At 48.0% G+C, this 249,237-nt stretch overlaps 8 protein-coding genes and 2 long non-coding RNA genes across 28 annotated transcripts; 5 read left to right on the forward strand and 5 right to left on the reverse strand.

Moving 5' to 3' along the window:
• Positions 1 to 3,712: 3,712 nt before the first annotated feature.
• On the reverse strand, positions 3,713 to 13,570 carry RNF186 (ring finger protein 186). 4 transcript variants are annotated; one of them, XM_075121139.1, is made up of 2 exons: positions 13,421 to 13,570; positions 3,713 to 12,868 (listed from the first exon to the last, which is right to left on the reverse strand). In XM_075121139.1, exon 2 carries the CDS (start codon positions 5,148 to 5,150, stop codon positions 4,245 to 4,247), a length of 906 nt encoding a protein of 301 aa, XP_074977240.1. In that variant the 5' UTR covers positions 5,151 to 12,868; positions 13,421 to 13,570; the 3' UTR covers positions 3,713 to 4,244. The 4 variants fall into 4 exon arrangements, with proteins under 4 accessions (XP_074977240.1, XP_048680781.2, XP_074977242.1 ...); XM_048824824.2 differs by lacking the exon at positions 13,421 to 13,570 and having other exon boundaries at positions 3,713 to 5,783; positions 12,749 to 12,978; XM_075121141.1 differs by lacking the exon at positions 13,421 to 13,570 and having other exon boundaries at positions 3,713 to 5,783; positions 10,941 to 12,978.
• On the forward strand, positions 13,471 to 29,337 carry OTUD3 (OTU deubiquitinase 3). Its single transcript, XM_048824823.2, has 8 exons — positions 13,471 to 13,758; positions 15,628 to 15,776; positions 17,108 to 17,220; positions 21,270 to 21,392; positions 22,212 to 22,337; positions 23,090 to 23,186; positions 24,038 to 24,225; positions 25,294 to 29,337. Exons 1-8 carry the CDS (start codon positions 13,538 to 13,540, stop codon positions 25,468 to 25,470), a joined length of 1,194 nt encoding a protein of 397 aa, XP_048680780.2. The 5' UTR covers positions 13,471 to 13,537; the 3' UTR covers positions 25,471 to 29,337.
• Positions 29,338 to 37,065: 7,728 nt separating this feature from the next.
• Positions 37,066 to 38,841, reverse strand: LOC142069557 (uncharacterized). Its single transcript, XR_012665445.1, has 3 exons — positions 38,782 to 38,841; positions 38,427 to 38,527; positions 37,066 to 37,199 (listed from the first exon to the last, which is right to left on the reverse strand). It is a non-coding gene; the product is annotated as an uncharacterized LOC142069557 (long non-coding RNA).
• Positions 38,842 to 41,578: 2,737 nt separating this feature from the next.
• LOC125624434 (basic phospholipase A2 homolog Gln49-PLA2-like) lies at positions 41,579 to 57,534 on the reverse strand. Of its 2 annotated transcripts, XM_075121155.1 has the most exons (7): positions 57,521 to 57,534; positions 54,581 to 54,642; positions 51,981 to 52,037; positions 45,819 to 45,976; positions 44,893 to 45,037; positions 44,173 to 44,279; positions 41,579 to 43,599 (listed from the first exon to the last, which is right to left on the reverse strand). In XM_075121155.1, the coding sequence occupies exons 4-7, from the start codon at positions 45,856 to 45,858 to the stop codon at positions 43,457 to 43,459; spliced, it is 435 nt and encodes a 144-aa protein (XP_074977256.1). In that variant the 5' UTR covers positions 45,859 to 45,976; positions 51,981 to 52,037; positions 54,581 to 54,642; positions 57,521 to 57,534; the 3' UTR covers positions 41,579 to 43,456. The 2 variants fall into 2 exon arrangements, with proteins under 2 accessions (XP_074977256.1, XP_048681076.2); XM_048825119.2 differs by lacking the exons at positions 54,581 to 54,642; positions 57,521 to 57,534 and having other exon boundaries at positions 51,981 to 52,196.
• Positions 57,304 to 118,434, reverse strand: LOC125624433 (basic phospholipase A2 Sms-N6-like). 3 transcript variants are annotated; one of them, XM_048825118.2, is made up of 13 exons: positions 118,360 to 118,434; positions 117,411 to 117,688; positions 108,916 to 109,009; positions 97,794 to 97,966; positions 97,083 to 97,186; positions 82,524 to 82,684; positions 81,551 to 81,756; positions 68,680 to 68,766; positions 66,085 to 66,217; positions 63,435 to 63,487; positions 61,356 to 61,500; positions 59,665 to 59,771; positions 57,304 to 57,717 (listed from the first exon to the last, which is right to left on the reverse strand). In XM_048825118.2, exons 10-13 carry the CDS (start codon positions 63,478 to 63,480, stop codon positions 57,575 to 57,577), a joined length of 441 nt encoding a protein of 146 aa, XP_048681075.1. In that variant the 5' UTR covers positions 63,481 to 63,487; positions 66,085 to 66,217; positions 68,680 to 68,766; positions 81,551 to 81,756; positions 82,524 to 82,684; positions 97,083 to 97,186; positions 97,794 to 97,966; positions 108,916 to 109,009; positions 117,411 to 117,688; positions 118,360 to 118,434; the 3' UTR covers positions 57,304 to 57,574. The 3 variants fall into 3 exon arrangements, with proteins under 3 accessions (XP_048681075.1, XP_074977254.1, XP_074977255.1); XM_075121153.1 differs by having other exon boundaries at positions 65,959 to 66,217; XM_075121154.1 differs by lacking the exons at positions 66,085 to 66,217; positions 68,680 to 68,766; positions 81,551 to 81,756; ... (4 more) ...; positions 117,411 to 117,688; positions 118,360 to 118,434 and adding an exon at positions 65,959 to 66,004 and having other exon boundaries at positions 63,435 to 63,598.
• Positions 83,883 to 88,974, forward strand: LOC125624310 (group IIF secretory phospholipase A2). The gene is given in 5 exon segments (XM_048824862.1): positions 83,883 to 84,010; positions 84,548 to 84,600; positions 86,514 to 86,658; positions 87,624 to 87,730; positions 88,826 to 88,974. Coding segments are annotated over 5 exon segments (582 nt in total).
• On the forward strand, positions 114,406 to 122,138 carry UBXN10 (UBX domain protein 10). Of its 3 annotated transcripts, none has more exons than XM_048824833.2 (3): positions 114,406 to 114,514; positions 116,392 to 116,562; positions 118,888 to 122,138. In XM_048824833.2, the coding sequence occupies exon 3, from the start codon at positions 118,903 to 118,905 to the stop codon at positions 119,785 to 119,787; it is 885 nt and encodes a 294-aa protein (XP_048680790.1). In that variant the 5' UTR covers positions 114,406 to 114,514; positions 116,392 to 116,562; positions 118,888 to 118,902; the 3' UTR covers positions 119,788 to 122,138. The 3 variants fall into 3 exon arrangements, with proteins under 3 accessions (XP_048680790.1, XP_048680791.1, XP_048680789.1); XM_048824832.2 differs by lacking the exon at positions 114,406 to 114,514 and adding an exon at positions 114,844 to 115,535; XM_048824834.2 differs by lacking the exon at positions 116,392 to 116,562 and having other exon boundaries at positions 114,416 to 114,514.
• An 886-nt stretch (positions 122,139 to 123,024) lies between these two features.
• Positions 123,025 to 151,897, reverse strand: LOC125624292 (ATP-dependent RNA helicase DDX19B). 3 transcript variants are annotated; one of them, XM_075121151.1, is made up of 12 exons: positions 151,875 to 151,897; positions 143,197 to 143,245; positions 142,610 to 142,663; positions 141,464 to 141,599; positions 133,499 to 133,591; positions 132,575 to 132,677; positions 131,371 to 131,485; positions 130,376 to 130,553; positions 129,616 to 129,853; positions 128,032 to 128,194; positions 126,815 to 127,006; positions 123,025 to 124,901 (listed from the first exon to the last, which is right to left on the reverse strand). In XM_075121151.1, the coding sequence occupies exons 2-12, from the start codon at positions 143,213 to 143,215 to the stop codon at positions 124,840 to 124,842; spliced, it is 1,353 nt and encodes a 450-aa protein (XP_074977252.1). In that variant the 5' UTR covers positions 143,216 to 143,245; positions 151,875 to 151,897; the 3' UTR covers positions 123,025 to 124,839. The 3 variants fall into 3 exon arrangements, with proteins under 3 accessions (XP_074977252.1, XP_048680788.1, XP_074977253.1); XM_048824831.2 differs by lacking the exon at positions 151,875 to 151,897 and adding an exon at positions 146,573 to 146,740; XM_075121152.1 differs by lacking the exon at positions 151,875 to 151,897 and adding an exon at positions 143,560 to 143,705.
• Positions 151,898 to 152,160: 263 nt separating this feature from the next.
• On the forward strand, positions 152,161 to 242,788 carry VWA5B1 (von Willebrand factor A domain containing 5B1). Of its 9 annotated transcripts, none has more exons than XM_075121145.1 (26): positions 152,161 to 152,347; positions 152,665 to 152,762; positions 159,460 to 159,538; positions 160,886 to 160,988; positions 162,333 to 163,118; positions 181,699 to 181,885; positions 182,641 to 182,802; positions 183,352 to 183,571; positions 184,318 to 184,463; positions 184,934 to 185,065; positions 185,576 to 185,700; positions 195,413 to 195,589; positions 203,938 to 204,048; positions 205,762 to 205,964; positions 208,316 to 208,430; positions 213,192 to 213,377; positions 214,813 to 215,008; positions 216,321 to 216,514; positions 221,449 to 221,653; positions 224,495 to 224,812; positions 228,649 to 228,786; positions 229,722 to 229,856; positions 233,923 to 233,991; positions 234,672 to 234,741; positions 236,334 to 236,457; positions 236,978 to 242,788. In XM_075121145.1, exons 6-26 carry the CDS (start codon positions 181,747 to 181,749, stop codon positions 237,743 to 237,745), a joined length of 3,933 nt encoding a protein of 1,310 aa, XP_074977246.1. In that variant the 5' UTR covers positions 152,161 to 152,347; positions 152,665 to 152,762; positions 159,460 to 159,538; positions 160,886 to 160,988; positions 162,333 to 163,118; positions 181,699 to 181,746; the 3' UTR covers positions 237,746 to 242,788. The 9 variants fall into 9 exon arrangements, with proteins under 9 accessions (XP_074977246.1, XP_074977244.1, XP_074977245.1 ...); XM_075121143.1 differs by having other exon boundaries at positions 160,889 to 160,988; XM_075121144.1 differs by lacking the exon at positions 152,665 to 152,762 and having other exon boundaries at positions 160,889 to 160,988.
• On the forward strand, positions 188,623 to 190,373 carry LOC125624297 (uncharacterized). The gene is made up of 2 exons (XR_007353267.2): positions 188,623 to 189,642; positions 189,767 to 190,373. It is a non-coding gene; the product is annotated as an uncharacterized LOC125624297 (long non-coding RNA).
• Positions 242,789 to 249,237: the final 6,449 nt, after the last annotated feature.

Here is a 249,237-nt window from a genome sequence, read left to right on the forward strand (position 1 = left end):
ACTTTAGATAAGCTATTACCAGCAGGAGAGTGACTTTGTGTGTGTATGGGGGTGGGGGGGGTGAGAAAACCTGGATTTGTGCTGGAAATGGCCCACCTTGATTATCATGCACATTGTAGGGAGAGTGGTCACTTTGGATAAGCTATTACCAGCAGAAGAGTGAGTTTGTGTGTGTGGTTTTTGGAGGGGGGTGAGGGAGTGAGAGAACCTGGATTTATGCAGGAAATGGCCCACCTTGATTATCGGTTGTTTGGGGGGGGCCGGAGTGTGAGAAAACCTGGATTTGTGCTGGAAATGGCCCAACTTGATGATCACTTTAGGTAAGCTATTACCAGCAGGACAGTGGGGTGGGAGGAGGTATTGTTTCATGATCTCTGTGTGTATATAATGTCTGCTGCAGTTTCCACGGTATGCATCCGATGAAGTGAGCTGTAGCTCACGAAAGCTCATGCTCAAATAAATTGGTTAGTCTCTAAGGTGCTACAAGTACTCCTTTTCTTTTTGCGAATACGGACTAACACGGCTGTTACTCTGAAACCTAGTAATTTCTAGTAACCGAGTAATTTTTGCATCAAAACCGTAGCTTCGTTGAGCTAAAGCATCTCTTTTAAAAAGATATTCAGTCTTGATTTAAAGATTTCAAGTGATGGAGAATCTACTACATCCCTAGGTAAGTTGTTCTAATGAGTAATTGCCTTCACTTAAAAATATGCACGCAATTTTGAGTCTGAATATTTCTAGTTTCAGCTTTCAACCATTATATCTCATGGTGCATTTTTCTGCTAGATTAAAGAGCCAGCTACTTTCAGAAATCTCTTCCCCCTGTAGACTCTTGTAGATAGAACGGGCCAACTCAGGGGCTTTGGTTCACAAGACGTTTTGACATTTTTGCAATCTCTGTTTGTTCTTTACTCAGAATGAAAGTAAATGTATTGAAATTTCTCAGCAAACTGGAAATTCCCCCCTAAAATTTCATTTCAGAATGAGGGAAATGTGTTCCCAAAAGGAAATATGTGAAATTGACATTTCCACCACTGCTATTCAGCTGGAGCTCCCAGCCCTGAGTGGCTCTCTCTGCTGTAGACTGCGTACCCTGTTTCAAGAAAAGTTTTGTTGAATCTGTAATAGAGTCGATGAATTAGTGTGCCTCAGTGAATTGGTAGTTTTGCTGGAAAATTTCTGATCAGCGGTACTTGATCATGATCAAATCATTCCTTAATCTTCATTTGGATAAATTAAATAGTTACAGCTTCTTAAGTCTTTCATTGCAGGGCATTTTTTCCAGACCACAAAACATTCTTGTAGCTCTTGTCCGAACCCTTTATAATTTTTCAACCTTCTTTTTGGTGTGTGGACATGAGAACTGGACTCAGTATTCCAATAGTAGTCTTACTAATGCAATATTCACAGATTATCCCTCCTCCCCACTCCTACTTGGCATCATAGTGGGAGCTCATGTTCAGCTGGTTATCTACCATAATCCCCAAGTCTTTTTCAGTGTCACTGCATTCCAGGGTACAGTTCCCCATCATCTTTGTTCCTAGATGTAAGATCTTGCATTTGGCTTTATTAAAACTCATGTTGTTCAATGAACCCACCCAACCAAGTGGTCTTGACTGGTCCTGGTTGGTCACTATTGCCCTACTTGGCCATATGCCAAAGGTACGTGTGATGCATCCCAAAGGTATAACTGCCTATTGACCAGAGTTCAGTACTAGAATCTGAGTATTCTCTTGACCTACTTCTTCCTGTGACACTGACTCATTTTGTGGTTTATGGAAGGCAATTTTAACTTCACTTCCTCAATTTCCTGCCGGTAAAGTCAGGGATGATCATATTTATTTGTCTATCTCATGGGTACGTTGTAAGGATTACTCAGGGTTTGTAAGCACTGAATATGAAAAGTGCTACATAAATGCCCATGCCTCCTGGTATCTATCACCTTTCCCTTCCTTTTCAGAGGCTGGACACCACTACTAATCATTCTGCTTTTACCACACTTTTTTCAGTGTTCAATTATTTGCACTTTCTTCTCCATGTCAGCAGTCTTCTCAAGGACTGAAGAGACATCTAAGCTGAACTACCCCTTATCCCATAGATCTCTAGGCCCTTCAAGTCAGGCTTGAAGTATACTGACACAAGGCAGTGGGAGGGAAACCTATACTGCCTCTCCCTGTGATTATGTTCTGTGGATCCATAAAGAACAACATTCTCCAGGGTTGTCAGTCTCTTACTATCCAACCCTCTTTCTAACCTTCAAAGCATAAGAAAGGTTTCTATTTCTATTCCCACTAAATGGATTTTTAGCATATATGGAAATAGTTAACACTCGGGACACAAATCTGCAGCTGTGTTTCTTAGTCTCAGTGGACACCACCATTCTTTTTGGGATTATTAATATTACAGTAGTGCCCAAATATAGCAGAAGACCCAGAGATCTTATGCTCATCAAAGAGTTTAAGCCAGAAGAAAGATTTCTGTCTTATCCCAGAGAAGACTAGTACTGCCAAGGCTGATGCCTTTAGAAGGGCATCATCTATTTTAGTCAGTTTGTCTCTCTAATCTGTCTGTCCATCAGTCAGACATTCGCAGCAAGAGTACTGCAGTTTCCCTTCATAGTGTTTTGACCTGAACAAATATTAATAGTTACCAGAGGCCTGATCCAAACCCACTGACATCAGTGGAAGTCTTCCCAAAAATATAACTGGTTAGTGAAAACTTTAGTTCCCCCAGTTTAATGCTGACCATTGATTTTAGTTAGGTTATACGGTCTTTTCTTCATATCAACTCAATTACTGTTTGCACCGCACCAATAGAGATAGCCCATAATCTCTCATCTTTAATTGCTGATTCTTATTTCACTACATTTCTTAGGTGCTTTATCAGCTCTAGTTCTCGTCAGGAAGAGAGCTCTGAAGTGTTCTGACAGCGAATTTATGTGTGAAACCTCCTGAGACACAGAAGTCAAAGATTTCAGAGGAACAGCCGTGTTAGTCTGTATTCGCAAAAAGAAAAGGAGTACTTGTGGCACCTTAGAGACTAACCAATTTATTTGAGCATGAGCTTTCGTGAGCTACAGCTCACTTCATCAGACTTTCATCAGTCAAAGAGCAATTAATGTTATTAAACTTTAATGGACACATTGCATACAGAAATACCACAAGGTGTGTTTTAGTGATTAACAAGTTCCTTCTCTTTGATCCCGGCATAAGGAACCACACATCTCAGAGTATGATGTCATACTCTGAGCCAGTGGTTCTCAAAGCTGGTCCGCCGCTTGTTTAGGGAAAGCCCCTGGCAGGCCAGACTGGTTTGTTTACCTGCCACGTCCGCAGGTTCGGCCGATTGCAGCTCCCACTGGCCACGGTTCGCCGCTCCAGGCCAATGGGGGCTGTGGGAAGCGGCGTGGGCCAAGGGACATGCTGGCTGCCCTTTCCCCATTGGCCTGGAGCGGCGAACCGCGGCCAGTGGGAGCCACGATTGGCCGAACCTGTGGACACGGGAGGTAAACAAACTGGTCCGGCCCCCGAGGGGCTTTCCCTGAACAAGCAGCGTACCGGCTTTGAGAACCAGTGCTCTAGGCTTTATGTGAAGAGGACAAGAGGAGAGGTGGGGCAGGTATGAGACTGAACAGTGAGAAATTCATATTCAGGTTAGTGTTCTTTGTTCAAGTAAGTGGAACCATTTGCTTGGTAAAGAACACAGGAGAGTCTCCATTAAGGCTATTGAGAAATTCTACATACCAGAAACCCTACTTAAAAAACAGACTCAATGTGCCCACCGAGAGCATTGTCTTTATGGTTGTTTTTAACTTTATCCCAGGACTTTCTACCAAGAACAAATATACACAAGCTAAGAAGAGTATCTACAAACACACTGGCAGATGTTATACTGGTCTTCCCAGGAAGCCACCTGATAAGCATTTCATATAATAAACATTCTGCAGTACAAGTCAAAATGCAATACGCCAGAACAAACAAAACCCAAACAAGGAAAATCCTTATTAATTGTATCTCCCATATCAAAAATATTAAATACAAATGTTTCACTAGGTCAGATAATAAAATTAAGCAATATTGTGTGTTGTGGCTACTCCTTACTGGGATACTTTAAGGATGTGTTTTGAATTTATTCTAAGAACAGTGGTTGCTAAAGATCTACATTGTAATGACCAGCCATGGTTTCCCATTTGGCAACTTACAAAGAACTCCAGTCTGCTGTCTCTATAATACCCACCAGTCTTTTCAGGCAATGGCTATGACATCGCTCTCTTTCTTGTGGATTGAGGGAACTGAAATCCCCAAAGAGCTGCAATTGAAATTAGGGTTGCAGCAAAGCACCAAAGACATGATCAACCCCAACATAAGCACAAGACAGAGGACCCATTTAATCAGTCCAGTGTACACAAATGGGAGGACGAGGATGATTAGGATCACCATGAGCAGCAAGAGCAACACAAGTCTTTGGACAGCTGTTTGATTGATACTGGGAATGTCCTGGTTTTCAAAGATAGTGGCACAGCTGGATTGACTACCACCGGTGTCATGTAGCCATTCAGGAGAGACGTGTATCTCAGCATTTGGACAAGGGCTTTCCAAACAGCCTATGATATCTTCTTTATCAAGAAGGGTGCGGATAAGCCCTCCAAACACAACAGTGGGTTTTCTGCACAGAGGGCAGGTGATCATCCAGGTATTGTCCTCGTTCTGAAGGATGAGCTTGAGGCAGACTTCACAGAAGGCATGTTGGCAAGCCAGGAGCTTAGGACTCCTGTAGATGTTGTACCTGTTGAAGCAGATTAGGCAGTCCATATCTGCAATTAATGCTTTGGATGAATGTTGGTGGTCCATTTCTGAAACTAATACTTTACAGGAGTCTGGAGAGTCCATTACTGTTTCTGGAGGCTTAATTGAGTGTGGACAGTTCATTTCTGAAGCTGTTCGTTTAGAGGCATCTGGATTGTTCAGTTCTGTGGCTGATGGTGAAGAGGAGCCTGGACAATCCTTGTCTGCAGCTTCTTCCTTATTGGACCCCAGTCTGTCTGTGTCTGCAGCTTCTTTTGTGGACCCCAGTCTGTCCATCTCTGCAGCTGATGGTCCAGGAGAACTTGATTCATTTTCAATGTGTAGCTTGTCAATTGATCCCTCCATGGAGCGAGATCTTGGTGCAGTTTTGCTTTGCTCAGTTAAAGTGTTTGCTGATTCTGTGGCTCTCTTTATACAGTGTTTTATTCCTGTTACGTGTGTTTGAATAGTGACTCTCTGACAATGACGTTTTTATAAGGCAGGAATCTGTGTTAATCAGTAACTTAACGGCTAAGATATTTTATAATGCCTGATAACATCACTAAGCAATTCGTCTCCAAGAAACAGACCTTGTGGCATTAGTAAAATTGAAATGACAAACCAGTCCTGCTGTGGTGGTCAGACTATGGCAATAGAACAACTATAATCATAAAAGCAGTACTTGTTTTTTTTAAAAGCAATTTCAATGAGTTCTCAAATGCCACTTTGTTGGACTGAGACAGAGTTGGTCGAATTGTGTTATTAGCTTGATGGCATTATTAGTGATATTATGTAGTGCAGTCTTGTGGATAGTCCATGGGCCTGGAAGTCAGGAGAAGCAGGTTCTACTTCCACATCTTATACTGACTTGCTGGGTGGTCTTGGTTAGTTGCTTCAGTTCTCTATGCCTGAGTTTCTCCATGTATAAAACTGGGATAAAGAACATGTACTAGACATGCCTCCCAGAAACTCTTTGTCTAGATCCTCAGATGAAAGGTACTATAGAAATGAAAAGCATGACTATTCGGAATATGTTATCACCTTGAGTATATTTATAGAAAGCGAATACATGGAAAGATGAATGTTTGCCAAGCCCCCTTCTGTCCTCATCTAAACACTGAATTTGCATGACATTTGATTGTATCCTAACCCGTTGTGAGCTCTCTGGCAGGGACTACTCTTTCTTTGGCACTGCTCATCTAGTGTAAAGCCCTGGGTATGCCTATGACACAATACAAAGAATGAGATAGGAAAAAACCAACAGCAGTGAGGCTCAATAATCAATCTAAATCAAAAGGGGTCACAGTATTGCCACCCTTACTTCTGCGCTGCGTGGCTGGAGAGCAGCAGCTGCTTGCCAGGCACCCAGCTCTGAAGGCAGCACCCCGCCAGCAGAAGCACAGAAGTAAGGGTGGCAATACCATACCATGCCACCCTTACGTCTGCACTGCTGCCTTCAGAACTGGGCGGTCGGAGAGTGAAGGCTTCAGGTCAAGGGCCCAGCTCCAAAGGTAGCAGCACAGAAGTAAAGGTGGCAATACCGCGACCCCCCTACAATAACCTTGTGACACCCTCCCACCCCATTTTTGGGTCAGGACCCCTACAGTTACAACACCATGACATTTCAAATTTAAATATCTGAAATCATGAAATTTACAATTTTTAAAATCCTATGACCATGAAACTGACCAAAATGGACTGTGAATTTGGTAGGGCCCTATTCATAGTCCCCTGAGCTGCTTCTACTGTTCAGGATACATTTCAGATGTTCTAACATCGGGTTAGGGGAATGATCACACCTTTCCTCAGGCCTAACATGTTCCCCAGAACTTGGAAACAGATATGTTCTGAAAAAAGATTTTTTTTCGAGTGAAGAGAGTAAATAGCAGTGGTGTTGATTCCTCAATATGCCCCACCATTTATTTTCTGCCTTAGGCAGCAGCCTTAGTGAAAATGGCTACCAGGAGCACGTAAGCACCTTCCATCTGCCACCCCGGAAATGCTGATCAAAAGTCAGTTTGTAAAGTCAGTTCAGATGCAGAGAGTCTTGACGTGTTGCCTGTCACCCAAAGTAATTATGAATAAAGCAGCAAGCTTCAGTGAATATAAAGTCACCTTCAGACTTTTAATGCAACATACAATGTAGAACACAGGAAAAAAGAGGAAAGAAAGATCTTTATAGACAGAGACATTAGAACTGATTCTCTTTTCCTATACACCAATTTTACACTGGTGTAACTCTACTGACTTCGACGGAGTTACTCCTGATTTTCAGCAGAGTAAGTGAGAAGAAAGTACAGCACAATTCTTTTCTTCTTTCTCCTAGGCTACTGGAGATACCATCATGATTTGTGGGATCCCAAACAATAATAATCTCACAAAGCCTCCAGAAGCATGGGACAGACCCCTTTGATCCTATTGGTGGAGAGCTGGGAGTGGTGAAACTAGGCCATGTGTTACTGAGGCTATGGTGAGACACCCCATGTATTGGATCCCAGACAGTCCCAGGTCTTGTTTGTTGTTATGGCTGGACCTTTAGGCTACCCTTAAAAGCCAAGGAATCTGTTACACTGACAAAGAAAAAGAGGGTACTGATGATGGAGATCAGCATAGAAATAAAACCACACTATCAGACTCATTCAACTTGCTAGACAAGGCCTGAAAATCCACATAGACACAGTGTTGCAGGGCTTCTCCCTAGTTTCCAAACACTCGCTATCATGCCCTGTCTTCTTTAAAAAGGTTTAGTCTCTTAACACAGGCAAATAAAGTAACAGAAACCAGTTTTTTAACTCACTCCTTTTCACTCAGGCTTCAAGGTCACCCCTCGCAGGGGTTCTGGTGCCCTTGTTCCTGGCAGCTTCCCACTTCTAGTATTTCCTGCCCCCTGGCAGTCCTTTATAGGCACAGGTGTAGCCCAGGTCCCTTTAACTGGCTGGATTTGGCTCATTTTCTCTGACACAGGGGAGCTAGGCCCAGTTTTACTCACAGGGACCAGTTACCCTGTGACACACAGTTACTAGTGGCAACCTTAGCTTGTCCCGTCAGTCCTGCTCTGGGGCGGGAATACATGGCTGAGCTTATGCAGCACATTTGTAATGCTCATTCCAAGGGAATTGACTCACTTTTTCTGCCTCAATGTCTTTTTTTACCATTCTGAGCGTTTCCTGGGGGTCCATCACACAATGTCACTTCAATCAACTTCGCAGACAAAGGGAACTAGAAATTAATCAGCTGTCAATTCATCTGGAATGCAGCAGTCCTGAAAATATCAGGCAAATCCTGCTAAGGTCATCATAGTTCTAATAAGAAAACAGGGCAATAAATAAAGTGCAGAGTCCAGGGGTGATAAATAAATTGAACATGAGTTATTGATGTAGGGACAGCACGATTGCACTAGTAGTGTATGGCCAGATGTTCTTTGAACCAGCTGTCACAGACAAGGTGGGAAGCATATTTTATGGTCGGAGTGCAGTGGGAGTGCTGTTTGCTCTTAGCAGAGTGAAAGACGTCCTGATCACTCTATTTCACGATGGTAAACAGATAACAGATGAGGGGTCCCTCCTGCCTTTCATACTTCACATCACCCAGCCCATTATTTTGTCTTACCTGTGGCCAAAAGATCATGCTTTCAAGTACCATACCAGGAGTTGAACTCACCACTTACATCACACTATTGTACAATAATAGCCCTAGACCTTGCAATTTCACGGATATCATGTAAATTGTATTGGGGCTATTTCTGCAGAATGCCATCATACTTTCCTGTAAAGTAATGCTTGCTGAGCTGAGTCAGTACCCAGGGCTGTAGGGAGCTAGAGTACAGGGTCAGAAGTTCTGTCGATTGGATGAGAATGGAGGCAATATTTTTTCAACCAAGCATAAAGAAATCAAACTCCCCAAACCTGGCGGCCATTTATCTCTGAGATAGAGTGAGCAAAAAGGGGTTGAGAAAGGAATGGAGAGAAGCGGGAGAAGGGGACAGAGCTGTGTGAATAAATGATTGTTTGGTTCACAGCCAATTCTGAAAAATAAATACTATTGTTCAGTTCAAACCCAACCCATTCTTTGGTGGGGGTGTGTATGTAATTTTCACTGAATCAAATCAGTCAGAAAAATTTTGGTTTGGGCATTTTTAATAAAAGCAAAGGAAATGAGAAACCACATTCACAACAACCAGAGAAGAAGGAAAACAAGGTGGTGGGGTCCTTCTAAGGTTTCCCATGTCCCTGGCGAGTACCGTATTCCCTAGGCTAGAGGTTACCAGGAGCATCTCCATCTCCTGTGTTTTTGTGATTGATGCCAAATTCCCTTGTGAATCTAGCTCAAAAAAATGTTTAATTTGATAATGTTGACATGGTTCTTTTGACATTTCTGATTTTTTTTCTCATTTCAACACAAATTTGTGAAATGTTTTGGTTGACCGGAATCTGCGTTTTTCTGCAAAAGTTTTGTCTGAAAAATTTTGCCCACTTCTAGAAGAGAGTTGGGAGAGGAGAATGAAGGAGGGCTTTGTGGGCGTGATCCAAAGCCCAGTGAAGTCAATGGGAGTCCTCTTGACTTCAGTGAGCTCCAGATCAGGCCCCCGGAGACTGGCAAAGTGGAGCATTATCTGAGGGGTGGAAGCATGTTTAAAGGGACAGAAACAAAGGAGAGGAGTGGAAAGAGAAGGAGAGGGAATTAGACAAAGAAAGGAAAGGAAGCAAGAAAGAGAAGAGAGGAGCTGGAGAGCTTGATGTAAATGAATATTCATCAGGAACTAAATAGAATAAAAGAGTAAGAAGTTTCTCTCTGGCCTCCTAAGCAGGAGAATCTTCGGGATTGAGCTGTGGCTTGGCCTCCTCCTTTTGTCCTTGTGTTTTTATCATCTCCTTGACCTTTTCTACAGCATTCAAGGCTGCACAGCAGCCATCAATACTGCCTGGGGAACTCCACTGAGAATGTTAAAGCATGATAAGGGAAATTGTCTATCAAAAATCATGCCTTTGTTGCCCACAATTCCTATCAGGGATTGTAAAAGCTCTAGAGATGCATAAAAAGCCTCTGCTTTCATATACTGTACTCTGTTTGAATTTTGTGGTGCAGTTCAAGATGATCCATGGAGAGTTAGATGTCAAACTACAGAAGGCTTTCTTTATCAAACCCTCTTCCAGAATAGACAGCTAGTTTTCTAGCTGAGGAAGCTTCTTGTAGTTATAGCTTTCTAGGGAAACAGAGAAATCCACCCTCTGTGACCTTCAGGATTCTGGCAAGAGACACAGTCATTGTTCTCATATTTCTGGCTAATTTTGGGAGGAAGTTTTAGAGCATGGGTAAGGCTTGTAAGAATGATCTCTCAGGCAAGGATCATAATGGACAATGACCATGAGTTAATAAAATCCAGCCTCCCATCTTTCACTCAAAGGACTTTTGCTGCTGAACCTCCCCTCTTGAGCCTCCCTGAAGGGGGAACACTTGCATAGGTTTCTGTGGATCTGTGAGGAATAAGACATCTAAGGGTCCAAGCAGACAACAGCGACCCACATAGCACATTGGGGAGCAGCAAGGCTTCACAAATGGGCAGAATAATAGGGTGCTTGTCACTAGAGGTCTATGGTGTCAGCCGCTAGTATGGGGAGCAGATCTATGGAAGCTAAAGGTTGGTAGGATCACAAGAATGCAGGTTTGTTTGCTGGGAGGACATTGGCTCAGAGCAGGGCCCTCCAAAGTGTATGCGTGGGGTGGAAATTGATAACAAAACAAAAAACTCTTAGGGGGAGGCCTCATTAGTAGGACAGGAGGCTGCACTTTGTTGATATTCTGATAACTGGGCCTACACATTTATCCTAACTGTAAGCTCAACTAGTGAAAAATGGGTAAAGGGTCATGAATTGTCACAATGATTTGTTATAGAAAACTGTTTAAGAAAAGGTGGAAGCAGAAAGACTGAATTAATTTAAACAGAAAGGGTCAAATTATACCACTCAAGGACTGTGTTAAGATGATGACTGGTAAACAAGAGGCACAGAGGAGGATTGGAAATCAAGGAACCAAACTGGTGTGTTGGAAAATAGGTCTACTTGCTGGAAAAAATAAAGTGAGAATGGATTATTCCACCCATCACCTGTTTGGCCCTTTAAAAGAGACTCTGGGGGAGAACACAACAAGAACTCTTACCATCAGCATGGCTGTGGTGGAAAGATTGTTGCCGTGACACCAGACCTTGGATGGGGACACTTGATCTTCATCACTGCATCAGTGACGACCCCCACGTGATACCTGTGAGATCCTTCTCTCTCTTGCCCTCCCTCAAGTGCTCCTTTCTGCCCTCCATTTTCCTACTGTCCTGTCTCTCTCTTTCTCTCAAGTTTTCACCTGATCTTGAAATCAACTGTAATGCATGGCACCAGCATTGTGAGATGAGATGGGCCATCCAGGTCTGCCCAGCCTGAGAAGGATCAGCGAATGAGAGGGACCTGACCAGACCAACAAGATGATGTCCCTGACCAGGGAGGTGAGTCGGAGTCCAAATTAAGAGCTGTCATGCCAACTGCCAGCCCAAAGCATCCATCCATGACTGATCAGCTGCTTTGTATCCTGAGAACATCACAAAAGCAATATTTTCCCCATCTTTACTATCCTATCGCTTCTCTCCCTTTTGTGTCTGTCTTTTTTGTCTAAAGCACAAAAGTGACTATTATTTTCAATTCAGAATTGAACAACAGAATTAATCCTTCCTCCTGCACCAAGAAGGACTGTTTGATAGAATAAGAGACTTTAACCAATATCCACTATTTCCAAAAAGGACTTGGATAGGTTTTGATTAAGTTTGTTTTGCACAATCAATTTCAGCATCAGTGCTCTTTACCTTGTGTTGATTCTTTTCCTTTTGTGTGTTTCAATCAATAAATTCATAGTGTTTGGTCTGAATTTTATACTATGTTTGCCACTGTATTAAGCAGGTGGGGGTCTCTGTAGCTCAGACTCTGGACCTTGTTTAACACCTTTGGCTCATATATTATATCTAAATTAATACAACAGTGAGTATCTGCTTATTCACTAGGAAAGAGAAGAAGAATGCTTTCCTGCCATGGCTGTGCTTCCCCAGGCTCAGCTGTGCAGATAAAAAAAAACTAACTAGAAAAAAATCATTAATACCAACTGGCTCATGGACACAGGAAAATGTTGAATTGGACTGTTAGGTTTCCAAGTCCATGGCCTCATACTCTAGTATGCACTCTGGGTATTGCAACTAAATTGCACATGAGAGTTCCAGCTAGATTTTTTTAATGTTGACTGGGCAATGTATATCAAAATGAATGCCACCAAAATGATGCTAACTCTGTGTGCTTAATAAATACTCATGCCCTATAGGTACTGTGAAGTTTAGTTAATATTTGTAAAACATATAAGAAGGTATTTTCAAGGTACAATTTCATACTTAGCCAACTTGTGCACATGTTTTGGGAGTTGTTCAGGTGTAAAATAGCTTCCTGAAAAAGCTGGTCCTAAAATGCGGTGTTCTATTGTTATTAACTAAAGCTGATGCTGATGATGCATTAAGGGCCTGATTCACAGCCCATTGAAACAAGCTGCTCATTGAGCATGATGATGATAAACAGCATTTTACTGGTAGAAATGAAATTCTTAATGTGGGACTTTGTATTTACCTCCATACCAACTCCGCTAATCCACAACTCTCATCTCACACCCTGGATCTAACTCTTAACAGCCCTATGTTCCCAGCACCAGTATCATGGGATCACACCACAAACTGTGTTATTCTGCTGCCATCTCATGGACAGTTTGCATTCAAGTCTCTCTCTCTCACATGGATTTCATTAATCTGTTATTCTATCAAACTATGCTTTGTGGCAATATTTTAGGGATGAAGTAGAGGCTGATAGCCAGGTCTCCAAAGTGGTTCATGCTATATGATCATAGCTGCAAAAGGAGATCAGGAAGGGAAGAACTCCAACACCCACCTGAGAAAAGGTATCAAAGCAGGTAGCAACTATGGATATCTAGAGCAGCAAAGGGAGGTGCAGTGGACAAAGGCTTGCATCAAGAGCCCTTATCTACAGTCTGGCCAGGCAGATGGACTCCTGTGAAAAGAGGCCCAGTAGCGTCTAAGAGTGAAAGAAGCGAGTGGATTTGAAATTCTTTCCTTCGAGAAGATAAAGAATTAATGAATAATGATATTAAATTATTTTGATTTCCATTCCCCTTCCCACCCACCCCAATTAGGCTCAGCATCCCCCACCCCTTCCTCTCTGCACAATTTCTTCCTTCCACTCTTGTCACACCAATCAGGCTCAGTCTCCCCTTCTCCCCAGACCCAGGCTCACATTTCCCTTCCTCCTTTCCCAAGTTCAGCCCTCCTCTCCCACTTCTCTCCCCACATTCCCCCAGGCTCAGCTTCTGCACCTCCTACCCCCAAGGCTCAGGCTCAGGCCCCCCTTGATCTCTGAGGCTTAGCATCCCTTTCCCTAGTTTCCCCCCTCCACTCCTCCGCACCAGGCTCAGCCTCTTCCTTTCCCCCAAACTCAGCCTCCTGTCCTCTCTCCCGGGTCAGCCTCCTGAAGATGGCGGACCCCATTGACCACGGTTGAGTAGGAGCCGCTCTGGCCCGTCTTGGGCACGCTCTATGGTCCTACCGGTAGAAAGGCCGTCACGTGACAGAGGCGGGACGAAGCCGGCCAGGGAGGCGGGGTTCCGGCGCAGGCCGCACAGCAGCCGGTGTAGCGTTGGGGGCTTGGGGCAGCAGCCGGGTCATGTCCCGCAGGCAGGCGGCCAAGGCGCGGCCCGGCGGCGGGGGCAAGAAGGCGGAGATGGAGCGGAAGCGGGACGAGCGGGCGGCCCGCCGGGCGCTGGCCAAGGAGCGCAGGAACCGGGCCCCCCCGGAGGGCGGCGGCGCCGCGGCCCAGGAGTTCGTTAGCTTCGGCAACCAGCTGCAGGCGCTGGGCCTCAAGCTGCGCGAGGTGCCGGGCGACGGGTGAGCGCGCGGAGGCGAGGCCACGCCCCCCTGCCGGCCCCCCTCGCGCACTACGCCCCCTCCCCCGTGCCCTCCGCTGCGCCACGCCCCCTGCCCGGGCCCCCAGCTGTGCCCGCCTGCGCTGGGCACGCTGCCCTGGGGTGCAGCCCAGGCCGCCGGCTCCTGCTGTCCTGGGCACACGGCCCTTGACCCAGGTACCAGCCCCCCCACCCATCCCTGGCAGCCTGACCCCACCCTCCAGCTCCTCTGCACCACACGCGCTGGCTTCCCTGATCCAGGTTCACAGCACTCGCGCCGCCCATGTGCCTCAGCACGGACCTAGGTTTCAGAGGGGTCGCCCTGTTAGTCCGTATCAGCAAAAACAACGAGGAGACCGTGTGGCACCTTAGGGACTAACAGATTTATTTGGGCATAAATTTGCATCTGATTAAGTTTGCATTGGTTTTAGCCCACGACAGCTTATGCCCAAATAAATTTGTTAGTCTCTAAGGTGCCACAAGGACGCTGCCTTGGTTTAACATGAACCTAGTGGTTCATGTACTCTCCAAAAACAATACTGAAAATTACTTGGACTTGCTTCAATTCTGCAGCCTTGTAGGAAGTGTTAATGCAGCACATATAGGGGCTGAGGACTAAGTGAGGGTGCGTGGAGGCCGCCTTGTAGAACTACGAGGTAGTAGTCTATCCACTTGATGACAAGAGGAGAGGACAGTATTGCAACTGTGAAACTGTAAAGTGAAACTGATAAGATTCTTGCCAGTTTTTTGAGTTTTTTTTAGAAAGCTTTGAGCTGCAGCAGAGGCAAGGAATGGAGTTGATCGAAAGGGGAGAGACCCCCCCAGAATCCAAGCTGAGGCAGAGGTACAAGTGTGGAGACACCTCAAAAATCAGAAGCACAGGGGTAGAGGTTGGGAGAGCGTGCGTTCCTTCTAGCGTCTACAGGAGTCCTTTGTCTGGGGAGGGCAGCCTTCAAATTTATCAGGTTTTTATTGGCTAATGGCAGATCTGGAAGATGGAGGCCCCTGAACCAGGGTCCCAGGACATCACAGTGTTGGGAATCTCAGTCCCATTTTCTGTTCCAGCAGCTGGAGATTAGGTTCTCAATGGTGGACTGACCCTCATATTTTACATTGGCCTGTGCCTGTTAGGTGTCTCATTAACTTTTTAATCTCTGATATGTTCCCATCAGTCTTGTTACCTGTATTTTGAATAGCAGTTGAATGCTCTCTCACCTGATAAATAATCCAGTTTTTGTAACTTATACATATATATGCTAAAGACACAATGTCACTATATATACTTGATTGAGGAGGGCAGGTTGAATGACCCAACCCCTTGAAGAGATTATCATGTTAGAGAACATCCCAATTCTTTAAAATATACCTATAGTTAACCCTTCGGGTAGGGGGTGACTACTGCATTAAGGGATAACAGAATAGTTGACTGTGTGGAAAGTGTCGCTATTCAATAATTTGCTCTTTGTAGCATCCCATCCTTTGTCTTGGCTGGGATTTTTGAAGCGATTTAAAGGAATTAGGTGCCCAAATCCCCCTGATTTCAAGGACAGTTGTTGGCCCATGAGTCAGTGGTTTTCTATCTTGTTCTTAGCGGATAGGTGACTAATTCAGTAAAAGCAGTACACTCTTGCTGCTAGTAGGTAAACACTTACAGTTTCAGTAGAGATGCTGAGTGAACATGGAGGTTGTACTCATCTCACTACAGGCATGACGTGCAGGGAAGCTTACTTTCCTGCTGCCATGACTGCACTGTTCCTATATGTAAATCACAGATTTCAGCATTAATCAGATACCTTTCACCAATGTTAAATACATGGCAAACAGACTATTCTGAAGTGTTGTCTTTCTACAGCAACTGTTTGTTCCGGGCCCTTGGTGACCAGCTTGAGGGGCACTCCAGAAACCACCTCAAATACCGCCAGGAAACAGTGGATTACATGATAAAGCAGAGGGAAGATTTTGAACCTTTTGTGGAGGATGATGTTCCCTTTGAGAGACATGGTATGGAAACTGTAGGATCCTGGCAGAAGGAGTTATTGTGTAAATAATCCCTTAGCTAAACCTCTCGCCCTTCCATTTTCCCAACCCAAAGCTACCTTAGAGTAGCTATTCATTCTTCAGATGCAATTTGTAGACACAAGAGTTTTCCACCAACAAGGCTTTAGGGGAGGGTGGGAGGCCAGCCAGGAAGGCGAGCTGCTAATTGGTCTTGGTATGTGGACAAATACGGGAGCAGTTTGGAGAGGCAAAGAAGCCTAAGGGTATATCTACACTGTAGCACTGAGGTGTAATTCCCAGGTTGGGTAGATGTATGTGTGGCTGCAGTGGCCTGGGTGGTGGCTTAGGTTAGCTGCCCACATATGTACCTAGGATCTTGGACTGGGTTGTACTCAGGCAGCTAGCCCAAGCCGCTGCTTGTGCTTTCATCGCCACACTGCTATTTTTAAGGTGCTTGCTTGATCAGAGCTAGCACACCTATGTCTACCCGAGTTGGGAATTTCACCATGCAGCTGCAATGTAGACCCACTGTAAGTGAGTTAGGTACCCAACTCCCATTGAATTTCAGTGAGTGAATGCCCAACTCTTTGGGTTCCTTTGAAAATCTCACCCTAAACTGCTTGGTTTTAGTAGGACTTCAGATTAAGTGGAATCCTTGCTGTATAACATTATATAATGCTAACTCTACGTAAGAGCAAAAACAGAGCCTTATTTAGACTTTGCTATACGAGCCTGGAGAAACCCTTAAGTAAGGGCTTGCCTACACTACTGCTCGGGGCCGATCTAAGATACACAACCTCAGCTATGTGAATAGTGTAGCTGAAGTCGACGTACTTAGATCTACGTACCATGGTGTCTTCGCTGTGGTAAGTCAACAGCTGACGCTCTCCTGTCGACTGCACTTGTGCATCTCATTCTGGTGGAGTACCGGAGTCTATGGGAGAGCGCTCAGTGGTTGATTTACCACGTCTAAATCGACCCCTGCTGGATCGAACGCTGCCCGCTGATCCAGCGAGTTGTGTAGACAAGCCCTAACACACAGGTGATACAGGAAACGGTTTTAGTGACTCATTACATGGCATGCTTCTTTCTGAGTTACTGCTGAGCTGACAACCTCACATGTGTTAGGGAAGACTGTTGTGGTAGAAGCATTTTCTATGGTAATTAAAGACCCTCCTGATCTTTGTTATGGCCAAATTCCAACATAAATAATCACATTTGTCTGTCAGGCTTGTTGCTGAGGTGTGGTTCTCTTTCGCCACCAGTGTTTCTGTAGGTGTCAAATTCAAATCTCTAACCTTTTCTGCATCCATTTTGAATTATTTTTTTTTTAGTTGCCAATTTGGCGAAGCCTGGTACATTTGCTGGCAATGATGCTATTGTGGCATTTGCAAGGAACAATCAAATGAATGTGGTTATTCATCAGCTCAATGCCCCTCTGTGGCAGGTAAGAATCAACGCTGAACTTTCCTACCTTGGCCTGGCTTCATGCTGACTAATACAGATGGTGTTAAATTTGCTGATGTCTGATGTTTCTTTTTCAAATTACTCTTGGCTGGGTTTTGGAATGATGCTGAATGGCTCTTTGCTTCCCTCCTCCCTCCTGCAAAGTTTCTCCCAAAATGTAAGCAAGGAGGAGCAGGATAAGACACTCTAATTTTGGCTAATAAATAGCAATTGAACATCTGAAACTTAAGCATGTCAGGCCAGATCGTCTTGTGTAAACTGACATCTCCATTGAGTGAGACTTACATCACCTGAGGATTAGGCGTATGTGTAGAATGTGTTTTGATATTAGATTGAGTTAAGGTTGGGGAAGGTTCTTGGTGCTGACATGCTTTAGGAGTTAGAAAATAAGTGTGGTAAGGCTGTCAACCTAATGTAGGAGTTGGTGTTGTGGCAGGGCCCTTTGATGCCTGTTGTGTGTGAAGCTCCATTAGTTGGTGTTTTGGGGAAGTGCAGACTGAGTTAGTGTTTTTGTGGGTGACATGGAGTGGATAGAACCGTAAACTTCTTGCAGTAACTCTGCAGGACAAATTAGCACTGGCCAAAGCACTATTGGTTTAGCTACATGGATGTAGAACTTCTGGGATGTGCAGAAATCAGTTGGGTTGATCCCCTGTGTGAATTCTCTATGTATTTCCTAAGATTTGTGTCCTATTTAACTACTACTGAACTGCTTTGAAAGCTACTGCTGCTTTACATTGCTGTTTTACTGAAATCAGTGAATTGTTAGGATCTACCATGTACTGTGTGTTTGCTAGTGGTATTTTGAATGACATTCAGGTAAATGTCACCAGCATAAGAATGTGGACTATGCAGGGACTGAGATGTTTGAGAGAGCTCTTTGTTAGCTTGCCTCAATCCTCTGTAATACAACAGCAAGCATATCTGTTAAACAGTTCCCTTGGGAGGTTGGCAAAGTCTGAGATGACAGAAGAATGAGCTATCTGTATGGATTCTCATAGTGAATGAATCCATACTGAACCTTCCCCCTCTGTATTCAGAGGAGCAGCATGTGAGTGTGGATCTTCAGTCCTGGATCATTCATCTGTATGTCTGTGCTTTAGTGAGGTGGAGGTAAAGGAGTAGCCCTCCTTTACAAATAGTACAACAAAATGCATAGATTAGGTCTACTGCAGAGTCAGAGAAGTTATAAATTGGAAGGTCTAATTGGCATTTTAAATGCACTCCAGCATGCTGTAAAGTAAACTGTTGGATGGATTTCAGAAGTAGAAAAGGTGCATTTAGAGAGTTTCGATGACCCAATATAAGTTAGGTAGCTAACCCACATATACTAAAGAAAAAGCATTCTACTATTATGCTAAATTAGCTAGTTACAAATCCAGCAAGAATAATGCTCAGCTGTGGTAGAACCTCAGAGTTATGAGCTGACCAGTCAACCATACCCCTCATTTGTAACCGGAAGTACACAATCATGCAGCAGGAGAGACCAAATAAAACAAACACAGTACAGTGCTGTGTTAAATGTAAAAAAAAAAAAAGCAGCATTGTTCTTCTGCATAATAAAGTCTCAAAGCTGTGTTAAGTCAATATTCAGTTGTAAACTTTTGAAAGAACCATAGTGTTTTGTTCAGAGTTAGGAACAACCTCTGTTCCCGAGATGTTTGTAACTCTGAGGTTCTATTGTACTTGGCTTCTCAGAGCATGTAGAGGCAACCACTATGCAGGAGCTCATGGAGAGGTTACTCAGGTTATTGTTTTGAGCTGGTTGTGCAAGTTGATGTGCTCACTCTTATCAGTACATCATGTATCACCTCAACAAGTACTGCCTGAGTGTTCCCTCATTCAATGACCATTTTCAGTGCCCTCACTACAGGGGTTATGATAAGATTCCTTGTCTTGTGTGACTGAATGTAGTGCTGATGAAAGGTGCTAGTTGACAGCTCCAGTGATGGAAGTCCCCTACCACAGAACAAGTATATTGGGGCAGCTGTGTAGATCTCTCCCTACAACTGCCATTGTGCCTCAGAGAGATGTCTTTAGGGGAGTTTATTTTACATGCTTCACTTGAGCCCTTGGTCTCAGCAATAGAACAGATGGGGGTTGACTTGTAAGAGAGACATCTTAAGCACAAAGCAACCAACCTGAGAAAATCCTGGTAGAGCAAGTATTCAACGCCTCCCACTCTACTTATTTCTCAATCATTTTTGGTCTGCTCTAAAGCCTAGTGAAGTCACTGGACATCTTTCCATTGACACCGTTGGGGTTTGGATCAGCCCTCTTGATTTATTTGGAAAAAATGCTTTTTGAGATGCATATTACACATGGAGTTACAGGGTTTGCTTTGTGCCTAATGATGCCATTGCCATTCTCCTTTGGTTTAAGGTGCTCTCCCTAACAAGGTCTATTTCCAGTACAAAGTAGCACCTTTACCGCCATAAACGTCTCCCCCTTACTCTCACAGATATTATGGAGCACACAGCAAGCAGCAATAACAATGGGAATGTTGGTTGCGCTGAGGTCTGACCTACTCAGCAAACAGCGCCAGTGAGCTTTTAAATGTCCAAAGACACATTCTACCACCATTCTGCACTTGCTCAGCCTATAGTTGAACTGCTCCTTACTACTGTCCAGGCTTCATGAGCCATGGGAGCAAGGGGTAGGCGCGACCACACGGTGCTACCAGCTGGGAGAGCAGGCTGAGGCAGAAGCCTCCAGCTCACATGATATTCCAGGCAGGACTGAGTCTCCATGAGATGAAACTTGAAGAGAATGACCTGGAGCATCTGGCTCCCATTCGGTGCTCTAAGAGGAGGATAGCCATGTCTGTCCAGGTGCCCCTGCTCGACCTCACCAAGGTCTACCAGGAGCACCCAGGAGACGTACAATGTTTCAGTCCTACTACACTGTCTGCCGCGAAGGCAAGGAGTTGCTGCTGTGTAGCAATGCAGTACCGTGTCTGCCAGCAGCACCCAGGAGACGTACAGTGAGCTGAGCAGGCTCCATGCTTGCTGTGGTATGGCGTCTGCATGGGTAACCCAGGAAAAAAGGCGTGAAACGATTGTCTGCCATTGCTCTCACAGAGGGAGGATGGGAGGGGGGCCTGACGACATGTACCCAAAACTACCCGCGATAATGTTTTTGCCCCATCAGGCATTGGGAGCTTAACCCAGAATTCCAATGGGTGGCGGAGACTGCGAGAACTGTGGGATAGCTACCCACAGTGCACTGCTCTGTAAGTTGATGCCAGTCACTGTAGTGAGGATGCACTTCGCCAACTTAATGCGCTTAGTGTGGACATACGCAATTGACTGTATAAACTTTCTAAAAATCGACTTCTCTAAAATCGACATAATTTTGTAGTGTAGACATACCCTTAGTTGCTTTCAGAAACGTGGAGGAGCGAGCGTTCTTTGTGCTGCTTTGGGTATTGGTCATCTGGTTTGGCAAGTAAGTAAAGGAGGAGCTGACTTATAAATATTTGGTTATGAAAATGGATTTAATTCTCTGCATTCCATTTCAGAGTTGGGATCTTAAACCTCTTATGTAAAAAAGTTTAAGTAACTTAAAATATCAGGGTGCCTTCCTATATTTAGAGCTTGAGTTATTCTAGCAGCTGTTACATCCCTAGAAGCAGCTAATTCCCAGGCTAGGTGTCTTTTCTACAGATATTGCTAAGCTTTGGCTGGCACAAATGAAAACTTTCGTTTTCTTTAATTTCTAGGCCTGCTGTAGTAGTAAAGAGCAAAAATTGACCAGCACTGCATTTCTAAAGTCATAAGAATCAAGCAGCTGATACGGCTTCCTAGTACTAGAGCTTGCATATTATAGATATTATTTTAAGTACATCTGGACTACTGCCTAAATGTTCCTTAGTTAAAGGTCTTAGCTATCTAGGTAGTTTCCTAGGTCAATGTTTTGTATTGGTCTTGAGCACTGCTTGATTAAAAGAAAAAAAAAATCAAATGCTCTTCAGAATGTAAAGTTGATTCAAATTCAAGGCCTCTTTGGGAATCTCTCCATGTTCCTCAGATTCGAGGCACGGATAAAAGCAACGCAAGGGAACTGCACATCGCCTATCGGTATGGAGAGCACTATGATAGCGTGCGGAGAATAAATGACAACTCTGAAGCCCCCGCACATCTTCAAACAGAGGTCGGTGATGACAGAACAATCTCCTCTGGTCTGGAGTGGGCATCAAACTAGAGTCTGGGTCTCCGGTATCTGCCTGCTCGATTTGATTGACTATGTCAGAAGTGATTGTCTTCGATGGTGTGTGCGCGTGCATGCGGCACCCTCTCATTGACGGTGTTGGTGTTGAGCATTGGGGTGTAAAAAATGTCCCCCAGTTGTTACAGTTGGTGATGTCCACTTAGCAGGCTGTTGGAGAAAGTTTCTACATTTACAGGACTGGGATGCTACTGAATTCTAGTCCTGGCTCTGATCAGTGCAGAGTGCCCAAATGTCCTTGAATCGTGTAAACACATGATGTGCGTGCACCTCCAATGTAAAAAAACCAGGGGGGGGGGAGATGAAGGTGAAACAGCCTTACCCTAGAGCCATCTCTGTCCCTCATTAACTATGGAGGGTTAGAGTGTGTTGTCCCGGAGTCACTGTGCATGCAGTTTTACAACATGCACCTTCTAAGTGAGGGTAAGTACTTGAAATTTTCTTTTATGAAGTCTGCTTGCTATACATAATCCTACAGCATCAGAAGCTTTTCACCGTATAATGCAAGACTCGGGCAACAGTGGAAATGACAATGGAAAATTATCCAGTTTGTGGGGTGTTTGTTTGTTTTTGTTTTTTTTTAATAAAGGACATTCCAGGCAAAGGTATTTAATTCTCTAGCCAAGTTCAATGGTTAGCACTAGATTTCCTTTTGTCATGTCTTGAAATGACCGTATCTTCATATGCTAGGGGACCCTGATTTGACCCGTGCTGGTACTTTTCATGGTTTCCTTGTCATTGCAGATGCTGTGTAAAAATGAATCTAATAAGAGGGAGAAAATCAGGCCACAGAAGGCCGAATCTGAAGAGGAGTTAGAGGATGAAGTGGAAGATGCTGTACAAAAAGTCTGTAATGCAACTGGGTGTTCGGTCAGTATTTTGTCTAATCTTCATTTCTGAGTGATGCACTCAATGGAGGGCGCCTCTTATTACATCAAAGGTGACCTGCAAATGGGTCATGGGCTGGTGCTGCTGAGCAGTTTCAGCACCAGAGCTGCAAATCACTGGTCAGGACTTTCAAGGGACATGCGTCATGCTACCCATATATTAGCTACAGGTGAAGTATTTCAGGAATGACCGGATTTTTTTTTTTGGGTGTTCAGCTTGAGGCCCCTTGAAGGTGCCAGATTTTCAGAGAGTGCCGAGAACCCATTCGCTGAAATTCAGGCCCTTTAAGGTATTGTAAAGTGGGCACCCAAAATCCCTAGTCACTTTGGCCATTGTTGTTAAATAGCTGTAATTAGTAGCCGTACTGTCCCTGTAGATTATTATCTGTATTGTAGTAGCTCCTAGGGGCAGACCAAGAATTGGGATCCATAGTGCTGGGGTACATACAGACAGAACAGGGACTCTCCAGTATTCTGAAGTGCTTAGATCATGCGGGCTATACCTTAGCACATCAGCACTCGTCTGCTTGACTGTGCAATCAGAGTTTTTGGATTCGGCCGCTGAGTTTAAATCAGATTTGTCACTTACTCTGCCCTACTGAAAACTAGAACGGTGTAAATTTATAAGAATTTCCCAACCAAGATTTGCTTTTAGCTAGAACGTGTAGATAATTGTTTAACAGGTCTGAGGGGTTCAAATCTATCCCACATATTAATATCTCTATTTGCGGCTAGGATGTTGATTTAATCGTCCAGATTCTGGAAGTGAAGAACTACGATATTGACTCTGCAATATTTGGCATTCTCCAAGTGAATGAAGTGAAAAGAATCTGTAAGTAAATGGAGGATTTTTTAAATACTCTTGTGTTTCTGAGAAATGCTGGCAGGAGGGCACTGGAGACAAAGGTTTTCTCCTTATCCCCATGAGATGCGTAGCACTGGCAGTAGCAGTGCAAGCTTCTCCTCACATGTCCCACCAGGGTGCCTCAGCCCCAGCTTGAAAGGATCACCTGTGAGGGGATAAGATTAAACTTCTACTCTGATCAATGCTTGGTGACTCAGCTGAGGCTTCCAGGGTGGAGCCATCTGTGAAGCTGGTTTCAGTGAGTATGCTAGAAACTTGAGTGAGCCCACCAACTGATTTCATCCAGGACACTGAGCAGCTAGTCCCAACCAACCTGCGCTGGGTTTGTGCTGATGACATAACAGTTACAAGGCTCCACTTCAGATTACTGATGCTATTCAGTCCCTCAGATAAATGGATTTTCAGTGTTTACTAATTGATCTCATTGATTCTAATCTATTCTAAACCTGCTGTTGCACTCAGGCCTCTGGTGTCCCTTCACCTGAGACTTTTAGGTCCTGAGGATATTTTCACCACAAAGTTAATAAAAGCATGCTACTAAAAGGCAACAAAGATCAAGTACATTCTTGTGTGTATATATATATGGTCCTCTTTTGAACCATGCAACGGGTGTGAAATTTGAGGGTTCCCCAAAAAAAAAGTGTGGGCTCCATAAATTGGTTACCATGAGCAGCCCCATAACTAGCTAAGTGGTTTAAGCAGTATATGCCACTTTCTTAAATTAAAGCCTTGCAGAAAGCCCACTGGGAACCCAGTGACATTCTGTAACCAAGAGATGGATTGTATTAGTGTCTGAGTGAAATCTCTTCCCTTGATAGATTCTGAAGAGGAATGTGAGACCCAGGCCAAAGGTCAGAAGTCACAGAGCTCAGCCTTGTGGAAGGAGAATGGAAGTGGCACCAGAATATTTGGAAATCAGGGGTTGCATCAGGATGGAACAAAAAACAACGAGACACAGGCTAGTCCAGATGAAGAGAATCAAACCAACAAAAAACATTTCCCAAAGGTATCTATCTGGAGGGCTGGGAGCAGGTCAGCTGCAGGTTCAGTGGAACTGTGACATTCTGGTGAACTTGATTAAGGTTTAATCCTGGAAACATTTTGCCCATGTATACAAACTTACTGTATTGCTGCAAGAAATGCACTCCCTGAACTTGCTAGCTGTACTGCTGGGATCTGATCTGTGTCAGGCCATGCTCTTCTGACAAAGGGGAACAAGAATGTTATACTAACATGTGGCCTCTTGTTTCTCAAATGAGAAGATGCTATAGGTACTCTCCCAGGACTTTGTGTACATTCAGGCCTCTGGTTTGTAGCCTTGTGCTTTAATATCATCCTGTTTTCCTCCCTGTGCTATAGAACAGCATATTCCTCTGTCTTGAGTAGGGCCTATGGGTAGGATCCTACCAAATTCACAGCCATGAAAAACGCATCACGGACCATGAAATCTGGTCTCCCTCCATGAAATCCGATCTTGTGTGCTTTTACCCTATACTATGCAGATTGCATGGGGGAGACCAGTGTTTCTCAAATCGGGGGTCCTGACCCAAAGGGGAGTTGCAGGTGGGGGGTGTCACAAGGTTATTTTAGGGGGGGTGCAATATTGCCACCCTTCTGCACTGCCTTCGGAGCTGGGCAGCCAGAGAGCGGCGGCTGCTGGCCAGGAACCCGGCTCTGAAGGCAGAGCCATTGCCAGCAGCAGCACAGAGTAAGGGTGGCCCGGTCTGATGTTGCCACCCTGACTTCTGCGCTGCTGCCTGCAGAGCTGGGCGGCTGGAGAGCGGCGGCTGCTGGCTCAGGGCCCGGCTCTGCAGGCGGCAGCGCAGAAGTCAGGGTCGTAATACCACAACCCCCTCTACAATAGCCTTGTGACCTCCCCCACAACTCCTTTTTGGGTCAGGACCCCTACAACTACAACACTGTGACATTTCAGATGTAAATAGCTGAAATCATGACATTTATGATTTTAAAAATCCTATGTCTGTGAAATTGACCAAAATGGACTATGAATTTGGTAGGGCCCTACCTATGGGTGTTTGAAAGTGTATTTATTGTTGGACTCTTCCCTTTTAAGGTATCCAATAAACAAAGGAAGGAGCAGCAGCGGCTAGAGAAGAAGAAGAGGCAGGAAGAAAGGCACCGGCAGAAAGTCCTGGCCAACAGGAGTAACAATGCAGACAACAACAGGAGTGAGACGGACTCGGATACGCAAGTCACCCTGGTGAAGACCCTTGCAGCTCTGAACATATGACTGATAGTATTGTGGGTTCTTTGATGGAATATGTGAATGGCAAATAAGACTGATAGGAAGGGCACTGAGCTTTCAGACAAAGCCATCTTCAAAGCAGATTCCCCAACACCCCTCTATTTTTAAACCATGTTTCCGTGGGGTTCTCTTTGGTTCTCCAGCTGTGGGAAGCACAACTCTTCAGTAACACTAAAGAGCATCAGCCAAGCTTGTGAGAGCTGGGCAATCAAGGTTAAGCAAAGTGAAAATGCCGACACTTGTTTTTACTATTCCTGAAACAGAGTCTATTCAACCTTGATCCATCACCCAACACACCTTGTGTGAATTTTGCTTGGAGATCTCACAATATTCCTTAAGTTAACTCTGACTACATTTTACAAAGCTCAAGCATGGAAGAGCTGTTATTTTAAATTACTGTGCAGGAACATTTTAACTGCTCCCAACTCAGGAACTTTTCTTTCTCTATTTAAAATAGATTAGGACAAAATTCCCAAATCCCTTTCAAAGCTAAATCAGCCAAATGCTATACCAGACATGTTAGATTTCTTTCCCTCTCCATTTGTAACTTGATAGCAAGTTATAGTCCAGATAGAGCTGCTCTTGCTTTTTTTGCACTAAGCCAGATGCTAAATGCTGCTAACTATTAGAGGAGATGGGAAAATGCAGGGAGATGGGGATGGTTGGGTCTATGCTTGTGTTTTTTGCACAGAGAGGGTGAACTCTTAAGTCTGGAGATGCTCTGATCTGCTGGCAACTGAGTTCCCCTTCTGACAATGCTGCTCCAATAATAGCAGGGGGATGCCAATGTATTCCCTACATTGCTGAGTGGATTCACCCAATCTGGTGAGGTTTAAGAAGATAATCTTTTACCATAAGCAGGTGTAAGATTGCTATTGTATAGTAACAAAGATGTGCTGGTGTTTGGACCATCCTCGACCTTGCTCCTGAGCATTCAGCACTAGAGTCCAAAATAGGGCCAAACTCCATAGTTCTTAATTTGATGGGTTGGAGCATTGGACATCACTTAAGTGTTTGGACCTGCATCAAGAGTTAAGTTTAAAAAGTGAAGGATGGGGGGGGGAAGCCCTTTACTCAGAATAAAGTCTAAGCAGAATGTTTGACTGAGATGAGCTTTGAAAAGTGATCCTAGATGTCTTAATCATCGTACATTGGTACTAGAACATGTATAGACGTGAAAGATACACATGTCCTTTTAGCTTAATTGCCAAATCTCTTAAGTGGTTCTTGGTTTCCTCTTACTGTATATTAGTAACATTTGAAGCACTAGAAGAAATGGTGCTCTATTTGGCATGCCAGCAATATTAAAGGTTGCAGTAGAAAAGTAAAACTGTGAACTCTGACCTTAGAGTTTAAAAAGCCACTTGGTGGTAGTAAATATAATGAAAAGTAGCCCTTCTGCTTAGAGAGATGTGATGCTGCATCTAACCGGTCAGGAGGTACATTACTGGCAGATCAGTCCAAGTTTTGGAAGTCATTGTTCCAACTAGGCTACAGACTCCAGAAGTGATTACTAACACCTAGCAACTTTGCACTTTGCTGCTCTGATTGCTAGTGAGGTGGGGGCCCGGGGGGGAGCTAAAAAGTGAATCTGACAAAGGGCATGTCACTTAACCAGCAGCAAATAAAAGGTATTTACAGCAGTGGGGAAAATGCTTTAGCAAGGTTGTATCTACAGGTCACTAAGAGGTTGCCTCCTTGCTTAGCCCCACTATGTTTTGATATAGGGAGGAGAGCCTGCTTCTGTAAGTGACTAGACAAATGTCTGAGCTGAAGTGACAATGCTGGTTCGTCAGCTGTATAACTAGGATTTGGATTCTTGATATTCTTTGTGAATCATGTAGCTTTTTCTTGAGTCAGAGCTGATTAGAGGATTGTTTGTCCATCCGATTCTGGATGAGGAGTAGGGAGGAAGTTGTTCGGAAAGAAAATATAGCTTCTACCATAAGCACAGACGCTTCCTCCATCATTGACCCTGCAATTCCAACCTTGTTCTTGAAGAGATTCACTGGGCTGGCTTTTTCATGCAGTGCTATCAGATCTTTAGTGGGAGGGGAAGAGTGATCATACATTCAGATACTTAACTATGGTACCTGAAACGGAATATGCAATAGAAAATGCTTTCATTTGTAAGTGTAAATGAATTAAACAAGCTGCACTGGGCTGATTGTCTTGTTAAAGCACTCAACTTCACTCCAGCAAGCTGTGCCAAGAAATCCAGCCTGTAGTAGTTGAGGGTCCCAAACTCTCCTGCCCTCTGTGGTACAGACTCTCTGGTCTGGCTGATGGAAATTCTCCTCCCTTTAAAATCTAGAACATCTCTGACAGAGGGAGTTCCCTGTACTTTGTTCCTCCAGGAACTTCCTTTTGTGCCTGTTGGCTAAATGAGATTTGGCAGTTGTCCTCTAGGTGGCAGGCTGTGAATAGCCTTTACAGGGAGAAGATCATCAGGAAAATGAGCAGAGAATGAGTCCAATTCATTCCCTTACAGCTTTTATTGTCGAGCTCTTTGGTATGGAGCTAACTGTGCTACATGGCATTGGGTGTCTTTGCAGTGGGGTGATGAGCTCAGCAATTTTTTCCCTTGCCATTTTACATTAGGGTCAGTTCCCACCCATGTAGCAGACACCATCTCCATCCCAAGAAGCCTGCTGCTTGAGAATCCTCTGGTTTTATCAAGGTGGCTACTTAGTACAAAACTCATTGGTCTTAATGCTAGAATGGGACTTAAATAGCTCAGGATAGGCAGTGGTATATGGAGACTTCAAACTCTAGATCTCTCTGGATGCAGATACAGCTTTACCAATGGTAGTTTAGTGGCTTAGGTGAAATGAATACGTTTGAGTCCTGCTAGAAAGGTACTATCATCATGGGCACTTTGAGGCCTGAGACTGAATGAATATTGATTCCTTTGAAGTCTGAGAGGTGCTCCTTCAAGAGAAGTTTAGCAAACATTGTCAGAAGCTTTTACTGCCGCTGCTCCTTGTGATATACCTATTTGGATAGAGGGTTAGCTCAGCAGGTGGAAACTTGCATAACTCCACTGACTTTAATGGAGTTAAATTGGTAATGTAAACCAAGCCTATGTCTGTAAAACTGTTGCTAGTTATACTGACCTAACCCCCACTGTAGACCATGCTATGGGCTTCTCCCATCAACATAGCTACTGCCTCTTGGGGAGGTGGAGTACCTATACCAATGGGGAAACTCTCCTATCTTCATTATGCACTACAGCACTAAGTGTAGACAAGCAATTATTGCCAAACTATGCAGGTTGAGCATGTGGTCAATTGTTCTTTAATGCTATCAGTCCAATACCTTCCGCCAGTAAACGTAAAGAGAAAATACCCCCATAGCAGTTAAATGGCATTGAAAGTAAAACACTTGGCTGGAGGTTGCACATGGTAACAAAAGCAGGCTTGGGTCTGAGTAAGTGGCAGGGAGGCTTCCCCTATCTTTAACTGTGCACTAATTCTAGTTCCTTTCTGGTGATACCTTAACCCTCCCTGGAGGGCATTCAATCCATCTGTTGACTTACCAGTGGTCTTACCTCATCTGCAGTGCCTGACTATTAGAAGAGTCACATGACCTGTAGCATTTGCATCCATAGTAATGCTCCAGATGTCCCTAATTTCCCTTGGATTCTGTTGAAACTGAGTAGGGATCTTCTCTTCTCTCCCTTCCTACTTCAGAGTGCTCTGTGGGGCTCCTGCCCCGTCAAACCAAATGTCTGTCTCTTTTAATTTAATACTTGGTGCAATAGAAGCTGCAAAGACGTGCCATGAACTAGGAGAATGGATTTTTGTATATTGCTCGTACAGATTAAAGGCAACATTTTCAGATTACTAAAAACTGGCTTACTTCATTTTGTTGAGTAAGAATGTACTAGCCAACACACCCAAGCAATCTGGTTCTTATCTGGTCCCCATTACTGTAGTGTGGGAGTGTTTCAGTGTTCAATGTATTTATCCTCAACACCCAGTGTGGTAGGGCAATGGAATCTCCATTTTATAGAGGAGGAACAGCGGCTCAGACATGCTAAGTGACCAGCCCAATGTGAGGCAAGCATGAACTGTGCAGCATCAACTCTATTCAGAGCTGGTTAGCTCCATTTTGCCACCCCTTTACACAATGGTATTGTGCTGTGAAGAGGGCCAAATTAACAACCCTTCAGCAGAAAAGCTAAAGCAGGGCACTGATTGCGTACACTTTCCCATATGACTTAGTTCTAGGGTTACCACCTTTGTGGCTTAAACTACCCACTAAAATCTAGGTGGTTTGAAAATTCTAAGCATTTCTAGGTGCTAACCTTAAACCAAGTTACTCTTACACTGTAGATCCAGGAAATTATCTGTGGTAAACATCCATGATCTTCCTACATCCGCAGCAGACCTGCTCAAAGACTACCACTAACGATCATGGTTTACAAGCCAATCCATGAGTTACGTTACTTCATTCAGTGAAGACACCACTAACCAATTACCAGTGATTGTAGGCAGGCCTGCCTTAAGACAGCTAGCTGAAGCTCAAAATGACTCTTCCCTGATGTTAATAATTTTGAAGGTGCATAAGAAGCAGGGAAGTGCACCAGGCAAGACCCAGCTCCTCTGAGCAGTAGTGAGATTGATGGACCCTGAGTTATCCCCAATTTCCAAGATGATGTGTATGGGGAAGTGGTTTATGCCTTGTAGATGAGTCCCAGCTGCTAAAAGCATTGTCACCTTGAAATCTGGGCATAGAATATCAGGGTTGGAAGGGACCTCAGGAGGTTATCTAGTCCAACCCCCTGCTCAAAGCAGGACCAATCCCCAATTAAATCATCCCAGCCAGGGCTTTGTCAAGCCTGACCTTAAAAACTTCTAAGGAAGATTCTACCACCTCCCTAGGTAATGCATTCCAGTGTTTCACCACCCTCCTAGTGAAGAAGTTTTTTCCTAATATCCAACCTAAACCTCCCGCACTGCAACTTGAGACCATTACTCCTTGTCCTGTCCTCTTCTACCACTGAGAATAGTCTAGAACCATCCTCTCTGGAACCACCTCTCAGGTAGTTGAAAGCAGCTATCAAATCCCCTCTCATTCTTCTCTTCTGCAGACTAAACAATCCCAGTTCCCTCAGCCTCTCCTCATAAGTCATGTGTTCCAGACCCCTAATCATTTTTGTTGCCCTTCGCTGGACACTCTCCAATTTATCCACATCCTTCTTGTAGTGTGGGGCCCAAAACTGGACACAGTACTCCAGATGAGGCCTCACCAATGTCGAATAGAGGGGAACGATCACGTCCCTCGATCTGCTCGCTATGCCCCTACTTATACATCCCAAAATGCCATTGGCCTTCTTGGCAACAAGGGCACACTGCTGCCTCATACCCAGCTTCTCGTCCACTGTCACCCCTAGGTCCTTTTCCGCAGAACTGCTGCCTAGCCATTCGGTCCCTAGTCTGTAGCTGTGCATTGGATTCTTCCGTCCTAAGTGCAGGACCCTGCACTTATCCTTATTGAACCTCATCCGATTCAAAGGAGTTTAATAGAGTGTGCTTGACCTGATTTCTGTAGTACTCTGGTGGGTTTTTTTAAATCGTGAGCCTTTTTAAAATGTGTTTTGTCTGTTGCTGTGCCAAAACCTACAACCAGGTGAAGCTGCCTGGATACAAAGCACTGCCAAACACACAGGGAAATGATAAACCACCTCTTTCTAATCTGTCTTTTCAACTCATTTGTTACTATAAGCAGCTAAAAACTTTCCCTTGGTGGAGGTAAGGGGACTCCAGTATATACTTAGCTGCAGCATGTGTGTAATCCCATCTCTCTTAAGTACTCTGCTGAATCTGGGCCATAAATCCAGCTTGTTTGACTTGCTTTCATTTATCCGTTCATTTATCCTCTCTTGTTTTGCTGTGCTGGTGCCTAAACTAAAAGAACTGGAGCCTTCCATCACGTATGCAACACTAGAAGGCAGTTCAGGATGAATCTGCTCTAGCAATTGAGCCATCTAATCTTTCTCCGTGACAATTGTTTGCAATTCCCATTAAGACGAAATTTAAGTACTCACTATAATGGGAGGAGCCCCTGTCCCTAAATTACAAGGGAAAGCGAAAGCCCTTCAGTGGCTCTAGAAGAGTCTGGAGTGTTCATTAGAAGGAGAAGTGAACAAATGGTTTAAGGGTAAGTCAACATGTTCAATTGAAGGGTAAGTTTGAGGGGAAGGTCGGTAGGAGATATATTAGTAGGTGGGAGGGTCTCTTTATGCTAACTAGAGGGGAGAGAGGACTGTACTTGCTTGGCTGGTGCACTTGCAGCTTCATGTTTATTTAAGTCCTCAGCATGGATATTGGCAAAGTCTGGTCTGCTCTGTACGACTGTGGCCAGGCTTAACAACATTATTAGCCTCTAGTGCACACGGCTCCTCCACTCACCTTTACTGTAACCACCCCAAATGCACCTCCGTACCACTTGTTAGCCTTCCTGTGCACAACTCGGAGCATGTGGCCCTAGCCTATGTTCTCTTACTGATGCAGTGCTGGTGTAGAGGAGAGGTGCTTGCAAAGGCCGTGTGTGTCCTCCTGGTGCCACCCCTCGTTGGGCCTGATCGCTGCTGGTGCCAGAATGCTGTCAAGCTGCCCACAGCACAGAATCAGGTAGGCCTACAATCAGCTAGGCTTGTTCCCAGCCCCCCAACCAGTGGTAAAGAACACAGCAATCATGCAAGATACAACCCTGTGGAAACAACAGATTGGAATAGGTGTTCAGAGCGGGGATCTGCCTGGGAAGGGCCCAGAGGGATGTTATCCTGCTAGGCAACACCAGAGGAGCCGTAAGATTAGGCACAAAACAAGAATAGAACTATCAGCAATAATATTAACTACCTCTGCCCCCCATACACACCTGATAGAACAACTTCTCAAACTCAGCTGCAATTATTTAATACGACTAGGAGAAGGGCAGTAAGTACAAGCCACTCCCTTCCATAAGGTCCTTTCCCCTTGACCTCAGGGCAGTCGCTTCCTACCAGGTCTATTGAGCAGCTTCCTTTCGGCAGTCTGATCTGCCCCTTGCCGTCTGTAGGGGTGGAGTAACCACGCTGCCACAGTTCTTATCTCCTGTTCAGATTTTAACATGTTCTGGATCTCGGAACGGTTCAGTAATACAAATAGCTCCTCGCTACTGCACTTGGCGGATCAAAGGAATCCCGCATAGCTACAGACAAGATGCCATGTCCAAATCCCTTTGAAGCATCACTCCTTTCCTGGAGTGGGTTCTACGCCAGCCACACTTACTGCTTCTACTCAGCTGGATGCTCCAGATCTGGCTCCAGATCTCCCACCCAGCTGCAGCATGGTCCCTGCAGTTCAGCATGATACACTCAGCGCGGAGATTGCATCAGGGGAACTCATGAGGCAAAAAATGGTGACCATATTCAGCAGGGATAGTATGCCAATGTTTGGAGGCCTGGGTACAAGACCCCTGTAGCTGCTATTTGTATTACAATAGTGGCTGGATGTCCTACTGAGATCAGGGTCCTATTGTACAGCTCCTAACACAAACATAGTGAGAGATCATTCCTGTTCAGAAGAGCTCGCAGTCTGAACAGACAAGGCAAAGAATAGGTGGGAGGGGAAATGGAGGCCCCAGATCATCCCAGGTTATTTAGGTTCTCAACTTCAGTGGAAGTTAGGAACCTAAATACCTGTGAGCATTGGGGCAGGAGAGCTGGAATGATTTGGCAGCAGATCCAGGTACAGAACTCAGATCTCTTTACACCCCAGTTCAGCACCCTACCAACTGGACCGCACTGTCTCTGGTCTTGGAACCTATCCAGATGTCTAGTCTGATTCACAATCACTGGGAATTCAGATTTCATGTTTGCTCCAATTTAACTAATATTTAAGCATGAACCTTGTGTCGTCATCTACACCAGTGCAAAGTAGGTATAAAATGCAACCAAATGGAATTAGAGGGTTTTAATGCCCACTTCACGCTGGTGTAAATGACATGAAGACATGCAGGGCAATGGAGAATCCAGTCCCATACGTCTTTTCACCTCTCTTCATAAGACAGTCCCTCCAACCCCTTCATGACTCTTAATTCCCTTCAGTCTTTCTATGTCTCTAGGTGCTCAGAAGTGAATGCAGTTTTCTAGGCGGTATTTAATCAGGGTCATTCAGAGAGGGCTCCTCACTGGTACAATACTAATCATGAGAATCCAAGAAAACAAAAAACAAAAACTCTTTCCTTGCAAGAATGCATCCCTTGGTGGTATTGTTTGGCAAGGAAGCGTACTCTACTCAAGACAAGAAAGAATGGAAGTTAATCACTTAAGTGGATGTCACTCCCTGATTCTAAATGTTTGATAGTATCTTAATGCTTACTTGGGGTCAGAGAGAGCTTACGCTTTTGATGACAGATTTCCAGCATCCACTAGAACCTCACTACTCCCTGCTGCACTCCTTACACAGCTTGTAATTCACCTTCCCAAAACAGTGGTCTCTCCTTGCCTCTCAAAGATTCAACAGCAGCGTGTTGCTATTGAATCTCATTCCCCACTACATTTCTAACACACTAACTCTGCTGCGTTCAGGTACCGAGGCCTAGATCCTCAAAGGTATGAGGCTCCCAACTTTCACTGAAATGAATTGAAGTAAGGAGCTTAAATATCTTTGAAGATCTGGGCCCATGTTACTAAGACCTTGTTGTTTCAGTACGTACCACGTTACGTTCACCAGTACGTTATGAAGTATCAGTGAGACTACTTGTGTGCAAAGTTACTGACATGTGCATGTATTTGCAGGACTGGGCCTTCAATCAACAATAATATTGCCATGAAACTCAACAAAAAAAAGCCCGGTTTAGGGATTTGAACATACCCCTAACATGCAGTGTTAGGATTCCAAATGTTATAGCAATTGTACTAAGGCAGGAAGATCTGAAAGTGGCATTGATTCAGTTTTGCTGTCTGTCCTGAGTAAAATGTACAAAAGTCACACACAACTTAAAGGGGTGAGAATTAATCTGCATGACACCCGCCCTGGGTCAGCCCCCCCAAAAGAAAGGAGTACAGTATAAAACCCTAGATAGAGTTACCCAAATGAATGTGACTGTTCCCCATTATGAATTCAGTGATTTTACTGCAAAGCTCCCCATGCTTAAGAAACCGCAGAGGTGATTTCTCAAGTGTCTCATTCATCCATCCATGCTCCTGCTCTTACAAGCTTTGTTAGCTGCAGCATGAACTGTAACATACCCCTTGCTAATAAAAATGTTTGTAATTCAGCTGTTCTGTTAGATCACTAACTCACGACCAAACAGCATTTTCACAATCTATTTCCACATTTTACATTCCAGCTCAACAGTGTTAACCGGGGGCCTAAGAGGTTAGGCAACATGTCAAAATAAATAATGCAATTATTCTATATGTCTTTCCATAGAGGAGACATGAACAACTGCGAGCTGATGTTATCCAGCCAATCCTTTGATTATTTAAAGGAGTCCCTCAGGGAAGTTGAAGAGAAAGTAAGTTTCTAGTTCTCATGGTTGTAGAGAAAAGCCTGTGGAAACATGAACCCTAAAAGCTGAAAAACCACAAGGGCAACAAAAAGGCCCCCCATTTTATTATTTTTAAAATCTCTTGATTGTGATGTTTATCTCATGATTGTGGGGGCCTGACTCCCTATATCCGAGTGCTTGGGAATAATGCTGGTGATGCTGGATGGGTCTGTCTGGACCCTGAAGAAGGGTGCTTTTAAAATTGAGTTAGTTCAATGGAGTTAGCCTTGTGGGGCAGCCACACAGCCAGCTGACACAGTTGTAAAGGTGTTAAATTGTGTCCACATGGGTGCGAAAGGAGATTTCCAATCATGTGAAGGTAACTCCGTTAAGCTAACTCAATTTTAAAGAGCACTTTTTTCTTTTGTGGGGACGGGGCCAAGGAGGTTGTTGTAGCTGAGCTACCGGAATGTCATTTAAGTCTTCGCACAAAATATTTTCGAACATGAAATCAACACGTCGAAGGGTTGACTCACCTCTGGCGTGCCTCCTTGTGGCTGGGTGTGGAGGAGGAGACTCTTCCTCTCCGGCACCCTCTGCTGACAGTTGTTTCTGGATCTGTGGTGGCCTGCCTCTTTTTGCGACTCAGCACTCTAGCCAGGTCCCGTTTTAGTTCCACGCCCCTTTCAGGGTACTCCACTCAAGTTCCAGTTTCTTCAACCCCTTTCCTGGGGTTAACGAAGACCCACAGGGTCCTCGCCTGGGATCTTCTATGTAGATCGCTCAAAGAAAGCTCAAGTACTTCTAGTCCCACTCAACTAACTCCCAGGACTTAATCAACCCCTGTTTCGGGCTAAGCATGGGGAAAAAACGCTCATTTTTTGGACTCCCTCGGTCTGTCAACACTGTACTAAACTCTCTTTCAGGCCTACCACCGTGAAACTCACCATCTCCTGTTGCCCTGTCTCTAGGGGCCTTCCCTGACACCCTCAGCTTCTCAGGCTTCCTTTCCCAGTCCCATGCCCTCCTTCCTCAAAGCTTCTTGCTGGGCCTCAGCCTAATGGCTGCAAAGTTCTTTCTTGCTCTTATTTCAGAGCATGGCCTCCCAGACTGCCTCCAGGCTCAGCCATCTCTAGTTCTGGCTCCAGGCCTCCCAGGCTTCTCTCGACCTTTAGCCCATGAGAGGAAACTACCAGCTGGTCTCCTGCCTGGACTTCTTTTCTCCCTGCGCTCCTTCTTTTATAAAGACCCCACTCTCCACCAGCTGGGTGTGATCACCGGTTTTGCCTAACACCCCTCCAGGTGCTGCCCAAGGGCCTAATTGGGCTCAGGCTTTTGTTAGCCCAGGCTAAACTATTGTGGGGTTGATGCATCCAATCACACTCCAGCACATAGCTAATCTCCCCAGCACCGCTTTAGGCCCGTTCATTTTGGGCCCAATCCAAAGCCCAGGGAAGCCTGATTTAGACGCCCTTTGGCTCAGGACCTCGAGGCAGAGTCCAGTATTCCAGTTCTGCAGCTTTTCCCACTTTTACAGTTGCAAACCCATATAGCCACCCGCTCTGTCTCTGGATAATCATTCTCCAGCTGGTCTTAAATAAGAGTTGGCGCTAAAACCAAGCCTCCCTGCAGCTGCCCGGCAGAGCTGACTGGTTAACGTCTCCATTGGAGAAGGGGGACAGAGAGAGCTCAGCTTGGTATAACAGGACACAAGAGGACGATAGCTATGATAAGGTTTATTTCAAATATTCCATCAGCAGTTAAATCATACAAAATGGCCCAAGCTTGTAGGCAGAGCTGCTGGAATTTCACACTGATTCTTAGAAGCTGAAAACACTGGTTGCCCTTTAGAAGCTGTCTTTTATTTTTACTAGTAGGGGCAGGTATTGCTTGTACCTAAGGGCCTGGTCCAAAATCCATTGAAGTCAATGGAAAGGCTCCCGTTGACTTCCCTGCTGTGTTGGCTCAGAACCCGGCCGAGGAATGCTGCTAGAACTTGTAATATCTTGCCGAAAAAGGAACAGCACCTAGCGCTGGAAAGAAGTGGGGCTGGCACTGCAGAGCACTGAGACTAGTGCAGCTGTGGGCCTAGCATGGGAGAGAGGGTCCCTTGCAGAGCACTTGTGAGAAATAGAGATATTTTCCATGGTAGATACAGCCCGTCTTTTGGAAACAAACGGTTGCAGCCTCGTTACATTCACAGATCAGCTTCTGGCAGAGGGTTTTCTCACCTGAAAAATAAACCAGCAGGGACTCATGAGAACAGTACAGTAGAGCTCAGGGCAATTACCTTGAATCAACTGCTGTAGCATATGCAGATCCTCTCATCGCATGCCTGAGTACTGCAGCCAAGCCACTGCATGTGTGGGAAAGTCACTTGGGGCCAATCCAAAGCCCATTGTAGTCCATGGGAACCTTTCTATGGACTGCAGTGGGTTTTGGCTCGGCCCCTTGCCTACCAGTCCTACTGCTGCTTTACAGAGGTTTCTGTGATAACAACCTAGATGGTGCATAGAGCCTCTTCCCAAACAGGAAGCTCACGAATCCATAACTAGGTGCAGGGGGCCTGCGGTGAACGTCTCTCTCTGGTTTATGTTTATTTGGAAAATGCCGCTGTTGAGAAGATTGGAACGATACGAGCCGGTCTCGAGCACCCCACTTTGTGCTGGCTGCAAAGCAGCTGGGCACACGCCATGTTGAGGAACGTGCTCAGTTCCTTTCTTGCACAGAGGATGAAATTCACCCTGGTGCAGAAGGCTGGCACATATCCTACGCATCAGCTAAGTCTCATGCAAGACCTTAAAATAGCTTAAGCAGTACCTAGCCCTCATACTGGAGCCCTGCACAGAGGGGAATTTCACCCCAGCACACTTGGAGCACAAAGTTGGCATTTAGATTCTGCTCCCTGTCCCGGATTCCTATGCACCCAGCGACGACTGAATTTCCTGGGTGAGTGCCTCCTGGCAATAGACAATAGCCAGAAATCATGCGGCATGTGACACAGCTAGGGAGAGTGCAGACTCCCTGTTTGCCAACTTCTCCGAATTGCTCTAGAAAATATATTCCCTTTGGTGCAGCAGGGCCCTGGGACTGTACTCAGCTCAGGGTGAAATTCACCCCAGGGCATGGGGTCATCAAAACGCCTTTGCTCCTCTTCAGTTTTTAAAATAAGGCATAAGCGGGGCTGAAATCGTGTGGAGGCCCTTGTCCTGACCCCTCTCTGTGGGGTGAGTTTCACCCATAGGGAAGCTTGTCTTGCTTAACCAGTCACCTGAATAATAATCGCAACCAGGATTTGTACAGCCTGCTCCCTATTTCAAGCACATTCCACTTGTTAACCAGTTAAATAGCATTTTCCAGCCTGCTAGTCTACAGGAGGAGTGGGGCCCAGAGACCGCCTGTCTCTACGGAGAGCAAACCCATTCCATTCATGCCTTGGTCTCTACATTCTCACTTACCGCAGCCTATGTTGCCCCACGACTAAGAATAGAATTCCAATTTGGGATCACAGCCACGTACCAACAACTTCTTCTAGCAGCAGATGGGAGCATAACAGCACCTGGTGTGAACAGAGTCAGCATTAGTCCAGCGCTGGGGGGATGGCAGGAAAAACATGATTAGTTGTTATTTGAATTACAGTAGCACACCGGGTCCCTGAATGAGATCAGAGCGCCTGATGAGGGAGTAGAAACACAGCAAGACCAAGGCTTGCCCCAAAGGGCTCACAATCTACAGTACATCTTCCTAGCAGAATATCGTAGCTGTTTTCATTTAGGGCCCCCAGGGAAAGTGGAGTGAAACACATGCCCTTACCATTCCCCTTCTGCAGAGCTACAACAAAGGGGATGATTAAATGCAGCTCATTGTTTGCCTCCCAACAATGCAGCATTTGCTTTGATCGATTTCCTGTTTCTCTGCTGTAACTAAGGTCTCCTGGCTGAGTCATTGCTCAGTGTTCTCAGGAGAGATTTGATCTCTAGTTGGAGGCCTATGCTTTGTTAGGCATGCTGGCCTGATCAGTGCAGACAGCAGATCAGGTAGTGTTGCAAGAGCTCATGGGCATGCTGGAGGGGGGGGCCTCCTTGAGCAATCCGCATCACCTTGAGCATCCGCAACTGTAGTTGTGAAAAAGCCCAATAGAGACTTGAGGATGTGCGTTGACTACAGGTGCCTTAACTCACAGACAGTTCAAACTAGCTAGCAGCTTCCTCTCAGATCAGATACACTCAAATGAATAAAATGTCAGGAGTAAAATACGTGAGTAGTTTTGATTTGGCATCTGGATACCATTAGATTAAAGTGGCAGCTGAGGACTGAGAACAAACTGCCTTTGTGACATGCTTTGGGTTGTTTCAATTCTTCAGAACGCCCTTCGGACTCATGAACGCACCAGGGGCATTTCAGAGGCTGGTGACTGGCCTTATCCAAGCTTTGAGAGCTGAAGACATCCTCCCATACTTAGATGACTTCATTTGGTCCCACAAAACATGGGTGGGACATCTGGTAGGCGTGGGATGGGTCTTAGAGCTTCTTACGGAGCCAGGGTTTAAATTTGTACTAAACAAGTATCAGTTAGTGAGGAGTCACATCACCTTGCTTGGGCATAGTCAGCGGAGACCAACAAGACTGGGCTACGAAGACACCTTTTGTTGTCTTTGCATATAACACCTGCTGGCACTCAACTATCCATTACTCGCCTTATGAGATTATTTTTGGACTCCACAAACCTATGCTTCCCTCAGACTTGATATTCACCTACATAGCTCAGAGACAAGGTGGAGTCTTATATCAATGACAGCATTCCTGAAGGTGGACGAACAAGTGAGCCAGAAGCAGGTTTTGGAGCCAATCACCCCTTGTGGTTCCTTGATTCCCTTGAAATGCCCCTTTTCTCTGAGTTCCTAGCATGCCACTGGGCTTTGAAGGTAAATGCCAGTAGTTAAACAATGCACACTGACAGAATAGTTACTCCTCGGGGTGGGGGGGTCAGCCCACTCTGACTGATTGCTACTGAACTAAATCATCTTCATCATCATCATGATCTTTTGTGGGTATCTACCAAGCATCTTAAAGCTCTTCATAATAGTGGACATGCAGTTACCTCATTTTACCTGTGGACAGATTGAAGGACTGAAAGGTTAAGTGACACAATTCCTTGGTAGTAGAACCCAGCTCTCCTCATTCCCAGTCCTGTGCTCTGACCACTTGTCCAGGTTGCTGCCCTCAGTAACAAATCAAGGGCCATGCTGATGATTCCAGTTCTGGAGGGGAGGAGGGCAGCATGGGCACTGAACAATGGTAGCACTTCCCAGTGCCCTTACCAGTCGATCTCCTTTATTGACTCTAGGGATACTCCCTGTCCACAGTAGCATCCCTAACCACGGTAATACAGAATGGTGTTTTGCCCAGTCGCCCACCAAGTCTCGTCTTCAAGCAGAGTCAGGTTACTGCATGCCGAGGAAAGGACTGCAACCAAAGAGCTGGGGATAATTAAACTGTGTCTAAAGGGACATCGGGGAAATACACCCCCTGCCTCTCATGTTAGTTCTACTGCATCCCACTCCTGGCTCTCTGATCATTCTGTAGGCAGGGCCTGAATTACCTAATGAGTGTGGGGAGCTCTATCCCCTCAGAACGCAGGGCTGTAATCAGGAATCTCACCCACAGCTCCCCCATACCCCTCCTATGGACTGCTGGGTCCTTGCATCATCGACTCAGGGTAGTACCCACTCGCCCCCTCCTTTCCACACCAGCTAGTCCAGCAACGCAGTGTCCTCCGCAGAATGCAGGGAGTGCCAGAGATGAGAACCATTTCCTAACCTGGTGCAGATAAAGTTAATTGTGCCTAAAACTGGTGCCCTGGTTGTGTTGCACTCTGTACGTACACAGCATCTTCCCTGGACAGCTCCCAAGCTCAGGAGACAGGACAGACACAGGGGGAACCAGAGGCACAGACGGTCCGTGGCAGAGTCAGCCATAGAACCCAGTTCTCTGGGGCTCCAGCCCAGGGCCCCGTCCACTAGACCAGCCGTGAGCATACTTTCCCAGCCACGCCCGCCCCTTACCATTCGCAGCATTCGTGGCACTTGCCCACCCGATACTTGTAATCTGACGTAAACCCTTACTTCTGTGCTGCTGCTGGAGAGCGGCAGCTGCCGGCCGGGGCGTTCTTGTTATTTGCAGGGCGGGAGGACTATGGTTTTTCAATCTCACTCCTGTCCCGCCATGCAATACCCAATCTATTTTTATCCCACTCCTGCTATTATGGCAGCAGGTCCTGCAGCACGCACAGGATCCCAGTTTCTTTGCACCACCCCCCCTCCCCACGAACCTCTTGCACCCCCATCCCCCTCCAGTTTGCACACCATTTCACTAGATTACTTTGTCTCAAGCAAACCATTAGGCTTTTTATGACAGCAGCTTCTAGGCAATGTCAGAGTTTACGGGAATATCAGGAGAGTTAAAACCATGCCCCAGGCTTGGGTATTTACTTACAGCACAGGAAAAGTAAAGTGATGCCAGGCAAATGCTTCATTTCAATTGGGAGAGGTTAGAGAAGAAAATAACCGTCCAGCCAGGGAAAGCGGTAAACATTAAAGAGAGCCTAGCATGCAGTGCCAAGTACTAACCGTACCTTTATTGCTGTTGGTTACATGGCCATTCCATAGCTCCACTCCTCCTTATTAAACTAAAGAAAGAAAGGAGGTACAAATATTTACAATTCTCACCAATATGTATTTGTTAGGCAGCAGTGTGTCTGGGATTCCTGGACACTGTTGCCATAGGGGTTTAGGCCCAGATCCACAAAGGTAGTTTGGCACCTAACTCGCATAGAAGCCCTTTGAGGAGTTGAGCCTTCGTGTTTTTGCCGTGGGTCTAATGGGGCGTGAGAGCTGCATTGTGAAATGCAAAACTACCCCACAGTCAAAGTTTTCCCCACATTTTGAGTCTCAACAATGGGCCTGTTTTTTCACAGAACGTTTTGCAAAATAGGTTTCATTGTCTTTCTAGGTTCAGTGTGTGTGACTTTGTGACTAAAAATGAGTTCCCATGGATCCGATTTTCAAACCTCAGTGCCTGAGTTTTGCATGCAAAATATTCCTGTGCCAAAGCATAAGGCAGCATGCCAAAGCATGCACTGAGGTTCCCAAAATAGGCATTAATGCCTCCAGCGTGCGTCCTTATGAACACAAACACAGGAACCTTTCGCATTTCCCAGCCCCCTGTTCTGTACATGCAATTCCACCTTTGCAGGAGTATGTGTCGCTTTGCTGTAGCTAGAGATACTGCTGATGGGAAGGCAGAAAGGACACAGGAGCTTTTGTTCCCAGAACGTTTTTCTGCTGGTTTGGGGGAAATATTCAGCAGTATCTTCTCTTTGTACCTGCCCTAGGTAAAAACTGAGTCATGCTTTGTGTGTGGCCTCACCCATCCTTGCCTGAGGCACTTCCACAGAAGAGGGCTGATGCCAGGTATAGAAATCAGTCAGCCCTATGCTTTCCACTCCAGAGGTCTCTTGGCTCCAGTGGTTCCCGACAATGCTTGCAACTGAGGGTAAGAGTGGGCCAGGTCATGGCCCGGAGGGCTGCTTTGTGATTAGTATTGCACTAGTCTTCACAGCAACACCCAACCAGAGCAGTGCCCCATTGTGCTGCACAAACCCTGCTCTAAAAAAAACCTTTGGGGGGGGAATTGGTTCAACAGACTGTCCTGTGCTGCAGAATAAGGTGTTCTGCTCACTTTTATTTAGAAGCAAAGGAAAGGGAACAGCATGGTAACTAAAGTGAAGGAAATGAATCTGTAACCAGAATATTAAACAATGGGGAGCTTATGCCAGCAATCCTAGGAGAATCCCAGTTCAACCAAATGGTCCGTAGTCACCATGTTTAGTACTGTAGTATTATATATATCCCAGTAGCACTTCTGGGACAAAACTGAGATCAAAGCCCTATCATGCTAGGTGCTGTACAAACACATAGGAAGAGACAGTCCCTTACACTCTACAGACACAGGCAAAGAAAGGACTATTATCCCCATGTTACAGAGGGGCAAACTGAGGCATAGAGCGATTATAGCCCAGATTCATAAAGGTACTTAGGCACCTAAGTCCCATGGGTTCCAATGGGAGTTAGGTGCCTAAGTGCCTTTTAAAATCTGCACTTGGTCAAGGTCACACAGGAAGTCAGTGCCAGAGCCAGGAATTGAACCCAACCCAGTATCTCAACCATCCTTCTTATATTGGCGACCAGCCATCTGACGTGGTTCTCTTCCGGTCTGGTCTGCTCTAGTGACCCACTTTAAGGTAGAGCTGCTGGACTATTTAAAAGCAGTTCCCTGGAATTTCTCTTGTCCTCTGTAGCAAAGCACTCAGAGGTCACAGTCCATTCTACAGTCCCGCTCCTGGCTCACTGGTCCTGGGGAAACAGCATGTGCAAACTCTTGTCAGCTGGGCAGTCAGTAAAATAATGGGCTGGGGACAGGGTGGCCCCTAGCACCTGGGTGTGAATCCTGTGCACTTGCTGTCTCGGTAGCGAACGTAGCGGCTGTTGAACGTCTTCAGGTTCCTTTCCAGGCAGAGAGTCGTGCTCTTGTCACAATCACAGACCTGTTCTTCGCACCAGCTCCCCAAAGCTGCCAAGACAGAGAGAGAGATGCGCACGGTTTTCATGGGACAATCGCAGCGACGAGGAGGACGGGGACTAATTCTCAGGGCCTGACTTCCCACTGGCCCTGTGGAGTCACTTACACTCGGGCAGTGTGAGTGCAAAGTGGGTATGAAGCACTGCTACAGGCATCCTCACTCACACTGGTGGTAGGTTACATTGGATTGGATGAGATCTTAAAAAGTGAGCTCCTCACACCCCCATACAGTCAACTGCATGGACCCCAATTTACCTCCATCAGCTGGATGAGGGGCCAAAGTCACTGGGTCAGAAGCTGAACCAGGGCTTTCAAAGAATCAAGGTGTTGCAACTCCAATACTTATGGGCCATTAATGCACTTCTTTGGTCCATGACACAAGGGGAGACAGCCAGAGTCCTTCCACGGACCCTGGTGCTACCCTCCCCTTCGAACCCTTCTCTTCTGGATCAATGATAAGGCCAAGGAGGAGGCCGAGCGAGAAAAGCAAAGAGCCAAACCAGTGTGCTGATTAGAGAGTAGAAGCAAAGCACATCCCAACCTGACCACGGGGAGAGAACTCACCACACAGGATGTCTCCGTCTTTGTAGGTGTAACTATATCGCTGTCTGTTCCCATAACATCCATTAGCTTTTAGCCTTTCGTAACAGCAGTGATGAGCTCGGCAGCACCTCCGGGGAGAAGGAAGAGCAGAGGCACACGTCAAAGGTCTGCTTACAATGAAAGAGTCTATCATCCAGTATAGACGATCTTGTCTATGCAAGCATTTTTCACTAGGAGGGTGGTGAAGCACTGGAATGGGTTACCTAGGGAGGTGGTTGAATCTCCTTCCCGAGAGGTTTTTAAGGTCAGGATTGACAAAGCCCTGGCTGGGATGATTTAGTTGGGGACTGGTCCTGCTTTGAGCAGGGAGTTGGACTAGATGACCTCCTGAGGCCCCTTCCAACCCTGATATTCTATGGCCATTGCTTAAGCATTTGTTGGATTTACTGTACATATCCAAGACATTCCCACTAATGCATGTATTTGTTCATGTCTGAATCAGGGCCATATCTAACCATAACTAAGGATCGGAAATGCTGTGGTAGAAATTGAGCTTTCTGCAGAAGGCAGTGAGCATCTTAAGAGACTTTCCATCCAGTTGATCTCCTGCAAAGGACCCTTGATAGTAAACTCTGCTGCACTTTATAGGGATATTTAAGCATTTGACCAGTCCCATGGGAATTACAGTGCTGCTTGAGGAATGATATATTTAAAAAAAAAAAAAATCTAGTAGCAATTTACCAATCTGTCGCATCCTTCGGTTCCCCTCTGCCATCAGACCCGCAGTAGCAGCCGTACCCATAATAACTTAGGATGGCACTTTTTCTCGTGGCTTGATTAATCATCTTTCGAAACTCCAGAAGACTCCCCTGTGCCCCAGACAGACCTGCAAACCAGCAAGAGCACTAGGAAGGCTGGTTTCCTCTAAAGGAAAGATCACTTCCCCGTCTCCTGTTGTTAATGCACATGGGGAGCACACTGCATTGATGAAAGAACATGGAGCTGAATCCTTGGGGTTAGCATGTGGCTTTAATGCCACAGCCCTGTGGTAGGGGGCGCTGTGGTGGTGCACTGCTCTACACGGGGCACCAGACAGCTTGTGCCCTCTACTGGTGTGTTCCTTGCAAAGGGGATGCACAATGATCATTCCAGCCTTTAGACCGGCATAGACGCTTCCCACAGTTGCACTGCTCTTGCTCTGGGGACCGGCACAGGAGGACGCAGGGCCAGGACACCAACTCCTCCCTGCCCCCTTTCTCCAGCTCATTCTCCTGTGGGAGAGAAGGAATGCACAGCCCTTCCCCGGAGCACAGGGACTTGTATTGCAAGAGGCCCCTGTGCAGCAATGCTAGGGGCAAGGGGAACACCTTAACCGCTCCCCTGCAGTTACACAGCTGTGTGGGGCCATGCACAAGCTGGGGCCTGAGGCTTTAATATGCCTCACTTGGGTAAAGCTCTCAGTGACCTCAGTGCGGGCCTCGCCCAGTTAAGGGCTGAGTAAACCCGACATCCAGACCCCATGCTGCGGCCGGGTGCACAAAGCACTGAGCCTCACTTGCACTGCCCTGAGGCTGGGGATTCTGCTCTGAGGGGGGCCTGCTGGATACAGAGCAGAGGCGATCGCATAATTAGCGTCGACTAGGGAGTCACTAGTTTGCTGTACTCACTGCAGGCGATCAGCAAGATGACTGCAAAGAGATTCCTCATCTTTGTGCAGGACCTGGGAGAGGAAACACCCGGATCTTCCACTCAGGCAAACAACTCAGTAGTATCGATCTCTGGATCTGCTCCAGTCAGCAGGCAGGCTTCGGATAGCTGGCTGCTGCTGAGAGGATAGAGGGGCAAGTCCGAACTTCTGAGCACGAACCCACTCATTGCAATGAGTCAAAGCCCTGTACAGGATGCTACTGTTTGTAGTGATCTAGCTCAATCAGTGTATCTACCTGAGCTGGAAATTATACCTCCAGCTGCAGTGTAGACATGCTTTAGTGAACCCCGAGGTCCCAAAGCCAGTCTCAGCTGCAGTGAAGGGTGGGAAGTCTGTCCCAAGTACAGAGAACTAGTTGTACAGAGAACTATGGTTACCAGTTAGAAGGAATAACCCACAATGACACACAAGCAGAAGCTACAACTTGTCAGAATGGGCATCAGCTGCTTGATCCCATAATGCAAGAAAAAGATCAGTAAATAATATCTATCTCACCAATCACCATAATACCTAACCACTTCCCAGGTAAATGAATTAGTGTAGCAAGGTCCCTACTAGAGGGCAGTCTCTTTTGTAAAGCACTCACCTCCTCTGGGCTTGGGAAAAGCTTGGCAGCTGGAGTAACACCTGATGTGTGCTAGCCACTGGTTGCCCTTATATTCTCCACTCTGTCCCTCCCACTGCTACCCCAGCTAGGTGGATCTTGTTCTCCAAGGTCCATTATCCAGGATGATCCAGATGAGTGGTGAGGTCTGTAATAGAAGGCGTCGCCCATTTCCCTCTTTCCTCTGGGTCTGAAGGACTCTTCCATTGTATTTAAGCCAGGATGAGCGATCATGCTGAAGACCCCCAGTAGAGACTCCAGTCTCTGTCTGGCAATTTCACATTGCTCCTTTCTGAACACTTCCACTGTGCTAGGAACTCACAGGCTGGAGTTTCACACCTGTTTGGCAGAGTCTCTGAATTCTGATGCCAGTTTGGCAAGAAACTATTCCCCCCCCCGCCCCCACCCCGAACAATGAAGAATGATCACGGCCCCACTGAAGTTACCGGGAGTTTTGCCATTGACGTAAATGGGGTCAAGATTTCACCCCGTGTCTTTAAGAGTGAGATCGTGCTGGATTGTCCGAGGGAACAACACCTGAAAAGGACCAGAATCATGGCTACGCAATGGAAGTTTGGCCTGCGTGAGGACTGCAGGTTTATGTTTAACCACAGCTAAATGGTGGTGGTGGTGCTACAACCATAGGCCAAGATGTGAAGGGATTAACACAGCAAAAATACCCTCCCACTGCAGTTTGTACAGCACCAAGCGCAGGACGGTCCTGGGCCTAGCTCCTCCGAGGTATTTAGGTTCCTAACTCTCATTGATTTCAGTGGGAGGTAGGTGTTGAAATACTTTAAGGCGCCGAGCCTCGATCCATGACTAGTGCTCCTAGGTGTTACAATAATCCAGAACTAACTACTCATACGAGATTCTTCACATTGACATGGAGTTATTGTCAACCTTTTCATGCCCAAATTCGGAAAGGGTTTTCATCATCCGTTCCCACGGCTATTCCAACTGCTGATTTGTTCTGCTGAGTGCGCTAAATCAAGGGGCACACAGCAATGGAGCCCCACAGGCCGGGGTGGAAATTCCTATCTTAATTGACAATAGGCAGCCCAGGTGCACAGACAGTAAAGAGCGTGCAAACAACCTGTGGTCAGAGGAATTGAGACAGTCACAATAGTTCAAGTCAGTATGTAGGTGCCAACAGCTGTAAGATCCAGAACAACCACCTGTCCCCTGTCCCTTATGTCCTGATTTATCTCCATTACACTTCAGGGGAGCTGTGAGGGATTAGCAGCGCCTTCATATTGAGTTCCACAGGTCACTCAGCTCCAGCGAGTCTCAACAATGCTTGTAACTTGAGGCTAAGGATGGATTTCAAGCTGGGGTTGTTGTAGTAACTGGATGGAAATAATCTACTTTTAATGCACTTTGGGACAAATTCACCTGCTAAAATCCCATTGATGGCAGTGAGACCTGGATCTGGGTTCATGGACTGGGCAGAACTGTCTGGCTGAAGGTTCCTGGAGGAGTGGAGGTTGTAGATGATTTGAGCTGTTTGGATCAGATCCAGATTTTTCTGCATCAGCTATCGAGCAGATATCATTTAAAAAAAACAACAAAACACTGCTTAACCTTTAGTCCTGCACTATATGTACTGTGTGTGTGAGCTGCATTGTCTACTATATAATATAAGCTCCGTGAAACAGATATGACGTCAGCCTTTACGTCTGTGCACTGCGGAGCACGCTGGTGGCTTTCAATAATTAAATGATAATAAGGGCATAAGCATGTGTCACCCTACTGCAGGATATGTTGCCGGGGGAGAACCCAGTCACTCCTATCCTTTCTGTCCCACGGGGCTCTTTGCTTCAGTGCTTGAGAACAATGCTTGGGTTTGAAGGTAAAACTAGATGAGGTCCAAGTGTTCGCACTTTCATTGCACCGAGAGGGGGAGCACTTCTCTTGCCTCCACCAGGCACGCTGAACATGGAAACTATGGAGGAAGGGCCTCCAAGGAAGAGAACCTGGTTAAGGTGACATGACAGAGTGCCCAGGACTTCTCTTGTGATGGTTAAAGGGTAAAAAGAGAGTGGTGCCTTTTGGAATGGGATGTGATCATTTGAGAGCATCCCCTTAGCAGCCTCTTCCCAACATGGGTCCTATGGTGCCCCTGGTGTTATCTAAAGCTGTTCTTCCAGCATGAACACCCAGGTGGGGACAGGACAGGCAGTCATACCAGCTACTCTCCCTGTGGGTGAAGCCTTCCTGAGATCCAGGAAGGGTGCAATGTACACCTCTCTTGTGCCAGAACTCACTGAACTCCTTTAAGACAGGAGGGTGATGGAACCCAGGGAAAACTAGACAATCATTTCCAGCCAATCGGCCATGGGAAGTGTACCTACCTGCATCCCCCTTACAGGGCTGGTTGGCTGGGAGATGGGGGCAGCGTTATGGTTTGCAGTTGAACCTCCGGTGAAAAGGGAGACCCCTGTTCAAATCCTCTCTCCCCTGCTGGTGGAGAGGGAGAGACATTGAACCTGGGTCTCCCCCATCCCAAGTAAGAGCATTAACCACGGGACAGAGGCACCAACATCTCCTTCTGCAACCAGATTTTGAGTGGGCCTCAAGCTGGTAGGTGACCTCTGAGCTTGCCTACTAGATTGGGCCCTGCATGCAACTTAGGTGGAGAAATGCCTGTTTTCCAGGTATGAATGGCTCTGACGCTTAGATGGAAGATAGATGCCTGGATGCCTAGGGGGGTTAGGCACCCAAATGCCTCTGTGGATTGGGGCCTTAGCCTCTTTGTGTCTGCTTCTCATCTGTGAAATAGGGAAAGTGGCTTTAAGCTCACAAGGGGTATTGTGAGGATGAATCCATTAAAGACGATGAGGCGCTCAGATACTATGATGCTGGGCCCAGAGATGTACCTAAGCTAAGCCGGCAGCATGGAGCTCTGTTCATATTGACTTGCAGGTTCTGGGCTTTAGCCAGTAGCCGTGGTGTGATTTTTTTCACCCTAAACAAAGAGAAGTGATAAAAATGGGTCTAAACCAAAGACCTAGATCTGACCCACCCCAGCTGTGGGATCTGAATCAGAACGCTACAGCAAACCCCATTACCTAAAGTGGACTGAACCACACTCCTGGATCACGAATTTTGGGAGTGAAATTTGACTCAGGATCTGAACATTGTGGCTCAGAACCATCAGGGGACTTATGAATATTTTAACTTGCAACCACGCTAAAGGGGTAGCTCCTTCCAGCTTTCTCACTCATGCCAAAGGGTGAATCGTTCGGTTCGGTCGAACGCCCCTGAGTCACAACCCGGAGAAGAACATGGTTATACTCTTCCGTTTTATTCGGAAGCAGCCCAAAGCAAATCTGCACTGAAGCAAGAGCAAAGGAAATGGACTTTTCTCTATGTTCATTTATGCACTTAGGTCCTGATCCAAAGACTATTGAAGAGAATGGAGAGACTCCTCCTAGCACCCATCATAACTTAACCATGGCAGAGGACATGTGCCAGTTCTCTCTAGTATTTTTTATCAAAAACGGGACACGTGTTGCTTTCTCCCTCTAAAGAATTTCTCTTCTGACCCTGTGTATCGTGAAGCAGTTAAGGCAGATCGGGTCTCTTATTTTATTTTACTTTATTGTTAGTTAAGAGCAGTTCCTTGGATTCTGCCTCACAGTAGCCTAGGGAGGGAGCTGTCAAGAACCACTGGATAGGAAGCAATTCCCAATCCAAGGTCAAGCACTTGATTGCTTAACAGTGAGGAAATGCTGAATGCATGACATTGTAACCACGGCATTGTGACCACGGAGCAACTCCAGCATCACCTCACAGCAGGGTGGTAAAGTAACCGGGCAGGGAGGGGTACCTCCCAAGCCAGTTGTTCACACAAAACCAGCTCCAAGCAGTTAGCATTGTACAACCCAGGAGAAAAGACAAACGACGGGCAATGCAGGCTAACGGGAAAACATTAAGACATCCCTGTCTAGAATTTCCATACCTAAATAACCATGAGGCACCGTGCCAGGAGAAAGAAAGGGAAAAAAAACTGGGGGGGGAAATGCCTTTTAAAGAGGAGGCTTGAAACTGCAGTTTTCATCCAGAAACTGAGGGCCAACCTCTAACGGGAAGCCCTCCGTGAAATGCTGGATCCCCTCTATAAAAGGAGGCGCACTGGGAGACCATTCGGAGGCAATAGGTAACTTAGATTAGAAAAGTTTCAGAGTAACAGCTGTGTTAGTCTGTATTCACAAAAAGAAAAGGAGTACTTGTGGCACCTTAGAGACTAACCAATTTATTTGAGCATTAGATTAGAAAAGGGACTTAGACTCATAGACTATCAGAGTTGGAAGGGACCTCAGGAGATCATCTAGTCCAACCCCCTGCTCAAAGCAGGGCCAATCCCCAATTTTTTTTTTGCCCCAGATCCCTAAATGGCCCCCTCAAAGATTGAACTCACAACCCTGGGTTTAGCAGGCCAATGCTCAAACCACTGAGCTATCCCTCCCCACCTTAGCAGGCCAATGCTCAAACCACTGAGCTATCCCTCCCCACCTTAATCTGCTCTAGAAGTGCAACACCTGAAGTTGTGTCTGCAGATTTATTTTCTGTGTAATGTTTGGTGTTGCTTTTCATCACGAGCTCATCTTCAAAGCTGTGATTTTTTTTCTATTAAATAAACTTTTTGTTTTCATTTTGTACCCCAAGCAGGTCTCTGGGGGTGCAAACTATGTGGAGCATAGGCACCAAAATGAGCTTGAGAGGGCTGTTGTGGCACCTTCGGGGGTGATGAACCAGAAGGGAAAGGTCCAACCAAGCGTCTGGTAGTTACAGAACTTGGGGGGGGGGGGATGGATTTGGGGAGAGTTGGGGTAGTAAGGGCTGTTGGAGTCACTGTGCAAGGAGTAACTAGGTGAGTGGAAGCCAGGGTGAGACCCTTTACGCTTGTCAGCTGGCTATTGGTGTCAGGGCTCTGAGCCCTAGACGCACGGCATTCAGGCACCCAAGTTTCAAGGCAGGTGGTGACAGAACCTCTAACTGGTGTGGGGGATCCCCAAAACACCACATCCCAATCCTAAACAGCAGCAAAGGAGAGCGTGGCATGGAGCTGGAGTGGGGGTGCATGCAACAGAAGATATAGACACCTTCATAGCCCACCCTGTCCTCGGCTAGCTGCAAACAAGGATGCTCCCCCAGCTGCTCTAACAAGGGTCTGTAATGGATGGTCAGGAGGCTGGAAGCATGCCCCCCCCCTTGGGCAATACCCCCTATATGAGCACCTGGCAAGGGAGTGCCACCGGATCCGCAACACTAGCTCTATGCCACCAGAGGAGTCTCTAACTGTATGGCAATCCTCACCTAGCTGGCTGCACCAGCAACGCAAGGCACCACAGAATCCGACCCTCAGGTTCTACTCTCACCCTAGTGCTATCCCGGGACAACTGCCCTGACTTCAATGGAGTTACATGGCATCTCCTCCAGTGTTAACGAGATCAGAATCAGGCCCAGGATAATTAGCACGTGTTAGAGGGTTTGCAAAATTACGGCACTTACTGCAGGAGAACAGCACAGCCAATGCCAAGAGAAGCCTCATCTTCCTCTAGTCAGGACCTGGAAGAAAAAACAAATCCACCCTGATCGTCTGTTCAAGGGGTTTTCTCGCAGGCTTTAGAAAACAGGCTACTCCATATGGCCCAGTGGAATGCTTTGTGAGGCATACGGCCCAATGCTGGAACGCTTTGTCCGGCAAACTCCCACAGCTGAATGGGCCTTTTAGTGGAGTAAGGGACTTGTTGTTAACAAGAGAAAGAGAAGCAAGTATAAGCAGGGTCTGAATGAACTCTCCCCTGACAGCTAGCTGGGAGGGGGAGACACATCAGGAGCAAACTATTTACATGAACACACCTACTCTGCTTAGCTATCCAGCAGATAGAGTGGTGTTGCTCAAAGTGATCAACTTTGGCTGGTGTTGGGTCACAAATCACTTTAGTGCTGAATGCAGGGGTAGTGAAATGCTGTTATCAATGTCATTGTCTTTATTCTATGAATAAAGGGGAGCAGAACTGTGCTTAACCTATACCAAATGAGGGGGTCACCCTTAGCTGAAAGGACCTTATTAAGCCAGGGGCTCCAATGCCAGACCCCTGTAAAAGTAAGAGGGGAGGGGACAGGTGTCCCAGCCAGAAGGTGTGGACTCTCCCTAAGGGTCCCCGGCCTGGTTTAACCTGTTTCTCTCCACTGTTGTTCAAAGATAGCGCTAAACAGGCTCAATTAGGAGCCTTTGTTATTTTAAGTAGCAAAAGAGTCCTGTGGCACCTTGTAGACTAAGTGGTGACAAAGTGGGTATTCACCCATGAAAGCTTATGCTCCAATACGTCTGTTAGTCTATAAGGTGTCACAGGACTCTTTGCCGATTTTACAGATCCAGACTAACACAGCTACCCCTCTGATACTTTTGTTATTTTAAGTACTTTAATGAGAACTGAAATCACTTGTGGTGGGACAGTGTTTCTGCCCAGCCAGCTAAAAGCTGAAAATAACAGACTGACATGCAGACCTCACAGCAGAGAGACAGGTGGCCGCAGAAGGTAACTGACAGTTGGCGAGCAGGAGTGGCCAGTGGAGATGAACCATTGCTGGCAGGGCGGCCAACCAGAGCAAGTGCTCAGATGGCGGAAGAAGCAAGGTGCATTCTTCCCCAGGTGGGAGGTGAACTCACACAGCTGTACCTCTGAACCCTGGGTCCTCACTGCCAAAGGACAACATCTGTGAGTGGGGTGTGATGAGGGAGCAGCGGGGGGCACGGAAAAGGAACTCTTGGTTGTAGAACTCAAGAACATGAGGCAGAAGACTCTGCCCCACGCACTCTGGGGTGGGCGTCCTGTTCACAGTTTTATGATTATGAATCCTGTTTGTGGCATTTTCCCTAATTAATGTCAGGCGACTTCCCTCCTTTCATTAAAAGTTTCTTTTCTACACTCAGACTCTGTGTTTGCAAGAGGGGAAGGATTGCCTCTCAGAGGCACCCCGGGGCAGTGTGTAATTTTCCCAGGTTACTGGGTCAGGGCTCAAGCCAGTTCTGTGTTGTATTGTTGAAGAGGAACCCCTAGATATTGAACTCGGCCCTGGCAGAAGGGTTACACAGGTTTTACCAATGGTTCCACTGCTGGGCACAAGACCCCTTGTTAACAGGGGTGGAGGCCCTTTGAAAACAGATACTATATAAAATACACAAGGACTAAGCAACTGTAATTAGCCAGTTACCCATACTGCGTTTCTCATGAATTTGCATGGTTAAAGTGTGGTCTCAGGAACTGTTGTAAGTTTATACATTAATCCAAAGAGAGCGTACAGTGAAATCAGTACTTACTGAGAGTAAAATATACATGGTCATATGATAGAGGTCACATGGCCTTCATAGAGTTCAAATGAATGAATTTAATACAGGGGGCCATATCCTTAGCTGGTGTATATCAGTGCAACTCCACTGAAGTCAATGGAGCAATGCTGATTGAGGATCTGGCTCCGGGTGTTAAAATATAACAACAAGACATCAAACCACAATAAATCTAGGATGAAGCTTGTTAGTGACACACAACTACACATAATGGACCAAGGCCCAGATCCTCACCCCATTGAAATCAGTGGCAAAACTTCCCTCGAGTTCAACAGAATCAAGACATGCCATAGGTGCTGGAACTCGGGGTGCGGTCACACCCTGTGGCTTGAAGTGGTTTCCATCATATAGAAGGTTTACAGTTTGGTTCAATGGCTCTCAGCGCCCCCCACTATACAAATTGTTCCAGCACCCTGCATGGCACCATATAACTAAGTTATTTACAAACTTTGTAACTCACACATTTAACTTAGACTACGCAAATGGCCACTTGGCTGAAAAGAAATGTCCGTATAAAAGTTCTTGTTACTTGTCAAATGGAGGTACTGTAGGTCATCAGTGGCCTGTTTTAATGTGAGGTAGTATTCACAGATTTTAACACAAGAAGGGACCACTAGGATAATCTAGTTTGACCTCCTTCCCACTGAAGACCAGTGGACCTCAGCCAGTAGTATTATAAGACTTGTTCTACTAACACTGCTGTCTTTAAAATACTATTAACTCTGCCTTTTATCTATGATAAGTCTTAGTTTGTTACCTGTCCAGACAGTCCTCAGCAGCCAGCCTATGGATCCAGGGTATTGCTCCAAGACTTGTTGGCTATGGGGAAGCAGACTGATGATTAGGCTTATTTATTCCATTCTAATGGGGCGGGAGGTCCATGTTTCGCCATACTCTCTGGACTGTAATTTGATTGGTCAACATTGGTTTTTTGAAAATGGGACCAATCAGAGTAAGAGGTGGTGCTGCCTTTGCACATTCCAATCAGAGAAAACAGGGTCTTGCATTGACAATTCCACAGTTGTAATTACACACGGTTACTGTCGTTTTAGTACCAGAGCTGATAGATGTCTCAAGACTCTTACACTTAAAGCCTAAGTTCTGCTTTCAAAATTTCAAGGGTTTAGGTAACTGATGTCCACCTACCCCAAACTCCCTTGTTTTGCCATCCATGGCTCTGTGGGCTTTAAAAAGATTTCAGGGTGAAGTAACCTCTTTGATTAACTTTGCACAACCCCAAGTTCCTTCTCAGGTTGAAGTTTCCCGGTCAACAGCTTTATTGCCTTTCAGTAACATCCATTTGAAGTTCTCTGGTCTTAAAGGATCTCTCCTCATCCTCTGACCTGTTTCATGAGGGTCTTTAGTTCCAGAACATCTCTATATGATGCTGTGTTAAACAGCTCACCTTAGCTCTTCCCAACAATAACATTTCACTGCTCTGGTTAAATCACATCTCTCAGAAGGGAATCTCTTCTTTCACAAATTCCCCAGCAGTTCTTTTGCTTCACCCTATATTTCCCTAAAACTCTTTGTTTTGACCCCTCCAGCCTTGGTCTCCCATACTGATTTCACATCCTCCCTCCCCGCCTCCCACTGCTACTCCATCAACCTGTTTTTCTGTTGGCCTAATATGCAAATGGAGTTTCCTTTGTGTTGGTTTTATAGTGCTTAATCTGCATAAGAGACAGGGCAGATAGGGGACTCCATATCTCATTGTTTGGCGAAACTCCAGGACACAGATTCGAAACAGGATTCTAAACAGATTTTCGGTACATACATTCAACTTCTTGCATGACACCTATACATACACTGAACGCTGCTGCTGAGGACCAGCATGACAAACTTTTAGTTGATCCCTTACATGACATTCTTCATAGATAAATACTATGACAGCAACGTGTCAGGTGTAGTAAGTTTGTCAGGCCTGCTGACACAGAGTAGTGAACCACAGTGGCACAGAGAGAAATATAGAGGGAACCAGAAAGAAGGGGCCCTGGCATAGCCATCCATGAGAAGACAGCGTGGGAAGGAGTCCACTGGCTGGGGAATACACTGCGTGTAGGAGATGGGAGTTCCTATTCCCTCTCCCCCAGTCCCGTAATGCACGTTTGCCATCGCTCACCATCCATCTCCATGCTCCTCTCTCCACGCGTGGTGGCCTTTGCATTCAGTGTGCAATGGGGTGTGCTGTATCTATCTGAGCCAATAAATGCAGGTGTTAATTTGCTCCTGCTCAGTTAGCCTGAAGCACGGATGGAGCTGCCGCGCCTGTGTGAGTGAGAGTCTGGCCCTTCCGAAAATGCAAGATGAGTGGCCATGGCCTTGACTAGACCCCCCACCTCCCAAGGTCCGTCAGGCCTTTTGTGGTCACTGACACCCTCTTTTGCACTAAAGGATCCCATCCCAAACCTTTCTATCCACCTGAACTGCCAATTACTCCCATGCAGGCATCTGAAAAATCCTGGCCATAATCCGTGCCTCAGTTTCCCCTTCTTTAATTGGGGATAATGCTACTGAAAGGTGTTTTGAGATCTCGGTCTGGAAAGAGCTAGAGCAGTGCCAAGTTCTTTAATACCTAATTAAATGAATAGTTACTGCAGTGCAAGAGGTAATTTCTACCAGTTCCCCCGGTCTTCTCTCCTGGGACAGTGGATGACTGTGGGTTACGAGTGACTCAGTGCCAGTCTCACTGGGGTGTAGGCCACAGATCCCAGGAGCCTGATTCTCCTTTCGCTTACTGCCGTTTGATAGCAGGGTAACCGCACCAGCACTGATCCCCCCAACAGCCCTGCAGTTTGTGGCCACTGAATCTAACCACCAGAATTCTCCTCTTTTCCAATGATCTGGCAGAAAACCCAGTCTCTCCTCAGGTGAGTTGTTATGCTACTCTTCCATCTCACATGCTTTTTAATACTAAGCAACCTTCCCCCACCTCACCTAACCCACATACTCTAAATCTTTCAAGACCTGGCTAATACAAAGCTGCATGGTGGGGCACATATGCCTCTCTGGAGAAGTTTGTGAATTGTATTGAAACGAGGCATGAAACCACATGGCATCAGAGCAGCTGAGATTGGAAGTTTCAACTAGGAGGATGACACTGTCCAGCATTGCAAAAGGGGAACATATATGTAAATAAAGAAAGCAACTAAGGGACCTAATTTTACTGTTTTTACTGCAGTGGGATAAATTCTCCTACCATTTACCTGTATGTAAATACAAAATACTTCATCTCATTTACTCCAGATTTACCCTGGTGTAACAGAGGACAATTTGGCACAGTGTATCTCCACTGACTTCCAGGGAGTTACTCCTGATTTATAACATAATTAAACCAGAGCAGAATCAGGCTCATTAAGTCCCTAATTCATGACATGGTTGAAGGTGGATCATGCTGGCTATTCACAAACAGTTCTTGAGATTTCTACTCTGTCAAAAGCAGTAACGAAGTCGTGAAATCATTCCATTCACCAATCCAGGTCAGGCACATGACGGCTTTGTTTTTTTATTTCAATTTTTTAAAAAAAAATACAACAAAAAATATTGCTACATATAAATGGGATCAAAGTTATAAAATGATCCAAGCACAAACATTACGAAAATACATTAAGCAGTCCATGCAAAATTTTATATCTATAAATGTGTATATGTAATAAACAGACATTATAATAAAACAATCACATTTTGTTGCTTTTACCTTGTGCAAATAAAGAGTATGTTGATATGGCAGGTAAAGAATCTGTGCAACTTTTTAACACGTGGGCTTCTCATCCGCACAGTGCCTCTTTCTATAGAAGCGATAACCCTTCTTGTAGCTGCTTAAGTGTTTCTTCAAGCAGAGCACAAAGTCACCGTCACACTGGCAGCTCTCTCTTTTGCACTGGCTCCCCATGCCTGCCGACAAACAGTAACAGGATGGGTGTTTGAGAGGAGAAGAAGAGAGGCTACCAACGGTGATGGGGCCATATAAGAGTATGTCTACACTGTAATCCCAGTATGTGACATACCCAAACAAGCTTTAATCTAGCTATTGGGATCCTGAAGAAGTGAAACCATAGCAGTGTCATTTCAGCATGGACCAACCCAAGAAACCTAATGACTTGCAGGGCAGCCTGCACTGAAGCGGACACTGCTGTGACTTCACTGTTATCACTCCCAGAGCTAGCGAGATAACTGCTACCTCAGGTATGTCTACATGAGCTGCAATCTCACCCTGTGATTGCAGTGTAGTCATACCCCAAGATAGCACATGCTGACACCTAGGAGCTGGTCTACAATGTGAAACGCCATCATGTTATAACTTGGCCCTGTGGCAGGATGGTAATGGATGCAGCGATGGCAAAGTACTCACCATAGACAGGGACCATCGGCTTTAACCTCATGTCAATTACCTTGATTCCACAGGGGTGCACTCTAACGCAATGGAATTTCCCAGTTAGACAAGTCCCTAGGGAGTAGAACCTCAGCCCAGCATCCAGCTTCCTAGTTTAGTGGATTGAGTCGCATGCACAGGGATGTGACTGATAAAGCAGCAAACTATCATGACACGCAGACGTAGCTCCACTTCCAGAACACAGGCAAGACAGCTGTGTTCAAACCTTCAACCAGCCGGTTTCCTCCACATTGTGAAAACCAAGTTCTGTCTCTAAATTGCCTGGCCTCTGGTTGTTACCCATTTTATTATTGTGTGTTTGTATTATGGTAACAGGACTCTCCTTTGATCCCATATTCTGTTCTGGGGGTTAAGAAAGTGCCTAGCCCCACAGCCTACTTGCCCATTCCACATAAAGGAAGCCCATTAGAATGTCAGTGTTCTCTCAAACTCAACCTGTATGGCAAAGAAAACCCATGGCAGCAAGCCTTGGAGCCTGGATCTACAGCCTTGGGCTTGTGAGGCTTGTACTATGCACTAAAAGTAGCCATGTAGATATTCAGGCTCAGGCTGGAGCTTGGTCCCTGAAGCCTGGAATCGGGGTGGGTTTCAGAACCCAAGCCCAAACACTTATTTTTAGCATTGTAGCACGGGCCCAAGTCTGTAGCCTTGGGTTCTGAGGCTCGCTGCAGCAGGCTTTATAACGCAGCACAGACACACCCAAAGGGAGTAGCATCTGTTGTAGTCAGTAATCCCTTGTGCAAGTTCCCATCTCTGATAGTGATTCAGTAAAATTACTGAGTCAGATTCAGGTGAGTGTGTAAGTTACATGTTAGTAAGTGGGCATGAATCTAAACGAGTGTCAGGGAATCCCAGATGGCATAACACACATTGAAAGGCCTTGAAGATCTAAATTACACTAGCTTATGCTTCTTATAGAAGAAGCGGGGCATGATTCACTGCTGCATCACTCCAATTAGACTCTGCTCTGAATTCGTCCCATTGATTTCTCCTCTCTCCACCCTTTTCGTAGTGGGAAGCAAATGAATTTTCTATTGGTTTTCCCCCTCTTCTGCCTCTTTCCTGTTGTTGGGATTCTGAGCTTGGGGTCTGGCTGGGCTTTCACTCTCAACCTTGCCCACTGGTTTTGAGAACTCCGAGCTGAGAGCAGAGGCTAAGATGACACATCTCCTTGTAATCAGTGCAGCCTATGGTCAGGGGGGAAAAAATCACTATTCAGGTTAGCTTATAAGCATGTTTAGGTGTTTGCTTGATTCGGGGCCTGCATCCCCAGGTTCAGCCAGCCAGCGACTCTGGTTCTCTTGTCCTGTTCCTTATGTATAAGAACAAAAGCTCTGGTGGACTGGGCTCGGGATACAAATTTTAAAAGTCAAGTAGCAAAGCAATTTTCTGATTTAGGAGAAGAAACAAAACCGAATCCCCATCTTTCTGTCCAGGAGCCAACTCACCGCAGTAGATCTTTCCATTCAGGTAGACGTAGCTGTATGAATTAAATTTGGCATTACAGCCATGATCATTGAGCCTCTCATAGCAGCAGTCATGCAAGTAACAGCACCTTGGGGAGAAGAAAGAACTCAGCAAAGAGACACATACACATAGGTTTAAAACACGAGCAAAAAAAAAATACCCATTGACACTTTTCCAGTGCACGTAAAAGAGAGACATGTTTTGACACTATGGGCCAGACTGTCTTCTTACACTGGTGTAAATCAGGAGTAATACTACTGAAGTTAAAAGGTTTAGACTCTCAGTTTGTTTCCCATCTATATATGTTACACGTTGGGTGGAGGGGCGCGGGTTATTACACGAAGCACCCTGGAGAAAGCACAGATATCAAGTTTCCTTTCTTTATTGTTCTTCAGACAGGCCACTGAGCAGATTTCAAGCTTCTTCTCTGATCTCCTACACAGGATGCTCTTGCGTTAGGAAGGTCTGGCAGGAACAGCCAGTGGTCAGCTCAAGGGACTCTGACCTCAGCATGTAAAATAACTTTCACAGAGACAAGGGGGCAGTCATAGCCTGATTTCCCCTAAAGCTCATGGCCTTTTCTTAATTCTTTATTCCATGGTGGGGGATGAAAACGGTGCCCCATGCTCTGCTCTCCCTAAATCAACCGAGGGTGGAAGCCCCATTGCTTGAGATATTTAAAACTACACGGGATGGTGTGCAAATAAATGTAAAAGAGGGAACAGCTATGCACGGGGCCTTAGAGCGTACCTATGTGATCTAATAGGCCTTTTCCATCGGTACACTTCTTAGGGGCTTTATTGTGCCATTCATCCTTAAACATAAATATCTGAAACCAATGAGGAGCGCCTCTTAAAAAACCCAGTGGCATGGTATGGTTCTGATTTCTTATTTCTTTGATCCCAGAGGGGAAATAATGCTCTTGCATTTAAGCCCAAAGGAAGGTGGTAGCCTTCCTCCTAACTCCAACACATTGGAGCACCCCATTCTAGGAAATATGGGCAGGTAGATTCAGCTATCTTCCTTGGTAGCTGCTGGAAGAACCCCTCTTTATAGGGTGACCAGACAGCAAATGTGAAAAATCAGGACAGGGGGTGGAGGGTAATAGGAGCCTTTATAAGAAAAAGACCCCAAAATCAGGACTGTCCCTATAAAATCAGGACATCTGGTCACCCTCTCTCTTTATGAATCCTGACTCCTTAACTCAAATCCACCTTTCTTTTGAAAAAGGATTGGGTGTTTACTGACATACTTCCAGCAACTTCAAGAGAGCCATGCCAGTTTACACAAGCTGAGTATCTGGCTAATTGGCCTTACTTGATGGAGAGCATCTTGGGTAAATACAGACTTGGGGTAAAATTTTCAGATGTGCTTAAGTGACTCAGGAGCCTATGTTCTATTTTCAAAAGTGAGTTCGGCCCCGAGGGCCAGATTTTCTAAAGTATTTAGGTGCCTAAAGAAGGAGATAGGCACTTCTGAAAATCCCACTAGATACGCATGTGCTTAAATCCTATTGATTTCAATGGAAGTTAGGGACCAAGGCGCTTTTGAAAATTCCACTAGGTGTGCATCTGCAGGAACATAAATGCCTTTGAAAATCTGGCCTTTAGGCCCTTTTGCAAGTGTTATCCCAACTGATGTTCCTGGCAGGCTTTTTAAGACAGCAACTTACTGATCAGTGCCATCCTTTGGCGTCCCTTTACCGCCCAATCCGCAGTGGCAGCCGTAGCTGTAATAATTCCAAAAGGCAGATTTCGTAGTGACTTGCTTAATCATCTTTTGAAGCTCCCAGAAACTCCCTTGTGTCATAACTGCACCTGGAAAACAGCCAAAGGGTATCCAGCACTGGGAGAGGAGGTATTCCCAAAAAGAAATGACACTTATTCCTGTGCCTTTATTAAGCTGCTGTGTGAGATCATCAGGTAGGGTGACCGGATGCCCCAATTTTATAGGACAGTCCCGATGTTCGGGGCTTTGTCTTATAAAGGTGCCTATTACCCCCTACCCCATCCCAATTTTTCTGGTCACCAGTGCATCAGTCCTGATTCTCCTCACATCTAAAACTGGTTTTAGATTCATATTACACAACTGGGCCCCACCCCATCTCTTCCAGTGTAAATGTGGAGGCGCTCCATTGTCTTCAATGGTCTGTACTGCACAAACCGTTTCAGCATCGTGGGAAAGTCTGGACTGGCAGAACGGCCGCAATCCACATGCTTGGGTCTCGGTTGGAGACTAATCAGATGGTCAGTGGGCTCCTGACACTATAACTCAAATTCCATTCTGTACTTTACAGCTACTCGCGATCATCCCAGAGACTAGCGCAGCATTAGGATAGTCCTGCAGAGGCAGGCAGACCCCTGGGCCCTGGGAGTAGTATGTTGGTAACAACTGTGTCACAAGCAGGGCGGGCTCCCAGCACCAGCGTTCCAGGCAGGTGCTTGGGGCAGCAGTTAGAACGGGGTGGCGGCAATTCGGCAGCAGCTCATCGGTCCCGCCAGCGGCAATTCGGCGGCAGCTTCTCCCTTTTGCCATCTGCTGTGGCAGCTTTTTTCCCCCACCGCTTGGGGCGGCAAAAACCGTAGCGCCGGCCCTGGTAATCAGAACAGGACACGTGCAGAAGAGCCTTGCAGGAACAATTCAGATCCTCAAGCTTGTTCTGGAAATCCTAGCTGCATAAGGTCTTGCATATCATGCCATTGAGTCAGTAGAAGGCAAAAAGCACGTTAGTTGGCAGGGGGCACATCTAGGAACACCCATGGAAGGGATGGACCCTGTGTTGGGGAAGATACTGATGGTAGCACGGCTACTCACATGGCAGTACCATGAATAAGGGGGTGTGGTGCATGGGAAGGTGCAGCGAACGTTCTCAGGCCTCTCCTATGTACAGATGCTCTCTGAGTGGTTAGGCAGCTACTGGCGGGGCCATATTACAGCTGGTTTTAAGAAGTGGGGGTGGGGGAATCAAATGTCCTCCCTTTTCATTTTAAAAAAAAAATTGGACTTTTGGCGTTTTCCCAAACTTCAGAATGGTTCCGGCTTTTAAAACATTCCAACCAGCGCTATAGGTGGTTTAAAAACACCCCTCCCCCACCACGGGTGACAATAATGCAGAAGTTTCATTACTATTTTCCCCAATTTGGCCTCAAATTTCAAAATTTGAAATGTTTCGGCCAACTCTGCTTTCTCGCTCATCCTCCTGACGTGCAGGTTTTTGCTGACACAGAGTTAATCCTGCTCACGGCAGCCCCAACTTGTGATCTATTTTCTGCAGTAACTTATATTAGGGAGCCCTAGGACTTTTGCACTGACTTCTCCCACAACTGGTTGAGGCCACACCCCCATTTACGGACTTTGTAGCTCTCTTGTGGATCTTCTCCATGGACCCAGTTGGGTGTTCCCTTGCTTGACATGGCAGCCAGACTCACGGATTTTAGCTTGTGGTCAAATTCTCCCTGCATTTACACGGGTGCCACCCAATTGATTTTAAATGGCCTTGTACTGATGCAATGGGAAAGAGAAGTAGATCCAGATGTGCAGAATTTGGAGACTGGTTTTGTAGCAAGTTTTCAGCCCACGGGCCAAGCCACTATTCCCCTCCTCTCCCTCCCCCCAAAATTAATTGGAAAAAGTTAGCGAATTAGTGGGCCTGGTTATGAATTAGTGATTCATTGGTTTAATGCTGCTATAATCCTATTGACATCAGTAGATTTACACCTGTAAGTGAGATCAGTGAATGTATTCCACTTACCATAAGCAAGTAGCATAGCAAATACTAAGAGATTCTTCATCTTCATGCAGAGCCTGGAAGAAGAAACCCAAAACACCCTGATTTTCCATTCAGGCAAAGAACTCAAGGACACATATTAACATCCAGGTATGGGCAGCCTGCATAGGTCATTGCCTAGAAAGCAGCTGAGAAGAGAACAGAAGCAAAGGGTTTCAACTGTTTGAATTAATGGAGCATGAGACCCCTGGTCACAAAGAGCAGAGATTATACTGGGAAGTGGAGATTTAGCTTCAAAGCATAAATGAGGATGGGTGAAATCCAACCATATGGAGCAGGACCTACATTGCAGCTGGGAGTGATCCTTCCAGCCTGCGTAGACAGGCTTGTGCCAGCATGCTAACAAGATCAGTGCAGATGTTGCATTTTGGGCTCAGGCCCACCCAGCCACCTGGCCCTGAGCTCGGGTGGTTATCCCAAGTCTCCACCAGAGCCTCATCATCCACACTGCGAGTTTTAAGCGTGCAAACTCGAGTCCTGCTCGTGCGAGTCTATCTGTGCTGGTGGCAGGCTTGGCCCTAGTGACAGTGTAGACACATTGCAGGAAGCCAATACACCACTGAAGTCCTCCCTGGTCTTAAGCGGTGCATGGACATCTTGTAGGCTCTCTGCACGGGGCTGAATTTCATCCAGTGATTCTAATATTGTGAAGACTTTCTATATTCTCCCCGTTCCGGTCACTGTGCATGGTTGTATTGGCCGGTAGGAAGCCAACACCGGAGCAAAGAGACTGATGCCCCTTTAGGATGCTGACACAATTCACCCTGCTTCACGCACACTGGGACTAGTGACTCCAGTGGGATTTCACTTGCAGCATGAGCGAGGACATTCATTTACTTCCCTCGGTGGAGGGATCCTATTTACTGCCGGTGCCTTTTCTCTTCCTTTCTCCCGCATGCAGCTTTTGTTTCATCCTGGGGCACAAAACACTTCACAGATCCAAGGACTAGGAGAGCGAAGGCTCAATCAGTCACAGGCTGCAAATGTTCACAACAGACCCTGCCAGCGTAAAAGCATTGTCAGCTCCTCTACAGACGAAAGATCCCCAGCCACACCGTATTGGTTTGTGGATTGAATGGGAGAAATTGAAAAGGAACGGGGAGGGCAGGAAAGCAAGGGACAGAGGGCACTGAAAGAAAAGGCAGGTGTGGGTCACTATCATCTGGATCTCATTCACTAAATCAATTCCTTGCCCTGCAGGAGCCTGGGCCATTGGTGCATTTCAGTCCCTCCTGCTATCTGCCTGTGACACATAATAGTTTAGTCTCCTAAGAGCTGTTTTACTTTTGTCCAGTTCTAGTTGTTGGGCGTGGTGTGGGGGAAGCTGGGTGGGGTTTAGTGGCCTCTGCTGCACATGACCTGGTAGTTCTCTTCTGGCCTGAAGCTCTATGAGAGAAGTCGCTGCCATCCCACAATGACCTGGCACCTTGTACCCAGCTTTGCTTAAAGAACAGTGTGGCACCGTGCCACATGGCTTGCTACAGTTCAGAAACCCTTACCTGCAAACAAGAGGCTAGGAACTACTGCTCAGGAATAATAGGGGATCATCAGGGAGACTTCTTGCCCTAGATCTCTCTCTTCTGCTCTGCCTTTGCGCAGGAAAAGGGCAATGTTCATACCTCACTTTCGCACCTTCTCCACTCTGTTGTTTACAGCCAGGACCAGGGCTGTAACCACGGAAGGGGGGAAGCCAGTGTGCAAAGCCAGGGGGGCAGAAAAATGGGGCAGCATGCATCCCCCCACAGATTTCTGCCTTCCATTTAGCACAGAGGTTTTTGAACTGTGGGGCACATCCTCCTAAGAGAGGGTGCACCCGACGATCTGAAAACCATCGCCTTCTGCCAGGAGCTGGTGGATTGGAAGCTGGTAGGAGCTTCCCGGCTCACTCGGGCCCCTGGTTCTCCACACTATGGGAACCTGGCTGCTGTCTGTCTGTCTGGCAGTCCTCCCTGCCCTGCTCCCCAAGCCGGGCTGCCTCTGCACAGCTCCGAGCTGTGCCCTGATGCGCTCTTGCCTCTCCCCTGAAGGAGCCCGGCACCAGCCAGCGAGGATCCCTGGAGCCGGCTTCTGCCCTCGGAGCCCAGCTGCCAGGAGAGACTCCCCGAGGTGCTCACTCACCACTGCCCTGATGCTCCTGGCTCTGCCGCTGCTCCTCAGCCCAGAGGAGACGTGGGACTTAGTTACGTGCCCCCTGACAACCTGGTAGTAATGCTCACTGTGGATCCCAAGGGGAGTTTCCAGGTACACACCCAGCAAGTGCATTCACTGGAATGGGAGCCCTGCTAACCAATTAATCCCACACTTTTGTCCATTTCCACATGCTGGATACATCAGATCAGATGCATTCCTAGTGTAATCCCCACTGAACTTCAGCAGGGCTGCATCAGGGATGGATCTGGATCTGTGCCAATCTCCAACACAGCCTCTTGGACGTTTTAATTGTTGGACACAGTAACAATTAAAATATCGGTGATTGGTCTCTACTCACTGTTTCTGGGCTTGGGAAAGTCTCTGTAGCTCACGGTGACTCCTGATCTCGGATAGTGACAGATTTACCTTATATAGACGGTCTGTCCCTCCCTTTTGGGAACTCAGTGACCACATCAATGCTGACCTCGTTATCTAATATTGAAGCTTCAAAAAACTTCTGTTGTGTGGCTTCTCTGTCCAACAAGGTTTCTAGTCTTCTCCATTTCAAGGCACAAAGGGTGTTTCCCATGCAGGGCTAGGTCACTGCGGAGGCCGTGCTGCAAACAGATTGTAGATAATGAGTAATCAGACATCATGGATGATCACATACATAATTCTGAGTTCATCTAAAGCCTAAACCAACACCAACTGATGTCAGAGTCTGGCCATTGGCTTGAAAGGCAGTTGTACCAGACCCCTGAAGGGTAGATAACGAATAACCATCTTGCTAGTAACGTTAGACTCCTCTTGCTGCCCCAGTTCCCTTACCCATCCCTAAATCATGTGACACTTGTGCAGTGCGATACAGTGTTTTCAGAAAGGAGAGTGGTATAATTCCTTCCTGATTCTTGTTTTTATCAGTTTATGCCCTGAAGCATGAAGTTAGATTTCTCTCTTATCCCCTTGGCTTGCTAGAGGTAGTGACCATGCAATCATCTAGCGTGCCTGTATATTTCACAGCCAACATCTGTTGACTTTGACAGAAGGTTGTTAAGCTGTTCCCCACTGCATTGGCAATCTGATGGATAAACAGTAAGACACGGAAGAGTCTAAAGACCCTCCGAGGCATGAACAGGCCAGGTATTTTAAGTGAGTACAAGTAATGAGGCATAAAGGTCAAAACTGGTTAGAAGAAAAATAAAGATAAAGTGCTCACTAATATCTACCTAAGAAGCTATCTTAGTTGCAAAGCAAACTGTCTCATGACATACTCCAGCAAATCACCGACCAAACTCTTAGGTCAGGAACCCTCCCCCAGAGTCTAACACCCGTTTCCCTTTGTCTTCTCAGGTGCAGAGGATGATGTGGGCAGGAGGAGACAGACAGACAGAGGGGCCTTGGGTGTTTCTCCCTCCTTTCCAAAGTTTCAGTTTCCTTTTTGAAAAGGATTTCTAGCTCAGACCCAGGAGACAACAAGCCTATGGGAAAGGAAATTCCCTGCTGGCTTTTTTTCACCCATTTGAACTTCCTTTGTTTTCCTTCTCTGCTGGATGACTACATTTACTGCTTAAATGCAAATTTAGGCAAGCCCACATTCCTTCCTTTGTCTAGGACAGACCTGTCTGCTGCCTGGGCAGGGCTGTGGGCTTTGGAACATGTGTTCATAACATCACACCGCGGAATCTTATAACTTCGTATACGATGTGGCCAGTGCCAGGCATATTTTGCTGGTCATTGTCATCTGGTAAATTAGGAGTTTTCAAATGATACCTCCTGAGGCATAGGTTGTACACAGGTGAGTATGACTGTGTGTAGGATGTGAATACAGAGATAGAGTCTGTCACAGTAGCCTCTCTCGTGTTCTCCCTAGGATCTGCAGCCTGAAATTTGAGCTTCAGAAGAATTCACTTTGTGCAGCAACTAGTAACAAGCCCCCCTCCATCTGTGTCCACTGCGGAAACCTTCTCAGCTTTCTCCCTCTCTCACCAAAGCATCTAGTCCTCCATCTGCTGCTAACAAACACCTCAACATCACGTTCCCTTCCTGATGGAAATGATGAGGCACCCCAACCAGTGGAGAAACCCTTCTTTCTCTATATACTTATTATTCATCATCCCTAGCAACTCGAAGCCCCAGTTGAGATCAGTGCCCAGCACCAGGCCTGCCGACAGAAGTTCCAGGCCCCAGGGCAGAACAGTCAACGGGCCCCCTAGAAAGCATGGAACAGGCCCAGAGGAGGTAGTTAGCCTCTTCTATACCAGGGTGAGGGCTTGTCCCTTCACACAGGCCCACTGCCAGCTGCTGGGCTAAACTCTCAATGGCTGGTGGCAGAACATCCTCCTTTGGGGCCTGGGACTGGCACTCTGACAGGGTTTTGGTGGAAAACTGAGAAAACAAGTTCCTTATGTTGCTGGAGACAGCTATATTTAATCCCCATCTCACGGTCACCGATATAAATCAGGAGTGACTCCACCTAATCCATTGAGTTACACTGATATGAATGAGATCAGAATTAGGCCCATTGTGGCAGATTCTCCACCCTTCCTGAGCTCCACTTGTATGAAGTGTAGAAAGGGGGTTCCAGGCAGCTGGTACAGCTGTCTGACCCTCAGCCACCTAGCCTTAGCACAAGCTAGAGCTGCACAGGAGCAGTTCTAATTTATAGCAGAAAATGGCGTGTAACAGAGCTAAACTCTTCCATGCCGCCTCTGCTCCCTATTCCTAAACTCTTCCATGCCGCCTCTGCTCCCTATTCCACCCACCCCACTCCCATAACATGCACCCCTCCTGCCCTTTCACCCGTGTGAGCGGGATACCTCTACAGGAGACAGCAGAGCCACCCCTGGCAGAGAGTTCTCCACTGGCCACGTCTGGTGGCTTTAAAGCCACTTTATGCCACTTACACGGAGCAAAGTGGTCTTAGTGGACTGGAGAATCTGGCCCAGTGAGTTTAATTTATAGTGACATTGCACCAACATGGCCAGTTGGCAATCAGAAGGAAATGCCAGAAAATGATTTTTGTTTGGGTGAGTTGAACACCAGGAAGGGGGCTGCGATAGGGCACATGCAAGAAAAGTACCTAAGTATCCAGCGAACGTTTTCAGCAGGGAGATGCAAACGCACTGGATGACCGACATAGTTCACCTTCAGCGCCATGGGAGCCAGCCTAAAAATAAGGTGAATGCGTTATTTCAATACTAGTGCACCTGTTAAAAGGACAGCAACTCTGCACCACCCGAACGTTGGGAACTTTGGATCTGATTCAACAAATCTCTACTCTTGTTTAACGTCGTTAGCCCTCCTTTCCCTTCCATCCTGTATGAGTGCATGCGCACAAATGCAGAGTACACGCACGCTCTCGCTAGCTCTTCAGGATTATTTTAATAAAGCAAGCCCAAGCAAAAATATGTATATTAGATCTGAGATGTGGTTGCCAACCAGAAGAATTAGCTAAAGAGACGCTTAGAACCCTTAAGTCTTGCAGACTCTTTAGATTCTCTAAAAAAGAAAAGGAGGACTTGTGGCACCTTAGAGACTAACCCATTTATTTGAGCATAAGCTTTCGTGAGCTACAGCTCACTTGAGCTGTAGCTCACGAAAGCTTATGCTCAAATAAATGGGTTAGTCTCTAAGGTGCCACAAGTCCTCCTTTTCTTTTTGCGAATACAGACTAACACGGCTGTTACTCTAAAACCTTTAGATTCTCTGATCATCAGCCCAAATCTCCACTATTTTGGAGAGGGATAGTCTCCCATTTGCTACTACATTAGGAGTCTGGATTGTCCTCTTGCTTGCATCGATTTTACAGGTCTGAAACTCCATTGACTTTGACGGATTTACTCATTTTCAATGCCAACAGCAGTAAGAGAAGAATCAGGCCCTACATCGCACCATATGCTGCTTCTCCCAATCGTTCAGCATGTGGCAGGACTGAGTGAACTGACACCATCTTACAATGGCAAATGCTTTTCTAAACTAGTTCATAATCTAATCAAATCACCAGGTTTAAATGAAACACGTCCACGGCTGCTTTATCTAAAAGAAAACATACCTGTGTAAATAAGGGGGCGTTTTGCTCAGTACAGTACAAATTAGCAAGTGGGTCACTGGTGCCCAGCAAGCAGCTGGCTGTGCTGCTGGACGCAGTCTTCCAGCATGGCCAGGGCTCCCACATGCCCGCCTGGCTGCCTTCGCCACTGCCAGTACCACCCCGCGTGCACCTAGGAGCCCTGCGGCCTGCCCCGGCAATTTAAAAGGGACTGGGCCCCTGGGCAATTGCCCCCTTGGTCCCCCTCTGTTGGCGGTCCTGCCTAGCAAAAAGGCCTAAACAGACAGTAATGGACAGTCCTTGCCCCCAAAAGCTTATAGTCTAAACCCGCAGGGATTAAGTGAGGCTTATATAGGTCACTTGCTTTGTGGTGATGCTATGCATTCACCTCCCGTGACTAAATACTTGTTTTTATGTATCCCTGTACAGGTAAGAGCTGCTCTCTGTAGACCTTTAGGCTGAAATCTTTACTCATCAGACACAGGAACTATCAGCGGAAGCCTTCTGCTCAGATAAGTCACACACAGCTGTAGTCTTGGGTAACGGGACTCAAACGGCTGAGCAGGCAAAGGCGTGTGATTTGTGGTATTATCTGGCAAGGAAAAGACTTCCCATTCTCTGTGTGGTTCCAGCCAGGCAGGGCGGTTCCCAGATTTACCGAAATCGTTGCTAGAACTCCGTAGCAGGTATGCTGGGCTTCAGGAGTTCCCCCTGCCCTAATCAGAAGTGCAGACTTCCCTTTTACTGTACTGGACGGGAAACTAAAGGCAGACAAAATTAAATAGTGGAAAGCACCCTACGCCCTAGAGCAATGTAGTTATACTGATGAAAGTTTGTGGTGTGGACATGGCCACAGTATGAATCCCAGAATATCAGGGTTGGAAGGGACTTCAGGTCATCTAGTCCAACCCCCTGCTCAAAGCAGGACCAATCCCCAACTAAATCATCCCAGCCAGGGCTTTGTCAAGCCTGACCTTAAAAACCTCTCAGGAAGGAGATTCCACCACCTCCCAAGGCAACGCATTCCAGTGTTTCACCACCCTCCTAGTGAAAAAGTTTTTCCTACTATCCAACCTAAACCTCCCCCACTGCAACTTGAGACCATTACTCCTTGTTCTGTCATCTGCTACCACTGAGAACAGTCTAGATCCATCATCTTTGGAACCCCCTTTCAGGTAGTTGAAAGCAGCTATCAAATCCCACCTCATTCTTTTCTTCCGTAGACTAAACAATCCCTGTTCCCCCAGTTTCTCCTTATAAGTCATGTGTTCCCATCCCCTAATCATTTTTGTTGCCCTCCGCTGGACGTTTTCCAATTTTTCCACATCCTTCTTGTAGTGTGGGGCCCAAAACTGGACACAGTACCCAGATGAGGCCTCACCAATGTCCAATAGAAGGGAACGATCACGTTCCTCGATCTGCTGGCAATGCCCCTACTTATACATCCCAAAATGCCATTGGCCTTCTTGGCAACAAGGGCACACTGTTGACTCATATCCAGCTTCTCGTCCACTATAACTCCTAGGTCTTTTTTCTGCTGAGCCATTCGGTCCCTAGTCTGTAGTGGTGCATGGGATTCTTCCGTCCTAAGTGCAGGACTCTGCACTTGTCCTTGTTGAACCTCATCAGATTTCTTTTGGCCCAATCCTCTAATTTGTCTAGGGCCCTCTGTATCCTATCCCTACCCTCCAGCATATCTACCTCTCCCCCCAGTTTAGTGTCATCTGCAAACTTGCTGAGGGTGCAATCCACACCATCCTCCATATCATTTATGAAGATACTGAACAAAACCGGCCCGAGGACCGACCCTTGGGGCACTCCACTTGATACCGGCTGCCAACTGGACATGGAGCCATTCATCACTACCGTTGAGCCTGACAATCTAGCCAACTTTCTATCCACCCTATAGTCCATTCATCCAGCCCATTCTTCTTTAACTTGCTGGCAAGAATACTGTGGGAGACTGTGTCAAAAGCTCTGCTAAAGTCAAGGAACAACACGTCCACTGCTTTCCTCTCATCCACAGAGCCAGTTATCTCGTCATAGAAGGCAATTAGATTAGTCAGGCATGACTTGCCCTTGGTGAATCCATGCTGACTGTTCCTGATCACTTTCCTCTCATGCAAGTGCTTCAGAATTGATTCCTTGAGGACCTGCTCCATGATTTTTCTGGGGACTGAGGTGAGGCTGACTGGCCTGTAGTTCCCAGGATCCTCCTTCTTCCCTTTTTTAAAGATGGGCACTACATTAGCCTTTTTCCAGTCGTCCGGGACTTCCCCAGATCGCCATGAGTTTTCAAAGATAAATACTAATGGCTCTGCAATCCCATCCGCCAACTACTTTAGCCCTCTTGGATGCAGCGCATCTGGCCCCATGGACTTGTGCTCGTCCAGCTTTTCTAAATAGTGCCGGACCACTTCTTTCTCCACAGAGGGCTGGTCACCTCCTCCCCATGCTGTGCTGCCCAGTGCAGCAGTCTGGGAGCTGACCTTGTTCGTGAAGACAGAGGCAAAAAAAGCATTGAGTACATTAACTTTTTCCACATCCTCTGTCACTAGGTTGCCTCCCTCATTCAGTAAGGGGCCCACACTTTCCTTGACTTTCTTCTTGTTGCTAACATATCTGAAGAAACCCTTCTTGTTACTCTTAACATCTCTTGCTAGCTGCAACTCCAGGTGTGATTTGGCCTTCCTGATTTCACTCCTGCATGCCCAAGCAATATTTATATACTCTTCCCTGGTCATTTGTCCAGTCTTCCACTTCTTGTAAGCTTCTTTTTTGTGTTTAAGATCAGCAAGGATTTCACTGTGAAGCCAAGCTGGTCGCCTGCCATATTTACTATTCTTTCTACACATCGGGATGGTTTGTCCCTGTAACCTCAATAAGGATTCTTTAAAATACAGCCAGCTCTCCTGGACTCCTTTCCCCCTCATGTTATTCTCCCAGGGGATCCTGCCCATCAGTTCCCTGAGGGAGTCAAAGTCTGCTTTTCTGAAGTCCAGGGTCTGTATTCTGCTGCTCTCTGTTCTTCCCTGTGTCAGGATCCTGAACTCTACCATATCATGGTCACTGCCTCTCAGGTTCCCACCCACTTTTGCTTCCCCTACTAATTCTTCCTGGTTTGTGAGCAGCAGGTCAAGAAAAGCTCTGCCCCTAGTTGGTTCCTCCAGCACTTGCAGCAGGAAATTGTCCCCTACACTTTCCAAAAACTTCCTGGATTGTCTGTGCACCGCTGTATTGTTCTCCCAGCAGATATCAGGGTGATTGAAGTCTCCCATGAGAACTAGGGCCTGTGATCTAGTAACTTCCGTGAGTTGCCGGAAGAAAGCGTCGTCCACCTCATCCCCCTGGTCCAGTGGTCTATAGCAGACTCCCACCACGACATCACCCTTGTTGCTCACACTTCTAAACTTAATCCAGACACTTTCAGGTTTTTCTGCAGTTTCATATCGGAGCTCTGAGCAGTCAGACTGCTCCCTTACATACAGTGCAACTCCCCTACCTTTTCTGCACTGCCTGTCCTTCCTGAACAGTTTATATCCATCCATGACAGTACTCCAGTCATGTGAGTTATCCCACCAAGTCTCTGTTATTCCAATCACATCATAATTCCTTGACTGTGCCAGGACTTACAGTTCTCCCTGCTTGTTTCCCAGGCTTCTTGCATTTGTGTATAGGCACTTGAGATAACTTGCTGATCGTCCCTCTTTCTCAGTATGAGGCAGGAGCCCTCCCCTCTCACGCGCTCCTGCTCATGCTTCCTCCTGGTATCCCACTTCCCCACTTACGTCAGGGCTTTGGTCTCCTTCCTCCGGTGAACTTAGTTAAAAGCCATCCTCACTAGGTTAGCCAGCCTGCTTGCGAAGCTGCTCTTCCTTCTCTTCGTTAGGTGGAGCCCGTCTCTGCCTAGCACTCCTCCTTCTTGGAACACCATCCCATGGTCAAAGAATCCAAAGCCTTCTCTCCGACACCACCTGTGTAGCCATTTGTTGACTTCCACGATTCGATGGTCTCTACCCAGGCCTTTTCCTTCCACGGGGAGGATGGACGAGAAAACCATCTGCACCTCAAACTCCTTTATCCTTCTTCCCAGAGCCACGTAGTCTGCAGTGATCCGCTCAAGGTCATTCTTGGCAGTATCATTGGTGCCCATGTGGAGAAGCAGGAAGGGGTAGCGGTCCGAGGGCTTGATGAGTTTCGGCAGTCTCTCTGTCATATCGTGAATCCTACCTCCTGGGGTTTTATGCCCCCCACCCATACCTCTAGGGGTGGCAGAGGGTGGAGCCAGAGCACACAGCACCCTGGTCTATCCCAGCTAGCTCAGGGATCCCTTGGGTCCTGTGGGCTGGATCTCTGTTGGGTGAAATTCACCCCATGCAGATTCCATGAATGCCAGGGCAGGTTTTTTTTAAAGCTGGTATTGCTAGGACTCTCTTTCTCCCCAAGGGAGATCACCTGAAGGCTTTCAGCTGTACCATTATTAATGTGTTTATTGTCATATCAGGCTTTGACACAGCTGAACACTCCTGAGCAGCCAATCAAGCCTGCCAGGAGAAAATCTTCCCCTCAGTGCTTTCACAGCAGGGATCCCACACAATGACACTCTTTTTCCAAGAGTTACTTATCTGCAGAAGACTCGGGGTATCAGTCACCTACTACAGTACAGGCCCAACAAAGAAAATAACAGAACGCCACTAGCCGTCACCTTCAGCCCCCAACACATTATCAAGGATCTACAACCTATCCTGAAGGACGACCCAACACTCTCACAAATCTTGGGAGACAGGCCAGTCCTTGCCTACAGACAGCCCCCCAACCTGAAGCAAATACTCACCAGCAACCACATACCACACAACAGAACCACTAACCCAGGAACCTATCCTTGCAACAAAGCCCGTTGCCAACTCTGCCCACATATCTATTCAGGGGACACCATCACAGGGCCTAATCACATCAGCCACACTATCAGAGGCTCGTTCACCTACACATCTACCAATGTGATATATGCCATCATGTGCCAGCAATGCCCCTCTGCCATGTACATTGGTCAAACTGGACAGTCTCTACGTAAAAGAATAAATGGACACAAATCAGATGTCAAGAATTATAACATTCATAAACCAGTCGGAGAACACTTCAATCTCTCTGGTCACTCGATTTCTGATCTCAAAGTGACTATCCTTCAACAAAAAAACTTTGAAAACAGACTCCAACGAGAGACTGCTGAATTGGAATTAATTTGCAAATTGGATACAATTAACTTAGGCTTGAATAGAGACTGGGAATGGTTGATTCATTATAAAAAGTAACTTATTTCCCCTTGTTTATTCCTCCCCCCCCCCACTGTTCCCCAGACGTTCTTGTTAAACCCTGGATTTGTGCTGGAAATGGCCCACCTTGATTATCATACACATTGTAAGGAGAGTGATCACTTTAGATAAGCTATTACCAGCAGGAGAGTGGGGTGGGGAGAGAGAAAACCTTTTGTAGTGATAAACACCCATTTTTTCATGGTCTGTGTGTATAAAAACATCTTCTGTATTTTCCACAGTATGCATCCGATGAAGTGAGCTGTAGCTCACGAAAGCTTATGCTCAAATAAATTGGTTAGTCTCTAAGGTGCCACTCGTCCTCCTTTTCTTTTTGCGAATCCCCACTGAATGACTTTGCACAGAGAGGCTGTTTCAGAGAGCCATGGGCCCCAGCAGAGGGGGCTTCTTCCTGCTCCTTGCAAGACCGGTTTCAGAAAGTCAGTGGTTTTAAAGACACAGCTTTTCATCTTACACATGGGCCCAGCTTCTGTGCTGCACTGAGCTTTCAGTTGCTTTTCAGGCTTTTTTCATACCAGGCTAGCAGGGAAGTGGTTACAGCTTCCTCTAAGGGCAGATCTGCACTGCCTTGAGCCCTGGAGTAGGCTAGGCCAGTGGCTCTTAACCTTTCCAGACTATTGTACCCCTTACAGAAGTCTGATTTGTCCTGTGTACCCCCAAGTTTCACTCCACTTAAAAACAACTTGCTTACAAAATCAGACATAAAAATACAAAAGTGTCACAGCACTGTTACTGAAAAATTGCTGACTTTCTCATTTTTACCATATAATTAAAACAAATCAATTGGAATATAAACATTGCACTTACATTTCAGTGTATAGTAATATAGAGCAGTATAAACAAGTCATTGTCTGTTTTAAATTTTAATTTGGACTGACTTCACGAGTGCTATTTATGTAGCCTGTTGTAAAACTAGGCAAACAGCTAGATGAGCTGTTGTTATGCTGGCAGACCTCTACGTACCCCTGATTGAGAATCACTGGGCTAGAGCAGCTGGGGCCAATTTCAAGACAGTCCTAGTTGCGCACCAACAAAACGAGCCAAGCCTATTGGAGAATGCTACGCAGATCCCCGGCTGTGTTCCATAGGCCCTGATGCTGTGTGCTTCAGTGTAACATCTCAAATCTACTCATTTCCCAACATCTCCACCGTTCAGCCTGCCACACCCTTGATACCATAAACGCAGCTTCCTTTATTTCAAATTTACCCTGGTGTAATGGCCTCGTAAAAAACTAATGTTTTGCAAGTGCAGGCCTGAAATGTTAAGTACATTGGGGGCCAGAGCCTCAGCTGGTTTAAACTGGCGGAGCTCCACTGAAGCTTTATTCTTCCCATCCCTCCTCTCCCTTTCCTCTGGGCACACAGTCAGGAAGCCCTGGAGCCTGAAGGATTTCCTGTGGCCCATTTGTGGAAAAGCCAAATCCTGCAGGCGACTCATCCACAGAGTGCCAACTTGATCTTAGTCAAGCAAAAACTAGCATCTCACTCAGAGACACGAATAAATAGGGTCCCATGATTACATGTGTATCTTGATGGCCATTTCTGACACCATCCCTGGGCCATTGCCCTGCAGTTGAAGGAGAATTCCCTGCAGCATGCCAAAGCACCTGGAGAGCATGTTCGTTGAAGGTCAACCTTTAATTGAACCAGATTTCGAACTAGAAGTGCCTGAAATTCATACAGCTGGCTAATGGCCTCCAAACTCACTTTCCATTTCTACTTCTTTATGTTCTCTCTTTGGCTCCATTCACATGCCTATGCGGGTTACGATTATACCAGCTGATACATGTAGATTCATAGATTTTAAAGGTCAGAAGCAACCGTTATAACCTTACCTCCTGCTCTCTGGAGCTGCAGCTAGCCAGAGATGTCAAGAGTAACAAGAAGGGTTTCTTCAGGTATGTTGGCAACAAGAAGAAAGCCAAGGAATGTGTGGGCCCCTTACTGAATGAGGGAGGCAAACTAGTGACAGAGGATGTGGAAAAAGCTAATGTACTCAATGCTTTTTTTGCCTCTGTTTTCACTAACAAGGTCAGCTCCCAGACTGCTATGCTGGGCATCACAAAATGGGGAAGAGATGGACAGCCCTCTGTGGAGATAGAGGTGGTTAGGGACTATTTAGAAAAGCTGGACGTGCACAAGTCCATGGGGCCGGACGAGTTGCATCCGAGAGTGCTGAAGGAACTGGCGGCTGTGATTGCAGAGCCATTGGCCATTATCTTTGAAAACTCGTGGCGAACCGGGGAAGTCCCGGATGACTGGAAAAAGGCTAATGTAGTGCCAATCTTTAAAAAAGGGAAGAAGGAGGATCCTGGGAACTACAGGCCAGTCAGCCTCACTTCAGTCCCTGGAAAAATCATGGAGCAGGTCCTCAAAGAATCAATCCTGAAGCACTTGCATGAGAGGAAAGTGATCAGGAACAGCCAGCATGGATTCACCAAGGGAAGGTCATGCCTGACTAATCTAATCGCCTTCTATGATGAGATTACTGGTTCTGTGGATGAAGGGAAAGCAGTGGATGTATTGTTTCTTGACTTTAGCAAAGCTTTTGACACGGTCTCCCACAGTATTCTTGTCAGCAAGTTAAGGAAGTATGGGCTGGATGAATGCACTACAAGGTGGGTAGAAAGCTGGCTAGATTGTCGGGCTCAACGGGTAGTTATCAATGGCTCCATGTCTAGTTGGCAGCCGGTATCAAGTGGAGTGCCCCAAGGGTCGGTCCTGGGGCCGGTTTTGTTCAATATCTTCATAAATGATCTGGAGGATGGTGTGGATTGCACTCTCAGCAAATTTGCAGATGATACTAAACTGGGAGGAGTGGTAGATACGCTGGAGGGGAGGGATAGGGTACAGAAGGACCTAGACAAATTGGAGGATTGGGCCAAAAGAAATCTGATGAGGTTCAATAAGGATAAGTGCAGGGTCCTGCACTTAGGATGGAAGAACCCAATGCACAGCTACAGACTAGGGACCGAATGGCTAGGCAGCAGTTCTGCAGAAAAGGACCTAGGGGTGACAGTGGACGAGAAGCTGGATATGAGTCAGCAGTGTGCCCTTGTTGCCAAGAAGGCCAATGGCATTTTGGGATGTATAAGTAGGGGCATAGCGAGCAGATCGAGGGACGTGATCGTTCCCCTCTATTCGACATTGGTGAGGCCTCATCTGGAGTACTGTGTCCAGTTTTGGGCCCCACACTTCAAGAAGGATGTGGATAAATTGGAGAGAGTCCAGCGAAGGGCAACAAAAATGATTAGGGGTCTGGAACACATGAGTTATGAGGAGAGGCTGAGGGAGCTGGGATTGTTTAGCCTGCAGAAGAGAAGAATGAGGGGGGATTTGATAGCTGCTTTCAACTACCTGAAAGGGGGTTCCAAAGAGGATGGCTCTAGACTGTTCTCAATGGTAGCAGATGACAGAACGAGGAGTAATGGTCTCAAGCTGCAGTGGGGGAGGTTTAGATTGGATATTAGGAAAAACTTTTTCACTAAGAGGGTGGTGAAACACTGGAATGCGTTACCTAGGGAGGTGGTAGAATCTCCTTCCTTAGAGGTTTTTAAGGTCAGGCTTGACAAAGCCCTGGCTGGGATGATTTAACTGGGAATTGGTCCTGCTTCGAGCAGGGGGTTGGACTAGATGACCTTCTGGGGTCCCTTCCAACCCTTATATTCTATGATTCTATGATTCTATAACACAGGCCACAGAACCTCACTCAGTACCTCCTGCATTGAGCCCAATCACTTGGGGTCAAGCATGTTTTAGAAAGACGTGCTAGGTCCCAATCCAACTTCCAATAAAGTCAAAGGAGAGACTCCCAATAGGAGCTGGATTGGGCACTTTGCTATAGAACCAGGAGTGCTTTGCCCAGCCTCAAGCAGAAGGATTCCATCATCTCCCTGGGTTGGGACTTTCCCACAGTGAAGGTTTAGGTTCTCCCGTGTTGGCTTTCTCCTGCTGTTCACTCCAAAGCAGCATTATTCCCCTTCCTCTGGGAAATTCCAGCCCTGGACATGTGAATGTAGACTTTTCCTGAATTAAACACCCTGAGCCTGGGTTTATCTGAGGACACAGAACAAAAGACAGTGCTTCTGAAGACTTGCGTTACTCACAGGAGAATGATTCACAGGATGGATTAGATATCAGGAAATGGACTAAAACAACGAAATTCTCTGACCCAGGCTCACATTCTCAGCCCTCATTTTTGTTTTACATCAGGCCAACTGGACATTAGAACTGTTCGAATATGTCTACACAGCAAAGAAAAACCTGCCACCGGTCCATGCCAGCTGACTTGGGTTTGCAGGGCTCGGACTGGAGGCCTGTTTCATTGCTGTTTAGACTTCCAGGCAAAGCAGACTTGACTGAATAACCTATAGCTGCTGCCAGGTATCATTCCTAAATCCCTAGTGGCTTATATTCTCTCATTCTGCCTTGAGTCTTTCAAGTAGCTTATGAACACCTTTCTAATAATTCCCCACTTCCTGGACATTTTTACTAAACAACATAACTTTTGTTACCTTAAGACATTTGAATTATTCCTCAGAAAGCTTTTCCATTTCTTTATCCAAGCCCTTACATACTCATAAAAGGCAACTGATTGCTTCTTCGATTGCTTACAGAGCTCACCTAGGCCTTCTGTGTGTCTACTTATTCTAAAAAGATTTTTGTTTAAGCAGCAAACTGTCAGTTCTCTAAACAAAGTCACTTCACTTTTCCCTATCAGGCCCAGAAGTACGTTGCTATCGTCAACTCTAGGGCACAATTAAAAAAGAAAAAGAAACACCCCCCCTCCCCTTCTTCCTCTTCCTTTTTGGGAATCCAAAGTTTGTCATCATTCCTCTTTTAGATTTTTCTATATTAGGCTTTTGAATTCCTGTTTACTCACGATATTTCTATGTCAATGTCTTCATTTCTTACAACATTTTAGCTGCTTTGTCCATCATTTTGTTCCCTGATATCCCAGTATGCACTGGGATCCAAGTTAATGCTACATATATCCCCAGCTGTACTAACTCTGTTCTAAGAAATATAATTTCATTGATTAAATCACTTCTGCATACTAACAGGTTTCAGAGTAGCAGCCGTGTTAGTCTGTATTCACAAAAAGAAAAGGAGTACTTGTGGCACCTTAGAGACTAACCAATTTATTTGAGCATAAGCTTTCGTGAGCTACAGCTCACTTCATCGGATGCATCTGATGAAGTGAGCTGTAGCTCACGAAAGCTTATGCTCAAATAAATTGGTTAGTCTCTAAGGTGCCACTTGTCCTCCTTTTCTTTCTGCATACTAAGACACCCTTTTTTATTGCCACAGGGCCTGAGACTGAGGTTGGTTTGTTTTTTTAAAATGACCACTGCTATTGGGTGTACATCCCAGATCCAATTTAATGCCTGCATTATTGCAGCTAGTTAGGCTGCCATAACAGCTATAAAATCTGATATTATTTTAGATGATCTAATTCCCAGTGTTGGTGTATAAAATGTGTCACTTCCGTTTTCTCTCTTTTGGATCCATCTCTCTGTATTTGACAAAACCGACTCCACTTGTCATCTATATACTGGCACACTTCAGTTTTAATTTCTACAGTCTTTTTTTTTTTTTTATCCCTTAAGTTTATAAAATAAATCTGTATCCACCTTTGGGCATGCAGCTTTCCATCCATAACTGATGTTCCCATGACTAAAAGTTTTGACTTCATTTAGCCTTTCCCTATCTTTCAACTTCTGCATGCATATTAACTCTAATGACAAGTGAAGTTCTAACATTGCATGCTATAATTCACCTATCAAATTCCTAACAATATATTTGTTTGGCACTTTCATCATTGTAATTCCCATTAACTTTGGCCCAGAAAGTTAGGTCCAGTAGTTTCATTCATAATATAACTTGCATTTCCCTAGAAGTCATCTGTAGTGCATTGATAGGTATTGCAATAAATACACACACACAATTTATAGTGCCTGGGCTTGTATTAAATCTAATTTAAGTTCTGATTTTGACGCTGACCTAAAAGCTTGGCAGCCACAAAAACTAGTTCCCCCTGCTGATACTCACACCTTCTTGTCAACTGTTTGAAATGGGCCACCTTGATTACACTGGCCTCATTAGCACTACAAAAGTGATTTCCACCCCTTCTTGTCAACTGTTGAGAATAGCCCACTTCCACCTTAATTGAATTGGCTCGTTAGCACTGACCCCTCACTTGGTAAGGCAACTCCCATCTTTTCATGTGCTGTGTATTTATACCTCCCTACTGTATTTTCCACTCCATGCATCTGATGAAGTGGGTTTTAGCCCATGAAAGCTTATGTCCAAATAAATGTGTTCGTCTCTAAGGTGCCACAAGGACTCCATGTTGTTTTTGCTGATACAGTCTAACACGGCTGCTCCTCTGAAACCTGATCTGACCATTGCTGATTGCATACAGAGCCTTATTTTCTTATTCCACCCCCCCCCCCCGGTAGCCCCAGCAAGACTTTTAAGCAGGTTAATCCTTCCTGTACATTTATCTTTAACTTAGTCTATATGATCTTCCTCAACTAATTTAGAATCAAATGTCCCCTAGGAATTCAAACCTTTTAACGAGGTCTATTTGTTCTCCATACAGATGCAGTTTACATTCCGTTGTAACTTTCCTTTTGGTAAAGACCAATCCTTTGGCTTTAGCAATGGAGAGCCTGAAGTCCCATGCATGTCCACAGTCAGAGGTTTCTTATAACACTGCTGATTCTCTTTTCTGTCACTTCAATATTCCCACTCCAAACCGACAGAGCACAGTCATCTGCAAATAGAGCAACACCTACCTCACTACTTATTTGTTTGGGGAGATCGTTTGTCATAGTATTAAATAAGGCCAGGCTGATAATTGTTGCCTGTGTACAGTTTTTAACATTATATATATTTGACATAACTTTCCCACCGCCAACCAGCATGGTCCCACCCATTCTTCCTCTTATCCCTAGTGCATCTACTCTATAGAACAAGCCTTCCCCCCAACAGCATATCAGACATCGTCTCAATAGCTAGAAAGACCGCTATCACAAAACCTTTGTGCCTCATACTCGTTTGTATTTCAGTTTCTAATTTAAAAACATGATCCAGATTTCCTGCTTTTATAGCAACCGCCCAGCTCCTCTCCCAATTGGGGCTCGCCAACCCCTCCAGGTGCAGTCAGGTGGGTTAATTGGAGCCTCAGACCCACATTAACCCTTTTCAAGCCAGGATGTAGTATATACCCCATCACACTATCTATGGTGTGATTGCATTTGGGTTACGCCTGGAATTAATTTGGCCCAATAGCTTCACTCACAAAATCCAATTGGCAGGGAAAAAGATTACTATGAGGGCATTGTGTAATAATGACTCTGAAACTAGTTCCCAATGCTGCAGAGAAGACAGCTCAGAGCTCTGTTTTGTTGGTGTGAAGAGAGATTATGCTGAAAACCCAAATGCTGTAAAGTATTTTTTTCAATAATTATAAGTAAATGATTAGGGGGCAGATTTTTTAGTAAATGATTAGGGGGCAGATTTTTTAAGTAAAAACCCCACCTCTTAGCAGCAGCTGCCCCATAACTCCAGCCTCTGTTGCTGCCACAGTTGTCCTCTTGGGCTCTTCTGCCTGATTTCTCCAGCCAGGAGGCATTTGCCAGCAGGTAAGATCTCTTGCTGTACACTTGGCATTCCCAGATGGTATTTTTGCTCTCTCTCTCCTTTTTTAAAAAAATATGTAAAACCATTAGAAAGGCAGATTTCTCCAGCTTTGCTCCATACATGAATTCTTTGGCATCCTGCTCAGAAGACCTTTTATTATTCATTGGTATTTGACTTCTAACTGCAAAGTACCAATCAAAGTCCTGGATCCGATAAATACATTCACCAATGTATTTATATTGGGGCAACAGAACGGACCAAGAAAAACAGCTAATTACGGCCAGCATCAAGATTAAACAAACCCACCCAAACAACTTTACCCTTGAAATCAAGTCCCGATTGGAGTCTTTCCATTGACTTGAATGGGCTTTGGATCAGGTCCTAAATGCCTGAGAAAACATGGAACGAAATGCTGGCTGCACAGATGTTAATGAAGCAACAGTCCATCTGTAGGCTCTGCAGCGTGTCCAGGTTCGCAAGCCTCTACTCATGTTAGAGCAAACCATCGTGTGTGTGTGAGTGTGTCTCTCTCTCCCACACACACACGGTGTGGGTGGCTATTGGAATGATGGGGTTCAGAATGGAACAGGAACAAGAGGTTTTGGAATGGTGAGGGAAATAATGGAGACAAGGAAAGCTGGAATGAAGTGGGAACAACAGCTGGAGACATGGATAGAGAATTATAGGCACGACTGTAATAAGGGAATGAGGCATGCGGGGTGTCATGACGAGGGAGTACTGGAAAGGAGAGGAAATCGAGCCCTGCAGCGGTTAGGAATGGAGATGGGACTGGGAGCTGGAATGTTTACTGTGACACTTCATCATTGAGGTAATGGATGGCATGGGAGATCCAGCTTCATTGCCACCCTGAGCTGTTGTTTTGGGGTTACGGGGTAAGAACACAGGCGTTCTCGTACTGGATCAGACTGTGTTGGCCTAGTGTTAGGCTGTCGCCCTCCCAATAAAAGGTGATTCTCCCCCTCAAAGGATTATTATGGCCAGTTGTGCTATGTTGTACATTGCTATATTATCCTGAGCCCTGCCAGAGACCACTGTACACCCTAAAACATGATCGTTACCCTTAGCTTTCTTAGTTGCAGGTGTTAACTATGGTCATAAAGTTACCCAGACCTTTTAAAAATCCATTCTCAGCAGATCTCCAGGAGCAGCAAATTCCACACGTAGACCTTTTGCTGTGCGAACACTCCAAGCATCACAGTCACAGTGAATTCCAAGGGGGGGTGGGGGGGAGAACTAATGAACTCCAAGGATGCTCTGAATTATCCCAGTTACACCCAGCTGATGCATCAGCTAAGGATCCCCTTACGTCAGGCAGCTTTCTGGCTGAGGCAGGGGCTATGGGAGATTCATCCCTAAGGCATCAGGTCTGTATAAAGGAAAGGACAACACCACTGGGTAACTAGAAGCACACACACGCTCCATTTGTTACGGGGTGCGTTTGAGGCCTTGGTCTGGAATTATTCCAGGAACTCATGCAGTCCCTTTGGTTTGCAGCCAGTGGGTTGTTCTGGAGCTGCCATTGAACGTTTGGCTGTAGCTATGACATGACTATAGCTGAGTGAATAACTGATTCCTCCCCCCCCCCCTTTTGGGCTAATGAATGGGGACGGGAGAAGTCATTTTGGGTCAAATAAAAAAATATTTTGTTTGACCCAAAACAAGTGTTTTTTTTTTTTTTTTTTTTTGTAAAAACACAAAAATATTTAGTCAATACAGCTACATTTCCAAAAATTCTAGCCCCCCTTTTCCCTCAATTTTTTGTTCAATCAAAACTTCTCTAAATTTGCAAACAGTTTGTGACCCCTAATGGTATTTTTATTTTATCTTTTTTAAAATAAGCTCCTCATCTGAAACATTTCGCTTCGCTCCAGACATGATCCCAGAGTCTATTTCTTCCTCAGGTTCTGCACAGACATGTGGAAACTCTTCCCAATGGCAATACTGGCAGCCAGCAGTGAGTACCGGAAACCCCACACCCCCAGCCCCTGAGGGCAGGCCAAGTGGCATCCATCAGCAAAGTGACCGCCATCTTGCCAAGGAGCTACAGAGCGGCTCAAGCCATATTTTGGAGGCCCCAAAGTTCAGTCCTGGGTTGGGCCCATGAGTGAACTCTAGCTCTGCAGTAGGCTTTCAAACCTGCTCACAATTCAGGGCTGTTCAGAACAAAGGTTCTGGCCCATCTTTATAAAGAATTGCATAAGAAACAACACTGCTGAACCCCTCCACTGGGGTTAAGGGTCAGTTCCACCTTGCAGGACGTGGTCTAACATTACGCTTTCCTCCACCCCCTCTGCACTGGTGCCCATCACTATAGATTCTCCTTTCTGCTAGGAGACGGTCACATCCTCATCAGATGCCTTGGAACTCCGTCGGGGCGGATGGGGGACTAGCTTGTTTGTACTGCGTACAGCAGAGGGCATCGCAGCCCCTCAAAACAAGCCCATCTGTTCACAGCTCAGACCCCATATACCTGGGGGCATCAGTTTGAGTCACAGCTGCTGTTAGCTTCTAAGCTGCCCCTGACTGTCTGGTCGAGATCATGAGACTATTTCAGTGACAGGCAGAAAACAGTGCCAGGGCAGATGAGCTACTTATATAGCCCCTATTACCCTGGCATCCAGGTGCCTCCCAGCACCCACGTGAGGAAGGAAAGAGCTATGACCACCCTAATACAGAAAGGGAACCGACGCAGAGAGATTAAGGCCTGAATGCATGAGAGGCATTAGATACCTGGGAGAAATCACTGCGATACACAAAGCCTGAGTTAGATACCTACGCTCCTCTGCAATGAGCGGGGAGAGATGGGTGCCTGTGACCCCGAACCACAAACCCAGCATGATCGGCAGGGAGCCGCCTAAGGTAGGCGATGGGCAGTGCCGACCAGGGTGTGTGTGCTAAGCCCCACCCCACTCACAGGGATAAGGGCATTCCCCCAGGATGTGGGAGACCCAGGCCCCCTGTTCCATTGACCCTAGTTATCCACAGTGCAACAGATTCAACAGGAGAGATTGAGGGATTTCCTCACATCAGAATACGCCATAGTCCAACGGTTAGAGAACTCCCTGTTCAAATCCCTTCTCCCCTTCAGGTGGAGGGGGACTTGAACAAAGGTTTCCCACATCCAAGGTGAGCACCCTAATCACTGGGCTAAAAGTTCAAGGCATAGTGTTGTCATCCTGCGCCCTCCCCTGTTCTGTATGAACTTGCCTGAGGGGCCTGATCTGTGAAGAGACCTCTGAGCATCCCTACCGGATGAGGCCCCATGTGCAAATCAGCTGAATGCCCCTGGTTTGTGAATCACTCTGGGGCTTAGGTGGGAGATAAACATCTGGACCCCCCCCGCCCCGGAGAAGCAGCAGTGCACATGCTCAGAGACAAAACACAGGCGCTGAGGGAACTTGTACTGCAAAAATAAGAAAACCTCCAAACCAAGGGGCGGGAGGGGGAGGGAGGAAAAAAAAAAAAAGAAGAAAGAACAGATAGACATTTAGGCACCTACAGGATTTCAGCAGGACTTTTGTGCATCACATGGTCGTGGAACCGGGGTTTGGGCACCTAACTCCTTTTGCACATTCAGCCCTAAGTGACTTGCTCAAGGTCACACACTGAATCTGTAGCAGAACAGGAATTGAACCTATATCTCCTGAGTCCCTGGCAGTAGTTTGACCGGTAGACTACCCTTCCTCCCTGTGCTAGGTTATAGCTAACATGAAAGCAGAAGCAGTACAAGCCTCCCCTTAGTCACTAAATACTTAGTGATTTTGACCTCCCTCTGTACGTCAGGTGAGGGACCAGGGAAATGATTCTCCTTGAAGGCAAAACATCTCCTTGGAAAAGTCCTGAAAAGCGCTTTCTGCTCTTTCACAGTTTTGACCATGATCCACAGCAGCCTCCTCAATTTCAAATTCATGATCCGGAGAATTACTAGGAAAAGTGCCTTAATTTCCTATAATGGGTATGGATGCCACTGTGGACTCGGTGGGAGAGGGCAGCCTCTAGATAAGACAGACTGGTAAGTTTTGGTTCAGGTCAGTGCTGCTGGTATCAATACTAATTTTTGCAATGCACTGATTTAGTTAGCTGGGCACCTAAATCCTAGGGTTGTAACTGCACTAAGCTCTTTAGCATCTGGGGCAGAGCGCCTCAACTCTCCAGAGTATATGAGAATGGAAACTCCTTTGTAGTCAAGGCACGCTGGGGTGATTCATCCCCAGAATCTTAAAAGGGCCAGTAGAACCCTGTGATTAGTGGTAGTATTTATTTGTATTATACCACACTGGGGTCCTGGTTCCGGATAGGCTCCTTCGTGCTAGGTGCTGTACATACACAGAACAAAGACAGGCTCTGCCCCAGGGAGTTTTCAATCTAATGGATTTTTTTGGTTCAGTCTCCCTCTTCCCCCCAAAAAAACCCCAACCCCCCCCCAATCATTTAAGTCAACCCCCCACCCCAGCTCCTGAACAAACTTTAACGTTTTGGCAGATCAGAAAGTTGTTTTAGGTTGAACTAAATGTTTTGTTTAGATTTGATTTTTGGCTTGTTAGGGTTTTTTTAAATTAAAATTGAAGGACATTTTAAAACAGCTATGAATCAAAAAAATCAGAACAGTCCATTTTGAAGTTTTTTCAATTTTTTCCTAAATAGTTTTGAAGGCTCCACCCCCAACCAAAACTATTCAGCAAATTCAACACCAATTCACAAAATGTTCCAGTCAACCCACATCTGCATTTTTTGCTGAAAAAAAGGTTTTGTTCAAAACATTTCACCCAGCTTTGGACAGGAGCTGGATTTGAGGCACAGAGCTAAGACCGTCACTTGGGATAAACATCTGGGCTGCTAGGGGCTTTTCCCAACCAAGACCAAACTCTGTTCCTTGGGAGGCTCGCTCACACTCTCCCCTCTAGTAGTGGTGATGTTGGCCATTACTTCACCTGGTCAGATTCTCCACCCCACTCCTGTGTTTCCGTCTCCCTGAAGGTGCTGTCATGCCCATGACTGCTGCTATAAGGAGTTAACCAACCAGAGCTGTCACCCATTTTTCGATCATTATCGATACTCCATCATCGACAAAGATGTTATGTGCTGTGAGTAGCATTTTCTGCATGGCTAAAATGGCCACGGATACCGTGGTGATCTACCTGAGACCTTGCTCTCTTGCTTTAACCTTTTACAATGACATTGGAACAAAGGTTTTTTTTTTTTTTGTAGGAGTGGTGGGTGAAATTCTGTGGCCTGCGTTGTGCAGGAGGTCAGACTAGATGATCATAATGGTCCCTTCTGACCTAAATATCTATGAATCTAGGTGTCCTAAAGAGAAACAGTCAGTCAGAGGGGCTTTTGGGAAGAAGTAAAGCACTTACAGGATAGCTAGGGGTTGGGGGGGGAGGAAGTGGAAGTACTTCTGGTCCTTCTGGTTCCTCCCCACAACCTCCAAGGCAATTAGGGGGACATCTTACAGAGCAAGTGGACAGGACAACCGTTAAGGACCTCTGAGCTGTGACTGACTGAATGCCAGTTCCAGGGCAGGCAGCCTTGATGGATCGCAGGGCCTTTGCGTTCCAGTGCTGCAGTGCCAGAGCCACTGGGCCTCATTGGTCACTGTATTTACACCTGTGAAGATGGGTGTAAAATGTTGCCAGTCTGATTTTCCAGCATTTTATACCCACAACGCCCAAGTGGACGTGACTGACTGCAATGGTCAGAGCCGCCATCTTGGCCAACACACTGGGAACTGAGCCGGGGACCTCCGGAGTGAAATGCATGAGCTGCTACAGATCTGTAGCTGGGGCAGTCACCCCACATAGCCTCTGGGGATTGGTACGGAGCAGGGGCCTGTAGCTCACACTCACCAGCGGGCTACACGAGGCAGGGGAGAATCGGCTGCACTCTGCTGGTTTGGAAAGGCACCTAAGCTGGCGATGGGGCGGTGAATCCAGCACTGATGGCACCCCTGCTATTGGCATGGCAGCAGCTGGGAACTCTGCAGTGTTGCAACATTCCCGGCAGCGTTACAGCAACAGGGCTGCCTCGTTCCTCTTTCGCTAAACCTCATCCATGCATCTGGAGCGCTGAAGGTCAGGGAAGGAACAAGCTGCTCAGCGCTTGGCCTCCGAGTGGGTCCCTGGCCTTTTAGTTACCGCACAAGGGTTCTGGAGTGAGAAATGCTTTTGTTCCTGCAGGGAACACAAATAATGCCACCTGTGCAAAGCGAGCATGTGAATGTGACCGGACAGCGGTCCTGTGTTTCAGAAAGGAAGCAAGCAGCTATCACAAAGGATACCGCTATTACTTCAATTTCTTCTGCAAAGGATCTACCCCCCGTTGCTAAATAAAGTTTTACTCGCCATCTGGCTACACAACAGATTGCAAAGCACAGATGTTTCCTCTTTCCAAAGTACTCCTAGCCCCTTCCTCAAAGAGACCATCAACCTACCAAGTGAACCAATCTCTTCCCTGGGGACAGCTAAAGCAATAGAAGGTCCTGGCTTGTACGTACCCTGTCTGTGGAGGGATCAGTAGCGAGGGACATGAAGTTGCTCAGGTAGGATATTAGCGAGCTGTACAGTTTGTCGCCATTCACCCAGTTAAACCCTATGAGGAGCAGTACCAAGAGGACTAACTCTGCTGGTGCTGTACCTCTTGGGCTCTCAAAAAGGGAGAGACAGACTGACAGACACACCCGCCACCAAGCTAAGTTTAAATTGTAGGCCAGATCCTCAACTGCAGTAAATCAGCATTTACTCCTCCTTCCTACCATGCACAGCCACAAAGCCTAAAATCACAGGCTAGTCCTTACGTTGCATTAGCACCTACACCAGATTAGCACAAAGGGGAGGTAAGTGCTCTGCTTCAGGGGTGGACAAACTTTTTGGCCCAAGGGCCACATCTAGGAATAGAAATTGTATGGCGGGCCATGAATACTCACAAATTTGGGGTTGGGGTGTGGGAGGAGGGGAGGGCTCTGGTTGGGGATGCAGGATCCGGGTGGGGCCAGAAATGTGGAGTTCAGGGTGCGGGAGGGGACTCCGGGCTGGGGCAGGGTGTGGGCTCCGTCTGGGGGTGCAGGCTCTGGAGTGGGGCTGGGGGATGAGGGGCTTGGGGTGCAGGAGGGTGCTTTGGGCTGGGACCGAGGGGTTCAGAGGGCAGGAGAGGGATCAGAGCTGTGGCAGGGGTTTGGGGCATGGGGGTGGGTGAGGGCTCCAGCTGGGGTTGCGGGCTGGGGATGAGAGGTTTGGGGTGCAGGAGAGTGCTCAAGGCTGGGAATGAGGGGTTTGGAGGGTGGGAGGGGGATCAGGGATGGGGCAGAGGTTTGGGGCAGGGCGGGAGGCTAAGGGGCGCAGGCTTCAGGAAGTGCTTACCTCAAGTGCCTCCCAGAAGCAGTGGCATGTCCCTTCTCCGGCTCCCACGCAGAGGTGCAGATGTCCCACCCGCAGGCACTGCCCCTTCAGGTCCCATTGGCCACGGTTCCCGGCCAATGGGAGATGTCGGGGCGGCACTTCGGGCAGGGGCAGCATGCAGAGTGGAGCCTCTTGGCTTCCCCTACGCGTAGGAGCTGGAGGGGGGCCATGCCGCTGCTTCCAGGAGCTGTGTGGAGAGGCCCCCAACCATGCTCCCCAGCTGGAGCGCTGGAACAGGGCTAGCCCCAGACTGCCCTTCCCAGCAGGAGCTCAAGGGCTGGATTAAAACGGCTAGTGGGCCAGATCCGGCCTGCAGGACATAGTTTACCCAACCTTGCTCTAATTGTTATTTGTGTACACATGCAGAACTCAAAAAAAGGCTGATGGATGCTTGAAATTGACCGCTCAGTGGAGAACAAGCATGGAAAGTACCAGGCCCTTAAAGGGGTTTCAGAAATTCACCTCCAGTGAGAGTTCAAGCATGGAAATTTCAGCCCTAAAGGAAGGTATTTGAGGAAGTTCTGAGCGACTGATAAATGAGGTAGAGGGAGGCTACAATGGAAGGTGGATTTTGACCTTATCCTGCTATCATAAGGTACCGGTGGCATGGAATAGAGATTAGCGTCTGGAGTTTGGGATGACTACACAAGCCAGCAGAACAGCTGCAAAAAGCAGGTCATCCAGGGACCCACAGATACTGAAAACACATTCTTCCGTTTTTAACAGATTTTCTCTCTGTGCACAATTGGCTGTTTATCCGAACCTCCTCCCACCCCAGTCTCTTCACCTCAGCCTCATTCCACACCTCCCTTTTCTCCCCAGCTTCACCCTACTCTCCTGGTTCCTAACTTTCCAGTTAACAATCCCCTCCCAACGAAAGCTCACCACCAGAAAGGAAAAAAACAAACAAACAAACAAAAAAAACCACCCCACCCCACCACCTTGGAGCTAACATGACACGTGCCACCACCGCATGGCTTCCCTGCTGTAAGCTATTGCCCTCACTGACGCAGCAGCTCCAGGCCTCAGGAGAGGGCATGGCCAGGTCCTTGGTTATAGCACTCCCTACTGATTGCTGTTTTAATTCTACTCCAGTCAGTATCTTTCATGTCCCAGCCCTCCCGCCAGGTCCCCTTTCAGCACAGTCCCCTTCTGTAGTAACTAAAAGAAGTTCAAACAAAAACCCAGAGACCTAGTGACCACCTAGCAGGCCTTCAGCCCCCCTTTGTAGCCTTTTCCATAGCTTATGTCCTCTCCCATGGGGTGGGGGGCAGGGCAGGGGAGTGTAGGAGAATGCTTTCCTCTGGGTTCTTATCCAGGATTCTTCTGAGAAGCAGCTAGGGTCTATTTCTTATGAATCCTCACCAGCTCCCTGGACTATGTCTCACCTTCACCTGCTTGCAGGTGTCTGTCATGGAGCTGTATTCACCAGCCCCCTCTCCCTGCAGTATCATCTCTCTACACAGTTTGTCTCAGTCTGTGCTAAGAAACTTTCTCTGGGTAACTCCTAGCTTCTCTGGCAGCTACCTAGACCCCCTTCTCCTTTCAGGGCCTGTCACAGGGTATAAGCTCCCTACTGGAGCCTCACCCGTTGGCCCCTGCAGGCCTTCCCTTATAGGCCCACCCAGTCTGGTTCTCCCCAGCTGGGTCTAATCCTTAATTAGCTGTTTCTCTTCCAGGTGCCACTGAATAGGCTAGTTGCACCCCCAGACTCCACTGTAACCCTTTATTTGCCAGTGTGGGGCATATGCCCCATCACACCTACCCTGGATCTACCTTGTCTATTTAGAGCCTAGATCCACAAAGGTAATGGAAGTTAGGAGCCTACATAATGTCAATGAAAATCATTGGAAGTTTGTTGACCCATTCTTGGTTGGTCCCTATGACTGATAATAATACATTACTTATACTCATTGCACTCTGTTTTCTTGTAATAATTAAACTCTTTGTAATTTTTAAACAGTTACAAGCATATCCAATTAACCAGGGCCATTATACCTGTGGATTGCTGCATACCCAATATGGAGGGGCAATGCTTTGACTGCCTAATGGTGAATAGAGCGTGCTCAGTAGCCATGAATGTGCTTTCCTGCTGCCTGGCTCTGCAAAGAATAACTTGTAAGATGAGAGGAAGACTAGTCCACGCACTGGTTAGGACCCTAGCTCAAGCCCTGGATTCAATTCCCTGCTCTGCCACAGACCTCCTGTGCAAGCTTGGACCTGTCACTTAGGGCTGGGTGTTTAGGTGCCTAACTCCCATTGATTTTAATAGGAGGTGCCTAAATACCTTTAAAAATCTGGCCCTTAGTCTTTCTGTGCCTCAGCTCCCATCTGTAAAACAGGGATAATCGTACAGGGATGTTGTCAGGATAAATATATTGAAGAGTGTGAGATACTCTTATGTTACAGTTGTGGAGGCCACATAAGTACATAGATAGGGACCTGGCAGACTTAAAACAGCTGGGCTAACGTGGAAGAGTCTGTCACAGTTTACAGTGGCTATTCAATAGTGCTGAATTGTAAGGCCAGGCGATTCCAATGATGTGCTCCAGGTTCTTTTTTAGATGATCAGCATGTTTCCTTATCATCCATCAGTGCCAGTGCGGGAGTCTTCACCCCAGCAGTGTGACTGTGGGCCCATGTCCATTTCTGTACCTCCTGGCAGGATGACTATCTGTGTGTGGGAGTGCCTGCTGGCAGGGTCCTGGCCGAATTCCCTTTGGAAAGATACATATGGCCTAGCTATCCCCCCATCAAGTTTAAAATAAAGTCTTCTGCCCAGAACTGCCACGCAATGTTTGTGTGGGTTTTAAATAGCTGCTGTGTTCCACCCCAGAGATAGATGCATCAGCCCTGTGGCTTACTCTTATCACTACTTTTTGTAGAGTAAATAAACCCCCCATGCATCCTGAGTGCTCCAATTCCTGTGTCTGGGCCTCCACATTATCCCCTCACTCTTGATTCCCCCCTCTTCTCATGCCATAATAAAGCGGGCGAGGAGGCTGTTGTATTTTACCATTGACAAAGATCCCTGGAAACACTGCAGATCCTTTCCGGTGCAATTTATTTCATTCTTTTTACTGTGACATGAAGCCAAGATGCTATAGAAATGCCAGAAAGAGAAAAAAGCAAAAGTTGGCACCTCCCAAGGTGGCTCTGGGGTCTAGAAGATTGCTAACAAAGTGATCTCCTTGTACACACACCTATGATCTCACACTAGTGGATGTGCTACCCTCGCCGTCTGAATATTGATACATGATCCCCGGGTAAGACTTTGGGACGCAGCTGAGTGGATGGCTCCAAAGGCTCAGGGTTCTGCATCAGGGATTTCTTGTTTGATTTCTCCCTTAAAAATGAGCACAGCCAATCAACAACTGCAAACCTCCAGGGTGGGGCAGCCCTGCTTAACAGCTGGCTTTGCTTCCATTGCAAGGCCTGTTTGAATAGACCCAGTAGGATATATTGTAAGTAACCAGGATCCTCTGGAAGCAGAGGGCTGTGCTCCTGTGGCATAAACAGGCCTCTCTCCTGCACTGGCTCTGGTCACTGCCTAGAGGGGACACATAGATAATGACCTTTAGAGACTTTTCCAATATTGCCATTGTTATCTTTGCTAATGTACAATTTTGTGATCAGTACTGGGCTTCCGGCTACAGGCTGGCAAATGTTCCCAATGAGAGTTCAGACCTAGGGATAGGGGATGCCCCCTTATCTCAGCAGCCCCAAATGTACCTTATGATGGACATCTAGAGGGCCACAAAGGCATCTCAGTTAGAAGGCGCTCCAGTCCCTGTAGGGTGACCTAGGAACTTGTAACTGTTCCTCTCTGACCACAGGCATATCACACAGTGAGCGGCCTGGAACTGAATGGAAAACACCTACAGCCTTGTACAAGGGGGCAGAAGGTTCTGCTAAATGAGATTGATAAATGTGGAGCAAATCTGACACCTAGTGGATTATTTGCATGACACAGTACTATTTCAGAGTAACAGCCGCGTTAGTCTGTATTCGCAAAAAGAAAAGGAGTACTTGTGGCACCTTAGAGACTAACCAATTTATCTGAGCATAAGCTTTCGTGAGCTACAGCTCACTTCATCAGATGCATCCGATGAAGTGAGCTGTAGCTCACGAAAGCTTATGCTCAAATAAATTGGTTAGTCTCTAAGGTGCCACAAGTACTCCTTTTCTTTTGACAGTACTATTTGCAGATGGAAGGCAGACATTCTGATCTACTCTTATCTAGGTAGCTCTCTGTCATATAGAGTTGGAACTATCATGTACGATGTCACTTTGCTAAGCAGCATATGTCTTTCTTCTTTTTGAATAAATTCCCATCGACAGCCCATTGCTGCCTTTGCTCGTCTTTTGCATACATCATTTATGTCCCATGTAAAGATATTTCTCCTCCACTCCCCGACTGCCCCCATGTGCAGTTCCTGGCCTCTTGTGTTTAGGATTGTTATTCAAGAGAAGATGTGCTGCATCCACCTCCGCTCTAATTTTAACTGTATGAGATAGTGAACAGCTAGGGGAGTTAGTTGGTCAGGACTCCTGGGGTCTGATTCTCCAATAGCCTGCACCTTGAATCCTTATTCACCCCAGAGTAGAGTAAGTGCAATGACTGCTCAAGGCTCAGGGCAATGGAGAATCTGACCCCTGGTTCTGCCACTGACTTGCTCTGTGACCTTGGCCAAGTCACTTGGCTGTCAAGTCTGTACTTCGCTAAATCCAGCTGTATTAATGATCACGTATTAGTATTAGCTACATACACACTTCTGTAGTGCATGGAGGGGGAAGAGTTGCCATGACATTGAATTCGTTAATGTTCGGAAAGGAATTTGAGATCTTTAGATCAGGAGGACAAAGTATTATCACTAATCTCTTTTCTAATTAATACAAGTTTTTGCCTCCAAATTACATATTCAGAGAGTCCTTATCACCCTGATTCCCTTTTCTGCATCGTCACTATTCTCCCTGTACTATTTTATGGATAATTTATGTAGGTTTTGGATTTCAGTGTGGGTACCTCTGCTTGGCTGAAGCTCATCACTGTGCTGATACAAGGGCTGAGACAGGGCTCAGAAGGGAAGGTGCCCTGTGCCTTGCCAATTTCAAGGCTGCTGAGACCAGTTTGACCCCTGGCACTAAGATGAACCCCAGCGGCAATGGCCCCTATAAGCCAGAATCACTAGGGCATAAGAACCCCATGTCCTATTTCCCCTCCCACCCTGAATGCCCCCTGCACAAGTGTCCCCTGTGGGTGTGCAGAGCCAGTAGCACCTGCAGGGGCCCAGAGGGTATTCATTGGAGGACAGCATTTCTTGGCACGTTGAATAAAACAACGTAAGCACACATCAATGGTCAGTATCACTGACACACTGGAAATTGACAACCTTTCCTCCCACTTCCACTGAAACATGCCTTCCCCACCCAAGCAGCCCCCTGAGGAAATGCCTGAGGAAACAGCTGATCTTTGCAAATACCTGAAAGGTCATGAAACGCAGACTCTGCCGCATAAAGGAGATGGGTGCATGGGTGGATGAGTTCCAGAGTCACCACGAACACCGTACTGCCAGCCTGCTGACATGCAAATCTATGCCCCGTCAGCTCAAGCATCCCAGCTGATCTTGATCCTCAAGCACAAGGGGCCCCAAATAACACACAGCTCTCCTTGTGGAGTCTAACAGTGCACAAAGCCATCTACCAAAGGGAATACAGGAATCAATTTTGACCTCATTGTGGGTTTGCACCAATGTTAGAGGAGAATGAGACCACAGATTAGTCTTATATTCACAAAGTGAAGAGAAGTAGGGTTGAAGTGGAGTCTTTACCCAAGCACTTTGATTTGTAGCTACACTACAAGATTTGACAGTGTCAACCTCTGTAATGTGCAGCATGGTGGACATGCTGAAGGTTTTTACGTTGCTGTTTCACTGCATACATTCCTTATCTCTAGCTCTGCTGGTTACTTAGGCAGCCACCACAGGGTGGAATTTTTTGCTTGCCACTCAGCACAGCAGGTGGGGTTTCAGTTGAAGGCCTTGTGTATGAGCCACCAAAAAGATAACGATAGCTATACACATTTGATCACTCAGAGCTGGAATTCTTAGAAAGATTAAAAGAAAAACAATGGAGTATTCAGGAGGTTACATTCTAGAAAAGTTTAACAAGCACACTTCTGTACCTGCTTTAATGAGCTGATTTAGTTAGTGGGTGGAGATGATGCTGAAGGCTGAGAGGAGATATTCTTACTATGTATTTGTACAAACAGTATTGAAAATTTCAGAGTAGCAGCCGTGTTAGTCTGTATTCGCAAAAAGAAAAGGAGTACTTGTGGCACCTTAGAGACTAGTCTCTAAGGTGCCACAAGTACTCCTTTTCTTTTTAGTATTGAAAATAACAGCCAATGGGCCAACTACATTCTGCAAATCTGCAGTAGTCAATGGAGTTATCATAGGGATGAAATCTGGTCCTTTGTATGCTATTTTCCACTATTATTATTATGTTATTCCCCCACAATCGTGTGTGTGTGAGTATGTATTACCACGTATATGTTTCAGTCTGCCTATCACTTAATATTGCATAGAACTTATCTATCTAGACAAAGCTACTTACAGTATGTGACCAAGCTTACAAAGAAGAGAAAAAACAGCTTTCTATGTGGGGATACTGCTGTAAAAACATCCCAGCATGCAATACAGCCAAATACAAGCTATCAAGAGAGGGATATTATCTTAAACTTGGGAAGGAATTTATATTCTTGCGCTTACTACACAGTTTTTGGGCAAAGAAAACCCTCTGGCATTACTGCATGCTGGGATGTTTTTGTTGTAGCATCACCACAGAGAGCTGACATTTCTTTCTACCCTTGGTCACATGCTGTTTGTAGCTACATTAGACCAGCCCTTCGAACAATTTTCACTATTTTGGCTTTTCCAGGCCCCCTCTAACATTAATCCAAAGATAAAATGGAGACAGATTTCAGAGAAACAAAGAAACTGCACTGCAATTTGTCTATTTGCAGCAGAAAAGTACTCACTGAAGATTTTTCCATCGCTGATGCTGAACTTCTATTTAGTCAGTACAGGCTTAAATTTCTTTTCTCTTGGTTTGCCTTAACAGCAGTCAGGGATATAGCAGCACCTTGAGGGAGAAACATACAAAAATCAGGCCTGTGTCACAAAGTTTCAAAATTTTCTCTACACTGCATTATATATGAGAATTGGGATATTTTACTCTTTTCATCTCACACCTTCTCCCTCAACACTAAACTGGAGTAAAAAGATATGCAAGCCTTATAGGGAAAAGGTCACCACCAGATAAGGCAAAATTAATACCCAAGACAACCACAATTCACATGCTCTACCACCCAAACCCCACTATACCCAAATACAGTTATAGACTCGTCATCTGCACAATAAACCCTCTTTCAGTGCCAGCATACAAGTACCCATGATGCACACATCTAGTCCCTCCGTTACATTTAGACACTTTACCCTCTTACCCCCCACATTTTTGGGTAGACTTTTAAAGTGACAGCACGCCTCCCAATACAGTATCTTAAATTTGCTAAGGTCAGAGTTAAGCTTGCGCCCTTGAATGTGATTGTGAAGAACAGAGGCTTCAGACAGTGGCCAGTACCAGATATTTCAGAGGAAGGTGCAAAAAACCCATACGGGACAATTACAAAATAACCTGCCCATAGGGGAAATTTCTTCCTGACCCCAGACAGATAGTAGCTGGCTCTTACCCTGAAAAGTGTTTTCTGTAGCTAGACAGAATTATGCTGCTCCTTTCAGTAACATCTAGTGCAGTTTCCTTTCCACCTAATCCACAGTAACATCTATAACAGGGCACATTTCCCAGTAGCGGCTTTAATCATTTTGTTAAACTCCAAAGCACTCCCATGTGCCATGCCAACATCTGTAAAAGAACAAAGGGAAACATTAAATTCACTGGAAGGGAGGGAAATGTCCCCTCTATAGGACTAGGACCAATGTTCAAAACGATTAAGCAGAACAGATATAGGCAAATTGCAAAGCTTAACAAAAATAGTTTAAAATCCCAGAGCAATAGCAAAATGTATGTGTAGTCTGGGAAATTATCAACAAATACAAGCTCATATGGAATATTTGTAAATCAGTTTCCTATTTACTTACCTGCTAGGATCTGCGTTCAGGATTCTACATTGGCACTGGTGTTTCAGATGCTGATGGCATATAAAATAACAGCTCTTTGATCTGGTTTAGGTGCTTGTGATATTAGCAACTGTTGCAGTGAAAACACAGAACCCTAGACATAGGAACTGGCAGTGAAATAGAATTTACTGCTTTCCCTTTAAAATTAACTGTACCAATCTTTAGGTTCTTCATAAAGCTTTTAGCAAAAGCTTTGCAGTCCTTTGAGAAAGGCATAACCCAGAGATCTGTGCACAGGATGGAGACCCAGGAACTCAGATCCTGACTCCTCCAGCCACCTTGGCAAGTCACATGGGGCCAGATTTAAAGAGGTGTTAAGCACCCACAGCTCCCATGGAATTTAAAAGGTGACAGAGGATGTTGAAAAAGCTAATGTACTCAATGTTTTTTTTTGCCTCTGTCCTTGTTAGAATATAGATACTCAGGCCTGTCTGTAAAGGCGTGTACTCTAAGAATTTAGGTGTATTCTTATCACTTGGCTAGTTATAGAGGTATAAAAGAAAGAATCAAAATCACTGTCTGCCAGTGTAAGGTCCTTCTCTTACTGTGCCCTGGTCTACACTAGGACTTTAGATCGAATTTAGCAGCGTTAAATCGATTTAAACCTGCACCCGTCCACACAATGAAGCCCTTTATTTCGACTTAAAGGGCTCTTAAAATCGATTTCCTTACTCCACCCCTGACAAGTGGATTAGCGCTTAAATCGACCTTGCCGGCTCGAATTTGGGGTACTGTGGACACAATTCGATGGTATTGGCCTCCGGGAGCTATCCCAGAGTGCTCCATTCTGACCGCTCTGGACAGCGCTCTCAACTCAGATGCACTGGCCAGGTAGACAGGAAAAGAACCGCGAACTTTTGAATCTCATTTCCTGTTTGGCCAGCGTGGCAAGCTGCAGGTGACCATGCAGAGCTCATCAGCAGAGGTGACCATGATGGAGTCCCAGAATCGCAAAAGAGCTCCAGCATGGACTGAACGGGAGGTACGGGATCTGATCGCTGTTTGGGGAGAGGAATCCGTGCTATCAGAACTCCGTTCCAGTTTTCGAAATGCCAAAACCTTTCTGAAAATCTCCCAGGGCATGAAGGACAGAGGCCATAACAGGGACCCGAAGCAGTGCCGCGTGAAACTGAAGGAGCTGAGGCAAGCCTACCAGAAAACCAGAGAGGCGAACGGCCGCTCTGGGTCAGAGCCCCAAACATGCCGCTTCTATGATGAGCTGCATGCCATTTTAGGGGGTTCAGCCACCACTACCCCAGCCGTGTTGTTTGACTCCTTCAATGGAGATGGAGGCAATACAGAAGTAGGTTTTGGGGACGAAGAAGATGATGAGGAGGAGGTTGTAGATAGCTCACAGCAAGCAAGCGGAGAAACCGGTTTTCCCGACAGCCAGGAACTGTTTCTCACCCTAGACCTGGAGCCAGTACCCCCCGAACCCACCCAAGGCTGCCTCCTGGACTCAGCAGGCGGAGAAGGGACCTCTGGTGAGTGTACCTTTTAAAATGCTATACATGGTTTAAAAGCAAGCATGTGAAAGGATTACTTTGCCCTGGCATTTGCGGTTCTGCCTTTGCAAAAGGTTTCTGGGGAGGGCAGCCTTATTTCGTCCTTCATGGTAGGACACTTTACCACTCCAGGCCAGCAACACGTACTGGGGAATCACTGTAGAACAAAGCATTGCAGTGTATGTTTGCTGGCATTCAACCAAAATCCGTTCACGCGGTGGGAGGAGGCAAAATGCGACCTTGTAACGAAAGCACATGTGCTATGTATGTAATGTTAACTTTCAAGGTTTACCCTGAAAGAGTGTAGCCACTGTTTTATAAAATGTGTCTTTTTAAATACCGCTGTCCCTTTTTTTTTCTCCACCAGCTGCATGTGTTTCAATGATCACAGGATCTTCTCCTTCCCAGAGGCTAGTGAAGCTTAGAAAGAAAAAAAAACGCACTCGCGATGAAATGTTCTCCGAGCTCATGCTGTCCTCCCACACTGACAGAGCACAGACGAATGCGTGGAGGCAAATAATGTCAGAGTGCAGGAAAGCACAAAATGACCGGGAGGAGAGGTGGAGGGCTGAAGAGAGTAAGTGGCGGGCTGAAGAGAGTAAGTGGCGGGCTGAAGACAGGGCTGAAGCTCAAAGGTGGCGGCAGCGTGATGAGAGGAGGCAGGATTCAATGCTGAGGCTGCTGCAGGACCAAACCAGTATGCTCCAGTGTATGGTTGAGCTGCAGCAAAGGCAGCTGGAGCACAGACTGCCACTGCAGCCCCTCTGTAACCAACCGCCCTCCTCCCCAAGTTCCATAGCCTCCACACCCAGACGCCCAAGAACACGGTGGGGAGGCCTCCGGCCAACCAGCCACTCCCCCACAGAGGATTGCCCAAAAAAAAGAAGGCTGTCATTCAATAAATTTTAAAGTTGTAAACTTTTAAAGTGCTGTGCTTAAAGTGCTGTGTGGCATTTTCCTTCCCTCCTCCACCACCCCTCCTGGGATACCTTGGTAGTCATCCCCCTGTTTGTGTGATGAATGAATAACGAATGCATGACTGTGAAGCAGCAATGACTTTATTGGCTCTGCAAGCAATGATTAAAGGGAGGAGGGGAGGGTGGTTAGCTTACAGGGAAGTAGAGTGAACCAAGGGGCGGGGGGGTTCATCAAGGAGAAACAAACAGAACTTTTACACCGTAGCCTGGCCAGTCATGAAACTGTTTTTCAAAGCTTCTCTGATGCGTACCGCGCCCTCCTGTGCTCTTCTAACCGCCCTGGTGTCTGGCTGCGCGTAACCAGCAGCCAGGCGATTTGCCTCAACCTCCCACCCCGCCATAAACGTCTCCCCCTTACTCTCACAGATATTGTGGAGCACACAGCAAGCAGTAATAACAGTGGGAATATTGGTTTCGCTGAGGTCTAAGCGAGTCAATAAACTGCGCCAGCGCGCCTTTAAACGTCCAAATGCACATTCTACCACCATTCTGCACTTGCTCAGCCTGTAGTTGAACAGCTCCTGACCACTGTCCAGGCTGCCTGTGTACGGCTTCATGAGCCATGGCATTAAGGGGTAGGCTGGGTCCCCAAGGATACATATAGGCATTTCAACATCCCCAACAGTTATTTTCTGGTCTGGGAATAAAGTCCCTTCCTGCAGCTTTTGAAACAGACCAGAGTTCCTGAAGATGCGAGCATCATGCACCTTTCCCGGCCATCCCACGTTGATGTTGGTGAAACGTCCCTTGTGATCCACCAGAGCTTGCAGCACTATTGAAAAGTACCCCTTGCGGTTTATGTACTCGGCGGCTTGGTGCTCCGGTGCCAAGATAGGGATATGGGTTCCATCTATAGCCCCACCACAGTTAGGGAATCCCATTGCAGCAAAGCCATCCACTATGACCTGCACATTTCCCAGGGTCACTACCCTTGATATCAGCAGATCTTTGATTGCGTGGGCTACTTGCATCACAGCAGCCCCCACAGTAGATTTGCCCACTCCAAATTGATTCCCAACTGACCGGTAGCTGTCTGGCGTTGCAAGCTTCCACAGGGCTATCGCCACTCGCTTCTCAACTGTGAGGGCTGCTCTCATCTTGGTATTCATGCGCTTCAGGACAGGGGAAAGCAAGTCACAAAGTTCCATGAAAGTGCCCTTACGCATGCGAAAGTTTCGTAGCCACTGGGAATCGTCCCAGACCTGCAACACTATGCGGTCCCACCAGTCTGTGCTTGTTTCCCGAGCCCAGAATCGGCGTTCCACAGCATGAACCTGCCCCATTAGCACCATGATGCATGCATTGGCAGGGCCCATGCTTTCAGAGAAATCTGTGTCCATGTCCTGATCACTCACGGGACCGCGCTGACGTCGCCTCCTCGCCCGGTATCGCGTTGCCAGGTTCTGGTGCTGCATATACTGCTGAATAATGCGTGTGGTGGTTAATGTGCTCCTAATTGCCAAAGTGAGCTGAGCGGGCTCCATGCTTGCCGTGGTATGGCGTCCGCACAGAAAAAAGGCGCGGAACGATTGTCTGCCGTTGCTCTGACGGAGGGAGGGGCGACTGACGACACGGCTTACAGGGTTGGCTTCAGGGAGCTAAAATCAACAAAGGGGGTGCCTGTACATCAAGGAGTATTTCAGGCAGGACTGCACGGAGGGTTCCAATAAGAAATGGTGCACCTAAGTTATCGTTGTTATTGGAACAAGGAGGTTAGCCTGGCCTCTGATTGATACATGGCTAGATTTACCTCGCTGCACCTTCTCTGTGAGTGACTGCAGTGTGACCTAGAGGAATGAGTCCCCTAGACAGGGGAGGAGGCAAATGAGTACAAAACAAATCTGGTCTATTTCTTGTTTTGACCCACTCCATCTATCTTTTACATCTTTGGCTGGCAGCAGACGGTGCAGAAGGACTGCATGCCATCCACATCTCATGGCTGCTTGGCAGAAGATGGTACAGTACGCCTGCTAGCCATCCCCATCTCTTGCCTGCCTGGCAGAAGATGGTGCAATACGACTGCTAGCAATCCTCATCTCTTGCCTGCCTGGCAGAAGATGGTACAGTACGACTGCTAGCAGTCCGTATCGCCTGCCTGCTCACCATAAGATGGTTCAATAGGACTGACTGCAGGACTAAAGAGAATGACCTGGTCAAGTCACTCCAAATTTAGTCCCTGCGCCCATGTCTGCCCAGGCGCTCCCAGCCGACGCGGCCAGGAGCACCTCGGACACGATGAGGACGACTACCAGTCGTATTGCACCGTCTGCTGCCAGAAGGCAAGGGGTTGCTGCTACTGTGCAGCAAAGCCGTACCGCGTCTGCCAGCACCCAGGAGACATAGGGTGACGGTTACCTGAGCGGGCTCCATGCTTGCTGTGGTATGGCGTCTGCACAGGTAACTCAGGAAAAAAGGCGCGAAATGATTGTCTGCCCTTGCTTTCACGGAGGGAGGGAGGGAACGGGGGCCTGACGACACGTACCCAGAACCACCCGCGACAATGTTTTAGCCCCATCAGAGCGCTCCATTGTGACTGCTCTGGACAGCACTCTCAGATGCCCGATTGTTTGCCATTGCTCTGACGCTGGGAGGGGCGCTTACAGGGTTGGCTTCAGGGAGCTAAAATCAACAAAGGGGGTGGCTTTACATCAAGGAGTATTTCAGGCAGGACTTCACAGAGGGTTCCAATAAGAAATGGTGCACCTAAGTTATTGTCCTTATTGGAGCAAGAAGGTTAGCCTGGCCTCTGATTGATACATGGCTAGATTTACCTCGCTGCACCTTGACTGCAGTGTGATCTAGAAGAATGAGTCCCCTAGACAGGGGAGGGGGGGGAAGCAAATGAGTACAAAACAAATCTGGTCTATTTCTTGTTTTGACCCACTCCATCTATCTTTTACATCTTTGGCTGGCAGCAGACGGACTGCATGCCATCCACATCTCATGACTGCTCGGCAGAAGATGGTACAGCACGACTGCTAGCAGTCCGTATCGCCTGCCCGCTCACCATAAGACGGTTCAATAGGACTGACTGCAGGACTAAAGAGAATGACCTGGTCAAGTCACTCCAAATTTAGTCCCTGTGCCCATGTCTGCCCAGGCGCTCCTGATCGACCTCACAGAGGCGACCAGGAGCACCTCAGACATGACGATGACGGCTACCAGTCGTACTGTACCGTCTGCTGCCACAAGGCAAGGGGTTGCTGCTACTGTGTAGCAATGCCGTACCGCGTCTGCCAGCACCCAGGAGACATAGGGTGACGGTTACCTGAGCGGGCTCCATGCTTGCCATGGTATGGCGTCTGCACAGGTAACTCAGGAAAAAAGGCGCGAAATGATTGTCTGCCCTTGCTTTCACGGGGGGAGGGAGGGAACGGGAGGCTGACGATATGTACCCAGAACCACCCGCGACAATGTTTTAGCCCCATCAGGCATTGGGATCTCAACCCAGAATTCCAATGGGCAGCGGAGACTGCGGGAACTGTGGGATAGCTACCCACAGTGCAACGCTCCGGAAGTCGACGCTTGCCTCGGTACTGTGGAAGCGCTCCGCCGAGTTAATGCACTTAATGCACTTAGAGCATTTACTGTGGGGACACACACACTCGAATTTATAAAACCGATTTCTAAAAAACCGACTTCTATAAATTCGACCTTATTCCGTAGTGTAGACATACCCTGTGACAGTCTGAGGCCCTGTGCTTAGGCTAAGGCCTTTGCCTAAGCAGCAGAGGCAGCCATAAGCTGGGAAGCGACCGGTCACATCCTCACATTCCAAACTAGTCACATTGAAATAAGGTGCTATTGGGCTGTTAGGAATACAATCCTGTCCTGATAATGCCTATCACCTCCAGAGAAAGGGAAGTGCCTAGAAGATGTAAAAGGAAACTTAGTCTGATAGGTTTCAGAGTAACAGCCGTGTTAGTCTGTATTAGCAAAAAGAAAAGGAGTACTTGTAGCACCTTAGAGACTAACCAATTTATTTGAGCATGAGCTTTCGTGAGCTACAGCTCACTTCATCGGATGTGATAGCATCCGGTCTGGCAAGAACTCACTTATCAATAGCTTGGATGTGAAATCCTAATTTCTGTGTTTGTTCTAAAAAAGAAAAGGAGTACTTGTGGCACCTTAGAGACTAACCAATTTATTTGAGCATGAGCTTTCGTGAGCTACAGCTCACTTCATCAGATGTTTACCGTGGAAACTGCAGCAGACTTTATATACACACAGAAATCATGAAACAATACCTCCTCCCACCCCACTGTCCTGCTGGTAATAGCTTATCTAAAGTGATCAACAGGTGGGCCATTTCCAGCACAAATCCAGGTTTTCTCACCCTCCACCCCCCCACACAAATTCACTCTCCTGCTGGTGCTAGCCCATCCAAAGTGACAACTCTTTACATAATCAAGTCGGGCTATTTCCTGCATAGATCAAGGTTTTCTCACATCCCCCCCACCCCCATACACACACAAACTCACTCTTCTGCTGGTAATAGCTCATCTATCACTGTAGTCCCCATTTCCCCATTGTTTGTCTGTATAATCTCTGTTTTGTTCTGTGATTGTTTCTGTCTGCTGTATAATTAATTTTGCTGGGTGTAAACTAATTAAGGTGGTGGGATATAATTGGTTACATAATCATGTTACAATATGTTAGGATTAGTTAGTTAAAATGATTGGTTAAGGTATAGCTAAGCTGAACTCAAGTTTTACTATATAGTCTGTAGTCAATCAGGAAGTGAGTGAGTGAGTGGGGGGGGGGGGATGGGAAAAGGGAACAGGGGTGGGGAAATTGGAATTATGTTTAGCTAAAGGGGGAAATGGGAACAGGGACACAGGAAAGCCTCTGTGGTGTCAGAGCTGGGAAGGGGGACACCAAGGAAGGAAACTAGAGTCATGCTTGCTGGAAGTTCACCCCAATAAACATTGAATTGTTTGCACCCTTGGACTTCGGGTATTGTTGCTCTCTGTTCATGAGAGAAGGACCAGGGAAGTAAGTGGGTGAACGAATAAGTCTTCACGAACAAGGTCAGCTCCCAGACTACTGCACCGGGCAGCACAGTATGGGGAGGAGGTGACTAGCCCTCTGTGGAGAAAGAAGTGGTTCAGGGCTATTTAGAAAACCTGGACGAGCACAAGTCCATGGGGCTAGATGCGTTGCATCCGAGGGTCTAAAGGAGTTGGCAGATGTGACTGCAGAGCCACTGGCCATTATGTTTGAAAACTCATGGTGATCGGGGGAGGTCCCGGATGACTGGAAAAAGAATAATGTAGTGCCCATCTTTAAAAAAGGGAAGGAGAAGGATCTGGGGAACTACAAGGCAGTCAGCCTCACTTCAGTCCCTGAAAAAATCCTGGAAAAATCAGGTCCTCAAGGAATCAATTTTAAAACACTTAGAGGAGAGGAAAGTGATCAGGAACAGTCAGCATGGATTCACCAAGGGCAAGTCATGTCTGACTAACCTAACTGCTTTCTATGATGAGATAACTGGCTCTGTGGATGAGGGGAAAGCAGTGGACGTGTTATTCCTTGACTTTAGCAAAGCTTTTGACATGGTCTCCCACAGTATTCTTGCCAGCAAGTATGGGCTGGATGAATGGACTACAAGGTGGATAGAAAGCTGGCTAGATCATCAGGCTCAACGGGTAGTGATCAATGGCTCCATGTCTAGTTGGCAGCCGGTATCAAGTGGAGTGCCCCAAGGGTCGGTTTTGTTCAATATCTTCATTAATGATCTGGAGGATGGCATGGACTGCACCCTCAGCAAGTTTGCAGATGATACTAAACTGGGAGGAGTGGTAGATAAGCTGGAGGGTAAGGATAGGATACAGACGGACCTAGACAAATTAGAGGATTGGGCCAAAAGAAATCTGATGAGGTTCAACAAGGACAAGTGTACCAAGTGCACTTAAGACGGAAGAATCCCATGCACTGCTACAGACTAGGGACCGAGTGGCTAGGCAGCAGTTCTGCAGAAAAGGACCTAGGGGCTACAGTGGACGAGAAGATGGATATGAGTTCACAGTTTGCCCTTGTTGACAAGAAGGCTAATGGCATTTTGGGCTGCTTTCCCTTTAGGAAAGTAGGAGCACTGCCAGCAGATCAAGGGACATGATCATTCCCCTCTATTCGGCACTGGTGAGGCCTCATCTGGAGTTCTGTGTCCAGTTTTGGGCCTCATACTACAAGTGTTGGATCATATTAAAGAAGTTCTGTATTAAAATCACAAATGAGTTTGATTCCCCATAGTTTAAATTCCAGGGTATTACTAATTAAGAGGTCTCTTGGTTTTTGGTACTGTTTCTCTCCCTCTATGTGTGAAACTTACAAGCTGCTAATTGTGTTAGTACATTCTAAGACAGAGTCTGTTCTCAAAGCAATTCACAGAGAGAGAGAGACTCAAAGCAATACTCTAATAACAGAAACAGCACCCAGAGACTCCCCACCCTTTTGTTGTATTAACAATTGTGATTAAAATAGAGATAGAGGATGTATATGGATGGATGCTTGGTGTGGATAATAACTGAATGATCAGGGAGGTGCCAGCCTAAGAATCCAGTGTCCATCGGCTGAAGAAGGCGTCAAGTGGAAATAACCAGAGGGCCCCCGGAGGGCAGACTGGAATCCACCCAACAGCCTCAAGAATGGGAGAACCAAAGAACAAGATAACATCTTGGAGTCGTCAGGAATGTGCTATCTGCTGATTGATTCAGCAACAGCATGATGAAGCAATTCCCATAGAATGCCATAGGAAGAAATTCCTATAAAAATAGACTCTAAAAAGTGAGAACTTTGGGGTCTGATTCTGCAAACCAACTTCCAGGAGCATCAGATGAGCATCTGACAAGGCCCTGCTCCCTCCTCATGTCCAGGCCACCTGGCCAGTGGCTTGGCATGAGCAACTCTAAGGCTGGTAACTATGATAACAACCTTGCAGAACCTGTGTGTGTGTGTGTTTGTATGAATGAATGTGTGAATAAATATGAGATTGAATGGAATGTTATAACTATAACTAACTGCTTACTATGATTCTTTCTGTATTCACAATAAATGTGGTATTTTGCCTTTTCCTCTTTAATAAGATCCTGCTGGTTTTTATTTTATTGGTATAACACAAGAAGGATGTGAAAAAATTTGGAAAGAGTCCAGCAGAGGGCAACAAAAATGATTAGGGGGCTGATTTATGAGAAGAGGCTGAGGGAACTGGGATTATTTAGTCTGCAGAAGAGAAGAGTGAGGGGGGATTTGATAGCTGCTTTCAACTATCTGAAAGGGGGTTCCAAAGAGTGTGGCGGTTCAGTGATGAGACAGAACACAGCTTTTTGCAAGCAGACAGGCTGGTCAGCTGAGATGGGCGTTCTCTGCCCCCCCGCCTTCCACCTTCTCCTTTTATTATATTTCTCCCCCCTAAGCATTACACACTGCTACCGCAAAAAGATACACAAAGGAATGTATGACGTTGATTAATATACTTAGTTGCATCTTTTATATACTACAATCCTGGTTCTCAGGCCTTGAGCCCAGGCTAAGAAAGCCTCCCACAATTGCTGTCCAAACAATCAAGTTCTCATGGTTCATATCGAGCCCTTGTCCTTGGATAGAGCAATGTGTGCATTGCTTCTACGAAACAGTCAGGGTGTGCCCCGCCTGCTTCTAGGTGGACTAGCTAAACATTAACCCTTCAAAAGAGGATGGATCTAGACTGTTCTCAGTGGTAGCAGATGACAGAACAAGGAGTAATGGTCTCAGGTTGCAGTGGGGGGAGGTTTAGGTTGGATATTAAGAAAAACTTTTTCACTAGGAGGGTGGTGAAGCACTGGAATGTGTTACCTAGGGAGGTGGTGGAATCTCCTTCCTGAGAGGTTTTTAAGGTCAGGCTTGACAAAGCCCTGGCTGGGATGATTTAGTTGGGGTTGGTCCTGCTTTGAGCAGGGGGTTGCACTAGATGACCTCCTGAGGTCCCTTCCAACCCTGATATTCTATGATTCAGCACTTGTTTAAATTAAGCCCTTAACCTTTGCTTCGGTATCCTCATCCATAAAAATGGCAGTAATAACACCTACTTCCCAAGGTATAGAGAAGACTATAGCACTAAGTATTAAGAAGAATAATGATTAGTTCATCTTAAGAAAACCCAATATGAATTTTGAAGCCCGGGGACTACAGGTATCTGGGAGCTCATAAATTACCTCAATGTACGTTCCAGTTTGAAAGACTTTCTTATACTCACAGCAGGTAACAAACACAGCAAATATCAACAGGCTATTCATCTCTATGATGGACCTGAAAATAGAGAGCAAACAAAATCAAACCTTCTCTTCAAAGATGTATCTGCGCTGAATCATTAGCCCAGAGTTTAAATAATATTTGGGGCAGTTTATTATTCCATTGACAACAGATAAAAGATCCTTTTAACACAGCAAGCAAACAGTGGTGTTAAACGTAAACATGTGTGTGCCGGAGATGTCAAAGTGAAGATGCCTGCCGAAGGATGATCAGTAAATTTGAATATGACAAGCATTCTGAGATGCTTTGATCCGACACATTATTGTAATCTGTTTGTTGTTAAGCAGTATTTCCTCATTTATGTTTAGTGTGCCAACACGCCTTGATCTTCTGACACTGGTTGGGTAGATGTCCCAGTTTATCCGTGTTTCTTTTCTCTTTAGTTATTTATGACCTATTTGTTGCTCCTTACTAGGAGACCCAGTCGTCTGTTAATTCAGAGATGTATGTTTGTTAATGGGTAAAGCATTTGGTTAACATGAAACATTTACAAAGGAAAAAGAAAATACAGAGATATCAAAATGTCAATAATATCGAACAGGTGCTTCTTTGTGCAGTGCAGCTGTAAAACATATTGAGTCAGGTATCATTTGTATAGTCTGAGCAATGGAAAAAAGACACACAGACAAGTACCTCCAGGTCTCAAAACTGAAGGTGTGTTGCCGTTTTTAAAAGGGGGTTTTTAAAGGGTTGAGCTTGATTTTTTTTCAAACTCAATAGAATTACACCAGTCTAAAACTGGTATGAATGAGAGGAGAATTAAGCCCTAATCCTGAGGTCCTTACTCTGATACCCTTCCCTGCATCAGGTAGTAGATTACACTGTGAATAATCCCAATGAACTCCATGGGACTACTTGTGTAAATAATAGATTATTCAAGATAACTAAGGGTGGCAGAACTAACCCCTTGATATTTACACAGACCTCACTCAGGTAAAGCTCCCATTGACTTCAGTGGGAGTTTGTCTTAGTAAATCCTCCACAGAATGAAAACTGAACACCATATCCTGAGCTGGTGTAAATGGAGCTGAGGACCTGGTCCTAAGGGAGGACTTCAGGTTTGGGCCCCAGATGAATAGATATGTGTTCTCAATTGTTTTTAATGTAAATGAAAATATTTAATTTGGGATTGAAAACATTTCCCCTGTAGCATTGGAAACCTAAACAATAGCATCGTGGTAATGCCGTGGGGTTCTATTCTTTCCCCATAGGATACAAGGAATGAGGGTTACTCATAGCAAGCCACAGGAGAACATGGTCCCATAAAATAAACCTTTAATGTGAAATCTTTGTACATGAATAAGAAAGTAACAAATGGCCAAATTCAACCCTGCTGTAAAACTTCACTGACTTCAGTTTGGCTCTTGTGTGTGAATTCTTGATAGTAAAACATATGATTTCATAACTGAAGCCAAAACACTATAATTTGTCTTTACACTGCTGTATGTTCTTCATTTGTTTGTTTGAATATTTTGCTTCTTTTTCCCCTTGGAGTATCCTTGATCTGTCCTATTGTCACTGTTAAGGAGGGAGTGATCTCTATAAACAGTCACTTAAAACTATTTTTTTAAACAGATTTAACTTTTTCACTAAAGTCTGAGATAAGCCTTCTGCATTTAATATTACTTTGTAACTACTTTCAGAGTAGCAGCTGTGTTAGTTTGTATTCGCAAAAAGAAAAGGAGTTATTTGAGCATAAGCTTTCGATGAAGTGAGCTGTAGCTCATGCTCAAATAAATTTGTTAGTCTCTAAGGTGCCACAAGTACTCCTTTTCTTTTTGTAACTACTCTACATATTACTTTCATAGCTAGAGATTTTTAAAATGTCAGCTCAGATTTCAAAGTTAATGGGCCATATCCTCAAGTAGTACAAGTTGGCATAGTGCCTTTTGCTTCAATGAAGCTATGTCAATTTACATCAGCTGAGGTCCGGGCACAATATTTAACAAAGAAGAACTTGGTTTTTAATGGCTATATATTACATTCAAATACAAAGAACGAAGCTTCCACAATTCTAAAAAGGGCTGTTCTTTTATGGAGGTCCAAACTTCAGACTCAAAAATAATTCAGAATATTTAGAGACATTACACAGCCTCGGAGCAAAATCAATATATAATATAGGACCTACCAATCCTGACGATAAACTTAAAAAAAATTAAGTATATTTTCCATCTTAGAAGATCCTTTCACTTTGGACCCCGATAATTCTTTTGCAATAACAAAAGCCACACCAACATAGATCAAATGCTATTTCTTTTCCTTAGTTGTTCTTGTGCATTATTTTCTTTAGACCTGTGCTTACTTTTGGTTGTTTTGTGGTGGTGACTTGTGCTTTTAGGGCGAAGCATTGTTAGCGCTCCCAATTCCCCATTGCCTTGCAACCTGTGGCAAGAGTTACTTTAAACGGAGTATAAAATGTTCCCCTCCTGGTTCGGAAGCATCTCACCCCCCCTTTTCCTAGGTGTCAACAGTGACACTAATGGAGAAGCAGGCATAATAACTCTGATACAGATACAGACGTGCGTGTTCCTGATGTGTCTATACTCCCCCATCTGATTTCCTGGATTTCTCTATCCATCCTCTTTAAAAACAGGTTCCTTATTTAGTTCTTCTTTTCCTCTTGGTTTCTCTTTGGTCTCTCCTTCCCGTCTTACTTTTTGGTGGTTGATTTTTTCAGACCTTTTTACCCTCTGCATGGCTGGCACTACATTTTCAACCCTGGCCATTGTGCAAGTCTGTGAACTTTAAACAAAATCCTATTGCAGAGCAGAAACATCTAACCTGGTGAAGATGCATTAACAACATCACTGAGTTGTGGTGCAGCACTGCAATGACGGAACAAACCCATCATTCTGACATAGGATCATAGAATATCAGGGTTGGAAGGGACCTCAGGAGGTCATCTAGTCCAACCCCCTGCTCAAAGCAGGACCAATCCCCAATTAAATCATCCCAGCCAGGGCTTTGTCAAGCCTGACCTTAAAAACTTCTAAGGAAGGAGATTCTACCACCTCCCTAGGTAACGCAGCCTCTCCTCATAAGTCATGTGTTCCAGACCCCTAATCATTTTTGTTGCCCTTCGCTGGACTCTCTCCAATTTATCCACATCCTTCTTGTAGTGTGGGGTCCAAAACTGGACACAGTACTCCAGATGAGGCCTCACCAATGTTGAATAGAGGGGGACGATCACGTCCCTCGATCTGCTCGCTATGCCCCTACTTATACGTCCCAAAATGCCATTGGCCTTCTTGGCAACAAGGGCACACTGCTGACTCATATCCAGCTTCTCGTCCACTGTCACCCCTAGGTCCTTTTCCGCAGAACTGCTGCCTAGCCATTCGGTCCCTAGTCTGTAGCTGTGCATTGGGTTCTTCCATCCTAAGTGCAGGACCCTGCACTTATCCTTATTGAACCTCATCAGATTTCTTTTGGCCCAATCCTCCAATTTGTCTAGGTCCCTCTGTATCCTATCCCTGCCCTCCAGCGTATCTACCACTCCTCCCAGTTTAGTATCATCCGCAAATTTGCTGAGAGTGCAATCCACACCATCCTCCAGATCATTTATGAAGATATTGAACAAAACCGGCCCCAGGACCGACCCCTGGGGCACTCCACTTGATACCGGCTGCCAACTAGACATGGAGTCATTGATCACTACCTGTTGAGCCGGACAATCTAGCCAACTTTCTACCCACCTTATAGTGCATTCATCCAGCCTATACTTCTTTAACTTGCTGACAAGAATACTGTGGGAAACCGTGTCAAAAGCTTTGCTAAAGTCAAGAAACAATACATCCACTGCTTTCCCTTCATCCACAGAACCAGTAATCTCATCATAGAAGGCGATTAGATTAGTCAGGCATGACCTTCCCTTGGTGAATCCATGCTGACTGATGCATGATGACATGATGCAGTGTAGCAAAGTAGATCTGTTTCGTGGCCCCAAATAATTTTACTCCTGCTTGCATAGTGTGAGATCTGTCTGGTAAGCACTTATTTATGTATTCTAGCATCTGGGGTAGCCAACAGATTGGGTCAAAACCAGGCTGCATAACCCCCCCACAACTTTAATCCAGCCAAAGCCCTCCTGCTTCCCCTAGAGCAGTGGTCACCAACCCGTCGACTGCAATCGACTAGTTGATCCTGGGGACTCTCCCAGTCGATTGCAATCTCTGGCGGTGTAGTGGGGCTCCCACTAAAGCAGGCTCCAGGTCTGCCGCGGCCCCACACCACTCCTGGAAGTGGCCAGCACGCCCCCAAGGCCCTGGGGGGGCAGAGATCTCTGTGCTCTGCTCTTGCCTGCAAGCACCACCCCTGCAGCTCCCAATGGCTGGGAACGGAGGACCACACTGGCTGCAGCTGGGGAGTCTGGGGTGGGACTGGGGATGACGGGGTTGGGGTGCAGGAGGGGGCTCAGGGCTGGGAGGCAGTGTGGGATGCAGGCTCCAGGAGGGAGTTTGGATGAGGGGGGCTCAGGGGTAGGGCTGGGGGTTGGAGTGTGCGGAGTATGCGGAGTATGCGAAGGAGCTCAAAGCTGGGCCAGGGAGTTTTGGTGCAGGAGTGGATTCAGAGTGCAGGCTCTGGGCAGCGCTTACCTCAGGTGACCCTGGTAGCGGCCCACATGTCCGACTCCTAGACGGAGGGGCCAAGTGGCTCTGTGCACTGCCCACACCTGCAGGTGCCGCCCCCGCAGCTCCCATTGGCCTCAGTTCCCAGCCAATGGGAGCTGGGGAACTAGTGCTCAGGGCGGGGGCAGCGTGCAGAGCCCCAGTGGCTGCTTCCGTGCCTAGGAGCCGGACACGCCGGCCGCTTCCAGGAGCCGCGGGGAGCCAGGAAACCTGCCTTACCCCACTGTGCCACCGACCAGACTTTTAGCGGTCTGGTCACCGGCGCTGACCAGAGCCGCCAGGGCCCCTTTTCGGCTGGCCGAAAACCGGACGCCTGGCAACCCTAGGTTGCGCCCCTAGTGCGCTAGGTGCTGTACACACCTGGACCACGGCCACAGAGGCAGTGTTAGCCCAGAGAGGCCCTAAGCAGGAATATTCCCCCCTCCCCATAATACTAAGGGAAGAGGGCTGAGAGCCGGCAAGGTGCACGGAGCATCCTCACGGATTTCCTGGGGGGCAGCGTGCCCCGGAGGGGCCGAGCCCCTGCCGCCCCCGCACTGCGCTGTGTTGTGACACCACGGGGCGTTACCATGGTGACGTGAGGCCTGGGAAGGACCCTCCCAGCCCGGCAGGGGCCCCCCCGGCTGAGCCCAGCCCAGGACCCTGGTCACGCCAGAGCGGAATGGCGGCCCTGGCGGCGGACACCGTTGTGGGGGCGGGGAGGGGGTACGCTCTAGCCAGCCTTCCCTGTGCTCTCTTTGGTTCGGGCGGGGAGGGGTCTCCTTTGTTCCGGTCACTGCCGGAAGTGGGTGACGGGCGGGGCCGGTTGCCGTGGCAACGCGGGGCTGTTTACCGGCGGGGCTGGGCGCGGGCCGCCGGATGGAGCGGCGCGGAGGTGAGAGACGGGGACCAGCCGGGCGGCCCCGTGTGCACCCGCGGGCCCTTCCCCGGGGGCCCCTCCTCGCCTGGGGGGGGGCGAGACTCTTTGCTCCTGGGATGCCCCCTCCCCCCCAGCAGGGACTCCCCCGTCCCTTTCGGGAGCCCCTCGCCCGACCAAGCACCCCCCTGGGCTCCTTCCCGCCCCGTCCCGCTCTCCGCCCCGGGCCCCGGCTTGCTGGGGGTGGGGACCCTCGGGACAGACACTTCTTGGACTCCGCCCCCCCCCGGGGCGCACAGAGTCCCCCCCCCTACCTTCCCCCCCGAAACTCGAGCTCCTGAGGGCGGCAGGTGTGGCCTAGTAGCTCGAGCCCTGGACTGGGAGTCTGGGGAGACCTGGTCCCGGCTCCGCCCCTGGCCTGCTGGGTAACCTCGGGCAAGTCCCTTCCCCTCAGTTTCCCCCCTGACCCTCCTCTGCGAAACGTTGTGTCCCAGCTGGTTGGGAGCTTCCCTTGGAGGTCAGCTGATGGAAAGTGCGAGCCAAGAGCCGGGGGCGCGGGGGGCGTTATCTGAAAAATGGATTTTCAGAGGCGCCGAGCCGCTCCGGATGGGAGCTCAGCGTGGCTGAAAAAAATCACATCCAGTGCGACTGAAGTGAGGCACCCAAAACCTGAAGGCCTCAGAATTGGTGGCCACTTTTGAAAGCTTGGGCCTCTTAGTACCACACCCAAAGTGCATCCTTTAGAGTCCTAAATGCTGACCAGTGGGCGTCCTGTCTTGTCACTGTAGCATGAGGACGAAGCAGATCAGCTGCAGGTTTGAGTACTCCTGCACGCAAATGACAATGCAGCTTCTGTTCACCAGTCAAGGGGATTTGTGTATTTATTGTTGATTTAACTAACTGTGTAAACATATTCAAAATGCATGTAGCCCTTGGGCTACTGGCTAGTTGCCAGTGCTGCCCTCACCAAATTAGGGCTCCCCTGGACTAAGCTTTAGATGCCACCACTATTGCACAAAGTCAAGAAAGATCGAGTCAAGTGAGTATTGGATTGCTTGCTTGGTAATTATACCCATTTGTTCAAAAGAACTCCCTGTCCTCTCCATTTTCTATGCCCTTTGGGAAAGCAGTAACTACTGTCTTGGGTCTTCAGCTGCTTAAAATCGTATTAATACAGTGCACAGCTCTATTAATATGGGCCTCTGATTGAGAAACCCAGGTTTAAAATGTGTCTTGTTTAAAGACCGGTGTGACAATTTTAAATGCGAAACATTTACTTTAAAATGAAATGATGCTGTCCAGCACTCAGAAGATGCAAACAGAATTTCTTAGAGGATTATTCATAATTTTGCTCACTGTCAGGATATTTCTAGACAGCTGGTAACTCTGATTTGCCATGTTCAAGAATCCTTCTTTGAAGGGGTGTAAGACCATGGCTTTTATTTCTTCATATTTGCTAAACTCAGGGTTGTGAGTTCAATTCTTGAGGGGGCCATTTAGGGATCTGGGGAAGGGGGTTGGACTAGATGATCTCCTGAGGTCCCTTCCAACTCTGATATTCTGTGGTTCTGGGATATTGATTTTGCTGCCTTCTAGTTTATTTGAAGATATTTCAAACCAAATAACACTCCTGCCCTTTTAATATACTCCTAGGAAATTATTATTGGTGACTTAGATTTTGTGTCCAGATTATTACGGTCAGTCAGCTTGGCTGTACGTTTATTGTGTTGTAAGTAAATAGATCACTTATTCAAGTGGCTGAGTGATGATTATTGTACCTTAGAACAGTTTAATAGTGAAAGCATGTCAAGGCACACCTGTACATTGAGACTGTACTTTGTCTTTGCTAGACATTGTTTAATTTACTGATCATTTCCATTTCACTGAAACAATAGAGGAAGGCGAAGAAACAAGGTGTTAAATAACGCATCACTGGCAAAAGGCCTATGAGCATCTGGTTTTCCAACTCTTGTTAATTTGATGAATACGGTGGAACATGAATGTTGGCATCCCCCTTGGAGTAACAGACGGTTTATGCACTTGAGAAGAGGCGTTGGATTATGAAGGTGGGTTAGATGGCGGGGGTGGGGAGGGCAGCTTTCCCTGCAGAGGAGTGTAAATCCAAATAAACCTGCCATTGCTAAAGACTGGTCATTCCCAATATTTTGTTTGGTTTTGGGGTAGCCAGCGTGTGACAGTGGTCTCAAGGTGCCATTATAGCATCCAGGGATTGCCAGGTCATGTGGAAAACTTGCCCCTTTTCCCTTGGCCAAAACACCCTTACCAAGCAAGCGGGTGGTGTAGGCATCATTAGCCTAACTCTAAGCCACTGAACAATCCTCCTATTCAGGGGTGATCCTGCTGTGGCTCTAAGGCTGCTTTGCATTGTTGGAGCAAAGTGGTCTCATTGCAGCTGAGGATCAGAGCCACTGAGTAGAATTCTACTCCATCTTTATTAGAAGTAACACCCATTAAGGAGATGAGCTTCAAGGTCTTTTGATTGGTCACTTACAACAGGCTTCAGTGGATTGAATCAGCCATAGTCGCTCAAAAGACTTAAATAAGAGACTTCAAAATTTTTTAAAAGCCAAAGTGCAGTCAGTCTTACCTAAAAGTCCACACTGGGAACTTAATTGACACCGCAGAAACAGCAATGATTTCATATCTGCTCCTCCACATACACTCGTTTGCCACATTCAATAAGTGAATAACAACAGAATAAAAAATGTTTTTCACTAAAACCTTTGTACGAACTGACACGTGCACAACTGGCTACACTACAGAGTTATCCTGGGATTGGGTTGGCGCACGCAGGTTAGTCTAGCCTGGGTGTGAGCATTCCCACAGCAAAGCCCTGCCCTCAGAAAACGGGGGGAGCGGAGATTAAAAAAAGGTGCCACCCGCTAGTACTCACCCGAGGGCACTCCAGGTCTTCGGCGGTGGGTCAGGCGGCGCTCCGGGTCTTCAGCAGCATTTCGGCAGCGGGTCCTTTACTCACTCTGGTCTTCGGTGGCACTGAAGGACAATCCTCCCACCACCGCAATGCTGCCAAAGACTGGAGTGAGTGCCGCCGAAGACACTACTGTCCGTCCTCTGCATCTGTACTCCCTCGTGTGTCTGGGGGCAGAGCCCATGGTTCTTTGAGATGCTCTAGGATCCTTTCATGGTTTTGTCAGTTGTGGGAGATCTTGCCTGTCCTCCAGGGAGTAGAAAAGGGGAATTGTGGGAAGGACATAAAGGATTACACAAATCGCATCCTTACTGCAAAATAGGCAAGTTCCAGCCAGAGCTAAAGCACTACTTGAGCTACAACTCATACCCCGACCATGCAAGCAAGCATGGGTTCAAAGTGCAAAATAGGCACATGCTTGATGGTATTGGCATTTGGGAGCACGGGTTAAAGCTACAGGTAGACATACCCTTAGAGAGGAAGGACTGTGGATAAAACACTGGTCTGAGACTCAAGAGTTCCTGGCTCTACCACAGGCTTGTGTGATCTTGGTTAAGGATAATAATACTTCCTCTCACCCACCCTTAGTGTCTCTTATCTGTTTGTCTGGGGCAGTTACTGTCTCATAGTGCATGGTGCCTAGCACAAGTGGGCCCCAACCCCAGCTGGTGACTCTAGACGTAACTGCAAGATAAATAATAACACCCCATTCCATCTATTAAAATAAAGGCTTCTCCTACTTTAAATCCTTGAAGACCAGTAAGAACACTTAGCACTTGATATACAGTGCTGTGCAAACATTAATATACAGCGTATACTATGTAAACAGATTTAAAACCTCTCTTTTGTTATCTGGCTTTGATATTTGAACTTCCCAAGAATCATGGTTCTGATTCCAGCGGGACTGACTCACCCATTTATCATTCTGATCTCAGTGAATGGAGTACCATGCTTCATGGGGACCTTTCTCATGAGACCTGAAAAAACCCCACCAAGGTTTTATCTGCTCTGCTCTATTATTAAAAATCCCATGGCACTTTTCACTGCTCTGGCGTCCTTTATCAGCATTTCCCTTCCTCTGTTGTGCAGCTGACCACAGCCCTTCATCCCAGATGTGGCTGCATCATATTGTGAGTACATAGCTTGTAAGGCACTTTGGGATCCTTCCAGATAAAACCCATTTTTGTTTGTTCCTACAAGGAACCTTGATCTGTTACAAAGCCAGCATCTGGGAATGCATGCCACAAACTTGATACTTGACACAGCAACAGTGCTGTTCTGTAATCTCCCTACACACAGTGAATCAACACATGCCAGGATACCCTACTATTGTGTTAAACACAGTGCAGCATAAAAACAGGGGTACTCTAGTGAAGTAAAATGCGTAGAGATTTGACTGATTCCTGTAACTTTTTTCTTCCCTCTGTCACCCCTTCTACAGGTGTCTTGAGAAGCAATGGCCACAGTAGCACCTCTGAACATAGCACCATCTGAATGCAACACCACTTCGGGCACTGCAGAAGCTTTCATTTGGAGGTCAAACACCATCAATATGCATGTTACCCGGCCGAAATCTGCCAAGGGACGTACAAGATCAAGCTTGAATTACTCCCATAGTGTGGAGGCCTATTCTTATAGAGTGCCATCCTCTCCTCAGCCAGCAGCTCCCTATGAAGCAGCAAGCAATCAAAGAGCATCATCTACCAAACCAACTTACCAGCCTGGGCAGGTGTCTCCTGATGAAATCCCAGAGCTCCTCCAACAAGTACCCTTGAGGACCTCCTCTTCCCTAAATAAGTACAGAGTGCTCCCGTCCATCAGCAGGAAGGGCTTGGGGAAGAGTGTTGTGGAAACAGTGATCGAACAGACCAACAAACTGAAAATGAGTAGTAGACAGGAGGAGGAGCAACCATCCAAAGCTCTTCCTGAAGAGGAAAAATCCACTGGTATAATGACAGAGAATGAAGGGGCTAGAGGGGAATACTCAAAAGTCCAACCTCCCATTTCTGAGAAGAAGCCGTTAAGGAAAACAAGAGAAGAAAGCTCTTCATCAGTTTTAAACTTGGAGGAGCCACTGAAGAAAGAACCAAGACTGCTGCTTGCCGTTAGGTCTCCTTCTGGTCAAAGATTTGAACATCACTTCAGGCCTACAGACAGCCTTCAGACGGTCCTTGCTGTGGCAGAACAAAAGCACACAACCAAATACAAACACTGTCGTGTTGAAACGATGGAAGTGCCTAGGAGGAGCTTTCCTGACCTTACAAGGTCCCTGCAAGAGTGCGGGATCCCACACAAGTCAGTGTTGTGCATTCTCCAGGAAGTGCAAGATGGAGATCTCTAAATGTACAGTGATGTTACACAACTTCCATCACCCCTTAGCATGTAACTCTATTGGATGCCATGGACTTCCCTTTGATGAGTGGTCTAAGAACTGAACCAGCCTGATCTGTTTCAGTGGTCTACTTCTTAGTCCCACTGTCTTCTGAGTGCTTCCCTTGAAGTAGACTTGTATATAAATGGAGTGTGCTGAAATACTTAATTATTTTAAAGTGTATGTACACACCACCCAAGAGTATCTATTTTTTCCATGTGTACAATCACAATTCACTTTAAGAGTGGGCATCAGCTTCTGGGCTTTGTAGTATTTCTAAATGGTTTTAAAAAGAGTTTCTATTCCTCTGGGAAGACCCACTTTTCTGATGCCCTCTCTTCTGGTGGTGGGAGGCCTGTCTCGTCTTCTCTGGTTTTGCTCCAGGAATGCACCACCTCCCCAAATTAAGTCTGAGTCAGGATAATACATGGAGCTGGGAAGACACAAGCAGCACTATTTTGATTCCTTAAAGCTATAGGAATGGCCTTCATAATAAAGTAGCTTGTTGGCTGCAAGAACAGCTACAATGGTCAATACACAGAAAATGGTCTCAAAGCAGTAACTCCAAACAGTTGGTGAGAGTAAATATGTTGCTGGGATGTGTTAAAAGTACAAGGTCAATGGTAAAGTACATTCAAGAATCAAACCATTCCTGTATAATCTCAGTGTTTTGAGTACGCCTACTTTGTCTTCTCATAAAAGGAAAGTCATGGTTAAGGTGGTCTGATTCCTCTATGGATACAAGGACGACTTTTTTTTTAAACTCATTAGCTTTCTTTCTTCAGTGAGTGCGTAAGATTGTGATGCACACCTGTAAATCAAGAAATCCAGAGCTAAGGGTGGATTGTCTGCTGTAACTTTGAATTTCAGTGCTGTTTGCTACTGCAATTTAACGTTTTTAAATTGAACTGCATTAAGCTGAGCAATTACCAGTTGCTTTTGTGTTTTGGCTAAATACATAAAGGAAGCGTTCTGCTGGGGCTGTTATCTACCGAATAGACTGTGCCTCAAACTATTGGGACTCTTCTAGAGCTATTTATTTTCTATAGTTCAGAAAAATCAACCTGTTCAAGTAGAACGGCTTGGCCCTGTGGTTTTGTATTAACGCAGCTGCTGTGCATGTGCTAAAAAGCCTCATTTTTTAGTGGAAAATGTTCCTGTCCAGGTGCAGTCGCTGAGTTTGAACACCCAGTGTAATAAAAGAATGGATCAGGCTACCTGACCGGCCACCTTGCCAAATAATAGGCTCCTTTTGAGTATTACAGGTGAAACAAAGGCAGTGTTTTTGCCTCTCTGTAATGGCCAAACCAACCTTTTGTAAAGGATGGTAGAATATTTGCTCTTTACTGTGATCACATATGCTGAATTTCAGTCAAAAGCAAATATTCATAGGCCAGCAATTAAGCCCCATAGAACAAGACAGCTGCTGAAATACTAGCACTACCTGATGCTGCAAGTGGTGACACTGGTCTGTTGACTTCAACAGCAACATTTAGAGGACTACACTAAGCTAGAAGCATTCTCAACTGCCTTCGGGGGTATAACTGTATCAGAGGTTTCTAATGAGGATTACAACTAAGCGAGCTAGGAACATGGTAAAAAGAATGTTTCACTATGAAAATTGCCAAGAGCAATGGGAAGAACAAACTAACTGTATGATTAATTTTTTACATGGAAGAATACAGCCTATTCTGCTCTGAACTTAGCATTGGCTGTTTGTGAGAGATGGCTGGTTCAAGTGGCAGAATGGAGTGTAGTGTTGTTGGCCAGCACACCGCAGCATAGAAGAGCCCGCTAATGCTAAAGAATGCAAACCACCTCCATAAGCAAAGTGTTCAGTTCTTTTTGAATAAATCTGTGCTATTAATTGGTGGCTTCCTACCCCCTTTTTAAATATTTAGTTGTGAAATGTGACCAAAGCTCTGTAAGATGTTACCACAGTCATTGCTTCCTCCTCTACAGGGAGTCCAGATGGTTTTCAAACCTTTTCCACTGTAATGCACCTGTTCGTCACATCTTGGCTAGGATAAAGGGAATATCAGGATAGTGTCCTGAAGAACTTGGCTATGAAAAAATCAGTGAGCAACTTCACTGGAAACTATAGCTTGTTGCAGGCATTGTTTCAGTAACTACTGCAGATTTTATGCATTGATATAATCTCTTCCCCCACAGATCAGCTAGGCTAAGGGAAGTGGTGGAAAAATCAGACTTAAAGCTATAAAACAAATACTGGGTCAAGTACAGTCAATTTACTGTTTGAGATGTGTGTATGATGTTACATTTAAACAATGTTAAATAAACTGTTTTAAGTGTGAAGCTAAGACCAGCAAAGATTTCCTGAGTGCAACTTGGATTTGAAATCAATGGTTTGCATGAACTAGAGGTTTCACTTTACCACATTTCCTCATACTTTTAACAGCATGTTCAATTAGTCTGTTAACACATGTGGACGAGAGTAATAATCAGCCTTTCTAGAGAAACAAGTCAGGCTTCCACAATTCTACTCCTACATCACTGCACTCAAGCAGTCCTGCAAAAGCTTAATCCGATTTTTCCTCTGTCTTCCAGCAGGAAAGAGTTGTTAACCTGTGTTGTAGGCAGGCAGTGAACTGTTTTAGAATTCAAATTAATAGACAGGACTATATATTTCATTGGTAAAGACTATGTAAGCAGGGAGGGCTAAGCTGAAAGACAGGCCAGGCCAGAGAGCTGATAAAGGACAACCAGTGGAGAAAATAAGTGAAGAGAAGGGGATGATCAGGATGATTGGCTGGAAAGATCTAGCAGCAGTATTTTGAGTGGCTCCCCAAAAACAAAGAGGTAGGTGCCTTAATGGCCATGGACGATTTAAATTTAGCACCTACCTCATTCAAGTTTTATCCTTTAGTGCTTAGGTACCACTAAGGTCTTTGCCAGGAAAAATCCTGGCATCAAGAAAGACATTAGGGAAGAATAGAATTAATCTGATCTCATTAGTTATCCAATATAGTTTAATGATAAATGGCTGGTGGGATGCTGCCATAGCTTGACACTGAAAGCATCTGGGAAATACAGCAGCTCAGTTACACTAATCTCATATTTCACAGTGGAATTCACCTGGGAGTATTCCAATAGGAAGCACTGCCAGAACTCCATCTCCATCAAGTCCTCTACACAAGACATTAGAGAGCAAACGGATGCCAGCGTCAAAGACTAACCGAGGCACAGTTCAGTACGTGTTCTTTATTCCAATTAAAAGTACATTACAAACAGCACACAGGATCAGCAGCAGCGTTCATGACAGTTCAACCCAATGCACTGCTGTCACAAGGTCATTCAGCTGTACTATTAAAGTAGGTGATTGAAACAAGTCTTCCACTCTACACACAAGCACTCACTCACCTGCCACTTTAAATAGGTTTTCAACAGAATAAAAATAGATACACCCCAGAATACAAAAAGTTTAATTTTAACAGGTTTTTCACTAAAGACTATACAAATTGATAAAAGGGTGCACAATTTCCTAAAATTTTAGGTACATTTTAAATGAGCCTTTTTTTTACTTGGTAAAAGGATCAACATTCCTGTCTTTGAACAGAATATGATGGCCAAAATTGCAAAGAAAATTTATAGTTCAATTTACAATTTATACATTTGTTTTGAAGTGATTCCTGCACTGAGTAGCAGTCCGATGGCTGCTCACACACGTCCACTTTTCCCAAAAGAACGGTGCACCACAAAGTTAACATTTAGGAGCCTACTTCTCCTGGAATCGGGGGGAAACAAAAACCCACAAACTTCCATTTGTGCATGGTAAGTGGTCCCAACTCAACTAAAAGCCCAAACTTAGAAGTTCTAAATAAAACTTTCACTGGCAAGGGTCACCTTTGGGGCAAGGTGTGTAGGGACTGATGACCTGTCTGCTTTATGATACAAGCACAATGAAAGTGGAGTGCTTCCCATCAGTATTTTGGCTGAGCAATTTAACTCAAGACTGTGGTACTGAAACATGCTGTAACAGGCAAATTTGGTGTTCTATTTAAGGGTATTTTTGGTCAATACAAGCTATTAGAATTTTTTTTTTTTACCAGATAAATATTCTTGTTTCCATTATTGATTGGTAGAGTCCGACAGCTCCGTATGAGACTTCATGTGGAACTGCCCCGAAAACAGCAGCATTTTAAAACTGGCACCACCTGCGTAAAGGTAACTATAACCCCCACTCCCCTATCAAGAGACACTACCATTTGTCGGAGTGAATTTATTTGGGATATTGATTAGTACAGTCCTCTTTATACTGCTGATCCCTCCCACCCACATGAACCACGATTTGGTTTGGCAAGGTTAAATGCATCATATGACTTCTACAGTAGTTAATTAACACTTTCAACCACTGCACTGCTTTATGAATAGTGGCCATTCTAAAAACAAACTAAAACCAAAATACTGCCCAGCAAAAGCAACACTGCACCACTGTCTGAGAATATGAGCTAGTGGAGAGAGCTTCTGGACAATCTACTTAAGGAAAAGCAAGGCAAATCCATCAGGAAGCTAGAAATGAACCTTTAGAGCACAAGGCAGCACCAGAAAAAAGTTCTATTTCATGTAAGTTTAGTTTTTAGCCAAAACCATCTGCCTTGGTTTTTAAGTCAATGTCCATATACTTGGCTGTTGAGTTTTGTTTTACTGATCACATATGTTAAAAAATAACATCCCAATTAACCAAATAAAGCATTTGTTTTCTTCCTTTTCGATATTTACGTATTGGCCACTTTTTGGCAAATCTATTTCTTAGAATTTAAAACATTTCCATTTTAAGGCTAAACTAAGAAATGTTAAAAGCTTCTGTAAACATTTCCTCTTCTTCCGCAGAGCGACAATTTTAAGTCCAACTGCAATTTTTAAAGTGAGGTAATTTCTGTGTATTTATATCTTAAGAGTCCTTTTCATGACTGGCCAAAAGGTGTGCCAATCTGAACGCTGAGCCAATTGTAGTGGGAGAGCTACCACAGGAGGGCCTACATCAGTTCCAGCAGCTGCGTTTCAGTTGGCTATTTTCTCAATTTCATCCAAGTCGTCAGTATCCAGTTTTTCTATCTTTTTGTCTGCAAGAGAAGATTAGAAGGGAATTGGAACGCGTGCACTCTATACAATGGGAGAACAGAAGATGAGAAAAGGTCCCACTTTACTGCGTTAAATCGCACTTCTGTTCTTGTCACAAGATGAATCCATGACAGACACAATAGAATTAAGTTTTATAAATCAAGTCTCAATATAGTGTGACGAAGTGGGAATTTTGGAAACATGATTCTTATGCATGCCTCAGTTTCCCCTCTGTGCTTTGCATTGCTATGCGAAGAATATAAAGGGTTAAAAAGCAGCTCTTGGGACAGAGCGAGGGACATGAGGTGTCGTGTCACATAACTATCTGGAGTGGTATGAAGACTCGGTCGTCTAAAGAATGGGCTGAAATGGATCCAAATCAGTGGAGGATCCAGAAAGGCAATGGGAAACCCAACAGCCAAGAGGTTCACACCCAGGAACCAACAGAGGAAGGAGATTTTCAACCACCTCTCAGCAGGGAACCTGAGCAAAAGCCCCAGCTGGAGAATAAAGGCATCAGGTAGCAGCGTTAAGAGCTGGCCTTTGGAGAGACAGACACACCTGGAACTAAGGACAGGAGGGACAAAGATGGGGAGAGCACGCCAAGATGGCTCCTCAGCAGCATGGCTCAAGGGAGCCCTTACCCTACACTGGCCATTCTGAACTTTTTCTAAATCTTTGCCTCTCTATTCTGACCCAAGGACTTTCAGAATCTGTACACCAGGAGTTGTTACCTTGTTTTGGAAAAACTGTCTGGGCTTAAGGCAAATACAGAGCATTACGCCCTGAAGGAATACGGTACAAACCTCCTGCAGAAGTCTGGCTTGGCTGGATTCACTGCAGGGAGCCAGAGAGGGTTCGCTAGTGCCCAAAGGCCCAGTGTCGAAGTGTTAGGCCTTGTCTATAATACCACGGTAAGTTGACTTAAGTTACGCTACTTCAGTTACATGAATAACGTAACTGGAGTCAACGGGGCTTAGGCTGTCTTACCACGATGTCTACACCACGCTCTCCTATCGACTTCTCTTACTCTTCTCGGAGTGGTGGATTACCAGAGTCGACCGGAGAGCGCTCTTCCATCAATTTAGCGGATCTTCACTAGACCTGCTAAACTGACACCCGCTGCATTGATTGCAGCAGCACCAATCTACCGGTAAGTGTAGACAAGCCCTTAGAGGCCACTGGCCTCCCCCAGTGGAACCGTGTGGGTACCTAGGGCTTGGTCCACTAAAGTAGTCACTTCCAAGGGACTGGCTACAGGCTGAGGCACACACCACAGCACACCTCTGGATCTGTAACTTCTAGATCACTAGGTCACTCAAATTTCAGACTGGAAGCAATTTCTTGGGGGGGGGGGTGGGGGTGGAAGAGGAGGAGGAATGTCTATCGTAAGCAGAGGGGCATTCAAACATTATGGTTTGTGGAATATCATTTTTAGTAATGATGCCAACTAGCCAATGAGAACTGGATTGACATGGCAGAACACAAGCAAGATCTCCCAGGCATGTCTGTCATGCATCACTTTGGAAGTTTACTGTCTTATGACAGATGAAGAAGTTATTCATATGTACCAAAATGGGCTATCAGACCTGCCCTTTAAACAGTACTCACTGTTCTACTCTAAAATAAAGACAATTACATCAGAAGTTCTGCCCATTCGAATGTATACAAACAACTGGCTATTCCCCTAGTTTTCTCAATGTTATTTTTGAAACAAGGTGCTACATGAAGGGCAGTGGTACCCTTGACAGACTGTATGAAGCAAAGCAAAACTCTGTTAAGCCTAATCAAAGACCAAGACCACAGGCGCCTGGGAAATCTGAATCAGAGTCAGGGTTGTCAAACACAGACGCTCAAAATTCTATAGAAATAATGCTGTACCTACGCAAAAGAAAGGAAGCTTAAGGGGACTTACTGAAATGTTCCTGAATTCTGTTCAGAATATTCATGCTGTGCTTGCTGTCTACCATGTTAACAGCCAGTCCCCGCTTGCCAAAACGACCTGTACGCCCAATCCGATGCAGATAAGTCTCATTATCTGGGTTGCCATCTTTATCCACAGGAAGGTCAAAGTTGATAACAACAGAGACCTGCTCTACATCAATCCCTGAGGAGGAAAGCATTAGAGATATCACAACTCTCCCTTTCACCCATTTTAAGCCAGAGCACCTTTCGTCCAGGATTGTTTCAGTGTTTTGATCCCAGAATCTAGGGCTTACCTAGAGCCATTAGTTTCAACACCTTTCACAGAAATGTACTATTACGCCGCCAAGGTTCGTGGAAAGTTAAGCTACCTGCCATGATGAAGCCTGCAGCGATGTCAAGAGCGAGCACTCAGCAAAAATTACAGGGATAACTGGAAACGTATAGAGGAACTTTTAAGATATCACAGTGAGAGGATGCTATCAAATGGAGGATGAATAATACACTTAAACTGAACACCTTTGCATTACCTAATGGTTTCATACCAGAACTACACCTTGAGGTTTATGGGTGCCTAGAGAGGCTAATAAAATTGCAGTAACTTCTAAAATATAGTCAATTGCCCCTCCTATTTCTCAACAGCCAGGCTAGGAGAGCCATTCAACTTATTTCGTTTAAATGTTCAGCAGTGTCCAGAATGCCCCTTGTAGCTGTAACTTGCAGCACAGACTGTTTCTGGAGTTTATTCCTTTGCCTGACCTCTAGCGAAAATGAAGTTGTTGAGAAAATTCAGGGCACACATTTGTTTGCCCACAAGCCAAGGCAGGGCAGGGCAGGGCAGAGCCATAGGATGCCTCAGTGAGCCCAAAGGACAGAAAGAAATGAGACTCTGGTGGAAAGGAAGATTCTTCACCCTACTTCAGGTCACCTTTAAGGAAATCCTGCGTTAAGCCATTCCAGGAGAGACTGACCTAACCCAACTCACACACGTCAAGGACCATCCAGAAGTTTTTGGGGGACAGCTCATCTGTCAGTCTCCCCTGGAATGGCTTTGTGAAGGACTCTTTTGTACAAATCTAGCACACCGATTGCAAATTCTTCTCTAGGAGGTACAGCAATATTTTGTATTCTGTCACCAGACTGCATAGTTCCGTCTCAAGTACAAGTACCCGCTTCGCTTCCCCGAGATGCGGTGACAATGTATTCTACCTCTGGCACAGACATTTGTGGTCACCAGCACTTTCTCTTTGCCCTCTCTGAAACGCTCGATCACCGCAGCTCTTTGTTCCACCATCATCTCTCCACTTAGCAGTGCCACCTGGTGACCTTCTTTTGACAGCTCTCCTGCCAGCCAGCCCGCTGTTTTACGAGTCTGAAATGTAAAGCAAGAGCAATTAAGATCTTTCTGGGAAGACAATTTTTGAACTTCAAACAGGAACAGGCCTCTCTTAACAGAAGGGAACGCTCAGGGCTCTAACTCTGCTTGTTCCAGGATTTTAGCATCATAGTTTAAAAGGAACAAAGAACAAAAACCATTCCAATTTCTGTTTGAAAGCCTAACATTACAATAAAGCTTAGAGACATGTTTTCTATTTCCTTTTATATAGGACAGCTCTTTGTGTGTAGTCAGAAGGCTCCACTGCTTGTCTGGGTCTCTCAGCAACAAGGAAAAGACTTGAAACTTAGTGTAAGACCACATGCCTTGCACCAAGAAGACTGGGACAAGTGTAGTATGTGGTACCATGAACTATTCATTTTGGAAATTGGCTAGATTTCAGGTTGAAAACATCCCTTTAAGACCATCCAGTGAGAATCTCTGCAGAAGGGTTGAGTCAAGCAGCTATAAAAATTAACTGGCATCTTGAATTTTAAAGTCCTATGTCAAACATTGCATTTCAAAACTGCAGGAAATGGCTCTTCACTCTAGTGGACACTTGGGTACAGAACACGTGCCTTAACAAACCAGTCTTCTTCCTATCTAGGGCTAAGCTTTGCTACTTGATCACCATTGGCCTCAATTAAAATTTGCAATTACAGCAGCTTCCATACAAAAATCTCAGAGTGTCACAACACACCTGTGATGTATCATCACCATTTTACAGAGAGGGAAGCTGAGGTCCAGCAGGGTCACAAGCCAGGGGCAGACCTTTCACCTATAAGACTTATTTTTCCACCCCATTGAAGCCTTTTTGCTTTTATTTTTATTGTTTTGTTGTACACTTTGTTTTGAGACATATTTTACTGGTTTACAGAACCCCAAATGCTTTGATTTTGGAAGACCGCTCGAAAAATAAAAGTGAGCCACATAGCCACACAATGGCTAGAACCATGCAAGCAACAAACATGTTTAAGACCAGCTGGGGCTAGATGGCTCCAGCATGGTTGCCATGACTCTCATGGGGCAGAGTTTGGCTATCACAATTTTAAGAAACTCCCTGTCCACAGGAGTAAGCGAAACTACACTAGGAACATTGTTTTTAATAACTGTTGTTAATAGGGTTCCAGCCTCAGCAGACATAGGACCAACAGGCAATTAGTATTAGAGAGAACCTGAGAAGGCCTATTCTTCCAGCCACCCTCCTGCATTTTTCCATTTCCAAGACAAGATGAGGAATGGCTCGTTCCTCATTTGTGCTCCTAGAATGATCATGCCCTCAATCATCTTGCAAGGAGTCTGTGTCACTAGGATTCTTGGCATTTGCAGACACTATTTCAGAATGGGGCTGTTTTTAACGAGAGCTCCCTTCTGTTTAGGGCGTGGCAAAGGTCACTCCATTCTCCAGAACTACTCACATGACAGAAGATCATGGCCTGGGCGATGGTGATGGCTCCATATATATTACAGAGAGCATGGAACTTCTCATCTCGATTATTACATAGAACATAGTATTGCTTAATGGTGTCCAGCGTCTCCTCCTCTCGCTTCAGTTTGATGATGTTGGGGTCGGGAACAACTTTTTGGGCAAATTTCCATACAGAATCTTCAAAGGTGGCAGAAAATAGGAGCATCTGACAATCTCTGGGGAGCATTCTGCAAGGCAAGGCAAAACAAGTTAGGGCTTCCCTATTAGAAACCATCAGCCAACTGGAACCTATGGCTCACAGTCACTTACAAGCCTTTGGAATCAGCCTTTTAAGTCTGTTAGGCTTTCTGAACATTAGCCTATGTATATCTAATCACATCCCAACTCAATTTGCCAGTGGCATCTAGGTAAATTTGGACATTTTAAGCAATGAATCCTCCTCAGGGGATAAGGAGGGCAGTTCTCGTTCCTTGAAATAATTAAATGTCTGTCTTCAATTAAATTCTAGCTTTATGAACTGCCTGGATTAGAGTTAAGTGTTTTTCTATTGTAGCCTGTGGCCTTAGTGGTTAAATCACCAGCAAATAATCACGTCCTGCCATTTGGAAGAGAGCCCTTCCTGCAACCATGAAGAGGAAATGGGACATTAAATAGGCCATTGAGAGAAACCAACTGGCTGTGGTGGAGGTGGACTAGAATCTTTCCCTTTCCTCAGACTGCCCAGATGACAACATAGGGATCGTCCTTACCTCTGAATGCGGATGCTCTGATCTTGATGGCCCTGAGTTGCTATCATCACGTCAGCCTCATCCAGGACAAACACTTTAATCTTCTTGGGGTCTATGAATTTCAGTTTGGAGCACCAGTCCAGGACAGTACCAGGAGTGCCAATTACAATCTGCTCAGAGATCTTCTGACCTCTCTCCACTGTTAGTAGACAGAAAGAAAGGCTTTCATGAAATTTGTGTGCACAATGCTTCCATGAGAAGGTGAAAGCTGTATCATTGTGTATGTTACTCCACACCCTACTCTCTTGCTCAGCATTCTTCCCCTACTCTGGAGACTGCTATTAAAAAAAAAAAAAAAATTACAGTCCCATTAGTGCCAGAGCAACAGATGTCAATACATCCTCTTTAGGGCAGTTTTGCAGCATCCAACCTTGCTTTCCCAGTCTTACCCTCCTCTTAGTAAGGGAGGTAATCTGTCAGGACACTAACCCTTCTGAAGCGCACAAGATCCACAACTTCTCCCCAACTTCATGAATTTAGCAGTTTATAGAGTGCCTACATCTCAAACAAGCAGCATCTATAATTATCTGCTATGCAGACTGCACCAGCAACCCACAATATGAAAGATCCACTTTGACAAAACAGATCAGCCACCAATAAAGCTCAACAGCCATTACCACTTCACACATAGTTACACAGTTCAGTTATTTTCTGAGCAGATGGAGGAAGAAACTCAAGTAAAAAACCCAGAGCATGAACTGTCCAACTCCCACTCCATGCCCAGTTTACGGCTTCCAAGAGCGAAGTCCCATTACACCAGCTCATGTTCTATACAGCACTCAGACCTGACAGGCCAACTGTGCTAAGAGTATCTGATGTCAAACCCAGTGTAATCATTTGCAAATGTTAAGAGAAAGTAATGCATTAAATTCCCATAACCACACCTCACTAGAAAAAGGGGTAAGTCTCCCTGGTTAGATCTAGAAAAAAGGGGGTGTATTTCCCCTCACACTCACATTTATTGCCTCGGACAGCATATGCAAGTCTTAGCTCCGGATGAAACTTTCCCATCTGTTCAATTACTTTTCCTGTTTGAAGTGCCAGCTCATATGTTGGGGAAAGGCACAAACACTGGAAGGAAAGCAGATAAGAGTATATTAGATTGCCACATAGTAGATTGTCACTGTGAAATACATTTAGTTGTGAAACTTCACCTCTGTGCAAATAGATGACCAATATTTTAGGATAAAACATTTACTGTTTTAGGTAAATTTCATTAACACTCATCAGTTGAATAGTGGTTTTTAGTAATTCTCCCAATTAAAGGAAGTTAGTTTGGATGTGTAGCGTCATGTACCGGTTAGTTTTGTACGGTTTTGTATTGCCCACTTAAGCATGTAAACAGAACACCCTGCTAAGAATGTTGGTGCTCAGTACTATGGCCAAACAAAGTGCCATATTATCAAAGACAGATATGTTTTTTATAAGGGACATTTCTAATGAATATAGCTCGAAGTGAACATAACACAGCATCCTTAGCAAGGAAGCTCTTGCCTTGGTAAAACTGCCGAGTCCATTTCTGCAGAACAGCTAACTGACATAAATCCTAGGCTGCTGCCTACTCCCTGAAAGTGGGAACTCTACTCTGCATGGCTTCGGAGCTGTGGTTAGAAACATCATCTAGCTTCCTAAACTGAATTTTCTCAACTCCTGTGCAAAAAGCCCTGTTACCTTTGTGTTAGGGTGCTGGACTGGGTATCAATGTAAACTGGACAAGGCAAGAAACAAACCATTCAACACCCCATCTACTCTCCACTTCTCAACCACAGGTGGTTCGTCAGTACAGAGCCTCTCCCTTCCAGTCCAGACCCTGCTCCCGCCCCCACACCCCACCATGTTCCCCATCCCAACACAGCTGCTCACTGTAACTCCAGTTTGGCTGTTACAGGTACAGAAAGACAGAGGGGGCAGAGAAGCAGGGAGGACAGGAACTGGGCTGGTCAGGGGAGCTGGGAGAACCCAGTACCTCTGCACAAAAGAATCAGCATTTTCAACTCTGCTGCCTCTGCTCCCCAGTGCTCAGACTCCACAGCACACTGGGAAGTTGAAGCTATGTAGCTGCCACCAGTGTCATATCAAAGGAATACAGCTTCTCTCCACTAGATGGCACTGCAGTACAACTAAAAACCAGCACAACCATTAGATTCCAGAAGCCACTACCTGTGGATACTTGTTCCCGGGTTCAACTCGACTGAGCATGGCCAAGACGAAGGCAGCTGTCTTACCAGTACCAGACTGAGACTGTGCAATCAGGTTCTGTGGGCTAGAGCAACACATAAGGGGACATTTTAAACACTTTGGCACAAGGTTAAATATAATCCATTATTTATATGACCAGCTAATACGAGATACGCAGTTGAGAGATTTGGCAACATGGCTTACATTAACTGAATGGCAGCCACAGATAAGGGATTTTAATACGTTCTGGATTAATTTGGCCCTGCATCTTGGCCACATCCAAACTGAAGTCACCATCTAGTTTCATAAGGGCAGGATTACACAAGGAGGAGGACACCAGTGAATTTTCTGCAGGGCGCTTTCAGCTTGGCACAAGCAGCTTCTATGGGCTATGGAGATTTGAAGGGAAAGGTGCTGTGATGTTTTCCATATTGCTCATCTCCCCCTAGTGTTAGTTGCACTACTCCATGCTCTTCACCAAAAGGGCACTGAGACCCCATCCATGGCATTTTGACTGCTCTGACCTGTCCAGGAGTTATGCAGGGCTGTTGCAGAACAGCCTTATCTCCCCTATATGGACAAGATGATCAGCTGTACTGCTGCCAGGAAGAACGGCATTGTCTTCAGTGTGGCCGAGTATGCAGTGCAAGCCCTAGGAAAAGGGTGCTTATGGGGACCTATGGAAGTTTGCTGGGTACCCAGGCAGCATTCTAAAGAATTTCAGCAGTACAGTCCCATGGAAAGGGAGCCCCTTCAGCACAGCACATACGGCCACTGGTGTGTCTCAACGCCACTTCAAGTAGGCCGTCCCCTAGCCAGAGAGTGTTTACAGTTTAACAGTAATGGTACACAAGGCTCTCCCACCCTCCCCACTTCCCAGTGGAAGTGGAAAGCAAGGATACGTACGGTTCAGCAAGCATCATGGGCAGAGCATTCTCCTGTATTTTCGACGGTCGGTTGAAGCCCATGGCATAGACACCCTGCAGGAGCTGGGGTTTCCTGGAAAGAGAAAGAGTAAAGTGTTTCTGAACTAGTAAAAAACAGCATTAGAACCAGGAACTATAGTCAATGGGGGATTTTTTGATTGCAAGTGAAGGGCAGGAGCCTGAAAAGCAAACCCTAACAGCCAGTAGGCCTGGGGCAATGCCTCTATTACTACATTTACCAATAGTAAACTACTGTGGCAAGCCATTTCTTCTCCACATTGCTAACAAAGTGGTTCCTCTGTGACCCAATCACTATTAGCTTGTGCACACCCTAAAAAAGAGAGAAATACCGTAGAACCCCATTTATCTGGTCTAATTGGGACGAGGGCCAGTTCAGATAATCAAAACTCTGGATAAATCAGAGAATGGGAAAAGGTGATGCTGCAGCACCATCTAGCGGCCACAGGAGAGATCGCCTGCTTCTGGCCCACTTGAAGTCCTGGTTGTTTGGTAACTGCAGAGAGCCACTGAAGGGAGGGTCAGATAAACAGGGTTCCCCATCCACAGCACAGCTTTGTACACATGAAACTCTGGACAGCAATCCTCTGAGAGGAACAGAAGCACTAGATCAAATGTTAGCATCTAAACAGATTGGGAAGCGAAGAGACACTATTTCAAGACTAAAGAAAAGGAGTACTTGTGGCACCTTAGAGACTAACCAATTTATTTGAGCATAAGCTTTCATAAGCTCACTTCATCGGATGCTCAAATAAATTGGTTAGTCTCTAAGGTGCCACAAGTACTCCTTTTCTTTTTGCGAATACAGACTAACACGGCTGCTACTCTGAAATATTTCAAGACTATGTGCCTCCTTGTTTTATCAATGAATAAGCTAGTTACTTTTAAGAGCAAAATACAGTACTTAGTAGCTTATCAAAGGATCATTTAGATATTGTGATTAACATCTGTGAACCCAATATTTATTTGAACCAAGAAGATACAATAAGACCCTATTTTTTACCTTAAGGAATATTAAACACTGGAAGGAGTCATTTGGCTACAATATGCACTCCTGGGTTCTAAATTAATGACCACTCAAGAAAGAGCTCTAAGCATCAATGCAGACAGCTCAATTAAAATCTTTGCTCAGTATGTAGCAGTGATCAAGAAAGGCAAAACGTGTCAGGATGTACAAAGAATAGAACAGAAAATAATACTAGAAGTGTGATCGTGTCTCGCTATAAAACGGCAGTGCACCGACATCTGGAACACTGTGCAGGTCTGGTCACCTGGTGTCTAAGATAGCCAAAATAGGGAGTGTTCGGAGACATACACAAAAAGGATTAGAGGACTGAAGAAATTTCTTTATGAGGAGAGATTAAATAGACGGGGACATTAAGATTAGAGGAGACCTGAGGGCCTGGGCACAGTGAATGAAAGGGCTAGAGAAGGTAAGTCTGGTGCTTTTATTGACCCTCTCAATAAAAGAGCAAGGAAACACAGTCAATCAAAAGACAAGAAATTTAACCCACTGATAAAAGACAACATTTTTTACAACACAGTTAACATGTGGAACTCTGTCACAAGGTATCATTGAGACTAAGACCTTAATGAATTCAATATGTATATAAATCAGAACATTGTGTTCATTATATAGGATGAAAACAATTTTATAAAGGATATAAACCTTCATGATTTGGGACTTAAGCCAGCTGCTAAGGGTACGTCTACCCTGCAAAAGATGACCATGGCAGCAAGTCTCAGAGCTTGGGTCAACTGACTCATCTGGCAGGACTTGCACTACAGGGCTAAAAATAGTAGTGAAACCCAGCCAGGGGGGTGGGTGTCTCAGAGCCCCAGCCCAAGGGCCTACCATTGCTATTTTTAGCTCCATAGTGTAAACCCCACAAGCCCAAGTCGGTTGACCTGGGCTCAGACACTCGCTGCCACAGATCTTTTTTTTTGCAGTGTAGACATACCCGAACTAATGGAGTTGGGAAGGAACTTCCCCTATGAGCAGGCTGTGTCCGTTTGTGGGCTAATTGCACCTCTGGCCCCTCCTGGTCTCCTCGAGTGCACCCCTCGCAGTTTCAGGACGTCAGCAGTTACCTTCCCTGAGATGGAGTCATGTCATTCTCCTGCTCTCAGCCCGAGCCCTGGGCTGCCGTCTCCTGCGTATCAGCTGTGATAACCACAGCAAAGTCTGACTTATGTTCAGTATCTGCAGTTTTCTGTTCACTCTGGGAGCAATGACAGTGGCAACCAGTGATCACACATCTTCCATGCAGCAAAGTATTATTTATTTAGAACAAAAGCACTTAATGGAAAACGGATCGTAAAACCAAACCAGACTAAACTTGTCTTCCCATTCCCTGGGAGCAGGGAAGGCCTCATTTGCTTTCAGGCGCTCCTGCAGGACCAGTCTGTTCTCATCAGGAACAGCACCTGACAAATGACCCACTACCCCTTCCTCTCCAGAGAGGAGTTTAACTGTTTACTGTCTTTTTAAGCTCTAGTTCCCAGCCTGGCAAAACAGCTGTGTCACTTTGGACTGGTGCCTGGAAGTATGCCATTGTCTTGTAATTGGCTCCCAAGACAAGCAACATCTGACCGAACACTTGGGGTGGCACTGTTTTGCCTTTATGTTTGTTCTTCTCCTAGCCCCCTATTATGCTAGTGCATTCACACAGGAAGTCTTATAACCCAATATACAATAACTTCCCCTCACTGACCAGGTATCTCAGTGTTCATAAATTACATAGCAACTCCACTTCAGTCACACTGATTATTCCACTACTGTCCATCGTGGGGTTCCTAGCACCTTCCTCTAAAGCAGTGTGGTTCTCAACACTGCAGTGGCCCATCACCCATGTGACATTCTCAGGGCCATACAGATAGTATATATATTGTGTGGATGCAGCCCACATAACACCGAGAGCTGCATATGCAGCCCACAATGGTAAATAGGTTGAGAACCGCTGGCTGTGTAGGCACACCTACCAGATACTGAACTAGACAGACTACTGTTCCAATCCAATATGGCAATTCCCTTGTCGCCGTGAAGCCCTATCAGCAGCGTCTTAACACCACAGTTATCAGCCCTGCCAGACTCACTAGTCCAAAAGGAGGTACCAGAACAGGAAGACGTTTGACATGATTGCAAAGGCCATTTAACATTAAAGTTTTGCAAAAGTCACTTTTAAGATTTTGTATTTTTGATGTTCAACCTCTAAGAATGAGAGTAAATACTGATTGATGTGAGAAAGAGGCAAGTTATGGCAAGCCTAGCTCAGCAGGATTCAGGCTATTGATTTGTACACAGCTATACGATGGCACTCAATTTTAAGTGCAGTGGTGACACCCACAGTGTTCAATTGCCAAAGTTACTATCTGCTTCTATTAACAAGGCACTTATAATTGTTAAAGAAAGCTTTCAAGTCAGAGCAGACACTTGTGTATCTAAGGAGACTCAAGAGCAATCTAAAATTAAAGTTAAAATTAAAGTTATGATATTTGTATTTGTAAACTCTTAACCGATGACCTGTTTAACTGCTTCTTGTAGGTGTTACTGTTGCTTAGCAGCAATTTCCGAAAAGTAAATAGCAGTTTTCCTGCCCACACTTTTCCTGCTTGTTAAACCACTCTACTCGATTCAACATCCTTTTTAAGAAGCACGTATTATTTGCAGTCTGTGGCTCAAATAAAAGCTCTTTGAATATGCAACCTTGTGTTAGTTCAAAAGCAAGGATCCACAAAGCCCAATTCTTTGCAACAGTTGCCAAGGATACAACTAGTTGCAGAACCAAGACTCAATTAGTCCGAGTGCTCCCATCATTAACTTTCTTTGATTGTTAGATCAATTCTCATCTTTCAAAAGCCAGACAGGCAAGGTATATGATCTAAGGAGCCTGTTTGCAGTCATTCAGCTACAAAGCGGTAGCTTAGAAAGGCGAAGCTGTAATGTTTCAAGGTGAAAAGTCTGTCAGGGTGGTTTCCTTTTGGGACCCATTTCCAAAAAAAGGACAAAAACAAGATCACCAATGCAATTAAGAATAGAACCTCAAGAGTAGAACTTCCTAGCCCAGTTTTAAAAGTTTATCATTATACACCATATCTTCAGTTGATGCACAAAGAGCTCCATGAACAACTGGGGCAGGTATTTAATGGGAAGATGGAGGCAGGAAGAACAGTAAAGATATCAGACTATTGTTTTGGGACTGATGTCACTGGCAGAGGAAGAATGGGTTGGCTTCCTCCTGTGCTCTTCATGGGCATTTGTATCCTCGCAAGGACTTTTAAAGGTGAATTGTAATAAATAAGTCTGAGCTCTTTACCTCTCCTTCTGATACACAAAACCAGAACTGCTTCAGTTTTCAGGAAGTGTTCTGGTTGCTTTTTAATATAGACATTATATGGAATACACGGTCTGATCTTCCCTCAATGTATGGAAGGCACTTGTGGGGGGAGGAGGGGGAAGAGAGGAATGGAGACTTTTATACAAAATGTTTTTGCTTTTTCATTTACTGTTAGTGACCAGATCAGTCATGGAGCTCATCTAAATATCCCTTCCCATCCCTCCCCCATCAGTTCAGCACATGATGTTAAAGGCAAGCTCTACTGTGCAATCTAAGACAACAAACCTTGCCATTCTGCAACTCATACAAGTTTGTATAAGATTTAAGGGGGGGAGGGGGGAGGAGGAGGAATCTTCCAAACCATTAGATTGTCAGCACAGAGAACACTTGCAAGGAGTTGGGATGAAAGCTAAAGCAGAGCATGAAGAAGCTGCTCAAAATAAGCCAAATTTCAGGCCAAAAGACCTGTAAGACAAGCAATTCTTCCTGTTGCTTGTGTTTAAACTAAGGAAAATGCATAATAAATATGCTAATTTACTAACTGTCTAAAAACTAATTTGCAGTTATCTGAAATGGAAACCCATGCACTTCTCAGATACAAGGGATACCCCTTCCCAGAATGAAAACCTCTAACAGGCCATCAACAGAGCAAGACTGCTTTTGCCTCAGCAGCTGGAATTTGAAGTCTGTCTGCTCATGCATTACACCTCCTGTTGTCGGCCACTTAAACGCCGCTAAAGCGGGGTGGCCAACCTGAGCCTGAGAAGGAGCCAGAATTTGCTAATGTACATTGCCAAAGAGCCACAGTAATACGTCAGCAGCCCACCGTTAGTTCCCCCCAGCTCCCAGCGCCTCCTGCCCACCGGCAGCCGATCAGCGCCTCCCCATCCCTCCACGCACCTCCCAATCAGCTGTTTCGTGGCGTGCAGGAGGCTGGGGGGGGGGGGGGGGGGGGGAGGGAAGAAGCAAAGGCACTCCAGGTTCAGGGGAGGGGGCGGGAATGGGTGGTGTGGGGGCAGAGCCTGTGGCAAAGCCAGGGGTTGAGCAGCGAGCACCCCTTGGCACACTGGAAAGTTGGTGCCTCTAGCACCAGCCCTGGAGTCGGTGCCTGTACAAGGAGCCGCATATTAACTTCTGAAGAGCCGCATGTGGCTCCGGAGCCACAGGTTGGCCACCCCGGAGCTAATACAATAATGATCAGGTATTATTTGTTCAAGTAAATCTGTCCTGTTCACAATGGAATCAGAACTGTACTAGCTACAACTATGTTGGCCCAATAGTACATTGCAAAACAAACCCAAAGTCATTTCTCCTCTGAAGCCTTTTTCCATTGATCTCCAAGCTAAACATTTAATTAGGAACCTGTTAGGTTCTAGAGTAGCAGCCGTGTTAGTCTGTATTCACAAAAAGAAAAGGAGTACTTGTGGCACCTTAGAGACTAACCAATTTATTTGAGCATAAGCTTTCGTGAGCTACAGCTCACTTCATCAGATGCACTTCACGAAAGCTCAATTAAATTTGTTAGTCTCTAAGGTGCCACAAGTACTCCTTTTCTTTTTGTTAAGTTCTAATTAGCTACCAAATCAAGAGCTGTAAAGCAGACTGCTGGTGGGGAGGAGTGCTAATGAAATAGTGACTAAGAGCAGAAGCTAGACATTTAAGTGGTTGTTCCAGATTCTTGGTAAAGTTGAAACAGGTCTTCCTCAGTGAAAGTTGGAACCATTTTATTCCACATGTATGATTCCAAATGGAGACATCTCCCATTTTGGAGTCTGTCAGAGGGGGAGTTTCCAGCTATAGCTGCTTGATGGTAATTTTACCCTTTTATTCCAGGGTTGCAGAATTCCAAAACCTTATTTGAGTCCCCTTACAAGAACCTTGAAGAGGCAAATAGTAAAAGAAAGCCACCCCAAGCATGGGTAAGGGGATAATGATTCTTACTTAGGAAGCTTGTCCATTTGTGAACTGTGGCTTATTTTAAAAGGCAGTTTTAATATCAAAAGGGATGTGTAACTACAAAATACTTACCTATTTCATAAAACATCTTAGAGTAACTGATTTTTTAAAAAAATCTTAATTTACTACATATGCTGTTTATTTTTTGCATCTCTCAGCTCAGACAACAAAACTCCAACTAGTGAGTTTCAGTTTTGTTCCTCGTCAGTTTCATTTTCATCTTACCATGCACTAGCATGATGCAGGAATGTTCGGATTGTAAATACTACAGGAGAATATTTATTTAAAACACAAAAAAATAATCAGTTTAGAAGAATAAGCTTTCAAAAAGACTTACATAGAGACAAGATTTATCTGACAACATGAAGATTCTATGGGCAGGGAAAGATTTCAGAGATCTTCTAATTTTAGGCTTTTAGCCATTTTTGCTGTATTTCTTCAATATCTAAGTTTAAATATAATTTAAGTTTCTGGCCCATTCTGCTGCAAAGTCTTCACAAATTGAGGTCTTTCTGCCACAAACCCTTCATGAAGAGTCTCCATTCAATACTAGCAAAGGTATGGACTCATCCCTCCTCCACTCTATTTAACTGAGGTGTTTGAGAGCCATTTCTATACGCAATCTAAAAGTCAGGCCAGCTACAGTGGATAACACTGTCTTGACCCTGTTCTCCAGCCCTCTTTTCCCAGGCTAGGATTTCTGTATTTGTGTTCTCTAAGGAAACTTCCTTGGCACACTTAAGGTTCTCTTTCCTCTTCAGCCCTGGAATTTTCCCCTGTGGTTTCCCAGAACCTTCTTCCGAAGCAACTTCTGATGGATGATGGCACATCGCTGATGTTGAAAGTGCTAGCAAAATGCAGATGGGGTGCTGTGGAGTCATACAGCCTGCATCTCACCATAGACTTGCTGATAATGGGAGACCTTTGCAATATCCAGTCTTATTTGTAATAGTACAAAATAGGTCAGTTTTCAAATACTATAACTCTTGTCCAAAGTAGAAATGCTGTAAACAATCCATTTTCAACAGCAGGAGTCTAGAATCTGGTAGAAAAGTGTTGAATAGACCACTGTACATACTTTGCTGAAGTCACGGGAACATGGCCATACAGAATGCAGATCTCAGTTTGGCTTCTTCTACTTTGTTGCCTGAGACAGCTACAAATCTTTCCTGGGCTCATTTCTGCTCAAGTGTAGACACCGTAAGGGACCGTAGGTGTCAGTGTAGACACCGTAAGGGATTACAAGAGGGACCACACAATGCACTGCAACACGTGCAATGCTCAGCACTGGGAAACTGGCATTTCCCTGACAATGTCCTGGCTGCGCCTAGAGGTCGCACCTAGAAATTTAGTCACCAGAAGACTAGAACTTTTCAGAAGAGTCAGTCATCTTTGATTTAATGTTTTTATGTTTAATGTATTTAAAGTTTAATGTGGCATGACGAATTTGGCTGAATGACTGGAGTTATGGCTTTTGTTGCTGTAACACTTCTCTGGGTACCTGACACCTGTAAATATCCTAAATCTTTCATAGCGTCACACTTGGGTGAATCCAAGATATTCAGCACCAACAGGAAGAGTTCTGCATCACGGCACTGCAAGAGACTATAATTAGCAGAAGAACAGGGACTTACAGTCTCAGCTCCTCAAAAGACTTCACAGAGTAGAGAGGTGATGTAGGATCCCTCTGCAGCACCTCCACTTGGTTTGTTGTGTCCACCAGATTACTGCGAATCAGCTTGTTTAACAAGGATTGGGCAGCTCTGTCCTCTGTGGGGAAGGAAGCAAAAAACAAAGCGTTGTTTATATTTACAGAAGAGCAGGAGGCTCAAGGAACCAGCCATTCAGCTAAGAAGTTTTGGCTGAGCTATGGCAGTTACAGTATAAACTGTCACTCCCACTATGATGTTGCACAATTAAGAGATGTTGTAAGAAGACTAATTAAAAAAAAAAACACCAAAACCAAAGCTGCATTATTAAAAGAGGGGATTCTACTCAATGACCAACCGTCACTGAGTTAAACAGGAAATACCTCAAACTAGCAGAGGGAGTCTTTACATGTGGGAGAGATGGATTAATGCAGAGGCCCATGGGGAGGGGTGCCACAGGCTAAGGACCACCTGAGCAACTATACAGAAGTCTGCTTTTCTAAGATATCTCTACCTGGATAGTGAAACCTCTAACTGACAGGTGGTACAGGAGTACTGATCACCTTCAATATTGCTTTGGTGAGTCTCAAGCATGGACAGGTGATTCTCTACTAAGGGTTTTAACACGAATGGCACGCTCTCAGTGTTAAGAGTGCCCAGTCTAGTATCTCTGCCTCTAGCGAGCATAGCCATTGCATCCTTGAGTTTCCCCATAGAAGATAAACCTACTTTGGACAAGTTAAGTTGTCTCTACAAAGGAGCCAGAATACCCACCCCCTTGCTAACTGACTATGAACAGTTTGTTTAATAAGAAAAAAGCAATATATTCCAGAAGACCCAAAGGCTAAGGAGCGCTGGTTGTGAAGGCAATTCAGATAGTGTTATCAAACAAACTGCTCCTGTATCTCACTACTGCAGACAGATACAGACATCACCATATAACAATCCCGAGTCAATAGGGAGTAATGTATTTTCACACCTCTTGCACAGAGGCCCCTCATTGGAATGAGCTCCTTTGGGCAGATGCCAAGACTGTCCATCCTCTGAAATGAAGTAGACTAGCTTTAAAGAGGTTCAGAATGAACTGTTTTCCCACTGTCCCTTGTCAGAGTGCTTCTCAGCTGTGCTTACCTTTTTCCTCATCTTCCGTCTTCTCTGCATTGTTCTCCGTCTTGACAACAGCACCTACATTTGGAGAGACAGCGCGGTTACTGCAGCAATCTCAAATGGAATGGAACCAAACAAGCTCACATATCTCAGGCTCATCTAAAGAGGCAATGTTACTGCTACAGCTAGGTAAAAAACAAAGCTGTAAACCAAATCAGTAATAGGAGCAGTTTTGCTCCAGCTACAAAAGGAAAGACTAAGCCAGGTTATAACATGAGAATGTCGGCAGTGTAGTTTGCTCCCAGCTTGGTCAAACATGCCATAACATTTGAATTAAATAGCAACCTGAATCCATCAGTTTTGGTCACTATAGTAATCCCTGAACCACTTTAATACTAAAAGGCGCTGAACAGTGAAAGTACAGTTTAAAAAGCTAACCATAAAAAAATAAGCACTCAAGCCAGACATTTAGTTAAGGCTAGTAGTTCCTTATGCTTTTGGAAGGTGAATGCTAAATTGGATTTCCCACCTTTCAAAAGCCATAAAGTCCAGACCAAACACCCATGAAATAATGTTCTTTATTAACCCAGTATTAGTTGCTATAAACTCACCATTGGAGTCTGGCTTCATTTTCTCCTCCTTCAGGTGCAAGTTGCTCAACTGTAAGTGTGGAAAAACAAGGACATTTCAGTTGTTACGCTCAGGAAGCCTTCATTTGGCAAGAAAGCCCGCAGTGGAACCTTCCTCAAGGTTGACAATTTCAGACTCGCTGTCAGTAAAAGTGTAACATGGGCTGTGGTAAAATTTTTAAACTCTAAACATAGTAGGAAGTGAAACAATCCACCCTCAAATTTGCAGGAGTGGGGAGGCTTACAGAATATCCAATGCAAGGACAGACAGACAGACAATGATATGAGAGCTGCTACGCTTTATTTTTCAATCAGAGAAGTCAGAGCCAAAAGAGTCACCAGAACCTTTACTAAGATGTTGCTGTTTTCTGTTCATGCATCACCCATCTGAAATTTGGGCTTCAAGATAGTAATTTCAGCTGACAGCAGGCACAGAACCACTGACAGAAAATGGTTAACTCAGTATTACAAATTAGAGACCACCATCTAATGTAGCTGAAGGGCTGTTTATTTCATCAGGAATAGAGAACACTGTGGGGACAGGATCAGAGAACCCTTCAGTCTGAGGAGAGTGTTCTGTAATCATCTACCACTGGTTTGGAGAACAGCCACCTTCCCAAAGAATTATACTTTGTAAGTTTGTAGCAGAATAAAATTCTGAAGAGTACAAATCTTCATGTCTTGTCATCAAAAAGTTTGTATTCCCTAGAGCGAAAGAAACTTTAAATACTCTGTAACATATTAACCAGCTGTATGTCCTTGAAGAGACCCAATTGTATCACAGGAGCAACAAAAGGAACACATCAAATTCAGAATTGCAATTTCTAGCAAAAGAGTTGGGCACTGACATGGAAACCTGGGTTTGAGTCTCTCTTGCTTGTTTTTGGGCTGGTAGAGGCTGAGTATTGCAGAGTCAGTGTGCTCAGCACTCTGGTAGATTAAGTAGTAATTGCTAACTAAATGACACCCACAAAGCTGTGCTCAGTTAACAGGATTGTGGTTGAGACCCAGATATTAAAAATGAAAAAATGGTGAACCCTGCAATTTTGATGAGTCATTGGAGATTTACTGATTGCCATATGTGGATAATAGGTAAACACAACAATGGCATCCTCTGCAAGCAAGCGTATGCACTCATGGTGTGTTTGGATTCAACCACCAAGTAACCCCAAGAACAAATAATTGGTGCTCCATTATCTCGGAACTATAAAAATCAGCATGTGCCTCATGCTTCTACGCACACTAAATACATCCGAGTTGCTATCTCAACCCTGCCTCAGACCCCAAAGAAATACACTCCCTGGATGTAGACATAACAGGAACAGCCATTGTGCTGTCTTCTGACTCCTAATATAACAGGAAAATGCATATATTCGTGTGGCTTGACTGTCACATCGAGAACTCCAGTTGTGTCAATCATCTCTCTTTTGCCCTCTCTTGGGAGAGGCAAATTGAGGAGAGTATCACATGGAGGGCACACGCTCATGTTAATCCAAGCTAGCAACTGCCTAGCAGCCTAACAAAAGCCAGTGTTTACCCACAGATCAAGGGGCCTCACCTAAAGTAAATCAATCTGAAATATTTTAAATTTCTGTTCATTTAGCACTTAAGGGACTACGCTTATACACAGCTGCTAGAAAAACTTCTGCATGGTTTTACTAATGCATTCCTGTAAAACTCATAAAAACCTGCCTACCCATCTTTAATGGTTATAATAAAAACGTAAGTATTCACCCTAAAATAAAGGGTGGGTTAGAACTTTGCAATGGTGAGCTAATATAACTTGATCATGACCTCCCAAATCACTGCTATCCTAACTTCCACCAAGAGAAGACTGTCCAATGAAAGATATCACTTCACTCATCCTGTCTCTCATATCCTGGGACCTACAGGACTGCAAGAACAATGCACATTCTAACCACAGGTTTCAGAGTAGCAGCCAGTTAGTCTGTATTTGCAAAAAGAAGAGGAGTACTTGTGGCACCTTAGAGACTAACCAATTTATTTGAGCATAAGCTTTCGTGAGCTACAGCTCACTTCATCGGATGCATAAGGTGGAAAATGCAGTGAGGATGTTTTGTACACACACACCATGAAAAGATGGGTGTTTATCACTTCAAAAGGTTCTCTCCCCCTCCACCCCACTCTCCTGCTGGTAATAGCTTATCTAAAGTGATCACTCTCCTTACAGTGTGTATGATAATCAAGGTGGGCCATTTAACCAAAAAAAGAAAAGGAGGACTTGTGGCACCTTAGAGACTAACCAATTTATTTGAGCATAAGCTTTCGTGAGCTACAGCTCACTTCATCGGATGCTGTAGCTCACGAAAGCTTATGCTCAAATAAATTGGTTAGTCTCTAAGGTGCCACAAGTGCTCCTTTTCTTTTTGTGAATACAGACTAACAGGGCTGATACTCTGAAACCTGTCATTTAACCACAGGCATCTCAAACAGAAGGTGCCATTTGTTCATTGTTTATGGGATGGGGTGGGGGGGGGACTGAAACTGGGAAGCCATTATCGCTTTATAGCTATATCACTTTACGTCTTCACAGGACCCAACGTTAATTTTCACTTGTGTGACTTGTGTAATTTTCACTTGCGTGAGATTTCCACTTCAAGCCTCCAGTAGGGTAAAATAAATTCAGTCGCACCCCTGCCCTTCCCAGCCTTCCGGCCCAGGCTGAAAAGGCCACACTTTCCTTCGTGGGGCTCATAGTTCGGACTCTACCGAAACTGGAGGAACCACCTCGGCCGGGGACGTGGCTGCAGCCCGGCTGGAACGGGCAGCAGAGGCGGGGTTTTACCCTCTAGCGGGACCGGAGCCTGGGGCACCGGCCAGCGGCCGCAGAGCGGAACCGGGCTGCCAGCGGGTCTCGCAGCCCGAGCCTGGCGCAGAGGCCTTTTCACTTCGCCGCCCACGGCAACCCCGGCTCCCACCTGGGGCCCGGCTCCCACCTGGGGCCCCCCGACTACGGCTCCGACTTCCAAAGGGCGCCGCGCCCCCGGGTAACGTTTTTCGAGGGGCCGGCAAACCGAACAGAGGCTGAAAGCGGCTGGTCTGGAGCGTCTGGCCGCTCCCCCGGGCCCGGGCCCCGGCCCCGCTGAGCCGGGGGCAGAGCCAGGCCAGAGCCCCGCTCTCCCGCCTCGGCGGAGGGGGGCTGGGGCCGACGCCGCGGTGCGAGGCGGCGCCGGCTCCCCGCGCCGGGTTCAGCCGAGCCCCGGGCTCCCGACGGGCCGGGCCTGTCCCCCGCCCCGGCGGAGACCCCCCCGCTCCGCTCCCCGAGGGGCCTCGGCCTCGGCCTCCCCCCAGCCCTTGCCTCCGCTCATCCCGGCCCCGTTTCCGCCCCCGGACTCACCGACTCGGCGGCCGCTTCCTGCTCGTCCACCGCCAGAGCCCAGGAGTCGGTGGCCATGGTCCGGGGTGATGGCGGCCGGGGCGGAAGCTCGGCGGGCTCGCGGGGCTCGGTACCAGTAGCCGCAATGGCGCCGCCGAGGGGAAGGAGACATGCGCGGGGGGGCGGCCCGGGGGGCGCTTTGAACCCGGCCGGCGGGAAACTCAGGCCGCGGCCCTTCCGTTCCGGGAGCGCCACGTTCCCACCCGGCCCGGGCAGGGACTGTCAGGGACCTGGCTTCCGTCCGCGACGGGGCCGCTCGTTCTCGCCTTCCTCCCCAGCCCCCCCATCCGTCATGATCCCCTCCCTCGTCTCCTCTCCCTCAGCCCCGCATAGTGTCCCTCCCTCTTCTCCCCCAGCCCCCCCATCACCTCCCCCAACCCTCATTCTCTCCCTCTTCTCCCCAGCCCCCTCTTATCTCCTCCATAACCTCCCCCAAACCCCTCTCCCCCACCCTCATCCTCTCCCCAGCCCCCCTTTTATCTCCTCTATAACCTCCCCCAAACCCCTCTCCCCCACCCCATCCTCTCCCTCTTCTCCCCAGCCCCCCTCTTATCTGCTCTATAACCTCCCCAAACCCCTCTCCCCCACCCCCATCCTCTCCCTCTTCTCCCCAGCCCCCTCTTATCTCCTCTATAACCTCCCCCAAACCCCTCTCCCCCACCCCCATCCTCTCCCTCTTCTCCCCAGCCCCCTCTTATCTCCTCCATAACCTCCCCCAAACCCCTCTCCCCCACCCCATCCTCTCCCCAGCCCCCCTTTTATCTCCTCTATAACCTCCCCCAAACCCCTCTCCCCCACCCCATCCTCTCCCTCTTCTCCCCAGCCCCCCTCTTATCTGCTCTATAACCTCCCCAAACCCCTCTCCCCCACCCCCATCCTCTCCCTCTTCTCCCCAGCCCCCTCTTATCTCCTCTATAACCTCCCCCAAACCCCTCTCCCCCACCCCATCCTCTCCCTCTTCTCCCCAGCCCTCTCTAATCTCCTCTATACCCTCCCCCAAAAGCCTCTCCCCAGCCCCCTCTTATCTCCTCTATAACCTCCCCCACACCCCTCTCCCCCACCCCATCCTCTCCCTCTTCTCCCCAGCCCCCCTCTTATCTGCTCTATAACCTCCCCCAAACCCCTCTCCCCCACCCCCATCCTCTCCCTCTTCTCCCCAGCCCTCTCTAATCTCCTCTATACCCTCCCCCAAAAGCCTCTCCCCAGCCCTCTCTAATCTCCTCTATACCCTCCCCCAAAAACCTCTCCCCAGCCCCCTCTTATCTCCTCTATAACCTCCCCCACACCCCTCTCCCCCCACCCCATCCTCTCCCTCTTCTCCCCAGCCCCCTATAATCTCCTCTATAACCTCCCCCAAACCCCTCTCCCCTACCCTCGTCCTCTCCCTCTTCTCCCCAGCCCCCCTCTTATCTGCTCTATAACCTCCCCAAACCCCTCTCCCCCACCCCCATCGTCTCCCTCTTCTCCCCAGCCCCCCATCCGTCATGATCCCCTCCCTCGTCTCCTCTCCCTCAGCCCCGCATAGTATCGTCCCCTCCTCCCTCCCTCCTCTCCCCCAGCCCCCCTCTATAACCTCCCCCAAACCCCTCTCCCCCACCCCATCCTCTCCCTCTTCTCCCCAGCCCCCCTCTTATCTCCTCTATAACCTCCCCCAAACCCCTCTTCTCCCCAGCCCCCCTCTTATCTCCTCTATAACCTTCCCCAAACCCCTCTCCCCCACCCTCATTCTCTCCCAGCCCCCCTCTTATCTCCTCTATAACCTCCCCCAAACCCCTCTCCCCTACCCTCATCCTCTCCCCAGTCCCCCTCTTATCTCCTCTATAACCTCCCCCACACCCCTCTCCCCATCCTCTCCCTCTCCCCAGCCCCCCTCTTATCTCCTCTATAACCTTCCCCACACCCCTCTCCCCATCCTCTCCCTCTTCTCAGCCCCCCTCTTATCTCCTCTATAACCTCCCCCAAACCCCTCTCCCCTACCCTCGTCCTCTCCCTCTTCTCCCCAGCCCCCCTCTTATCTGCTCTATAACCTCCCCAAACCCCTCTCCCCCACCCCCATCGTCTCCCTCTTCTCCCCAGCCCCCCATCCGTCATGATCCCCTCCCTTGTCTCCTCTCCCTCAGCCCCGCATAGTATCGTCCCCTCCTCCCTCCCTCCTCTCCCCCAGCCCCCCTCTATAACCTCCCCCAAACCCCTCTCCCCCACCCCATCCTCTCCCTCTTCTCCCCAGCCCCCCTCTTATCTCCTCTATAACCTCCCCCAAACCCCTCTTCTCCCCAGCCCCCCTCTTATCTCCTCTATAACCTTCCCCAAACCCCTCTCCCCCACCCTCATTCTCTCCCAGCCCCCCTCTTATCTCCTCTATAACCTCCCCCAAACCCCTCTCCCCTACCCTCATCCTCTCCCCAGTCCCCCTCTTATCTCCTCTATAACCTCCCCCACACCCCTCTCCCCATCCTCTCCCTCTCCCCAGCCCCCCTCTTATCTCCTCTATAACCTTCCCCACACCCCTCTCCCCATCCTCTCCCTCTCCCCAGCCCCCCTCTTATCTCCTCTATAACCTCCCCCACACCCCTCTCCCCCCACCCCATCCTCTCCCTCTTCTCCCCAGCCCCCTCTTATCTCCTCTGTAACCTCCCCCAAACCCCTCTCCCCCGCCCTATCTCCCTCTTCTCTCCAGCCCCCTATAATCTCCTCTATAACCTCCCCCAAACCTCCTCCCCCACCCTCATCCTCTCCCTCTTCTCCCCAGTCCCCTCTTGTCTCCTCTATAACCTCCCCCAAACCCCTCTCCCTCTTCTCCCCAGCCCCCCTCTTATATCCTCTATAACCTCCCCCACGCTCCTCTCCCCACACCCCCATCCTCTCCCTCTTCTCCCCAGCCCCCTCTTATCTCCTCTATAACCTCCCCCAAACCCCTCTCCCCCATCCTCATCCTCTCCCTCTTCTGCGCCCTCAACCCCAGCCTCCCTCTTATCTCCTCTTTAACCTCCCTGTCCCCCCCCTTCTCCCCCAAGCCCTTTTCACTGTCTCCCTCCTTTTACCCAACACCCCTCATTATCTCCTCTAATCTACCCCTCCTCTCCCCCATTCCCCCAAAACCCTTCTCATTGTCTCCCTCCTCTTCCCCAACCCCCCTCATTATCTCTTCTGTAACCTACCCCTCCTCTCCCCCAGTCCTCATCCCTCTTCTCCCACCCTCATCCCCACAACCCTTCTCACTGTCTCCCTCCTTTCCCCAACTCCCTCTTATCTACCCCTCTCCCACAACCCTCTTCCCCATCTCTCCTCTCTAACCTTCCTCTCACCTCCCCTGACCCCTCTCACTCTCTCCCCCCTTTGCCTCTCCTCACCCCCCTCCACCCCGAGTCTTTCTTCCTCTTCCTCTCCTATCCTCCTTTCTTTTTCCTACTTTTTTTGTGGGGTGTTGGCCGTGGAAGGCGCTGTACACTGATGGGACCATCAGCCGGGGCTAATTGTGCCGGTGGTTTGTGATGATGGCTGTCAATCAGGAGTTGGACTGACACCCAGCAAACTCATTGCATATAGGCTCCTGAAAACTTGCCATCCACTAACTTTTGGTGTTTAGCCAGCTGGGGCAAAGGTTGAAGTTGAACCAGTGACCTAGCAGTGAGGGCCTGTTACTAATACCCTAGCCACCTTCTCCCTCTTTCAATAGAAAAGATGGTCCTGTCTGAATGCGGAACACATCCACAATGAACAAGACCTGTTTCCTTTAAATTGTGTTCATTGTCCTTAAGTGCACAAGATGTCATCATTGATTTTATGCTCCTCGCTGCTTTTATATTAGTCATTACCTTTAATTTTAGCCACCAGTGCCTTAACAAAAATAAACTAAAAATAATTATTTTATGTAATGAAAGCACCCTGCAACACCCCAGGGTGTTCGGAGAATGGCACCATTAAAAAATAATGGCAAAATATGGAATCTAATAATTAAAATAAAATCATACAAACTGAAGTGTGTGGTATCACTCAAAACAACTTAAACCACTTGGCAATTACTAGCTGTGCATGCCACTAAACATCAATACAGGAACACATTTAGGAGGGGCTGGAGAAATGAGGAACAACCAGCATGTACTGGAAACAAAAGATGACCAAAAAGAATGATTAAAAAAAAAGTGTGACGCCACATAGTGAAACCTGCAGATGCAATAGGCACAGCTGTTTCATGTGACTTCTTCAACATCTCAAACTTTCCACTTTTGTTTTGCTTGACCAATGTTAGCTCACTGAGGTCTGTGTGGTTGCTGAATCCAGGTTTTGTTATTACACTGTCATCTAGCCAGGTCAGCGTTGTCACCCTTAGGCGTTCACCCTTAGGCATGCAGGCATTCAGAAATCCTGCATCAAGCTGGTAAAGTCATGAGATTGTCTTAAGAATAATAAGATTTTAAATATAAAAGGTCTGGGTTTTAATAGTTTTAGGGTCTTTTTATTTACCTGCAGGTTTTTGAGCCTTTAGGGATCCCATTTTTAAGCTTCTCTCTGTAACCATAAGGGCTAGACACATACAGTTTTAATTAAAATGGTGATTCCCATATAATTATATGACTCTAGGAGCTGGGGCTTTAAAAAATGGCAAATATCTTGAGATCTGTGATCAAGATACTAACATTGCCAGGTGGTAGATCAAGGTACAGGTGAAGAAAAAAGAAGCAATAGAAAACTACCAACCCCCTCCTCCCCACCCCCTCAAACAAGAACCCTCTAGCGAATCACAGGTTTGGGAGTGCCCCAATTGCTGTCCCCTGGCACATGTTAGCAACCTTCCACCCTAATTCTGTAGTGAGCTACCCATGTGATCAGGGTCTTAAGATGTGTTTGCAGCATGTAAATACTGTTGTTGTAAGCATGTCAGGACGATATATCTGAGTTTATACAATGCTCATCTCCATAGTGTCTGAATACCTAAAACAGAAAAGGACATTGTACAGATATGAAAAGACACAATGTGTCAGAAGCTTCCAGCCTCCCAAACTGTACATAGGCTTGTAAAACTGAATGACAAAGGCACAGTCTGACAGAGGATGCAAAGGGGGGGGGGAGGTTGAACATATATAATGTGACATTACAGTTCTTGTACTGTTGACCATCTGTGCAGTGAAGCTGAAATTCACCCCTGTGCAGAGAGCTATAAGCGGTGCATGGCTTTGGGCAGGCTCGCTGCAGAGGAGTTAATTTCACCCGAGGTGTGGAAGATCCCTGGTTATAGAGGCTTTGGAGATGGAAAGGTACTTACCGGCCTTGTAAGGCGTGGTGAGACAATCACACCCTTGTGGTATCTTGTGTACCAGTCCATGACTAGGGCCAAATGGTGCTGCCACTTGGCCCTATAGGGTAACTGTTGGGAACATCCAACTGTCAGCTTTTGGAACGTTCAAGGTTGTCCTCGGCCTAGGAAGACGGTAACTGGCTGCAGTTGAAGATAACCAGGCAGCTCAGCCAATCAGATGCAAGAGTGAGGTACAACGCACTGTAGGAGAGCGGGAAGAAAAAGTCAGCTATCTCTTCCCAGTTGTTGTTACCACGGTGAACATCACAGCGCTGCCGAAGGACTGGGCATGGTTCCATGTCCTCCTTACGTCTGTAGTGGGAGGATGAAGGCAGGGCATCGTGGCTTGTGCTGGTTCTCTGTGCTGGGCTGAACTGGATTCCCAGTGTGGAGTGGAAAAGGGGAAATAACAGAAGCATGAGGGAAATGCCTCAGGGAAAGTAAGTGACCCCCCCAGAGGCTCTTGCGGTTTGGGGGCGATGTGACTCCTTTTTAAAGTCAAAGGGTTCTCTGGTGGCCTGCACTGTCTGTCTGCTCTGCTGGTGGGTTAGCCTCATCATGGGACTTATTTGGAGTCTTTCTCTGCTGGGTCCAGCTTCTCCAGTTTTCTTGAAATGGTCCTTTCCAGGCTGACCTGTTTGAAAATGAGGCATGTCAACATCCTGGATTTTGCTTTTGAGTCAAGCATATTGAGGAATTTCCTCACTGTAGACTGAGGCACGCATTTTCTGTTACCTTCACTTGCCTTTTTCCCTAGGTGCCTCTCCCTCTCTGGTCTGACTAGCCCACTTTGCATTCAACTACAGTGCTTCACTTTTCTGTACCAAGGGGAAAGTTCAAGCAAGCCAGAGGCAGGTACGGTTGCCAACTTTCTAACAGCAGAAAACTGAACACCACCCCTTCTCACTCCATCCGCTCTCCCTCTGTCTTTCGCTCTCCCTCACCCTTGCTCATTTATTCATTTTCACCGGGCTAAGGCAGGGGGTTGGGGTGTGGGAAGGGGTGAGAAGCTCCGGCTGGGGGTGCGGGTTCTGGGGTGGGGCCAGAAATGAGAGGTTCAGGGTGCAGGACAGGGCTCCAGGCAAGGGTACAGGTTCTGGGGTGGAGCCGGGGATGAGGGGTTTGGGATGCAAGAGGGGGCTCTGGGCTGGGGCAGGGGGTTAGGGTGCAGGAGGAGGTTTGGGGTGCTGGCTCCGGGTGGCGCTGATCTCAGGTGGCTCCCAGGAAGCGGCAGCATGTCCCTCGGGCTGCTAGGCAGAGGGATGGCCAGGGGGCTCCGTGCACTGCCTCTGCAGCTCCCATTGGTCACAGTTCCCGGCCAGTGGGAACTGCGAAGCTGACACTCAGGGCGGCGCCTGCAGGTGGGGCAGTGTGCAGAGCCCCCCTGGCTGCCCCTCCACCTAGGAGCCAGAGAGACATGCCACCGCTTCTCGGGAGCTGTGCGAAGCTGGGCATGGAGCCTGCCTGCCCTGCTGTCGCTGCAGCCAACTGGAATTTTAGTGGCTTGGTCAGCCGTGCTGACCGGGGCCGCCAGGGTCCCTTTTCGACTGGGTGTTCCAGTCGAAAACCGGACTCCTGGCAACCCTAGAGGCCGGTAATTTTTGGTAACAGACGGTCACCTTTGTAATTCATCCCTGCTAGAAATATGCCTAACACTGAGTGTGGCCACATTTAGAATGCATTGTAAGAAAAACTGCTTTGTGTACTCTGAAATCCCCTTGCATCTAACTCCTTGGCAAGGCTATTTCCATCTCTGTCCCTTAATGTTGCAATGCAGTGGCAGATTGTAATGTATTTGCTCCCTGTCTTAGGATAAATGTTAGCTGCTCCTAATCCAACCTGTGTAAAATACATCTTGGTGCTGGGTACTAAATGCATGTGATCATAATAGGCTATAAATTGACAGCCTTCCTTACAAGTCTGGGGAATTGTCAGCCATGCCCAAATCACTCTTTAGCCCTTGCTTCCAAGCTCCATTTATTGTCCATACATCCAACCAACCAACCAACCAACTCACTAAAGGAAAATAAAACTTTCAGCTGGGGCTTTCTACATAGCCATGACTCCCAGGGCTTTCCACCTTGAATCTCCCTTTTCCAAAAACTACTGCAGGAGACTGTTCCTTCCTGCATCTTCTCTCTGCAATCCCCCAGTCCTTTCCTGCAGCTCTTTACAGGGCTGGTTTATCGATCCCTTTCCTAATAGTTCCTAATATTCCGTGAGGTTTTTTGACTGCCACTGCACATCGAGTGCATGTTTTTAGGGAACTATCCCTGATGACTCCCAGATCTCTTTCTTGAGTGGTAACAGCTAATTTAGACCACATCATTTTGTATGTATAGTTGGGGTATTTTTGCCAAAGTGTATTACTTTGCACATATCAACATTGAATTCCATCCACTATTTTATTACCCAGTCACCCAGTTTTGTAAGATCCTTTTGTAACTCTTATGAGTCAGCTTTGGACCTAACTATCTTGAGTAATTTTGTATCAGCTACAAATTTTGCCACCTCACTGTTCAGCCCTTTTTCTGGATCATTTATGTATATGTTGAACAGCACAAGTCCCCATATAGATCCTTGGAGGTCCCCACTATTTACCTCTCTCCATTGTGAAAACTGACCATTTATTTCTGTGTTTCCTGTCTTTTAACCAGTTACTGATCCGTGAGAGGACCTTCCCTCTTATCTCAGGACTGTTTAGTTTGATTAAGAGCCTTTGGTGAGAAACCATGTCAAAGGCTTTCTGAAAGTCCAAGTACACTATATTGAATGGATTGCACTTGTCCACATGCTTGTTGGCTCTGTCAAAGCATTCTAATAGATTGGTGAGGCATGATTTCTCTTTACAAAAGCTGTGTTGACTCTTCCCCAAATATCATGTTAATTTATGGGTCTGATAATTCTGTTCTTTTCAACCAATTTCCCTGGTACTGAAGTAAGACATACTGGCCTGGAATTGCCAGAATTGCCTCTGGATCATTTTTTTAAAATAGGCATTACATTAGCTACCCTCCAGTCATCTGGTACAGAGGCTGATTTCAGTGATAGGTTGCATACCACAGTTAGCAGTTCTACAATTTCATATCTGAGTTTCTTTAGAATGCTTGGGTGAATACCGCCTGGTCCTAGTGGTTTATTACTGTTTAATTTATCAATTTGTTCCAAAACCTTCTCTATTGACATGTTAATCTGGGACAGTTCCTCAGATTTGTAACCTAAAAAGAATGGCTCCAGTATGTGGATCTCCCCCATATCCTCTGCAGTGAAGACTGATGCAAAGAATTCATTTAGCTTCTCCAAAACAGCCTTGTCTTCCTCAAGTGCTCCTTTAGGGACTTAATTGTCTAGTGGCCCACTGACTGTTTGGCAGGCTTCCAGCTTCTGATGTACTGAAAAGTATTTTTGCTGTTAGTTTTTGTGTCCTTAGCTACTTGCTCTTCAAATTCTCTCTTGGCCTGCTTTATTATACTTTTACAGTTGACTTGTCAGAGATTATAAGTCTTTCTATTTTCCTCAGTAGGATTTGACTTCCAATTTTTAAAGGATGTCTTTTTGTCTCAAACAGCCTCTTTTACTCTGCTGTTTAGCCATGGTGGCATTTTTTTGGTCCTCTTACTGTTTTTTTTTCTTTTTCTTTGGGTATACATTTAGTTTGAGCCTCTGTTATGGTGTCTTTAAGTAGTCTCCATGCAGTTTGCAGGCATTTCAACTTTGTGATTGTTCCTTTTAATTTCTGTTTAACTAGCTTCCTCATTTTTGTGTAGTTCCCCTTTTTGAAGTTAAATGCTACTGTGGTGGGTTCTTTTGTATTTCCCTCCTAAAAGGATGTTACATTATTTAATGTAATTACATTATGCTCCCTATTACCGAGCGGTTCAGCTGTGTTCATCTCTTGGGTCAGATCCTGTGTTGCACTTAGAATGACATCCAGAATTGCCTCTCCCCTTGTGGATTCCAGGACAAGCTGCTCCGAGAAGCAGTCATTAATGTGTCTAGAAAATTTCTCTCTGACTTTCTTCCTGAGGTGCAATAGACCCAGTCAATAAGAGGATAGTTGAAGCCCCCTGTTATTAATTATTAATTATTATTATTATTGTGTTTTCTGCCATTGTAGCTTCTGTAATCTCCCTGAGCATTTCACAACCCACTACCATCCTGGTCAGGTGGTTGGTAGTATACTCTTACTGCTATACATTTATTGTTCAGACATGGAATTTCTATCGATAGAGATTTGATGTTCCAGTTTGATCCATTTAAGATTTTTACTTTATTTGACTCTATGCTTTCTTTCACATATAGTGCCACTCTCCTACCAGTCACTGTTATTCCTGTATATTTTGTCTCCTGGTATTACTGAGTCCCACTAATTATCCTCATTCCACCAAATTTCCATGATGCCCATTATATCAATATCCTCATTTCACGCCAGGCACTCTGGTTCACCCATCTTAGTATTTAGACTTCTCTCATTCTTCCTTCGTTGTAACTAGGTAGTAGGAACACCTATTTTGGGGGGGGTCAGGACCACTCAGAGGGTCATGAGGTTATTACATGGGGGGTCGCGAGCTGTCAGCCTCCACCCCAAACCCCACTTTGCCTCCAGCATTTATAATGGTGTTAAATATGTAAAAAGGGTTTAATTTAAAAGGGAGGTCGCACACAAGAGGCTTGCTATGTGAAAGGGGTCACCAATACAAAAGTTTGAGAACCACTGACCTATTTGCATCAGTAGTGCCTAATCCTGAGAGGTGCTGAACTTGGACAGTGCCCATTGATGTCAACAGGCATTTGATGGCATTCAGCACTTATCAAGATCAGATCTGGTCCCTACTCTTTTAAATTTCAGCTTTCCTTTCATTCCCTCCATTTGTCACTTTCCCCTTCTCTGCCTGTTGGAGAATCGCTCTCCCTAGCTCTGTCAATTACTCTCCCAGTCTCTCTCTGCAAGGCAACATTTGCCACCTGGAATGAGGAGAGATCTGTGACCACTGAGTGCATTGTATTCTAACCAACTCTCCCTCACCTAATTAAGTTTCCTTTTTTAAGCAAACCACCCCCCTGTGTCTCCCGGGCTTCTGAATCTCTGCCCAGTTGCACAAGTGAACTTGGGGGGCTTTCGAATTTATTTGTCGATGTGACTTCATGGCCCTTTCCATGGCAACACATCGCAATGCCTGAGAGGATGCTAAAGAGCGGCGCACAAGGAGATTTTCAATTGGAACTGAACTGTTTATAGGGTAAATGAGAAAGCAGCCAAAGAAGAGGCCAAAAATAATAATAGTAATAAATTAAAAATGAAAAAAGAAGAAAGGAAACGTTAGAAAGGTAGGAAATCACAGATCAGATCTTACCTTTGTAATCAGAAAGTTTCTGGTGTTGCATGGACCCTTTGCAACCTCCTCTGCCTTTCACATGCAAAATCTCATCTCGCATTGTATTTTCTCCTCTGCCATTTGGCTATTAATCCTGCTCCATCTCCTAGACCTTTCCAAGTTGCTTTAAAGGTGGAAGGCAGAAACTCTTAGAAATATAAAAGGTGGTTGGGATGTATTACTAGCACCTTCCATTTAACTATTCAATAACTAAGACTCGCATCTCCCTATGAGGTAGGCAAAGGTTGTTACCCTCATTTGACAAGTGGGGAAATTGAGGCATGAGACGTGAAGTGACTTACCTGAGGTCATGTGGTGTTCATGGCAGAGCTGGGACCAGACCCCAGGAGCCCTGATCCCCAATACTCTGCAAGAGCTAGAGCTACTGGCTGAGATTTTCAACTTTCCACAGGGGCCTCAAATGCATGGTACCTGTTCGTTTCAGTGGGAATTGTATATCTAAATGCCCTAGACAGCTTATGGTCTGTGCTCTCTCCTGCCATCTCAAAATGTTATGTAATTGTTGGGACGCACTGATCAGCTCATTGCTTTTGAATGAATGCCTGTGACGCAGCAGGGAGGGGGGAGTGTTGACCTGGGAATGTGACAGGGGAGTTTCACTGGGGATCGGAGACCTGAGAGCCTGTCACCTGAGCCAGGAGGGGGAGGGGGAGATAACATCTCTGCCCGGGAATGTGGACAAAGGCTGCAGGAGAGAGCCTGCTGGGGGGGGGGGGGGGGGGGGTTTGGTGCTGGGTAGTGGAACACAGGGAACCCCAGGGCTGGGGTCTAAGCTCCCTGCTCCCCCAGAAGGACTTGACTGAGGGGTCCTGGTTGTACCCACAAGCTCTGTTTTAGACTGTGTTCCTGTTGTCCAATAAACCTTCTGTTTTACTGGCTGGCTGAGAGTCACAGTGAATCCCAGGAAGAGGGGTGCAGGCCCCGGACTCCCGCACACTCCGTGACAATGCCCAAACAACATCTCTTCCCAAAAGAGTAGCATAGAGGGAAAATTCACAAGTACAGCCTCTGGAGTCCATTGGCATTGCAGCAGCTATCTGATGCCCTGTCATATCTTTGAACTGCTGCATCTCACAGCAGAGCCAGTGCCCTCGAGACTACGGGCACATCCTACTCTGGCAATCCCTTGACAATAACCTTCCCCCTAGGGCTTCTGCCACTTCGTTCCTACCTGAAACTTACAAGTGCATGGAAATGTGTAATAAAAATAATTTATCCCTATATAGGCAAAAAAGTTAGCTGAAACTTTTCTGACTGGCCAAAGGCTCTCTCCTGGGTATGTCAACACTGCAAGTGAAGGTGTGATTGTAGCCCAGGTAGGCGTACCTGTGCTAGCTTTCATTCAGCTAGCGGGGTAACAATAGCAGTGTAGATGCATGGGCTCCGCTGAAGCTAGCCACCCAAGTAGAAGCCCCCTAGGGAATCTGGATATGTATTTGGGTGGCTAGCCTGTGCTGAAGCCCATCTATTGTTACCCATGCTAGCTATGGTACAATCACACCTTCGCTTGCAGTGTAGACACACTCACTGATACAGACTGCTTACCTTCCCTTGTGCTGACATGCTTCCCCCTGGCCCAAGTCAGGTTTGCAGCTGGTGGCAGAGGTCTGGGTATCGTGGAAGTGAAAAAATTGGTAATGTGGCTCATTGCATTCAGGGGGTCCCTAAATATGGGACAGTTAGGTGACCCCCCAAATACAGGACACAAGGTGAAATTCACCCCGGGGTCTTATACACCAATTCAGTGCCATATAAGCCCTCAACATGGAGATTAAGAGGGGCTGGCTCTTTGCACAGGGGTGAATTTCATCCTCAGCGCACAACTCAGGCCCACAATGTGGGCTGAAGACAATCACTGCTGCAGACAGCTGAACCTGCGGCAGGACTGTTAGCTCCTTTGCCATAAGTAACACTGTCCATAAGCCCCAGTCATGATTCTGCAAATTCCTGATGTCGATAGTTACAGCAATAAAAGTACAGCGTCACCATATTTGCGAAAGAGATGAACGTCACTTTGAGTCTAAAGTGAGAGAGAATGGGAGAGATCCCTCCTAACGAGGGAAGGTCAAGGAAGAGGAGTCCCAGAGGTGACTGGTGGTGGGTTCAGTTGGGTTTGCAAATAGTTTTGTAAAAATGGTCTCTTCCTTTTTTGGCAGGTATTTTCTTTTACAGTGAATTTACGTTTGTGAAAGGTACCAGACTGGCAGCCTGTTAGCCGATGGCCAAGGATGTTTGGTGAGGTGCCCGCTATGCCCGTTTTATACCATCTGTGACTTTAACCGCTAGGATGCACTGTCCCTTCGCGGCGGGCAGCCCGGGCTAGGCTGACAGATGCCCCAAGGTCCTAAACACCCGTGACTTTAACTGCTAGAGCTCAGAGCTCCTTCACAGTGGGCAGTCAACACTGACTGACAGGTGCCCCAATGGCAGCACTAAGAGCCTCTCCACACCCGTGACTTTAACTGCTAGAGCTCAGAGCTCCTTCACAGTGGGCAGTCAGGATTGACTGACAGGCGCCCCAAGAGTTTGCCCCGTGGAGGCGGCACAACTCAACGCTAGGCTCTTAGTACTCTCACCTAATGGCCAGGCTTTAGAGCCAAAACGGCTGAGGTTCTTTAATTGTGTTGGCTGCTTTACAGTAAACCAGAGAAACAAGTCAGGCTTATGCACAAATGGTTACCAAAATTTATTAAACTAGATTCTAATCATGTGGTTACAAAATTGCTAGTGCCTACTTATTTAAATGTAGAGATGTTACACACACAAACAAGTTACAAAACTGAAGCCACAATCCCAAAGAAAGAAAACAAAGTATAGAGCTCGATTTCAAAATATGTGTACACTAAAGATAGGAGATCAGGTGTGGGTGCTTCTTACCCTCCTTGCATCTCTCGATTCCAGCGGTGCCAAGCCAGGATCGGTCACTCAATTCCGCGGAAAGACGAATAAGGGACAAGGCTTAGGGACCCTCTTAGCTGCAGAAGCCTTGGAAGGCTGTCACTTATCTGACCAGCAGATAGATAGTGAAAAGCCCTCAAAAATCATGGTGCTGTAGGTCCCATACTTATACCTCTGTACTCCTTTATTCTCTTTCTCCTTTCTTATGCCAAATTGGGGCTGGTCTGTCTGGGTGATGCCAGCTCTCGCAAGAGTAGTTTACACTTGCAAGGGAGAGAAACGATAAGTTTCGACTACGGGACATTCCTTTTATTAGGGTAAATATTTTCCCACCTAGGATGTTGGGGTGTGTGCATCACGCTATTTAGTAGGGGCTAAGAGCCATGTCTGTCACAGCTTCTCTGTCTGCTGGGAGCCTAATCGTTGTATATGTTCCCAGAGGCACATTGTAGCAGCACACCTGTGCTTCTCACAGCTTCAAAGGCTGTGCTGGAATTGATGTATAGTGCCCTGTTGTTTTGGCTCCCTTGTGTTCCCAGCAATGCTGGTCTGAGAGGGGGGACTGGCTGTCTGGCTACACAGCCCTGGACACCTATCTTTGGACCTGACTCAGCAAGGTGCTTAAAGTATATGCCCCTCTAAACATCCCCAACTAATACCAAATCATTGACTTCAATGCTTAAGTAGCTTGCTGAATCCTGAATCCTTCATGCATGGAACAAGCACACCATTGGAAACTGCAGAACACCAGTTCACCAACGGACTACCTCTAGGGGGGAGAAGACAGGTAGGTCTCCACTTGTACACTCAGTAGTTAGCCTCTCTGCAGAGACTGTCAACAAGAGTGACAGTTAGTGGTTATTTTTGGCATTTATGCTGTTATGTCTGTTAGAAAATGAACTGAGACTTATTCCACAAGGACAATTGGGGCAAAGATGGTTGTCTTGCTATTTTGTGCAGTGCCTTTCACAATGGGAGCCTGATCTCCTCATTTGCAGATGTGTCAAATCTGGGGGAGAAGGGAAGCAAAGGTTACCAAGTTGCTGCCCCTGACCACCACCACTGCCTCTTGCAGACGGTGATTTTTCAGAGCATTCCGAGACTAGAAAAACTGCATTACATACAAACCAGAAATACTGTTGATCAGAATTAATGATTGTTTGTCTATCCAGCAAGAGCCAAGACATTTTTTTTAATACCCCAAACCACCCAGCAATCTGACACAGATTGTGTTTGGAATATACAAACATATACGGCTTATACATGTAACAGTGAAGCATGATTTAATTAAACGAGCACTGGGCAGGAAGCCAGGAAAGTCTGCATTCTAATTCTGGCTGTGCCACTGACTCACTGTGTGTCCTTGAGACAGTCATGTAACATCTCCATCCCCCAGTCTGTAAAATGGAGCTGGAAATGCTTTTCTACAAGGGGGAGAGTCAGGGCTTGATTTTCAGAGATGCTCCACACTCACAACTGCAGGGGGAAGGCAAATGGTGAACTAATAATAATAATCCCTAGCTCTAATTTAGAGCTTTACATCAGTAGATCTCAAAGAGCTTTGCAAAGGAGGTCAGTGTCATAATCTCCATTTCACAGGTGGGGAAACTGAGGCACGGAGAAGTGACATGACTTGTCCAAGGTCAGCCAACAGGCCAATGGCCAATCCACTCTGTTAGTTCTTCTGAGGCCCAGTCCAGTGCACTATCCACTAGGCCACACTGTCTCCCCTACGACTTTTGTTTTTATGCTAAACTCTGTCCATTGTATTGTTACCTCATTCTCCCAATCCATCTCTACCCCATTTGGCCACCTATTGTGTCCTCTCTGATACCGAGAGTGTACACTCTCTGGAACAGGACTGTCTTCTTTGTTGTTTGTTTGTACAGTGCCTAGCACAAGGGGGCCTTTATCCTTGATTGGGGTTCTGTGGCAATAGAAATAAACAATAGCAGTAATAAGCACCTAATAGGTCCAGGTGAGCAATGGATGCTCAGTGCTTCTGAAAATAAGGACATGAATGTTTGTCCAGAGCTTTGAAAGTACAAAGTACTAAGAATCAGGATTGATTATTATCCCTCATTATGAAATGTCTGCTACACCCGAAAATAATTTGTTTAACTCATTCCAGGTATATGAATCAAATGCTTTTACCAGCTGGATTTCATGCATAAGGAGGTTCAGCAGCACGCATCAGAAATGCACCCGCTCCATCGTCTCTCCGACACCAGCACACGCTAATGCGCAATGTTCTTCTAGTAACAGAAGAAGGAGGAGAGAAAACAACAACATCCCAGCAAAAGAAGGAGGGAGCCCCCACATCAAATTCCAATCTGTTTTATAAATAAATATGATGCGGGTGCCAGCTTTGTTGGTCTGGATCCCAGTGATTTTCTTCTGACATATGTTAGTTCCTCTGTTTGAGCCAAAAGACTTAGTAAGCAAATATTTAGCAAGCATTTGGAACATGTGACTTGGGCTGTCTTGAGGAGATTACTTATTTATCTAATAAGGGACATCAACTCTCACGCTTCAGGGCATAAGCCAGCCTCTAATGGATGGGAGCTCGGAAGAAAACTTCCTCTAAGGGCAGTTTATTCCATACTTGCCCACTATAACATTTGTTGCATTTTCCTCTGAATCATATTGTTCTGGCCACTGTCAGAAACCAGATATTGGATTAGACAGACCACTGTTGTGATCCATTATGACAGTTCCTGGTTTCCCGTGATATAGGCACAGATACACACCTGGAAACGGAGGGGGAGAAATCAAGAGAGCCCTAGAATCAGGGAGAGACAAGGAGTGCTGAGAAACAGAGACATGGGGACATCGTCCCAGAGAGATGGTCGTGCACAGAGAACACCATGGTGCATGAAGAATCTATCCTAGAAGGGCCCAATCAGTTAAATGGACAGTAAGTGGCAAAGTGTTTTTATTTGCAAGGATTGTCACATGCCAGGAGATATAAACTGGTCAATTTTATCAGGAAAATCCATGTTTTCATTATAGTGTAAGCAGCATCCATTTAAATTTGAAAGTTCTGAAGAACAGCGTCCCATTGACCATTTGTTCCTACTCCTTCCAGGGTAGCCCCATGAAACCACATGTCAAGGTTCCTCCCCCACTCTGAACTCTAGGGTACAGATGTGGGGACCTGCATGAAAAACCTCCTAAGCTTATCTTTACCAGCTTAGGTCAAAACTTCCCCAAGGTACAAAATATTACACCCATTATCCTTGGACTGGCTGCTACCACCACCAAACTAATACTGGTTACTGGGGAAGAGCTGTTTGGACGTGTCTTTCCCCCCAAAATACTTCCCAAAACCCTGCACCCCACTTCCTGGACAAGGTTTGGTAAAAAGCCTCACCAATTTGCCTAGGTGACTACAGACCCAGACCCTTGGATCTTAAGAACAATGAACAATCCTCCCAACACTTGCACCCCCCCTTTCCTGGGAAATGTTGGATAAAAAGCCTCACCAATTTGCATAGGTGACCACAGACCCAAACCCTTGGATCTGAGAACAATGAAAAAGCATTCAGTTTTTTACAAGAAGACTTTTAATAAAAAATAGAAGTAAATAGAAATAAAGAAATCCCCCCTGTAAAATCAGGATGGTAGATATCTTACAGGGTAATTAGATTCAAAAACATAGAGAACCCCTCTAGGCAAAACCTTAAGTTACAAAAAAGATACACAGACAGAAATAGTTATTCTATTCAGCACAATGCTTTTCTCAGCCATTTAAAGAAATCATAATCTGACACATACCTAGCTAGATTACTTACTAAAAGTTCTAAGACTCCATTCCTGGTCTATCCCCGGCAAAGACCCAGCATACAGACAGACCCAGACCCTTTGTTTCTCTCCCTCCTCCCAGCTTTTGAAAGTATCTTGTCTCCTCATTGGTCATTTAGGTCAGGTGCCAGCGAGGTTACCTTTAGCTTCTTAACCCTTTACAGGTGAGAGGAGCTTTCCCCTGGCCAGGAGGGATTTCAAAGGGGTTTACCCTTCCCTTGATATTTATGACACCACAGATGGATTGGAGAACCTAGGCTTGACCCAGGGCTCGCTTACAGCCTGATCCGAAGTCCATTGGAGTTAGAACAACTTCCACTAATGTCAGCAGGCTATGGATCAGACCCGTACACTGTTTTTTCTCCCCTGATTTTAACAGAAGTACTCCTGATTTACACAGGTATTAAGAGAGAAAAACCAGCCCGTCCATATTTCTCTGTTGCATATGAGACTCTTTAGTCCAGAAGGAAACAGGGGGATGTTGAGGTAACATTGTCAGTGATACTAAACTTCCTTTCAACTTCCATACTATTTTATTGATATTACAGTTCCACCTAGGTTCTATAGAGACACAAGATCGCAAGAGGCCTTCCCTGCCCTGATGAGCTTGCAGTCAGAATAGTCAAGACATGCAAAAGGTGGGAAGGGAAATAGAAGCAGGGGTACTGGAACAATTTGTACAGTGGGGGTCCTGGGAGCCATTGAACCAAACTATAAACCTTGTATATAATGGAAACCACTTCAAGCCAAGGGTGCAGCCACACTCCCCAGCACCCCTAGGCCCAGTACCTATGAATAGAAGCACAGTCAGGTGAAGTGACTTGCCTAAGATCAAACAGCAGGGCCATGGCAGAATTGAGACTAGCATCCAGGTCCCCTAACTCCCAGGTGGGCGGCCTATTAAGTGGGTCACCGTTTTGGGGATCAGGAGAAAAGGGTTCTACGCGCTGTACCACTGATCTGCTGTGTGATCGTGGGTAAGTTGCTTCCCCTCTCTGTGTCTGTTTCACCTCCTCTCCTTTGTCTGGTTTGCCCTGTCAGCTCTTCAGGGCAGGGACGGCCTGCTTATACAGTACCCAGCACAGAAGGGCTCCAGTCTTGGCTGGGGCTGTTACCTGGGGTTCTTTCAACCCAAAGCTCTTGGAAACTTTTACTCTGTGCAAGGTGGTGCTGGGACATAACTCAGGGGAGACACGGCCATCCGACGGATAGATGGCTGGCACAAACAGGACAATACAAGAGGGCTTTCACTTAAAGCAAAACTTTACTTAGTCTCAAGCACTTACACCCTCAACCCTTGATAATTACCAAAACTGAGTGTGGCTCTTGAGTGACGCAGCGGCAGTCTTCTGGTGGCCAAATCTTCTGTCTGCCGGTGGGGACCGCAAGATGTATCCAGAGGGAGAGTCCAAAAGAGTCCAACTACCTCAAACTTTTCCCCCTTATTTATACATTAGTAATAAAATGACATGTCCCTTAAAGACAGGTTTCAGAGTAGCAGCCATGTTAGTCTGTATCCGCAAAAAGAACAGGAGGACTTGTGGCACCTTAGAGACTAACAAATTTATTTGAGCATAAGCTTTCGTGAGCTACAGCTCACTTCATCGGATGCATGCAGTGGAAAATACAGTGCATGTTATATACACAGAGAACATGAAACAATGGGTGTTACCGTACACACTGTAACGAGAGTGATCAGGTAAGGTGAGCTATTATCAGCAGGAGAGAAAAAAAACCTTTTGTCGTGATAATCAAGGTGGGCCATTTCCAGTTGACAAGAACATGTGAGGAACAGTAGGGGTGAGGGGAATAAACATGGGGAAATAGTTTTACTTTGTGTAATGACACATCCACTCCCAGTCTTTATTCAAGCCTAATTTAATGGTGTCCAGTTTGCAAATTAATTCCAATTCAGCAGTCTCTCGTTGGAGTCTGTTTCTGAAGTTTTTTTGTTGAAGAATTGCGACTTTTAGGTCTGTAATTGAGTGACCAGAGAGATTGAAGTGTTCTCCGACTGGTTTTTGAATGTTATAAGTCTTGATGTCTGATTTGTGTCCATTTATTCTTTTTCATAGAGACTGTCCGGTTTGGCCAATGTACATGGCAGAGGGGCATTGCTGGCACATGATGGCATATATCATATTGGTAGATGTGCAGGTGAATGAGCCTCTGATAGTGTGGCTGATGTGATTAGGCCCTGTGATGGTGTCCCCTGAATAGATATGTGGACACAGTTGGCAACGGGCTTTGTTGCAAGGATAGGTTCCTGGGTTAGTGGTTCTGTTGTGTAGTGTGTGGTTGCTGGTGAGTATTTGCTTCAGGCCGGGGGGGGGGGGGGGGGCTGTCTGCAACCAAGGACTGGCCTGTCTCCCAAGATCTGTGAGAGTGATGGGTCGTCCTTCAAGATAGGTTGTAGATCCCTGATGAAGGTCCAGAGAGGTTTTCGTTGGGGGCTGAATGTGATGGCTAGTGGCGTTCCGTTATTTTCCTTGTTGGGCCTGTCCTGCAGTAGGCAACCTCTGGGCACTCCTCTGACTCCCTTAAAGAAAACTTGTTAAGTAAACAGTTTCAATGGTCAAGCAATTATTGATTAACCAGGGGTGGGTTTTTCCAGAGTTTGCAACCTTGAGGCCCTAATAGACATTCCTGGGGCACATCCTGCTCTTCTAAAATGCATGTATCAGCAACTTCAGCACAATTCTCATCAGGAAGGACGCGGGGTCAAGCTGCCTTTTCTGTGGCACCCACAACTCCCTCCCTTCTTGCCTTGGTCAAGCTGAGACTGCTGAATGGCCAATTTACAGCCTGCCGACTTGGCTGCTTTTAGCAATAAGCCATAGTCGTTTCAGGCACTTTACTGGTTTGCTGACATCTCCCTGTACAGGGCCTCTAGGTGCTACTGGAATAGAAATAATTTCTACTGACAGAGAGGACACCTTGGATCCCACAATTCTCTGCTTTGCCCACTGAGGTGCCTCCCTAGAGCAGCCACTGTATCCAACGCAAAGGATTCTGGAACATGTCTAGGAAGCAAAGAGTGGCTGTTGCAGTGACTAAGCAGAAGCCAGGAGACAAAGAACACAGACAGGACGGCATGGGGTTTCAGAAGAAAGCAGGGAGTGGTGTGGTGAGGGAAGAAGGGAAGATCTTATTTTTTGCCAGACTTCCTGGTCTCAAGACAGTCTCAGAGGAGGCCAGTAATGGCCGACACATCTTGCTTGGGAGGATTTATAGCACTTTTATTTTAAAAGGCTAAGGGTGCGGGTTGGGGTGTGGGGGAAGAGAACTGTAATAAAGGAATTTTCCCCCCCGAATAGATTGCTGTGAAAAACACTCACTCTTGGGAGAGAAGTGCCTTGATCTGCGATTCTAGTTTGGGCACTGTGTTGTGATACAGTCTCTTGGTAACTTTTCTATTTCAAGGGCAATATTTATCTGCTATGACCTTCTCAACCAGCCTGGCTTCTTGCTTATCTTGTCTTTCCAGATGCCAGGGTCAGAAGAGGTACGTTAGAGAACCATAGGTACATTCACTCTATTGGTCTCATCTCCTCTGGCGACACAGATGTGTGAATGCTGCAGAGAGAGACTGGCCATTTTGACATACAAATGAGTGTCAGCTACTTGTCCCTTGCAGCTGCTGAGCTAAATGCTCCCAAACAAAGCAGAGAGAAAGGATGCAAACTGGAGGCTTGTTCCATGCCCTTAAGAGATGGGGCAGGGGGGAGAAGGTGCTGAGAGAGACAGTGGTGTGTGTACAGGATGTCATGGTTACCTCTCTGACAAAACAAATGGCACCACTTAATGATGGTCACCCAAAGAGCTATGGAAAAGTGTGTGTTAATCAGCTGGCAGGCAGCGGAGCTAGGTCCCTGCTATGCGAAGCAGAAGCCTTCACAGGATCACAGACAGCCCCCAGGCGCTGGAGGGGAACGGTAGAGCTTTGGCAGAGGGACACATGTTGCTGCAGCTTGCAGGGTAAGGAAGCCCCGGCATCCGGAGGACTTAGCCTGGGGTGGGAAGGTAGCAATGAAGCCAGGGCCCCCCTGGGAGCCTGGGCAGGGTGCGCCCGGGGCGGGGGGCAGAGCGAGCTTGCTGGGATAGCTAAATACCACATGTTGCCGAGGTTTCTTCGCCTGCAGAGATCGCCTGCCCCCCGCACCCCACGCCGGTCTAGCTCTCGGTCTGGAGGCTGAAGCGGTGCCTGCCGCCGCCTCCCGGCTTGTCCGGGCTCTCGGTGCAGCCGCTCGCCCCAGCAGCCGGGCTTGGGCCACGGCAGGCGCGGGTGAAGTTGATCCCGGCCTCCCGCCAGCCAAGGTAGGCGAAGCAGCCGGCGGCTCTCCGCGGCTTCCTTCCGCGCCCGCGCCCGGAGCGCGCTGGCCGCTCCGCAGGGCCGCGGGGAGCGTGGGCGCATTTCCCAGGCGCTGCGCGGTGCCTCGTCGCAGCGCAGCCGCTGGGTTGTTAAAAATCCCGGTCACAATATTTCTGCGCGCGCGAGCCCCCCCGGCAAAGTGCCGCTCCCCTCTCCCCGCTGCAGGGCACGGACGTGCCCCCAGCCCGGGGGCAGAACAGGCGGGGGGGGGGGGCAGGAGCATGAGGGGGCAGGAAAAGCCCAACTGTCTCTTCGCCTTCTGGGCGGAGAATGAACTTCACTAGCCCCTGCCGTGGGGTGTGTGTGTGTGGGGGGGGGGTTAGATTCACTAGCCCCTGCCGTGGGGTGTGTGTGTGTGTGTGTGGGATTAGATTCACTAGCCCCTGCCGTGGGGTGTGTGTGTGGGTGGGTGGGGATTAGATTCACTAGCCCCTGCCGTGGGGTGTGTGTGTGTGTGGGGGGGGATTAGATTCACTAGCCCCTGCCGTGGGGTGTGTGGGTGTGGGCGGGGGAGGGGATTAGATTCACTAGCCCCTGCCGTGGGGTGTGTGTGTGTGTGGGGGGGATTAGATTCACTAGCCCCTGCCGTGGGGTGTGTGGGTGTGGGCGGGGGGGGGGTTAGATTCACTAGCCCCTGCCGTGGGGTGTGTGTGTGTGTGTGGGATTAGATTCACTAGCCCCTGCCGTGGGGTGTGTGTGTGGGTGGGTGGGGATTAGATTCACTAGCCCCTGCCGTGGGGTGGGTGTGGGTGTGGGCGGGGGGGGGGGATTAGATTCACTAGCCCCTGCCGTGGGGTGTGTGTGTGTGTGGGCGGGGGGGGATTAGATTCACTAGCCCCAGCTGGGGGTGTGTGTGGGGGGATTAGATTCACTAGCCCCTGCCGTGGGGTGTGTGTGTGTGTGTGTGTGTGTGTGGGCGGGGGGGGGGATTAGATTCACTAGCCCCTGCCGTGGGGTGTGTGGGTGTGGGCGGGGGAGGGGATTAGATTCACTAGCCCCTGCCGTGGGGTGTGTGTGTGTGTGGGGGGGATTAGATTCACTAGCCCCTGCCGCGGGTGTGTGTGTGTGTGGAGGGGGGGGATTAGATTCACTAGCCCCAGCTGGCGGGTGTGTGTGTGTCTCGGGGGGGGGGGGGTAGATGGGGAGCCGCCGGGCGCCGTGCAGGGCACCGTTTGCGCTCCCCGCGGCGCGCAATGACCTTGCCAGGGCGCATCGCGCAGCGCAGCGGCGGGTTTGCATTACGCAGCGCTGGGGACAAGCCCTGGCAGCCAGCCCAGGGCGGCGGAGCGGGCCGGGCCGGGCTCAGGGAGGGAAGGCAGCCCAGCCTCACCACAGGGTGCTGCTAGGCTTGGCTCCTGCAGCACTTGGCTCACCCTGCCCAGAAGCCCCCCCAGGAAGAAGGGCTTTACTTGCAAGGGGGTGGGCTTGATTTGCTCCATCCTCCCTCGGGAATCCTCTGCCCCCACCAGCTGCTGCTGGGGCCAAGAGCTGGCTTCCCTCTGCAGCGACTAGGGCCTTGCTTCTGCCCGGGCGTGCCAGCACCCTGCGGCCAGCCAGTATGGCGTGGGAATGCTGTCCTGCATTCCCGCCCCGGGGCAAGCTTACTTGGCAGCCCTGAAAACTGAACCCAGGGCCTGGGCAGGATAGGCACAGCCCACAGCTGATGGAGCTGCTCGCCCCCAGCTAAGGGGTCTCACCTCTGTCCTGAAAAGACCCCCTCACACACACACGAGCGTGAGCGCACAGGCCTATCTTGTGGGCCCCATCAGGCCCTGAGCGCTTTGCTTAGACTAGCCTTCCAGGTGGCCAATTAGCACCAATGCTGTTGGCCTCTGCTCCAAGGTCGGATGAGTGGCTCCCTCCTTGGTGCTAAGTGATGGTTTTAGGGGCAGTCTCCTGTGGGTTTGAGGCCCGGCGCTTTCCGCTTGCATCCCAGAGGAGCTGGCTGCACAGGGGGCAGGGACGCACCTGCCTTTGTTCCTGCAGGATTGTGGGCTGGCGCCTGGCTCTGGAAACCAGGAGCTCTGAGCACCAGGCAGGCCCCGCAGGACAGAGATGAATGACACCTTCTGTGCTTGCAGAGAGCATGTTGCAGCTCAGTTGCTTGCAGGGATGGCCAGCGGGTGGCAGCAGCCTAGAACCCCCCCTGCCTGCTAGGCCCCGGCAGGGCTGCTGGAGGGTTGGGATTGGAGAGCAGGGGCTCCTGCAGGTTGCTCCTGAAAATCTGCTGTCAAAAGACTCGCTTTCCCACCTACAGTCTCAGTCCACTTGGGGCAGGGCTGGCAATGAAGGGCCAGACCCCCCCATCCCACCCCCATGGGCTCCAGTGCCTTATGGGTATACAGGTGTGTGTAAGCCCCCCCACTTCCTCCTGCCAGCTTGTAAGTGACATTATAGACCTGGCTCTTGGCTCAGCCCAGGGCAGCCTTCCACGTAGTGGGGCTTCTGCCTGGGAAGAGGGACACAAGCCAGCCAGGAACCATGTCTGCTGGGCTCTTCCTAGGGATGTTTCTGTGAGATACAGACCAGCCATGACCCTTCCCAGGGAGCGCACTGCTTTTCACTGTGAAGCAACGCCTGGGACAGATCTAGGGGAGAAGGTGCCTAGGGTTAAATAATCCACTGCTTCAAGTGCCTCTTCCACCAGCCGTCACCACCGCTGGCTTGCAGCGCATGGGAAACAAAGCACAGAGTCCTGGCCCTGCCCCTTCCACCACGTCCAGCATCTTGAGGAGAGGAGGCCGGGCTGCCATGGCACTGAAGGGCAGCTGCTCCGCTGCCCATCAGCGCCTGCCTGCCTACCCCACCCCACCTTGGAAGCTGAAGAATCAGTATTGGGAAAGAACCTGAAGCACGTGCAGCTTCTGACCTCAGTCAGTGGCGATCCACTCCCCAGATCAGGCAGCGGACCATTGCCAGGCCAGCCAGCCCACCCAGCACCATAGGGGACAACGTGTATCACCACCTGATCCAGAAAACTTAAGGGAACCCTGTGTGGTTACTGTTTTGCCAACACATCACCATATTACAAGACCCACCACTAGGATGCAGCCGCTGCTGGGGAGATGAAAAACAGCAGCTGTTTCTAACAGCACACGGTAACACAGAGATACCATATCCAACCAAAACTACAAGGCGAGTCTATGGCTGTGTCTACACTGCAAACACAAGTAGGCAGATCCACGCTAGCTCTAAGCCAGCTAGGTGGGTAATAAGAGTAGTGAAGGCAGGGCAGCAGGGGCTAACAAGCAGCTCACCCACACGTGCTCTGGTGTCTAGCCTGTGCTGGAGTGGAGCCCCTGTTGGTGCCTGCACGCTACCATTACCCATGCTAGCAAGATTGAAGTTAGCCTGGGTGTATCTTCCCTGTGCGTTGCAGGCCTACCCTAAGGGTAGGTCTACACTGGAGCTGGAGATGTAGTTTCCAGTTGAGGTAGATATTAGCAAGCCCGGATTGAGCTAGTGTGCTGAAAAGAGTGGTGGAATAGAGGCTGCACAGGTGGCAGGACAAGCGAGCTGCCCCTGGGGCAATTCCCAGGTATGTACTGGGGCGCTAGCTCACCCCGCCACCCCTGCAGCCAGGGCTGCCCTGCTATTTTTAGCATGCTAGCTGGATCACAGCGAGCATGGGTGTGTCCACCTGAACTGGACATTAGATTTCCAGCTCCACTTTTCACTGAATGTCTTGACCTTGCTTAACTCTGACTTCTACAAGGCCAAATGGCTGAAGGGAACATCCTGTGCTATATAACAAAGGCACCATTTGGCACACGTGCTGGTAGCCGCAAGGGTCCGAGTGGGCCTTGGAGACTAAACTTCTCTCTCATCCTTCGGGGGTGAGCTTTCCAAAAGAGGGTTGAGGTGCATTGGTCTGGCAGCGTTGGGAAGCTTATGCAATTATTGCCTGTGTTTTACTGGTTCTGCAGATGAACAGGGCTTCTCTTTCCAGTTCCATCCTCTGGGAACAGCCGCTGAATTCACTTGGACAGGATAGTAATAATGAATGGCCACAATGCATCAGGTCCATTCTGTCTTTAGTCTAGACAACAGAACCCGGGAGAGATGCTCATAGATTACAATCGGGCATTTCTTGTGATCATCCTGACAAGCCACTGGATGTCAGTGTTGATTGATACAAATGAAGCTGAAGGAGTATTTACCCAGCAGAAGAAAACCATGTCTCTCTCTTCCTCAAAGCAGCTTGAATGTGGAGGAGATCTGGAGATGTGACCTCCTCACATCTCAGGGCTATGCCTGGTCTGTTCCTGGACAAGAGACCTCTGAGGAAACCCATACGGTATAGTTAATGAAGCCACTATTCCCTTAGTCAGTATCGATCCAGTACCCCAACCTAGCATTAGGGAGGTGCTGTGCTGTTGTGCGGCTCATCTTTCTGAATAGATTTACAGCGACAGTCCTGAGTGCTTGTGGTCATTAAACATCCCAAGGCACTTTTTGCAACAGTAGGAGCGATAGCCTTGGTATCTTGGCCTATTTCTGGCTGGGTAATTACATTCCACCTGGCTAAAATTTCCCTTGTTGTTTAAGTTGGATGCAGTATTTTTCACCGACAGCCCTAAACTGTTGCATAGCGTTCTTATGTGCTGTTAAAGAGTTTCTGGGTTCCACTGTCGAAAGGGCTGCAGTTCTGTGACGGGGCACATGATCCTTCTCCGTTTAATTCCAACTGTGGGGTTCTGTTGAAATAGTTAATCCCGAGAGCAAAACTCTGGTTCCCAGAGCTCAGCCGTGAGATGCGGCTGTAGCGGTGTGTGGGTCCAAGAAAAAAAAAAATCACAGAGGCGTGGCAATGTAGTGGCTCGTGGCTGGGGCCAGTGGGGCATTGTGTGGCTTAGTTCATGCACAGAGGCTGTTTAATATCAGATCTGCTCTTTACTGGAAGCCAAGAGGCTGGTGTTCACTCTTTGACCTTATTATTATCTATATTACAGTAGCACTGAGGAGTCAATCAGGATCAGGCTGCATTGTGCTAGGTGCTGGATAAGTATACATCAAGACAAGGCCCTTGTCCTATCAGGTCTTTTCCATCTTTGCCTCCTCTGATGCTGAAGGCTGGTGGCAGCAGTGAAAAAATGCTGAAAGGAGCAGGATGCATTTTTGAAAGGGGGATTGATTTAGGGCCTAAAAAGTCCCTTCCCATCCCATCATCCTGAGCTCAGACTAGCAGAATAGGGCTCATTTTAAATGCTAGCTCCATTACAAATATTAATGTTATCAACTGATCATTAACACTGCCGTTCCAAAGCTGAGAGGTCAGCCTGGATGCAGTTACAACCAACCCCCAACTCCTGGCTCAGTTCTCCCTGCCATTCCTAAGTTCTGGATCCTCCCCGATCACCTCCTTTCAGCTGCTGCCCTCAGTTAGGGGGGGCAGGACCCAGACTGGGGTGCACAGTGGCTGGCTTAGCCTGCAAGCAGGACCAGCCATTGAGAAAGCAACATGGCAAAAGCATAAGGGAATGTTCCTGCAAGCAATCCCAAATTGTCTGCCTGAGGCATCATGCTGCATTGTATCTATTGGCCCATTCGCTAGGCTGTGGCATCTAAGAGGCATCATTATTATTAATTGTATTGCAGTAGTGTCTAGGACCCTTGTACAAACATAGAAACAAAAAAGAGATTAAGTTCTTTTGTGCGAGGACCAAGTGCTCTTGTCTACTTGCAATCACAATCCAGTCCCTCTTTCTGTTGACATTTAATGCAAGCAAACAAGCTCTAAAGAGATTTATCTACCCTCTCTCTTTAATAGAGTAGACATTTAGGAGCAGATTTTTAAAGGCTTAAAGATGCAGATGGGATTTTCAAAAGTGCACCCATCTGCATCTGTAAGCAATTAACCTTTAAAAATCTGGCCCTTAGAACCTGATCCAAAGTTCACTGCAGTCACTAGAAAGACTTCAGTGACTGGAAAAGGCCCTCACTGCTGTGCAAAGTGGGCGTAAAATGCTACTTTCAAGCTTGTTAGTGTGTAATAAAGTTTATTCTCGAAAACAAGGCTCTGTACTTTGCACATCACTGCTGCCCTTCTTGCATATCAATCAATCAAGTCACACTCCCATAAAACTCCCCCACCTGAGGAACATCCATCCATCATAAAACCAGAGTGTTACCCTGCCACATGACAAACACAATAATTCACGCCTCCATAAAACTCCCTCACCATCATATATGCAGAGGATCAGATCATTAACAATACAGGAAAAGGCTCCTCAGCAACATCACTGCATCCAGGAGTTTGACTGACAAACTACAAGTGAATATTCACTTCATTGCCCACGGGCAGTTCCTCACCATCAGTTTGAAAGCAGATTCATGGAACACACCTGATGCATGGAGCATGCTGGCTGCAGACTAAGCTAGCAACCTCACACATAGCTACTTATCTGTCCAGCCTTGTATAGGGAATGCCTGTCCAGCTGCTGGAGCACTGTAATCTTCATTGAGCTTTCCCCTTAACTTTCCGTTATGCAGAATGTAGCAGGTAGATATGAGGATCCCTGTGCTGGTCAATGGACAGTCACCGCAGATCGGACATCACTACTTTACATTTGGTTACAGCTGTGCCAATAACTGATCTTTCAGTTAGTTCACCGGCTGAACCAGAAAAGGGTGGTGGTAGTGGGGAGGGGGGGAGAAGTTTCTGGCAAACAAAAAAAATGTTTTGGGGCAAGTGCAATGTTTTGGATGTTTCTGATCTTTTTAAACAAAAAAATTGAAGTACATAGAATCATAGAATATAAGGGTTGGAAGGGACCCCAGAAGGTCATCTAGTCCAACCCCCTGTTCGAAGCAGGACCAAATCCCAGTTAAATCATCCCAGCCAGGGCTTTGTCAAGCCTGACCTTAAAAACCTCTAAGGAAGGAGATTCTACCACCTCCCTAGGTAACGCATTCCAGTGTTTCACCACCCTCCTAGTGAAAAAGTTTTTCCTAATATCCAACCTAAACCTCCCCCACTGCAACTTGAGACCATTACTCCTCGTTCTGTCATCTGCTACCATTGAGAACAGTCTAGAGCCATCCTCTTTGGAACCCCCTTTCAGGTAGTTGAAAGCAGCTATCAAATCCCCCCTCATTCTTCTCTTCTGCAGGCTAAACAATCCCAGCTCCCTCAGCCTCTCCTCATAAGTCATGTGTTCCAGACCCCTAATCATTTTTGTTGCCCTTCGCTGGACTCTCTCCAATTTATCCACATCCTTCTTGAAGTGTGGGGCCCAAAACTGGACACAGTACTCCAGATGAGGCCTCACCAATGTCGAATAGAGGGGAACGATCACGTCCCTCGATCTGCTCGCTATGCCCCTACTTATACATATGCCCCTACTTATACATTATACATTTCAAGACAGATGTTGCAAATTGAAAAATTTTGCTTAGAAAATGTCAAAACAAGATTTTTTTTTTGTAATTGTCTTTGTTTTGACTGAAACAAATCAGTGAATTTGATGCCAATTCACAACATTTTGCAGTTGACCAAAATCTGCATTTCTGGCCCCCCCCCCAAAACCAAATTTGACTGAAACTTTTCCCCCAGCTCTACACTTCAGTCTTCTGAGTTTGTGAGTCTTCTGAGTTTGTGAATCTACACTCAGTCTTCTGAGCGTTTGTGAATCTGTCTCTCCTGGAGGATGTGTAATTAGGGGAACATGGTAAAAGGGAGCGTACAGGGACACAACCAGCTCAGTGTTTTTGGGTGGAACAGGGCTGCCTTTTGCTCTCTTGGGGGAAGGTCGGCGATCACGCCAGCTCAGTGTCTGTAGTGTGACCGAGGACCGGAAGGTACCAGTCGTAGGGCTCAGACAGCAAAGTGCAGAGCAAGTAGAGTGCAGACGCGGAGAGCACAGTGGGAAGCATGGTAGGCAGAGTTCCTAGCTAGCAGAGAGCAGGGTGGAGAGGGCAGTTTCTCATCCACTGCTCCTAACCAAGTCACTACCAAATCCCTTGCAGCGCTGTCTGACTGAGGACTCAGAGAAGGGTAGAAGTATCTTTCCCATCATTTTCCTCTACAAAAATTCTCCCTCTTTCAGTCATCCCAGGCTCCCCCTCTCTGGTGCACACACTTGATGGCGTGCTTGACACAGCCTGCAGCCCGCAGTCGTTCCATTCAGAGGTGATCAGCTGCGCAATGCCTCACAGAGCCGCTTTTGGCATATTCTCTTGGCTGCCTTAAGGGCCTTTGAAGGTGAAGCAGCAGAAAGAGTCGTCGGAGTGATTCCTTGGTTATGCTGCAGCGTTCGTGCTGCTGGAGCCCTCATGCAGGTCTGATGCGGGGCCCCTCACAGATGAGGGCAGCTTGAGGCAGATAATAACCAGTCCCATCCTAGTGCCTACGGAGGCAACGTGGCCTAGTGGGTCGGGCGTTAGACTGCGAGGGCTTGTCCTCACGTACAGCGCTACAGTGGAAGATGCTACTCTGCCGATAGGAGAGCTGCTCCTGTCGGTGTAGTTAATCTCCCTCCCCAAGAGGCGGTCGGTCGAACTACAGAGCTCAGGGGGTGGATATCTTCTCGTTATACCCATGTAGCTCTGCAGTGCAGACTTGGCCTGAGTCAAGAGACCTGTGTTCTAAAACTGGTTCTGCTGTCTGCCCTTGGGGGAGTCACTTTCCCGCTCTATGGGCTGTTCAGCCAGTGAACTCTTTGGGGCAGGGGCTGTCTCTTGCCATGAGTTTGTGCAGCGCCTAGCGCACAGGGGGTTTCTAACAACAACAAGGCTGCAATGGACAGGAGGGGAAATGGGCAAACACAGAGGTGGTGGGGCCGTGGCTTGTGTTCATGCTTGGTAGCACAGGGATCTGCTGCCCCGTGCAGCAGGGATGACTATGTTTTCCCCAAGATCCTAAATTCTTCATCCGGGTTGGGAGGAGAGGGACCACAGACTGAACCTATTCAAAACACATTAACAGCCCCTTCCCTTGAACACATAACAGAATATGTTTGCAGGTGGATTTGGCACCTCTTTCCAAGGAGAGCTTTAAATAGCTGGTAATCTGCAGCCCTAGTATGCCAATGCCTTCCTGCAGGGAGTGGACAAAAACAGTTGTGTATACAGCAGGGATGGAGGGTTGGTTTGAATAACTATCCATAGCTAGTCCCAGTGTCTCTGGAGTGCCATCTCCACGGTTCTGCCAATGGACCCTGACTCTCTTCCCCCTGTTTGCAACCTTCTCATTGCCCCCAGCTCTCCCCACACCTCTCCAGTAGGTTCCCAGCTTCCTTACAGCAACCAGATTCTCCAAGTGACAAACCAGGACAGTTGCTGCAGGGGAAAAGGGACGTGCAGAGTCAGACAGCGGGGTTTTGGCTGGGGGAGGGGGAACTACTGGGCTCATGGGGGAGGTGGAAGAAAGGCAGGTTGTCTCCCAGTGCCAAGTCAATCTGAATACTTGCACCTGTTGCTCCCAAGCTGGTGCTCACAATTCAGACCTGGCTGCAGCTTGAGCATCCCCCTCATAAGAGGCAGGACTTGGGTGTCATGCCTAGAAAGGGGTTTCTTTAGTGAAGCTGTAGGACACAGACAGACCTTGTGGTTCTCTCTGGTTTCCTAGCTCCCAGGCTGGGCTTGGGGAAAGGAGGCCCGTGTTGTGGGCCTGAGGTATTGCCTGTCCCAAGCCACTTGGGACTGGCTAGTAAAACTTGTTCATGTTTCAGTTCTGGTAACAGCCACAAAGAGGGCTCATCTCCTGGAAGAGCAAAGCTCCTTGTAGCTACTGGTGTGACCTGGGAGGGAGCGGGATGGGCTGAGGAATGGGAAGCCAGTAGGAGCCTAATGAAAGACACCGACTGGGAACGACTGACGGGGCGCACGGGTTTGAAGCCAGCTACGGGAATGCTGTCGCCGCTGCCCACTTGACTGCAAATGAGCCCAGGAGTGTTTTGCTCTGCTGGGCCCCGGGGGATGAAACGTCCTTCTCTACTGAGAGCCATCGAGTGCGAGTCAATGGCACTGAGCGGCAGGAGCACTTTGTTAGCACTCAGCCGCCCACAGCCGCGGCGGGGAACAGAGCCACTGCAGGCAGGCAGAGTCGTGTCTGCTCCGGGGGTTTTAGATCTTCAGGCTAGTAGGAGTCACCAGCCCTCGTGGCCACCAGGAAAGGTTGGGAAAGCCAGCGAGGCAGCCTGGAAGCCTTTTCATGCCTTGCATCATCTCTCAGCAATGGGTGTGCAGGGTAGAAGTATCTTTCCCATCATTTTCCTCTGTAAAAATTCTCCCTGGTGGAGGAGAATAGGTGGAGCTGGGAGGACCCCCCACCCCCGTCTCATCTCCTTCTCCCCTCTCTTCAGGGGGAAGCCCTGTGGTGAAGGCAGCGGCCGGGAACGCAGGAGCTCAGCTTGGCCACTGACTCGCCACGTGTGAGAGTCACTTGCGCTCTCAGGGTGCATCTAAACTGCGATTAGACACCCATGGCTGGCTCATGCCAGCCGACTGGGGCTCGAGGGTCCCAGAGCTCACGCTGCAGCCTGAGCTCAAATGCCTAGGCCCACATTAAATGGCCCCGCGAGCCCAAGTCACCTGGCATGGGCCAGCCTCCGCATCTAACTGCGGGGTAGACATCCCCTCAGTTCCCCGTCCATAAAGCAAGGAGGAGGAGCTCTTGTGGAGGGGTCGCTCACCAGCCAGTCCACCCCCGCATGGCCAGCATGACGCAACAGTCTCATCTACACCTGATGACCCCTGTGGCCATTTGCCCCTTCTCAGGACTCACCCTCCAGCCAGGTCACTTACAGTCCCCACCCCTACAGAGTCCAATAACTAGACAGGCTAATGACCTTATGCCCACCCTGGGCCCTGCAGCCCATAACCCCTTGCAAGAGGAAGGCTTTTACACCCCTTTTCCTGCTGGCAGGGAGGCAAGCACAGATCCTTCCTCTCCTATGGGCTCCAGCCCAGGGACCCTGCACTAAACAGGTCTACTGCCTCAGATTCATTGCTGTTTTCCTAGGCCCCTTCCTACCTTCATCAGCCCTTGGCCCATTTCCCAGAGTGACTCCTTCCAGGGCTTTGTCGGGAGCAGGGTGGGGGTGCTAGCCACTTCCTACCCACTTCACAGCTGATACAGAGTCCTCTTCAGGCTCCCTGGCCACAGCTTTGTGCTCCGTCTGCAGCTCTTACCCCAGCTGTTGCTGGTCTGCCAATTAGCCACAGCTGAGACGGTCTCTTAACCCTTCATTAGCAGTTGCAGGGTGGGGTTTATAGATCCCATCACACCTCTCTTTCTCCCAGGCTTGTCTATATGGATTGTGAACACGTACCCCAATGGGGCCCTGATGCTGCATGTAGCTCCTAAGTCCTGCCATACTACACATAATAATAATTACAGCCACCAGCCTTCTTCCCAGATGGGATTGTTATTGTTTGTGTCACCATAGTGTCTAGGAGCCCACGTCCAGCCCACGTCCAGGCTGATACTGGGCTAGATGGACCTTTGGTCTGACCCAGAATGGTTGTTCTTATGTTCTTACTAAGTAGCCCCATCCTGGCAAAGTCCTTATTAACCCCATGGTTCCCATAGCTCCATCTTGCTGGCCTCATTTGTTCTGTACCCCATCTTGGTTAGCCCTCGCTCGTACTTAAAGTCCATATCCTCATCTCAGTCACTCCTGGTTAGTCCTTTATGTCCCACCCTAGTTGGCCCAGCTTAGCTCTGCTGCGTTTCCACTGAAAGGCACGGGTGAGCTCCTGGTCCTAATGGCTAGTTGTGTTTGCCTTTCAGGACATTTGCATCAAAAGGTGCATTTAATAACACAGAGTTGGCCAGGAAACGAGAGGTAAATTGATGTCTTTCACTGTGGCTGGCTCCCCCTTGGTCACACAGAGCGTTGCATAAAGCATCCAGAGCCAGCCAAGGAGCAGTCAGGCTGCAGCTGTCCCTGGGAATTCCTGATAGAGAGCGAGTGTGGTGAGTTCTGGACGGAAAGGTACCCACAAGATCCTTATCTGAATTCCTCCGGCTGACGGACATACTGGGAGAAGATTAGCTAAAGCAGAGATTGGGCTGGCAGCAAGAACAGTTGCAAGGAAAATTTAATTAACAGAAACATTAGAGGCAACAACTTTAAGTATGAACAGCTCTGCTAAGGAGGCAATGAACTGAGTCACACTTTGCAGGAGTGAGGTGGAGACCTGGGGAGTGGGGAAGAGGAGTCATTGCATTTGCCCTGAAATTCAGGGGAAAAAGGTGAATTAATATAGCCAGCATTGTGTTGCTGTCTGGTAATGGGCAAAGAAATGATAGACAGATATTCTTTTCGGCCTATCTCCACATGTTTCTTTCTTTCATGAGAACTTTCATGGTTGTAGTTTGTTATCACGGAGACACTTTACACTTTAAAAGAAAACAAAAACCAGAGGGGTGTGTGTGTGAGAAAGTTACCCAGTTCTGCACAATATAAAGCTATACGCAGAAGCACAGCTGCTGGAAGGAAGTTTGATCCTGCCCCTGAAATATCAGCATGTCCTTGGTACAGTCCATGCAGATTTAACTTTACAAAGTTCCCAGGTATTGTAGCGCATGTCCGGGAATGGGGATTCATGGTGTCTTTCCCATCATGGTGGGAATGGTTTACTCATCTCCATGCCACGGGCTGACTTGGTCATTCACTGTCACCGGTTAGGAAGTGAATTCCTCATTATCAAGCGGGAACAAAGTTGTTCTCTAGTACCCAAGTGTACAGGGGAAGAACCATCGCCATTTTCTACCCCTACCAGGTCCACGAGATGCATGCCACTGTTGGCACAGTAAGGGGCTGAGGCATCAGTGCCAAATCCAGGACCATCCTCTACCCATAGTTATCCCTACAAGCCTTCCTCTCCCATTAGAAAAGATAACGTTACAGGTGCAGCTTAGGGCAGAAGGGTCCCATGGGGGGCATTTTACTCGCACCCGTCCCACTTGGCGCTGCTGTGGCCCATCCTCACTGTGCAAAGGGAAGAGAGGGAAGCTCAGCAGAATGCGATTAGGAACCAGTGGTTGCCTGGATTCCTGTCTTCAGCCCCGAGGCCACTTCAGTTCAACCTTTTGCTATCAACTCTGTACAGGCCCCTGGAGGAAGGTCCTGCTGGGGAAGGTGCAGGCTGCCCTGCACGCTGGCTTCTGGGACAGTCGTGTACCTGCAGAGCCCTTGAGGCTGCAGACACTGCTGGGAGTGGGAGGCTCCCGATTGTTAATGCCGCCAAGGGCCTGTATCCGAGCTGCAGCTCTTCTACCTGTCCCCAAGGCTGTCTGAGGCGCTGGGAGTGTTTTGGGCTCCAGCAGTCAGGGCTCTCTCAGGTGTCTCATGTCCTCCCCCCCTCTCTCCAGGCTGCCGCAGGTCCTGACACCCAAGCTACCCCAGAGCCCATAAGCAGGATGCCAGGGCTCATTAACTGGACAAGCAGCTCCCCCCTCCCCCTCACAGCCTCCGAGGTCACCTCTTGCGTCAGCGGCTATGCCTTTGGGATGACTGCCTCCCTGACCTACGGCAACCCGGAGGTCCATCCTTTTGAAGGTAAGGCTCTGTTCCCTGGGGCGCAGGCGGCATGGATGGGGCTCAGGGGTGCGTATGGGAGACTGGTCACGGCTGGTGTTAATGGCAGCCTCTTGAGTCCAGCTCGGCAGCCTCCCCCTTACGGACAGGGTACAATACTTACTACCGGTACGGTCACAGGGCCAGATTCACTCCTGAACTGAGAACCGCTTGGCATAGTGGGGGGCACTGGGGAGTCAGTTACCGCCACCTGATTCTCAAGACATGGCAGCTCCAGCCCCGGCCCCAGCCCTGGCATAGGTTAGAGCAGCCTAAAGGCTCTTCTAACTTACAACTGCTGGCTACGGTACCTAAGGGACTCTGTGCCTGCTGGGAATGTGTGAAGCAGAGCTGCACTCCAGCCTGCCCCTTCCCCAGCCCACGTCCCTGCCCTCCTCTGACATGTGCCAAAGTGCATGAGGCATGCTGGGAGTAGGAGGCAGCTGAGCTCTCCTCCACAACAGCTCAGCAGAGGAGCTGTGGCCAAATTCTGGCCTCTTTGAACAGCAAAGGTGCTGGAGCTGGGAGAGGATTGGGCCCCTCGTGTTTTTTGCTTACAGTTCCAGGCTCCTTGCTTCTCCCAGTGTTTGCTCCTGCGGCTGGTGGTGCCAGAGGAAGGAACCTTTAACAGGGTGTGTCTCCTCTTGGCCACCACACCAGAGCACGGGACCGTTGGTGGGGACTGGTTGGAAACCTCACCCCTAGGGCAGCTGTTCTAAGAGCCTTCCCTTTGGCAGGTCTCTTTGTCTACCCACTGGATGAGTACACCACCGTGGTTGGGTTCGAAGCTGTCGTTTCCAGGCGGGCTGTGACCGTGCAGATCAAAGACAAAGCCAAAATAGACGACTGTTACTTGGACTGTGGCAGCCTCCCCAGTGGAAGAGCTCAGGATGGCAGCGGTAAGGAGTCCTTTGTGGTTTGAATGGTCCAGGGGAGGAGTGGGCAGGGGAAGAGGAATCGCAGAGGGGCTGTCCGTTATGCAGGCTCGTGATGTGGTGTCAGGAGCACATGTACTGAACAGAAGCGGCGTGGTCCCTTTGGGGACAGGAAAAGTCATTGCATGCACTTACCACTGGCAGCAAAAGATCTGAAAATCAGAGTAAGTTCTAGTTGCTTTTAAAGGCTCCATTGGTTCTGGAAGTTCCAGCATATGAGTCTAGAAAAACGCATTAACTTCAGGGGGGTTTGGATCAGGCCCTTTCTGAGTCACGGCAAAGAGACAAGCAAGTCTCCTTTCCTGATCTCAGCCCAGAGCAGGATGGCTGTGGAAGCCCTTCTAATGCACCTGATGATACTGGGATGTTGCTGTGGGTTGTCTAGTATTTGATTAACAAATACCAGGGGCTGGTGCAGGAGGAGGGAGACCTGGACAGTGACATGGCCTCAGAGAGGAGCATCCTCTCTGGTGTCTACCCAGAGCATCTCTCCCGCGTGACCTCTCTGTGCAGGAAGGATTGTGCTGGATGAGGATTTGGAGCGAATCGTTTTTGTGGCTAACCTGGGTGTGATCCCTCCGCTGGAAAGCGTGTCCGTTTTCATCAGCACCTCCTCGGAGCTGCAGACTCTCCCGAGCGGTGCCGTGAGGGTCCTTCTCCCAGCCGTGTGTGTCCCCAAGGTGCCCCAGTGTGGCGTGGAAAGCACCAGCCTCTCTGGACACCAGCTCCGAGCGTAAGAGGGAGCCAGAGTCTCCGAGCGGGTTTGCTTTTGAGGAGTGGCCCAGATGCTATGGTGCTGAGGGCTGTAGAAGTGCCCCCATCCCTCCAGCAGCCTTCTCTGGAGTAGCCCTGGCCCCTCCTATCTATACCTGCAGGGGGCTGGTTGGGCTTGGAGGGTTGGGCTTGAATTCCTCCTAGATTATGAGGAGCTGAAGGTCAGGCCACGTGCCATTGGAACGTTTCTATGAAAGCTCATTTTCCCTGGCTCAGTGGGCCCCACCATTTCTTATCAGCAGCCTCCCTTGCAACAGACTGGTTGATTGGCACACCGCAGCTCCCCACTTCTGCCCTCAGCTCCCCTCTTGTGCCCCAGCTGCCACTCTTTAGCCTTCTCCTTGTCTGTCTCTCCTTTCCCAGCTCTCATCTTCATCTTTTGATCTGCCTTGCTCTCTTGCTTTGTGCCCCACTGGTGCATCCTGCCCCAGCCCCCTGCTCACCCAACATGCTCCTGGGGCTGAGTCCAAGGGGCTGAGATGCATGAGCTGCTGGGGCTGAGTTGGAGAGGAGAGGAGCTGGGGCTGGTGGGCTCCTGTCTAGGCCCACAGCCCTGCAGAAACGAGCTGCTGGCTGCATTAGGAGCTGCTGCGGGAGGCAGGGAAGCTGCCAGTTGCTTTACCCCCAGCCGCGGGGCTGTATTTGCAGTGCAGGGCACGGGGCAGGCCCAGGGTTTGCAGCTTTGACTTGGTGTCATCTCCTCAGCAGAGATCGACATTCCTGTGGAGCTGGGAGCCTGGATCCAGCTAACAAGTTCTGTCTGGCCCAGCTGCTGGAGAGGGAGGCCACCAACCCCACTGAGTACGAGTTCAGCTTCCACCTGGAGATCCGGGGGCCCTGTGTACTCGCAGGTGAGAGCACCAGGGCTGCCCCTTGAAGCCGAGTCCGCTTGACAACCCCCTCTAAACTTTGGCAACAGCCCTCCACACAGAGTCAGTTTCAGCACGTTAACCCTGCCATGGCACCAGCTGTTTGTCTGCCAGCTGCAGCGCTGATGAGCGGGTGATACCATCTCCCTCCCACCACGGATTGCTATTTCTTCCTGGGGCTGCACTTCTGCAAATGACGCTTCAGCACCCTGCATTGTCACGTGGTAAACTGGGCACCTGAGTGTAGACAGGAGATCAGACACATAGGCACACACAGATCCTTATTCAACCCTCCTGGTTCCTTTATGCCGTACCCTCATCTCTGCACAGCAACTGTCTCTGCTTTCCCCCTCTGGCCCTCTGAGCCCCAGCCCCCCCCCCCGAATTCCAGCTTCACTGAACAGCTTCTCCACCCACCACATACCCGCGTCACATCCCTCTTTCCTGCGCAGGAGTGGAAAGCCCCACACACGAGATCCGAGCTGATGCTGACCCCTCTGCCCGCTCTGCCAAGAGCATCATGATCACGCTGGCCAACAAACACACTTTCGACAGACCGGTGGAAATATTAATCCATCCGAGCGGTAGGTGGCCTGTGCTTTCTGTCTGCTATTCGCCCCCTTTCTGGGGGTCCCTCCCATTCCATTGCCTGGGCAGCAGGTGCCATTAGCTCTGTCTTTGCATGTTGGAGGTAAATACCTCTTTCGTGTGGTAAACGTTGGGCCAGCTATGTGAACTAAATCTCTGAACATACTGGGACGTGCCTGTTGCTGTCCCAGAGTCCCCAGGTGCCAGCGTAACCCACACACCTCTGGGGTGCGGTGTTCTGTCCCATCTAGTGGCACCAAGACCACTTAGAGAGAGAGATTAATGAGTTTGTTCTACAGTCTTAGCTAGCAGCCATGTGGCTTTTAGCTCATGCAGTAAAGGCTCACGCACTAAGCTCCAAAGGCCCCAGATTTGACCCCGCCTGCCACCGACCAGGGTCTGTCGGTTTTACACCAGCTCGAATGCTGCAGTCTCCCACTTCTGCCCCTCAGCGTCTCTTGCAAACACTCTAAGGCTGTTCTCTGCTTGTCCTGCTGACCTTCCAGAGCCCCATATGCCTCACGTCTTGATGGAAGAGGGCGACATGACCCCTACAGCATATGAGCAACACCTGAAGGGGAGAAATGATTTCATTAAAGGGACCAAGAAGGACCCCAGTGCCGAGAAAAAGGTGAGAAGGAAAAGGGGTTTGCCAGGAGCTGTGGTTTTTATCCAGGACTGGAGGGGACCTTCCCATGTGGGGTTAGAAGAGGCAGCAGCAGCATGGGGTTCCTCTGGGAATGGATCACGGAGCTCTGGTTACATACGTTCATCCCAACACATATCACATGGGACCAGCAATCCCTGCAGTCCAGTAACCTGCCTCCGAGGGTGCAGAGTTAGCCCAGTGGGTCTCAGTGCCTGGGTTAGCCTAGCCCGGGTGTGAGCAGCCCCACAGCAAAGCCCTGCCCAAGTGACTGTGTTCTCCCTGTTTCTGCACTCAGCATGCGTGTCTGGGGGCAGAGCCCATGGCGCCTTGTGCTGAGATGCTCTAGGATCTTTTCCCAGACAGTTGTGTCAATTGCGGGAAACTTTGCCCTTCGTGGGGGGAACTGTGGGAAGGCACCGGAGGACTCTCAAGCCACCAGCTAGCCAGGGGTTAAAGCACCTCTTAACCTGGGCAGAAGGTTTTTGTGTTTGGACTGTAGAGAGCTTTGCCCCGGGATAAAACCCAGGTAAGTGCTTGGTTTAACTCTGTTGTGAAGACATGTCCTAACAGGGGCTTAAGGCTGATGAAGGCAGAAATGGTCTGTAGTTCTGCTTCACTGAACATGGGGTGAAACTCAGTCACAGAATTAGGTTTTATAATCATTAGTATAGTATTATAGTATATTATATATAGTTAGGGTTCTATTATTATTGTATTAATTCCATTACTTACAATAATTATCAGAACAATTTAGTTATATGACAAACACCTTAGATTGATAAATAAATATTCACTGTATCTGCACAGGTGGTCGGTTCCAGTGCGGACTCCTGCAGAATGGGTAACAGCACGCACAAAGGGCTACTTGCGGTCAGGTCCCTTTAATGCAATTCCTGGATTTGCAGACACAGTGGTGGCACATTGACATGCAGTGTAGCTGTGCAGGGGGAGTCCATTGGAATTGGGGGTACTCAAGTCAAACACCTAACTCGGAGGCATTCCAAATCAGTGGCCCCTTTTAAAAATTGCAGCCCAAGGTCACACAGGGAGACACTATCAGCACCAGTGATGTGATCTATCCTAGCGCCCGGTCCCACGTGTCCTGTGCCTCCTCAGGCTGTCACAATGACAGTTTTCTGGGTTGTTGTTGCAATTGTTCATTACATGTAAGACATGTTGACAATTGTCTTGTAGTTCTTTTCTTTCCTGTGCAATTAGATGCAATGATTAGAGCCTCGTCTGTATTACGCTGCAGGCTTCTCCTGTAATTCCATTCTGAGTGCGGCAGGTGGAAGGATACGAACTTCCCACGCTGCTGCTCAGATGCCTGCCTGATTATTCTGTGTCTTGAGCCTGTCAGATTATCCAGTGGGTGTCTGACTCCAGAACCATTTTCCAATATGAATCCCACCTGCATGCCTAGGGGGAACTGGAGGCGTGATCACACTGGCAACAGAGCAGCTAAGTATGGATGGTGCCGTGGCAAAGTTATGGCTACACAGGGCTTTCCGTCCCCTATATACATGACTCTAACGGAGGAGCCATTGAGTCGAGTGTCCTGGTAGATCACAGGCTAGAATTGCCGCTCCTGAGAGCATGACATTGAGCACCTCTTTGCTTAAATGAATTAACATGGATACTTCAGCAGTAAATGGTCATTAATTTCCCTTCTTCATTTTGTTATGCAAATGGTTTGAATGCTCATTAGCTAGCAGGATTATGAGACAAGTGCTCTGGAATCAACTGGCAGCTGAGGAGATCTGATGAGTTTATTGTAATTGGATAAGGGTGAAGGGAGTGGGGGAAGGTATGGGACAGATGAAATATCTTCCCCAGCTGAGGCAGAGCAATTGTGACTGAGGGGGTGTCTACACTGCAACGTAAACCTGGGCTCTGACTCAGGCTCAAGTCCTAACCCCCCTTCTGTCTACACACAAATCTCTCGGACTTGGGCTCAGACCCAGGGTCCTACGACCCCTCAAGGGAAGGTTCGAGCCCAAGTCAAGGTGGGATCCAGGTTTCAACCCTATTGTTTTGCAGTGTAGATACAGTCCCCCCTCCAGGCTCGGGTCCCTGGAGTCTGCCAAAAGTATCCCACAATTCAGTGGGCCGACTTCCTTTGTCCCCTCTCTCCCACGACTTGCCAGTCAACTCCAGGGAAATGGAAGCTCCACACCCTTGCTCACGTACAGCTGCTCGGCATTTAACCCTTCCATTTTATTCTGACCTCTGAGCTGCAAACACACCTTAGGAGAACCTTGGGCATTTGCAATGGATCCCGACCAGAAGTCCGTCAAAAAACGCACTGCACCCGTTGTCGCGGGAACACCGCCAGATTTCAGTTAGTCTCTGGAGTGAGGCCAGCAAAACAACTGATTTCAGTCAAAGTACCAGGAATGACCATTCATACCCCCAAAGAGCGAAGAAGCTGGCGAGGCTGGAAATTTACTGGGCCGGTGACCAGTGCAGGGAATGGAGTAACTGGCTGAAGACCAAGTACCTGAAAACCAGGGACCACAACTGCACCTCTGGCAGCTCGCTGACACTGTGTCTGTTTTGTGATGAGTTTGATCAAATGCTGGGGACTGCGTCGAGCACCAAAGCCACTGGCGGGGCATGATCACCTGGTCAGTTGGGGTGGCGCCCTGCGAGCCCCAGAAGCCAGCACGGAAATTGATGGGCACCAGCAGCAGGCGCCGAATGAGGCAAATGAAGTGACTCTGCTCATGAAACTGATCCCAGAGGAGGCTTTGCTGCAGGAGCAGCTGCAGCACATCCCGGGGCCAGTCTCAGTGGAGCTTTGTCCTACCCCCCCCCCCCCCCCCGCCCCGAGAGGAACAGCCCGCCGCAGAACCGGCAGCCCAAACGGGAGAGAGCGAGAAACTGCCCCAGAGCCCGGTAAGTTTCTGGCTCCGTTTTTGTGTTATTAATATAGGATTGGGAGGGATTTCCCTTCTGTGAACCAATGCAAAAGACCTTATACGCCCGGGGTAGCAACGTGCATCCACTAATGTTGGATTGCATGCCAGCGCCCTGGCATCCTTCCCCTCCCGCCCCCACCGCTACGGGGAATTCAAACTGGAGACTGGGAAATGCAAACAGTAAAATAAGCACATAGAAGTGACGTTTTCCTGGGAAGGTGCACATTTTTGCTAGTTCATTCTGGTTTGTTAAAATAAGAACCTTGTATTACCTTCCCTGTATGTAGGCCGCTCGGCCCAACCCACGAGGTGACGAGCCACTTGAAGAGACGGAACTGTACAGGTGGCGAGGGGGATGGGCAGAGGTTCAAATGTAGTCCAGTTCTGTAAAATGTAGTCCATGTAGTCCCTGGGTGACAAAACCATTCGTCCCAAATCTGCCTGGGGGGTGGAATTCAGCCAAGCGGAAGGGGGATGGCAGAAGGGTTGTCTGTGTGGTTTCACGCAGTCCTAACAAGCTGCACTGGAGGTTGTGGGGAGGCACTAAGCCATGCGGATACAAATGCAGCATCCTGTTGATTCCCCCGTGAATTCTGACCCAGTCCTGGATGCTGATAGCCGCAAACTTTTCCCAAAGCAGGAACTCCAGAGAAGCAGTCCCATTTCAGGGGTGTATTTTTCAAGGTCGCCTTGGTAGGTCACTGGCCCACTCCACTCGTAGCCGTGCAGTTCAGTCACCCTGCGTGTGACTGTTTCAGTGGAATCCGTGCTCAGTGGTCCACCATCAGCTTTGAAGAACAATTCCGGGCACCACAAATGTTCCGTCCTCCAAAATGTGTAATGTCTGAAATGATAGAGAAGCGCTGTCACCAACCTCCCCCTAAATTCCATTTTTTTTTTTAAATTGTGGTTTCGAATTTCCCATTCTCTCAGCACTGCTTTCACGGCAATGAATCCGGCTGGGTGCTGGAAGCTTTTGTGGTCTGAGCAGCCCTCTGCCAAGGTAATGAAGTTCAGTCTCAAAAAGTAACATTTTCTGTTCTGGAAATTCCAAAGTGATTTTTTCCCTTCTGCTCCTGCACTGAGCTATTCAGGACAATAACCGTGTGTGTCTTGTCTTCTTCTAGGCTCCTCGGCATCTCCAGCTTGTAATATCTCCACAGCTCGCCCACATGCAGAAGCCTGGCTCACTGGACCTTCGCGGATTGTTCCAAGAGGAAGCTTTTCCGGGATTAATTTATGGTCGGCGTTCTGGACAGGCAGAATTGTTTGAGCAGCTGCTGTCTCTAATGGCTTCAAGGTTGCCAGCTGCTGCTGTGCCTGGACCATGGGCTGCATCCCCTCTGTGGTGCCCTGCACTCCAGGAGCAGCTTGGACAACTCCATGGCTGGGTGGCCCATGCAGTAGGGCCCTATGAGTGGCTGAATAGGGCAAATGTGCCCCATGCAGTCCTCACTGCTGAACCCCTCTCCAGTGGACACTTCCCCGTGCCCCCATGGCAAACAGGGAAAGGAGAATAGGGGGCTCACGGGAGATGCAGTAGTAGGTGGGGTTGTCTTGTACCTAGTTTCATTGTTTGCGTGTGTTTATGTGCTTTATTCGTGGTAACTTTTAAAGGTTTGGGTGTTGCTGGTGTTTTGGGGTGTTAAGGGCAACTGGCCTGCCCTGCAACGGTTTCATATTGTACTTGTCCAATAAATGTGTCAAAATAAAAGTTTTGATTTCATAAAGAAATCTTATTGCCATCACTGCAACACAGCATGTAATGTGTATTTCAAATAATAAAGGCAAACACATGATCAGGGACAGCAGGGAAGTGGCATGCAAAACCCATGTCTCAATCCAGCTATGTACATCTATCCTTACATCGGTTATTTACATCAATCCATACTGTCTCCACATCCCCTTTCATGAGTGGTCACGTCATTCAAGAATAAAATGTATGACCATCAACCCCCGTGACAGGTGACACTCACCTCCTGAGTGCCTCCTAGTGGCTGGGAGAAGTACTGTGATCCTTTCCCCCACTCCTGGCACCCCTTGTGGTGGCTGACCTCGCTAGGTGGGTCTTCAGTGACTCAGTCCTCTGGCCAAGTCACACGCTCAAAAATGAACCCCTTCCCAGGTATCGATGAGTCAACAAACTGGCTGCCTGCCCTCAGCAGGGTCTTCAGCCCCATCTCTGGGTCCTTTAAATCCAGCCCTTCATTCTGGCTTCTAAAGCCTTGTCCCGCCCGCTACTCCGGGTTCCACCCCTGGGACCCTATAAACAGCAGCAACGTATGGCTCCCTTCAGTTAGCTGCTGCTGCATTCCCTGGGCCTCTTCCCGCCCGCTCCCTTGACCTTCACTTGCTACCTTTGGGTTAGAGTTCCTAGGCCCTCGCTCTCCCAGGTCCAATAACAACCAGCTGAGTGCCTGTGGCCAGAGGGGAGCCCCCTTCTTTCCTTCCTCCCTCTGGTCCCAGCCAAGAACTGACGCCCCGAAGGTCCTGCAGCTCCTTTTAGCTGAGCCTGCTGGGCTCTGATTGGCTGCTTCCGTGCAGCCTTTCTAGGCAGGCCTGGAGGGCCCACCTCCACTGCTCCTTCCTGGGCTGGGGTGTAGTAGGAGCATTGGGCCTCCAGCAGGGAGCCAGGAAGGCCTGTTACACCCTGTCTCACCCCACAGCCTGCACAAGCAATCAGCACCCCCCCACTCCCCGCCACAAGCACATTCATAAAGGTACTGTTCTCTCTCTTCCATTGGCCCATGCAAGTCCATAAGGTGGGAGCACAAAGCATCCCTGACGTCTGTTGCCCGGGTGCATCCAGCTGCGGCTCTGGCAGGAGCACTTTCTGGCTGAGTGTAACGGGTCAGCGGCCCCTCGCTGCCATAGGCCCATTCAGGGGGAAATGGCTCACCTCTGGCTTCACAAAGACTGTGAAGAGCAAAACAAGCCACAGTGAGGCAGACAGCATTAGTGTCACCGGAATCCAAATGGTTCTGTAGACATCTCCAACGGGATTTCAGCCTGCCAAACTCATTCAACCACCATTCTCCATCTGCCGGGAGTGGACTTAAACCTTCTTTTGCCTCCGAGATCAGGGGCTGGTTTCAAAAGCCAACACAAAAAGGGGCACACGAGGTCCTCCAGCATAGCAGTGGGGACAGTGACGCCATTTATGACAATGTCACGTGGCGGGAATCGTGACTCAGTGTGTCCATGAATGTAGACTCCCAATTGCCAAAGAAACCCCAAAACCCTGGCATCATGAACTTTTCCAGTGCCGGCAACCCTTACGTTCATAAATCGCCCTCTGTTGTCCACGAGGGTTTGCATAACAGTGGAGAAGCACCCTTTGCAGTTTCTGTACTTGTGCTCCTTGAGAAGGGCAAAGTATGGGCACTCGGATCCCATCAATGGCCCCGGCGCAGTCTGGAAACAAGCCGGTAATTACTTCAGGAGTATCTTTTATGCCTGCCATCTTGGGGTCAACCACACCCCTAACTGCCTCAGAAATCTCTGCCACCATTTTACCCACCATTGACTTTTCAGTCTCAAACTGGTTGGCAATGGACCTGTAGCAGCACGGGATAGCCAGCTTCCAGATGGTGATAGCAACCCACTTCTGGACCAGCCAGGCCACCCTTTATGCTGGAGGGTTGGATCTGTTCACAGAGCTGCAGAAATATAGCTTTCTTCATGCAACAGTTCTGGACCCATGGCTGGTCACTGCAGTCTGCAGGATGATGCGATCCCATCAGCCTGTGCTTACGGCCCTGCCCCAGAAGCGTCGGTCCACATAGTGGGCATGAATGGCTGTACCAAGTGACCAACATCAGCCAGTTCAAGTCTGCCATGTCCGCATCCTTCCGCTCCTGCTCCATCATTATATCTGTCCGGTGCCTTCCGTGGGTCAGAAAAAGCTGCCGAAATGCCCACCAGTGTCTCGTGGAAGCTCTGCCTGCATCCTGAAATGGGAGTGAAAGCTCAAGCAAGAGAAGTGCTTGAAATGGCACCTTCTCCATGTTGCTGGCTCTGGCTGCTGGAAGTGCACAGACCAAAACGATGGCTCGGCAGGCTGTGTTGGCGGACTGTTCAAACTTCCTGTAACATGCCCTGTGGGCAGTCAAGCTTTCCCACACTGTGCCACCCACAAAGAGTGAGAGTGGTCACATTTTGGGAGGGTGCTAGGAAGTCTGGGATACAATTGGTTGGACTCGGGTCTGCCTACTGCAGTGTAGACCCCAGAACCCCGAGTTTGGACCCAGATTAAAATATTCTTTACCTGGGGTTGGCAATCAGTATATGTGCTCAAGCCCTGGGGTCTCAAACCCAGCGTCTGCTCTCTCAAGTGTCATTAACCCTGGCCTTGCATTGAAATGTAGATCTACTCTCAGTGTCCTGTTTACCAAGGCTTCCCTTGCAAAGCTCTCTCTGAAGTCATTGGGAGTCCCATGCTTATTGGGCTGCCAGGATTGGGCCCTGCTCAGCTGAGGCTCCTTCAACTTTGTGAGGTTCTGAGTGCCTCCCAGTATCCTCACCTGCAGAACAGCCTAGTGCACCAGGCACTGGATTTAGACTCAGGGGACCCTGGTTCAGTCCCCCGTTCAACCCTAGGCTTTTATGTGACCATGGGCAAGTCACTTACCCTACCCCATGCCTGATTTCCCCATCTGCAGAATAGGAGTGATGCTTGCCTGTGGCACGGGGTGCTGGGAAGAGAAGTGGGACAGGGTCTGCTTTTACAGTGTCCCAACGGGGCACTACTCACCCTGTCCTGGAGTCTGGGACGGTTGGTTGTGGGTCCAGTGCAGTGGTGCTTTAGCTCTCTGGCCCCCTCAGTCCCACCCCTTTCAGGGTATTAAAGTCCAAAGAGAAGGGAATCTGTCATGGATGGTTCAGCCACAACAAATCCTGCATCTTGGCAGGGGTTAGGCAAGATTACCCTTGCGGTCCCATGTAAGCCTATGATTCTATGCATACAATGAACTCAAAAACATCTTCATCAGGACTCACCCTTCTGCTCAGGGCTTGTCTTCATGCAGCCCGCCCTTCTATTCAATTTTCCTAGGGCAGGTCATCCCATCCACAGGGGACTCATCCAGGCAGCAAGCTGTCTCCATCTCTTGGCTGACACCAGGCTTCCCTTGTGAATCCAAAGGTGTTATTACAATCTGTATACAGCTGAATAGTAATTACAATGCTGGAAGACACCAAGGGCTCTTTAGTCTGCTTTCTGACAGAGGCCAATGCTGCATGCTTCTGAGGAAGGGGTGAAACAATGTGACATTATATGGGGAGGGGGGAGCAAAATGACTTCCCAACCCCTGCAGCTGGTGAGCAATTTAGATGCTGAAGCATGCGAGTCAATAGTCCTTGTCATTTGTAGCCAGGCTAATGTAACTACAGGGTTCTGTACGTATACCTATAAATGTGATATACATTTCCACAGGGGGCAGGGGGAGAGAAATTCTGTCTGTGTTGCTGACAAATAAAGCCCCTGTGTGCAGATCAACCCGAAGTGGGGCTGAGCTGGGGAGAGATCAGCGGTATGTGCAGACCAATACAGAAAAAGAAGGGTTTGTAATGACATTATAGAGGGCTCAGGGAATGGAAGCCTCACTGGCTGTATAAAATAAGAGCAATCATTCAGGCAGAATCAGAGAGAATCGGCAGCCTTGGGCTTTTTTTTTCTTTTTTTCAGACAAATTGTTGACTTAAGTGTGTGTTTCAGTACTGCCGAGCTGGGACAAGGGGCCAGATGCACAGCTGGTATAAATTGGCGTTGCTCCATACGTCAATGGAGCTCAGTTGATTCACGTCAGCTTAGGCTCTGTCGGCTTTTTGTTCTGTTGTTGTACAGCACCTAACACAGTGGGGTATAGGTCCATGAGTGGGGCTCCTGGGCGTTATGGTAATATAATTAAATAACCCTAATACACATAACAAAGAGGAGTCTAAAAGCATCATGGGCCCTCTTTTTTTTTTTAAAGTTCAATGTTATTGATTTTTTAAAATGAAGATTGATACGTAGAGTAAAATGAAAAAATGCAAAAAGCCAATAGGTCTGAGGTCTGATGTGTAGTGAAGAAACTATGTATCATGCAGTTTTCTACTGCAATTATACCTGGAGTGGTAGGCCAGGTATTTTAATGTATGTGATAAAATATGATAAAAAGAACAGGTAGAAAAAAACAGAAAGAGCAGAAAATAACAGAGCCGGACATTGTGCCCCATTTAGATGTGGAACAATGCCTGAGGCTGTCATGTGTTCTGTTCCTAGCTCTGCCATTTAATTTCTGTATGACCTTGAGCAAGTCACTTAATGGCACAGGGCCTCAGTTTCCCCATATGTAAAATGCACATGCTAATAATATGTACCGACTTCATACAGAGAGGCTTACTTAATAAAGCATTTGGAGATCCTCTGCCATAAGGTGGTTATCCCAAGATGTAGATTGGTTGTGTTCCCACTGTGCATTCATGCAGGCAGTCAATACGTAGGTATTCTCGGATTAGGGGTCTCATGCAGCATTTGCCCTCCAGAATGTATCTTCCCTGAAATCAGACATGTAATTGAGCACTGGAGCTGCTCCACAGGGGGTAGGAATGGGGAAGCTGTAGCATAGACAGGGCTCAGGTGTTTTTGCCACTATGTTTTTTACACTGCTCTGATTCATGCCTAGAGTTAAAAGGTGGGGTGGGGGGAAAGGGACAATACATGAAGGGGTTTTACAGATAAACCGCCACACTGGGCTCTTCCTCTCAAGTTCATTTCTTGCTCGTTGCAGACGGAAATCATCAGGAAACGCCTGAACAAGGACATCCCTCACCACCCCGTGATCATGCTGAACTTCTGCCCTGACCTGAGAACCAGCCAGCCAGACCTCAGGGAAACCCAGGGAGAGTTTATATTTCTGATAGACCGCAGTGGAAGCATGAGCGGCACAAACATCAACCGCGTCAAGGTACCACAGGGGGTAAAACATGACTCCTAGGGATCTGCAGTTGCGGAGAATTGGCTGAACATTAAAGTCTGGTTAAATATTAGCTAGCAAAAGTGTTTCTTTAAGTGCTGATGAAGCATCTCTGCCCATCTTTCTCGGCTCTCTGGGGGTCATGGGGTGTTCTTTCTGTGGATGGAACAAATCCAAAGCAGTTTGGTTTTCAGCATCTCACTGGTTTGCATGTAATGTGTTCTTCAGCCATTCTACCTTTGTCTGGTCAAATTTCACAGCCTTTGTCTGGTCAAATTAAACAGAGCGTTGGGACAGGTCAGTACTTTGATGGAAGACCCCCAAAGAAACTCAAAACGCCGCAGGAAGTGATTGGTGCCAGTCACTCTGTAGGTGGCGTTCTGCCACTGACCTGCTCTGTGACCCTGGGCAAGTCATTTCACCAGTCAGTGCCTCTGTTTTCCTCGCTGTAAAAGCAAAATAATAACATTTACCTACCTCTGTGGAATGTGTGAAGGACGTTGAGCTCTTTGGATAGAAGGTGCCATTATAAATAAAAGTCAATAATGTACCTGTTCAAATTCCCTTTGCAGCTTTGACTGGTAAAGGAGTTCTTTGTGGCCTGTGCTCAACTGTCCTGTGGTTTTGCTGTGCAGTGTTAAAGAGCTGCTGCATTGCGCAATGACTATATGAGCAGTGGGTGACATTGAGCTGTCGAGGTAGATAGGTACAAGTGCATATGCCAGGGGATGTGCCGCATGCACTATAATCCGTAGGTACATAGGAGTAGGGGCCTACCAAATTCACAGTCCATTTTGGTCAATTTCACTGTCACCGGATTTTAAAAATCATAAATTTCATGATTTCAGCTATTTAAATCTGAAATGTCACGGTGTTGTAATTGTAGGAGTCCTGACCCAAAAAGGAGTTGGGGGGGGGGTCGCAAGGTTATTGTAGGGGGAGGTTACGGTACGGCTACCCTTACTTCTGCGCTGCTGCTGGTGGCTCCCTGCCTTCAGAGCTGGGCCACTGGAGAGCAGCGGCTGCTGGCCGGGAGCCCAGCTCTGAAGGCCGAGCCGTTGCCAGCTGCAGCACAGAAGTAAGGATGGCCCGGTCTGGTGTTGCCACCCTGATTTCTGCAGTACTGCTGGCGGGGCGCTCTCCGCTCTGAAGGCAGTGGAGAAGTAAGGGTGGCAATACTGCACCCCCGTAAAATAACCTTGTGACCCCCCCCCCGCAACTCCCTTTTGAGCCAGGACCCCCAATTTGAGAAATGCTGGTCTCTCCCTTGAAATCTATATAGTATAGGATAAAAGCACACAAAAGACCAGATTTCACGGGGGGAGACCAGATTTCATGGGCTGTGAGGTGTTTTTCATGGCCGTGAATTTGGTAGGGCCCTACATATGAGCTATAACCCTATATAAACACGTCATATTGTTTTGACGACATTATGGTAACTGGCTTTGGCCAAGGCCCCAGAAGTCTGTGGGAGCCTTTCCATTGTTTTCAGTGCATTTTGGATCAGTCCCTATAGGCTCAGTCCTGCAAACCTTACTCACATGAGGAGACTCAGTGAGTTCAGTGGGGCTATTTATATGAATACAGCTCACAGGATTGGGCCCTATGAGAGCCAAGGTGACTATTTAGTTCTTGGAGGTCCCATTAAGTGCTTTGCCGAATGGGGGGCTTAGAGATGACCCCCTCAGGAGTGAAATAATAGAAGATGGGCAGTAAGCCGGGGGCTTGGGTATGGCTGGCAAATATTCTTCCCTTGGGATGGATTCAGTGTCAGCTTCCCCCAGTGACTTCAGGGACATCTACCCTGTGGGAATGGCAGTTTGGCTAGACGAACCCATGCTAGATGCACTCTAGTTAGTTGATAACAATAGAAGTGAGAATGCCACACGGCAGGCTTCAGCACCAGCTGTACAAGCAAGTACAGACCTGGGGGTGAAGGTTGGGGGGTCGGATGGTTGGTACAGCCCACGCTGAAGACTGAGGTTTCTATCTTTAGCAAGCTAGCATGGTACAGATATGTCCACGCAAACTGCCATTCACCCACCCTGGCTGCAATGCAGACATACCCTGAAAAGGGCGTAAATCAGGACAGAGTCTGGCTGTGCACCACTGTCTGGTATAACTGTACAGGCCTGGACTTAGCCAAATTTCCCTCCTTGAAACTCCTACAGCCATCGACGGGGAAATCTCTCTAGTCACTATTTAATGATTCTTGTCTATGCCTATTGCACTTCAGAGGCCAGGTCTGTGTTTGCCAGCTGGCCCTGGCATGTCTCAGTGAGCAGCTGCAGTTTGGGGAGGAGCAGCCCTGGAAAGATTTCCTTCTGGACTCTCTGGGGTCAGTTCACCCCTGCATTTTACATTTTCCTGAGCCAGTAGGGGCTGTTGCAATCCCTAGCCCTGGAGAGGGCAGGTGGGGTTTGCAAAGCCACCCTTCCCCTGGAATTTCTGCTAGGAAAGGGCAGCTCTAAGTTGCCGGTGAATGCCCTGTAGGCAGAGAATACCTGGGAGAGCCACTGAATTAGCTCAGCACCAGGTGTGCGGCCACACCCTCTCTTCCCACAGTGCCACCCATGTCTGGGGCTGAGCTAGGTGGATGGAGAACCCCTACCGCTGCAGGAGCCCAGTCCTGGGCACTGGTGCATCCCCTTCTGGGCATAGTCTGCCTCTGGGACTTGCACCGGAGGTCGCCCAGCAGGAGCCCTGTTCAAAGTCTTATCATTGCCAAGCTGACTCTTGTTTCCATGGGAACAGGATTTGGAAGGCCCCCACCCGCAGAGAATGAGAGTGCTGCCTGCTATGTGCTGGCTGTTGGCAGAGTTCTGGAAGGGCTAGTTTGTACAGGCCACCTGCAGAGAGCCAGAGCCTGCCTGGGGGCCACTAAAGCCTAGTACCCTAAATCTTATGTATGCACACGTGTGTTTGTGTGCTTGCCTGGGTGCATGTTTGTGTGTGCACACGTGAATTTTAAAGAAATAGATTTAAGTATCACCGCATTCAAAATTCCCTTTGTCATTCTTTGAAAAGCATGCAGTCCCGTCCTGCCAGGCAAAAGCCCTTCTCTCACCCTTGCAAGTGTGAGACCCGCGGGCCACTTAGGGAACAGAGCTGACTGCAGAGCTTACTGTTCCCTGCGATGGTATCACCAAAGGGCTACACTGAGATGTCAGAGCCACTGGAGATGAAAGATTACTTCACTGATGTGCAAGGAAACACTGCTCCCCCCCCCCCATTTTACAACCTGATAGTCATTAGGAGCTTCTGTTCTGCTTTGTGTGCATTCCTTCCCACTCAGAGGAGCAGTATCTAGGGTCAGAAAATCTAGATTCTATTCCCAGTTTCGCTACTGATTCACTACGTGGACTAGGGCAAGTCACTTATCTCCCCAGGCCTCAGTTTACCCACTTGCAAAGGGGGATAATATCTTATTCACAGGGGTGTTTTAGGCAAAGTTAGTTGTTATAATTTATTTTATATTTTTGAGAGTAGCACCTAGAATCTCCAGTTGAATTCAGGGCCCCATTGTGCCAGCTGCTGGTACACAAAGAGCTTACAATCTAAATAGACAGGACAGACAAAGGGTGGGAGAAAAGAAGGGCTATTATCCCCATTTTACAGTTGGGGAACTAAAACACAGAGAGATTCAGTGACTCACCTAAGGACACACCCATTATCGCCTGAGACTTAGTCCTAGTCCTTACCCTTGAGAACCACTGCCCTAGATAAATGTGAAAGATTATTGTTATTTAATAACTAAAATAATCTGTGCCCATCTGTGTGTAGCATGGCAAGATCTATGGATGAGATGTGCTCTATCAGGGATTGGTGCTGTGTAATGTTATTTAACGTATAACCTTGAGCTATGGGTTCATTAATTCTTACAAGCTAAGCAGGTCAAGCCTGGTCATTATTTGCATGGGAGACATCAAAAATAATTTCAGGCTGATGCAGGAAGCTGTGTAAATTACACTCCTGTTACAAACCCAGTGAGTGCCAGGTCTGTGGAACTTACACTATTTTGTCACTTTCACCTATTTTCTGACATACAGTGCATCCTGTATGTGTAACCCTATCCTACCAAAGGAGGACTTGTGGCACCTTAGACACTAACCAATTTATTTGAGCATAAGCTTTTGTGAGCTACAGCTCACTTCATCGGATGCTCAGATAAATTGGTCAGTCTCTAAGGTGCCACAAGTCCTCCTTTTCTTTTTGCGAATACAGACTAACACGGCTGCTACTCTGAAAGCTGAGCTACCAGTCCCACCTGTCCCACTTTACATAAGCTATTACCAGCAGGAGAGTGGGGTGGGGGGAGAGAAAACCTTTTGTAGTGATAATCACCCCTTTTTTCATGGTTTGTGTGTATAAAAACATCTTCTGTATTTTCCACAGTATGCGTCCAATGAAGTGAGCTGTAGCTCACGAAAGCTTATGGTCAAATAAATTGGTTAGTCTCTAAGGTGCCACAAGTCCTCCTTTTCTTTTGGCGAATACAGACTAACACGGCTGTTACTCTGAAACCTGTCCTACCAGTTACATCAGAGCTGAATTTAACTCATTATTCTTTATGGCTGGGATTTTTAAAGGGACTGAAGGGAATTAGGCACCCTGGCTTTATGTACCTAACTCCTTTGAAAATCCTAGCCTACAATAGCCACTTTGAGGGAACTGTCTCTGGTACTGAAATGGGACTGCTCAGGAAGGCTTTGGGTTCTGCCTGGCAGTTTAACTAGCATGGTAAGAAATACGCTTGAAGATTTCCAGTCGTGTGGCCATCCTGAATGGAAGAAGGATGCTTGCCAGCCCACCCTTTCCCTTTTACTTCTAAGGAAAAGGAGAGGCCACCTTTCAAGGCAATGTATCTTCAGAAGAAAAAAAAAAACCCACTCTCCTGTTTTCTCCTGGCTTCTGTCGTTCGTAAATGTCTGAATGCAGTTGCTGCTTTTAATGTATTTTGGATGGATTGAACTTGATTGAATAACATTTGCATAGTCATCAGCTTGGACTATAAATTGCATGGGATGAACTTGGATGTGTTAGAAGGAGGAAATGGAGCTGCGTGGTATGAAAACTGTGCTATGTGACAACAGTGCTATCTGTAGATTAAAATGAATCAAAAATGAATAGATAGGGAGTAATTTGGTGCTTGTTTTCTGTGTGTGTGTAATCGGGGGGTGGGAGGGGGTGGGGGGAGGGGGAAGGGAATTCCAGACTAAAATGTTAAGGGGGAAAGTTCAATGCTTTTAATTTCCTGCGGCTGATTTCATTCTGGCAATCCTGCTCTAATGCAGCTCACCATTTCAAAAACACTGTATACAGGGTGGTAAGTGTGACTGTGTCAAGCATATATATTGGCAAACATGGAATAAGAAGCAGATATTGACTTCTCTTGAGGTGAACATCTAGGTTTATGGATCTGTGAGATAAATATCGAGTGCAGCAGAACTGAGATCAATAGTTAACTTAAGGAGCGATAAATCTTCCTGCTCACTGAAACGTGAAGTCCGTATTTGTAACATACATTTGAATTGCTTCATTAGAAATATCTGGAAATCTGTTTTTGAAAACTACTTCTTAAAATACCAACTTCAAGATCCTGGGGGGGAAAAAAATCACCTCTGCTGAACCTTTCAGGAAGCAGCAATTTGAATATGTTCTCTCACTAATTCAGTTTTCCCTAACTCATCTGCAGCCGGTCAAAACGCATACATGTACATCGGTTAACATTGCTCCAGATCTCTGTATTGTTTACCTTTCCGAGAGTCTCCAATAAAACTTACGGACTTGTCACATGACTGTTTTCAGCCAATCATGAGCCAGGGGTGTGTGTGTGTGTATGTGTGTGTGTGTAACAGTACAGGGCTCAGGCATAACCCCCCCCCACTGAAGTCACTGGGAGCTCCAGACCTGGATGCCTTGCAGATGTGATGCACTGTTTGTAGGAATGAATTTGGGGTGGCCATGAAGCTAGAGAGGTGCTATCAACTTGTGGCAATAAAGTTACTATAAGACTTTAAGGATCTGATCCAAAGCCTCATGGCATTTTTCCATGAACTTCACTGGGCTTTGGAACAAGCCCTAAGAGCTGAAGTGTTTAACTCTGGTGCTATGGCGAAGTTCCAATTGGGAAGTTACAGTCTGATAATCTAAAATTCCCCTTCGATTGGAAATGGTATATTTTTAACTTCTTGGCTTTTGGGTCATCTAATCCACGCCTCTGTCAATGAGAAAGTGAGGAGGCTCTCCCACTTCCTTTGACCTTAGCAGCTATTCTCTCAGGGCTGGCTCTTGGGTTTCTGCTGCCCAAGGCAAACTGACAACTGTATGATCTCATCCTCATGTAAACACACAACACTAAACCACTCTGGAACAACACAAATCACTGACCTGCACTTGGCCTTTAACCATCCTCTTTTTCACAAGTGAACTCCATATCCACTGTCTCCTGTTTGTTGTCAAAACAGGCAGCACCCTTCATCCTGGAGCATTCCATTCCCACCATGCATGATGTGAGATCGATTACATTTCTTTTCTCTAATAAAAAGAACCAGTTCAGAAGGGAAAGTTACAGAGAATTTTTCAGGTGAAAAATCATTCATTCGGAGAGAAAGCAGTTTAAATTTTTTTAAAAAAAACTGATTTTTTTCAGCATTTATGCTGTTTTGTTTGTTTTGTGCACTTTGCTCAAGAAAAAAACACAGCAGACAGTATCTCTCACAATACACATGGCTACATTCACAAAAGAAGATTTCTGTCCAAAAATTGGTTTCAGAGTAGCTGCCATGATAGTCTGTATTCGCAAAAAGAAAAGGAGGACTTGTGGCACCTTAGAGACTAACCAATTTATTTGAGCATAAGCTTTCATGAGCTACAGCTCACATTGATTTTTTAAAGTTCACGAAAACAATTCTATTAAAGTTCTGTAAAGCCTCTTATTAAAACCCATGCCCCAAAATCTTACATTTTGGGGTGCATACTACCCATCTCTGTCCTGAGGAGCTTTTTTGGAGGAGAATAGCCATCAGATGCATGCAGTGTTTTCTTAATGTGTGAATCACTTAAAAGCAAACTTGGAAATTGTGGTCTAGATGAAATTACTATAAGGTGGGTGTGCATCTGGCTGAAAGACCATACTCAAAGAGTCATTATGAATGGTTCGCTGTCCAACTGGGAGGGCGTATGTAGTGAGGTCCTGCAGGGGTCAGTCCTGGGTCTGGTACTAGTCAATGTTTTCCTTAATTACTTGGATAATGGAATGGAGAGTATGCGTACAAAATTTGAGGATGACACCAAGTTGGGAGGGCAGGCTAGCACTTTGAAGAATAGAATTAGATTAGAATTTAAAATAACCTTGACAAATTAGAAAAATGACCTGAAATCAACAAAATGAAATTTAACAAAGATAAGTGCAAAGTACTTCACTTGGGAAGGAAAACGCAAATACGTGACTACATAATGGGGAGTAACTAGCTGGGTGGTAGTATGACTGAAAAGGATCTGGGGGTGATAGTGGATCACAAATTGAAGCTGAATCAACAATGTGATGCAGTTGTGAACGAGGCTGATATCATTCTGGGGTGTATTAGCAGGAATGTTGTATTTAAGTTCATGAGCTAATTGTCCTACTCTACTCAGCACTGGTGAGGCCTCAGCTGGAGTTCTGTGTCCAATTCTGGGTGCCACACTTTAGGAACAATGTGGACAAATTAGGAGAATCCAGAGGAGAACAACAAAAATGATAAGCGAGTTAAAGAACCTGACCGATGAGGAAAGGTTAAAAAAAACCAAGCTTGAGAAAAGAAGACTGAGGTGGGCCCTGTTAGCAGTCTTCCAATATGTGAAGGGCTGTTACAAAGAGGATGATGATCAATTGTTCTCCATGTCCACTGAAGGTAGGACAAGAAGTTATGCACTTAATCTGTAGCAAGGGAAATTTAGGTTAGCGATTAGGAAAAACTTTCTAACTCTAAGGGTAGCTAAGCTCTGGAACAGGCTTCCAAGGGCAGGTGTGGAATTCCCATCACTGGAGTTTTTTTTGAACAGGCTGGACAAATAGCTGTCAGGGAGAGTCTAGATTTACTTGGCCCTGCCTCAGTGCCGCAGGCTGGACTTGATGACCTTTTGGGGTCCCTTCCTGCCCTGCATTTCTATGATTCTGTGAAACAAGCAGTGTTATTCTGTTGTGTTATTGAACTGCATGCCGCCAAATGCAGGGTAGTGGTGAAGTTAACGTGGAGAAGGAAAGCCAGGAGGGTAATGTTGCTGGTAAAGCCAAGGCTGCCAATCAGATATCAGGCTTCCTGATGTGTTCACTTTTATTTCCTTCACCCTCACAGGATGCCCTGCTGGTCATACTCAAGAGCCTGGCACCGGCATGCCTCTTCAACATCATTGGATTTGGGTCGACCTTTAAGACCCTCTTTCCTTCCAGTCACACTTACTGTGAGGTGGGTGAAGACATTTCTGAACTCCTTGGCCTTCACAGAAGAGGGCAAAGGCCTTGCAGCTCGGACGCTGCTGGGGGGGGGGGGGCTGGCACGTGCTACCTTTTCAGGATGGTAGCAGGGAACGTGCTGCAGCTGATGCCAACCGTGCCCTGCCCTGGGGTCATCTGGTCCAGGGAGCTGGTGTGTAGCTCACTCACGGCTCTGCCTCTCTGTGTGAAGCAGCTGCACACACCATTAGCCACAATCCTCTTGTTCTGGAGTCCAGGTTCCTTCACTTGGGCTGGTATGCTCCCATTGACAGGTATTAACAGAGGGGTGCTAATATCCCAGATCTTCCACACTGGGTACATGAATTCCAGGGACTTTTTCTGAGACACCAGAACCCCTTTCGTTGTGGCCAAGATAGCGACCTAGGTTCGGAGGTTCTGACTTTCCATCACATGGCTTTTAGGAACCTACCTTTCCTGGACTCTCTCTGCACTGGCCATGCTGAGCTCTTCCCTAATGAGCAAGGGAACCTTGCTGAAACCTCCTGAAACAGAAAAGAGCTAACCCTGCAGATTTCATCAACCCAGCCCCCTTCTCCAGCAGGGGCCAGGCCTTTATGCCTCTGAGCCATCGCCATGTCACTAGAAAAGACCCACATGTCCTCTCGTAGCCCAGCATACTGCAGGGTCGGGGTTTGCACCCCACATAGCATCAGACATTGACAAATGGGATCTAGCCTTTCCATAAAAAGACTACTGTATGTGCAGTCATTCACGCCTAGAATGTTACAGGCATGAGGCTATTACCTCCTGATGTGTGGGTCGATGGCACAGATCACCCTCACCTAAAACAAATCCATAGCTTTGGGCTGAGCAGCACGAAGAGTTCCTTAGGGTGTGGATTAACAGGCACTGGATAGCCAGCCACACAAAAATGCACACACAGTTCTGCGTATACCTTGTGCAGCCCTAGACATGCACCCTGCTATCACAAAAGATCCCATGCACTGACTTCCACTTTTCTCCCATTCATACATACAGTGCAGGACCTTTGCTGCTGGGCCCATGTGCTCACATGTACTGCTGTCACATATGCACCCTGCAATTGTCTTCATCGCTATTATTGTTTATTTACAGAAGCACCTGCTACGTGTTATTGTTTATTTATGGAAGCACCTGCCAAGCACGGAAGAAGCAGAGACCCTGCTCTAGGGAGCTCACTGTCTAAGGACAAACACACAGGTCTACACAATCGCAGCTGCCCTTGCACACAGGGTGAAATTACTCCCTTGCAGAGGGACAGCAGCGGCACCCAGCCCGGGCACTAGCCCCGTTTAAGCCATAAAGCATCAAGCTTAAGTGGGATTTCTGTGTTGCATATGCCTTGCGCTGCCCTCCGCGAATTTCACCTACAGAAAATAGCTGCAGACACATTGGGTGCATGCCTTTTACAGAGGCAGCGTGGCTTGGTGGTTAGAGCAGGGGACCAAAAGTTGAAAAGATGTGGGTTGCAATCCCAGCTCTCCCACTGACTTGCTGTCTGACCCACAGCAAGTCACTTCTCCTCACCAGGCCCCTGTTTCCCCCATCCGCTAAAATGGGGGCGTAGCAATGTCGTAATGTGCTTCGGGATCCCCAGACAAAAAGTGTTATGTCAGCGCTCAGCATCAATCACAATATTTACCACAATGACTCTAGCTAGTGGGCACTTCTGCTCCCTTTGCAGGAGAGTCTGGCTATTGCGTGTGAGAGCATCAAGAAGATCCGGGCGGATATGGGCGGCACCAACATCTTGTCCCCTTTAAAGTGGATCATCCGGCAGCCCATCCACAGGGGCCACCCGCGCCTGCTCTTCCTGCTGACCGACGGAGCTGTCAGCAACACCGGGAAGGTCATTGAGCTGCTGCGGAATCACTCTTCCTCCACCAGGTGTGGATAACTCTGGGATCCTCTGGCATATGGCAAAAAATCCAGCATGGAGGGGACTCGGAGTGCAATGCCAGGAGCAGGCCTCCATCTTACATTTCACAGTCATCCCACAATCAGAATGAAAGGCAGGGTGGTAGCTTGTAGTAGCAGGGTTTGGAATGGATCCCAGAAGTTCAGGTCCTTTTCTGGAAGGTCATCCAGACAATCTGAGCCAGGGAAATTGGGCTGGCAGTTTCACTAAAGCAGCCTCTTCACTGATGTCTTCTGCTTGCAGGATTGACCTGAGAACAGTCTTCCTTGCGGTCTTTTAATACATCTGGTTCTGAGTCCCAGCTGGGTCCAGTGCGGGGCAGCATAAAAATCAAATATTCTGAAAAGCAAATGTGAAAAGCAGCTTAAAGGAAATGCATGGTATTTATGTGACATAAAGAGAACTTGTGGAACTCATTGCCACAATAAATCATTGAGTCACATGTCCCGGGATGGTTTTAGAAAAAGATCAGACATTTATTAAGGGGGAGCTGTGTTGAGATTTGCAGCTATTGTGGGGATTGAGTCCCTCTGGTATGCATGAAAAAGCGTAAGTATCAGCACCCAACTTCCCACACTTGCTCCTGGGCCGTGAGCATTTGAGGGATGTGGTGTGTGTGGGGTAAGATGTGAACTGAGCAGGCACTGGATGTTAATGTTGCCTTTCCTGGTGATTTCCTTGCATTGATGGGAAATGCAATCAAGCAACTTTCCCTGTAAATGTACTAAGGTCTTGTCCCCATGTAAAGTTATCAGGGGAATAGCAACTGCGTTTTAAAATCACACCCTACCTTAATCCCAATTAATTTCCAAGTGTAGACGAGCCCTAAATCCATTTGGAAGGGGCACAAATAACAGGATCTGCAGTTCTGTCCACACAATGAAACCACAAGGCCTTTCCATGAGATGAGGGGCATCAGCTGGGAGCAGGGAAGGAATTCCCCACCCTGCAGGGTCCCGTATGGCAAAGTCAGGTGTGTTCTGGAGGGGCTTGTGCTTTCCCCTGAAACAGCTGGTCCTGGCCCCCATCAGAGACAGGATCCCAGATTAGCTGGAGCACCAGGTTGCATACCTTTCCCACCGGACAGGCTGCTACGCAGTTTCAGAAACCAGAGAAACACAACAGAAAAAACAAATGACAAGTTTCCCTCTCATCCTCGAAGATTCTCCTTCCCTCCTTGTGTCCATCACTCCCGCCCCGCCACCCTCCCCTTCTGTGGGGCCAGCGGGACCTCCAGACCCTTCACTGGGGGAGGAAGGTTCTGCTCAGGCTAGCAGCAGCAGCCCTAGGTGTCAGGCTCTCAGGCCCAGAGAGGTAATTGCTCAGGGTGTTCCAGACAGGCAGGGCTGGAGAAAAGCATAGAGGAACGAGGTGCTGGGGGGGCTTTTTGTGTTTCCTCTTCACCAGTCCTTAGACAGTCCTTTCCTAAGGGAGGTGGAAACCCTTGCTCCAAGGCAGGAGTGTATCTTAAACAGATGGGGACGAATCCTGAAAGGTGTTGAGCACCTGCAACTTCCATTGACTTCTGTCCATCCCTCCCTCCCTCTCTTATAACAGCTGGTCATTTACCTGTGCTCAGTGGCACAGTTCCCATGGTCATCAGTGGGAGCAGAGCTGATCCCTTAGTCTATGAAGTGAGATCAGTTCTTGCCTGCCTTTCACTAGCCAGCTAGGCTCAAGCCCCTTGCTGCAGAGGGGCTTGCTCACACCCATGGTTTTTCCTGCCTGATGCCAACTCTTGATCGCGGGCTTCAGCCAGAAGCAGCAACAACAAAAAGGTCACTTTAGCAGAAGGGCTGGGAAGGTCAGGAAAGCACTTGGCTGCTCTTTTCTTGAGAAAGTTTATTTGAATCCTGAGCAGAGATAATCAGCAGGACTCAGCTGGGGAAAATAGCTGACCCTGTACCAAAGCAGGCTGTTTGTATTCAGAGAGGGAGCGAGCTGCTGCAAAAGCTGGCAAGTGGAGGTAGAGGGAGGGGGGGTGCCCCATGGCCAGAGCCCAGCAAGCCTGCGTCCCTTCGGGTGCCACCAGGGAGGCATCCCCCTCTATCATTTCGTCCCCTTTTGACCAGGGCTGAGCAGTCGAAGCTAAACATCCGGCTGACTTGCTGCATGCTTAGGTACCTCACTGGAGGCTGATTTCAGAGGGGTGACTGCTTGCAGCTCCCATTGAAATCAAGGGGAGCCAGGACTGTTCAATGCTATTACATTGCCCAGCATTAGTGGGGGGGTAGGGGACTGATCCTACATCCGGCCTCCTGCTCTAATGGCCCCCGCTCCTCGCCCCTGACCTGTATCCTGAATTTCCATCTTTCCCCAGGTGCTACAGCTTTGGCATTGGGCAGAACGCCTGCAGGAGGCTGGTGCGTGGGCTGGCTGCCGTGTCCAAGGGGAGTGCAGAATTCCTGGCAGAGGGCGAGAGGCTGCAGCCAAAGGTACTGCTACTCAGGATCCCTCTCCTCTTCCCATCGCTGGCTTTTCCTTGGGCGGGGGGCAAACTAGGCAGGGCTCAGAGCTTAGGTCGGTCTGGATAGCTGCCCCAAAGACTGGAGGCTTCTCTGCATCCCGACAAAGCTGGGCTGGGGCAAGGAAGCAGCTGCCCCATCAAAGTCCGTCCTGCAAAGGGGCTGGGCTGGGACTGCATAAAGACGAGGGAAGAAGGCGGATGGATTATTTGCTGATTTGACAAACCTGCAGCTGAGCAGGTGGGTGACGGCAGAGGTCACTGACGGGCTTTGTGTCAGCAGGATAGCAGCCAGTGGGGCGGGTGCTTTTCACCCCAGTGAGCTCTGAATGCACAACAGGCATGTCCCCGAATGATGCCCCGATGGAAAGGGGGAGGGGATGATGGGCCGAGGGTACATGCTAGGTGGCAGGTGTGCTAACACCAGTACCCATCATGCTGACCCTGACTCGGATTGTCTCCTTGTGCTCCTCACCTTGTCTATATTCTGTTGTCTTCAGTGTCAGGGTTAATAATACTCACTTTCTTTGGGAAATGTCTGAGGGATAAAGATGAAGAGCCAGGGATTATTAGTCAATTATCAGCTCTTTGGGGCAGGGCTTTCTGTCCTGTGTTAATTAATAAAAAAAACAAAAGGAAGTACTTCTTCACACAGTGTACAGTCAACCTGTGGAACTCCTTGCCAGAGGATGTTGTGAAGACCAAGACTATAACAGGGTTAAAAAAAGAACTAGATAAGTTCACGGAGGAACTTATGGAGGATAGATCCATCAATAGCTATTAGCCAGGATAGGCAGGGATGGTGTCCCTAGACTCTGTTTGCCAGAAGCTGGGAATGAGTGACAGGGGACGGATCACTAGATGATTACCTGTTCTGTTCATTCCCTCGGGGGCACTACCTGGCACTGGCCACTATCGGAAGACAGGAAACTGGGCTAGATGGACCTTGGTCGGACTCAGCGTGGCCGTTCTTATGCTCTTATGTGTTTGTCCAGCACCTGGCAAAGGGGGTTCCTGGGCCAGGACAAGGGGTACCACAACCCTAATAATAATAATAGGAGGCCTTAGAAGCCAAGGGGGCAGTGGCCCAATCCGCTGACAGCCATGTGAAGAGGTGCTTTGTAGCGGGACATGGGGGTCGTCTCTTCCTTGGAGACACATGTCTCCAGAGGAAAGCCAGTGGCAAAGCACCCGCTGGTGAGACCAGAGATTTGTTCCCCAGCTAGCCAGGGACCTTCCGATCCAGCCCCAGGCACCCTGCCCTCTTTCTGTATAATGGGTCAGGGCAGCGCACCGGGAGGGAAGGGGCGGAGGTGTGGTGGGTGTTTATTCGTGCTGAGGGATGGATCATTTTTAGCAGGATTTTAGATGGTGAATTTGAAGGAGAAAGGACTCCAGCCCACTGGGTTTAGCACTGGAGTTTTACGCCACAGTGGGCTGTTAGGATACGCCGGAGGAGAGCTGCCCTGTGCGGCTGAGGGCATCTCTAGCCTGCTGATATATGTCCCAGTATGAGACCAGCGATGCCAGGCCCTGCTCCCCATTGGAAAGATTTTGGCTGACGAGGTGAATCCTAGGAGGGGAATTTAGAATTGCCACTTTCCCAGGTTGATCCAACAGGACAAAGCTGGGTGTCTCCACATTGCCGTCCATCGGCGCACCCATGGCATGGCAACACTGCAGTGCAGTGGGCTCAAGTCGAACTGATGGGACAGTTCCTAAAAACCAGAGGCCCCGCCTGCTATTTTGTACCACCATTTTTGCACTCACAGAACGAACTGCCACTGCAAAGCCTGATTTACACCCCCCCCCATCCCATTGCAGGGGCAGCAAGCCCGGTGTGGATTTCACAGGCCCAGACACCACTCCCCGAAGCTGGGGGATCACTGTGACCAAGAACTGCCTTGCAGGGATGTTTCTCAGGCCCTGACTTTGACGGGGGGGACCCGTTAACATCCCACAAACATGGCTCGTGGGAAGCAGGATCAGGGTGATCCTGAACACACCAGCACAGAGGCGTTGGGCCGAATACCCCCTCCCAACCTCTTCCTCTCCTGAGCTGAAATTCCTGTAGGCCCCTCTGGACTCAGACAACAACAGTTTCCCAGGGGAACGGACATGTTGCGTTTTAGTGAACTTCTCATCTCATTGCGGGTGGGGGTGGTCACAAGCTGCTCTTGGCACAATTCCTTGCTCTGGGACTGGCTTGCCAACTCCTACCCAGCGTGTGGGTGGGGAGAGCTGGATGAAAAAGAGCCTTCATGTCAGACTCATTGGAGAGTCAGGGCTTGTGCGCAGGGAGGAACAGAAGCGGCAGTCGCGGCACGCTCCTGGTTGCAAACATAGCGGCAGCGGTAGACACAGACCGAAACAGAGGGCTTGGCACCCAGGCAGCTAATAGCTGTGAAGTGAAGTCAAAATCCCCCGTTTTGCTCAGCCCAGCCGCCTGGAGGTTCATGGGGGCCACGGAAGAGAAATAACCGTGCAGTAGTTTTGCTGGTTAAACTGACTTTAATGCAGGCTGGGAAGCAGTTCTGAGGTTTTGATGTCTGGCTCCCACGCTGCCAATGCCATAAATAACGGGGCTCCCTGCACCTGTCACTTTCAGTCCACAGAGTTGCATTGCAAGGTTCATTATTCACAGCCTCACTATTCCCACCTCTCCTGGTTACATCCTGTCTCACTGGCAGCGTTTGAGACCCTACACCCGTCTCTTTTCTACAGCATTTATACTCCAAACTGGGAGTTATGGTTCCTTTATCATCTGCCTCCCCTTCACTTCCATTCCTGTTCTCTAGGGGTTTGTTTCCACTGAAATCATGGGCAGTGATTGCTGCTAGTCTAAACACACCTGAACTCGCTTGGATCAAGCCGTGAAGTCCGGGAGGGCTGTGCAATTACTTGGGAGACTAGGGCATGCTGCAGTCCATGCTGCTGCAGCTTCGCTGCTCTGGTACCTTAGCTAGCTAGATTAAAGCTAGCTCAGGTCCGTCTAGCCATGACTGCAGTGTAGACAGACCCTAAACCTTATGCATTTCCCCACCTGGCCCCTCTGGGATAGAACGCTCAGCTCTCCCCAGCAACAGTCGTTGGGTTCATATGATTTACTGACTTCAGTGGGAGGCTGAGATTCACCCGTCTTTGTGCATTAACTTGACAGCTCCCATTGGTTCAGTCCAGCCTAGCACCCGCGTCGGAAACGCCAGCTGTAATGACTGTTTCACGCAAAAGGGCCCGATCCTGTTCCCCCTATAGCCCAGGAAGCACTTTCAAAGATAGAGAAGCACCAGTGTCTGTGTTATAAATTAAGCCCCAAGACAGGAAAGGGCGTTTTTACAGGGCTGTTAATACAGGCCTCACTTGTTATACAGATGGTCTTCAGCCATCTGAGGCATCAATTAATGGCCCCATCAAACACATCCTGGTGTGCCTTACAGATCCTGTATTGTGGACATTGAACCATATAGAAAGTTTAAAATGCCCTGTAGGTAAATCTCTTTTTAACTTCTCTTTGCACTCTGGAAAACAGTCCCGAGTGGGAAAGCAGTAACGAATGGATTTGCCTGTAATATATATACATTGATATTGGCCTAGATCTCCAGCTAGCGTAAACTGGCATAACTCCATAAAGGTCAGTGGGGCTACGTTGATTTACATAGAGTGTTGCCAATTGACCCCAGCTGGCCCAGTGCTGAGCTACCAGTAGCCTCTTTGTGTGCTTGTGAGAAGGGCTTGCTGTCCTTGCGAAGACGCGGAGTCACGTTGATTCAGAGCACAGAGATCTCTCGGTGTCTGCCCGGGAGGCTTGTTTGGAAAGGCCCAGGGAATTCTCTACAGAAAGGCAAGCGTGTCTCGTGGCTGGGGAGATTGGTAAGGGATGGCGCAGAGTTAGAGCACTCTCCACACTGTGTGTGTGTGATTAATGCCTATGCAGAGCAGGGACCTGCCTGCCATCCAAGGTACCAGAGTGTTATCCTGCAGCAAAGGCATCTGCTGAAATTCATACTGAGGATTTTCTGAAACGCACTCATGGTTGGTTTTGTTGCCCCTGATGTAGGGGGCTTGGCAGGGCAAAAAGGAAATTGGCTGGAGTGCAGAGGGCTGGTGGTAGATGGCACGATTTGGAGCAGCCTCAGGGATGCTCTATGTTGCTTCCTTGGACCAGACTGATGTCTGGCAGCTGAAGGATCAGATGGCATAAACCACCTGCCTGCTCCGTTGAGGGGGTTGGAATACTGGAGACAGGTGGCATGTAGCAGGTGAGTTCCCAGGGATCACAGGGCCGTCTCGCTCTACGCTGGTGTCTCTCACTCCCATGGGGCAGATCAATTTGCCCAATCGGCCAGATGTGTATAGGGTGGATTTTTTCCACTTTCCCCTGAAGCATCATGTGTAAGATGCAGGCAGGAGACAAGAGCAGCTGGGCCATCGGCCTCTCCCTGTGAGCTCAGCCTGTTCTGTCAGCTAGACTCAAGACATCACATTGTGATGGGTTCTGGAGAGGACAATCGACGACTGAAATCCAGGTGGGCAGGTCTGTTTATCTTCACTGTGCAACACACTGAGACACCCCGGCGTGTTCACACACTCACATACTCACCCACAGGTGCATGCCAACACACTCTGGCATCTATGCATGCCCATGCTCACAACACATGCCCGCACACTCATTCACAACACCCTCCCCTCTGCCGTTTGACAGACCACGTGGGTTTGTGCTCTGTCCTGGCAGATGATCAAGTCTCTGAAGAAAGCTATGGCACCTGTCCTGAGCGATGTAACCGTGGAGTGGGTCTTTCCTGAAACCACTGAGGTCTTGATCTCCCCAGTCAGTGCCAGCTGCCTCTTCCCTGGTGATCGGCTGGTTGGGTACAGCATTGTCTGTGACACGTCCCTGTACATCTCCAACCCCAGAGCTGTAAGTAACCTCTGCCATATTTCCCAGCCCCATGGGCAGTGTGCGTGCACCCTGGGTGGGTATGCATATGCCTGTGTATGTTTGTGTATTCATATGTGTTGGGTGTGCACGGGCATGGTGTGTGTGAATCCATGTGTATGTGTGAGTGCGCATGAAGTGTGGGGGTGTGCATTGCATGTGTGTATGCGGGTGTGGTGGGGGAGCCAGTTACACACTCTCTCACTCCTCCCTGGCATGGAGACTTCTCTCTCAGATATGAGTCATGAAGTGAATGCGGCTGTATGGGGAAGAGGGAACCATGGCGGAGAGTTCGATCAGCAGGAGTTCCTAGCTTGGTAGCCACATACTGTTGCAGGGCTGCTCTACCAAGGCCACGATGGCTGTAACGTGAATCTTTCTTTGGATATTATGCTCGTCACATGCACAGAAAACTCTGCCACCAGACAGGGTGTCTTGCTGAGTGGCTTGCCCCACTTCCATTCACGGGTCAACTGTGCACCACTGAGGTGCAGGAGGAAGGTGGGGTGGTTGTTTGATCCCACTGTGCTTTGTTCTCTTCCTCTCCTTCCCAAACATAACACAAGCCAACAGTCTTGAAAAGCACCAGCTGTAATTGCCTGAGGCATAAGGATGTGAAGGAGTGAGGCAGGAGTGTTGCAAGCAAGACACGAGAAGTAATTCTTCCACTCTACTCCACGCTGATTAGGCTTCAACTGGAGTATTGTGTCCAGTTCTGGGCACCACATTTCAGGAAGGATGTGGACAAATTGGAGAAAGTCCAGAGAAGTGCAACAAAAATGATTAAAGGTCTAGAAAACATGACCTGTGAGAGCAGATTGAAAAAATTGGGTTTGTTTAGTCTGGAGAAGAGAAGACTGAGAGGGGACATGGTAACAGTTTTCAAGTACATAAAAGGTTGCTACAAGGAAGAGGGAGAAGAATTGTTCTTCTTAACCTCGGAGGCTAGGACAAGACGCAATGGGCTTAAATTGCAGCACGGGCAGTTTAGGTTGGACATTAGGAAAAGCGTCCTAACTGTCAGGGTGGTTAAGCACTGGAGTAAATCACCTAGGGAGGTGGTGGAATCTCCATCATTGGGGATTTTTAAGAGCAGCTTGAACAGACACCTGCCAGGGATGGTCTAGATAATTAGTCCTGCCTTGAGTGCAGGGGACTGGACTAGATGACCTCTCGAGGTCCCTTCCAGTTCTATGATCAGGGACAGCGGGGGAGGGGAGAAGGGGTCTGGGTCAATGGGATATAGGGAGAAGGGGCACTAGACATGGGGTATCCCGGCACTTCATCAAGAGGGGTGGGGATGTATGAATTGCTAAGACTGCCAATTCCATGCACATCCTGAGCCCTTTCCAGATCCAGCAGGCCAGAGCGGATGCAGCATTTCAGCCCAATTCCTCTCTTTCCCTTTCTTTCCCAGGACAAGAGACGGCGTTACAGCATGATGCATTCCCAGGAGTCAGGCAGTTCCGTTTTCTTTCACTCCCAGGAAGAGGGAGCTAGCTTGGACAGCTGGAGCTATCCCAAGGACTCTGCGGGGGGGCTCCCTTCAGAGCAGACCCCTGATCTCTTGGTGGTTGGCGAAGAACCGAGGAGAGAATCTGACCCAGATACTGGTCAGTTTCTTCTTGTTGTAAACCCAGTAGCATCACCCACTCCTCTTCCTGATCATTGCCTTTAGCCACTGGTTTGTCGCTTTCAGATAACATCCCTTCAGCTGTATCTCTGTGAAGTGACAGGGGTCTCTGGAGAAGTGGCAACAAATCACACAAAGCTCAGAGACTCCACTTGGCTTGGCTGCTTTATTCAAAGATGTCTGGGAATCGAACTGGGAACCCACTGAGAATAGGCATCCCCCGAGATTTGCAGCACATCCTGGGCTTTGGCCCTGGGATTATTATTGCAAAGTTTACGCTCCCTCTCGTAGTCAAAACCATCTGCACTAAAAGGCTTCCCGGGCTCTTGGTGACCCTCTGCAAGGTTTGGATCAGGCCAAATTCCAATCCCAGATGTAGGATCTTATTGAATCCCATCCCACTACTCGGCAGCCTGAATAGTGTATTCCTCTGGAGACCTGCCAGGCCCTCTTGCTTCCACAAAAGGAGGGAGAGGGGTTAGACTAGGGGACTGGGAATCAGGACTCTTTGGTTCTCTATTCCTGGATCTGCCACTGACTTTGCTGGAGACTTTGTGCAAGTCACTTTGCCTTTCCCTGCCTCACGTTCCCCATCAGCAGAATGGGGCGAATGATGTTTACCTACCTGCTAAGCATGGGAGAGGACAGAGGTGTTCAAGTCTTTGGCTAGACATTCCTCAGACTTGCAAAACAGTCCCAGCACTCACCAAGTATCAAAGTCACACTCAACAGTGAGGAGAGAGGAGTCTGGGGCAGATGTAAAACCCAGGTCCTGGCCTCTTGGACATTAACGAGTCCCTGGCACTTTTCTCAAGGCTAAGGGTATTAATCCTGTTGGCCCAGTCAAATTCCAACAGTGTCACGGCTGTGTTCCATCCCAGGAAGGGCTGCATGTCAGTCCTGGGTGCAGGGATCCCTGATTCGAATAGGGATCCTTCAGGACGAAAGCTACTCTATGAACGTAAGTCCATGTACTGTATTCCAAAGCTTGGCCCCTTCATGCCTGGGCCACCCCTGCGTATGAGCAGTGTGGAGGGTTCTTTTCCCTGGGGCTCTCAAGCACAAGTCTCTCATTGTCCTTCCCCCTGCCTGGTTTATCTCTCTCCCATCCAAGGTCCATCTTCCCAGCAGAGTCAGGGCGATTCTCTGTGGAGTCGGTAAGAGTGATTGAGTGGGGCTCTCTGCCCTCTAGAGGAAGGGGCCTCCCATTCTCTGCTGCCTGAAACAAGTGATGTTAAAGACCTCACTGGCATTGGCTGGTCCCGCTGCTGATCAGCTCTTCCTTCGAACAGGGCTGGACCCTAAATCCTACTCCAGGCGAAGGGTGTACAGCACCAATCAGATTGCCAGCCACGAGCCTTTCAAGAGGGTCCCCACAGCCAGCGATCCGAGCGCAGCCCTGGGGAAGAATCCCCTTCGCAAAGCCCACATACAGGATCTGTGCCAGCTCAGCCCGGAGCCACAGCCATGGTTAGCGGATTTCCAGGTAAGGGCCGGTGCTGGGCCTCGACGGTGGGATATACCAGCAGGGGCCTCTCCAGGGTATCCTCGCACTGCTGCCCCTTATGCCAGCACAGCGTGGGCCTCGCTTTCTAGCTCGGAGAGGCTCTTTCAGGAGCACATGGCAGCGTCACTGCCCGCAGGTCCTGTTACATGGCATAGTTCCTGCCTGACGTGCCATTTTCTTGCACTGGAGCCTGGAGATCCAGGAGTTACAATGTGACTCCCCATCCCCAGTGTCTCCAGCACAGAAGCTGCAGGGTAAGAGCCTTTCCTACCCTTCTCCCCCCTGGACCTAGCAGAGCAGTCTCAGGGCCACCGCAGTTCCCCTGGACACTGGCGTCCCTGTACTGTGGCCAGGTTTTCAAATGCACTCAGATCGGCTGGGAACCAGTAGCCCGATTTTTGAATGATCTCAGCATGCTGGGTGCATGGTGAGTGGAAGGAGCAGAGCAGATTAAAAACGTCCCCAAGGTACAAACTTTGCCTTGTCCTTGAACAGTATGCAGCCACCACCAAGCATTTTAAACAAAGAACAGGGAAAGAGACAACTTGGAGACGTCTTCCCCCAAAATATTTCCCCAGGCTCTACACCCCCTTTCCTGGGGAAGGCTTGATAATAATCCTCACCAATTGGTACAGGTGAACACAGACCCAAACCCTTGGATCTTAAGAACAATGAAAAATCAATCAGGTTCTTAAAAGAAAAATTTTAATTAAAGAAAAGGTAAAAGAATCACCTCTGTAAAATCAGGATGGTAAATACCTTACAGGGTAATCAGATTCTAAACATAGAGAATCCCTCTAGGCAAAACCTTAAGTTACAAAAAGACACAAAAACAGGAATATACATTCCCTCCAGCACAGCTTATTTTACCAGCCGTTAAACAAAAGAAAATCTAACACATTTTCTAGCTAGATTACTTACTAATTTAACAGGAGTTGGAAGGCTTGCATTTCTGATCTGTTCCCTGCAAAAGCATCACACAGACAGACGGAACCCTTGTTTCCCCCTCTCCAGATTTGAAAGTATCTTGTCCCCTCATTGGTCATTTTGGGTCAGGTGCCAGCGAGGTTACCTTAGCTTCTTAACCCTTTACAGGTGAAAGGATTTTGCCTCTGGCCGGGAGGGATTTTATAGCACTGTATACAGAAAAGTGGTTACCCTTCCCTTTATATTTATGACACACCACCCCAGAGCTGGGGCTTCCAGCATTGCTCCCAGGCCCCAGTGCAACCTCTGGGGTGTAGGATGCTCTTCAGTGTGCCATGTCCAATGCCTCCTCTCCCAAGGCCCTGTCTCCAAACCAACCACTATAGTCACACAGTGCTCTCCTGCCCCCCTTAAAAACACGCTCAGGTGACTATGCCCACAAAGTCAGGTGCAGGGGCAGCCTTGCGGTGGCAGGCAAAGCTCCCAGGTTCGAGGGGCTCAGACCTGGGGCGCACTTGTGCACATATGCGCATTTTGTGCTGCAACGTGGTGCCAAGGAGAAAACTTTTCCGCCAGAAATAAAGGCCAGCAGGTAGAAAAAGCCTGTCCAGATTTCCAGCGGGGGCACACGATGGGTCCACCACTTCTTTTCATAGCCTGGGTTCACGTGTTGTGTCGGCATCTCTACTGTCTCCTTCATCAGAGGGGCCTGAACTTTGCTTGATCCTAGTTATACCTTTGAATTCTTCTTGGGTTCATGTTTCACTAGAGTTTGGCCAAATGATCTAAACCCTTCAGATCTGCAGCAGTGCCTGCATGCCTCACAGCAGAACACAAAGTTAATCTTGATGCAAACCCCCTGTTAATACAACACCGGGTCCAAGGAAATGAAAGATAGGGTACAAAAGGAGCTGGAGAGGAAAGTCTGCTCCAAGCAAGTTTCCAGAGAGATTTTGCTTTAATTCACAGCTCTTTCTTTTCACATAGATACAACGGGCAACATTATCCCCAGAATGAGTTTGCATCAATGTCCCAATAATTCTGACCACTCCCACACCTTAAGGACCGTGGGTCCAATTCATTCCCTGGTGGTACTTCATTGGGCCAGAGAGATTCAGGTGTGCCTGATCTCCACCCACTGCACCTGAGGCAGGGGATAGAGGTGGCTTTGTCAAATTTTTGCTCCCCCACCATCCCAGAGACAGCTGGAAGATAATTCAGCCCCTGGTGCAAACTAGAGCAGCCTCCAAGCTGCTCTAACTTGTGCCAGCTGAAACAGCTTCCTAGTGCTTGTGGGCCCCTACGGCCACCCATGCTCCAGGGATAGTGCCTTTTTACAAGAGAAGGCCAGGAATATGCTGGGAATGCTGAGTGGGAAGTCCAAAATTCAGCCCACAAGAAGGCTGCTCGCTTCCCTTCTGAGGTCCTTATAAACTGAAATGAAAAGGTGAGGTTAGCTGAAAGGGTGATTTCCGTGGTTTGCGGTGAATCAGAGGCATTCAGTCCCCTTTGACCCTGTTATCAGCATGGCGATTTTCAGGCAAAGGGCTGGAATGGCTCACTCTGCTGTTTGACATGACTGAGACGGTCTCCTTCGAGATCAGTGTCTGCAGCAAGCCTGGGCAGACCAGAACACGAACAGCTGCTGCTGCATCCCCGTTCCCATGACAACCCTGAACAGGGTATCTGAGGTCTTCGATAGGCTTCTTATCTGCCACAAGGTTACAGAGATTGGCAGGGAAGGGAATGGGGAAGGAAAAATGGGGTGATGGAGGGCTGTGAAAGAGAGACAATAAGAGAGTGGAGGGAAGAGATGAGTAGAACACAGGGGAGAGGAATTCGTCCCGCAGGGGTAGGGGGAGATGTTGGGAGCTGGTCTGTGGAACATCACAAAGTCCAGGCGTTTCTAAGGGATGGTTCATTACAGACATGCCAGGGTGGATGCTTCATTCCTTCTGTGCTGTAGGGCTGGAGAGGTATTTGTGTCCTTCCCCCATTCAGTGTCTGCACCGTTAGGATCGGCCAGGCCCCAGTCTCTGTGCATTGTGGGGGATGATGGAGTTTAGAAGACGACAAGGAGAAACTGGCCCTCGTCAGAACACAGCCGGGGGTTAGACGTGTGTGTTCTGCTTGGTTTTACATTGCTGCCTGTTTTACGGCATCTCTCACATTGTGAGAGCCGCCTAGGGCTGCAGATTGGACATGGGTTGGGGGGGAGCTTGACATTTTCAGAGACGTGGACGTAGAGCTCTTCCCCCCTCCCGCCCATACCCACACCGCAACTGGAAAGGAAAGGTCAGCGCGCCAAGATGGATGGTTTAAACTCCCAGATGCTTCCCTGATCTCCAAGGAGAAAGGCTCAGGCGGGGAAAGCGCGAGCGGAAACATGGGCTGGGGATGTGGAAATGTGCCGGCAGTAGCTTCCACAGAGAGACTTTCCACTGAGCGCACCTCAGATGCCTCCTTGCTTAGGCTCTACCTCCTTAGGGGCATTTTCAGGGATCAAGAGACGCCAAACTCAGCTGAGAACAAGGGGGAGGGAGTGTCCCTTCATCGCAGGTCTCCCTACATGGGGCTGGCATGGCTTAGACAAGTCAGTGAGCCCTCCTCCGAGGGCTGGGGCAGTACTAGAGGGATGTTTATGGGAAAGAAGCAAGTAGTGGGCAGGGACTCAAGAGGCCCAGTGCGGGGGAAAGGGAATTCCCTCCGACCCAGACAGAGCGGGCTCTGGACAATCGAGGAGCGGTGGGAAGCTGGAAATTAGTTTGGTGATCTGCATCCAATCCACAAGAGACAGGTCCGTCATCCAAAATCCACCCTCCAAACTGCTCTGCCCTCACTCCCCTCCATTCTTGCGGGCAGTTTTAGAAGAGAGGCCAAGGGTTGAATGGGTTATGGAAACTGAATGCCCCACCCAACCCCTAGAGAGGGCCCTGCCAGGTCAGGACAGAGGTATTTGCACCAGAGGCCAGGGCAAAGCTTGCCACTGCCATGCTGAGCTTGGTCTGTGAGTAATCAGAGGATATTGGCCTTCAGGGCGTCTTTCTGCAACACTAGGATTTCTGTGTCTCTCCTGCTCCCAGGGACATAGTGTCCATACAGAGACCAGCCTTAGAGATGCTGGACAAAGGTATGAATGCTGCTGTCTAAGGCCTAGTCTGTACTAGAAAATTAAATCAGCTTACCTATGTTGCTCAGAGGCGTGAAAAATCCCCCTCCCCTGGGAGGGGCATAGTTAAGCCGACCTAGCCCCCCAGCATAGACAGCGCTAGGTCAATGGAAGAATTCTTCTGCCAACCTAGCTACTGCCTCTCGGGGAGCATCTACCCTGGGAGGAGAAGCCCTCCCGTCTGCGTAGGTAGAGTCTACACTGAAGCGCTGACACAGGGATCTGTTTCGCTCCCTTTCTGCCCACCCCCAAGGGACTATTTTAAGGAGGAGGAACACGCTGCTCAGTTTTCCCTTCGTAACTAAGTCGCTGGGCCCCAGCCTGCCTATTTCGTCCTTCTCTTAATTTCCATGTGAAGTCATTAAAAGAGCCGGACTGTGGAAATTCACATTGATCCTTCCACTGGTCAGGGGAAGGCACTCCCTCGATGACTCATTCCAGCCTCAAAGGGAATGCATCTGGGGCATGCACTGAGAAATAAATCCCAGTCGGTTGTCAGGGAAACTTTGCGGGGTGGTGGTGGTGGTGAAACACTTGTGTTCAGTAAACAGATGCTGTTTCCCATGTCAGGGTTTTGCATGTCTGACAAGCCAATAAGATAGCTGGGTCAGGAAGGGAATGGGTCAAACACAGGTGGGTGGGTGGTGGGATCTCGCCTTCCTATCGATCCATCCATTTCCTACACAAACCTCTTCTTTCCAGCGGTCTGTTGCCATACACACCCCTCTAACAGTTGTTGTGCTCGTGTCTTTCCTAACAAGACTCCCACGCATTGTCCATGCCCATCTCTCCCACTCTGACCTTTCCCTGTTCACAGCCTTTCACCGCCAGCCCCTACGTCGCCACCACACGGATACGAGGCACCGGCGCCAGGAGGCCCTCTTTGCTGTTTTGTCAGGACGTGGACGCTCCCCAGCCACGGGATGGCCTCCAACACATGGCTCCAGGCAGGTGCCTGGGTCAGCCGGAGACCAGCTCTGTCCTGAGATCCTCCTCGGGCAGCCGGAGCCCTGGGGATCAGGGTAAGTGACATCCAGCAGGTTGCTATGAAGAGCACTCTAACCAGTCTGTCTGTGCACCTCTCACCATAGCACCTTGCGGCCTGTATTGGTAAATTAGGAAACGTTGGTCAAATCTTAAAGAGGCCAGGGGCAAAACTGCTGCCCCAACATGCCCCCTCCTGGCTGAATATGGAATTGCACCACTTCTTGCCTCAGTTCCCCCTCCCTTTCTTTTGGCCTACTCCAGCCAGAAGAGGGTCCTAGCCCTTCAGCCAGACCATTTTACAGAGTCTAGCCCCTTTTGGGACCACAGTATCCTTGACTAAAGTCCAGCAGAAATGTAAACAAAACAAACCTTCAGCCCGGCTGGGCTCAGCTGGCCTTCTCCTCTTCACAAGTACGTCTCATCCTCTACCGTTTGCCCCTATGCCTTGTCCAGGCTCCTGGGCATTCAACAACCCCACTATCTGGGCTGACAAACTCAGGGCTTCAGGCAGGTTCCAGTTACTTAAGGCCCTGGTCTCCAAGCAGGCTTCCAGCTCACCCCTGGAGTAGCTGCTCCGCTCTGTTTCCTCAGGCTGCTTCCCAGAGAGAGGGTCTCCTCTCTCCCGCTGGGCATTCCCAGGCCCCAGCGCTTTATGAGGGAAAACAAAATCCCAGCAAAAACAACCCCAGCTCCCCTCCAGCTGGGCTTTATCCCTAATCAGGCCTGGCGCCGCCTCCTGGTGCCCGCAGCCTGGTTAACTGGCTTCTCAAGCCCATATTACCCCTTTCACAGCATGTGTGGGGTAAACCAAACTTTGTTTCACTCACTGGACCAGATCCGCAGCTGTAATAATTCCACTGACCATTGATGGAGCCATGCCAATGTACCCCAGCCAGCCCACCATTTCCATTGTAACCCTGTTCTTGGGAGCCCAGCATTGTGTGGGTTCCAGAGAGATGGCCCGAGAAAGGGGATGACAGCGTGGGAGGCCGTCCGTGGCGTGGCCATTCTATTAGGGGTGTCGTAGACTCCCAGGGCGGTGTGTTTGTTGGCAGTGATCTTCAGGTTGCCAGCCCTCCAGGATTGTCCTGGGGAGGCTCCAGGAAGGGGAGTAATCTTTAATTAAAGATCATATTGTGCGATGAAAACTCCAGGAATATGTCCAACCAAAATTGGCAACTCTGACACCAGGGAGGTGGATGAAAGGTGTGTCACTGTTCCCATTAAAGGTTGGTGACACCTTTTACATTTGTTCTCCAGGAACAGCAGTTTATTTTAAAGCACCCGACGAGCGTCAATCACCCTTGGCAATGTTCTGGCCCCTTTCTGCATCTCCAAGTATCCCAGCATGCATTGCAAAGCGGCTAATGCTCCCCCATGAACGGCCAGGCCTACGACTGCACTTGGCCTGATGCAGCCCCGTGGGGGCTGTACGCTGCAACCTTCAACCACTCTCCTCTTTTGCAGTCTGCAAAGACGCCCAGTCACTTGTATGAAGATGGAACATTGCATGCTGGGATAGGTAGTTTCCAGAAGAGACATCCCCCCCCTTCATGTTGTTAATTATTACTTATTGTTTTGCACTTAGGGTGGCCAACTTTCTAACAGCACAAAACCAAACACCCTCGCCCCACCCCTTCCCTGAGTCCCCACCCACCTCTCACTACATTCCCCCTCCCTTGGTGGCTCGCTCTCCCCCACCCTCCCTCACTTTTACTGGGTGGGGGCAGGGGTTTGGGGTGCAGGAGGGGGTGAGGGCTCCGGCTGGGGGTGCGGGCTCTGGGGTGGGGCTAGGGATGAGCGATTTGGGGTGCAAGAGGGGGCTTCAGGCTGGGGGGTGGGACCGAGGGATTCGGAGTGTGGAAGGGGACTGCAGATTGAGGCAGGGGGTTTGGGTGCAGGAGGGGGTACGGGCTCTGGGCTGGGGGTGCGGGCATGCATGGTTTTGGGTGCAGGAGGAGGCTCCGGGTTGGGGGGGGGATCAGTGCTGGGGCAGGGTGTTGGGGCTCGGGGTCAGGGTGCGGGTTTACCTCAGGTGGCTCCCAGTCAGTAGCGCAGCAGGAATAAGGCAGGCTCCCTGCCTGTCATAGCACCGCGCTGCACCACGGAAGTGGCCAGCAGCAAGTCCGGCTCCTAGGCTGGGGGGCCAGGAGGCTCTGCGCGCTGCTTTTGCCCGCAGGCACTGCCCCCCCCCAGCTCCCACTGGCTGGGGTTCCCAGCCAATGGGAGTGCAGAGCCGGTGCTCGGGGCTGGGGCAGCGTGCGGAGCCCCTCAACCCTCCCGCCTAGGAGCCGGACCTGCTGGCTGCTTCCGGGGCTTAGCACGGTGCCAGGACATGTAGGGACTAGTCTGCCTTAGCCCTGCTGCACCGCCAACCGGACTTTTAATGGCACGGTCAGTGGTGCTGACTGTAGCCACCAGAGTCCGTTTACAGCCTGGCGTGCTGGTCAAAAACCGGACACCCTGGCAACCCTATTTGCACTGCTATCGTGTCTTTCATCCAAGGATCAAAAAGTGCTTTACAAACACGAATGAAGACTCATAAAGACCCGGGAAAATGGTATAATCCCCATTTAACACTGGGGGAAACTGAGACACCAGGCAGTTAGGTCACTTGCCCAACGTCACACCATGAGTCATTTGCTGTCAGATACAAAATACAGGAACCCACTGACATCAGTGGGTGTAACTGGGAGCAGAATTTGACCCAAAGTGTCCTGACAGTCAATCCTGGGTTCTAACTCCTACTCTGGCATGTTGTCAAAGTAGCCCTCATTTGGGAAGCTCCTTGGCACACCAGTGACAGCAGAGGATGGGAGGTGGCCTTGCCCTTCACTGTGATGCTAATTCATTATGTGCCTGTTGCTTGCTTGCAGAATCTGCCCAGCACCCTTCCTTTGCCTTTGAAACAGAGACTTCGTCAGACTGCGATCCCCAAGAGCTTGATCTCAGCTCCACCACGTGGTCCCCGCGCTCCCCCAGGGCCATCTGCAAGGCAGTGGTGAAGGGGTTAAGGAGTAATGAGCCTGTCCAGTGGGAAATCACCTTTGACATCCGGCCCCTGTTCCAAAACAGAGAGAGCTGTGAGAATGGTGAAGGGGATCTGTGGAACGAGACCTTCCACCACTTGGCGGCAAAGTCCATCATCCGGGATTTCGAGCAGCTGGCCGAGAAGGAATGTGAAATCGAACACGGTAATGCCAGCGTCCTTGCCAGCCAGCCTCAGTGAGAATGGAGGGCCAGATTCCCAGAGCTGGTGTAAACCATTGCAGCTGCAGTAGCCTCAATTATACCACATCAATTTACGGCAGCTGGGGATGTGGCCCTCAGTGTTATCACGTGTTAACGCAAGGTCACCTGGTGAAGATGCACTGTGGCCATGTGTTGATGCTCCATGTGATGATCTGAGGAGAGTCTCCCAAAGCTGGCCTCATGCCCTCTGCGCTTTTCTCCAGCTCACCTAATTGCTCATTAAATATCCCTGCTGCATGTTAGCATGCTCCTTCTCCTCGCCCTCTCACCGTTTCCCACACTCCCCTGCTTCCCACATAGGGAGGCTAGTTATATTTTTAGAGGGTTAGTCACGTTGAGTCATGAGCCCAAATCAAATGCTTTTTAGGCCTTTTGAGAACCAAAACACAACTCCTGCTGTTCAGCCCCCTCCGCCATGGAGTCCCAATTTTCAGGGCCTGGCTTTGAATGGAACATCAAACGGTTCCGTTCAAAGAAGGATCCAGAAGTTTAGGCTCTACTAGGAATCTAGCCCTGATTATCACTCCTTGCGGAGCTGTTTGGACATGTCTCTGAACAAGTCTGTGAATTAGCCAAACCTCCTGGGCTGGGGATCTCTTGATCACAAGTCCCCTTGTGATATTTCTGCTATTTCCCAGTTCTGGCACAGACAGAAGTGCAGAGAACTGTTTGTTCCCCTCTTTGAATGTCACTGTTTCTGCCTCCAGTCCTGGCCCAGAAGTGCAAAGGCTTCTGCCATGAAAATGAATGGGCTGGGAAAGGAAAACTGAGCTGGGAAAGGAAACCGACAGGTCTGAGCCTGTTCGGCTGCGGATTGATTTTCAGGTGTTGCTTCAGTGGCTGGGGAGGGTTATTTTTTCTTTGCCTATTCATCGGTGGGAGTTAGAGAGCCAAATTCTGCTCCGATTCAAACCCATTGAACTCTGGGGACGTGCATGGGCACAGAATTGGTCTGAAAACACACTCTCCCGAAGACATATGAACCAAAAAGGCATCATTGGGGTAACTTTCACTGATTTCAAAGGACTTACACCAGAGATGAATTCAACCCTCAGGAGTTAATAAGGAGGCGGCCTTTGGCACTGTGAAACAAGAGACAGTGAGATGGGAGAGAGGGCTGGGGGGACACAGGATTAGGAGCCAGCGTACAATGCTGAGCTCTGCCAGCTAGCAATGTCCTCTACTGTAGGCTGGTAGCATCTCTCCGCTCTTCATCCCTTTCTTGAAGTAACCCAGGGATGAAAATGTCATGGAGAAGTAAAATCAAAGGCATGCATTAAGAAACAAGGAGAGAATTACTAGCCAGCCTTGAAAGGGACACACATGCTGACGAGGAAAGGAGGAGAAGATGCTATTATTTAGATGGGAGCTGGGTATGCATGGGCAGCTACTGCAGAGTGGATTCCCTGCGGGTGCGCTGGGTTGTGGCTGGGCATGGCATAGTTGCTCCTCTCTCTCCAGCACCCCCTATTCTTGGTCACTCTGGTCCCGTGAGCTCTGCCTCCTTTCGTGACTCCATCCCCCAACCAGGTCACACTTTAGTCCCATCCCTGCTGGGTATCAGAAAGTCCAACAAATAAAACTTCAAGGTGCTTACAAAAGATTTTCTGCCTCGACTGGAGGCCCTGTGGTCCTTAAATCCATTTTTGTCTCAAAACTCCTTATCCTGTGTCATCCAGGGCTGCACACCACCTTCCCAGTGATGAGCAGGGGAACCCAGGCCCCCCCATTACACTGGGTTCCAGTCCAGGGTCCCTATAATCAGCTGTCAAAGGCTGCTCTGTAAGACACCATGCTGCTGCCTCCCTGGGCTTGTACCGACTGCAGCTGGTCTCTCCCACTGCCCCCCAAAGTTCACCCTTCTTTCAGGGCCAGGACTCGCACAGCTGTCCCCTGGAATCCCCCCAGACATCCCAAACCAAAAGTACAACTTAACCCAACTTCTGCTCTCCTTGGGCTTAACCTTCCACCCCTCCCCAGTTAAATGCCTCCCAGGGCTCTCTTCCCAGACATCCAGATCCTGCCCTGGTATCAGGACTCATCACCAGAGCTTGCTCCTACTCTCTCCTGGCCTCCTGCCAGACTTGTCTAATCACAAGAGGATCCCAGTGTCAACTCCTCCCCCGGGCTTCCTCCTTGACCCTCCCAGCCTCTCCATGGTCTCGCCCAGTGATACTCAAGATGGCGACTCACAGGCCACACACCGCTCTTTAACGTGTCTCCTGCGGCTCTTTGCAGCCCATGATATTAAAACACCGGGTGCTTTTACTATGTTATTAACCAATTAAGTTATCAACTTGCACTAAGTTATTAACTTATTTGCCGTGAGAATAATATACATGTCTATAAAAAGCAAAATATTTCCCCTGTCATACTGTTTAAATCTGACTAGAACGTATAGTAAATGAAACAATGAACTCACATGACTGGGGCTCTTTTGGGCTTATCACTAATTTGACTCTTGAACCGCCATGGTCTGAGCATTGCTGCTCTAGTCCCAGAGAGTGATTGCAGAGTTCCTCCCTGCAGCCCCCTTCTAAGCTTAATTTCCCTTCTTTATAGTCACCACCCAGCTCCTTCCCCAGCTGGGCTTCATTTTTAATTAAGCCTGGGCCATCCCTTCCCCCCCACTGCATCCAGGTAGCGTATTAGCCTCTCAGATCCACATTAACCTTTTCATTGCCTGTGCGGGGTACACACCCCATAAGAGGAGCACAGCTGAAGCTGGGTTGGGCTGCTAATTGGAAGCATGTGAGGCTTGACACCTCTAGGCTTGGCCTGTTGACTCAAGTGGGGATGGTTTGTTTCACGGTGGCTTGGTTTGTTGGTGGGCTCAGAGGTGTTTTACGGCAATGCATTGTGGCACATCACTTTCCAGTGGTGCGGTACGGATGGATACGAAAACATTCAAAGGCTTTTGAAAGGCACTGGTACCAACTGGTGCCAGCCCCAGCAAGCGCTGACTGTGATCCCATCTGTGCTACGGTGGCAAAGAAACATCGGGCAATCCAAAGGGTCCCAGTGCTTCAGATCACTGGGATCCTTGAGTTAAGACCCAATGGCTCAACATTAAGGTACAGAAGAGCTGGCAGCTTGACTGAGCACATCGGTCAGAGCTGGCTGTCTCCCTAAAGCTGAATCAGCACTTCCAGACAGCCTGCCTTGCTTCTTGAATACAAGCTGGGATGGGGTCTTTGAGGGCACACAGTGAGAAGGGGTTTCCAAGGCACTAAACCAGAGGAAAGAGGGAGAATGAGCAGCGTAGGAGAATCTAATGGACGGCCCCTCGCACCGAAGCAATCTCTCTCCTTCTTTCCCTAGGCCATTCCCCTGTTCTCAGCTCTGTCCCACCTGGGAGGAAGCCCCAAACTGGCCGAGTACCTGGAGTGCTTCTCTCTGGGCTGTAATATTGGGCTTACTATCTTTTTTGCTTGACTTCACTGCTCGGGTGCTGGATGACGGCCCTGGAGTATGCAGTGTCTGGCCCTGGAGAATGGCACTATCTAGTCAGCCACCAAATAGGACTACGGCTTGCAGCAGCCACAGAAATTTCCGCATGCTTCCCCATTCCACTGTGCCTTGATCCTGCCCCAGAGAGACCACAGCTCTGGGAAAAGGGATATGCCAGTCCCCACGGTCAGTTCAGTCCTGGGTGTCTTTGCTGAGAGTGCCAGTGAGGAGGTCAAGGAGTGTAGGTGGCTTTTGTGATCTAGGTCCTGGGAGAGGGTCTGAGCCCACAATACTCATGGATCGTAACCTGACATCTCTCACCCAACAGGGGCTGGGAGGCGGTACCAGATAAATGCCGTCCAAACCAGCAAAGTCTGCAATGTCATCAGCAAGTACACGGCCTTTGTCCCGGTGGACCTGAGCACCAGTGGCTACCTGCCAACCGTGGTCGAATATGTCAGTGCAGGTAACAGGACACCAGCACAGCGTCATTACTAGGCTGAGGCTGGCATGCATCCCACACTCCCTGCTAATTTCCCATTGCATAGGAGTGTGAGGGGCCAGCTTGGGGGTGTCATAGGGGAAACGTGGTTCAGACAGCACCTCAGAGCTTGGGCAGGGGGAAAAAATCAGGCCTCTCAATGTAGGTAACAACAACAAATCCATTCTCTTCTGTGAGCTTCAGGGCAGCTGGGCTCTGGATCTCCAGCTGCTCCTTCAGTGTAGGTCTCCATGGTCTTCATGTGTCCATAGAACTAAGAGGTTCTTAGCCTTGGGCTATGGTTGAGCTCTCCAGCATTGGAGCCCAAGAGTATGGCTGCCCAACTTGGAGGCCAGGGGCTTTCCTCTCCACCACACAGTCCTGACTGACCACAGCCAGCTTGGGGCCTGGAGGTGAAGGGGTCTCTCAGCCTGGGCTGTTCTGAAGGCCCACAGCCTATGACAAAGGGGTCCTTGCAGCAGGAAAGAGGGTGTGGTTGGTGAGCAAGTAGGGTGACCAGACGGCAACCGTGAAAAATCGGCACAGGGGGTGGGGGATAATAGGCACCTATGTAAGATAAAGCCCCAAATATTGGGACTGTCCCTATAAATCGGGACATCTGGTCACCCTATGAGCAGGAGTGTGACGAATGTACTTCTCTTGGGAGCCTGTGGCCAGTTAGGGGAGTGGTGGGCTCTCAGAGGGCTCCAGGCTCTTAACCACAGAGTGAGTGCTACAGAAGCGGCCTACTGATGAGGAAGGAGTTCCTAGGCCAGACAGGAGTACAGCAGCCAGTCCCAGGGCGAAGGAGGGGCGCCATTGGTAGGCCTGGATGCCATGAAGTGACTGATTTCACCCAATTCACTTTATTGTCATTGTGTTTGTCTGTAATGCTGGGAATTCCCTTTGTTCATGTCAAGGGCCAGCTTCCAAACAAGGTGGCCAGAGGAGCTCAGGCTCAGGAAGCAGAAGGCACCGAGTCTTCTCCGTCGGACTCGGACGCACCCAGTCAACTTGCGGCCAGGATGGAGCAGATGATGGATTTTACAGCATGCGTAAGATTGCAGCCCTTCTGGGGCACAGTACTGTAATCATTGAGTAGAACCCGTGGGTATGATCTTACAAAGGATGGACACTGACACATGCTATGAGCCCTCTCTATTTTTTGCCTCTGGTCAGTTTTCTTCTTCTGGCCCTTTCTTTAGAACTGATGCCTGTTTCTTGAAGGGCAGTAGCAGCAGAGAGTTTAACTCCTGTAAGCAATGACAGCATTTTCAGGATGAAATCCTGACTCTAGTGAAGCCAGTGGGAGTTTTGCCTTTTACTGCAATTGGGCCAGGATTTCACCCCAGGAATCTGTAATCAGAGCAGCACCAGACCAACACAAACTGTGAGTTATGATGCCCTGGCTAGCTCCAGGGTAGATGAAGGCAGTCCATCTAGGCTAAACCCCACCTGCTATAGAATTGTCTCTGTCTTTCTTATGGCCAAGATGACCGCTCTCTGGAGAGGAATATACTCAGCTACTGTCATATGAAAGGTCTGATGAGGAACAAAGCATGTGGTCTGGACAGCTAACCATGTTTCTGGCTGGAATCTATCTCTTGAAACAGAAAATAACGAGAAAATAACTTATTCTGAAACTCTCAGATCACGAGAAGTAACTCTTGCTGATGCTCTGAAGTTAACTGGCAGCCATAACACAGGGGACACGAGGGGCTGAGCCTGCTCTAATTAGAGACTAGGGGACTTCAGACACTTGACTGTCTCTGTAAATCTCCTACTAATGAAGATAAGTTAGGTTGGACTTTGTCTCATGCAGTCATGACTGCTGCTGAGTTAAAATGATCTTCTCAGTCAGGGACAAGGAGAGAGCTGGAATTCATGGTTGTGTGGAAAGTAACTGTGCTGAAAAATACGTTCTATCTCTCAGAATACATCTAGAATCAGCTGAGTTAGGTCTCTGCAGAGGGCTTGTCCAGGGGGTCGCACAATAGTGTTTTGAACTAGCTATACATCCAGCTGTTGTTATACTGTAATGCAGGTATTTCTATAATCAGCCCCTGAAAGGGAAGAGTGGCCATTTGCCAGCTTCTCTTATATGTATTGAAACATAAAAATAAATACAAACAACAGGCAGGCTGGATCCTTAGCTGTGGAAACAGGCTTAGCTTTATTGAAGTCAATGGAGAAAACCGTTCAAAGTTATTCGCATCAATTACACTCCAGTGATTTACACGTGTATACGCAGGTACGTTGGATCTGCCTATCTGGAACAGACCAATGGTCCATCTAATCCTGTATCCTCTCTGTGGCCCTGGGCAGTACCAGATGGTCCAGAGGAGGGTATAACCTCCCCACAATGCACCAAATTGTGCATCCTCTACCACTGTGGAGGAGATGGATTCTCCCTGACACCTACTAATGATCTATTTATTCTCTGAACTGTGAGGATTGTCATCTCTAGTCATTTCTGCCCTAGCTAGAGGGACCCACAGATGCTGTTCGGAATCGTACAATTGAACCCCTAATCCTTGCTGAATGTTACTGCAGTATTTGGTTCCACAGTTTCCTGTGGTAGTGAGTTTCACAGTCTGAAGTTGATGGTCTTTAAAATTGGGTTGTCACTTTTCCTAGCTGGCATCCCCACACCTTATCAATGAAAGACCCTTCCATAATGGCTGTAGCTGAGTCCAGCCCATCCCCTTGCCCAGTGCCTTGAGACTGGATGCCTCAGTATCCCAGTATGCCCAGTGTTCAGAGTTGTCATTTGACCAGGTTTTGGCCCCTCCATAAAGGCTTCAGAAATCTGCCACACCAGCCCTTGTTTGCTCTAGGTTCAGCTCCATGCCCCCTGCACTCCCTAAAGATTAGACCTCAGCACCACTCATATTGTCAGACTTGCTAAATAATCCAGTGGGCATGACAGCTTCTTTCGAAGCTACCCAGCTTCTCAGGGGTAATTTGACCTGAAAAACTCAGTGATCAGCACTTGATCATTAGTGCTGTCCCAGTGTGTACTCCAGGTTCCCTGGCAACACAGGGGAGATACGGGTTGCATTGGGAGGATGAGCACAACAGCTTGGCTACTAAACATTTCTGAGACACTGAAAGTTTTCCATCACCGAGAGCAAGAGAGAGAGGAGGAAATCTCTGGCTAAAAGAGAGAAAAACGCCGTTAAAGAAAATTTAAAAAGTCAACCAGGTGCAGGCAATAGCATGTCTGATGATGCTGTAACTTGCTTCCCGTTTTCTTTACGTGCTCAGATAAATCACATTTCTCAAAACCCACTGGGTTTATTTCAGAGTTTGAGGCTTATAAATTCTAGATTTTTTTCCTGGAATGAATAAAATACAGACTGTCTTGGAATGCGCATTCCTGTAGCATCTTCCATTCCAGCATTCCTGAGCAGTTTCCAAACCTTAAACCACTTAGCATTCTGGAAAATGGGATTGTCCCCATTTTACAGAAGAGGAAACTGATGTTTATGACTTGCCCAAGGTCAAATAGTGACTCATTGGTAGAGATGGGAGTAGGAATGACTCCTGCTCTGCTCCAGGTTCTAGGCCACACTCTCTTCCTGGATTAGAGTAGACTAGAATAAAGGTCACGAGAGCCTGATTGATGGATTCAGATCTGCAGAGGGACACAGCAATGTCTGACCCTTTGGGAGTCCCCTTTTAAAAGGTTAAATAGCCTCAGGTGCTCACACCTTTCAGGTCAGTAAGACGGTACAGCCAGCTCCACCGAGACGTGTTAGAATGCATCTTCCGGGGTTGGAATTTCCTCCCCTTTGCCTCTAGAGCTCTGGTTGTCCTAAGCAGGCTGAGGTCAATTGAAGGAACCCATCAGGCGCCATGAAGAGAAAGTAGATGTGGCAGAGGTGCAGAGGGACTGTGGATGATGAAACAAATAGTGATGGCGACGCAGTGGTGATGGGTGAGCTGGAGGTTGCGATGGGTTGGGAAGCAGTGATCTCTGTTCAGGATTAGGGTTTGGTAAAGGCGGAAGAGGGGCCCAAGGATGCTGAATGTGGTTGTGATGGGGCGTCTGCCCCACACTGGTGGAGAAAGGGTTAAAAGCAGCCCTGGGGAGGCTGCGCAGGAGACAGCCAATCAGTGAGGGGCTTCAAGGAGCAGCCAATCAGGGCAGAGCAAGCCCAAATATAAAGAGAGCTGCAGGGCAGAGGAGTCAGTTCCCTCTGGGAGCCCAGGGAGAAAGGACTGGGTCCCTGAAGGGTAGGGCGGGAGCGGGAGCTCCAGCCTGACTGGCTGAAAGCCTGGATACAGGGGCAGAGAAGGTGCTAGGGCTATGGGGAAGTGGCCCAGGGAAACGGACAGAGTGTGGCTGCAGCCTAGAGGGTCCCTGGTCAGGACCCGGAGTAATGGGTGGGCCTGGGTCTCCCCACCCTCACTTGCCACTGAAGGGAGAGGCCAGTGAAGGGCTGCAGTTTGCCACTGAGGGGAGTGGCTAGAACCTTGGGCTGCAGTTGGCCACAGAGGCGAGTGGCTGGACAGAGGACTGCTGCTCCCCCAGAAGGAATGGGGCACAGCTGGAGGGCTGTGTCCTGATCTTGAGGCGACACGGGTCCGGAGCAGAAGTGATGGCAGGCGAGACACCACCGGAGGAGAGCGCTCTGCGAAAAGACTGAGCTAATTTCCAGAATAACCAGCAGGAGGCCCCATGACGGAACCGTTACAGTGGTCAATAGAACGGTCACACTGTGTAATCCTGACATGGCGCTTTCCCTCTCCAAAGCTCAGTGTAGCCACGGCACTGGCTTTGATTTGGAGACTGGTGTCGAAGGTAGCTACATCCTCAGCTAGTGTAAGTCAGCAGAGCTCCATTGAAACCAATGCTGCTACCCAGTGTGTGCCAGCGGAAGGTCTGGCGAAGCCATGGCAACCAGGAGGAGGAGGGAGATGGTACAGTGTGTTGTGGTGCCCAGGGTGACGAACAAGCTGGCAGACAGACAGGCAGTGCTGGCGGTTATGGAGGAGGATGGTCACGCCTAGGGCGAGGGGGCCGGTTGTGACCCTCACTCCGAGGCCAGGGTGATGCTGACATGTGGTAATGACGTGGAGAAGGGTGATGTGGCCATTGTGCTTCTGCTGTTGCAGATGAGAACAGCCTGTCGCCCGGCAGCGCACCTGCCTCTTCCGGCTGGGAGCGCTACAGTGTCCCGGAAGGTAAGAGCAAGACATGCACAGGGTTTCTCAAGGTCGCCGTGGCACCACTTCCTCCGACTGAGGTTTCAAGTTGAGCTGAAAAGTTTTTAAACCTGTCGGATCGGAGTTCGGGGTTCTCTGCTTCTCCTGCCACAGCTGGTCACGGCCAATGGCAGGGCAACGTCTTTCTGCGCTGAGCCAGGGGTTGTGAACCTCCAGTTGTTAGAGAGAGCTCAGGTGTGGGCAGCTCCGTGCCTGAGGAAACGATTTTCAGCTATTGTGTTTTAAAATGTATTAGCTGGTAAATCTGGTGCCTGCCCATAACTTTGGCTGGTGATTTGGGCTCTTAACTGAATTATTTAGAAGTACTTTGGCCAACATATTTTTTAAACACTGGTGCCTAAAATTAGAGCCCTAAATCCATATTTAGGCAGCTAAATCAGTACTCTGGTTTCTAGAGGTGCTAAGCCCTCAGCATCTCCCAGACAGCCTTTTTTGAACGGTGGATAAGTCTCATTATCTCCGTTAGACACATGGGGACATAGAGGCAGAGAGATGAAGTAACTTGTCTAAGGTCAAAAAGCAATTTAGTATCCAAGCCAGGAGCCCAGCCTCCAGCCAGTGGTCCCTGAACTCTGATTAACTCTTCCTTGATGCCAGATGTTTCCTTACTTCAGCCTTGGCTCTGTATTTCTCTCCAGCTTCACTGCAGAGTCCGTCTGCTCCCTCTGCTCACTCCCAGAAGTCTATCGATACCCTTTTTTCTGCCAGGTAAGGTGCAGCAGAGCATTCTCTGACTCAATGAGACCTCCTGACCCCAGGGTGGAGTATTCCATTGCTCAGTGTTTTCTCCTGGGTGTGGGTTTGACAAAAGGGGCCCACATGCGGGAAAGCCTGTCAGCTGTTTAGAGGTGTGTCCACATCAGGCAGGTGGGCAGCTGGTTACACTGTAGAAAGGGGGTTTGGTAACGGGAATTTTGCTCTGCAGCCCACTCTTGCTTTGATACTGTGACACTCGTTGGCTGGTGTACTGGGCCAGGCAGACAGCTTGTGAGCCAGGCTTTGTGACAATTAGCCAACACATTGAGCCTGACGATCAGCAAACAGCCAACCAAACTGCCTCTTTTTTATTCTTTATTTTAAATGTATCGTGCAAATTTGGTGCTTGTAAAGGGAAGTACTGGGCAGAGTCTCTCTGTGCTACCGATGCAGCCTGTTGAAATCTGGTGTCACCGCGAGGAGGATTTGGTCTGTGTAGGTTCTAGTCTAGACACTGCCATCACATGGCAGCAGCAAAACAAGCTTCTTCAGATTGCCCCACCAGGGCTCCCTAACTCTGACTTGGAAGGACCACCAGGGAGGGGAGTTCAGGCTTGGTCAGTGGCCTGGGTCTCTCTGCTGAGAGGGGTGAGTAGTGCCAAGTGTGGGGTGGACACCTGCCCACAGATCCCCAAATTCATGTCACGTTGGCCCGTGACCAGCCAAAAGATAGGAACATTTTGCAGTTGCTATTTAGCTAGGCTGGATTTGAACCAGGGACTTCGCGATTAAACACTCTAGACTACTCCATGCCCCTGAGCCATCCAGGGAGGGGAAGGTGGGTATAGCGCCACGTCATCTGGTATGGAGAAATTGTGCAAGTCTAGGCCTATTGAAATCCAAGGGGACAGAGGCTCCTAAGTCACGTAGGCATTTTTGACCCCCAAAAATATCCTTCTAAATTTTTCCCTCTTCTAATGACTTCAAGAGAGGAGGGATCAAGGCAAAATACCCCCTCCCTTCCCCACCTACCTACAGACTCCTCACACTCTCTTCTGGCTACTTCCCTGACTCCTTGCCTTGAAAACCCCTGTCAGAGTCCCTGAGTCACATGGCTCCTCCGGAAAGTGACAGGAAAAGGATCAGGACTCAGGGGGTCCTATGTTTTTGACAAGCTGAAGCATTAACTTCTGGGCCACTCAGAAATGATGGTCCTCAGAGCATCCCCTCCCAGTCTGATCTTTTGGAGAGTCTAACAGGAGATGTTCCTGGATGGAATTTGCATTCCTATGGGCATATGCTAGCTTGAGGAGACTTATCTGTGCGGAGTGGGGAGAATTACCAGAGGCCAGGCTACGTTACAGTCTAGCGCAGAAGAGAAAGGGGAGAGGTGGTTGTGTCTATTGTATGGGAAGCCAGTTGAATTGATGTCTCGCAGCCAGACCGAGCATATGTATCTCTGACAGCTGCGTTACCGCATGACTTAGTGTAGGGTGCTGTGTGTCAGTTACTGGGAATGCTGAAAGGTGATTGGTTAGTGGGAGGCAATGAGTCCGAGAGGCAAGTATGTAAATGCCTTCTTTGTTACGTCTGTCCTGATGCAGATTGACCCTTCATAAAACAAGACTGCTGACTCGAGCAGCCAAAGGTTTCATGAGTAAATCCCCAAGTCGGATGAATGAACCCAGCTCTGATAGCAGCAATGAAAACATTGACTACCTACCCCTGGTAAGCAACCAAACCAGATCTTAGGCTCATATAACTGGGATGACGGGAGGTGGCGGGGGCTCTGAAAGCATTTGCTCAAGCTCTTCTCTCTTCTGGCATATCACCATGCATGCACACACATGGGTTAGCTTGAGTTCTGATCAGTGGGCCCCCAACTCCCATCCCAAAATCCCCCAGTTGGTGAAGCTGGAAAACTTCCCAAAACTGGTAGGGGCAGAAGAGGCTAAAGCAGAGACCACTGCACTGTGTGGAAAGGGGTAAAATGTGGCCCAGCTGGGGCCACCTCGCCCTCCCCCAGCAACCTTTTGGACCCTGAACTGTGGAGAGGAACCCCCCCCCCTACTTTGCAGGCATGAGGGCCCAGGTGGTGCCTCTCCTGTCAACCTGGAGCCCTGGGCGCAAATGGGGTGGACTCTTGGTGGGCAGGTTGCTCCAAAGCCCTGGCTGTGCACAGAGAATGCGCTCTTCCCCAGGGCCTTACCTCAGCGCCTCCCTAAGGAAGTGTTATCCCGCTCCACAGGTGTCTCTGCAGTTGGCCTGCGGTGCCTTCCTGCTGAACCCAGCGTTCTGCCACGCAATCAGCATTCCCATGGAGAAGCTGAAGTGGACGTCTCCATTCACCTGCCACCGGATGGCTCTGAGCCCCTCCGGCAGCTCCTACAATGCTAAGAAGTCAGGCCTGCCTCGAGAACCCAAGAGCCCTGGAGGCAGCTGGCAGCTGCTGGCACCGAACGACGTTCCCAGAGAGAGCTTCTCAGACAGAGACTTCACTCCCAGTGCAACGCTGAACGGCTATGGTGAGAGTACGGGAGACGCAGGCCGGCCTCGCCACTTCTCTGGCAGCGCAGTGGAAAGCCTGTCAAAGGCCCTGAAAGCTGAGAATGAACTCTCACCCCCTGCCATCACCATCCGCCGCTTCTCCTCCCCTGAGAGCACCCAGTCCCCTCGGGAGCCGCAGAGTGACAGCGGCAGAGGCTCCGAGTCGGACAGCTCCGAGTTGCAGTCCCTGCTCTTTGACATTGAGCTGCACCAGTGGGCTGAACCGGAGGGGATGCTCTGGGCCACAGCGGTCGCCCTGGCCTGGCTGGAGCACAGCTCAGCCTCCTACTTCATCGAGTGGGAGCTGGTGGCTGCCAAGGCCAGCATGTGGCTGAATGAGCAGGAGTTCCCGGAGGGCCGTAGCCCGGGGACCGTCAAGGCCGCAGCCCGGCAGCTGTTTGTTTTGCTCAGGCACTGGGACGAAAACCTTGAGTTCAACTTGTTGTGCTACAACCCCAACAATGTGTAGGGAGGGTGAGTGCGAAAGGCGGGAGTCAGGCAGTCATCTGAGTGAGCTCCTGGGGTACAGGGACTGGTCCTTAAAGAAACACAGCCTAATGGCTAAGCTCTACCACTACAGTGCCATGCTATGTACCTTTATTAGAACAAGCCTTTCTGCAGGCCAGAAAATAATCAAGGTCATTCAAACCCCAGCACTAAACAATCATTATTCTTGTTGTATAAGCAGGGTATGATTCACCTGTAGCACTCACTGCTGCAGGATGTTATTAAGGCCAATATCTAAACGAAAGGATTATTCAGTTCTGTGACTAGGAATAGCATCTCCAGGTACACAAGATACTGGGCACCTTCCCTTCAGGCTGGGTGTCATCTGATCCCCCGCACCAGTCCCAGAAAGAGAATCCCAAATCTTCATTCAACCCTCCCACGCTTCGCCATCCAGCCAAGCCATTCCCCTTTCCCCCAGTCCCCATCAATCCTGCATTCATCTTTTCACACAGAGCATTTCCAGCTGTGATTCATCGTTCCCCGGCCTCCATCTAGACTGCGTTATCATGAAGATTAACATGTGTCTCGTCTCAGGAATTTGTGTTCGAGCAGCCACTCTGCCTCATGGGTTAAGGTTATTGGAAATCCAGACTGCGGCCAAGCAGCTTAAGATGAAACAGCAACACTGGGGAAAACCATGGAATGAATTGCCAGGTCCTCCCAGATCACTCATTCTCTACAGTTGTGAATTTGGACTGGGATTTTCAAAAGGAGCCTACAGGATATAAACATCCAGATCCTATTGAAATCCCAAGTGGGTGTATACCTCCCTTAGGCATCTTTGGATATTCTGGCCTTGGTTCCAGGGACAGTCTGTCAGCTGTGAAACAACCTGTAAATGTGCCCTAGAATCTTTTGCATGCAGAGCGGGGGTAGGCTGGGGCCAGACTGCATAGCCAGCGAGCAGCCGGAGGAATGCAGGAGGTGGATTAAAGCAAATCTATTCCCCAGGCACTTTCAGGCACAGCGTAGCAGAGCTAGTAGAATGCACCTTGGATTAGAGCAGTTAAAGCTTTTCAGTCCCCATCAGTGCATTGAGTACATTCCCAGGAGGCTGTCCTTCTAGAGGGAGAGGCTGTATCAGTGATTTAGAGTATTATATTTGATCTGAACCAGAAGGTCTGGCGAACAGTCCTGCGTTATATCTACGTTTTCAAGCCCATGCCACTTTGCCCAGTGGCTTTGAAGCTTGTGTTCTTACACTTCGATTTTTCTGACCCTCATGCAAAACAGTCTGCTGTCCCACTGAAAGCGTCTGCTAGCCATGCTTGTGGGTCAGGGGTTTGGTGGAGCTCGCTTGCCGTTGACTTTTTTCCCCCTTTCCTCGGCAGACTGAGTGTCACTTTCTTGTGCCCACTGCAGACTTGTTGCATGACCTTTCATCATAGCTCCCCTCTCATAACGCCCCTCTTGAGCGTATGGGCAAAGCTAAGCGCTGCCCAGCATTTGTCTCTTGCCTGTCTTTTGAACTGCTTGAATTCCATCCTCCTTCCTTGAGTCTCGCTGCTGAATTTGTTTCCATTCTCGCAGTGCTGTGTTTTGACTTGACTGCCATACCCCAGCTCAGCATATGACAGGCAGCATCTGTGACAGCTGATAGCAAATTGTATTGACAGACCCTTTTTTGAGTGTAATTACTCAGCAGGAACCATTCTGAATCAGTTATTCATAGTGGAAGGCAACTTTAATCCAGAGACTTTAGTTCTCAGCAGCGTCACCAGAACCGGTCCCATTAACTCTTGTTAATGCCACTTTGGCTGACAATTGTCAGAAGCATATTAATTAAATGAAATACATTACAACCTCCTTAGTTCAGAATAGATTGAAAATTAAAGACCGGATTCTGCCCGCGGGCCCAGCAATAGGACTCACTGAAATCAATGGGCGTTTGGACACATGTATCCAAGGGCAGAATGTGACCCATGACAAACCAATCAGCGCAACTTGCTTGCCCTAATAAATGTGCAAACAACTGTGGCTGTCTCATTGGTGGGGACAGATGGTGAATGCATCCTCATTCCCATGCAGGAAAGTGGGTGATGCCCTAACATCAGGGCATCTCCTGCATTCAAATTTTAGGCTGCCATTCAGGAAAACATCCCTATTCAGGCCAATGCTTAAGCATGTGTTTAACTGGGTCTCACTGAAGTCAACAGAACATAAGCACCTACTTCTGTATATCTGGCCCATAGCCATTAGCTGCTCCCTGGCTACAGAGAGTTGGAGGTCTTGGGTGAAAGAAAGCTAAAGATTTGAGGTTGATGGGTGAGGAATGGAGCTGGTTGAAATTTATCGACCCAGACACTTTCCGCTGGAAAACCTGGTTTAGTTGAAGTTGACATTTTGGAGGGAAAATGTTGATTTCAATGAATTTTGGTGATTTTTTTTTTCCTGACAGGAAAATTCTAAAAATAATTTAGTTTCAGCTTCAAATTTTGTTTTATTTTTGGTCCCAGGAAACTGACCAATTTCACTTTCCCTTTTCAGTTTTTGGTTCTTCTGCCCCCCCCCCCCCTCCAATTTTTATCCCTCTCCCTTTTTTCCCATTGGAAGAAGGCAGGAGAGGTAAGAAGAATGTGAGAAAATGAGCTTTGTTTTGCAGCTGGAAATAATTAGAAAGCAGAAAGTGGGGCTTTCCCCCACTTCCTGTTGAAACCAAACCTTTCATTTGGAAATTTCCCATGGAAAATGGACATTTTTCAACCCAGACATACTCAGTGGGCATTTGTTGCAAGAAAGCTGCTGGTTTCTGACCAGCTCTTGTGAGAACAGCTTGCAGGGGGTCTGAGCTGCTTTTGTCACTAGAGCAGGTTACAAGAAACTCCCCATCCCTATTGCTGTCAAATCCAGGGCAATTATGTCTTGTCCACTCAGGCAGTGGGAGTGTGTTCCAGTTCTAAACCTTTCCAGGGTCTTTCCTGGTCATGTTTCAAACGAGTCTCTGAACCTGCTGGAATCCCACGCATGATCAGAAGGGCACCACGAGCCCAAGCATTACAGCAACCACCCTTGTGTCATTGGGTGATGTTTCTACTTCATCAAATGGGAGTGTCACATTCCCTTCCAGGCAGGTCAGCTGCTCCTCTTGTCTCAAGTACCATATCATGGAAGACAGCAAACTGAAGCTTACACATACAGCTAAGTGTTAGCCTGTTCCTTAACCATCTGGCCCAGTGATGTGGTATCAGTGTGCAAGGGCCCGGTTCCAGGCCATGTGATGTGAGTCTGAGTGTCTTTTGGTAGGTGGCATGACCTGATCTGTTTGTGAAGTGTTTTTGCAATGTCCTGTCCTCTCACCTCATGCCCCTATTCCCCTTGGCCGGCCCCAAGGCTCTGCTTTGTAAATACCAGAAGCATAAATCAATGCAAAACACCCCACAGTGTCTCCTTTGTACCATAGGGGAGAACCTGGCTCTCTCAGCAGACCTAGTGAAGCTAGTGGGTAAGGGAGGCCCAGACTAGAGGCCCTGAGTGGTACAGCCACACAGGCTGTGCACATGTGAAATGCAAAGGCGCTTAGGAGACGCATAGACCTGAGGCACAGGTCCTGGGGTGGTGTCACGACAGCTCTGTCTACAATGCTGCAGGAGCTTATTTCTATGCATTCAGGTCACTTTAGATGCTTCCAGGTTATGGGCTTTTCATGATCCTTTAAACCAGCTTTGCAGTTAGAGACTTTGCAGGAACTTAATATGTGAGTCACATTCTAATTGCTCATTTTACACAGCTCAAGACCTCCACAGCGCATACAGACCTTGGAGGTGTAACCTCGCCACTCACCAGAATCCTCTTGATGCAAAACTATGGCCTGGGACATAGCATTCAGAATCTCCCAAGAGAATGCAAGCCTTGCTAACGGCAGCTAGAAACATGGCTGACGTATCCTATTGCACAGGGTGTGTTTGCTACAGCGTAGGAAGAACCATGGCCTGTTCAGAACAAAACAGTGAAACATGCACCTTCTGGAGCATGTTATGTAACAGCAGCGGCGTACGGTAACATAGGAACAGCCTTGATAAGCGTGGTTAGTGTGTCTTGGCTTTGCCCCGCAGCAGTTCTGGGAACCAATGCATCATGCCTGCGACTTTTGGCCCCACATAACTTGATGTTTATTGGCAGCCCTGAGAGGATAACAGCAGGCACTCCCACTGCTCTGTTCTCAGAGATGCTAGCAGTCTCGAACTGTCAGCTCAGCATTTTTCAATCCATATGCCATCATTCAGAGGTCATTAACCCCAAGGGAAGGGGACCTTGAATTCAGCGCTCAGATAAGATATTATTTGGGGGTAATTAGGTGGGTTTTTTTAAAACCTACCCGCAAAACCTACCTCTCTCTTGCCTTTTTTCCAACTCACCACGCACACCGGCGCACACACCCACTTCTGGGCTGTTACTACAAAGATATTAGCAAAGCCTTGAATCAGCTTCACCATTGGGCCATGTATGAGGGACTTGACCCAGACCTCACCTTCACGGATTGACAATTAACCAAGCTGGTTCCAATCAGTTCTCCGAAAAAAAGACACTGAATCAGTGGAGATTTGAACCACTGCCCTTATGCAGCTTCTTGCCGCTTTAAGACTCAGTTCTGGTGACTTGAAACGACCTGCAGACATTTGAATGTTCCCCCTTTACAGGTTCCTTAAGGCAAAAGGCTCACAATTTGGCCATCTAATGTCTAACTTTGGTATCAAACCTTCATACCAAGGTACCAACACAACAGCTTTAGCATGGACAGGACATGCTGTGGCCCTCGCTGTTGATTGTACATGTTGGGTGTGTTAAGGATAGCACTTCTCGTGGACGCTCAAGTGAATGTTTAAACCCTGCATCACTTAATCCCTCACTGACTGCTGCCATGAAGTCCCATAGCACAGCCTCTGGGTTTGATGTAGGTTGCCTGGGCTGGCCACCAGAGGGTGACTTCATTTCACAGTCACCAAGATACCGCTTTCTATTTGGCTGTTAATAACAAGGTAAAGCATTAAAGGCATGACTCTCATCCTTAGCGTCTGGGCCGCTCTGCAGGTCAGAACCTTAGAGCAGTATATATGTCATGCTCTCCCCTGCAGCACCAAGGCCCAGCTCTGTAGATAAGCCAGCTCCCTCTACCCTGACGTCTGTTCAGCAGCGAAAGATCCTCCTGGATGGACTGTCTCTGGATGACAGGGTTAGCAGTATGATTCGTGCTTTCCCTGAATCTTTTACCTGACCCTTGGCATACAGTTGGCTGGCTGATTTCTATTTCCCATGTTGCAAATCCTTTTATCCAGTGTAAAAACCCATGACCATGCTGAAATACTTCACATTTAGCCAATGCTAAGGGCACCAGAGCCTTGTACAAACACTATCTCAGCCTCACAGTCCCCTGTAAGAGGGGTAAGGATGATGATCTCCATTTTACAGGTGGAGAAACTGAGGCACAGAGGTTAAGTGACTTGCCTATGGTCACCTGAAAAGCCTGTGGCAGAGCCAGGAATAGAACCTGGGAGTCATGACTCCCAGCCTCCCTGCTCTAAACACTAGCAAACACTGCCTCACACACTGTAAGACAAGGTTGCAGTTCTCCAACCACCCTGTTGTCATCTGATCTTGGATTCAGTCCCTGGTGCCAGGGATGCATTGACCCCACACCTGTGCTCAAGTCAGAGTTCTCTATCGCTGTACTGGTGCTGGTGAAGTGTGTGGTGTAATTTAGCTGTCAATTTAACTGGGTGGCTTCATGCAGTCTGCTGTGGTTCGAGTGACATGGCTGGCGATTGTCCTCCGGATCCTCAAGTGCCTATGGACGTGACCTCACGCTCTCGCATACAAAGTGACTGTCGTCCCGTGACATTGTCCCGCTCATTGAAGACCTGTTGCCTTGCGCTCACTTTCCTGATATATAGCAACATCGCCTCGTTCAGTGAGCTTTGATTTTCATGTCGGGGGCTGGGGGGGGGGGGGGGGAAGGGAGGGAGGGGGAAATGCAGTGTTTCTGCTTCCGGCCTGTGGTTCAGGTTCCAGTTTGTTTGTCACTGGTGTAATCTCATTGATTGGGGTCTGTCATTCTGCAGTGTTCAAAATGTCTCTGGGTGAGACAGCGAAGGTCTGTCGGCTGGTTCCTCGTGGCAGTTGCATTTTCTGTTACAGAAGCATGGTTATCCCAGTAAATCAAGGTTTGTTTGAACAGCCCAGCGCCCTCCTGAGTGCTTTGTTTCGCTGTGCTCCTCCCCCCCCCCCCCCCCCAGTTCTATGGGATACCATCCTGTCCCCAGAGCCTCTCATTTAGAGCTGCTTGAATGGTTATCATTGAAAAGGGGGGGAGGGTTGAATGAAAAGTGGATTTGCCAAGGAAATGAACCTTGTCACTTCAACGCTTTCTGGGGTTTTTTTTACAACACAACCCACATTGAAAAGTGAAACCGGACTTTGCCTGCACTGGGTCAGCACTTCCCCACTGCCAGCCAGGCTCGCTTTGCAAGAAATGAAGAACAGCCGTACTGGGTCAGACCAAAGGGCCATCTAGCCCAGTGTCCTGTCTTCCGCCAGTGGCCAATGCCAGGTGCCCCAAAGGGAATGAACAGAAGAGGTCATCGTCAAGTGATTTGTAGCAGCAGAGAGGGCTCAGTGCATGCTCAGTCAGCTCCCTGTAAGGGATTCATGCTCAGAGGAGCGGCTGCAGCCCCCAGCCCCTCTCCCTCCTCCTCTGAAAAGGGATGTGATGATCGTGATGTGAGAATGGAGGGTCCTCCTGGAGCTCCCTGGCTGCCGCTCACCAAAGCCTTCAAGCACGTGGCTTAACTTAATGTTGACGGGACTTGAGCACGAGCTTAAAAATTAAGCCCTTGTCTAAGCATGTTGCTGATCTGAGGTCCAGGTGCTTTGCTAGGGGATCCAGAGCCTGCTGAAATCAGTGGGCTCCAACGGGCTTTGGGTCAGGCCCCAAATGAATTAATTTGCTCAGCCAGAAAATGCAGGGGTGGACTGCAGAGGGTGTGCCCTTCCACCACGTGCTCGGGTGCTTTACCGGAGAAACAGCAGTCATCTTTCGTTTGAAAGTAAAGCCGCTGGCGTGCAGAGTGCCTTCCCCTCGTAGGCCACCTTAACAGCTTTCGGACCCTATCGGATTCCATCTCCCACGCTGCATATTCCTACGACGGCTGGTCATGGCCAGGAAGCACAGACCCATCAGGCAGAGCCAGTGGGACCCAATAAATATGGGGCATCTTCAAGGTTGGGTCAGAGGAGGCCTGTGGTTGAAGTGTTTCAGAAGAGAGTGGGACGTGGAGTCGGGTAGTTTCGGACTCGGCTTAACGCCCGGTTCGCTTAGTCCAGGTGTCATTTGCCAAGGCCTGCAGTTAGCTTCAGAGCAGCCTGTTCTGAGGCTGCTTTTTCCCCTCTCTGAGCTTGGAGCCAAACAGTTTTGCTTGTTTCACTTGTAGCTTGCAATGCTCCAGTCTCCTTTAAAAGTTCAGGTTCACCTGGGCCTCCCTGCGCCAGGTGTAAATAGATCTCCCGCTTCCTTTAGCGCCTCCCGCTGCTCTCTGCTAATGGCTGAAAGCACCATTTCAGAGAATCCACTACGTGAGTTTACAGCACGTCAGGGAGGGGAAACTGTTGCTTCTCTCACCCCATGCTCCTCACTTCCTGACTAGGAGCATGGGACCTTTCATCCCAAGCATTATCAACGGAGGCCAACGCTTTCTGACCCAAGGACCTATAATTAAGCTCCTAAATGCAGTTACCTAATGAAAAACCATGAGCCGATTTGCAGAGGTGCGGAGCATGCACTGAAGAGTCCCTGGTCTAGTTTGCAAGCCCCAAAGGACTGGAGCTGTAACTGCAGCAGGGGTCAGCCCCTGGACTTTGGGGAGTGGATTTGAGCCTTTAGAGATTCACCCATTGCCAGCTCCAGCACCACAATGCCTAGAGCTACCCAGCAAAGTTTGCCCCAGTTCTAGCTGTCAGCTTTCGAAGCACGCTGGAGATCTGCCTTCAGCCTACACCTTCCTTCTTTTCTTAGCCTGGCAATTATTATAGGTATTTATAAAGCACCCATCTCCATGGTGCCTGTTAATGTTTGCAAAGTGCCTTGAAAACTCCTATCACTAAGTAGGAATGGAATATTCTGACTTATTTTCCAGAGGTCTTCACCAAGCCAGTCAGGAGGCCTGATTCCCCTCTCACTTGCACCAGGTTATGCTGGCGTAACGTCACCAATTTCACTGCCATTACCGCCGATTTACACCAGTGCTGCTGAGAGGAGAATCGGGCTGAGTGTTGCCACGTGGCACTGGGATTTACACATCCGCAGCACCTGCCTGTCAGGCATCATGAACCTCATCTGATTTTTGACACTCCCAGTTGCAACACAACTCAGATACATGCTTGGCAATGCCCTGTCCCACCGAAACAACACGGCTTCCTTCATCTCAGGGGGTGTCAGCCCCCTGCAGCGCACCTCCTGCGCCGCTCCACTCTTAACAGCCCCTTGTGATGGGGAAAACTTCTCCTGGGAGCTTGGGAGACACGTTCTCCTTCAGCCTGTCTCATGGGCATGAGAGGGGCATGGTCCCAGCACTACCCCTGGCAGCAGCCCCAGCTGGGGGGCGGGGGCTGGAGCAGGGAGGGATGGTCTCTTTTAAGGAACTACTTTGTTTAGTGCCCGTCTGAATTTTATTACTGATTTCCTCTCTCCCCACGAGGAGCTGTGAGCCAACCACTGGCCCATGCCACACAGGTGCACCAAGGGGATAACGGACAGCGATGGGCCCATACCACAGGGCTAGGCTCTAGCCTGATCATAGCTAGGATCAGCACAGAGCTGCTGGGCAAACAGCAGTGGCTGAGGCTGTGTGAGATCAGCTATCCTATCCTATCAGGAGCCCAGTCTGTGCTCTCCATCCCCAAACAAGTCACCAGGGGGTGCTCTGCTGCTAGTCTAAGCTGCAGCAATCATCAGCCAGGGCTAATCATAAGTTGTTTGTCTGTAGGGTGACAAGAGCCACAGGGAAAGAATGGCAATTTTTTTTTCAAGTGGCCCTCGATAGCCACTGCTATAATGAGTGTCTTCTCAGCAAGAAGGGGCTGCTCTCCTCCCCCCAGACCCTCGGTGTGCGCCAATCTGGGGCTGGCTCGCAGATGGGTGACAAGAGCTAAACTTGATGTTTTCTGAGCTGCCCATTTCCTGGGAGAAAGTTCAGGGCTGACCACGAGAACTGCATTATCAAGCAGATTCAAACCTGGTTCCAAATCCAAGCCCCCCAGTGTAAATCCCTGAGTTCAGCTGACACCCAAATTCTCACCAGTGCTCCTGCCCTGAGGCAGTTTCCCGCATGGCCCAGGGAGCTCTGTATCTTTTTGCCCCTCTGCAAACAATCAGACAAGTGAGAGACCTGGCTTCTCCCACCATTCCTGTCATGCCCAGGGCCACGAACCAAACAGCAGGATGCAACAAGCAATGCCAATGCAACCAGGGGTGCATGTCAACTCATCCAAGCCCTGGCTCTGAGAGGCTGCAAAAAATCAGCTCTGCAACAGGATGCTGAAAGTAGCTGGGACCAGATCCTCAGGTGGGACCCATGGACCAGAACAAAGCTACGATCTGCTCTTCCATTTTACACACCCCACATTGGACTTTGCTCCCAGCAAAGCTCAGCTTTGCATAGGTCTCCTTTCACCCCAACTAAACAGGGACAAGCCACCCGCCACCATCCCTACAAAACAGACCAGGGTGAATGCTTGCTGCCAGGGGCTTGGGGAGCAGAGACAGGAGTGCAAGGAGTGGCAGGGAAGGCCTCTGTGGTAGTCAGGGTGCTGAGTGGGATGGAGAGAGTGCTCTGAGGCTGCAGAGAAGGAGCTATAAGAACAGGCCTGGAGAGGAGTGATGGGACCCTGCTAATGGGTAGCTAATGGTGAGCCCAGAGAGCACTGAAAGAGCAGAGGCTGGTGCAGACGAGAACTGGCAAGAGGGAGTGTTCAAGGGAAGGCTGGAAAGCCCTGGGACTGAGGAGCAGAGGGAGAAAGTCCATGGGGAAGCAGCAGGCAGAGTGTGAGACTGGCTGCAGAGGCAGAGGCCTTGGACTGGGGAGGGGAGCTGGCTCAGGGGCAGCAGGGCAGGTACATAAAGCCCTGGGGGTAGAGGGGAGACGGGAGCAGGTACAGCACACGTGTGCTAGCAGCAGGGAGCATTTGCTGACTGAGGGGAAGGGGCACACAGGCCAGTTAATTGAGTCAGGGTCAAGAGTGCAACCTAGCAGCAGGTGTAAAAAACAGTTTCCTGGTAATTGGTTGGTAAGAGGCAGCTGTGTGTTTATGTAGGGGTATATTTGTCCACATACAGACATGCCTCTCCCATGTGGCTTTACATTGCTTTGCTCTAGCTGATCACAGTGATTTTCCCCTCTGGTGATTGCTGTCGGGGTGATTTGCGTATACACCACCGTGGGGAATAGAGGCAAGCTACAGGCGCTTTGGGGCAGGGAAGGGACAATCAATTTGGATAACATTAGAACCGGCCCTGGCTGTTAAGAACTGGTGCCAAACCCTGCGTGTACTCAGGCCAAGCAAGAACGACCTGGGGGGAGGGCACGCTTTCAGACTACAATCTGCAGAGGGAGCTGGAGAAGCAGCCAGATTCCTGGGGTTTAGCCATGCAGTGAGCCATACCCACATGCCCAGCCCAACAAGGGATTTTCCTTCTGTTCCTTTTTTTGGTTGTTCTTTCTCCCTGGACCGGGAATGATTTCAGACCCGGAGGGCCCGGCCAGCTGCGTGTCAGGAACCAGAGTATCTGCACATGCAGGCTGAGGGCGGGTGAAGTGGCCTGACTACAAACCACCCCTGGAGGCTGCCACCGTTGGATTTTAGCCCTGAGGGAGGGCAGGAGACCTCGCTCTGTGGGGACCACACTCTGCTCTCAGTAACCCCACCGATGTCCAAGGAGGCTGCAGTGGTATGACAGAGAGACACCTGGGCCAGCCCCAGTGCAGGCAGGGACAGAGGGGACGCAGTGTGTGCCTCTGCTCTTCGGGGCTTGCCAGGGCTGGTGCAGCATGCAGCTGCTTGGAGGGCTGTCCTAGCTCATCTGCTTCATCGAGCCCTCTGGGGCTCTACAGGGGTGTAGGATCATCAGGGGACAGACCTGCCGCAATCTCCTCCCCTCCCCTTCCAGCCCACACACCTGGGCTCCAGCCAGCCCCACAAGGCATTCAGTGTGTGTGTGTGTGGGGGGGGGGTACTACAGAGGCAGCATAGAGCTGGTAGAGTGGGCTGTGCACCTGGCCATAGGATCCATCTGCACCTGCCGCCATACACACAGCTGGCGCCCAAGGACCACAGGGGGGGAAATGATAAACTGGGGCCTTTGCCACCGGAACAAGACTGCCTTTCTAGCAGTGTGGTAGCCAGAGGGGCTGGGGGAGCACCAGCCAGACCAGTCCCCCCATCCCATTCCCTAGTTCTCCCTGG

Source organism: Caretta caretta, chromosome 18, assembly GCF_965140235.1.
Source record: "Caretta caretta isolate rCarCar2 chromosome 18, rCarCar1.hap1, whole genome shotgun sequence".
NCBI classification, from domain to species: Eukaryota; Metazoa; Chordata; order Testudines; family Cheloniidae; genus Caretta; species Caretta caretta.

Coding starts and splice junctions, on each gene's coding strand:
- LOC125624433 (XM_075121153.1), bottom strand. CDS start 66,074: ATGTGGTCACTGAGTTCCCAAAAGGGAGGGACAGACCGTCTATATAAG. Junction 59,772..61,355: donor CCAAAGGATGGCACTGATCA/GTAAGTTGCTGT, acceptor CTTCTCCCCAAG/GTGCTGTTACTTGCATGACT. Junction 57,718..59,664: donor GAATGGAAAGATCTACTGCG/GTGAGTTGGCTC, acceptor GTTTGTCGGCAG/GCATGGGGAGCCAGTGCAAA.
- VWA5B1 (XM_075121145.1), top strand. CDS start 181,747: ATGCCAGGGCTCATTAACTGGACAAGCAGCTCCCCCCTCCCCCTCACA. Junction 208,431..213,191: donor GCGAGAGGCTGCAGCCAAAG/GTACTGCTACTC, acceptor CTGTCCTGGCAG/ATGATCAAGTCTCTGAAGAA. Junction 234,742..236,333: donor GATACCCTTTTTTCTGCCAG/GTAAGGTGCAGC, acceptor GTCCTGATGCAG/ATTGACCCTTCATAAAACAA.
- LOC125624292 (XM_048824831.2), bottom strand. CDS start 146,629: ATGGCCACCGACTCCTGGGCTCTGGCGGTGGACGAGCAGGAAGCGGCC. Junction 143,246..146,572: donor AGGAAGCGGCCGCCGAGTCG/GTGAGTCCGGGG, acceptor CCACACTTACAG/TTGAGCAACTTGCACCTGAA. Junction 131,486..132,574: donor CCGGGAACAAGTATCCACAG/GTAGTGGCTTCT, acceptor CTTTCCTTCCAG/TGTTTGTGCCTTTCCCCAAC.
- RNF186 (XM_075121139.1), bottom strand. CDS start 5,150: ATGGAGGGATCAATTGACAAGCTACACATTGAAAATGAATCAAGTTCT.
- UBXN10 (XM_048824833.2), top strand. CDS start 118,903: ATGGCCACAGTAGCACCTCTGAACATAGCACCATCTGAATGCAACACC.
- OTUD3 (XM_048824823.2), top strand. CDS start 13,538: ATGTCCCGCAGGCAGGCGGCCAAGGCGCGGCCCGGCGGCGGGGGCAAG. Junction 17,221..21,269: donor TCAATGCCCCTCTGTGGCAG/GTAAGAATCAAC, acceptor CATGTTCCTCAG/ATTCGAGGCACGGATAAAAG. Junction 24,226..25,293: donor ACAAAAAACATTTCCCAAAG/GTATCTATCTGG, acceptor TTCCCTTTTAAG/GTATCCAATAAACAAAGGAA.
- LOC125624434 (XM_075121155.1), bottom strand. CDS start 45,858: ATGAGGAATCTCTTTGCAGTCATCTTGCTGATCGCCTGCA. Junction 45,038..45,818: donor CATCTTGCTGATCGCCTGCA/GTGAGTACAGCA, acceptor GCTGGTTTGCAG/GTCTGTCTGGGGCACAGGGG. Junction 43,600..44,172: donor AGACGGAGACATCCTGTGTG/GTGAGTTCTCTC, acceptor CTGTCTTGGCAG/CTTTGGGGAGCTGGTGCGAA.